Source organism: Schistocerca serialis, chromosome 1, assembly GCF_023864345.2.
Source record: "Schistocerca serialis cubense isolate TAMUIC-IGC-003099 chromosome 1, iqSchSeri2.2, whole genome shotgun sequence".
NCBI lineage: Eukaryota > Metazoa > Arthropoda > Insecta > Orthoptera > Acrididae > Schistocerca > Schistocerca serialis.
Window position 1 is genome coordinate 148,823,744 of NC_064638.1, and position 288,358 is coordinate 149,112,101.

General features: G+C 43.0%; 1 protein-coding gene across 1 annotated transcript; it reads left to right on the forward strand.

Annotated features, from left to right (window-relative positions):
• Window positions 1-56,310: 56,310 nt before the first annotated feature.
• On the forward strand, window positions 56,311-227,123 carry LOC126457311 (helix-loop-helix protein delilah-like). Its single transcript, XM_050093543.1, has 4 exons — window positions 56,311-56,902; window positions 97,234-97,674; window positions 97,729-98,049; window positions 226,961-227,123. Exons 2-4 carry the CDS (start codon window positions 97,352-97,354, stop codon window positions 227,121-227,123), a joined length of 807 nt encoding a protein of 268 aa, XP_049949500.1. The 5' UTR covers window positions 56,311-56,902; window positions 97,234-97,351.
• Window positions 227,124-288,358: the final 61,235 nt, after the last annotated feature.

Consider the following 288,358-nt stretch of genomic DNA (forward strand, 5'->3'; position numbering starts at 1 on the left):
TGAAGCTGGGCTACGGTCCCGCACACCGTTAGGCCGTCTTCCACTCACGCCCCAACATCGTGCAGCCCGCCTCCAGTGGTGTCGCGACAGGCGTGAATGGAGGGACGAATGGAGACGTGTCGTCTTCAGCGATGAGAATCGCTTCTGCCTTGGTGCCAATGATGGTCGTATGCGTGTTTGGCGCCGTGCAGGTGAGCGCCACAATCAGGACTGCATACGACCGAGGCACACAGGGCCAACACCCGGCATCATGGTGTGGGGAGCGATCTCCTACACTGGCCGTACACCACTGGTGATCGTCGAGGGGACACTGAATAGTGCACGGTACATCCAAACCGTCATCGAACCCATCGTTCTACCATTCCTAGACCGGCAAGGGAACTTGCTGTTCCAACAGGACAATGCACGTCCGCATGTATCCCGTGCCACCCAACGTGCTCTAGGAGGTGTAAGTCAACTACCCTGGCCAGCAAGATCTCCGGATCTGTCCCCCATTGAGCATGTTTGGGACTGGATGAAGCGTCGTCTCACGCGGTCTGCACGTCCAGCACGAACGCTGGTCCAACTGAGGCGCCAGGTGGAAATGGCATGGCAAGCCGTTCCACAGGACTACATCCAGCATCTCTACGATCGTCTCCATGGGAGAATAGCAGCCTGCATTGCTGCGAAAGGTGGATGTACACTGTACTAGTGCCGACATTGTGCATGCTCTGTTGCCTGTGTCTATGTGCCTGTGGTTCTGTCAGTGTGATCATGTGATGTATCTGACCCCAGGAATGTGTCAATAAAGTTTCCCCTTCCTGGGACAATGAATTCACGGTGTTCTTATTTCAATTTCCAGGAGTGTATGTACGTAGAATACTGGGCAATGCAGTTAGTCTACAAAGTAAATTGGCTACAAGGCACTTACGTCACACATCCTAGAATATTGCTCAAGCGTGTGGAGTCCAAACAAAACAGCACTAACAGATTATCTTGAACGTGTGCAAGTAAGGGTGGAACAATGGTCGCAGGCTTGTTTCACTCATTCGTTCGCGGGAGGCGTCTTAGATATGCTGAAATGGTTGAAATGGCGCTATCTCGTGAAATCTGACAGCGTCATTCTTCCCTTGATCCATACGCGAATGGAACTAGAAGAAACCTTTACACACGTCAGAGTGACAATATTCTGAACCAGACACGTCTCATTGGTTTGCACAGTGTGAATATAGATCTTTAATTGAAGTTATATGTTGTGGGAGACGGGTACCTGTATAAAGTGGCACTCCCAGTTTTCCAGAAGACTTGGCAAGGATAATGAAAAACTGGACGGATGCTGTGGGCAATGCAGTACCGTTGCGGTGGGAAACATCTCATAAAAATGTCAGTTACATGCAGATGTGGGTAGCAGAAGACAACGAAACCAAGAGCATTAAAGAAATATGAAAGTATATCTACGAGACAAGCGATTTTCTAAGACTAATGTCACGATGAACTACTCCTCCGAAGTAGACTCCGGTACGGAAAGGATCAAGATTAAGTTGCAACCTTTACTTGGCTTCAAAGGTCTCTCTGTCATCCTGATCGATACAAAAGATTTTCTGGTAATTGTAGTTCATTTTACAGAAAAGACAGTACTTGTTGATAATGATAATATCCTCGTAATCCTTTCACCGATACAAAGACATGTGCTGAGAACAAAAAGTAGCGAATAAATTCTACTCCTCGTCTTAAATAGCTTTTCTCTTTGTGAATGGGCACGTGCCGTTTTCATAAATCGCCCAAAAATGTAGGACGGTAAACTGAGACGTGGTATGAAAAGGCCCTTTGACAGATACGACAGATATTAGCTTTGTTGTGACACAAATATTTTCATTCGTCAACACGGAGTGTTAAGATGTTGAGGCAATGCGGCATATGCAGATATATTTCCTTTTTTTTTTTTTTTTAATCATGGCCCTTGGTCGCTTGTTGGAGGGGGATATAACACAATGGCCACCTGTTTGGACTGGAAGTGAGAGTGAGGCCGTTAAGTTCAAATTTGGCGAAAAAAAAGCAGGCATAATGTCAGCCTCAGACGTCGTGCAAACTCCATACACAGAAAATCTTCTGTCGCTTCTGTGCGAGGAGCGTGTCCACGATGCCAAATGGGTCGACAACCTGGGAAGAGCGCTGCGCCAGATTTTCTTGCTCTTCTTCATTCACTTACTGCTTCCCGCGGAGTGCATCCCTCATTGCGCCAAACAGATGGAGGTTGTAAGGCGCGAGTTCCAGGCTGTATGGACGAGGAAGAGCAGTCCCACGAAGTTTTGTGAGCTCGTCTGGGCTACGCAGACATGTGTGAGGCATTAAGTTGTTATGGACAAGGAGAAGCTCGTTTGTATTTTTTTGGCGACGACTGCGCTGAATTTCCATGGTTGCAGGGGTCACAGTTGATTCTTGCCGACCGGCACGCGGGATATCGGACAGGTTGATGCCACCTCGTTGTGACGATGACATACACCTCGCCCAACGATTCACCGTGCTTTTGTTCACTGTCAGGTGTCCATAGGCATTCTTCAAGCACCTATGAATATCTGCTATGCTCTCCTCCGAAGGAAACTCAGCTCTATGCTTGGAACGCACGTCCGTTACAGATGCCATTTTGAAGGCTACGCATAGCTCCGCCGTTCGTCGGTAGCGTATGAAACTACCCGATCTGAGCGGGAATATTCTGGGATGTCGCACAACAAACCCCCATTTTTTTCAACCGAAGGTAGCGGAGAAAAAAAATGCATTACTTGTCGAACGTGCCTTGCAACTTCGACTCTTCCGTTCCCGGACGAGTGAACCTTCATTGAAATTGATACATTTACCCTTCTCTATTATCCCTGAAACTTCGTAACATCACCATGGAATCATCCTGTATGCAGGAGTCCTGTGTTATTTATTTTACCAGCCCAAATAATAGATTGTGTGTTGTCGCTCACATCCCCCAGTGGGCATTAAGGATGGTATGGGAAGTATTGGAAATGCGGAATGAAGTAAGGAGGCTTGAGGAAGTGTTCGAAGAGCTTAGTCAATGTGCAGAGGGCAAGGGAATGCTGAAGGAAGTTGCAGGGGACTATAAGAAATTGCATGAGGCTTATGAGACGCTACGGAAGCAGGTAGGACGGATGGGGGAAGCGGTGCCACGGCTAATGGATGGCTGAACGCAGGAGGAAAAATTTTAAAGACAGTTTTTGGAACCGCATACGAAAGCGATATAAAAGAACTGAACAACACGGTGAACGCGGTGAGACAACTCGCAGAGGAGAGAAGGCCAACGGAAGCTTGGCATGCAACTCAGATAGGGACATTGGAAGGGGAAGTCCTGAATAACACACGGTTGCTACGCGCATTAGCAGGGCAGGTTGTGGAACACGCTAATGCCTCGGAAGACATAATAAATCGTAACCCGGGAACCCTACAGGGGCATCTAGAAGTGCTAGATAGCAGGGTGGTGTTAACCAGACTTCTGCAAGGGGTAGCTGGCAGCATGTGGGATGTGCAGGGAGTAATAACGAATCAGCGCTGCATCACGCATTGCAAGGCCAGATAAGTACCAGTTTGTTACCGCTGGATCAATATTTACGCGGGTTGCTCAAGGTGCAGAAGGAACTACCGTCAGGGTTATATTTAATAATGGAGCAGATCGAGCACAATTTGCCGTTTTTTACGATGTTGCAACAGTAAAGGTGAAACGTCCCCTTTGAACAATTCTACAAGACTGTACTTAAACTGACACACAATATTTTGTTAGCGCAATGCAATCTGACTTTCAAAATTCCCTACAAAAGAATGGCCCTGACTAACATTAAACTATACCTTTCACAAATCACTTACCTCATAAAAATCTTCGCTGCTCAAGCTACTGCAATACAGCGAGCGCCACTACTGCCAGCTAAATAAAAGATTCAAACTATGGAAGGCACTAACTACTGATAGGGATAGTTAGCAAATGAAAGATATTAGTAGAGAACAAACAATGTATTTACCTTGATATCATCATGTATAAATATAGCAGTTCATGACAAATTACAAATCTCCGCCATCTCTCTCCCCACATCCACCACTGCTGGCGGCTCACCTCCAACTGCGCAACGCTACGCGCTGTTCACATCCAGCTGCCGCTGCCCAACACTACAATGGCAGACAACAATGCAAACTAGCCACAGACTGCACACAGCACAGCCAGTGATTTTCATATTGAGCGCTACGTAACGTTGCCAATAAGAAAACATAAACAGCCTACTTACATAGAGAAAACATAAACAGCCTACTTACATAGCCCCCATGCTCCCCACAAAAAATTTTTACAAATTGGATTGGGCAGTGGCCAATACAGATTTGAAAAAAATTTTTCATAATTACAATAACAAAGATATCAAATGCACACACTTATTGATATTATGTTGGTCAAAAGCTCAAATTTTCTCACAGTCCATAAAGATAGTCCTGATTCATCACAGTAAAATAGCGGTGTTTTTCTCAAAGTCTGAGCTGTAAAAGAAAATGCACACAGAAGTAGTGGATTTCCATGCTGTCTTGAAGAAGTAGTGTTGTCCTTCCAACGGAAAGACAGTGCTGACTCTTGACATGCTGACAGGTAATGGGCCACAATGGAGCAAACCCACAGCAGAGTCATACGAAGTTTTGATGAATATTGGTAGGTAGGTCATCACAGAGCAGACCCACTGTAGTCCTGGTAGAGATTACGGTATTGGTGGGCCACCAGAGGTGCAGACCCACTGTAGTCCTTGTAGAGATAATGGTAATGGTGGGCCATCAAAGATGCAGACCCACTGTAGTCCTTGTAGAGATGGCCAGCAGCCATCTGTTGCGATTGTACAGGTGCACAATCACCATCGAAGAGTCTTGCGAATAATATAGCAAGTCCATAACCACCACTTGTGCATTCACAAAGTTTTTGGAATTGTCCTTAGAACCAGCAATGCTGTTATCCAGTCCCTTGCAGAATTATTAACACACGTGCAAACACTAACAGTCCCTACTTCTCACATATTGTCCATATACTATGACCAACAGAAACGTGTGCAGTGAAATGTAACTTAATTTGAAGAACTGGTGTCTATACAATTTTATAACATAAGAATACAATAACAAAGGTACAAAATACATCATTAAAGCACATAACAATACTGATAACATTTGTAGTAGTAGGGGCTTCACAAAAGAATGGAAATAAACATATACATCAGTGTTACAGGAATTATGACATGAGTACATACATAAAAGATCACAATAACATTTGAAACATCAACTTCACACATGAGCATTAGACAGAACAGAATTAATAATGTCTAACATCTTTACAAAGTAAATAACATATTTTTAATGCCAATTATATTCGAGGATGACAGTATTCCTCATCATAGTGAATGTAACTTAGTATTAGAAGAAGAAAAAAATTCTATGAAACTACACAGAGACAGGAAGAAAACAAATACACAAGGGTACACAAACACATAGTGGGATAACACCAATAGGAAAGGACAGGGTTCGTTTTCAGTGTAACATTTGGTACTGCAGTCCAACCCAAAACTTCATATATCTTTCCTCTTATTTCATCCTTTGTTTCCACCAAAAAAATTCTATCTAAGCATGCTTTCTGTATTTATATGTTCACACATTTCTTACCTCAAAATTATTTCCAAGAAAATCCTACCTAAACCTGTTTTCTCAATGCATTTCTCCCAATTCATCGCAACTCATTCTCTTAGAGGCTACCCCCTCTTAAGCTAACTTAAATCTACTGAGCTCAGATGCTAAACTAAGGGACGAGGCAATGCAGCAGCACAAAACAATTAACACAAACATCAATGACAAAAATACAAATGCCAAAGCAATTGCAATATTACAACTAATATAGGGCACTGTGCAGCAAAAAAAAAATAAATCTGGCTTAGCAGAGTAACACAAATTAAAGTTCACTAGCACTATGCCTGGCAAACAGCAGCTTCAAATATAAAAAATATAAAACTTATATCTATACATGACAAAGCTCAAGCAGAAAATATATTACAGTAAAAACAACAATGCAGATAAGGGATGTGTATAATCACATCTTAATGTCTAAGTAATTAAAGTGGTGCACCACAAATTATTCTACAAAAGAAATTACCAAGTACTTGAAAAGAAAATTATAGATGCAGTTACTGGTATTAGTCCCTTCTTATTGTTCTCTCCATTCCAAGAGCTCCTTTTTCGAAGAATGTGGATCAGAAAATAATTATTTAATAAATCTTGATATCATCATATATAAATATAGCAGTTCATGACAAATTACAAATCTCCGCCATCTCTCTCCCCACATCCACCACTGCTGGCGGCTCACCTCCAACTGCGCAACGCTACGCGCTGTTCACATCCAGCTGCCGCTGCCCAACACTACAATGGCAGACAACAATGCAAACTAGCCACAGACTGCACACAGCACAGCCAGTGATTTTCATATTGAGCGCTACGTAACGTTGCCAATAAGAAAACATAAACAGCCTACTTACATAGAGAAAACATAAACAGCCTACTTACAAAGGTAACAACCGACCGTGCGCGAGTGTATATTTTGGTCCAATTCCTAGTTATGGGGAAGAACGCAAGGTTTCAGTGTTACACCGTCCACCCATATCCAGTGAAGTGGGGATCGTTGAGCAAGTTTGTGGAAGTGAAAACTAAAGAGGTATTTCTGATCTCGGCAACTAGAAAACGGTACACCGAGATGGTAAGGCAGGAATTACGAGGCTCCCATAGAGGGAAGGTAACGGTATTTCCAGCCAGGATGGTAAGTATCAATCCGGACACATGCACGGTGCAGTTATTGTTTGCCAGCGGGAAAGGAATAGACTGTCCAAGGGACATCGTAGAGCCAAAATTGAGCTTGCTACTGGTTGGGATGCATTGGATATTCTCCACCTACGAGAATTTCGTAGTAGTAGCAAGTTTTTTTGAGCGGGGAGTATTTGCAGAAGCGAAACGTATAGAACTCGAGGGGAGCGGAATTTTAATCAATGGAACTAAGTGTAACATAATAGGACCAACCTTCCACCTTCCAGCGTCAATTTCAAGAGTCACACAATTGAATGTTACGCAGCCACAGCTGTAATGGCCAGAAACCATTTTAGAGTTTTCGCCAAGGCACAATCCGACCTTGTTAAATCAAACTCTGGAGCCAGGTCTGTTGAGATCCATAAAGCACTTCGTTTTAAAGCAAGAGGGGAGCTTGTCAGCCGAACAGCTTGTGAAGCATGTCGCTCACAATAGGGAAAGGCAACGGCAAATAACGATAATTTTGAACACCTCTGTGCCAAGTGTCATCGCAGCCTTAACTTTGTTATGTGGTTTTCTTTCTGATCAGGCGGAGAGCTAATTCCAAGAGGAAAACCAAGGGTATTCCAAGTTCCAGAGGATTGGATATCAAGAGCGTGAGAGGAGTAGGTAAGGGATTGATCGAGCAGTGGTCGTCCAGCAAGGAATTTTTACGTTTTGTTTCGTGTATTGGTTCTAAGGGGCACCAGACCACATTTAAGTTTTCTAATAGTAAGGAAATACGCCATAGGTGCCGACCCAAACAAGTTAAGAGCTAGTTAAGGGTCGACCTGGGGACTGGGTCTTTTCGAAGAGGGGAATAATGTAGCGGCGCCACCGTTTAGGATAGGGAAAGGTAGTTTTGTGCTCTGTTAATATGATTCTGAACACAAGTTACAGCCAGGTGCGGGCCGGATTGCAGTGAGTAACGCATACCAACAGTTGAAGTATTCCACCAGAAGTAGAATAGAGACCACAGGGCCATCAAATTGCTGAAAGAGTATACGTAGCAGGCAGAAGGGGCCAACTGGTCAACCTAGCGTGTTATGAATACGTGACGCGAAGTGGCGCATATGGCAAAACAGAGGCGCACATCTGCGTATAAATAGGTGCGGGTTTCTAACGAGATTCATTCAAGTGTGGCAGCTCTCCTGGACAGCGGCGCGTGTCGCATAACCGGCTACACGCAGCAGCAGATGGGGCGCCAGCGTTCCTGTTCACGGCGTGTCGCTAGTTCGACCGTTTGAGACTGACACAGGGTTCGTAGCCAGCCAGCGGCGGGCCACTCCACGGCTCACTACCGTGGGAGTCGTCCTGGCTTCCAACACACGCTGGGGGCATCCCCAGACGAGGCCACAGATTTGGACTCCGGATCGTGGGCGCTTGTTGTCGCCACGATCTCATCCACGCCGGCAAGAAGCACGCAGCTGGCCGCCTGCACCTCACATAGAGCGGCGCTGAGTCGGCAGGGACACAGACCGCTGAGTCAACTGCTGGCATCCTGACGACGCTGCAACTCTGCTGACGTACAAGGCCGACACACGGTGCATGCACGGGCCGCTGAGGCAGCCATTCCGCTCCTAGCTGTTTCGCAGACAGCAAAGTTGTGTCCTCAGCATTTCGGGACCCGGTGACACAGACCGAGGGGAACACGGCTCTGTGGTTGGAAGCAATTAATCACTTGGAAAGCTCGGACGAGTCTTAATACAGTGCCGTCTGCCTCCTACCGCTACATTGGGTCATCCTCATACATTCGGTGGCAGAAGTTGCCACTTCACATAAATGGTTAATCCCTGCGAGTAGGGTCTTTTATCCAGAGCATTTCATTTTCGATTAATGTACGTTTGATCTTTCAGACAAATCAGTTAATAACATTAATCTGGATACAGTTTTAACCTCCCCCTTCCTAATCGGCCTACTGGATTGCGATATAACTGCCTTGATTGCATATGTCTAATCAAATTTTACAGTGAATTAGGCTACTGTTACCCAACGAAAATAACGCCAGTTAGTCGGAGGCAAGTGTACAACAGACTCTTCTGAAGGAAGAATCTGTTCTAAGTTAAGCTAAATACTGATGATAATTTTGAAATGTGTAGAATATAGTGCACTCGCTCACGAACCGCACAGGGAGGAAAAAAGGTACCAAGCAATATTTACAACAAAATTCACTGATAACACAAAGTAAAGACTGATTAGCTACAAAGAAGGGATACTTAAATAGTCACCAGCCGACTAGGACAATGAATCTCCAGAATCTAGAGAAAAGTAATGGCAAAGAAATTTAAGCAAATAATCACTTGCATGGCCGGGCAATGTCACACTTTTCCACAGAAAAATAGTTCACGAGAAAATAAACGAAAGAGTAAGAACTGAGTTTGCTTTTGCGTCTTCTGAAATACTAAATTTTGAAAGCAAAATTAATTAAAGTTTCCTGTTAAATGAATGAGTGCCTTAACTTAAATTTTGTTATGTAAAACAATTACTTTCAGTAACCTCAGTGTAACGTAATGCAAAATTTGGAAAGAGGCAAGCAATTTACTTTTATTTATTGAAAGATTGAACTGAATTTACTTTAAGCAAATGAGAAATTGGTTTTTAAAATAACAACAGTAAAATACATAAGAAGTCGGCAGAAGTCACTCGCTAAACTAAATATAGAATAAATAAAATTGCGCACTCTTAATTAGTGCTGTATCTTTAGCTGTTAGTTTTGCCAGTGAAATCTTACTTCACTTTTAGTAGCCTCTGTTATGCAATAAAAGAATGAAAAGTTACTGAGGCAGAAAATTTAGACTGAAACTGGTCATTAGCAAATACACGGAACTGGCAGTAAATAGTTAATTTTCATATTCTTAAAACATTCGGTGATTGCGTGGAAAGGAAAGGGACGCTGCGTGGTAATAATATCTGAGGACAACGACAACGCAGGTGCCCTACAAGTTTTAACCATGCCAATTATTATCCAAGTTATTCATACAGCCGGACGTGGTGGCCGAGCGGTTCTAGGCACTCAGTCAGGAACCGCGTGACTGCTACGGTCGCAGGTTCGAATCCTGCCTCGGGCATGGATGTGTGTGAAGTCCTTAGGTTAGTTGGGTTTAAATAGTTTTAAGTTCTATGGGACTAATGACCACAGATGTTAAGTCCCATAGTGCTCAGAGCCATTTGAACCATTTTTTTATTCATACATTGTGAAAGAAATGTTGCTGGGCAATGTCACCGTAAGTTCATAATTTGTAACTGAATAGTTTTATAGCTTTGCGGACGACGGCGAATATAGCCGACGCCAGTGATGAGCTGCCGTTGTGGCTGGTGCTTCTGTTCGATGAGAACCCCGAGTCGTTTCCAGAGCCACGGATAATTATGGGACAGACAGTAGTTGGAATTGCAGCTTCCTCCGCCTCTTCACTCCAGGTTAACGAACCAGGCGTTAACGAACCAGGCGCCGCTACATTGGCGCGAGCATAGCCGCACACCGCGGTGGCGTGAGCGCCCAACAAACACTTCCGCACTCTTTCATGGCTAAAGCTGCTCTCGCTCCTCTCTGCTCGCAACGCGACTGAGACTCTCCATACGAAAAGATAAACACCGGCACAGCTACTGCCATTTTTTGCTTGCTATCGATATATTTCAATAAAGTACCCTTGGAGATTACCCAGCAATTTACAACATTTTAATAATAATTACAATAAATTACATACAGTCAAAAATAGATCACGTATTAAATGTAGGTTCTGTAATACAGCTTGCAGCTACAGAATCAAAAGTACAGTGCTAGTTATCAGCGGATATTAAACGGCGAAAATTTTGGATTATGTAGAAGGTATTATATCTGGATTTTCGCTGTTACACTATATTTCACTGCATCACTTCAGCTAGCCATACAGGCACAGTCCGTCAAAGTAATAAGGGAAATTATTTAATCTTAGGCGTAGAGCCGTAGTCGAACTAAATCAGGTGATGCTGAGGGAATTAGATTAAGAAATGAGCAGTAGATGAGTTTCGCTGTTTTGGAAGCAAAATGACTTATGATGGTCAAAGTAGGAAGAATATAAAATGTAGACTGGCAACGACAAGAAAAGCATTTCTGAAGAAGAGAAATTCACTAACATTGAGTATAACAGATTTAAGTGTTAGGAAGTCCTTTCTGAAAGTATTTATATTGAATGTAGCAATGTATGTACGTGAAACATGGACGGTAAACAGTTTACACAATAAGAGAATAGAAGATATCGAAATGTGGTGCTACAGAAGAATGATGGAGAGTAGCGAAATTTGTGGTACAGCCTGACCAGAAGAAGGAACCGCTTGGTAGGAAACAGTCTGAGGCATCAAGAGATCACCGATTTAGTACTGGAGGGAAGCGTGCGGGGTAAAAATCGTTGAGGAAAACCGTAAGATGAGTAATCAGATTCAGAAGGATGTAGGTTGCAATAGTTACTGGGAGATGAAGAGGCCTGCACAGTACAGAGCAGCGAGGAGAGCTGATTTAAAACATTCTTTGGACTGGGAACAACAACAACAACAACAACAACAACAGCTACCACAACTTTTATTCCCGGTTACATGCTGACAGGGAACGAGAGTCGACTGCAACACATGACAAGCTCACTCAGTTTCACACTACAGGCACCCATCATGCATCGATATCTGAGCGACTGGTTAAGATGCAGCCAGCTCGACTCCTGCGTTAGATTTCCCATCACCGAACGTCGTCTCATGTCCTGGGTTAAGGTCGAAGCCTCTTCACAGTGCTTCTTTGAAGGACGACATACAAAAAAAAAAAAAAAAAAACTGCTAGTGAGGCATCTATCGGATGGAAACCAGAATGCGAGGGCCATTCGAGACTGCAAGGCATGGTACCGGTGCAGGACTTTATTCACACGCTTCCGTCTGATTGCCATCAGTAAACCTACAATCGATCCTCACTTTAGATACAGTCCTAGCAGTCACATTTAACACTTGAGTCCTTTAAGACGCACGGCTTCTTGGGGTGGTAGCATCAGACGATTACTTGTACATACAATTATTTTCAACGAAATGTTTTCTCGATATATGAGGGTTTCATTGACTTGTTACATCAACGAACGTTTTGGATACTCTCAAGAGTAGTCACCTACATCTACATCTTCATCTACATCTACATGGATACTCTACAAATCACATTTAAGTGCTTGACAGTGGGTTCATCGAACCACCTTCACAATTCTCTATTACTCCAATCGCATATAGCGCGTGGAAGAAACGTGGAACCTTAGCCAATAGAACACCTTGAAGCACGAGCAGAAAACGGGAGATAACTAACGGATGAAAGTCTATACTCGTACATTATTGTTATGTTGTTCTTATTATTACTACTCAATATCACACGTACCATCAACAAAAGTTCTGAATTTCAGTCTGGAAAGGTTTTGTGTGAAATACGGACTACAGTCAGCGTACCTCACATATGGACCAACATATGGACCATTAGCCAACGACCATCACTTTGCGAGGAAGGGAGGACTCTTACACAACGCCGTCTGCAAATGACATTGTTAAATACTGACATAAAAATCCTTTATATATATATATATATATATATATATATATATATATATATATATATATATATATATATATGATCAACATGACCAACATCTGTAACTGATTCACGGTGATGTTTTACTCGTCCAATTAATTTCTGTAGTTATTGTGATATTTCGCAGCCATTACAGTGATTTACTACCAGAAAATAATATACCATCACGTGTTCCAGAAAGAGATACCAGTTTTTCGGGAAAGTAATTTCTGCTGAATGACTGTCATACGCAACAACATCTAGCGGATGCCACATCACGAATGATACCCACTTACTTGTATTGAAAGTAGAGTGCGTCTAGCAGACTCAGTGCCAATCTGCGGCGAATTATGTACACGTAAGGAAGTCAACTCCCACTGAGAGCTTTCTTTTTTGTATATTAAAGTTCGTCTCGTTATTCCTGTCTGCCTAACAGCTTCCTCTGCTTTATCAAATTATTTCATCGATACCAGACCTGTCCCGGCCGTGACTGTGGTAAGCAAACGACACATATCGGTAAATCTGACAGAGACACATTGATGAAATGGATAGTATATGAAAAGAACCAACAGTTTAATTAGATCCACAAAAATTTCAGAAATAAAATATATCAGAATTCCATTCTTCTGACGGAATGCGGCTACCAGTTCCTGTTTGTAAGGCGTACCTCCTTCCCGTATTAGAGCCGTCAGTCTTTTTATGAAGTCCTACATTTCTTATCGACGAATATCTATCTCTCAATCTCTGAGTGCTTATTAAACAAACGAGCTAAAAAATCTGCGATACCAGTTTCATCACCTATCTGATGCCACTTTTAGGCTACCCTAATCATTATAAGAGCAAATTAATATATGGCGTGCTGACAAACGGCCGCCCCATCGCTTATTCTGGTCAGACTTTTCTCAGCAGTGATCTTTCTAGACTTTCTGCATAAACTGTATTAGTAGCAGTCTACTTTAAGAATTTGCTAGAGGTATGCATTCAGGACTTCTTAAGATTGGTTCTGTCTAATTCCACACCACTCAGACCAATACATAACGCTAATACTTACAGAAGCATTATTTAATTGTGATGTGTAACAGGGCAACAATAAACTATCGTTTTTCAGCAAGGGGGAGTTATACAAATAGCTTTAACCCTAGCAATGCAACATATTTCCATAACGTCTAATACCTAATGGGTTACTTTATGTCCCACAAAAAAAACAAAATAAATCCATAAATAAGTGAAACAAATTTCATTAATTGTTAAATTTTATTAACAGAATACTTTTTGAATAGGTACTGATCTATAAGTAGCGTCCAGAACCTGAATTTGAGGAACATTTTAGCAGTGCCAATGCATTTTACGTAATATGTACACCGATGGGAGGGGTACATTATGAAAAGGTACAGTACCGCCCAACATTGAAAATAGGTACAACATTCTTCGTTATTCTTGTCAGAACAACATATTTTTTTGTAATAAAAACTCAATTTCACTTAATACACCGAAGCCGGATACCAGTGTAGGAAAGAATGACAATTTATTTATTTAATTGATCACATGTGCACTCCCACAAAATAAATCCCTACATCCAGTTTGGTGAGATCTGCGAAATGAATGAATGTATGGTCGTCTGCTAACCACAGATAGTGAATGTGCAATATATGATCATCTTTGAGACGGTACTTGGGTCACCTTTGGTGGGACCAAAGAGATGAAATTTACCTGAGCTTTGAGCGCCTGAAATGTGGCTGACAAATATGGTAGCATGGTGTTCCCCCACCATGATCGGCCATGTTTCAGCACTCTGGCGCTGGATCTAGTGTTGGTAAGACCTGTCTTAGGTGTGCTCCGTAAAAACAAAAGAATGGAGACATGGTATGCATGTGAAATACTTAAGAGCAGTTTGGAATAATAATTTCTCTATTTCAGGAACTTTTGTGGAGAGAATTAAATGTCAGGCAGGTAATATTAAGGGGATCGTAGTAATCTTCGGAAGTGACCAACGGTCACAATGAAACCACGTGTAGCAATTAGTTGAAATACTTCCGAGTCCATAAGTTAAGCTGAATTACTGGCGTGTGTACTATAAGTTGGAAATATTTAAGAAATGGCGTGTGCAGAACTTGAAATTAGAGACGAGTACTTCCACGTGGTGAGTACTGTGTGAGTCTCAGTCTGTGTGTGAGGCAAAGGATAACGAGAAGTACTCGTCCATGGTATCAGTTGAGGATCGCATGTGTGATGAATATGTTCTTAATATTACTTTGTGTGTTATGTTTCCGTGTAACGCTTGATACAAACTATAATACTCTGAGAGAGAAGCAAGGTGAGCCAGCCGTCTATCCAGCAACGCCACTTGGCTTGCATTGCACAGGAAGACGTGCATATATCCTCCAGAGTTCGTAGTAGGAAAGAAAAGTTACGAAGTGGGACAGTGCCGTGTGGAACTGGGATGAATACTAATTGAAGTGGGAAAGCTGAAAGTGGTGTGATTATAATGTTGTGACTATTCCTTGTGTTGTATTCCATGTTGCAGTGTGGTGTATGTCATGTAATTTAAGTATGTGTGGTTTGCATAGGAGAGTAGCAAGGTAGTTTCAGAGGTAGTGGGTTATGCATGTTCCTTTTGTACCGCTCGGTTTGGAGGAAAGTTTCGTGATGATGGTTGTGAGAGTCGAAGTGTGAGACATAGCAAAAGATCCACCATCCTATCTAGAAAGTGCACTGTAGCCTTAAATAATTACGAGACCATAAGATAGAGAATCACCAATGTAAAGCCATGCCCACTGGGCGGAATTTCTCATGTGTTATTGTTGTAGGTTATAGAATTTGTGTGTTTAGGTTATAGAATTTATCGGAATAAATAAGATAGTAAAAAGAAAAAGATTGGTGGTCTTTTCCTTCGAATAGTATGTTGCCATGATACCCAGAATTTATAATGTGTGCGCCATTCATATTCAGTGCGATGGCCACGTGTTGATCAAAGCCATTGAATAAGAACGAAAATGTGGTATTGCCAGTGCGTAGTGAACAATCAGACTCGTGTAAATTTTTAATAGTGAGATGTGCGTTATCCGTTTCCGTTGGTTAATATTCAAACAGGAGAATATTTTGTAACTTGATTGTGAGTACCAGAGCTCATGTTACTTGATAAATAAAAAATGAATCCACTCGCTTGGCAGACCGCTCATCTTGCAGGCCTGACTGCTTGATGCCACAGTATGAGCAAGGCATGTGGGTGCCTCTCAATTATAACAACCGTAGTTTTTTAAAGTTCAAATTCCGGTAAGTGTCTTTGACTTTTATTCACAACATATTTTTTAATGTGTAGATGTGTAAAAAGATCCCTGAACCTGAAGATGTGAATATGGCATTTGTTGCGAAAGCTCACATGTTTTAGAATCAAAGAACCCACTGATGATGGCGAAATTTGTCACTGAAACTCGTGGGGGAGAATAAATAAATAACACAAGTGTTTTACATCTAGGTGGATCCGCAGTCAAATAGTGTCATATTTTTCCTGCTTAGACTTACATTTTTCGGATACGTTTCACTGAAAAATTAAAAACCGTTGCGGAATTTGGTTTAAGAAACCATTAAAAACATATATTTTTTTCCAAATTTTGAAACGTTACGTACATTACTAGATTACAATATTTTGCGAAGGTGAACACGAAGTACCCCTCCCCCCCCCCTTTCCCCCTCCAACGCCCTTGGTATTGCGAGGGTCAAGATTTATGAGAGGTTAAAACAATATTACGAAGCCGTAATGCTATGTGATGGGACACCATACGCGATGTGAAAATCCATTATGCAAAGAGTAAGCGTGCAGTAGGAGGAGCAAAAGATCTTTTCGCGCATCACAGCTGTCAAGTCCGACGTAAAGTGTCCGTATATATATGTAAATCGTACAGTTAATTTCCTACGTAGCTGTCAAGTGGCAGTGCAGATTGTTTTATGAAGAGGTTATTTATAGAAACGTGTCAGCTTCAAACTGAAGTCGGAGAGTGTCATTAACATTCCATCTCTATTTTGACTTCAGTTATGGGTAAGTGCTTGGAAATCTTAATTGGAACCCAGAGCAGCAAGTATCTGTCTTGCATAATACGGTACCAGTCTCGAAGAGAACTGTGCTTTACAGGTACTGAAGGGTATAAATTTCTATTACAACAGCACTGCGCTAATTGCCGTACTTCAGTGATCTGAATTACGTACTGGTAATTCAGCTGACCATTGTTTCGTAGATCTGGGAAGCATGGCGCTTATGTTTTGAAAACAAGAAATTGTTCCCAAAAAGTAGTCAAAACACCGGTAGAATAAGTAGGTAATCAATGGGAGCGAATACTCTAAACGTCTCCTAACTTTTGGATTGCTACTTCAGCAAATCATCCACTTGTCTCTCTGCAACTCATTCGACTGTGGCTCACGCACATGCACACACAGTCGTACGTTCACACAGTAGCACGTACACACGCACGCACACACACGCACACACACACACACACACACACACACACACACACACACACACACACACTAGCCTCACATACATTTCTGTGATGTACTTCAATAAAGGCTTTTCGATGAATACCCTCACTTCACCACCCGGTTTTGGCTGACAAACGACCCAGATGTAAGACAGCTCATTCTGTAGCACGGTATTCAGAAACATGGAATGTAACCAATTTAGAATCGATGTATTTTGCAGATACTGTGGCTCTGCGAGCATTCGGAGATAACGTCAGTTCCAGTACTTATCAAAGCCATCTAGGGAGGCCTAGTGGACTGCCGGAATATTCTTTCAGGTTAAGAGAATGAGGAATATAGGGAATGCGCTAAACCCTTTAATATCTTGATCGAATTATTGCAGCCATTTTCAGGCACTATCAGCGTTCAAGGCGGATTTCCTTACTGGAATAAATCTGGGAAGCAAATCGTGAAGTAGGAATGACGCCTTGACTGAGGATTGTTTAGTAAACAAATGAAACAAGAATGCAGAATGAGATTTTCACTCTGCAGCGGAGTGTGCGCTGATATGAAACTTTCTGGCAGATTAAAACTGTGTGCCCGACCGAGATTCGAACTCCCGAGTTCGAGTCTCGGTCGGGCACACAGTTTTAATCTGCCAGGAAGTTTCGAAACAGGAATGCTCTGCGCGTGGATAGTTACGGATATCTCTAGGTAAACATTCGTCAGAAGCATAATGGAACCTCCAGTTCTGTTAGCAAGCACTGCGAAACGTTTGTCGGTTGTCTGATTTGAGTAGAGGGGCCCCAAAAAGCGAGGTGATCGGTCCCACAGAATTAGGGAAGGGTAGGGAAGTATGTCGTGCCCTTTCGAAGGAGCCATCCCAGCATTTGCAGACATGGACTGTGCGGCTGGTCCCGGCGGAGGTTCGAGCCCTTCCTCGGGCATGGCTGTGTGTGTTTGTCCTTAGGATAATTTAGGTTAAGTAGTGTGTAACCTTAGGGACTGATGATCTTAGCAGTTAAGTCCCATAAGATTTCACACACATATATACATCCCAGCATTTTCCTGAAGTGATTTAGGGAAATCACAGAAAACCTAAGTCAGGATAGCCAGACGCGGGTTTGAGCCGTCGACCGTTCGAATGCGAGTCCAGTGTGTTTACCACTACTCTAGCTCGTCTGAAACGTTTGCTTGTAACCGATGTATTCGGATATACCGGCAGTTATCTGTCCCTCGCAGCTTAGTTTGACTCGCTAGTTGTCTTCATCCGTCGCCTGGAGCCACTAATTCGGTTCCATCACTTTTTTTCATCAACCCCACACGCTGTGGTAGCTACGATCTGTGAGTTTGCTTCCATAAACGGATGTAAGCTTGTAGAAAAAAAAAGGAAATAAACTGCTACTCCGCCAATATTACCTTCAGATTTACCAGGGATAAAGTGAAGAGGTGTCAGTGTTTGGTAACTATTTATTTTTGCCTTCTAATTTTCTTGGCGATCGTCATACGTGGTGCAGTACAAATTTATTACAATCCTGATACTTACTGTCATGTTGTGCCAGCTGCTAAAAAAATATTACTCCTCCTTCCATCTTTCTTTCAGAACATCATCATCATCGTTAACATCGTCGTCTTCTAGGATTATGTCTTTTGGCCTGTTCCACCTCACAATTCATCTCTTTAAGGGACGTCCATTGTTTTCCTGTTTTGCTACATTGTACTCCAGATTTACTTATCCGATTATTAGACATACGGTGGACATGGGCTTCCAAGCTCAATCGGTATTTTTCTGTCATGTTTGAAATCGGCTCAACATATAGTATTAGTCTAATATCGGAATTTCGTTTATGGTGATTTTCTTTTACAGTGAATGTGCCGCTACAAAGCGGAAGAACTTGATGACTGATGGTCTGAATAGTTCAAATGGTTCAAATGGCTCTAGGAACTAAGGGAAGTCATCAGTCCCTTGACTTAGAACTACTGAAACCAAAGTAACCTAAAGGCATCACACACATCCATGCCCGAGGCAGGAGTCGAATCTGCGACCGTAGCAGCAGCGCGGTTCTGGACTGAAGCGCCTAGAACCGCTCGGCCACAGCGGCCGGCTCTGATTCGTCGTAATTGTTTGAATGTTAGGGACCAACATCCACCGTCACACAACAGCAGAGGCAAAGCTATTACTTTGTAAAGCTGAATTAATGTTTGTTGGCGTTCGTTATGATTTAATGTACGTTGTTTAGTTCCACACAAGTATCGGAATCTAGCAAATTTTAGCTCTACATTAGCTGATTTGACAGATATTTTAATCCTCTTACTTGTTCAATTATTTCTCCATTTACAACAATTTTGGCTCTTATTTGTTTCAAATGTCATCACCTCTGTTATCCCATTCGTATTTTGACAAAACCGAAATACAGCCATTATAATCTTTTCTTCAGTCTCTCGTACCATAAGCTGAGATTCAGTGAATAGCAGCGCCATGAAATTAAAATTATCACTTCTTAATGGGTTGAACAGTATAATGTACAATTTTTGAGTGATATTGCGAATATAAACGTTGAAATAGGTCCGGGAGAGTGGCCCGTCTTGTCTAACACCTTCATTAATATCTGCAGCTTCTGGGATGTTCTTTGCATTATGGATCTTTACTGTATTATTTTTCAGTAATGACTGAATTGTCGTTATCAGAAGTACTGAAACCCTTTTCCTTTAGCGATTCCGGCAGCATTTTTCGATTTACGCCTTTTCTCATTTACTCGTGGGGCAGTCGAAAGACAGTCAGAACATGATCTACCGTCTCTAAAACTATTTTACACTTCTAACGTATGTGCTACCTCTATTGATAGTAATTTTAGCAAACAGACTGTAAAAGGATTTTAGCAGCGTTATTTCCTCGTGATTTTTGTAAAGTGATTTATTGCCTTTGTTGCAAATACGGTACGCCAAAGCTTCATTCCATTCGTCTAGCGTATGTGCGTTCAGGCAGCAAACATCCATAAAATTTAATAGACTACGTTTCAGTTGATCAGATGCATATTTCATCAGCTCCTTGTTTATAACATCAGTCCGCGGGCGTTCTGCCTTCTGTTACTTGGATTACATTTTGCGGTTCTTCCATTGTTATCAGATGTACAGAATCACTGGTATTGGTGTTTATTTCTGGTTCTTCTTCATTATCAGCCCATAATAATTTTAAGTATTTCAACCAATCCTTTTCCGATATTATATTTCGTTGTAAAATATCTTGTTCTTGTTTATTTAAGTGCTTTATAATTTTGTTTATTTTGTTTTGTCTTCCATGAATATCATGTTCCGTCAACCCATATTTCCAGCCCAACTTACACATTATATTCACTTCTTTACTAAAGCAGATTTACTTATCTAATTAGACCTGTAATTGGTATTTTTAGTAAACGAAAAGTTTTTAGATGCGTCTGCTTTTGTATTTTTTTTGGTTTGCTAATATTGTCGATCCAAATCGTTAATCTCCGTTTAGAATATCTATTTTTCCTCATTCCTAATGCTTCAGCGAATCTTGCGATATATTTTCTTTAGTAATATCCCATTCTCCACTTGCATTTTTACTCACATGTTTCCTCATCTATTCTCTCTAAATATAATTGACACTATATTCCTGAAATAGCTGCTCCTTGTAAGTTAGGCATGGTTTGTTCCATCTTTTTAAAAAGGTATGTCACATCTTACTAAAATCTATTTCTTACTTTTTTCTTACCCATGCTTCAGTCATTGTGAGAATGTAGTCTATTGTACTTCCAGCTGCCAATGTAAGTTTATTATGCCTCAATGTTTAAGAAAGGTGTTCGTTATTCTTAATTCATTACGTGTGGAAAACTCTAGAATCTTCTTTCCATTGTTATTCAGTGCATTACACACACGGGCGTTAAAGTTTACGATGAGAATTATAGAATCATTTTTATTTATTTTTCCTATAGTGTTCTGCATCACGTCATAAATTCATTAGTATTTTCTAGTATTTTGAGTTCTTCCTTCTTCTGGTGCATACAGAGAGATTATGGAGACGTATCCTGTCCAACTTTAAGACACAGAACTATTCTTCGTTCATTTTTGAAAGTGTACAGTTTAAAACGTAGCACTGTTCCTCTTTTTCTTTTACAAAAGAGTACAATGTATTCTGTTCTTTAATGCTTTTTCGCACCCAATGGAGACTCCAACAGTTACTGTTTGATCTTTTGTCACTCCGCAAATTCAATCTTTTCCTCTAATTTCTTTTCCGTTTCCAAAACGTAGCACTATTCCTCTTTCATTTATGAAAAAGTGCAATGTATTCTGTTCTTTAATCCACATAGAGACTCCAACGGTTACTGTTTGATCTTTTGTCACTCCGCAATAGATCTTTACACAGTTCTAAAATTAAATCTTTCCCTCTAATTTCTTTTCCGTCTCCATGATGGAAGCGATAGTGATTTTAGCTTCGCGTAGTTCTTGTTTTGGTTCTGTTTCTTTATGTGCCAGACTTCGTTCCACGTCGTTATTTTAAACATTTCTGATACATGTGATTTGTCTTTCGTCTTTAGCTTACTTTTTTCAATCGTCGGAATATAATGATCAACCCGGCGTGAAATTTTCTTTGACCTTTAAGCAATTCGAGTGTACGCTGGCCCCGTCGCAAACGATGTGTAGGGCAAGGACAATGTTGGGACTGCCACCTTTAAAACTTCATTCCAGCTGATTTTGTTTCAGAGTTGATTTGTCCTAGACAGATTTCCTTCTTTGCGGCTTCTAGATGTGTCCTCCGCCTGCGCTAGGTTTGCCGCCCTGGGCACTTTATTTCCCCAGTGACCTCCATATCTGTTATGCTTTCGCCTCCCAGCCACCTGTGGAGGCGCACGATGCACCTGCCAACTTCACTCTTTGAATATTATCCTAAGCTTAATTCCCCTTCATCCCAAAGATTAGTTACGTTACCCCCCAAGAGCCTGAAAATGATGTATTTCACTGAATAAAGAAAAATGAAACTAACTGAAAATAGAAATAACTTCTACTTTCAGGACGCTGTAATTTAGGAGATTTCTCCACTATCAGTTGGTCTGGTTGTGAACTTTCTTAAAACTGCAGTAGCTCAAGTTATCTACTGAACATACTCAACACTGAATTACTAAACGTGAACGGTTATCCATTAATGTTTCCTTTTCATTTCTTTCCACTTAATTCATGGCACATTTAATTTACACTTAATGTCCTAGTTTATCCTTAATTATTTTAAACGCTAGCGTTTAAATTTTTTTCATTCATAAAGTTCTGGTCTATAAGACACATGTTATCGGAGAGCCAAATTGCAATAGCAACCCAAGAACTTCTTTTAAAGAAAAGGAACGTTAATTAGTATTTCTTACGCCTATGGCATAGTGTTCTAAATACCTAAGTTAACGTAGGCCTCCTTATCACTTCACCTACAACTTTTGCTCGACAATTCTGTACAAACAAATAAAAAAAAATATTCTAAGGTGAAACAGTCGTCCTACGAAACAAAAATACGTGTCTTCCATCTCAGTTGCAATCTGGCCGTAGGATATTAATGCGGGTGCAAAGACAGATAATGATCTAAGTCAAGGTCTCAACCCACACCTCTGCAGCAATTGCTTGTGGTGAAATGAATGTCACAATGTAACCTTATGCCTGTAACTTGTCATGATAACCACGCCCACCCGCCTATGCCTCTAGAACAATTGTGTGATATAAAAACGGCCTACAATTAGAGACATCCATCCACTGTTGGTATACAAGCATCAAAATCAAATTGAGTTCGTATGCTGTACAGTAAGTTTCATCATGAAGGCTGGCAGCAGAGATCAGCCCCCACGTGTAGAGAGAACAACAAGTTCAGTTAAGTGGTTCCCTCCACTAACACCACCACTGAGTGACAGGGTCACTTAAACATAAAGGTAAATTTTAAATTTATCAACATTATTAGTTTCCCAAAACGGTTGTCTTCAATATTTTTATCTTTAATAGCACAAATGATATAAGATTAATGGGCATTTTCTCTAAGCACATATGGCCATCTCTCATTGTTATTTACAGCTTCGTGGTATTTTGTTAAATGTTTTGGACAGTTTGCCCTCCCAATATTCCAAATACACACTTTTCAAGATCGTCAATCAGAGAAGCTCGTAAATACGAGTCGTTAAATGTATAACAGTTACTCTAGTGGATTATTTGAATGAATGAACTGTTGCTACATATGAAGTGATGTGTTGGCAAATGTGCCAACACCTTGTAGATAGAGGAGGCCGAAATGCACGCTATCTAACGCAGACGGACGTGAATTCTGGAACAGGATAAGTAGTGAATGGTAGCAAGAAAAGTACGTTGCTTTGGGAATACTTAACTTTTATATAGTCCTTTGGTTTACAACGTTCTTGATGAGACATTTCATACGATAACTATCAAACTATGTAAGGCTAATGGCGCCTTGCTAGGTCGTAGCCATGGACTTAGCTGAAGGCTGTTCTAACTGTCTCTCGGCAAATGAGAGAAGGGCTTCGTCAGTGTAGTCGCTAGCAAAGTCGTCGTACAACTGGGGTCGAGTGCTATTCCGTATCTCGAGACCTGCCTTGTGGTGGCGCTCGGTCTGCGATCACACAGTGGCGACACGCGGGTCCGACATGTACTAAATGGACCGCGGCCGATTTAAGCTACCACCTAGCAAGTGTGGTGTCTGGCGGTGACACCACATGAAGACTACGTATCACTGTAAGAAGCGTGTTCCTGCATTATTAGCGTGTTAAAAATAATGATGTCACGGTGTGTTGGAAACAATGACGTGTCTATAGGACAGCATGGAACAAGAATGACGCTGTAGGGTTATAGCAGACGTGTAAATAGCGGCGAAAAATCGAAGTATGTACACACGCACACATGCACACACGCGCACACACACACACACACACACACACACACACACACACACACACACTCACACACACACACACACAAAATAATGTATGCACTTTATTTACAACAAACTAAAAATCAAAGGTAGGGCCCCACCTATATTCGTCTCCATAGTTACATGCGACAATCAATTTAGCCTGCTCTCAGGACCGATTGTCATGACCGCTCTCTGCTACCAGTTGCTGTCCGCCGACATCACAAGCTGCAGCCTCGATAAGAGACAGCTCGTCACAACTAGCGGATTGTGAACATCACAGGCCGTCCAGCAACGATTAGAACTGCCCATGTACCTGAGAGCTAACAGTCCCTCTTCCAGCTGTGATGAATCTGGCACTCCATTAAATATCAGCAGAAGAAAAAGTAGTGACTACGTTGGACACATTATACAGTTGGCCTTTAACTGCTATGATATTTTCATCTTACATCCCTTTCTAATTTTGGAGGATATTCCAAGTAATGAGTCTTTATTAACATCCGATCATCTTAACATACTGCTAGCACTAACAAAGTTCTTCTTTCCGTAACAATGCTGTTTTAAATCGACTGTACTAATAAACGTTTCGGAACATTGGCATGGCAATACAGAAGGATTTGTTTCTTGGTGACAGATTGACAACGACTAATAGACATGATGGAATCACTGAATTTATTTCGTTTACGTGCACAGTGGTATACTGTGATTGCTGTTTCGAATGAGCTATCTAATGACATTGTCACTGAATTTGTATCACATGTCACTCTGCAAGACACGTCCGCAAGTTTCTGCAGACAAGGTATTGTCAAATTTGGTTACCTGCAATTCTTTTCTATGAAAAAGACAAGGAAAACAGACCGAAAAGCAAAAATAGCAAAATTTCTGTGGTCCATTAATAATGCTTTAACGCCTTGTGTAACTTTCTTCCACCTCCCATTTAACACACTAGTGGAATGGAGAGGCCATAGTGAAACTCTTTATTTACAGACAATATTCGGAGGAGTTTTGATTTGGGCAACGGTAATTTCCAATTGGGAGCAGAAAAAATAACCCTGAGGGCACATACCTTTGTAAGTAATTCTAAGTTTAAAGCTCCAGTTGCATGGTATTATTTACCAGTCATTTTAAGGGCGCTTACTTTCTCATAATTTCTTGTATCGTACTATATACACAGCGGGGTTTTTGAAACTCGCATGGCTACGTTGGTTTTCGATACATTTCTCCCCTGCGTATTATACTGACTATCTTCCATCTTACTGTCACGGATAGCAGTTTGTGGCGATTTAACTCAAGGACCAGTGTTGACTGTCTATGCATCAAAAACTGAGATTCTTGGACATTAAAGAAATTTCCGATAGTGGTCAAGTAACGAAAACAATACTGGAAGTTAGACGTAGATAAGAAAGATTTCTTATTTAGCATTGATATTTACTTGCATATAATTTTTTGCGACAAACTAATGGACATGGTCCAATTACGTGACAGTGCCCGAGGTGAGACTCAGCTATCAGAAGACCATTAAATGTGACGTTTCATATTATAAAATTCAGCTTTATATTGATTCACAGTAATTGTTTCATCCGAGCGATGGAAGAGAAAATGACAGATGTTGTTCTCTATTTTGAGGGAGTAGTGAAAAGAAGGTAAGGAATCAGTTTGCCACCGTGTCATTGAAGATGAAGCACAAATCAGCGAATATCCGAATCTGATATTACATTTAGAACAGGGTAACGCGTATCTAAACCATCTGTTGCAGGAAGCCATAAATAAATCCGTAATAGGGACCTGCCTACGTCTATTTGATACAATGCACCATGTTCTTAAGAGCTGAATATATTTGTGGAAACCCGAACAGCCTAAGATACTAATTTTTCTTATGACCCATGGGATAACAACCATGAACAGTTCAAAATGGCTCTGAGCACTATGGGACTTAACATCTATGGTCATCAGTCCCCTAGAACTTAGAACTACTTAAACCTAACTAACCTAAGGACAGCACACAACACCCAGTCATCACGAGGCAGAGAGAATCCCTGACCGAGCCGGGAGTCGAACGCGGGAACCCGGGCGTGGGAAGCGAGAACGCTACCGCACGACCACGAGCTGCGGACCCATGACCAGTCCACCACATATTGATAAAATGCAGATGTAGATATATATAGGTAAAAAAGTGGAATCAGTACATCGAAGTTAGCATGGCATGATAATATTACACAGTATAAGGAGATTACCACATATGTATACAGGTGTATTTGAGTCATTACGCTCAGTCCTCATATTAACTGTAATCTCTTGAGACGTGTGTGTGAGAATGTAATTGGTCGAAAAAGTGTTTGGTAAGCTGTTTGTTCTGTGGATGATGAACAGCATTTCCTTAAAAATTAGGCCAATGACCTTCAACAAGGCATCCGATTCTCCTACAAGTTGTATTATGTAATTACTCTGCATTAAGGTATTTTTGTTCTCCTAATAGTTGTATATGTAATCATTCTACATTAACGCATTATCGGCTCGTTGAGGATTCCAATGGCTTACTACCAACAGCGTAATGAAACAGTAATGAATCTCTTCACATCTTTACATACATAGCTGGTCTTTTCCCCATGGCTTCGCACATATATTGAACATGCCTCCTCACACATTAACTGTTTCCACCTCTTCGTCCTATTGTCTATTTACCTCCTCCTCCTACCTCTATCTGCAAACCTCCTCCAGCTCGCTCTCTTTGTGTCTTGCTGTCGTCCTCCCCCTCTTTCTCGTTTCTGACCATTTCCTCCAACCCCTTTCTCTTACCATATCTTCCCCACCCTCCCTTATTCAGTACCCTCCTCCCCCTCTCTCATTCCATCTCTACTTATTCCTCTTCCTTGTCCACCTTCCCACTTGCATTCTACACCTTCCATCTGCCTCTTGCATGTTCCCCTCCTACCCTTTTTTGCCTCCTCCCCTTCACTATGTCATGCTGCTTCTGTGCCTGTTTTTATTGAAATCTCCACACAACACACACAAACACACACACACACACACACACACACACACACACAAACTCACACACCCCACATATACACGCATGTGGCGGAGGGTATGTTATAGCACTATTGTCGATTTTCCTTCCAGTGGCACTCTCACAAACTGATCAACGAAAAAATGATAAAAAAATGTTCTTTTTAAAATTCAGTCTTGATCGCATCACGTATGCTACAAGAACATAGGTGACCGGTTTCGGTCATATCACATGACCATCATCAGACCCATGGCATCCTTCGATGATGGTAGGTGGAGCACTCTTCTCAGCTGCTGTGATGTTAACTGGTATTGACATCACAACAGTAGACCTCCCCATCCTCTACTGTACAAAATTAAAATTATAGGCAGTCCGAACATACTTTAAAACTTTTTCTTGGCTCTGACTGAAAGATTTACTCATAACCATGTCAACATTTGTGTATTTTTATTATGCCCATAGAGAAACTGCAGTGCTGCCACAAATGTGTTCTATATTCAAAATCTTTAATATGAAGTTGGTCATTTTTCTTAAGGCCTGTGTTATAACACTCTTTGTAAGACCAGTTCCAATATGGTTATGTTTATATTTGATGTCAGCGTTATGAATAACATCCTGGACTGAGAACAACGCATTTCTTCTCTTTTAATACGACACATATGTATAATCGGACCTGTACACGAGATTACTTTTAGGCAAATCAGAAAGCTAATTTAGTCTAGTGTCTGGTTAAACACTTCAGACAGGCAGGCAAGAATATATCTGCTGTTGTCATTTGCCTTAAATGATCCATAAACGTTTTGAAAGCTCGAACATCCGCAAAATTACAAGGCCAATATTAATTTAATTTACAGCAGTGTTACCGACATATCAGTTTCACATATAACGTATTAGAAAAGCAAAAACCTCGAAAAAATCAAAGAAACTTAAAAAAAGATTGCAAATTAAAGTCATGTCATCGAGGGGATTGTGGAAAAATGTCGGTTATAATGTCGGGGTTCACATTAATATGTCGGTTGATGGACAGGCGTCCCATTCCATCAATTGTTTCATTGGCGACTTCAGATTAAATTTTCGGTCTACACAGGCCGCTACAACTTCGCTCACAACTGCAGGCTGACACAGGAAGGACAGGAAATATTTGAAGTAACGTTCGAATGTTTGGGAAGAAAATCTCTGAGCACATCCATAACCTATCGAGTGAATTCTCTTATATGTCACTGTCGTCAACATTTTGCCATATCTTCTTCCATCTATCGTATTCACTTTTACAACCCTTTCTGATCTTGGTAGGTCACTGATATAAATACGAGTAGTGGACCTGTTCATTTGAAAAATTGACTTTAGTAATAAATTTCGAGACAAGGTGTTGCATCTTAAGACACTCATTCTGATGCCAGGAAAAAAGTTCTGGCAGTTCACTGTGTAACATCTCAATCTAAGGGATGGAAAGACTAATGCGGAAGTATTCCTCAGGTATTGGGTAAGTAATGTTCTCAGGCTGTGGATGTCTCCCGACCAGTCACTGCTGGATGCTAAAGAAATTTGATAGGGTATGCAATGGAAGCACAAGTATTCTTGTACATTTACGCATAGAATATGGATAAAATGTGGCAAATGCGTAAAACAAGAAAGAATAGGAAATACGTGAATAAAATATGGAAAAATTAAAAATTACGGAATAAATATAGAAAGTAAGGAAAAATCCGAAATGGGAATACAAGATACGTGTACTTACGGTAAATATTGAAGGAGAGTGGTCACATGTTCACATAGTTGTAATACTATGATGATTTCAAAGGTATTCACTTTATGACACTTTTTTGCACATAGAAGATATGTAAGTATTTCGGATATTCTGTACAATTTACATTGCATTAGGAAAAGAAAAGTAGATAAACGTTTAACGTTCCATTGACGTGTACCTCAATGGTGATGGAGTACAAGCTCAGGTTTTTCAGGGCTGAGGATTGAAATCGCCCATGCCCATTCACAGGAATTTTCCAGCCTTTACCAGAAGCGATTTAGGGAAATCACAGAAAACGTAAATGTTGACGGCTGGATGTGCATTTGAACTCTTGTCCTCCCAAGTCCAGTGTATGTTGCGTTAGAGCCTCTGGTGCTGTTTGCAAAAAATGCTGTATAATTATATACAGACCGGAAAGTTATTGTTATTTTTCTAAAACGTTAGACACTAGTAGTCAACATTCCATACAGGCACTGAAAATATGAAGATAGGTCAGTTCTCGCATGATTACATCATGATCTTAAAACCTCTTTCGGGAAAACTTGTCTACCTGAGTGAATCGTGAAATTGGTGCTGAAACGTAGTATTGACAGACAGTACCAGCATTTGTCGACATGGATGATCTTCCACACGATCATTCCTCTCAGAGTGCTGTTAGTAAGAATTTTGGGTCTGTGTTATCTGATAACAAGCGTTGTGGGAATGGCACGCCAGAGGCAGCTTGTACCACACATTTCGTTGAATTCGTAGCGACTTGATGCTGTATCGGTGTGTATTGCGTGAAAAAACATCTAATACTGTTACTACACGATCTCCAACGTACCAGTCCTAGTTCCTTGCCTACACTGATACGTAAATACACTTAGAAAATTGCATCATACAGTTTGAATAATCAAATGTGTGGCATAATCTGTAAGACTTTAATGAACGCGTTAGATATCGGAAAGGAGTGACATCACACATAAATTTTAGGAAACGAAGAATTACACAGAGAGAGTAATCGGAATTTCCAGCATAAGTTCTAGAAATAGGAATGGGACGACATTGGAAATGTGTGCTTTAATGGTGCAAAGACCGGCCATTCGAGAAACGTGGTATCAAGATGAGATTGTCATATTACCCTAGTCATCGAAGAATTTAGCAGGGAAGTGCTGGAAACCATTTCAACAAAATATAAAGTTGAGTGGCTATGTTATATGAACTGGAGTGGCATATGTTAAAATGCATGATCTAATGGATAAAGTGTATGAACTACTACTTCATGTAGATGATTATCACATTATGTATGTGGATGAAATGCAGGAGTTTGCTGGGACTTCTAGCAAAATGGAGAAGTATGACTACCTAACATGAAAGCATGACTTTTATGTCTTAGAGGAAGACTACCAAAAACAGTAATTTTACTGTAAAAAATCATTATACTGTTCCTTCTTCCGTATCTAAAATCATTGAATTTGCCACTAGAAGCTACGATTTCTAACAATGCAATGGATTGTGTGTGTGAGTATGTGGAAGCCGTTCTAATAATATCAAATGACAACAATCAGTATTTTTTAGAATACGCTCGCTGCTCTCAGTACCTATGACTCCCAATGTGGTGGTGTAAATAATAGTGAGGACGATACATATATTCCACATAAGTGCCATGTTAAAGACGGAGAAATGTATTTTTCGCAATTCACGACACCGCTTTCCACAATACCAACAAATTAGGATTGGTTCCGACAGCGCCATTCCGCAATTCTTAAGCACAATAGCCAACCTAAACATACACCATCAAACATTTTGTGTATAACGCATACCTGTAGAACCACTTTCATCCTGCACATTTACCTACTGGAGTACTAAGAACAAACGAAAGTTGACCTGTACACGTTTCAGATGATCAATACGAGCTGTCTACTCTGGCTGCCAATAGCTTTAATTATTTGCCCATAATAGGTGAGGTAATCTGTGGTACACACCTGATTTCATTGCTTTGCTGGAGTACTGGCTAATCTTCGTAAGCAAAATACATTTCAAAATCAGGAGGATGGAGGTTCGGAGTGTATATTCCGTACAAGACTTTAGCTCAAAAGGAATGTTTGTTAATGGCAGAACGCAGTACCACACAACAATACTCTACACGAAAAGGGGCCTGGCAGCTGTTAATAATGGTAGTCTGCTGAAAAAGAGGGACGACAAACATAGCGTTGACAGTCATTGTTCATAAGCAAAAATCATAGATACACTGAGGTGACAAAAGTCACTGGACACCTCCTAACATTGAGCCGGACCTACATTTGTGCAACATAGTGCAGCGACTTGATGTGGCATGGACTCGACAAATAGCTGGAAGCCCCTGCAGAAATACTGAGCGATACTGCCTCTACAGCCACTGCGAAGACGTTGCCAGTGCAGGATTTTGTTCACGAGATGACCTCTCGATTACGTCCAATAATTGTTCGATGGATTCATGTCGGTTGATCTGAGTGCCATAATCACTCGTGCGAATGATCCAGAATGTTATTCAAACCGATCGCGAACAACTGGGGACCGGTGACATGGCGCACTGTTATCCATTAAGTTACCATCGTTGTTTGGGAAAATGTAGTCCATGAATGGCTGCAAATGGTCTCCAGGTATCCGAAGATTACCACTTCCTGTCAATGACGGGTTCATTTAGACCAGAGGATCCAGTGCGTTACATGTAAACAGAGCCAACATCATTATGGAGTCACCACCAGCTAGCAGACTGCCTTGCTGAGAACTTATTGACACTGGCAATTATACGCAAATTTCAGTGCTCTAAGTCGTTAAGTGAAGGCCGTCGGCCACTGTTTTATCCGTGATGAGAGGTAATACCTGAAATTTGTGCTCTGTATTATTCATATGAACATACAATATCTATAATACAACCTCTGCTATATGCTACTATTGTGTTGTAAACTGGCTATCAAGCATTAATTTGTTTGCTAAAGTGCAATATACTCCAATTCTATACACTAAAACGTAGGGGAAATAAGACGTAAATTCGGTCAGCCTATATCTCTAAATTGTTTAAGTAGAAACCGATTCCACAAACTCATGCAGTTGGTACACTGATATGAAATGTATTATAGGACGTCAACTACGCAAGAAGCATAAGTACATGTTAAGTAAGAAGGTGGGATGAGTGTCGGATTCGTCTTTCTCTAAGAGACCTCTTTGTATGTATCCTATACAACATCGAAATAACTCTTCCATAAGACCCAAGCACTGTTGTACAAGAGGTGCTGGTACTTCTTGCTGCATATGGGTGATGTTATATTTATGTATTGGTGAGAATACGACATGACAAGGAGAATCACAATCATAAAAAAACAATGCAGATACATGAAACTTTGTGTTGGCATTACTTTACAGTACAAGATTGGAATACAAGTGTCATTTTTATGCACGAATATATAACGGAAAAAGCTCGAAAAAACACACAACTTATTTCTCCCAAAATACTATTAAGAGAAAAGAGAATAATGTGAAAAGGAATTCCATAACGTCGCCACCATCACATATCTGTTGTAGTGACCGCTAGCGAGATAGTGGCATATGGAATAGCCTATAGACTTTCATTTTATCGCGATTGGTATGTGAAAGTGGAATCGGAAAGGAAGTCGATATTACTGCTATAATGTACTCTCCACCACACACTGACAGCGGCGTGCAAAGTATGTATTTAGGTGTGTATGTAGCAAGTTGACTGCAACGCCAGAAGGCTGTTGCGAAATGCACGAACATGAACCATTGATGTAGGTGCTGGCTGTGAATAAAGGTATCAAATTACGTACATAATTAAGCGAAGCAGTCCATTAATTATCGGTAGTAACTCATTTGAATGAGTAACAAACATACAATATAATGATGTAGGATGGTTGCATAATATGACTTGAAGGAGAATCAGAAGCCATGCCGAGGTACGTTGGCAGAATCTTAAGTAAAATAAAATTCATAATTCCCAAAGCAAGTGGCTTACAAAGGGCATTTTCGACTGATTACATCCTACCAAACGTGTCTGAAGGAACTGCAATTAATTTGAAGGCTCAGTCTAAGGATCCCCTGTACGGTTCTGCATACATGTAAATTACTTATATGGTATTCTCATTGTTCTGCACAGTATTACCTAGCCATACAAACTTCGATTTATTGAATCCACGTGTCTATCCGTGTACATCTAACATATACATTGTATCAGCATGTGGTGGACTTGGCACTGTTGTTATTCCACAGGTCTTAAGGAAAATGAAGTTCCTTAACATATTCCTGTTTCCACAAATACAATTATGCCGCAGGTTTAAGAAAATGAAATGAAATGATCATACGACAAGGTTAACCAAGTGATCAAGTCTGGTTTTTATCGGCCACCTTCTGAAAGTCTTTCTATTTTGTGCCATCCTGCTAATGTCGCAGGTTCGAATCCTGCCTCGGGCATGGGTGTGTGTAATGTCCTTAGGTTAGTTAGGTTTAAGTAGTTCTAAATCTAGGGGACTGATGACCTGAGATGTTAAGTCCCATAGTGCTCAGAGCCATTTGAACCAATTTTTTTTGTTCCACTTCGGCGACTCGAGAGTACAAAATGATGTTGGAAAGATTATTAGGGCAACCCAACACGCACTTCCGAGCCAATAAAACCTGTCAATCGTCGAAGAACTGAACCTGGACTCAATGTTTCAGAGGCAGCAACGCTGGAATATAACTGGGTAGGTCCGTGTTAAGGATCTGCTCCATGGTTCTTCCAACGCTTGGCTCTGACTGACAGAGTTGTTGGTTGACCTCCTGATGGATATCGGACCAAATTCTGTCCATAGTGACTGAAGAAAGCTCCACAGATAAGATCGTTAAAAAATTATTTTAGTTGATAATCGATTTCTAGAGAGCTATGCTGCCATTATCGGATATTATGCATGGCTCTGTCGAAACCGGTCATCTAATAAACAATTCTGGCTTGTCATGGTATCTCAGTTACCGTACACTGCGGGTCACCCCAGTCGGACTTTATCAGAAACATAAAATTTTTCACCAAACGGCGCACTAGGTCGTCAAAATCCCGAGATGCTTGGAGAGCACTGTCCGTAATGATCCAAACGTTCTCAGATAGGGAGAGATCTGGCGAACTTCATGGCCAAGCTAGAGTTTTCCAAGCGCGAACAGAAGCAGAAGAAGTTCTCGCCGTGTGCAGGAGGGAATTATCTTTCTGCTATGTATGCCTATCATAGCCTGTCATGAAGGGTAACAAAACTAGGTATATAATATCGTTGACATAGAGCTGTGCTTTATGGGTGCCACAGATAACAGCCAAAGGGACGTTGCTGTGAAAAGAAGTGGGACCCCAGACCATCACTCCCGGCTGCCGGGTGGTCTGGTAATGGAAATGGCGTTTGGCGTCATTGGCCGGGAGGCCCCTTACGGGCCAATTCCGGCCGCCTTGGTGGAGGTCTTATTACATTCGACGCCACATTCGGCGACCTGCGCGCCGAAGAGCGATGAGATGATGATGAAGGCAGCACAAAACCCAGTCCCTGAGCGGAAAAAATCCCCGAGCCAGACGGGAATCGAACACGGGCCCCTTAGGACGGCAGTCACGCTGACCATTCAGCTATCGGGGCGGAAAGGGGTCGTGCGGTGAGTGTAAGTGAGACTGGTATCCCACCGCTGTCTGGGAGGACTCTAGACACATCTTCACCATGTATTTTTACTGACTGGAGTAGGATTGTCTTCATAGATGGATTCCGCTTCGAAATGAGTCCCGATGACCACCAAAGACTTGTCTGGGGACGCGCTAGACAGTGGTGGGATACAATACTGACTGTCGGTCGCTGTGCAGCCCAGCAGCCAGTAGTGATGGTATGGGGTGCCACTTCTTTTCATAGCTAGGCCCCTTTGGTTGTAATCCGCGGCATCCTTACAGCACGGTGATACGTCGACTATATTCGACATCCTGTTTTGTTGCCCTTCAAAGCAAGCCATCCTCAGCTTACGTACCAGTAAAATAATTCCTGCAGGCACACGGCCAGAGTTAGTCCTGCTTGCATTCGTGCTTACCAAACTCTACCTTGTGCAGAAAGATCGCCAGACTTCTCCATAACTGAGAATATTCGGAGCACTATGGGCAGGGCCCTCCAACCGGCTCGGTATTTTGACGATCTAACACTTGACTTCGGATGATTTGGCATGACGTCCCTGAGCCATGCACGGCTCCTATTCATGCCATTTATTGTTTGTCACCTTCTTTTACGGAACTGCCTCCTCCTTTTCTTGTTACATGTACTGGCATCACTAATTTCTGCCTTCCTTGCCGATGAGTGGCAGCTGCAGCGCTAATCGATAGGTGCACTGTCGTACCATCTCTGGAGTGACCAATAATATTTCCGAATCGACGTGTGTCTGTAAGTCAATTGGAGACGGACCGGGAGTGCAGTCGGCCACAGAGTTGAGTCGGAGACGGAGTGCCAGTGAGGTGCTGACAGACCGTACTTGCCGATCACTGGGAACACACATGCACTGTCCGACGAAAGGAGACTGGAGTGGGAACGACCGTTGGTTGGTTGTACGGTTAGTCGTCTCATCAGCCGACGTGTATTTGGTCTTTCGACCATTTCCGTGTGTGTGGCAGTCGGTCGGTTGAGGGAGAGCAGCGAGGGAGTCTCTGTGGCGCTTGGTCAGGCCGGAGCCGACACGTAACTTACTATCAAGCCTGAACTGCTATCACATCTCTTCGTTTGATCCTGGTTGTCACTTTCTGGGAGATTCCTGTGAGCAACAACGTGTGTGCATCGAAGTCAGGTAGAACTGCAGCCATCTTCCTGTGTGGTGTTTAACTTAATTCAATTCATTACTTCATTAATGAAGTGTACCAGCAATACTTCTGCCTTGTGGCTGTTGACGTTCCGGTGACCTGTCCTGGTCGTTGATGTAGTCTTTGGCAGTGTATTTTCCTCGTCGTGTTGATGCTGTCCAGCACGGCGTGTAGTTTGACAGCTGAGGCGTTACTGATAGTTTTGGGCGTTTATTCTGACTTGGCTGGTTTGGGCACCAGTATCCAGAACGTTGTGCTATCGACATCTTGTTGTCGTTTTGCTGGGCGGGTGGAGCAGAACTGATCTTTTTGGTTGGTTCGTCGGCTGGCTTTCGGTTGGGTTGCCTTCCGATTAAGAGGTTGTCGGTCTCGCTGCCTGTCTGTCCTAAACATGCATTAGTGTTACTTTCCCAGGCCGATCCTTGGAACCTTCCGAGATCCGCTCCTTGTGTTTTGCATAGTGATTTCCTTTTTAGTCTTAAGTACTCTGTGTGGCTTTCAGCCGAGCTTTAGCTTATTAAAATTGCAAGGTTTTTCCTCTTAGGCCTTAAGCCATAAAAAAAAAATTGTTTCTGGTTTGGTATGTGGCCATCAGCCGAGTCTTCCAGCTTAAATTAAAAATTGGAAATTTCTTTTTCTCGGCTTTAAGCCGTGAGATTGTTTGGGTTTCGTGTGTGGCCTTCAGCCGAGTTTCATGTGAAGCATTTTAGGATAAAGCCTTTATTTTAACTGAAATTTAGAAACTCTTCCCTTTAGGCCTTAAGCCGTAAAATAGTTTTGTGCATGGTGTGTGGTCATCAGCTGGGTTTTAATCACTTTTAAGTTAAAAATTCATAATCCTTGTCTAGCCCTTAAGTCATAAGATTGTAATTCGTTAGTAAGAGGACTTCACCCGAGTATTACACGAAATATTTTAAGATAAGGCCGTCAGCCTTTTCAAATTGAAAGCTCTTCTTCCTAGGCCTTAATGTGTTAAATTGTTTTGTTGATATGCGCCTTTCAGCCGAGTTTTCAGCTATTTAGATTGAACACTGAAAATCTTTGTCTCAGCCTTAAGCTGTAGCACTGTTCTTGATTAATGTGAGGCCTTCGGTCGAGTTCTATGGGAAAATTTAAGCGAAGGCTTTCAGCCTATTTGTATTGAAGATAAAAAATATTTTTCTAAAGAAGTGAAACCTCCAGAAGAACTCCTGTACCTCAATTCCTTGCTTAGGGATTGTGCCTTTGACTTTCAATGTGGCCTTCAGCCGATCTAAATTAAATTAAAGGAAGTCTTTTGTTAAAACCTTGAGACTTTTTGATTCTTGCTTGTGTGATTGTGTGTTTTAAGAAATAAAGCTCCTATTTTGAGTGCAACTGAGAGTAACTTACTTTGGCCCCTTTCCACAAATATAACCGCATCCGCTCTGTCCTGCTAGCCCAGGGATTTCAATCCCTCAGGAGAATATCCGACAACTTTATCAATCAATGACAAACCTAATAGGTGCCTGCATAAGGGCAAGAGGCGGGCCAATGCTTTATTAACTTGCTCCTCACCCAGTTTTTCTGAAATTGTAAATACTTTTCCGTTTGTACATATGCATCACATCTACGCGTTCGGAGTGTGATTCTTTCGTGGTGCGCTTTTGTATGCGTGCGTGCGCGCGCGCGCGCGCGCGTGTGTGTGTGTGTGTATGTGTGCGTGTGTGCGTGTGTGCGTGTGTGTGTGTGTGTGTGTGTGTGTGTGTGTGTGTGTGTGTGTTCTAGAGTGTACACAGCGATGCTGAGTAGGAACTCCTTCTCACCTACTTCTAACCGTCTGCTTCGTTTTAGTTTCTTGTCCACTGCAGGAAATGTCGAATAATCTCAATATGGACTCATGTACCAACAAGACAATTATCTCGGAAAGCTGTCTGGGGCAGCAAAATGGAGGCAGTCAGTTTAATTCAAGGGGGACAAAAAGCAGTCAAAAATGTTACGGTGCCAGTCAGTAACACAATATCAAACACCGATCTTTGTGATGTGATTTTAAAAATTAATTTCTCTGGGTATCCGAAAATACCGAAGGATACGAGAAGTTATGAGGAAGTAAGCGCCATCAAAATGATTAGTCAATAATACCACGCAATTGAAGCTGTAAGCTTACCACTACTTACAAAGGCATGTGCGCATCATGTATCTTCCGTTTTTCGTTCCTAATTTGAAATCACGTTTTTAGGCCTCCACACTAGCCGACTATTGCCAGTAATGGAAAAGTCTGACTATAATCTGTCAACTCCACTTGCGGAGAAAATGGGAGATGGAGGAAAGCTACATAAGGAGCTATAGTAATACTGAAGGGCTATAAAAATTTATAGTTTATGTTCGGTTTTCGGTTTGTGTTTTCCTTTCTTCTTCATAGAGAACTATTGTAGGTAATAAGATCTGACAATATAATGTATGAACTAACGTGCAGATGTGTCTTGAACAATGAAATGTGATACAGTTATCAGTGGTATAGTCATCAGACAGCTTAATAGATACAGCGATCACATTTTACCACTGTATGCGCAAACGAAACACAAGCTCGATATTTTCTTCATGGGTGTTGGTCATAATTAGGATGGCACCATGAAACAATTCATTGTGCAAATGTCATGTCAATGTTCCTAAATGTATTTTAGTAGAGTCAACTTAAAAAAAAAAAAAAAAAGATACTGAAAACTTCGTTAGCGATAGATGTCCCGGTGACTGAGTGTTTATAACGACTCATTACTGTAAATATTCTCCAGAATTAGATGGGCATGGGATAAAAAAGATTTAGAGCGGTTTATGACTACCTGCTACTGTTTCCTCTGTAATCGCTTCATTCTTCTCTGCTGAGTGCCTTGCCACGGCTGTAGGAGGGACTGCTGTCTCTCAGGTATGTGAGTGGTTCTGACGGATGATTGCCAGCTTGTAATGTCACCATCTGCTAGTTCCGACCTGCTGGTTCTTATCGAAACTGCAGCTTCTGACTTGTACAGCTGGTGTCCGGTGAGTGAGTGGTCATGACGTTAAGTCCTAAACAGCCTATGTCGAGTATGTCGCATACATTCTGGACGACAAATAAAAGTGGACTCAAAATTTCGGTAAAAAGCAAAGTAACAGTGTATTTTTCCCTTTACGATACAGGCAGACGCTGTTGGATGCGCAAGTGTCCAGCATTGTTGTCAACATCCACCGGAGCTCGCAGCCTGATGTAGTTGCGAAGGAGTGGTGTGTATGTTTTAGGTAACATATTGCAGTCAGGGGTGATGGTCTCAGAATGACTGGGAACCACTGCACTAGTGATTTTGTCTCCATAAAGCACTCAGTCTTCGGGCTACGAGTGGCCTACCGGGACCATCCGACCGCCGTGTCATCCTCAGTTGAGGATGCGGTTAGGAGGGGCATGGGGTCAGCACACCACTCTCCCGGTCGTTATGATGTTATTCTTGACCGAAGTCGCTACTATTCGGTAGAGTAGCTCCTCAATTGGCATCACGAGGCTGAGTGCACCCTGAAAAATGCCAACAACGAAGGGCGGCCTGGATGCTCACCCATCCAAGTGCCGACCACGCCCGACAGCGCTTAACTTCAGTGATCTCATAGGAACCAGTGTTTATAATTTTGTCTCAATACGAATTATTATATTAGGAATATTTCAGTTCGGGGGGAGTATGACTCGTGAAGATGTAGAAGATTTCTGTTGTTTTGGTCGAATAACTACTGGAGGCGTGTTCCACTCCGCTGGAAGCGGACTGTGGTCATTAGCTGCGGAGGGACCTCCCGCTGGTTGGCGGGTCGAGTGCGCGGCAGAGAGCGGGCAGGGGTGGAGCCCGTGGGCTGCACGCGTTGCCGCGCCGAGGTTAGTGACTCCCGCGGCGGGCCCCTGCGCTACGCGCCTCCTGCCTCGCCTCTTCCCTTCCCTTCCCTCTCTGCCCACCGTCCCGGCGCGCCGGGCGCCGTCCAGCCTCGAGGTCACCCGCCGCCGGGATTCCAGCCCGATGCGCCGTCCACACAGCCGGCCGGACCGCCGGCCGGCGGGAACTCCCACCATTCGATTCGGTCAGCAGCTCGAATCTGTAATCAGTTTTAATTAGCGTCACTCCGGATCTGTTCAGATTCGAGTGACCGGTTTTCTGCTGTTCCCGTTTGTCCTGTTTTCCGCCGCTCAACTCCTAATTTCGTGAGAGCGGGGAGCTGCCGCCGCATGAAGTGCGTGTGTGTGTGTGTGTGTGTGTCGCTCCTCCCGGTCGAACTGGCGTCGGCTGTCGAAATTTGATCCGGACAAAAACACGTCGGGCGGGTTCCCGGCGAAATTATGATATAGGGACCCGGCGTACGAAGAGACAGAAAATTGACGAAATTTATGTAAATAACGGCACGAGGCCCGGCTTTATAGAAATATATAATTTATGACTGCGAAAAAGGCTGCGAGATTTCCTCACGAGCGTTTGTAAAAGCGAGCGCCCCGCAATGACGGGTTCTGGTGGCAATGCACTGCGTAGACCGCCTCAGACGTGATTTACAGGAGGCGCCTGCCGGCCGCTAACCGCAACGCACGGTGCGCCATCCTAGAAGTTCTGCTACATTCTCTCCGATACTCTTGGCTGTTTTCGCCTCTTCACCACATGAAGACACGTTCATATTGTACACTCAGTCAGATGTTACGTCATTCTATAACACAACGGGACTGGTCGACGTAAATTTAAGTAATGGAAGTGTCCGTGTGCTCAAATGGTGACAAATCAAATGGTTCAAATGACTCTGAGCGCTATAGGACTTAACATCTGAGGTCGTCAGTCCCCTAGAACTTAGAACTACTTAAACCTAACTAACCTATGGACATCACACACATCCATGCCCGAGGCAGGATTCGAACCTGCGACCGTAGCGGTCACGCGGTTTCACACTGAAGCGCCTAGAACCGCTCGGCCACACCGCCCCGCTCAAATGGTGACTTAATATGTTTATCAGTATATACAGTACCGTACACAGCCAACCGATTGGATAAGTTTAATGTAAAAAACTTCACAAGGTTTCGATTTCACTAAAGGTGCAGTTCTTGACAGCTGAATCGAGTCACCTCTGGCTTAATCAAGAGTGATTAATTCAAGTTGTGGGATCTGAGTCGAAAAGAACTACATTTAACGTACTGCGCAAGACAAAAGAATAAAATTACTCACGAACTCTCCCCGTATCTTTACTCACATGCAAAAAAAGGCAATAAAAAGGTTAAATAAACCTTACCCTCTTTCAATAGATATGTTGTTGTTGTTGTGGTCTTCAGTCCTGAGACTTGTTTGATGCAGCTCTCCATGCTTTTCTATCCTGTGCAAGCTGCTTCATCTCCCAGTACTTACTGCAACCTACATCCTTCTGAATCTGCTTAGTGTATTCATCTCTTGGTCTTCCTCTAAGATTATTACCCTCCACACTGCCCTCCAATACTAAATTTGTGATCCCTTTATGCCTCAGAACATGTCCTACCAACCGATCTCTTCTGCTAGTAAAGTTGACCACAAACTCCATTTCTCCCCAATTCTATTCAATACCTCCTCATTAGTTATGTGATCTACCTATCTAATCTTCAGCATTATTCTGTAGAACCACATTTCGAAAACTCCTATTCTCTTCTTCTCCAAACTATTTACCGTCCATGTTTCACTTCCATACATGGCTATTCTCCATACAAATACTTTCAGAAACGACTTCTTGACACTTAAATCTATACTCGATGTTAACAAATTTCTCTTCTTCAGAAACGCTTTCTTTGCCATTGCCAGTCTACATTTTATATCCTCTCTACTTCGACCATCATCAGTTATTTTGCACCCCAAATAGCAAAACTCCTTTACTACTTTAAGTTGCTGCAGATATACTGTCGAACAGTAAGTAATTATGCACCCAGTAATGCATTCAATTACTCGAAACACACTGACGCGCCCAACCCATGAAACTCGCCTAATATTGTAAACAAACCAGTCTCACACACGTGTACATCAGCTGGAGTTTCAAATATCATGCGGACTGCGATTCTAGGCTAGTCAGAATAAATCACATTAACAACAGTTTTCTGCGGAACCTGTACAACAAGAATTTGCAGAACCGTTCATATTACTAAGTTATTTATTTAATACTTGAGAAATCAGAATTTTCGAAACATGACAAGTGCATTACTGATTCGGAGCGGGTCCGACTATTATTTTACTAACCAAAACAAAAATTATAGTTTGAGGGGTGGGGGGGACAACACAACATTTATATATTGATGCTGTTGCAATGGCAATACTTGTGACTGAAGGCTTTGTCAGCTTATTCAAATGACGAAATCTTCTCGAGTGGTCAGCCTAGTAATGACGTCGTCTTGTCGCAACGTTTCAATCATTTCGTACAATCATCTTCAGGCGAAGATTATGGTTAGAAAACTCATTGAAACGTTGCGACAAGAAGGCGCCACCACACGGCTGATCACCCGAGATATTTTCAGTGGCAGTAGTGTGGTGCATCGACAATCTAATGTGCTACAACTGCAGCAACATTTGATTTTAGAGAGAAAACAAGTATAGTAAAAAATGGCTCTGAGCACTATGGGACTTAACATCTGAGGTCATCAGTGCCCTAGAACTTAGAACTAGTTAAACCTAACTAACCTAAGGACATCACACACATCCATGCCCGAAGCAGGATTCGAACCTGCGACCGTAGCAGTCGCGCTGTCCCGGACTTTAGCGCCTAGAACCGCTCGGCCAGCGCGGCCGGCTCAAGTATAGTATTGCATCACTTTCTCAACCGACATCCTTATCTGATTTCAGTCTTTTTCGTTGGTCTCCACTTTGGCAGCGCTCCACCTCACTGTGGTCATCCGCCTTAGCATACATTCCCTTACGGCCAAAAAATATTGCGTATAATCTTTGGAGTTTAGTGTATTTACTATGTATATCTAATGCCTGTCGTTACTGAACTAATTAAGACCTGTTTCGTAAATGATCAGAAACGGAAATTCGATTAAAGAAAGCGAAGGAGCAAAACAACATACCTATAACGTGTGACGTGTACAATGGTAAATTACTTCTCGTCTCTATGTTTCTACAATTTTCACCTCTTCAGGAAGTTGTACCGCACGCATTTACTAACGCTCTCCGGCTTCCTTCAACTAGTGTCTTGACATAGGCCTCTCGTGGTGAGAAGTACCTAAGCAACGTACACTACACTTTTCGACCAGCTCCCACTTTCTCTTTCTTCATACTCCAATTTCCACATTCCCTCCCTCTTAGCATAAGCCAGCCACGTTAATAAACAATGAATTAGTTAAGACTACTGCATTTTATCACTGACGATTGAAAACGTATTCTCGCAGATACCTCAGGGATTAAATAGCCTTTTCTTTGATGATCTATACCATTAATTTTTGCACCATGTCAGATGTCCATCATAAAGTGTTGACAGCAACTCATTTCCACATTGTCCTCTAGTGATCGGCCGTTTGATTCTCGACACATAAAGATATATGAATTCATATGCTGCTGCAGTCTTACCCTTCGTTACAGGTAAGTAATTGGAATTCTACAGTGGTAAGTCCGAATCATATCTGTAAACTAGTTATGCTTTATTGATTAAGAAATAAGGCCAAAAATTGTATTACGTGTTAGTAGAATAATTTTTTCTCAGATATAAACGAACGCCACCAATTAGAGGCTAGCACTATAGCAATGTATAGTGTCAAAAGTTTTTGTAGAAGTGTTTGTCAACCAATTGTGTTAGTCTTAAGGCAAAGTGCACCGATGAGGAAATAGTGTCAGAAGTTTTGAGACTAATGTTCTGTCGGAATCTGTGTGGTAAATACTGAAACAAGAAACCAGTTATTATGTTTCACTTGTGAGCAGATGAGTCCAATGACGCACACGAGCAGGAACACCTTATATACCTGATACTCTCATTGTGAAAGTTATCTCCTCCCCCCCCCCCCCGAACAAAGAAATTTATCTGAAAATAATGAACATAGTTTTAACACAGATCCAGTGTCTACCGCGGAACCACAGGTCGCCGAACATCTGGTTATGGAACGGACTGTACTGCCTCGTCTGACTGCAAATGGAAAAAAAAAATAGCACACGTGTAGCAGTTACACCAATTATACGCCACATCAGGTAAGGTATAGACGCCATGTACATTATAAACCATGCCTTCATTGCCGCTAAAACATATTTTGCGCCATGCTTTGCACTGTAGCGGCTTTTGGGCGTGCCTAATTCAACGAATGCCGTAACTCTGCTTCTAATCCACTTAGCGGAACAGCGCACTTATATTTGAACTCCGACGTTCCATACCGTATAATCTAGAATCAATTATTTACGACGAAGTATACATATCAATAACAACAACGGTGTATGCCAGTTTTTAATTTCATAAATCAGACTGTAAAAATATATTTTTATGCGGCACAGCGTGCTTCAGTGCGGCATAAACCAAGTCTGCTCACGTAAATAAGATTTTCTTGTATGTAATGAGCCACTACTGCAAGCATAGTAATATAACATGGTAATGCAGGCTTTCTCGGCAAATGTCGATGATGAAGTCTTCTTGGGCTATCAGCCGATTCAAGGGGTCGCTCAGTGTTTCAACAAGTTTCCTACTCTTCACCTTAAGATGACGAATAGGAAAGTTGTCGAAACGTTGCCGCAGAACAACGTTTTGTCTCGGCTGATGACTCGAAAAGACTCCATCATAGTAATATATTTTCAGAAAATAATCTCACTTCCCTGACTGCGGTAATGATCTTCTACAGTACGGAAAAGAAATTCAGTATTTGTGTCAAAATATGTAATAATCTTCCTCCGTTAGCCGCACTATGTCCTTAATATACCACATACTTGCAAAAGAAGTTATAAGATAATAACCACGTAAGCAAACTACGTCAGGTTACAAAGAATCATCGGAGATAGCGGACGGTAGGGATTTAATTGGGTACAGCAAAAAACCTAAAAGTAGGCAAGAAGGGAGAAGATGAACGCTCAGCAGCGCTATTTACAAGTTATAAATAACAAATAATAATCTCAGAAAAGCAAACTTTGATACCGTGTCGCCCATGGATTCCATTAGAGAATCAGAGTCATCCTAACAGCACTGCGTGTTTTTGTTACCGAAACAGCTTCATTAAGTAGGCATAGCAGGCAAACCTTTTTGCAAGGGCAGCTGACTGTGTATCAGTGTCTCCAGAAACGTGCAGGAAGAAACTGCTGCCTAGAACGCTACAAATGATCCATCACCACTCAGGAGAGAGCAAACTGCCAAGCACGGGGACCTTCCCTCTCCCTTGAAACTCAGATCGAACAAACTTTTTGGTTGTAGTCCTTAGACGCGCTATGTAGTGCCATATGTGTCCTCAGCGCCGATCTATATAACGTGACGATTGACCGACTCTGCATTCCATTCCTGTTACACTGAATTTTAATCCTTAGGATTTATATAGGGTGGTCAGAAATAGTCTTAAAAACTTGTACGGGAGTTGCAGTGTAGCTTGTGCTGAGAAATAACTGTTCAGGAAAAAATCCGATATGTTGAGCCGTTTGCGAGTTAGTTAGCTCTGAAGTTAGCCAATCAGGCCGTTGCACGCATAAATTCAAGCGGACCACTAGAGACGGGGTCGCTAAACGCTTTCTTCGTTTGGTTTCCTGAAGCCGAACAAGAGAGCGGTATAAAAACTGGACATGAGACAGTAGTAAATGTCGAAGCCCAGCCAAAGGCTGAGAAGTCTCGTGTGTTGTTATCTACGCCATGAGTATAACTGCATCTTGCAAGCCTTTTCCTTAAAGGACAGGAATAACGGAGTACGCCGATAAAGTTCAAAGGCGTGCAGCACGTTTTGCATTATCGCGAAACAAGGGGAGAGAGTGTTACTGACATGATACAAGATGTGGGGTGGACATCATTACAACGAAGGCGTTTTTCGTTGCGGCGGAATCTTTTCACGAAATTTCAATCACCAACTTTCTTCTCCAAATGCGAAAATATTTTGTTGACGCTGAGCTGTATAGGGAGAAACTATCATCATAACAAAATAATGGAAATCAGAGCTCCCACAGAAAGAAATATGTGTTGGTTTTTTACGCGCGCTGTTCGAGATTGAAATAGTAGAGAATTATTGTGAGGGTGATTTGATGAACCCTCTGCCAGGCACTTAAGTGTGATTTGCGGCGTATCCATGTAGACATAGATGATGATGTATTTTCTCTACTTTCACTCGAAATGGACTGATTGGCTAAATTCAGTTCCAATTGACTCGGAAACGGCGCTACGTATTGAATTGTATTCTTTACATTTGTTTCTCAGCATGACCTACTTTGCACCAGTCTTACAATCTTTTCAGACTATTTCTGACCAACCTGTGCAGGAGCCTATATTGCAGGCAAGAGATCACCTCAGTTGCTGATACGGGCTATTACATCACCAAGATACCGAGTAGATGTTTCGAACCACACGGCAGCTGTCTAACTTTCGCTATGATAATTTGCTAGTCCTTGCGCGAAAGTTGTACATGATGTCAACGGGTCTTTTCTAGTCATTAGGTAGCAAACTTAGGCTAAAAATTATTTTTAAAAGTGACTCTAACAACTATGGAGTTTTTATTAGTTGTAAAGAGGTTTGGACCAATACCTCTCGGTAAGAAACAAACCAATCATTGTACAGACACAGTGGCGACTGGCTAAAAGATATCAAATGTTCAACAAATTTCAGGAGTTCGTCGGAATTCTATAAATTGATAGGGTTCGATTGTCGATTTTAGAGCAGCGAAGAAGTACTGGTATATTTTCAGCATCGTAGAGTACTTCATGAACAGACCGAGTATCGAATGGACGATCCAGACAGCGTGAATGTATCCAATGGAAAAATGTTCTCAGCCACTGAACTGTTGACTGCAAGTAACATTGTTCCTATGATTGCTTGTCTATATGAACCATCCTCGAGCCGAATTTTTGTGGTAAATGTTGTGTGTTTTAAGGAACAAGATATTGGTGTGTAGGTGGCAACGACGGGTCTTTAAGAAATAAAATGTAAAGATGTTTTTAAGTGAGACAGATGCTGCAGCATTCACTTAAAATTCGATGTCTTGTAGAACTTGTCAGTAGATATGACAGGAACGGCCTGTCCGCGAGATTGAGCATAGTTAACAGGATTTCCTATAACAATGGGGCAGAAATTGTAGCACACTTTCTCTTGAGCTCGACTTTTGAGCTGCATTAGAGTTAAACTGGCACTCTGATTTCAAAAGTGTAGTTAGTTTTCATGTAACACAAATTTTTTCACTAAACCTTACGTGAATGCAACCACTCTCTGCGGGATCGAGTATGGAGCACAGCAAGCACTATTGGTCCCCTATTGGGTGATATAAACCTTCTCGTCTGGGGTAAATGATGCGGTAGCAGACCAGCGACAGGTTCATATTGTCTAGACCAGTGCCACTTACCTTCTGTTAGAGGACATCGACATTCAATATGGAGTCTTTTCCATTTTTTAGTCTCTCGAATTTCACGTACACAGAGATACATATGAACACAAATGTTGTTTATGGTGAAAGAAGTAAGTTTTGTTACAAGCCTATATCGATCTTCACCTGTAAGTAGGCTGTTATGTTTTCTCTATGTAAGTAGGCTGTTTATGTTTTCTTATTGGCAACGTTACGTAGCGCTCAATATGAAAATCACTGGCTGTGCTGTGTGCAGTCTGTGGCTGCTTTGCATTGTTGTAATACTCGCCATTGTAGTGTTAGGCAGCTGGATGTGAACAGCGCGTAGCGTTGCGCAGTTGGAGGTGAGCCGCCAGCAGTGGTGGATGTGGGGAGAGAGATGGCGGAGGTTTGCAATTTGTCATGAACTGATATATATATTATGACTTGTGATGATATTAAGGTAAATACATTGTTTGTTCTCTATTAATATCTTTCATTTGCTAACTATCCCTATCAGTAGTTAGTGCCTTCCATAGTTTGAATCTTTTATTTAGCTGGCAGTAGTGGCGCTCGCTGTATTGCAGTAGCTTGAGCAGCGGAGATTTTTGTGAGGTAAGTGATTTGCGAAAGGTATAGTTTAACGTTAGTCAGGGCCATTCTTTAGTAGGGAATTTTGAAAGTCAGATTGCGTTGCGCTAAAAATATTGTGTGTTAGGTTAAGCACAGTCATGTAAGAATTGTTGAAAGGGGACGTTTCATATGTCGACCCTTAGCCTAGGATACCTCACTGGAATCTTCTGATTTTTCTTGTAGTTTGTGTATTTAGTGTAGCTTTTGTTTATTGCTAGCGCGTAATTGTAGAGAGAATCTCCTTTGTAGTTGTAGCCTTTCATTGTTGTACAGTAAAACAGTTGTGGCATGCATGTAGATTTGCACCAAGTATTTCGCAGCTGTAATTAACTAGATATTATTTTCAGTGTTATGTTAATGTGTTCTCTTATTTTTGCTCTTCAAATTGTGTTTTTCTGTGTTATCGTGTGAAATATTGTGACAATTATGGCGTGTGAAAAACGTAACACTAGGCTCCAAAGTAAACTGAGAAATGACAGTGAAGACGAAGGCAGTGTGTTAGCGCCGCAGAGTAATGAATTAACAGACATTCAAAGTAGTAATTTGGTAACTGTTCATAGGGAAATGGAGCAGGCGGCAAACAATGGCACGGACAGTGAAACAATTAGTGAAGAGGGAAGCATTATCGATCGATCGGTCGGCAACAGCTCGCCTCAGGAATCCGAAATGACAGGACACAATTTCGCAAATACTGTAGATTCAGGTTTTGGGTCATCACCGTTTTCTCAAATAAGTCAAGACACATTTTCTGCTTGTCAAAATGTGAATGTTGTCGGTGCAAATGCACTGCCGAAAAGCGTAGAGAAACAGATTCCAGACACTAATACATTATTATTGCAATTAATGCAACAAATGGAACAAAATCAGAGACAAACACAGCAAAAGCTTGAAAAGTTAGACACAATGGAACAAAATCAGAGACAAACACAGCAAAAGCTTCAAAAGTTAGACACAATGGAACAAAATCAGAGACAAACACAGCAAAAGCTTCAAAAGTTAGACACAATGGAACAAAATCTTCAAAAGTTAGACACCACACTTGAACAAACACGTGAAGATTTAACTACTGAGTTGCATAAAATCGAATCGAAATGTCAAAAAGTCTGTAACGACGTAAAAACACAAATTTGTGAGCATTTTCAACCTATTTTTTCGCGGCATGAAAATGCATTACAGAATCACGAAGCAGCCATAAAAGAACTGCAAATTATTGTTCATGAAAATCATGAGACCTTGCAAGCTAAAATTGACTCAGTTGCATCTACCGATTCGGTTACGCAACTTGCAAAAACTCAGGAAAACTTAAAGGACACAGTAGAAAGACACATGGAGGAAATTAGTTCATTATCAGAGAAAGTAGTTGAACTTTCGGATCAGCTAAATAATTTATCTACGAAGGTAGACGATAATCTGAATGACACAAAACCGGTAGTCTTTAATAACACAGAAGAGAGCGAACAAATTAGGAAATTCAAACAAAATCAAAATCAAATCAATACACAGTACAAAAGAGAAATCCGGGAAGTGCAAGATCAGTTGGCACAAGTAATACAAGAATTACGTATTTCAGAAGACACTCGCGCTCCAACACGGGAAGAGGAACTTAGAAATACGCAAAAGCCACAAAATAATAACACAGGGCATTTCGGAAGTAATGAAAGAAATTGGGAATGTGCACCGAATTTTGAGAGGGAACGGCCGACACGACCTAACAATGACCGATATGCGACTCGCCGACATGATGATTTTGACTATAAGCTGTTCATTACTACACGTAAATTCAAAACATTTAAGAATTCTGGCAACGACATTCATCCACAAGCATGGCTCCATCAATTCTCTCATTGTTTTCCTCCCAACTGGTCGTTGGAACACAGATTAGAATTTATGTGTGGCTACTTAGAGAATGAACCAGCTGTAAGAATGCGATCGGTAATTCACGATTGCCACAGTGAAGGAGAGTTTTACCATGCCTTCCTCTCAGCATATTGGTCTCAAGCCACACAAGACCGTGTAAAACATAGCATCATAATGATGAAACGTTTCCAACAATCTGAATTTTCCAGTCTTATGAAATATTTTGAAGACATGTTGCATAAGAATCAGTATCTTTTAAACCCATACAGCCCCTCAGAACTCATCCGCATTTGCTTAATCAAACTGCCTAAGCATTTACGACATATTATTTTGGCAGGACGTTGCAAAGACGACATTGAAGCATTTCAGGGACTCTTACAAGAATTAGAAATTGACACTGACAATCGCGGAACGCGAAACCAGGAACACAGCAATTACAGGTCACATCCGTCGCAATTCCGCGATGAAAGAAGTAATAACTTTACACGACAAGGCTATTCTCACAACACAAATCGTGACCAAAATAGACACCACCCGTATGACAACCGTTGGCAGAGTAGTAATAACTACAGGGAAAGATCACCTCTCCGTGGTAATGACTATCACAGAGACAATCAGAGAAACAGACAATATGGGAACCAAAATAAATATTATCAGGGGAGACAGAATAACTTTAGACGCAACGGTCCAGCGCGCAGTTTCGATTCAGGGAGAAATTCTCCACCACGTGACCGACAAGAAAGAAACTATGGCATCTACCGACATGACGACAGACGATATGATCGTAACGATAGACCTGAACTGCATCAGAACTGGCGGGATTCAAACAGAGCAGGGCCCTCTCGTCACGGTGAATTTGTAGAAGTTAGGTCTCCAAATCCCAGTAACGACGCGCGGCAACAAAGAGACAGACAATGACTCGCACGGCAGGCATACACGTGCGCCGGCTGGCTCCGAGAAAAATAACATTATATCTGGTACTGCTAATGAGATTTTAATGCAACATTTTGGTTTATTTGAAAATACATTCTGAATTTAAAGTGCTTTCTGAGAGATACCAGATGACACAGAGGTTAGTTTATGTGACAGCTACACGATTTTTATCACGACGCTACTAATGAGTGACAATTTACAATGTTGCTTTTGCGGTGTATCTGTTTTATATCTGCACAGTTTTCTGAATTCTTCTGGAAATCAAAACATGTTTTATTAGTAACTTTTGTGGTATAGCTACAAGGAGACAGCCTTTTCCATAGCACAACAATACGTTACAGCACAGTACTTTCATCATCACAACAATAAGCGTAATAACTAAGATATCTCTACGCAAAGCATTTCACTTTTGTTTATCATGAGGTAAGTACATTGGCTTCTGCAGAACTTAGCTTTTGGAGGAAAATAACTACGACACTTTCACAGAGATTATGCACATTTAGCGCTACAGGACACGCATTTCAGTGATTAATTTTGTACTTAAAACATTTATTTTTAAAGATTTTTGAATTACAAAGAAAGTTTTCAGTGATACATTTCATTTCATTGCTGTAATCTGTAACACCTGAGGGTATAATTACATTAATCCTCAGGGGGGTACACACTTACTTTGTGTACCATGTGTGTGGCAACCACAAGGAACCCTAGCTAATGTGGTATTTGCTTATACAACTTTACACATCGGTACCATATTTCTCTAACACACAAATTACACAGCTATCTGATCATTTAACTGAGAGATAAACATTTTTTTTACTACATCAGTGACAGATGTTTACGTAATTACACAGTTGGATAACTTCACACTTATGAAACTGTATTTTGTCTGTACTTTGTAAACTGTTCATATTTTTTCGGAATCATTGTGATACTATGAGAGCTTTGAATGATGTATTTGGTAAAGGGATTATGATTTTTAAAGTACGTTTGAGGCAGATGACACTTTTGACATGAGCAGAGAATTTTTTTAATTATTGGAGGAAGTTACGACGATTTTGAGATTTGACTGAAGTGTTATGATGTTATTATTACGACGACGATGTGTATTATGTTGTTGAGGAATGTTTATTATGCTACGTATTTCTCACGATGAAATATTGAAGAAGTGTCGACGAATATGTATATGTATAATGAGGTAAGTAATAATGAGTAGTGTTTAGGGACTCTGATTTATGAAAAGGATGTTGGAAACCAAGAAACGTACTTTAAGAGTTATGAAATGTGTGACTGTATCACAATGCTGACGAATATTCTTTTTTTGGACACTTATATTTATAGGATTTTGTTTCTACAGATTTGCAACGCTAATTCTTGACCTGTGAAATATTTTTAAATGAGACTGCAACGGTAGCAGAATCTCCTGTCGTAAATATTTCCGTACGAAAGTTAAGTGACCACCTGCACGTAATGCGTCGCGGGCACCCGGCTGTGTCAGACGCCTGGAGAAAAAGCCATTATTGCGAGCCCTTTTCAGCGGCACAGGTAGAAAAAAAAAAAGGGGACGTGGGACGTGTCAAACACCTGGAGAACAAGCCATTAGGGTGTGCCTTTCATCGCTAATGCGACACCCTCGTTACTTGAAAACATATGATTACTCGCACTTTGTGCTAATTACTGAAATGCTTATGAATTGATGGGAAATATTCGTACATCTGCACACCTGATTACGACAAGCGTCTTTCTACGAGAGTTGAGAGCTACTAACTTATGAAATGTCACATGACTACTGAATGATATTTTTATGCTTTGCTTTTCATAGTTGCTTATTTCATTTGATACCTGTTTTTCAGCTGTGTTGCAGCACTGCTTTTATAAAATGAAATGCATTTGCTAATGTGAACACTTTCTGTCAACAGATCTATTAAATAATTATTTTATGATCCACATTCTTTAAAAAAAGGAGCACTTGGAAAGGAAAGAACAATAAGAAGGAAGTAGTAACAGTAACACATAATTTTCTTTTCAAGTACATGGTAATATTTCTTTTTACAATCAGTTGTTGTGGTGCACCACTTTAATTACATAGATATTAAGATGTGAATATACATTTCCTTTATCTGCATTGTTGTTTTTACTGTAATATTTTTTCTGCTTGCGCTATGTCATGTTTAGGTATAAGTTGCTGCTGTTTGCGAGGCATAGTGTTATTGAATTTGACTTTTGCTCATTTATGCTGCTAGCTTTGCCAATTTGCATTTTTTGTCATTGCTGGTTGTGTTAATTGTTTTATGTGCTGCTGCATTGCCTCGTCCCTTAGTTTAGCATCTGAGCTCAGTAGATTTAAGTTAGCTTAAGAGGGGGTAGCCTCTAAGAGAATGAGTTGCGATGAATTGGAAGAAATGCATTGAGAAAACAGGTTTAGGTAGGATTTTCTTGGAAATAAATGATGAGGTAAGATAATGGAAAATAAAAATGAGGTAAGAGATGTGTGAACATATAAACACAGAAAGCATGCTTAGTTAGAATTTTTTTTTGGTGGAAACAAATGTTGAAATAAGAGGAAAGATATATGAAGTTTTGGGTTGGACTGCAGTACCACATGTTACACTGAAAATGAACCCTGTCCTTTCCTATTGGTGTTATCCCACTATGTGTTTGTGTACCCTTGAGTATTTGTTTTCTTCCTGTCTCTGTGTACTGTTTCATAGAATTTTTTTCTCTTCTAATACTAAGCTATATTCACTATGAGGAGGAATACTGTTATCCTCAAATATAAGTTGCATTAATAATATGTTATTTTCTTTGTAAAGTTGTTTACAATTCTGTTCTGTTTCAATGTTCATGTGTGAAATTAATGTTTCGAAAACTATTCTCATTATTTTATGTATGTACTTATGTCACTATTTTTGTAACACTGATGTATATGTTTATTTCTATTCTTTTGTAAAGCCTGTACTACAAATGTTATCTGTATTATTATGTTTTTAATTATGTATTTTGTACCTTTGTAATTGTATTCTTATGTTATAAAATTGTAATTGTCACCAGTTCATGACATTATTAACTTGTTAGTTACATTTCACTGCACACGTTTCTGCTGGTCATAGTATGTGGACAATATGTGAGAAGTAGGGACTGTTAGTGTTTGCACGTGTGTTAATAACTCAGCAAGGGACTGGATAACAGCATTGTTGGTTCTAAGGACAATTCCAAAAACGTTGTGAGTGCACAAGTGGTGGTTTATGGACTTGCTATATTCTCTGCAAGAATCTTCGATGGTGATTGTGCACCTGCACAGTCGCAACGGATGGCTGCTGGCCGTCTATACCAGGACTACAGTGGGTCTGCACCTCTGGTGGCCCACCAATACCATTATCTCTACAAGGACTACAGTGGGTCTGCATCTATGATGACCCACCAATACCATTATCTCTGCAAGGACTGCAGTGGGTCTGCACCTCTGGTGGCCCACCAATACCACAATCTCTACCAGGACTCCAGTGGGTCTGCTCTGTGATGACCTACCTACCAATATTCTTCCAAACTTCGAATGACTCTGCTGTGGGTTTGCTCTGTTGTGGCCCATTACCTGTCAGCATGTCGAGAGTCAGCACTGTCTTTCCATTGGAAGGACAACACTACTTCTTCAAGACTGCATGGAAATCCACTACTTCCGTGTGCATTTTCTTTTACTGCTCAGACTTTGAGACAAACACTGCTATTCTCCTGTTATGTACGATTAGGACTGTCTTTAGGGACTGTGAGAAAATTTGAGCTTTTGACCAACGTTGTATCAATAAGTGTGTGCATTTTATATATTTGTTATTGTAATTATGAAAAATTTTTTTCAAATCTGTATTGGCCACTGCCCCATCCAATTTGTAAAAATTTTTGTGGGGAGCATGGGGGCTATGTAAGTAGGCTGTTATGTTTTCTCTATGTAAGTAGGCTGTTTATGTTTTCTTATTGGCAACGTTACGTAGCGCTCAATATGAAAATCACTGGCTGTGCTGTGTGCAGTCTGTGGCTGCTTTGCATTGTTGTAATACTCGCCATTGTAGTGTTAGGCAGCTGGATGTGAACAGCGCGTAGCGTTGCGCAGTTGGAGGTGAGCCGCCAGCAGTGGTGGATGTGGGGAGAGAGATGGCGGAGGTTTGCAATTTGTCATGAACTGATATATATATTATGACTTGTGATGATATTAAGGTAAATACATTGTTTGTTCTCTATTAATATCTTTCATTTGCTAACTATCCCTATCAGTAGTTAGTGCCTTCCATAGTTTGAATCTTTTATTTAGCTGGCAGTAGTGGCGCTCGCTGTATTGCAGTAGCTTGAGCAGCGGAGATTTTTGTGAGGTAAGTGATTTGCGAAAGGTATAGTTTAACGTTAGTCAGGGCCATTCTTTAGTAGGGAATTTTGAAAGTCAGATTGCGTTGCGCTAAAAACATTGTGTGTCAGGTTAAGCACAGTCCCGTGCATAATTGTTCAAAGGGGACGTTTCACACCTAACCGGTGGTCAAGGTATGGAACTGCTTGCCAAGAGGATCAAGAGGGAGATACAAACCTAGCTGTCCATTACATGACTAAGTAACAGACGTTCAGAGATTAACCTCCAGGAAAACCCTCATAAAATACCAACAATATCTCGTAATTTACTACATCCAGAATACGACAAGAATGTGGAAAGGACAAGTTGCAAACGACATTCATTGACCTCAACAATCCGGAAACATCCGCCCTGGACACAAGGAGAAGTAGACTACTGAGTGTGCACTTCACTGCCTACGCTATGGAATTGGAATACCGAAATGTAATCTCAAAAAATGGGGATTTCCACTCATAGCTAGCAGTAGTTATTGCGGGTAAGAGCAGACTACTGACTGCGCGTCCTGCTTCCGGAATTGACCCGCATCCAGCACCGAAGAACATTTTCTTGAGCAACTCTAAATACTCGTTTGGTCGTTCAAGTTCGCACTCAGATATTTTCGCTTTGAGTTACTTGCTTTCAATACTCAGTAATTCCTTTCTTACATTTCTTTCTTCTGATAACAAATTGTGGAGTCCTCTGAAGAACGAGGCGCCAAAGCAAAGTAGGACCTTACATCGCAGACACAAGAAAAGATAGTCTCTGCAGGCCGCAGAGACGAATGAACGACACTGCCGTAACCACTCCCAGAAACGTTTCGCTACTTTACCACATCGGCCCTTCTACTTCAGCCTAGCACAGAACCGCTCAGCACTAGTCCACGATCATCGACTAAGACGATTGCATCGTCTTCTATTAGGCCAGCCGTGCGATCAGTGTATCATGTAGAAAACTATCAAAAATTATTGTGAAATGTACACTGAGTGAGAGACTTGTATTTTGTCTGTGTCAAGTGATACGTCAATGTTCAGAGACAGATGTAAATACTCGTGACATTCCTGTGGTAACGGATTGTGCACTTAAGTAATTTATGTATGTTGTAATAAAGTGACTTAATCTTTTACGTGTTATAGTATCCACTCAGTCTTCTCTCAGAGCAAACAAAATTACTCACAGATTTTCCGTATCTCCCATAGGTCACTTCATGTGAATGGCAGAATATTTCAATGGTATCGTCGAAAGATCGCGGTGCCATAGCTAAGTCGACAGTGCCTGTCTATACCGTAAACATTGGAGACGTTTTGCTGCAATCCGCAATGGCGAATGGAAGGTGCTCCTGGAGAAGAACCATCTCTCACGATGGTAGTTTCGTCAGTTCATAACAGTTTCTTTCATAGAACCATCTGCCGGTTATTCTCCCACTATTTGTGTACATGGGTATCTGTGTCTAACAGGAGAACATAAACAGTAGGTTTCTTTTTGCTGCCCTTTCAGTTGCCTTTTCCGCCGGCACCAGTGTACGCTGCCAGACACACGTGAAATGAGTGGAGCGCAAGCGTGCCACCGGCGCGTTGCGGCGGGCGCGTGCAGCGCGAGCGCACGCCTACTGCGGCCCGCCTCTCCGGACTGCCAGCGGATCGGTGAGGTGCGGTGCGGTGCGGCGGTGCGGTGCGGAGTGGGGGACCGGCTCCACATCCCGCTGGATGCTGCGCGCGTGCCGCCGCCGCCCCGTCTCCAGCCAGCCTCCAGTCCAGTCAGTGTCGATGCGGTAGGCGCCGCGGGAACGTTGGGCGCTGGCCGGTCTACGCGAGGGCGTGACTCAGGACGCGTCGTATCAAGTTTCGGTGAACAGGCACCAACAACAAGCGCGGCAGAGGAGACTTCGACGCATGACCAAGACACAAACATTTCCATCGCTTTTTTACTGATCTTAGTATCGGTCGTACGAGTAATTAAAGCCGCGTAGTTTTCTGCGTGTGAATAACAATTACGCGTAAAGTACTGAAAATTATCGAGAAAATACATATGTACATATAGTGAACTACCACAAAAATTATTCCGATCGCCTCTCAGAGCCAGTATACAAGTTTGCACCGATATTTGCCCGTTCACGTCCCGCCAGCACGCTTTATTGACAAATGTAGTAGCAACAGGTGTGAAAATTATTTAAGACTTTCTATCGTCCTGAAGTGTCGAAGACATTGATTGCCCGTACATTCATAGCTCGATCGTGAGACTTTTCATTGATTTATTTATTTGTATTGTGCAAGACATCCCTGGCTGAATCGACGTGGCGAATGTCCAAGAGAGGAATGCAGTATTTTCCCGACGCAGTCCCAGCTTTCACATAGATAACAGGATAAGGTACTATACCCATAAGTGATTAACTTTTTATCAATTATTCTTAGTGTTATTTGTATACCGTACATTGTAATCTTTAGGAACAATTCATCTGTACATTGTTTCTGCGCAGAAATCTATTTCTGCTGAGGTTCTGTGTCGAAAACGGACGAAGTTTTTGCGCTTTCAGTGTGTATTCTTTTACTGTCCATACTATTATTATTCTGAATTGCTAGGCAATTGCCTTCATTTAGAACCTGAAAGTATTTAAAACTACTGCTTCTGCGACTGAATGTAATACATTACGTTGAACACAGGCCAACAACAGCTTCCGGATTTGGAGACTTCAATGCGTGACAGAGACAGGAACACTTACCAAATTCGAGCGACCTTTAGTAGATTTCAAATGAGAAATTGCCATTCTATAGTGAACTGAATATGACTGACAGACACATATCGTAACTCAAAAGGAATATAACATTTAGTTCCCTTAACGTTGTGGAGAAATGCAGCTAATCGATAGCAAATGACGGACTGTCAAATCGCAGTGCAACAACTGTGTGTTGTTATTTCTGAAGTTGTCTGTGGGGAAAGCATTCAGATTTGAATTAGGTAATTGCTCTTTCAAATTAACATATATTTTCCGGATGAACGACCATGAGCAGCAACGATGTTGAAAATTTCGCGCAGGTTAACCTGATGCTATGCTGCATACGGGACTTGGTCATGCCGCTACCGGTACTGTGGCCCGCCGCTGCCGCCGTCGGCTAACGCCGCGCCCTGTATCATTATACCGTGCCTAACAATAATGTTACGTACGCCTCACTCACTTTCAGTGCATCTGGAGAGTTCCCAAAAGTAGGTCGAAATGTCGATTTCGGAGCTATGTTTTGTTTTGCTGTTGTCGCTCATTATACTACCGTTCAGCCTTTCCAGTAACCGTACTCTTACCGTTTTTGCAAAGCGTTTCGCTGTAGTAACGAAAATTGATGATATCTTCAGTAAGTCATTTCTCTAGTAAGTATGGAATCCGTAGTTAATACTTGTTATAATGTAAATTGCTGTGTTACAGTCTTAATTTATATTCTTATGGATATTCTGCAAAAATGGTTCAAATGGCTCTGAGCACTATGGGACTTAACATCTGAGGTCATCAGTCCCCTAGACTTAGAGCTACTTAAACCTAACTAACCTAAGGACATCACACACATCCATGCCCGAGGCAGGATTCGAACCTGCGACCGTAGCGGTCACGCGGATATTCTGCACGTTTATAATTTTTACCTATTGGATAATGATGTACTATACTATTAGAAAATAGGCAAGACCTAAAACATAGACTGCGTAGCTGTACATGCACTGTAGGCTTGTGATAACTATTGTAATACTGTATTAAATCAAGATTAAGAAAAGTGTAGAGACTCGACATAAATATCTGCGGATTACCATAGACACTAAATTGCACATGAGACGTACAGTACTATTTTTAACATTCACGTAATCTCCTCGAGCTTGTTTCATAGGTACGCTGCAACCACTTTGCCACCATGACAGCTGGAAACATTTACATCTACTGCTTTTCACCATAACAGTAGTCTGCCACTTCACAACACGTAGATATTTACCTTTTACTTATTGTATGGTGTCGTCAGTTGTCATTCAGCACAAAATATTACGTTGAAAATTTGCTCGACACTTTCCAGATACATTCGTCATACATTCTGAAGCATGTTCTTCACACGTTCAACTGAACTATAAGAAAACTCCGAACTTCCACTCTAATGCAGTACGCGTGTCGCAAGTAGGTTACTATTCTGTACAGTTGCTTCAACGTTGTACATGCTGTCGCAGTCTTATCAGATTTCCTTCTTTTTTTTCTTTCCTAATCAGCGCCATCTAGATACTGGAGCTTCCCCTAACACCAACGAATCGTCACTTCATTGGCTATTACGATTTTTTATCTATGCAAAATCCATTAAAGCGACATGGTGGTTTCTTGCACGTTTAATGTTCCTACGTCAACCACGCATTCATACGATAATACTGTTTAGCAATTGCATGGCTAAAGAAGCAGTTTCTTGCTTACTATATTCTGCAGCAGTGAATCGTTCTTACAGACTTTTTTGCATCAGTACTTCTCTTCTTGCTTGTTACTGTTTCGCACGGCCGCTGTGGCCGAGCGTTTCTAGGCGCTTCAGTCGGGAACCGCGCGATTGCTACGGTCGCAGGTTCGAATCCTGCCTCGGGCATGGGTGTTGTGATGTCCTTAGGTTAGTTAGGTTTAAGTAATTCTACGTTCTAGGGGACTGATGACCTCAGATGTTAAGTTCCATAGTGCTCAGAGCCATTTGAACCATGTTTGTTACTGTTTCACGTAACGTGTTCAGAAGAGGCTCCCAGTCGGACGTCAGGCAGATGGGAAATGTACACATTTCCCACCAAACTAACGTTCGACTTGGTCTTGTGTGTCAGTAGTGGTAGTTCCAGTATATCGTCATTCTTGACGACACTGAGCAATTAAGTCTGGTTTACTCCAATGAAGGGGGAACGACGCTAGCTAATAGTGTCAAAGATTGTCCATCCGTTTCTCTAAGAGATTCAACTGGATGCAGTGGAAAAAAAAAGATGCCTAATAATTCAGTGAATATCTTACTACCAAAAATATGTAGGAACTAATAGTCGACCAAGGCTAAATATATGGGAAAAACCTTAGAAACTGCCAGACGATCCTGAGAAAATAAATGTGACTGTCCATCCAGTATTATACAATACAATACAATATCTGTCGTTTACCACATACTCATCGAATGAATGTATTACATTTTCTGGTGTTTTGCACAGAGTTTCTTTCGTTTCGTTACATGTGTTCCTTCTACTTTTGTTATTTCTGCTGATCATGCAATTAGTACAGTAAGTATGTTCACTTTTGCCTTATTATAACAACGTCAGCGGGTAACAGTGCCTTCTAAAGACCCGTGAACCATGTAACTTATCAGCATTGGCTACCCCCTCCCCCTCCCCCTCCCCCCCCTCCCCTCTACTCCTTTGGATTTAAACTCCGTCTTTGAGGCTACTGTGAGACAACAGCGCAACCCTGCTGATGTGGATGCAGGAAGCAGTCTAAAAGTGAAATACACCTACACTTCTATGTTGGAAAACGGTACTGACATATTTCTATTGGACTGCAAATCAGCCTTATTCCATCGACTGATTTTAAGTATACACTTTGGATTTGCTATTTTACTGAATGGGGATTCGTGCACATGAGAAATCTCTCAACTATGAGAAAAGCTACAATAATAAAGGTATGTACTGTTACTGAGTTATAAATATTTCGGAGACAAAATAACTGCCTCTAATAATAGTCGTTTTCAAAAACAAGAACGTTGTCACAACCGAAACAAAATATGTAGAGATGATGACTTCTAAATGGTATCCATATAAAGAATCAACGATTTACTCTGTATCCACACAATACACTACTTTAGTAGTACCACTTAACCCTAAATGTAATGAGAAACTCAACGCCAAGTTTGCTACAATATTCCTTCTCCTTTTCTACTATCTCGCAATATTTGAAATACAATTCATTACTTAAGTAAGTTTGCACTAGCTACGGAGTAACGAGAAAATGACTGAATTACTTCCTACAAAAGCGCAGAAGTTCTTTCCTTTTAATTTTTTTTTTATTTTTTATTTTTATTTTTTTTTTGTGTCATCAGTCTTCTGACTGCTTTGATGCAGCTTACCACGAATTCTTGTGGCAACATCTGCATCTCAGAGTATCGCCTGCAACCTCCTCTAGCCACTATCGAATTAGTGAAATCAAAAATAATTTCTTATTAGCTCTCGTTAAAGTAGGAAATCGTACCAGTCCATCTTAAACAATACACAGTGTCACAGATTCATTATGAATAATCCGTATTTTTCTGTGTATGCGAAAGATATGTGACAAAAATAGTACATATGAAGACAGCGGAAAGTGGAAAGCCTGTAACAACTAGATGAACAGTCTCAATTACTTCCAACGAACAGCCTATGGAAAACATTTGCTCAGGTAGTGTCACGACGCATTATAAAAAGTAACCGCGAGCATTTGACGACTCTCGTTGATTTCATTGCAAAATCGTTTGATAAACCTTTATGAATAATACGTGTCCGTCCATCAACAAAAGCAAAACGAGGATAATGGAATGTAGTCGAGTTAACTCGGCTGATGCTGAGGGAATTAGATTAGGAAATGAGACACTTAAAGTAGTAAAGGAGTTTTGCTATGTGGGGAGCCTAATAACTGATGATCGTCGAAGTAGAGAGGATATGAAATGTATACTGGCAATGGCAAGGAAAGCTTTTCCGAAGAAGAGAAATTTGTTGACATCGAGTATAGATTTAAGTGTCAGGAAGTCATTTCTGAGAGTATATGTATCGTGTGTAGCCATGTATGGAAGTGAAACATGGACGATAAATATTTTGGTCAAGAAGAGAATAGAAGCTTTTGAAATGTGGTGCTACAGGAGAGTGCTGAAGATCAGAAGGGTAGATCACATAACTAATGAGGAGGTATAGAATAGAATTGGGGAGAAGAGGAGTTTGTGGCAAAACATGACTAGAAGAAAGGATCGTTTGGTAGGACATGTTCTGAGGCATCAAGGGATCATCAGTATTGGAGGGCAGCGTGGAGGGAGACCAAGAGATGAATACACTAAGCAAATTCAGAAGGATGTAGGCTGCAGTACGAACTGGGAGATGAAGAAGCTTGCACGGGGTAGAATAGCATGGAGAGCTGCATCAAAACAGTCTCATGACTGAAGACCACAACAACAACAACACGTGTCCGTCATTTTGTCCACCAATTCCCTTGATACTCAGTTACATTGCGTTTGGTACTCTTGAAAAATTTCATAGTTTGGAGGCAGACTGAATTCATAGCACGTTGAGTATTCACTTTCACTGCAACGCTTCTTGTTGATAACCAGGTTATTGGAAAAAAAAAAAAATTTAATTAAAATTTTTCTTGCTCTTAATGTACTCGTATATTGCTCTAGAATTGTTTTTTAATCACTATATTTATGGCAAATAGTTTATATATTAGTAGTTGTATTTTATGGGGATAGTGGATATCTTCATGGCGACCGGATACATGGTACGTGCTATTATCTACTGTCAGTCAGTGTGTCAGTCTGTCTGTATGTCTTTTAAGTGCAGATTTGATAATTCGGGAAGAGTATACAGCAGACTCACTTTACGTTTTGACAAACGATTTTCCACATTGTACCAGAAAATAATGTTGCATCCTTAGACTAAGCTAAGTACAAGAAAATTATTTTCCTTGCTGTGGTAACGGAACCTTCTCTTACGCTGACACATTTGGAGATTAAATACAAGTTACTGTAAAGTTTGATGGGATGATAATTTTATTACCATCGTTACACAGAATTCTTCCGGAGAAATGAAACGTCCCAGCCTCAGTAAAACACATCTAATTATTCTCATTTAATACTGAAAATACAAATATGTATTACCATAGTTAATCTCCGTTTTTCATCTAAATATTCTGAGATATTTTGGATAGTGTATCTGTGTTGGGAAATGATCTATGCTTTAACAAAACTGCAGAATTATGACAGATCGTATCGATAGCGTCTGTATTCTTCGCTCCTCGCATCTAAGCTCTTCTCCTTCGCCGTTGAGATCAACCTATGTCTGAGGCACGTTTCGTATCTTAGGAAGTATGCAAAAAAATTGAATCCTGCGATACTTTGTTGTTACCGTATTCTGTTTTTCTGCCATAGCTCACTAGAGAACCTACATAGTAGGGTTCCGTTGGGTTAATCAGCATCATTCTGCATTTAGTTTCCTTACTTTTAAGTACAATTCTTTAGATCTACATCTACATCAATAAGGCACCCTACGGTGCGTGACGGAGTGCACCCTGTTCCCCACTAGTCATTTCTATTCCTGTTCTATTCGCAAGTAGAGCCAAGGAAAAACGTTTGTCTATATTCCTCAGAATGAGCCCTAATTTATCGTATCTTCGTAGTGCTTACGCGCATTGGATGTTGGTGGCAGTATAATCGTTCAGCAGTCAGCTTCAAATGCCGGTTCTCTAAATTTTCTCGATAATTTTTCTCGAAAAGAATGTTGTCGTCGCTCCAGGGAAACCCATGTGAGTTCCCGAAGGCTCTCCGTAACACTTAGGTGCTGTTCGAACCTACCAGTAACAAATTCAGCAGTCCCTCTCTGAAAGGCTTCAATGTATTCCTTCAATTCGACCTGGTACGGATCCCAATCATTCGAGCAATACTCAAGAACAGGTGGCACTAGCTTCCTATTTGTGGTCTCCTTTACAGGTGAACCAGTGTTTCTTGAAATTCTCCCAATAAACCGAAGTCGACCACTCGCCTTCCCTACTACAGTTCTGACATGCTCGTCGCATTTCATGTTGCTTTACAACGTTACGGGCCGGCCGGTGTGGCCGAGCGGTTCTAGGCTCTACAGTCTGGATCCGCGCGACCGCTACGGTCGCAGGTTCTAATCCTGCCTCGGGCATGGATGTGCGTGATGTCATTAGGTTAGTTAGGTTAAATAGTTCTAAGTTCTAGGGGACTGATGACCTCAGAAGTTAAGTCCCATAGTGCTCAGAGCCATTTGAACCATTTATAACGTTACGCCGAGATATTAAAACAACTTGACTCTGTCAAGTAGGACACTAGCAGTACTGTCTCCGAACATTAAAGGCTGTTTCTTCCTACTCATCGGCATTAACTTACATTTTTCCACATTTAGGGCTAGCTAACATTCATCACACCAACTAGAAATTTTGTCTAAGTGTTGCTGTATCTTCCTACAGTCACTCAACTTAGACACCTCACCGTACACCACAGTATCGTCAGCAAACAACCGCAGACTGCTGCCCAACCCATCCGCCAATTCATTTACGCGTATAGTGAACAACGGCGGGCCCATCACACTTCCCCGGGCGCTCCTGACGATACCCATGTCTTTAAAGTATACCAGCCGTCGAGGACAACACACTGGCTTCTATTACTTAAGAAGTCTTCGAGTCACTCATGTATCAGTCAACTTATTCCACGTGCTCATACCTACGTTAATAGCCTGCAACGGGGCACCGTGTCAAATGATTTCCTGGAATATGGAAGCTGCCTGTTGGCTTTCATCCACAATTCGCAGCATATCATGTGAGAAAAGGGCTAGCTGAGTTTCGCACGAGCCATGCTTTCTAAAACCATGCTGATTCGTGAACATAAGCTTCTCAAAGAAAGTGGGTTATATTCGAACTGAGAATATGTTCAAGGATTCTGCAGCAAACCGAAGTTAGCTATATTGGCCTGTAATTTTGCGAGTCAGTTCTTTTACCCTTCTTCAATACTGGAGTCACCAGTGCTTACTACCAGCCGCTTGGGACTTTTTGCTGGACTTATCTGTGGCCTGTAGAGAGGAGCTCTCTTGTTTAACGTCTCCTACGAAGTCATTCTGATGATTAGCTTTAGTAGTGGACGCTCACGAAACCAGAAAGAATTTTTCTAAGAATGTTGCTTCAGAAAGAATGGGATCGGCGATGCCTCTTTGGATAAGGAAGTTGTCCCGTAGCAGCGATAGTATCAAAATCGGAAGATTAGTGAAACACGCGAATTTGCCCTCTCGTCTCTGCTCCATTCTTAGCTCCATGATATTTGTAACCCTCAAATTCAGCTTGTATAAACATGTTCTCCTTCGCAGTAGCTAAAAAAATTTAGCTGTTCTCTTTGAACTGCCGTTCGTATCGCATAAACATGAGTTTGTAAAATAAAGCATTCAATGCACCGGAACAAAAAAAATCATAATTCTAAAATATTCAGCATCATAATGACAAGTTTCTTGTTCAAGTTTTCTTACTTATGACGACATATTTATCCATAACAGTGCAACGTTCTACTCATTCAAGAGAACGATAATACGAACATATCTTAGAAAAGACTTACAGAATATGCTGTTGTAATGAGTTGCAGTATATAAGACCCAAAATCATAATTTAAAAGGTATCTGCAAATTTTATCTACACTGCGCGTGTAAGTACAGCTCAGCGTAGCTGTATAACATCGAGCTTGAAGAGGAACACGGAAAGGAGTTAGACATTTTTCTAAATTGTTTCATCGTACAACAGAGATTTTTTTTTAAATCTAATGGTGCATCGGCGGGTCTGGCTTGCGTCTGACTTCATTGTCTCCAACGCCTGGTAATGTTCATAGCGTCCACTGGTTAAACAGGGAACATTCGCTGAAATAGAACTCTTTCATTCTTATCTCCGCTCTCCTGGAATAAAACTTATTGTAGTCGCACTTACCATGTTAGTCTGTTTGTCATATTGGTATCTGAACGTTATTGATGGCAATATGTATCACGTCTAAATAGCTCATTTACCATAGTTTGTTTCGTTACGAGAGAGGTTTGAAATTACACGCTCTGTATAGTCCCAGGCACAGCCATTAATTTTTTACTGTATACTTGAATCACGGAATTTCCCGAAGAACTTATATATGAATCCTTCGCGTTCTCGGAAATATCAAGTGGGGGGTCATGACGGTTAGAGTGATTTAGACAGTCATTTTTCCTTACTCGTTACGCGAACAGAGTAGGACGCAGATTCGATAATTTTGATGCAAAGTATCCTCTACCATGCACTGTATCGTGATTTATGTGGTATATAGTAGATCTATACATATGAATACTTATATGCATACATATGAACGTAAAGGAACTTAGTCCAAGTGAGTCCAGTGACGCTGAAGAAATCAGATTAAGCAACGAGATTGTAAAAGTAGTAGGATTTACTATCTGAGCAAGCAAATATGTGACGACGGCAGAGGTGAAGAGATTGTGAAATGTATACCAACGCTAGCAAGGAAAGCTTTCATGAAAAACAAACCTATGTAACAGTTTAATACAAACTTACGTTTTATGAAGTCTCTTCCTACAAGTATTTTGAGTGTCGCTTTATACGCAAGTGTAACGTGGGCAACAGTGCAGGCAAGAAGAGCTTTTTAAATGCTGTGTAAGAATGACGAAGATCATCTGGATAGATTGAGTAATTATTGAGGCACTACAGACGCGAATTGGGGAGAAAGAAAGAATTATAGTACAACTTGCCTAAAAGGGATAGATTGATTGGACACATAAGGAGGCATCATGGAATAGTCATTTTGGTAATAGAACGGCGAATGAGCGGTAACAATCGTTGCGGGAGACCACGTCTTGGATACGGTAAGCAGCTTCAAACAAATGTTCGGTATGGTAGTTATGTACTACAGCACAAGACACACTAACGTGGAAAGCAGCAGCAACCTAGTCTTCGGAGTGATAATTACAACTTAAATATGTACGTGTCAACTAATGGTGTATGCACTATTAAAGCCTCTAATTTACTGCTTTTTCTTCAGATTTCACCCACTAAAGTTTCCGCAGTAACCGTATTGCGAAATGTAATAATATTGTTGTGGTGCCTGATGAAGCTATAATGACTGTTAAATCACGGAATATTAGATATTTAGTGTTATTATTCTATGGGTTACTGATATACAACCATTCAGTTATAGGTCGAAGTTTCTTTTCGCGAAGCACTCGATATGTCACACTGCCGCTGGATACATTTTATAAACACTTAAACAGTGTTCTAGATGTGCCTCCATAAGAAAGGAGAACATCTGGATCGTTTGTTAGACAGAGTGCTATACTTATTCGTAATGTTTCGCGAGCTTTCCGCGTTCCTGCATGCCAATATGGTAAGGAACTGTAACAGACTCGATAGAAAGGCAGGACCGCTTTCAGCATAGTCACCACTTAATCCGGACGACTTGCAAGATAATTTTTGTTAGTCAAGGAGACAAATAATTATTTCGGATCATCTTGACTTCAACGTCATTTGAGAGACAAATTTAGAGAAAGGATATAGATATGATGACATTAAAACAGTATTCTTACGTTAGCTGTTAATATTTGCAGTAAATGAGGGTAAAGCTCCTCCCGTGTATGTGCCACTGGCCTTGACTCTATAGAAATCAATCTATTTTCCGGAGTAGTCACACACAATTTCGATAGTAAATTAGCGATTTCGGCCATCACCGTCCATCTTCAGACCGTAAGATGTGTGAAGTAAACAACGTGGCTTTCTCACAGTTTAAAGTGGACTATGTGCACCATCTTTCAAGCTGATGGTTGATAGTTTCGTAACAGATGCACAGCACTGTAGAATGGAAAGTCATTGTCTGAGATCAGTGTAGTTTACAGGATTCCTTAAGTAAATGTGACGAAATTTTTACCAATAAATTTACACTAAACTTCCTTGATATGCAAAACCCAAATATTTGTGAAATTGCTTACGTGAGTTTGTGTTGTTTTCATAAAAATAATATCCTGAAGAAATGGTGGCTGAATCTAGATTGAATTAAAGGAGAATGTGACGTCTGATGTAAAAGTAAACAAAGGTAAAGCAATGGGTATGAACAGATGATCGTCTGGGAAAACCATTGCATAGGATCCACTGAGTGGAATTGAAAGAAATGTGGATCGTGTTCGAAATATATGACTGACACATTCTTTTGTCAGGTATTGCGTACTTTTCTGATGGAGAATGGAATAAATGGGAAGCCAGAGTAAAAATCTGGCAGCCTCTTGGATGATGCAGAGAATGTTGATTCTTTTCATCATTATACCTGACGGTTGTCTTGCGCTTTTGCTACTGTACTACCTTGCTCATCGAGGAATTCAAAAGAAACTTGTGGGAAGGTAAAGGATCCACAGAGGTAGTCTTGAGATAGCGGATTATAATGGAAGCAAGACTGAAAAAAAATCAAGATACGTCCATAGGAGTTGTCGATCTGCATAAAGCGTTCGATAGTGTAAAATGGTGAAAGATGTTCAAAATTAAGAGAAAAAAAGAGTAAATTATAATGAAACGCGGGCAATTCATAATATTTACAGAAGCAAGAGGGAACAATAAGAGTGGATGACCACCAAGTACCAACTGCTCGAACTAATGTGTACGTGGTACGTGATGCAGTGTTTGGCCCCTGCTGTTCAACCTATATATCTAAGAGGCAATGACGGAAATAAAAGAAAGTTCCAAGAGTGGGATTACAATCCCGGTGAAAGGATGTCAGAGATAAGATTCGCTGATGACATCACTATTTTCAGAGAAGGTGAAGAAGAGTTAGAAGATATGTTGAATGGAATTAATAGTCTAATGTATGCAGAATATGGATTGAGAGAAACTAAAGAAAGACGAAAGTAATGAGAACATCGAGACCATTAACACCAAAGCAGCTGATCACAAAATGGACGAAGTTAAGGAATTCTACTATCTTGAAAGCAAAATAACTCTTAACTGACGAATCTGGGAGGAAATACCAAGCAGACTATTGGACGAAGTGAAGGAATTCTACTATCTTGAAAGCAAAATAACCCTTAAAAGACGAATCTGGGAGGAAATAACAAGGAGACCACTAGGGAATTCCTGATCAAAAGAAATACACCAGTATCAAAAATAGGCCTTCATTTGGGGAAGAAATTTATTAGAATGTATGTTTAGAACGCAGCTTTTTATGTTAGTGAATCAGCAGTGGGCTGTGAGCAAAGAGAAGAGAATTGTGCTACAGAAGAATATTGAAAATGAGATGGACTTATAAGGTAAGAAATGGAGAGGTTCTCCACAGAGTCGGTAAAGAAAGGAACACGGAAAACACTGACAAGAGGAAGAGGCAGGATTGTAGGACATGTGTTAAGACATGTGGGAATAACCTCGACGAAACTAGTCTGAGCTGTGTAGGGCATAAACTGTAGGAAAAGACAGAGATTCTGATACATGGAATAGATAATTGAGGAAGTAGGTTGCAAGTCCTACTCTGAAATGAAGGGGTTCGCGCAGGAGAGGACTTCGTGGCTGGTCACCTGAAACCTGCCAGAAGACTAATGATTCGGAAATAAAGCTCCCTTGGTGCTTAGTACCGCAAGACCTACTTTTAGAATCATAAGAACATGCATTCATAGGCATGACGAAAAATGGCACAATGATAGCAGAGACAATACAAGACAAATGCTTTTATGTATTTTTGTAGTAAATTACTGTGTTTTGATCAGTGATGGGGACTAAGTGAGTGTGGTAGGAGAGAAAGGACTTTGCATGGATCATAGTACAGTAAAGAACATTCAACTTCCAGTCGATATCAAGGTTATTAGGAACAGTCCCATAGCGCACTTGGACGCAAATGGCAGAGGCGTTTATTCGAAATGTTTAATGTCTTGGGCGAGCGTTAATTATTCTGGATAAGGATGCAGGAGGCAATAGACCACGAAGTAACTGCCGGAGAGAGGCACCCAAAGACTTTGCTGCTGCGTTACAGGGAAATCAAGGAGAATCAGCGCTACGATAGCCAGACTGCGATTTGAAGCCGACTGATTCCACATACAGGTACAGTGTGTTACGAAACTACCAACTAGTTCAACCCGTGAGGGAAAGGAAGTCAGACATAGTCTTGCTCAAAGAAACTTTCGAGCAATGTAGTGATGATTCTCTTTTTTTCTTTTTTTTTTTTTTTTACGAAATTGGTGGATAATGCAATTGAGAACGGTGTGTTGGGGTTTGAGCCCTGTTTCTCTAGTTCCCAGTACGATATGAATGTCTTAACTATTCACCAACTCACTGGAAGTGTCTAATGAAGTAAATATGCAGATTAAAAGCTCTCTCTTTTTCCCTAGTGTTTATTAAGGAACCCGTCGTCCGCTGGTTTTTCGTGATTATTTTTAAATTGTGGCCGGTTGTACTTCCTGTCATCACATTCGTCAGTGAATTTTAGAGAGGGTGATCGCTTGACCAGTCAGTCTCTGATTCGTATAAACATTGTTCTCTTTCTTATAGTACTTTAACTGTTCGTGTATCTTATTTTCTACTGCGGAGAATCGGTACTATACGAGTAATTGCTTAAAATAATGTCAAAGCGCCTAAAGACCACAATACTACCGGACTAACAGGCGTAAAAGGTATTCGACGGCTCTTCACACTGCCTCTCAATTTACCGCGCGGTGAGTATAAAGAAAAAAAAGTAGTTTACAGGAAGAAAAACGTAATTTACAGACAGGCTCTAAAGAATGTGTGATGTTGCTGGCTACCACGTCATCACCTGCCTACGTAATCTTGTTCTGGCGTTGAGAGACATGTGGTCAGCATGCCACCCTGCTGGCCCTCATCTGCTTTACGAATTTATTTTCCAAGAAGCTCCTCAGTTGGCACCCCGTCTGCGACATCCCAACTGGGATATATCCCTAGCAGTATAGGAAATCGAACACGTGTCCTCCTCGTGACACTCAAAGATTCTGATGCACACGTAAAGCTGTAGAGTGTTTCCACAGTGACTCATTCATTCTGAAGCTTAGTGTGCGCAGTTTTGAAACTTACTTGCTGATTAAATATGCATGGCAGTTCGGGACGCAAACAATTAACCTTGCCTGTCTCACCCATCCAAGCACTACTCACCACCCACCTTCACACCTTTCCTAATTTTAACATAAGCTGTCTAGCACGCGTTTTAGGGTTAGACCTAGTGAAAGAAGTGTTGTGTTATCCATAGCCTATGGGATGATTTCATCTGCGAAGTCTTTAAGGTTGGGGAGACGTACAGTCTGGATAGGTCTGTCAGACAAGATCCTGTGTTCGAATTAGAGATCGTTAATGGAGCGAATACGAACACATAGCTGAGGGTTGCATACACAGAAACCAAGGCACCAATGTTACGTGCTATACTTGCTTCCCCCTTCCCAGAGTAGTTTCGCGAGTATGGCGAGTCTGAAACTGGGTAGTGATGCAGTACTTCCTGCTGGGTGGCTCGTTTTCTTTCACTAAAGCGTGCAGGAGTGTATATCTGTGACGTACCACACAAGTAGAGCGCAAGATCGTGTTGCTGCAACATGGAACTGAGAGAGCGAAAGCAATCGGCTGTCGACATCATATGGCCTCTAACAAAGCAGCGTTTTATGAGACTACGCAGGATGTAAACAAAAGAAAAGTAATGTGTTGCATACAGATACAAATTTCCTACTTAAGAGAAACACTGATTTCTGGAAAAATTTGGTGCTACAGTCCACACTTCAGATCGAAAACATACAAAATGGTTGTATTCTTGTTGAATAAATTTACAGCAGAGCTCCAGACGTCCAATGTTTTCACACGTTTGTATGCATAAGTATGAATGTATGTGTAAATGTGCTCACACACACACACACACACACACACACACACACACACGTATGTAAGGTAGTGAGAAAGAGTCTGAATATGAAGAGCTTATACGGGTGTAGCAGTGTAAGGTGAGCTTGGGAAATAACTGCAAAGAAAAAAATTCGATACGTTCCCATATCCAAGTCTAGAATTGATCTCTTGTTTTGTTTTCGGAAACCATATGAGGAATGGTTTTAGGAGACCATATCAGGAACACATGTGGCGACACGTCCTCTGGCAGGACATTTGAATTTGTGTATGCAGTGGCCTCGTTCTTTAACTTCAATGCTTTTTAACTTGGCCGGCCGCAGTGGCCGAGCGGTTCTAGGCGCTACAGTATGGAACCGCGCGACCGCTACGGTCGCAGGTTCGAATCCTGCCCCGGGCATGTATGTGTGTGATGTCCTTAGGTTAGTTAGGTTTAAATAGTTCTAAGTTCTATGGGACTGATGACCTCAGAAGTTACGTCCCATAGTGCTCAGAGTCATTTTTTTTTTTTTTTTTTTGCTACTTAACTCGGAAATATTGCAACGTATCGAATTTTTTTCCCAACCGTTATTTCTCAGCACGACCTACACTGCAACACCCTTGAAAACTTTTCAGTGGTTCGTTTGGGGGAGGGCTCCAAACAGTGAGGTCATTGGTCCCATCGCATAAGGGAAGGATGGGGAAGGAAATCGGCCGTGCCCTTTCAAAGGAACCATCCGGTAATTTGCCTGAAGTGATTTAGGGAAATCACGGAAAGCCTAAATTAGGATGGTCGGACGTGGGGCTGAAACCTCGTCTTCCCGAATGCGAGCCAGGTGTGCTAACCATTGCGCCACCTCGCTCGGTTTAAAAGCTTTTCAAATTGTTTCTGATCACCCTGCATATTAACTTATAGGTTTATAACAATCGTGCCCAATAGTTGTGTATGTTTCGAGAATGAGATTTTCACTCTGCAGCGGAGTGTGCGCTGATATGAAACTTCCTGGTAGATTGAAATTGTGTGCCGGACCGAGACTCGAACTCGGGACCATTGCCTTTCGCGGGCCAGTGCTCTACCATCTGAGCTACCCAAGCACGACTCACGCGGCGTCCATGCAGCTTTACTTCTGCCAGTACCTTGTCTCCTACCTTCCAAACTTTACAGAAGCTCTCCTGCGAAACTTGTAGAACTAGCACTCATTCTGGAAACATCCTCCAGGCTGTGGCTGAGCTATGTCTCTGCAATATCCTTTCTTTCAGGAGTGCTAGTTCTGCAAGGTTCGCAGGAGAGCTTCTGTGAAGTTTCGAAGATAGGAGACGAGGAACTGGCAGAAGTGAAGTTGTGAGCACGGGGCGTGAGTCGTGCTTGGGTGGTTTAGATGGTAGAGCACTTGCCCGCGAAAGGCAAAGGTCCCGAGTTCGAGTCTCGGTCCGGCAGACAGTTTTAATCTGCCAGGAAGTTTCATATTAGCGCACACTCCGCTGTAGAGCGAAAATTTCATTCTAGAAACATCCCCCAGGCTGTGGCTAAGCCATGTTTCCGCAATATCCTTTCTTTCAGGAGTGCTAGTTCTGCAAGGTTCGCAGGAGAGCTTCTGTAAAGTTTGGAACGTAGGAGACGAGGTACTGGCAGAAGTAAGGCTGTGAGGACGGGGCGTGAGTCGTGCTTGGGTAGCTCAGTTGGTGGAGCACTTGCCCGCGAAAGGCAAAGGTCCCGTCTTTCAGAAGTGTTACTTCAGCAAGTTTCGCAAGAGAGCTTCGGTAATCTTTGGCAGGTAGGAGACAAGATACTGGCACAAGTAAAGCTGTGAGGACGGGGCGTGAGTCGTGCTTGTGTAGCTCAGATGGTAGAGCACTTGCCCGCGAAAGCCAAAGGTCACGAGTTCGAGTCTCGGTCCAGTACACAGTTTTAATCTGCCGGGAAGTTTGAGTTGTTTATGTTGTTACAGTGCCGAGAATATTTGGTTATACTTAAGAACTCGTATAGTCCACTTGTAGCAGACAACAGACTCAAGCGACGAGTCTTGCGTTCATTGGGCAGTGGCTCAGAGTGAGGACTCGAGTCCTCGAGCGTACGGAGACGACGATTTTAAACTGGCTCTACGGACCTCATGTCTGATCTCTAGTTAAAGTTCCGGTGAGCACACAACTTTAATCGATGGAAGGGGTTCTTTGGAAGCTTGTTGAACCGAGTTGGAGCGACGAGGGAGCGGTGGCAGGAGATGCGGGCGAAAGTTGCTAGCGCCACTCCCTGCGCACCCGCCGGACCCCCGGCTCGGCTCCGCGCGGCACCTCCCTGTTTCTTTGGGCGCCCGGTCGCTTTTATTTGTTCCCGCTGCGCGGCCGACAAGGCAACAGCGCGGCTCCCGCGTGCTTCATAAATCTCCGGCGCGGCTCGCTATTCGGGCCTCGTCTGCCGCGCCGGGCCGGGCCGCGCCACACCTATATGCATAAAACTCGCAGCGGGCAGCGGCGAGCGCCGCCCCGCAGAGATACGGCCGCTCCGAGCCCGCGCGGCCGGCGGCGCGTGCCGCTAATTAAACAAACGGTGACCGGCCGGGGCCGGGCGCGCCACGCCCGCCGCGGAAGGCTGGCCGCGCACGCACGCCGCGCCGCGCAGAAGGGAAGGGAAGGGCGGCAGCTTTCACGCTCCGATGAATACAGATCTTGAATGAAACGCGAGAGCGCCATTCATGCAAAGGCCGCGACTCGCGGCTGCTGCCGCTCGGTAGCGGAGAAGCCGACCGCAGGCAGGCGCTGGCCGCGCACAGCCACCCGACTGGCCCCTAGGGCCGCATGTCCGAAACCAAGAGTCACTCGATGCTGCCACATAGGGAGGAATCACTTTAGTCCATATTTAAGGCAACCAATATACACTACTGGCCATTAAAATTGCTACACCAAGAAGAAATGCACATGATAAACAAGTATTCTTCACACAAATATATTATACTCGAACTGACATGTGATTACATTTCCAAGCAATTTGGGTGCATAGATCCTGAGAAACCAGTACCCAGAACAACCACCTCTTTCCGTAATAACGGCCTTGATGCGCCTGGGCATTGAGTCAAACAGAGCTTGGACGGCGTTTACAGGTACAACTGCCCATGCAGCTTCAACACGATACCACAGTTCATCAAGAGTAGTGACTGGCGTATTGTGACGAGCCAGTTGTTCGGCCACCATTGACTAGACGTTTTCAATTGGTGAGAGATCGGGATGATGTGCTGGCAGGGCTGCAGTCAAACATTTTCTGTATCAGGAAAGGCCCGTACAGGACCTGCAACATGCGGTCGTGCATTATCCTGCTGAAATGTAGGGTTTTGCAGGGATCGAATGAATGGTAGAGCCTCGGGTCGTAACACATCTGAAATGTAACTTCCACTGTTCAAAGTGCCATCAGTGCGAACAAGAGGCACTCCATACCATCACGCCGAGTAATATGCCAGTATGGCGATGACGAATACACGCTTCCAATGTGCGTTCACCGTGATGTCGCCAAACACGGATGCGACCATCATGATGCTGTAAACAGAACCTGGATTCATCCGAAAAAATGACGTTTTGCCATTCGTACACCCAGGTTCGTCGTTGAGTACACTATCGCAGGCGCTCCTGTCTGTGATGCAGCGTCAAGGGTAACAGCAGCTACGGTCTTCGAGCTGATTGTCCATGCTGCTGGTAACGTCGTCGAACTGTTCGTGCAGATGGTTGTTGTCTTGCAAACGTCCCCATCTGTTGACTCAGGGATCGAGACGTGGCTGCTTGATCCGTTACAGCCATGCGGATAAGATGCCTGTCATCTCGACTGCTAGTAATACGAGGCCGTTGGGATCCGGCACGGCGTTCCGTATTACCCTCCTGAACCCACTGATTCCATATTCTGCTAACAGTCATTGCATCTCGAATAACGCGAGCAGCAATGTCGCGATACGATAAACCGCAATCGCGATAGGCTACAATCTGACCTTTATCAAAGTCGGAAACGTGATGGTACGCATTTCTCCTCCTTACACGAGGCATATCAACAACGTTTCACCAGGCAACGCCGGTCAACTGCTGTTTGTGTATGAGAAATTGGTTGGAAACTTCCGCACGTCAGCACGTTGTAGGTGTCGCCACCGGCGTCAACCTTGTGTGAATGCTCTGAAAAGTTAATCATTTGCAAATCAGAGCATCTTCTTCCTGTCGGTTAAATGTCACGTCTGTAGCATGTCATCTTCGTGGTGTAGTAATATTAATGGCCAGTAGTTTACCTCCAATCTATTCTGACCAATAAAGGTTGTTCAACAGATAACTTAAGACACCCGTTCTAAAACTTTTTTACTTTGCTTGTTACACCTTTGGTCCCTCAATATTTTCAGTCTACCCTCCATATCCTTCTCTGTCTTCTTCTAACCTTTCACTCGCTAGGTAAGTACTTGCAGTATACAAAACACGCTCTACAACCCACGAGGGCAACTGGAAAGGTAAGGTCCGATCCGGTGCGTAATGGAAAACACAATGAAAATCCGATGAAGCTTCGCACCGATGTGATTGACAGTGTTTCCAATATGGCCGTCGATCGTGTCACGCCGCTCTTTTCAGTTCTGAGCCCTGAGACAACACGTGAAGATGCCTAGATAGATATCGTCTCCCACGAAGTTTGAGGGCCTGGTGAAAGATTTGGCGACCGAGCGAGATGGCGCAGTGCTTAGCACACTGGCCGCGCATTCCGTAGGATGGCGCTTCGAACCCATGTCCGGCCATCCTGATTCAGGTTTTTCTTGATTTCCCTAAATCGCTTTAGGTTTAGGCAAACGCCCGCATCGCCAATGGGACCGTAGACCGCGTTGTTTGTCCCCCCCCCCCCCCCCCCGCCCCCAAAATCAACAAGCCAACAGATTTGGCCTGATGTCATACACCCCACATAACGCACCCGTCATGCGTCATGACAGTTCTCGGGCGCACGCTGTAGCGACGAAGAAGACGCTCCTGCAGAGTTTTCGATGGAAGTGTTTGATCATCCCCTTACAGCCGCGACTTGGCTCCTTCTGATGTTCACATCTATCGTTGACTATGAAGACATCATTTCGGCACACACAACTAACTGTCGGGTGGAAAACGCAGGCGGCTGCCTTCTATGATGGTTGGCATTGAAATATTGGTTCCACGCTAAGACATATGATTAAGTCGGAGCGGTGACTACGTAGACAACAAGATGGAAGGTGCAGGAGCTAACTGTTACAAATAAAGCTTTTTTGATGTTCGCTTTGGTTTCCCTTTCGCGACCGATCGGGCCTTGCTTCCCGAGTAGCCCTAGTATTTCATGCCCCTTAAGGTAGACAGCCGAACTTCATCATTTGCGCCGGCCGGTGTGGCCCAGCGGTTCTAGGCGCTTCAGTCTGGAATCACGCAACCGCTACGGTCGCAGGTTCGAATCCTGCCTCGGGCATGGATGTGTGTGATGTCCTGAAGTTAGTTAGGTTTAAGTAGTTCTAAGTTCTAAGGCACTGATGACCTCAGATGTTAAGTCCCTTAGTGCTCAGAGCCATTTGAGCCGTTTCATCATCTGCACTGGCAGCGTGTGATGTAAGGTTGGTTGCCCATGTTAAGATGCTTGAAATAAGCTCACCTGACAAAGAATTGTTCATTCCTTGAAAAATCGTTACAAGCGTCATCATTTAATACTGTGTAATTCCGGACCTGGACTTGATAACCGGCTGAATTCTATTACGAAGTGAGTCAAAAAGGCTGTGCTGCTATGTTGCCTTCATGTTAAGGTATGCTGCATCCATTTTACGCCAATCGCTAAGGCCTCGAATGCGCAATTCAACCTTGTGGTGGATATGCTGATGTCGGCGCTGTTCCAACATGTCCCTCAGATTTCCTGCGGGGTTGAAGTCGGTTGATTTGGTAGACGTATAGAGTTGTAATAGGATGGACCAGTGTTGAGAAAACCAGGCACGTATCATTCCAGCCAGATTACACGACAAATCAGTCAAATCTAAAGACCATAACTTCAACTAAATACCTAGGAATTACACTTACGAACAACTTAAATTGGAAGGAACACATAGAAAATATTATGGGGAAGGCTAACCAAAGACTGCATTTTATTGGCAGGACAATCAGAAAAAGTAACAGATCTACTAAGGAGACTGCCTACACTACGCTTGTGCGTCCTCTCTTGGAGTACTCCTGCGCGGAGTGGGATTCTTACCAGATAGGATTGACTGATTACGTCGAGAAAATTGAAAGATGCGCAACACGTTTTGTACTATTGCGAAATAGGGGAGAGAGTGTCACTGAAATCATACAGAATTTGGGGTGGTTGACATTAAAACAAAGGTGTTTTTCTTTGCGGCGGAATCTTCCCACGAAATTTAAATCACCAACTTTCTCCTACGAATGCGAAAATATTTTGTTGACGCCGACATACTTAGGGAGAAACGATCATCGTAATAAAATAAGTAAAATAAGAGGTCGCACGGAAGTATACAGGTGTTCCTTTCTCCACTCGCTGTACGACATTGGAATAATAGAGAATTATTGTGAAGGTGGTTTGATGAATCTTCTGCCAGGCGCTGAAGTGTGTTTTGCAGAGTATCCATGTAGATGTAGATTTTCCATCACCATGGACCGTATAATAAATTCTTGCGGTTGTCTTGACTCTCGACCAGTTCACCTGATACTGAACTACCAGACATAAGAAGTTTCTAATCGCTCTGTTTCTCTCGCCCCATTATCCATGTTCCTTATCCATTTAAAAAAGTGCCCCAAACACAGCTTCTCATTAACATGTTTCTCGTTCCTGTGTTTGTACACTGACGCAAAAAAATCTCAGCACCAAAATGTAATTAATGTTATGTAATGAAATTTTGGGAATACGTTTGTGTAGGTAACATATTTAAGTGATTGCAAGCTCGTAGGCTAATGTAAATGCTAGATATGCCACTGAAAATGTGTAAAGGTGGTACATTAATAACCGGCGTAACCACCAGAGTGTTGCATTTAAGCATTCAAACGTGCAAGAATTGTGTTGTACGGGTGCCGGAGGTCAGTTTGTGGGAAGGAGTTGCATGACTGTTGCCCTTGGTCGCTCAATGCAGGGACGGTTAAATCTGTTTGTGGATGACGCTGGAGTTGTCGTCCAATGATTTCCCATACATCTTCGACGGCAGACAGATCTGCTGATCGAGCAGGACAAGACAACCTGTTGACACTTTGTAGAGCATTTTGGGTTATAGCAGCGGTATGAGGGAGACCATTATCTTGCTGGAAAATACCCCTTGGAATGCTGTTCATGAATGGTAATACAACAGGTCGAATCGCCAGACTGACGTACAGATTCGCTGTCAGAGTGCTTCCTCTGTCATTCGAAATCGCACCCAGGACCATAAGTCGAGGTGTAGGTCTGGTGTGTCTAGCATGCAGACAGGTCCTGCAACATTCTGGCGGTTACGCCGGTTATTAATGTACCAGCTTTACACATTTGCAATAGCTTGTCTCGCACTTCCATTAGCCTAATGTCAATCTCTTAAATATGTTACCTAGACAAACGTAGTTCCAAAATTTCATTACACTATATTAATTATTTTTTGGTGCTAAGATTTTTTTTGCGTCAGTGTACAAACACAGAAACCAGAACCATATTAATGAGAGGCTGTGTTTGGAACACTTTTTTAAATGGATAAGGAACATATAGTGGGGAGAGAGAAATAGAGCGATTAGAAACTTTTTATGTCTGGTAGTTCAGTAAGAGGTGAACTGGTCGAGCAAGGAGTCAAGACAACCACAAGAATTTCTTATACAGTCCATGATGATGGAAAGTCTACGTCTACACCTAAATGGATACTCTGCAAGACACATTTAGTGCTTGGCATCGAACCACCTTCATAATAATTCTCTATTATTCCAATTTCGTACAGCGAGTGGAAAAACGAACACCTGCATACTTCCGTGCGACCTCTTATTTTACTTATTTTATTACGATGATCGTTTCTCCCTAAGTATGTCGGCGTCAACAAAACATTTTCGCATTCGTGGGAGAAAGTTGGTGATTTAAATTTCGTGAGAAGACTCTGCCGCCACGGAAAACACCATTGTTTCAATAACAATCACCCCAAATGATGTATGATTTCAGTGACACTCTCTGCCCTATTTCCCAACAATGCAAAACGTTTTGCCTATCTTTCAGCAGCACACGGCCATCACTGGCGACGAGACATAGTCAAATTTCGTCAGAGAACACAGCAGACATCCACCCTGACCTCCAATGAAACCTGATGTTGCAAATGTTGGTGGTTTATGGGCAGTGAAATGCTCGCAACAGGGCTTCTGGCTGGAGCTGTCCTCTAAGTAAGTGATTTTTAACAGTTGGTGGTGTGACAGTGTTCCCAACTGCTGTTCATATTGCTGCTGCAGACGCAACACGATGCGCCAGAGTCATACGCCGAACGCCATGGTTTTCCCTCTCAGTGGTTCCACGTGGCCATTCGGAGCCCGATCTTCTTGCGACGGTACATTTCCGTGACCACCACTTCCAGGAGTCAAGTACAGTGGTCACATTCCTGCTAAGTCTTTCAGCAATAGCGCAGAAGGAACATCCAGCTTCTCGTAGCTCTATTACACGACTTAGTTCAAACTAGGCGGAATGTTGGTAATGGCGTCTTTTTCCTTTTAAAGGCATTCTTAACTATCATCAACTTGCTACGTCCAATCTCAAAGGTAAATAACTTCATGACCGTTAAAACGTTTACTTGAAGCGAGCTTGATTTCTATACTCATAGTGACGCTGCTAGCTCCACTTTTAGGTGTCTGGAGAGAAATATTTATAGACATAATCTTCCATGTGCAGAAACACGCGTACCAACTTTCGTTTATGTCGCACAACTTTTTGTGGTCTTGCGATTTCTTCTCCGGTAGTGCATTTATGGATGTTAGTAGCTGTTTCTTTTTACTTCGTACGACTGTGTGACATACCCGCAGCATTCTAATCTACTCTACTTCCGACGCAGGGAGACACATTTCTGATCCTAGTATCATTTGAAAGAAACATTTCGCGTCACTTGTGCAATACCTCTTTCACAGATGCTGTGGCAGTTTTCTTCCTCAACCATGTTCTCCTCATTGCTCTTTATCTTGTGACCGGATATGAAAATTTGAAACATGACCACTCAAATAATATTGTTTCTCAGAAGTCCAGAATACAGAGAAACCAAATCGAATTTCTTAGTACCGTTGCCTAGGGGAGACCAATAGAAAGTTGATAGATTCACAAGGAGAATTTCGTTCCTCTTTTATGTTAGACTTTCCCTTGTCCATGTATATGTAGTGTGACTTCGGTGTATGTACTGTGTATTGTTGTCACTGTAACGTGAAAATTGTATTATAGTGTTTAGGGCGTTAATTATCTTGGGAGAGAGTGCAATCAAATATTGGCTTGTTTACAACAGACGCTACACAATCAATATTGCCACTTCTTCTCAGTTCTTTATAAAATGCGGATAGGGTTTAACCACAGTCGTACAATCATTGTACAAGAATTGTTGACCATCAGTTCTTCTCTCCTTCCCACAGACATTGTCCACCACCGAGATTCGAACACACCCCCTTAGATCGAGTACCACCGCACTGGCATCGTCGGTTTTGAGTGCTGGAGTAGAATGTTTTCACGATTTTAACAACCTAAAGTAAGTGACATGCTTTCTTGGCTGCCATCAGCAGCGTAATTCATTCACAGACTATTTAAGTTTCGTCTGACATACCTATATAACAGTTCGGTGTGTATCCGAATCCAGCTCTATTCAATATGGAAGTATTTACTGAGAATAAACGAACTTTTTCAGATCCAGCATTTTGTGCGTTCACTAATAGACTCATCTCACCATCTTGATCTCTTAGAACGAGGAAAATTTAGTAATGGTGCCATTCAGTTATCAAGTACGTACATTTTCATTGCATAGATTGGCTGATTACTGATTAGTCTTACAAGTAAATTTGACGCACTAAACGGACATCTTGCAAGCAAAATGTCTAAATAAACATATTTTGAATTGCTGAATACGATAAAAAAGGAAAATCGCATCCTAAATTTAAAATGGATCTGAACTAAATTTTCAACAGCACTTATAGTAAAAATAATAATGTGAAATAAATGTAACATTCCTTCAGGCTTATTTTTAGCATTTGAAACACCTTCCTCAACTTTTTACCGAGAAAACTTCTTACCAACAATCAGATCCGATCATCATTTTCGGATATTTCTGATGTAGAACATTTCAAAGAGGCAAAAAAAAAAAGCTTTCGTCTGTCACTACAATGGCTGACTACTCTTGTACTTCCGTAAATCGAAACTAGTACTGTGAATAAAATACAGTAGATATAGTAAGCCGCGCGAGGTTGCCGCGAGGTCTGAGGTGCCTTGTCACGGTCCGTGCGCCCCCCCCCCCTCCCCCCTCCTCCGTCGGAGTTTCGAGTCCTCCCTCGATCATGGGTGTGTGTGTTGTCCATAGCGTGAGTTTGTTAGATTAAGTAGTGTGTTTGCTTAGGGACCGATGACCTCAGCAGTTTGGTCCCATACGACCTTACCACAAATTTCCATAATGTACAAATTAGCGAGATATCGGTTAGAGACATGGGTAACAGATGTTGAACGTAATTCTCGAGCAAACATTACAGCCATTCTCTCGTTACGAAGTGTCTCCTTTCTTCATTGTTCCAGTACATTCCCAGTTCCTGGCAGCACGTGGGGTTTATCTTCCTTCTTCACCTGCTGATGGAGACGAAAAAGAAATGGTTCGAGAAGCGATATATGACCAAAGAATGAAACGACGACGGTATACTACGCTGAATTACCATTACTACTGAAAAAGGAGTTCATTATTTTGTCGTTATGATATGATAGTGTAGGAATCCACGCTTCCTTAGGGAGGCTACTGAGTGGCCCGCTTCGTGATTCTGAACTGGTTTATCCACATTTGGTGCACTGCTCCATGTGTACTATTTGTTAGTCAACAAGTAAAAAGTTTTCCATGTTTTCATTATGATGTTACGGTGTAGTTTCTGAAACTGAGAAGACCAATGCACGATAATTGTTCTGTTAGTTTTGAGCGGCTGAATGCACGTAATTAATAGTGTTGTAGATTTCCAATCTAGCGCAACTTTCTAAACGACACAATGAAAGGTGCAGAAATGCCCGTAAAATTATTATTTTCTACATCCTGCGAGTGACAAATCGAGGGAATGAATCTACGACGTAAATGGAAAACGTGCGATTGTAGAAGCAGACCCCACGAACTGAATTACGCACGTACATAAAACTGCTCAGTCGTACCTGTACTATACGACCTGTGTTATAAACACTTGTAATACAGTACGGTGAACGTCAGACATCACAGAATATAACCCGCACGATATGCCGTAAATGTTAGTCGTTCGTAGGTAACCAATAAGCAATAAATAATCTCTCTCGTTTCGCATGCGTGTTTGAAAACATTAATAGGTATTGTAGCCCATAAGGAAGTGTCCCAGGAGATAATCAGAGAAATGATCTCCCTCTTAACTAAATGCTGCTATATCGAACAATCATGTAAAAGCTGAAATACTTAGTTAGTTAATTAATTAGTTATGGCTGCATGGTCCATGGAACATTTTGTTCTGTAGGTCGTAGTGATGTGGAACGAATCATTTTACATTCAAATCGCACATTAACTTGTACATACTACACTCTGAAATTTCTATTTTTTTATATTTTCATTACAAAAAGAAAAAGAAATATATAGCTGCCACTTAGTAACTCCTACCAATCACCTTTTACACATTACGGTAATAGAAATTCTTCTACAGAACAAGAGGAGTTGTTTAGAAGAATTTTCCATAGTTTGTTGTCAAATTTTACTTCCCTGTCTGTCAGACTTTATATATCACTGGGTAAGTGATCACAGCTTTTTATGCAGCGTTATGCACCTCTTTTTGCGCTAAAGACAACCTTAATGTGGAACAATGAATGTCATGTTTTCTTCCTCTATTGTTATTATGTTCATCATTGTTCCTTTTCAATTGTAGTGAATTATTTTCAACGAACTTAATGAGGGAATAAATATACTGTGAAGCAGTAGCCAGAACGCCCAGTTCCTTAAACAGAAGTCTACAAGATGATCGTTGGTGAGCACCACATATTATTCTTACAGCACGTTTTAGCGCATTGAAGACTTACTATCTTAAAGATGAGTTACCCTAGAACATTATTCCAGATGACATTATTCAATGAATATATGTAAATTATGTCAGTTTACTGATTTGTCTCTCTCCAAGATCTGCAATGATTGTAAGCGCATATGTGGCTGAACTAAGTTGCTTTAGGAGCTACAAATTGTGTCTTTTTCCCGTTTAAATTCTTGTCGATATGAACCCCTAAGAATTGTGAAGTTTGCACCCTATTTATTATGTACTCACCATGTGATACGCTTATCGTTGGTCCTGACACCTAGATGTGCATAACTGAATATGTTGTGTCTTTTTGAAAATGAGGGTGAAAGCATTCGCAGGAAACCATCCAGGATACTTTTAAGAACTTCGTTTACCATTTAGTCTGTTTCTGTGTATATGCTTGTATTGAGATACTAGTATGATACAAAAAAGTCTATTTCTCCTTGTCGTATATAAGCTGGAAGATCGTTTACATATATGAGGAAAAGTCGTGGACCTAAGACTGAAATTTGGGAAACCCGTACAAAATTTCTCCCCAGTCACAATTATGTCTCTGGATTATATTGCTAAAATTACTAAGTACAACTTTATGCATTTTTTTGGTTAGATATGACATTATTCATTGGTCGGCTACACCATCAGTCCCATAAAACGTCAATTTATCTAGGAGAATACTGTGATTCACACAGTCAAATGACTTAGAGAGGAGGCAGAAAATACCAGCCGACGCTATTTTATTATTTAATTTTTGTAAAATATGGTGACTGAACATGTAAATGGCTTCACAGTAGAGCAATCCTCATGAAACCAAAACTGTGATTTGGTAAGGATATTATTGTTACTAATGTGAGATACTACTCAAGAATAAATCACCTGCTGCAAATTTACGAGAATGATGTCGGCAATGAAACAGGTGGGTAGCTTTTGCGAACTCTCTTTTCATATTTCTTCACGAGGGGATTAACAACGGAAATGGAAAAATGGCTTAAGTTAGTGATGTATTGCATACTTCGGATAAGACTGGGCTTATTACTTGGGAACAGATCTGTAGTACTCTATTGGAAACACCATCAAAAACAGATGAGCTTTTATTTTTGAGAGAATGTATAATTTTCTTAATTTCAGAAGGAGAAGCTGGTAATAGATTTGTATGACTTAATTTTATTACAGTTAAATTTTCAACATATTGCTATGATTTTTCTCTTGAATTGTTTGTCCCTATGCTTTTTACTGTATATTTGAAGTGATTACTAAATACATTTGCTAGCTGTGGCAATCATTTGCAGCCTTTCGATTTGGTTCAATAGTGATGTTGTCTTGTTCTGTGGCTAGCTGTTCTGTTCTAGTTTTACTACATTCCTTATGGCCTTAAGTCTGTTGTCGGGAGTACTGAATTGTGACATTATGTGCATGTTCCTTGACTTCTTTTTAATAACCTTTCATAGCAATTTTGGCTGTTTTTGTAGTATGCAACTACTTACTGCTTATCAATCAGAAAAAGAAAGTGCGAAGATCTATCGAAAACACACTGTCTTGGAAATGGAATATTGCCACAACGTTTGTTCGTATACAGGCAACATGTTTTATTGCGACAGCAGGTTGACTTGTTAGAAGAGCTTTAGCGAACGGAAAGCTAAGCCGTAGCCGATGAGTGTGCGAGTTTCTCTTATGCATCGTCGACATGAGGCTTTTGTCGACGACCATGTGCTCGGTGAGTCCTGCGAAAGCTTACAGCAGGCCAGCAGGAAGTGAAAGCGGATGAAACGCTGCCACCTCGCGCTTCGTCCAGAACACAACCACCGCAGTCCTCTGGCAGCTGTTCCTGGCGATTTCTGATATCGTTGACAACGCCTGCTAGAAGGAAGCTGTCACTGAGGACGAACCACAATTGTAGGCGAGAAATCACTCCGGCAACCAGGAGGGGCTCTGTGAGCCCACTGAAACTCCGTCTTTAACATACACTTTGTTCTCTGTTGCATGTACGTTTCCAGCACCTCCTGTAGAAATTTCTCACTGACGGAGGCCTAAAAAGGGTGCATCTTAATGATTTAGAAGATCAGTTCTGTAACTCATGTTACAATGGTCTCTTTATTCTCACCGACGGAGGCTAAAAAAGGGTGCATGTTAATGATTTCGAAGCTCAGTTCTGTAACTCGTGTTAAAATGCTCTCTTCATTTACATGCACCTACGCAATGCGTTTTGCATTCTAAGAGACGTAGAGTCCCTTATTTCATTTCGAAAATTGTATGAGTGCATCTTACTAGACAGGATACGCAAATTATCTCCTCCGAAGGAAATCATATTATTATGTTTAAATAATGTGGTAATGACTACAAGAGGATGACAGTGGAGAAGACAGGATGGATGATAAATGTTCAGACAGACAGTTATTTCCCTAATGAACATTTCACTCTTTCCTCTCTGAATATCTGTTTCGTCGCTCCTAGTGACTAAAATCCAGTTGGCTACTTTTCAGTATTTACCTACAGGGTGTACATCTTTGCTTCCGCCGTTTGCCGATATGTGGCGGCAACGGTCAGTAGCGGTCGAAAGAAACAGATCACAGACGTCAGGCACTAGGCTTGAACCTCCGTCAGCATAGCCTCATACAAACATTAGTCGATTTGTGTCCGCATCATAAAGTTGTCTTGATTGAAAATATCAGTTTACGAGCCTAACTCTAGTCATTTGCGGTAGGTGTTACAGTTTTGCTTCAAATTCTAAAGGTGGCAGGGGTAAAATACAGGGAGCGAAAGACTATTTCCAATTTGTACACAAACCATATTGCACTTATAAGAGTCGAGGGGCACGAAAGGGAAGCAGTGGTTGGGAAGGGAGTGAGACAGGGTTGTAGCCTCTCCCCGATGTTATCCAATCTGTATATTGAGCAAGCAGTAAAGGAAACAAAAGAAAAATTCGGAGTAAGTATTAAAATCTATGGAGAAGAAATAAAAACTTTGAGGTTCGCTGATGACATTGTAGTTCTCTCAGAGGCAGCAAAGGACTTGGAAGAGCAGTTGAACGGAATGGACAGTGTCTTGAAAGGAGGATATAAGATGAACATCAACAAAAGCAAAACAAGGATAATGGAATGTAGTCGAATTAAGTCGGCTGATGCTGAGGGAATTAGATTAGGAAATGAGACACTTAAAGTAGTAAAGGAGTTTTGCTATTTGGGGAGTAAAATAACTAATGATGGTCGAAGCAGAGAGGATATAAACTGTAAACTGGCAATGGCAAGGAAAGCGTTTCTGAAGAAGAGAAATTTGTTAACATCGAGTATAGATTTAAGTGTCAGGAAGTCATTTCTGAAAGTATTTGTATGGAGTGTAGCCATGTATGGAAGTGAAACATGGACGATAAATAGTTTGGACAAGAAGAGAATCGAAGCTTTCGAAATGTGGTGCTAGAGAAGAATGCTGAAGAATAGATGGGTAGATCACATAACTAATGAGGAGGTATTGAATAGGATTGGGGAGGAGTTTGTGGCACAACTTGACAAGAAGAAGGGACTGGTTGGTACGACATGTTTTGAGGCATCAAGGGATCACAAATTTAGTATCTGAGGGCAGCGTGGAGGGTAAAAATCGTAGAGAGAGACCAAGAGATGAATACACTAAGCAGATTCAGAAGAATGTAGGTTGCCGTAGGTACTGGGAGATGAATAAGCTTGCACAGGATAGAGTAGCATGGAGAGCTGCATCAGAACCGTCTCAGGACTGAAAACCACAACAACAACAATGAAGAAAACAGTGGCTGAGTCTCATAGAATGCTCTCTAGTACGTGTGGTAAGGAGGCTATTACTGAAAGCTGTCGTGAGTGGTTTCAACGCTTCAAGAACGGTGATTTTAACGTCGTAGACCAGCATAGTGGTGGAAGAAAGAAAGTTTTCGATGATGCGGAATTGGAGACATTGCTGAGTGAAGACACGATTAGTGAGAGTGACACAGCAAGCCATTTCAGAACGTCTCAAGGCTATGGTCATGATTCAGAAAGAAAAAACTTGGGTCCCCTGTGACCAGAAACCAAGATACGTTGAACAGCGTTTGTGTATTTGTGAACAGTTGATTCAGAGGCAAAAACGGATGGGATTTCTGCACCGAATTGTCACAGGGGACGAAAAATGGGTTCATTATTATAACCGTAAAGGCAAAAAAATAATGAAGATATCCCGGCCATGCTTCCACGTCGACGGCCAAACCGAATATTCACGGCTCCAAGATCATACTCTGCATTTTGTGGGACCAGCTCGGCGTCGTATACTGCGACGTGTTAAAACAAAGTGAAACAATCACAGGCGCTCGTTATCTAACGCAGTTAATGCGTTTGAGCACAGCATTAAAAGATAAACGGTCGCAATACAGCGAGAGGTACGATGAAAGTGATTTTGCAGCACGACAACGCTCGAGGTCAAAACGTACTTGGATACGTTAAAATGGGAGGTCGTATCCCACCCGCCGTATTCTCCAGACATTGCTCCCTCTGACTATCGCCTGTTTATATCAATGGCGCAAGGCCTTGCCCACCAACACTTCCGATCTCATGAAAGTCACAAATTTTATCGATTCCTGGATCCGTTCAAAATATGAACAATTATTTCGATGCGGAATTCGTACACTTCCCGAAAAATGGGAGAAAGTAGTGGCCAGCGATGGGAAATACTTTGAATTATACATGTGTAACCAGTTTGTTTCATTAAAGACTCAACTGTTGGGGAAAAAACGGCGGAAGCAATGTTGTACACCTTGTACAAGATAACAACCATCTGACCTCGACTGAACACCTTCGCCGGCCGAAGTGGCCGTGCGGTTAAAGGCGCTGCAGTCTGGAACCGCAAGACCGCTACGGTCGCAGGTTCGAATCCTGCCTCGGGCATAGATGTTTGTGATGTCCTTAGGTTAGTTAGGTTTAACTAGTTCTAAGTTCTAGGGGACTAATGACCTCAGCAGTTGAGTCCCATAGTGCTCAGAGCCATTTGAACCATTTTTTTTAACACCTTCCTGACAGGAAAAAACTGTGAATAGAGAGTTGCCCTGAATATTTGCATATAGCAGCCATCACACTGCTAACAAAGGCATCTGGAAAAGTCTTCAAATTCACGTTGGCATCTAGCCTACCAGTACCTGTAATAAACCTCCATATTCTGCAAGGGATCGGTGAACCAACACACTTAACGAGAAAATGTGTGACGTGACACGTACTGTATGTCGCCTGAGACTGACTGTTGTATGGAACTACCACTTTGCAGCAGAGTATGTGAACTATGAGGGTGTCCCCATGTGCTGTGAGAGAAATGTGACGTAATTACTGGTGCACGCGCGGCTGTAGAGTGTAAGTCTGAGTGAAGATTAATTAGAGTTAGCCGTAGTAGTTTCTTTGCTACATGCGGTCTCTGCGATAGGCGGATAGCATACGATACAAGAGACCCCAGTTCAATTTTGACTACTTTATTACTGAAGACCACAAATATTTTCAATGTGAATATCTACTCAGAACACTGTTTGTGTGTGTGTGGGAGAGAGTGTGTGTTCTGTATGCTTTATGCCTGTGCATGGGAAGACTTGTTCGAGAGACAGAGAATGAGTAATAAATATACACTAAAAGACAAATTTGGAAAAGGGGAAAAGGAATGAATGTGAAAATAAGTAAATGGTGCTGATTTTGTAATCATCAAACAGTATTTTGTGACAGTTAGACGGGCACTTACATGCAACTGACTGAAGTTTTCTGCTTTTAAGAATTTCTTACCGAACATAATTGGTGTAAAGAATACTGCAATAAACATTCTCTCTTTCAGAGGATTATATCCGCAATTCTTTTTTCATGTGAAAACCACTAAATATACATCAGAAAATTCAGAATCAATAATTTAGGTGATAATGTCCTTATACTGAGTGGCTACATTGGTTTAAAATTATTTTTCATTGGGACTGTTTTATTTCATGAGTCCAGTGCGCAGCGTGTAATCTGCATTTTTGATATCCCCCTCCACAATGCTATACTGACTGCTAAATCACTATTCAGTTTATCCGCTTATTTATCATAGTAAGTATCTGCAGAAGTAACACTAAGCGACCTTCCAACGAAACAGAACATGGAATTTTCCGGTACAACTCACAAAAGGGTGCTCGATGTATTTTCATGATGTATAGTATTCCCACATGTTCACATCTGCTACAGAGACAGTAGTTTAGCGTCAGCGGGTAATACTAAGCGACTAAGTGGAGTACGAATTCTAAACATAACATGCGCTAGAGGAGTAACTGTGTAGAAAAATCTCTGAAGATGTCTCATCATCTTCAGCACAAAAAATTGCGTCGCACTGGCATTCGAGGGGCTACGTGGTACGAGAGCTCACATTTAGCCTCCAGATTTTGGATGTAACGGTCGAAAAATGGGTCCTTCGTAAAGACTCCTCAACTCCTTGTCTTGGGTGATACTCTATTTGTATACCATATGTTACACTTGTCCCAAAAGAAGATGAGTGGACAATGAAAGTCTGTAACAGGTATAAATCGTGGCTGGTGTCAAATGAAACTTCTCTTAGTTCAGATGCTGCAGAGGCCGTCCTTAATAGGTTACTGCACCCTAGAAACTAACAAAGAGGTTGTGAATAAGTAAATCTTTGAGTTTAGCTTTGATGAGGGCTCGGAGTACGCAGTTGGAAACCCGCTTTGCCCCTGAGAAATAGATCAATCCTGAAGAGCTACCCTTATTACAAAAGGAGGCTTAGTCTTTAACACTCACCTAGAGTCGGCTTGTTTTAATCTGGCCAATAGCATGCATTTCAAAGTGAAAAATTTGCTCTTGTCGTCTTGGCCGGTGTCGGAGAGATCTGAACAGAATGGCACGTGTAAATCAGTTCTTGTCTTTTCATGCAATTTATAATACCGTACGAAACATGGATGTGCCCTATTTTCTTCTAGGCTATGTGTTTCACGGTTACTTTTAATCAGTAATGCACCTTCCAGTCTCATTCACACATTTTCAGTTCCCTCTCATTAGTATATCCTTCATTCCTTTCTCCTCTTTCTCCTTCCCTTTCTCCTACTCCTGTACACACGACTCATGAAAATCTTGTTATACTTTTACTGAACAATTTTCCTGTGACTGCATTGTATTCACGCGTGTTCTGCGTCACTGGGTTCAGTATTAGTACCAAATATTAAATCCAGGCCTACACCTTCTGAATTTTACTTCTTCGTAAATGAAAGGATTACTCGTTGCAGATTGCATTTTATGAAATTTATGAAGACAGTAAATTTGTCTGCAGGTCATACATATAGCGAATCAAGTAATAAATATAGATTTACTAGCAAAAAGCGCCGGTAATATGGTATCAGATACATTCTCCACTTACACTATGAGATCAAAAGTATCCGGAAACCTGTCTGAAAATGTCTTACAAGTTCATGGCGCCCTCCATCGGTAATGCTGGAATTGAATATGACGTTCGTCTACCCTAAGCCTTGATGACAGCTTCCACTCTACATACGTTCAGTCAGGTATTGGAAGGTTTCTTGCGGAATGGCACCCCATTCTTCACGGGGTGCTGCACTGAGGAGAGTTATCGATGTCGGTCGGTGAGGCCTGGCACGAAGTCGGCGTTCCAAAACATCCCAGATGTGTTCTATAGAATTCAGGTCAGGACTCTGTGCAGGCCAGTCCATTACAAGGATGTAACCACTACGCCAGAGGCTGTGCATTGTAAACAGGTGCTCGCCATCCCCGAATTGCTCTTGAGGAATGTGAAGCAATAAGGTGCTTAAAACATCAATGTATGCCTGTGCTGTGATAGTGCCACGCAAAACAACAAGGGGTGCAAGCCCCTACATGAAAAACGCGACGACACCATAACACCGCTCAAATGGCTCTGAGCACTATGGGACTTAACGTCTATGGTCATCAGTCCCCTAGAACCTAGAACTACTTAAACCTAACTAACCTAAGGACAGCACACAACACCCAGTCATCACGAGGCAGAGAAAATCCCTGACCCCGCCAGGAATCGAAGCGGAGAACCCGGGCGCATGAAGCGAGAACGCTACCGCATGACCACGAGCTGCTCCGTAACACCGCCTCCCACTTTTACTGTTGACTCTACAAACGCTGGCAGGTGAAGTTCACCGGGCATTCGCCATACCCTCACGCTGCCATCTGATCGCCACATTGTGTACCGTGCTTCGTCACTCCAGACAACGTTTTTCCACTGTTTAATCGTCAAATATTTAAGCTCCTTACACCAAGCGAGACGTCGTTAAGCATTTACCGGCGTGATGTGTGGCTTATGAGCAGCCGCTGGCCACGAAATCCTAGTTTTCTCACCTCCCGCCTAGCTGTCATTGTACTTGTAGTGGATCCTGACGCAGTTTGGAGTTCCTGTGTGAGTGCTTGGGACATTTACTGCACAAAATTGACGTTTGCAAGTCAGGCTCAAAGAATACCTTGATTTTTCGTGTCATCTAGTAGTCAGTGGTGTTTTCTTCGCTACAATAAAAATTATTCCGTAGTTACTGACGGAAGGCTTCAAAGATTGGACTACTTGGTGCCTGTGGGGCCTGAACATCACTATTTGAAAAAGTATATCTTCACTGTGGGAAAACTGTTTCTGTACAGCAGTTGCAAATCAACAGCCTCGGGATAACCTTTGAGATTTTGCATCATAATGTCGAATAAATGGAGACATAATATGTTTAAGATCTTAGCCACAACAATTAAGGTCGTGGATTGAAAAATAAACTTATTCCATTTCAGCGTAGTTTACTCTGCGTCACTATCAGCAGATTTAAATGGCAATTTAGATAATTGCCATTACGACATGGAGTAACGGTATAGGTAAACGATTTCCCGATAGGTAAACGATTCTCTGCCTGGAGAAGTATGAGAGCAACATGGTCTACGAAACTGTTAACAGTTCTTCGATTCCTTTGCAAACGAGCTGTATGTAACAGTACACGAGATTCTTCACTTGGTTTTGACATTAAATTCTCACTTAGAGCAAACGGTCTATAACGAAAGCGTAATGGGTAAAATATTGTGAGCCGTGTAATTAAACGATGGATCGCAGAGCTAATTAAGAAGGAACGAGCGACGAAATTTAGTTACCGGGCACCCAGATGCTTGACCGAGATTCACTGCGAGTGAATTTACGCCCAGGTAACGTCTAGCTTGTAACCTATGTTTCATTATTGTTCATCTGTCTATAATCCATTACAAATTGGAATAACAGAACAGAAAGACGAGAAAAAGGTAATTTCACACCTCGGTAATAATCTACATACTAAACTGAAAATGTTTTATGCGGCCAATCAACTTCCTGCACAAGACTCTAGAAATGGCGTTCGTGAAATACCGTAACCCTACGACCGTTAGGGGTCAAGATATCTATGACTAACTTTGAAAAATATATCACATAATGTTCACGCCTGTAATAGCCTGGAAATAGAGATGCATGGTATTACGGGAAGGCAATATTCACTGAATCAAATACTCCTATAATGGAATAGGAGAGACCGTTAACTGAATAGTGAAAATGCCAAACGTTCCAACTGCCATATTTTAGTGATGTTTTGTTCTCTGCACTCTGTTGTATCATGAAGAAAACGTTTCACAGGTACATTAATAGATAGCAAATGGTGTTTGTGTGAAGCAGTGCCTCCCTCTGGATTTCCAACTGGTACGCATTAACGTCTCCTCCATTCAGTTCAAACTCAGTTTTTTTTTTTTTTTTTTTTTTTTTTTTTTGTAGGATGAAGAGTGTCAATAAAACACTTCTGTAATGGAAGAAAGATTTTGCAAGTACAGAGGAGCGAAGGAAAGTAAGCAAGGCCTTTGTTCCACAAGATTTACACATGACTGTTGAGACATTCTATGTGATACTAATGGACTAACTTCTTTGATTTTGAAGATGCTGCTGAAAAATTTTTGTCAATGAAGGCATTTAATATCTGCAAATGCAGTATGAATAAAGTGTCTCATTCTCTTCCACCTCAGAAAGCTATTAAAAGTTTCTACTCTGAAGCAGAATAATGGAAAAATATCAGTGCGTTTAAAAGAGGAAAGACCATGGCTGATATATGATGCCATGCCGTAGTTCATCTAACAGATCTGTCATGTTTATCAGTCGCAAAACCGAAAGATTTGTTAACGACTTTGTCATTCCTTCCTCAAGAGCACAGGGAGTCATACAGCAATCATAGGAACATGTGACTGCCGGACTGGAGCTGTGTAAGAAAGAAAAGTCTTTAATAAAATATTTTTTCTTGAATTTAATTTTGTTGTACTCTTAGAAATAATGTAAAGAGTATGAAAAATGGTTATTGTTGACTTCAGTGCTGCTAGTTAAAAATTACTGCTATGTTCCTGTATTTATAAAACGTAATGCCCCAGTATTAACGGCACGTGGCACTTGGAACCAGTCAATACTTCGGACCCAGAAAATTCGTAATGCAATATTTTTTTTTCTAGTTTGTCTCATTGTTTTTTGCAGTTATGAGGTAAACCGCGTAAGTCTGTGGCATGAGAATACCTACTCAGCTTTTAGGATGCAAGTAAGTTATATTCAAAAGGAGATACGTCGTTTTTGGACCCTCCTGTTAAATGAGATAAGGCAGTTACAGCGTTTAACATTTGCACTCTCCTGTTATACTGCCCCAGTAAGCATCTTCCACGACAGCCCGTCTCGTCCTGCGGAATAAGGATTTGGATGTTTGTGGAAGGAATGTGTTGTTGTAATAAATGTGTTAGAGCTTTCCATTACACTGAAAACAATATAGACAATTTAAGGCTGTCCTTTACAGTCTGTAAGCACTCAGATATCGATAGTAATGCATTGCGTAAGCACTCAGATATCGATAGTAACAATCTGAGGACGAAACATACGAGCATGATTCTAAGCATTGTTGTGAGACGAGGCCTGTCTGCGAGAATGGAAGTAGTAGTGTCGGTCGAGAGCACGGAGACAGAAAACGTGTCACGCCAATGTTTAGAATCGCGATCCCATGTTTCGCCCTCATATTGTTACTATCAATATCTCAGTGCTTGCACAATGCAAGGAATAGCGTTAAATTGGCTATAATGTTTTCAATGTAATGGAGAGTTCTGACACACTCCTTACATTGTAAATTTTGAAGAAAGTGTCTGATTCTATTTTTATAAGGTTAGCCAAACGAGAGCGCGATGAATAGTTGAGCCATGCCCATGGCAGAAGGATGTAGCGTGCAGTGGAGGGGTGAAACGGCTCGATACCGGAAGGAAACTAAATATCTCTTTACCGAAGCCATGTCTCAGGAAACCGTGACCATAACGAATAGAAAACATCGTCGAGGTCACTTTGCCTTGTATATAAAGATAGTAACTGTTCTCGAAAGAACAGATATCATTGATGACAGTGAAGCTTCTCTAGAATAAATGATTATTAATTGAAAACCTCAGCTGCCGACAGGTGTTGTTGATATATCTCGATGGGGACAGCTGAAAAGTGTGTGCCCCGACCGGGACTCGAACCGGGGATTTCCTGCTTACATGGCAAACGCTCTACCCATCTCAGACACCGAGGACCCAGATGAATAGCGCGAATGCAGGGACTTATCCCTTGCACGCTTCCCGTGAGACCCACATTTCCACCTGTCCACAATCTACATACGTAATGTACCAATAGATATTTGCCCACGGTGATCATTGGTACCTGTTCTTTCGAGAACAGTCTTTAAATATATAGATAAAGGCTACCCAGCCATTGACCTTCGTCTGTGCGAATGCGCACAGGCTGCCCGAACTCTTACGGGAATCGGCACCTTAGTGTGCGCGAGTAATGAGTGGATGGCAAATATCTATTAGGTACATCACGTACGTAGATTGTGGACAGTTGGGAATGTGGGTCTCACGGGAAGCGTACAAGGGAAAAGTCCCTACAGTCGCGCTATTCGTCTGTGTCCTCGATGGTTAAGACGGATAGAGCGTCTGCCCCGTAAGCAGGAGATCACGCGTTCGAGTGTCGGTCGAGGCAAACATTTTCAGCTGTCCCCATCGAGGTATCTCAACAACATCTGTCGGCAGCTGAGGGTTTCAATTAACTATCACTTTGCCTTATGTTAAAGTTGACAAGTTTCGATCTGACTAGCAGATGATCTCCAGGTCTAAGTTGAAAAAAGGAAAAAAAAGACTAGCGATAATACAAATAGTTGCAAAAGTCTAGTGCTACAAATAATGCTGCCTGTGCTAGTGAATAAGTTTTTAGGGCTTTAGTGTTATTTTTAGTACCATTTATGGTATTACGTATACTGCTACCCTTACAGAACTTTTTATACTGTTTTGTGTCATTTTTATTTCCTTTTCCCAACTTAGATCCGAAGATGATCTGCTATTCAGACAAAAACATGTGTTTTCTAATAAAGGAACAGACATCGAGATGGCGTTTCATTTATTGTAGAAAGATATAAAATGAAGGGAAGAAGCTGTGGTTACTGTCAGCTTATCTTCCTTTCCAAACCCGAGTTTTCTTCGGACTCGAGGTCGAGTTTGAAAGATAGACTTTATCTTCAGTACCTAACCACCTTTCTGATGGTGAGACAAGAAATACTTCAGTACATTACAGGTCCACTTAGTTCTCGAAGCTAGCGCTAAAAGAAAACTGGGCGTAGAGTTCTCTAGCCACCAACATTACATCATTACATCAATCGAATACTCTCGTAGTACTTGTAACATTCTCCACAGACCATTTGTAATAATAAGAAATTTGTTCTTTGTTTACTGTTTTCCCTTTGTATTCTTCATTTCACTTCTACCCTCTCACAATTTATGGTCGTTAGTCTTCTCTTATTATTATTAATACTTGCTTTAAATATTAAGAGCAGTGTGGTTTTAATGGTTAAATTAGTAATAAAATGAAACTATTTGGTTTGGGAGACCTTTTCAAGTCTCAGACGTGTATGTTGTAGCCCATATATGCAAAATTAAGCGATGAATGACAACTTTTACCAAAGCTGGGATTTGAACTGGGTTCTACTGATCACTAGCCCAACGCGCTAACCACTACGACACGCTGGCACAGTGGCTTTGCACAACTGCACGGACTACCCTAGGACGCCTCCCTCCTCAGTCCAAATTCTCATTCTCGCCTCAGCCCACTTGCTAGTCCCCATAATCTCGAACAGGATGCGTCCTATGGTAGTCCGTGCAGTTGTGCGAAATCACTGTGCCAGGGTGGCGTAGTGGTTAGCTCGTTGGTGTAGTGAGCACCAGAACCCGGCAGGAATTCTGGCCTTGGTAGAAATTTTCATTCGTCGCTTCAGTCTGCACAATTACATGCATGTCTGAGACCTGAAAAACTCTCGCGAACCGTATAGTCTCATTTAATTAAAGGACATATTGCTCGGTTTCTGGCAGGATACGCCATTTAATTCGATGCTGAGTTGGTCTTCCAACACAGCGGGAGAACCTTTGCAATTAAGTTCGAATTTAGAGAGAATACCAAGCGCGCTGAAGCGCGAAAGGGGATTTGGATCGAGGAGAGAGACGTGGTAGAGTAGTATGCACAGCTGTGCAAAGCCGCTGTGCTGGGTGGTGTGGTGCTTACTGCATCTGCCTAATGAGCAAGAGAATCCTGGCCTTGGTACAAATTTGCATTCATGGCCTAAGTCTGCATATAAAAATGATGTCATTGATAGTTAAGTGCTAGCGTTTTCTAAGATAGAGCGAGTAAAGAATAACACAGATAATGTAACGGTAGGCCGCCGGTAAGGTGGGAACGAGTTATAAGAAATAGCAATAAAAATCGAATTATACAAATTGTTTCAAAACTTTAAGGTTACAAAAAGGCTCGCTTTAGTTGACTCGGCGATGGACCTTACGATAAGGTTATAAAAGATGGAAAAAGTGCGAGCACATTGACTCAGTTCCTAAATTACTGTTTTTTTTCCTTACAGGAACAATGAACAGAAGAGGTGATGTCGAGATCGCAACAGGGGGTACTGCATGTATTAGAGACTCTTCCCTGTGACGAAAGCGTCCCGGTCGTTGAACGTAACCAGAAGTGTCGGGGCCATGCCTCCGGCTGCCACTCCCAGGAGAATGGACGACTTACTGCAGGTGAACACGTTGCCGAGTCTGGACTCGAATAACAATGCGGCCAGCAGTAGCGGCTGCAGCGCGGGAGGCGCGGTCGGCAGCGAGACGGAGGACTCCAAGCACAGCTCGCAGGACTCCGCCGGCGCCGCAGAGCCGAGGGGCCCCGACGTGGTCACCATCAAGTACTCGCTGCGGCCGCGCTCGCTGCAGAAGCGCCGCCTCATCGTAGACGACGACGACGCCGACGACTTCGGCCGCTCGTGCAGCGGCGACGGCTCGACCGACGCGGCGTCGCCCGCGTCGGAGGACAGCGGCGGCGGGGGCGGCGGCGGGGGCGGCGGCGGCCGCGGCAGGGGCGGCGGGGGCGGCAGGAGGGCCAAGCGGAAGCCGCCGCCGCTCAGCAGGTACCGCCGCAGGACGGCCAACGCCAGGGAGCGCGAGCGCATGCGCGAGATCAACGCCGCGTTCGAGGCGCTGCGGCGAGCCGTGCCGCCCCACGCCGCCGCCTACCGCGCAGAGGACGCCGCCTCCGGCTTCTACACGGGCTCCGACGACGGCTCGGAGCACCAGCAGCGCTCCGGCGAGAAGGTCACCAAGATCGCGACGCTGCGCCTCGCCATGAGCTACATCGCCGAGCTGACGCGCTCGCTGGAGGCGGTGTCGGCGTCGTCGCCGTCAGCGGCGCCGCCCCTGGAGCAAAGGCCGGAGCCGGCCGCGCAGGCGGCGCCGCTGCCGCCGGTGTCGACGCTGTGCCGCCCGCAGACGCTGCTGCTGCCGCCGCCCGCCACCCCCGCCGCCTCCGCCACCGCCGCCGCCTCCGCCTCCGCCTCGGCTGCCTTCCTGTCGTGCCTGACGCCGCCGCTGTCGCTGACGCCCTGCTCGTCGTCTGCACTGCCGGAACTGTGCGACGCGCTGACGCCCCCGGACCTGTGCGCCGGCCTCACCGTCGACCTGGCGCTCACGCCGCCCCCGGGACTGGACGAGCATTGCTTAGCACCCCACTGACCGCCCCCTTCACACTAGCATCGTACAAGTCCACTTACCGAGTTACGCGACCCATCTCGTCCGTCACACTTTCTTAGTGAACACTGCCAGCACCTAACTGGACTACGCCCGCGTGTGCGCAAAGCAGAGCTGCAGATGGCTCGAGACAGAAAACTCGTTACCCAATCTTCTTCCTATTTACAGCCGAACGTCTTTCACGCTATAGCGGATCGCACTCAGTTACTAAACTTCCTGGTGGATTAAAAGCGTGTCCTCTACACCGGCATCTCTCTCTAAATTTCGGGTCGTGCCCCATACGAAATAACTCATTCAGTAAGAACCTCGCTTTAGAAAGGCCAAGGTCGAGGTTCGAGTCGCAGTGAAACACACAGTTTTTAACTTCTCGCAAATACTCGTGTTTGTATATAGAGCTTTGCGTAAGTGATTGTCTACAGCTGTTAAATAATTTAGAAAAAGCCTATTTGTGCCATGTGCTGTACAATTTTACGTTTGTTCTCTGCCATATTCGATTCTTACAATCATTTTCAAGCAGATAAACTTTTTGCAACGATGGATCAACCATACGCATCCGTCATATGCGAGCCATACAAGTGTGGAACATACACAGCTGTACTTCTAGTCTGTCTTAACATCGTCCATTTGAACATATTGTGCCTGAGCTCAAATACAGTAGTGCACATGTGCTGATAATTCCACATTTTCTTACTGTTTGGAATTATCACACCCTGGGTACGACTGTAATTGTAGTTGTGGTAACTCCAAACAGTAAGAAAATGTTGAGTTATCAGCACATGTGCTCTACTGTAATTGTGCACAGGCACAGCGTGTTTATATAGACTGTGTTAAGAAAAACTGTTATTACAGATACATACGTTCCGTATTTGTAAAAGTACAGCTGACGGCATAAATACGCTTTTTACAAACTTGTGTGTGTTTTTTATCAGAAGGAGCAGCAAGGAAGCAATATTCGTTGGAGAGGAATGAGAAGTAATTGGCCTCGAAGTTGTTTAGCGAACAAACTTAACATTGATTTTTGTGTTATTTATTCGAATTTAGCATTGATGAACTGAAGTCCAACGTATAAATATTAATGAGAACGCCATTCCGTCTATTTAAAGCGTGCTAGCTGTCTTTCAGATTGTAGAATTCATGTACCCTTTTGCACTCAACAGAGACATCGTGTGCACTTCACAAACAACTGATAGCACAGTTTGGGCTAATTAATTCCTCAAATATACCGAAAGAGATTTATTACGTGTGCAAGTACTGACAACACTTGTTCATGCTAAAGAAGCTACTGCTACGATAGCTGAACAAACAGCTCTCTTCATCAAGGTCTATATTCAATTATACATTCACAACCGAGCACCGAAACACTCGTAGGGATGACATTAAAATTAAACTTCTAGCGTGAATTACACTATGTGTACCTGTTACACAATAAGAAGGAACTAGCTTGAACATGCATTGTAGCGCTCAAAAATTGCTAGTGTGAAAAAGGGGAGCTTGCCTACGACCGAGTGCAGTTTTCTCGTAGAGTTCAAACTGCAGATAATATTGTGTGATTTGTGTCGCTGTAAGACGAACTGACATTTCCTTACTGACTCGTCAGCGTAGTGCGTAATGTGGCGGTGGGTGCTAGTATCCCAGTGCGCATCTGTACCAATGTGCAAAGACTTCAGATGGGCCTAAAACTGAGGTCGAACACTCACTACTTTAAATTATGTTGTGTTCTAGTTCATGAGCGTAGACATGACATGTAAAGTTGAACATTTATCGTTAGAGTAAAACTCTTTCATGACTGATTCCTGTCTACCTTCATAACATGAGCTATGCTGCATTTGCTTCCCTTCTAATAAAGATATTATGTCCTACAATCTGGTTACTTTTTTTCCATTTTCAGGTTCCATGTGAGCGTAACGAAAGTCTACAAACAATTTCCTGGTACAGCTGCCTTCTATGGTCAAAACACAGATGTTTCAAGTGTAATTTTAGCCAGTAGCCAGACAGTTCTGGTCACGAAAAAATCTGATGTGTGTGTATTTCTAATTCGTTTATCAGATGAATCAAGTTAAATTTTTAAGATGTTCTCTTATTGAAGTGAAACCTGGGGAATCTCTATCATCTTTGTCTGTCTATAAGGGTTTTTTACGCAATTCGTTGCGAAACCAACGCTTCTAAGGGTTCCTTACCTCACTCAGTAAAAACGGAAATCTTATAGGATCACTTGTTGTTCTCTTGTCCATTTTTACACCTGATAGGATCACTTTCTCTTCAGTAGCAGGTAGAGGTAATGAAACTGAAATATGTGTCAAATATTGAGGTTTACGCTCCTTAGGCAGTGTAAATATTTAAGACAGTGGATTTAAAAGGTACGGCGATTTATGTCACATATTTTGATACTCGCGAGTTCACTTATCGAAACCTCTAGGATGCTCCCCGTTGATATAGAATCATGAAATCTAGCAAGAAGCAAGGTTCGACAGTACAAGTATTCAAAATATATGAAAATCCATAAACTGTAATTACATCACATGAAAAATTACTTTTTTTGTCCGTCTGTTTGTTTGTCCGTCTGTTAAGATCTCATTTTCAGAGGTTTGAGTAGAATTATCAATTTAAAATGTACGTCGAAAACTAAGGTCTACAGTTCTTTGTCAGTGTAAAAAATTTGTGCTAGTAAATGAATGCAGTCAAAAGGTATGGCCATTTATGTTACATGGATTGATATTCACAAACTCATTGATCATAACTTATAAATGAACTATATGGATATATAATTAAGTTTATTCAGAAATCTGAGTGCGCTGATAATACTCGCACTTTATTTAGAAAGGATCATACATCTCTCCTAAGTGGAATCAACACAGCCTACCATTGCAGTGGCACAAATCAAGATGTTATTGAAGTTAGATCAATTTTAAAAATCTCAATCGATAACAGACTTTACTCAATGGCTTAGTCCTTCGTTAAACGTAACGCTGAAATTCTTTATGGTTAAAAGTTGAAAAAGCTTAATATTACTAAATAATCGTATCAGTTTACTAGGGGAAAATGCAGAAGTCATTAGGTACACACATCAGATTTACAGAAATAAATTCAGATCTCACGTAATTGTGCACAAAATGTTCATTAGTGCATATATACACCCAATAAATAATTTTTCAAACTTCCTAATTAATCATACATCATTCATAATATTCTGTGTAAATTAAAGTTGTCATTAGACTAAACTTAATATTTTACATTCAACAAAATAGTATCCACAGATATATCATCAAATTTCTTAATAATCATTATTAGTCATTGCATACCCATCACTCCTTGTAACATTTAATATATGGATGTGGGTGTAAACCATTGATATGCTTTGTCTCTGGATATCCCAGTAAGTATGAATCGGGATATGGTGTACAAAGTATAACAAATGGCCCCACATCTAAGAGTTGCCACTTTTTGTTTTCCTCGTTAAATAATGAGGAACATGGGTGTATCCTCAGCAACACCTCTTCCACAGTGGAGAATCTTTGCACCTGTACTCTCCTCTTATCATATTGCAGCTTCCTCTGCCTGCCCTTATCAGTCAAATTCGCTAGTAGCATACTGGCTTATTCTTCCCATTGAATCATCGTATTTATTCGTTTTTATTCTGCTACCTTTTGCTTCCAAGGAAACGGGTAGAAACTGTGGGAAAAGGTCTTATATTGGAAAACATCCTAATTACAGATACAGCCCATGATTATTCCTGTATTTTCCTCAAGAACTTGAAAGTAATTGTTCAGGAGGCATGACAGTTTATTATTTTTCTCTTGGGTCAAACACTCTGGCTCGTTTAATTTATTCTCTACTTGCTTATATAATCCAAGTACCCCTACTTTCCTTTCTTGACACTTCTTGATTCGTCGGCTATTTTTCATTATTAGTTGGATGCTAGCCCCTCGGCAATATTTACTATGTGAACCTTCCTTTCTTATCAAGTCTATTTGGACCACTTCACCATCTATCTTAAATATCGCTTTTCCCATAGAGAAGTCCGTTCTCCCGTCCTTCTCTTGAATGCTCTGCAGACCTGAAATACAGTCGACGATTAATTTATTTATTAGTACTAACGATAATCTTACCGCCACATTTGCTAAGTTGAATTCCAACATCGTATCTTAACATTTTGCGACCGAGTGTCTACTGCTCCATCGATCTTGCTGTTATTGACTGGAAGAGCAGGCACTTTTGTTTGAGATACTCACTGAAAAAAAGCTGTTGGAATCACTCTGATGAATGCTTTAGTGTTTGAAATCACAGTTACAGGAATGCGCCCTAGTGTAGCCTTAGTCGCTGAAATCACCACTGATGTATATTCTCATTCACATGCGTTTGTGTCACCACAAGGTTCCTCCGTCGTACTTACACCATCTTCGGACGAAAAAATTCCACCTCTTGCACACAGCCCATACACGAATTCGCGACCGCTCCTTCAGGGCACGACACAATTGGTCCTAGTTTAATGGTCGCTGTTCATATTGACGAGCAGTGTGATCTGACACGGTTTTTTTTATGGCTAAAAACGCCAGTTTTGGTTCGTCCGCTGTGACTGCTGTGCATAACTATTCTGTTGATTCCACTGCTGGCCTTACGCATTGGAAAAATAGCTGTTGTAGACTGGGTTCTATCTTCACTCTGGCCTATTCAGTCTACCTCTGTTTGGACGGAAAACGCGTCCATTTCAGGCTCATCTATGATTGTTATTATTTTGTTCATTAATACAATAATTACAATCACGCTGTTGCTGGCGACTAGCAGTGTTTCGTGCATGTTATTGGACATCCATTGTGTGAGATAGAGACAGGGATACTAAAGTTTCCTTGGCCACATCTTGCCTTGAGATCTTCTTGTATCAAGTCGATTGAAATATACTACCAACATAAATTCGTGTAGATACTCTTCGTTAGCATGAATAAATTCTTCACAAATTTCAGCTGGCAGTTTTACTTTCAAGAGTCACAAAATTTGATGTGTAATGGATTCGTCCTAATACCTAGCTTTGGTTTAGTATTTCTCAAAATACCGTCTTAAACTACCACTCTTGTACGAGAAGAGCTCCAAGTTCAACACGTTCTTCTTTAAACATTCTTGTACATGATGGGCAAATAAAAGCGACCTGAACGAGTGGATATTATTTGTGGCAGCGTTAACGGAAGAAGAAAAGGCCTACTTGTGACCTGGTGGTAGTCAAGGTAAGGCAGGACTCGATTACTATTGTGGAAGGGGCCGTAATCTGTTCCTATTGGTTGCCTTTTACAGTTACACACATTTATTTTTGAAACAGTAATTCCACACTCTACAATAAGTAAAAAAATGCCACACATTATTAAAGAAGGAATAAACAACTGTGCAAACAGTAGTGTTTTCAGTGCGTTACAATTTAGCAAGTCACCATAAAATACAGATACAGATAATGTTAAAAAAAGCAACTGTGATCACAGCTGAAGGCTTTACACGTCAGGACCAGTAATACAGCAAATACAAGCAAAGGTTAATTAAAAGAAACAAGCAACTGACCACCAGACGGGTGAAATAAGATGATGGTAACCTTGTAACACAACCGTTACACTTTATTCCAGAAGGCGACCGGAACTATTAACTAGACGTACATAATATTTAATGTAGGCATTACAAAGTATGGTAATAAATAATACCATAATAAAACACAAGGACCAGTAATAGACGGTGCCCCAGGAATCGACCTCTGAGAAGGTCCCGCAACAAACACTTTCGCGATCGATGAGATAGGCAGGCAAGCGTTGCATTCTCTTCACATGATGGTAACTCAGACTAGTGGCACTCTAACGAATGGCAAATGATAATCTTGCTGAAGCTACCTGACGTCCAATAAACCAAATGCAAGAATGGAATAAAACGTCAAAGTCGGAACTGGCGGACTGCACTATGCCCTCAGAAAACTGTACTTAGAGCGCCCCGAACGAGAAAGGAATCACTACCACCATAGTAGAAGAATCACAAACAGCCTACAATCAAGAAAGCTGTGAAAACTACACGCCTTACTGGACAGCAGCGACAAGGCGAGGAAACGTACAGTGCCATTACGTACACTAACCCCCAAGTCAGGTAACTGCCAGTAGGCAGGAAAAATACCGCTGGTTGAACTTAACAAATTGTAACAAGCTGAACGCAATAAATAGAAATAAGAAGTCGAGGAAAGCTAATCGGATCCGCTTTACCCTAGCACTCCACTCGCTGCTCTTCGCCTCGGCGACATTACGGGTAGCAATACGAACCCAGATCACTGGAGAATCGCGAGATGTCACAGTGGTGGAGGTTTCTCTACTTGAATTGAAATGCACTCATCTTAAAGCTTGCAGAATCTGTCTTACGACGAGGTCCTGTTCCCTCGTGACCACAGGCCTTCCATCCGGCAGTCCATGCGTGCTTCCAGCGGTCCCAGCGTGTACTCGCACTGTGCGGACCTGGCTCCTCCTCAGTCCCCAACCGAACAGCCACACTCACACGACCCGGAAAATCAACGACGACGCCCCAAAGATAGGGCAAGAGTTACTACATATCGATAACGGTCGCTGCTGCCACTAGCGGACAGGCAACGCTTGCGAAACGAGTGGCGCCAGTTAAGACGAGAAGAAGACAAACAACTGCAACCATGCCAACTAAAGGATACGGTGTGGCCTCCAACAGAGGGCAGAACCCTACAAACAGCACCAGCATGGCTCACTACAGTTACTTCCCACCGCCCGAACCTTGGAGCACATTTACAAAATCTTCGCGCCTGACACAGCTGTTAGCAGAGGCCAGTCTGGTCGCGGTACTAGCTGGCCACCCAGGTCACCTGACCCGTCAGTGTGCTATTACTTTGTGTGTGGGGCCCTCAGGTGTATCGCAACAACCGTAATGGTCTTGAAGAACTGCAGAATATTTCTGATGAGACTGTAGCAATTCTAGAGTTCAACTTCGATCTGCCTTCAGCAACTTCCTGACCAGGAGCAAAAAATGCCAAGAGATGGACGTTCGACATTTTGAACGTCCTCTATAGTGAGATTAGTACTTATTTTCCCTTCTGTGCTGTGTTTATTTGTACCCTGGTTCTGTGTTCTTCAGGCCACTTTTATTTGCCCTACTCTCTGTAACAAGCGAGAGGTATTACGATAAAAGAGCTCAATGTCTGGCAAGTGTCCAACACACCTGTTTCCCATACTGCAACATCTCCTTGTACGTACCCTGCCTTTCGATACTCAGACCATGATGAGGGTAATACGCCACAAAGTTCACGAATGAAAATGACCGTACTGACAGTTTCCTTATCTGCAGAAAACGGCTGAAACTGTTAGAGCTTGTGATGTTCTACCTCAATGAGGATTGTTGTATGTAGGTTCGTGGGTAATAAAATACCGTGCGAGGATTGTGGAATACTGGCTGAGAACACACGCATGATGAGCATGTGCGCTGCAAGAATCTGGTGCTGGACGCGAGGTCTGTTACCTCGCTTCACCATGCACCTGGTGATACTATGTTTCATCGCCCCTCGAATCTCATCAGCATCATTCAAAAATTTTTCGGCGGACTGTTCTCCGCTGAGCAGGGTCAGCTCCGAGTTGATCTTGGACTTCCTTCAAATCTTTCTTACATTGGTCTTTTGAAGGTAAGTCATCTAAGGATAAATTAGCTACGGTGTCTCCTATTCACTTGCTGGCACAATGGATCAAAAATGGTTCAAATGGCTCTGAGCACTATGGGACTTAACATCTCAGGTCATCAGTCCCCTAGAACTTAGAACTACTTAAACCTAACTAACCTAAGGTCATCACACACATTCATGCCCGAGGCAGGATTCGAACCTGCGACCGTAGCGGTCGCGCGGTTCCAGACTGAAACGCCTACAACCACTCGGCGACCAGCGGCCCGCCACAATGGATCGCTCGGTTCTCTTTAGCCTTGGCCAAGTCCTCTAATTTATTCGTGAACTGTGTCTGATTTTCATCAAAGTTACTTGGAATTAAACATTCATAACCTGACGACGTACCAGTAATCGTTTCGCGTAACTGATGGGCAGTGATTTACACCTCTCATGCTCAATAGTATCTGTGTTACATTTTGTAATTCATGCGAAGATTTCGCCCGAACCTGGCGCAGCACTACGAACTCATTAGAGATTTAAGTTCGCCTTAGCACAAACGGAGAAACTTAGGCCGCTACAGATTCGAAATCTTATCTCGTTGGCAATGCGGCGTATCTTTCAGTAGAAGGCAATTCCAACTGCTTGATTGCAATGTTATCTACTTCCATAGATCATGTTTGCAACTACGGTAGTCTTAAATGGTTCAACATGTACATAAGAAGGCCCATTACAATCTGGGCTGATGCTGCAGCCTCTCCAACATCAGAATCCTCACTAACAGACTGAACGTTTAACTCTTGTTCACGTTGCATCTTAAACTGAAATTTGGTCTTGACCGTAACACAAAAATTAAATCGATAATCTTTCCTAATAATGTCACTCTCTTATAAGAACACTGTTAATCTTATAGCTTTACTTTATTATTGGAAAGTATTGTGGAGCATTCACTTATTAATACTACTCTAACTGGTGTGTGAAAATATACAACTGGTATACATCAATTAGTTTTACAGCTGCTTGAGTCAACTGGCACACAGGTGTGGTAGTTTGAGAATATTAACTGTGCTTTTGCAGTGACAAGAATTCGTTTGTGGTGAATCTGGCTGCCTTGAAATTCACGCCAACTCCAACTCCACCGCAAGTACATAGAACAAAGTGCAATACATACATTAATAAACAGTAATTACAGTACACGTTCCAACGCATAGGAGGGTAAATGTTTCTGTGGATGTTGTCAACAGCTAGACCATAAATTGAGAATAACCCTTGAATTTGACGCTAATGTGTTTCAAATGAAATAAATGAATCTTTGAAGTGCAAACTGAGTAATTAAACTTTATATAGTAACTAAATTTCTCTAAATGATTTTAGGTAGCTTTGGAAAAAAGAAAAAAAAAACACTTTTAGTTTGAGTCTGTAGCAGTCTAAGATGCAGTTACTAAATGAAGCCGGTAATTTATGTTGAAAATAATGGTCTAAATTACGCAGCTCGTTGGAGACCGTCCTCTGCTGCTCAGAGATCTCGATGCTAAATATGTCGTGATCCTGTAACTCAGAAGTTTGGGTGACATACTCTCTTAAACACCACTCCGAGGGCATGACAATACACTCTTCTGGAAATTAATAAGATGGATCCGTCCAAGTAAAATTTATTAAACAGAGAAAACACAGTTCCATGGTGGGTAAGATTGTTCCGTTAGAGAACTGGACCGCGTGCAGGTTCGTGGAATCAAACCAATGTACACCCATTCTGAATTTATATAGAGCTTAGCAATATGATTAGAATGGATTTCACTCAGTCTTGAAATAAATGACAACAATTACCTTTTTTCACAAGAAAGGTGAACAATATTCTGGAAGTTCTTCAAGCTCAGTTAGAAACCTCCTTGTTTACACTAATGTTATTGCCGTAGCTTTACGAGAAAAATTTTCTAATGAAATTGAATTTAAATATGGCGGCTTGCAGCAATACCGTAAATAGAAGAAAAGAGAATACCTGTCAAACTCGTGTACTTTCCACGAGTGTTAAAGCAGAGTAATCACACATTTTAGATCAACAGTTCATGTGACTTTCATAGAATATCACTCAGCATCACACGTAGCGAATTCGAAACTTTCTTTCTTGTACTAAGCAACAATCGTTGTTGAAATAGAAAGTGTAAAACAACTGGTCAACGTGGAGACAACATGTAACGCAAACCAGTAGAAAAGGAACCCCTGTTAATCCTTTGGAGGTTGAAAGGGAGAAGGAGGTTCATTTCCAGAGGATATCCCTCATTAAGTGCGCTATAGACAATGAAATGTACGCTACATAAGGGAAATGTAAACAGAAGCTAACCTCAGGCTATATCTTTTACAAACTACTTTTTCTCCTGAATAAAAACAAATGGACGTTGCCAAATCGCAATGCTATTTGTCTTTGTATGGCACGTAATGAGAATGATTGTTAACTATGATTCTCCGAGAGTCACTAACTTCCCATAAATTGCTAAATAGTACTATAGTATCTCCACCACCTGTTTTGTAATATTACAGTAACCAGACATCCTGCAGGTTCCAGTACATTTATTAACGGCATTTGTCGATAATAAGAAAACTGAGATTCAACTGAACTGTAATTGATACACTTATAATATAAGATTTCATGTAGGTCGTGCCTGCTTGCATAGTGTTCAATGTGAGATATTATTTCTCTGTCTGAAGAACTTCGCCTAGCTCTATTTCATAAAGAAACAAACTGTGACTTCTTGAATATTTCTTGAACCAATAACCTATGTATTTCATTTTAACGAGTGAAAGTATCTCGTAACTGATTGAGAACAAGCAGTATTTATTGTAAACAGACATCCATCTTTCTGGAACGTAGGCAGCCGTTGTTATGTGACAAATATCAAAGTGAATATGATGATATTAAATTATCAACATTAGATTAAAAAACAGCTGTTTAGTAAAGTTGAGTAAGAAGATGCGTTTTTCATAGGACAATATTCCTTTTAGTTTCACTACATTAAATTTTATCTTAATATGCACATAATTTTTAGAGTCTGTTAAAGTCAGTCAATTGGCTCAAAGGCTATAATCACCATGGGACTCAACATCTGAGGTCGTCAGTCCCGTAGAACTCATAACACCCATGCCCGAGACAGGACTCGAACCTGCGACCGTAGCAGCAGAGCGGTTCCGGACTGAAGCGCCTAGAACCACTCGGCCACAGCGGCCGGCAGTTAATTATTAATGTCCCTAACAATTACTTCACATTTTTAATTTATTCGTAGGTTGACTCTTCATCACTACAAAGCCTTTCATAATGGTATTTGCAAACCACAAAGACCAAATGAATAGTAGATATGCTGGTCAGTTGTTTGTTCTGAAATCATTCACATACCACGAAAGAATAATACGAATGAGACGGAAATCAGCATATGTGATGTACATATGCACACAAAAACATGCTTACAAAATCAGAAAAAACTCGACAATTTAACCAAGAGAAAAGGCTTCAGAAGTTGATTAAGTAAATAATCGGTTGGTCCACCTCAGGCCCTTATGCAAGCACTTATTCAGCCTGTTGTTGGATTCCTTCTGAGGGATATGGTGTCAGTTTTTGTCCAGTTAGATCGTCAAAATCCAGAGACATTTGGAAGGCCCTGCTTCAAACTTTCTCAGCTGGGGATAGATCCTGCGACCATGCTGGCCAGGGTAGGGTTCCGCAAGTACGAAGATAAGCAGCGGATACTCTCAGCGTGTACAGGTCGGCATTTTCTTGCTGAAAGGTAAGCCCAGAATGGCTTGTCATGAATGGCAACAAAACGGGGCATAGAATATTGTCGTCGTACTGTTGTGATGTAAGAGTGATCCCTTTGACAGCCAAAGGGGTTGTTCTATGAGATCAGATGTCACCCGAAACCATCACCCCTGGTTGTCGGATCCTATTACAGGAGGCAGTCAAGTTGGTGTTCCAACATTTTCCAGGGCGTCTCCAGTCACGTCTTCGCTGGTCAGTGCTGTTCAGTTCGAAGAGGAATTCATCACTGAAGACGATTCTACTCCAGTCAATGAGATTTCAGGAGACGCCTGTGCAGTGGTAGAATACCAACCTGACTCGCCCGCCATTCAGCCCGACAACCAGAAGTAAGGGTCTGGGGTGCCATTTCATTTTGAAGCAGGACCACTTGGGTGCTCGTCCACCGCAGCCTTGTAGCACAGCGGTTCGTCGACGATATTCTACGTCCCACTCTGACAGCCTTCATGGCAAGCCATCCTGGGCTTACATTTCAGTAAGACATTTCCCGTCAGCAAACAGCTAGAATTTCTACTGCTTGTCTTCGTGTTTGCCAAGCCCTACCTTGCCCAGCAAGATCGCAGGATCTCTCCACAACAGAGAACGTTCGGAGGATTATTGGCAGGACCCTTCAATCATCTCTGGATCCTGACGAGCTAACGCGACAGTTGGACACAATCTGGCACGCTGTCCCTCAGGAGGACATCCCACAACTCTGTCAATCAAGGCCAAGCCGAATAACTACTTGCACAAGAGCCAGAAGTGGGTCGACACGTGGTTGATCTCCTCAATTTGTTAAGCTATTTCTCTTGAATAAATAATGCAATTCTTCTGAAATTGTAGTCATATTTTTTTGTACGTATAAATCACATCTGTCGCTTTCTATTCCACTAGGATAATTCCTTCATGGTGCGTCGCTCTTTTTGTGTTAGAGTGTACGATATGTACCACATAGGACGAATTTAAAAATTTCTACAAAATCGGGAAAAAACCAACTACGTGTAGTTTCAGGATGCCAAGTGCACGTATAGCAGCGATGAGCTACTGTAATTATTTAATTGTAAAGGCACCGAGAAAATCCAGCTCATTAGCAACATTTCCCGTTGTGCCAGCAACTAATGAATATATTGTGACAGCAACAAGGATTCCTATGAGAACGATCTCTCTTCACTAACAGACTGTTATTCTCTGGCGCAACTGATACGGCGTGACTGAATTAAGCCAGCGTTCTACGTCACTTATGCTTTATTTCCGTCCACTAAGTGCTTTTCATTACATTATAACAATTAGATATTATACGTACACACTGAAGAGCCAAAACAGTTTGATTGTCCGTCTTTGGAACGAAATACGGCACTGATTCTGCGTATCACAGATCCGACTGTTGGTAGGTTTGTGGAGGTACGTGGCATTAGATGTCTAAGCACAGGTCATGTATTTCGCACAAATAACGAGCCGCAGATATGCGTACGCGGTGCTGGAGCCCGATATCGACCCAGATGGATTTACGTCAGGCTAATTTGGTCGCCGAGACATCAACGTGAGTTCGCTATAATGATCCTCAAACCACTGTATCACGGTTCTGCCTCTGAGACACGGACAGTTATACTGCTAAAAGATGACATTGCCGTCGGGGAAGATGTCGGGCATGATGGACCGCAGGTAGTTCGCAGCTGTCAACGTGGTTTCCATAGCTACCACAAATCCCATGCAATCGCAGGAGAATGTCTCCCATAGTATAATAATGCTCCAATAAGCCTGCGTACGTAGCACGCTGCACGCTTAGAGCTGTCGCTCACTTCGATGAAAGCGTTTGTGGAGACGTCTATTCACCTTGGGTAGCAAGCCGACACATTTCCACTGATCGACGGTCTAATCCCGATGGTCGTGTTCCCACTGCACTTGTAACTGACGATGTCGTTGGGTCAACGTGAGAACACGTAGGAGTGCTCTGCTGCGGAAATCCGTGTTCAACACTGTACGATGTCCAGAATGCTCCCGAACACCTGTGCGTGCACCAGCACTGTGTCCTTTCGGCAGAGATGCTACAGACCACCATGTATCCTGCTTTTCAGAGCAGACAAGTCTCCCAGCGTTTTGTGAAGAGTCGTGGACGTCCAATCATTTAGCACGTAGTGGTACTTTCACTGTCCTACCTCTTTCCGTAGATGCGCACGACAATAGCAGGTGAACCATCTTCGCCATTTCCGAGATACTCGTTTACGGGATTTGCGTAATAATAATTTGCCGATTGTCAAAGTCTCTTATATGAATGGATTTACCAATTTGGAGCTAATATCTTCGCTAGGACGTCCCCCGTCCGTGTCTGCTCCGCTTACATACTTTTGTTCCCGCGCAATGTTTCCAAGCGTCATCCAATGTCGCGGTGGGCAGTGGTCATAATGTTTTTGGGCTTATCTGTTTCATGAGGATAATTTAATTACAGTATTCATGATGAATGCGTATGCAAGCGAAGCCACTGGGTAAATGATAGCTTATCTTTCCGTATATACGAGGGCGATTCGGAAACTATTTTCAGATCGGTTGCTAAACGGAAATCACAATGAAAATAAAAAATGTTTTATTTGGAACAATTAGCTACACCTTCCAGATACTTCTTTACATAGTTGTCACTCCGACTTACACATTTTTCGTGGCATGCATTGTACCAGCTTTCCAGTACCCCCATCACACAATGCAGAAGCCTGTCTTTACTGCCAATTGCCATCGCTGATTTGCATCTTATTTGTGCCAAAATGTTATCTTCACTGCCAACGGTTCATGTGAGCAGAGATGAAAATCAGAGGGAGCCAAGTCCTGTCTGTATAGTGGGTGATCAAGCACTTCCCGTTTATAACGCTGTAGGGTGCGGACGAGAACTGTCTCGATGAAGGAAATAGATGACAGTTATGTTGTGTGCATGAAACCAGGCGAAATCTTTCACAGGCACATACACTTGGCATAAAGCACTATTTTCTAGCCATCATCACGTGGTCACTTTACGCCTAGCTACGTGACGCGATTGATACGCATACTGTCTAAACACATCAGTGCAAAGCCTTATCGGATTTTCACTGTGGTTTCCATTTAGGGATCGTTTGGGCCTTACTTTCCGAACAGCCCTCGTATATAAAGCTGAGCACGTGTATGTATGTACTAGAGAATTGGTTTGGTGGGACGTGGGGATGCGCAAAGAGGAAGGGGGAGGCAGAGATGGACTGAGAGAGAGAGAGGGGGAGATGGACAAAGAGTGCAGAGGACGATGTGGACAGAGGGACAGAGGGAGGGAGGAGGAATGGACAGAGGGACGGGGGAAGAGGGTAGCACGAGAGGAAAGAAAGAAGGAAGGTAAGAGGAGTACAGCTGAGACGGCAGAGGAGGAGATGGACAGGCAGGGAGGCGAGGAGGTGAAGGGCAACGAGTGTAGAGGAGTAGATGGACGAAAAGATATTCATACTGTATGTGACATGCATGTACACAGATAAGACCATGGGGAAAAGGATACACTATATATGTATTGACTAGGTAATCATTTTGTCGGTTTATTAGAAACAAAAGCAAAATATGAACTGTGTTTTTAGTGCAATATCCCAGACAGTTCCTGTACCCTGGGCTCAGCTGCTTCACGCTTCTACAAAGCGGTGATATCTATTTATAGCTCTACAGATAGCAATTTTTTTCGCCTAGACCCCTTTGCACTTCACAGTTGAAAGCTGTCAATAGCACTGTCAGATATCACGGGTTTCCTTAAGCTGAAGGAGTGTCTTTGTAGTAAAGAATGAATACATTAGTACTTCATGCAAGATGCGACAATTTTTAACGAATTTCAGAATTTATGATATCATATCTCTTGAACTATATGTTCTACAATGATATATTTGTTTAGTTTCATTCAGCAATATATGTGGATACTATCTTAGAATTGTGTTTCGAATAAAGTTAGTAGTAAAGTAGTAACAAGATTTTAACTTCATGCAGCATGTGGCAATTTTTCACGCATTTGAGTGTTTATGATGTCAGCTCTCCCGAACTATGTGTGAGAACACTATATAATTTTGTAGGTCCGTTTAGATCCACATATGAATACTGCCAGTGAGGATTGTTACGAATGGTAACAGTAACACGTAAGTAATAAACTTAAACATTATACGAGATATGACATTCTTTCACGCAACCTTGTTCTTTCTGCTGTCATATCTCCTGAACTATGACAGGCAGGTGATTGTTGCTCGAAGTTTGCTTGAAATCGCACCCATGAACTCTTTGCCCCTGAGAGTATAAAAAAGGATGTTTATTGCGCTCCACATCTATTGGTTATGGGGATACAGGCATGTGCATGTTTTAAGCACCCTACACCTGTGTTCTCTTTGTTTAGTGTCAACTTGTCTTATCGACCTGCCTAAACTTCAGGGGCAAGGAATGATTTTCCAGCCCTTTCGTTTAGGATGCCAGGTACTACAGGCGTTTTGTATGTGGTCTAGCGGTTCTGGGCGCTCAGTCCGAAACCGCGAGACTGCTACGGTCGCAGGTTCGAATCCTGCCTCGGGCATGGATGTGTGTGATGTCCTTAGGTTAGTTAGGTTTAAGTAGTTCTAAGTTTTCCAAGCCCTTAGCATTGTGCTGCATGAGAAGTGTGCTGAGAGAGTAGTACCAGCCTACTTGATCAACCTCTTTTTCAGGTGTTACACATGCAGTAGGTAATGCCTGAGAGAAGATGGAGACGAACAGAGATGGAGATGGAGAGAGCGGCGCAGAAGGGGATGCGTAGGGACAGAGAGCGTCAGGAGGGATGGGTTGGGAGAGAGGGACAAGTTGGGGATATATTGAGAGGGAAGAAGAAGAGTAGATCAACAGTGAGAGGAGACAGACAGAAAGATTGGAATGAAATGTCAATGGGATGAGAGACCGGAGAAGGAGGTAGGGAGGTGAGAAAGTGGTTCGCAGAGAGATGGAAAGGGGAGATTGACCGAGAGATCTGTTCACTATATGTGTCATACATGTATACAGGCGAAGCTGTGGGGAAAAGGCTAGTCTAGGTAAATAAAGCAAGTACATGTGTGTATATGTTAGAACTCCACTCATGCCCCTGGAGTAAAGTGTACCAAATTCAGCACACAAATTCCTTGCCCTGAAAAGACCTACAGAGGGGAGTTTCCAACGTCCTAGCTCCAATATTTACTGAGAGATATATATGTGTGCTCTTTAAGCTTGTGCCTTACAGGATGCACAGCACGACAGACATGTTGTGGGAGTAGTATCAGTCCACTTATCGACCTCTTTTACAGTGGAAGACCTTGCCAGGGGGAAGGTTGGATGGACATAAAAGGGAATGGGTTTGGAGAAAGACAGTATGAGAGGATGAATAGGGAGGAAGCAGGGGCAAGAGGGGATGAGAAGGGAGAGAGGGGGCTATAGGGCACACACGGAGAGGGAAGGAGGAGTGGGAGCTGGACAGGGAGAAAGAATGGTCGTATATGAACACTGATGGAGGAGGACAACATGGTCAGAGGAAGAAGGATGAGGAGAAGGACAGAAAGAGGGGGGGGGGAGAGGAGGTGGGCTGAGAGGTGAGTGGTGGTAATAGACAGGTGGGGAAGGCAAGGAGGTGATTGGCAGAGATGTGGAAGGAGGTGATGGACCAAGAGATGTGCACATTAGCATATTACAATGCAGTCAAAACCATGTCAAAAGTCAAATCCATATTTATACCTGTAAATATGTGAAGCTGAGAGTGTGTAAGAAACTCTCCCAACCTCCTAAATGAAATTAGGCAAATCTGACAAATTCCTTGTCCTGAGGAGACAAATGTGGGGGTGTTTATAACACTCTAGCTTTAATATTTATGGAGTACAGACATGCAAGTTTTTTAAGCGCCATTCTGTATAGGATGTCCTGCACAATGATATTGATACCTGCCTTATCGGCCTGCTTCACAGCCCAACGTCATGCCAGGGTCAAGATACGGTTTTCCAACTGGGTCTGCCTAGGACAACAGGCATGTTGTGTTTGGAGTAGTATCTGTCATGGGTACGATAAAGAGTTTCCATGCCATTGGCACACAGGCTATGCAGCGTGAAAGGCATGTTGTGTGAGTAGTACTAGCCTGCTTCATTAACCTCTTTTTCAAGTCTACCTGTGTGAATGAGCATACATAGGGCAAGTATGGAGATGGAGAGAGCAGCCAATGGAGCTAGAGGAGGACAGAAGGTGATGGATATGGAGAAAGGGAGCAAGAGAGGATAGTCGGCAGCAATCTGTGGTTGCATGCTGAAGATGCTGTGGTGTAGAGGAAGATGTCGTCGTTTAGTGACTGTAGAAGGACTAAAGAACAAATAAGTCAGAAGGGATGGATAGCATTCCATAAGAATTTCTAAAATCTTTGGGAAAGGTGACAACAAAACGACTATTCACGTTGGAGTGTAGAATATATGAGTCTGGCGACATGCCATCTGACTTTCGGGAAAATATCATCCACTCAGTTTCGAAGAGTGCAAAAGCTGAGAAGTGCGAGAATGTTCGTACAATCAGCTTAACAGCTCACGAATCCAGGTTGCTTACGGGAATAACGTACAGAAGGGTGGAAAAGAACGTTGAGGATGTGTTGGATGACGATCAGTTTGGATTTAGGAAAGGTGAAGGCACCAGAGAGGCAATTCTGACGTGGCAGTTGATAATGGAAGCAAGACTACAGAAAAGTCAAGACACGTTCATAGGATCTGCCTACCTAGAAAAAGGGTTCAATAATGTAAAATGGAGCAAGATGTTCGAAAGTCTGAGAAAAATAGGGGTAAGCTATATGAAGAGATGGATAATATACAATATGCACAAGAGCCATGGGCAAATAATGAGAGTGGACGACCAAGAACGAAGTACTCGGATTAAAAAGCATGTAAAACAGCGATGTTGTCTCTACTGTTCAATCTGTACGTCGAAGAAGCAATGATGGAAATAAAAGAAGGATTCAGGAGCGGAATTAAAATTCAAGGGGAAAGGATATCAATGATATGATTCGCTGACAACATTGCTATCAAGTGTGAAAGTGAAGAAGAATTATATGATTCGTTAACTGGAGCGGACAATCTAACGAGTACAGAATATGGACTGAGAGTAAATCGAAGAAAGACGAAAAGAATGAGAACAGCGAGAAACTTAGCATCAGTATTGATACTCATGAAGTAGATGAAGTTAAGGAATTATGCTACCTAGGCAGCAAAATTACCAATGACGGACAGAGGAAGGAGGATATCAAAAGCATTTATAAATAGGAACCCCCATTTTTTATTACATATACGTAGTACGTAAAGAAATATGAATGTTTTAGTTGGACCACTTTTTTCGTATTGTGATAAATGGCGCTGTAATAGTCACAAACATAAGGCTCACAATTTTCGACGAACAGTTGGTAACAGATAGGTTTTTTAAAATTAAAATACTGAACGTAGGTACGTTTGAACATTTTATTTCGGTTGTTCCAATGTGACACATGTACCTTTGTAAACGTATCATTTCTGAGAACGCATGGTATTATAGCGTGATTACCCGTAATTACCACATTAATGCAATAAATGCTCAAAATGATGTCCGGCAACCTCAATGCATTTCACGATACATGTAACGACATTCCTCTCGACACCGAGTAGTTCGCCTTACGTAATGTTCGCACATGTGCTGACAATGTGCAGACGTATGCTGTCAGGCGTTGTCGGCGGATCACGATAGCAAATATCCTTCAACTTTCCCCACAGAAAGAAATCCGGGGACATCAGATCCGGTGAACGTGCGGGCCATGGTATGGTGCTTCGACGACCAATCCACCTGTCATGAAACATGCTATTCAATACCTCTTGAACCCCACGCGAGCTATGTGCAGGACATCCATCATGTTGGAAGTACATCGCCATTCTGTAATGCAGTGAAACATCTTGTAGTAACATCGGTGGATCATTACGTAGGAAATCAGCATACATTGCACCTTTTAGATTGCCACTGATAAAATGGGAGCCAATTATCCTTCCTCCCATAATGCCGCACCATAAATTAACCCGCCAAAGTCGCTACTATTCCACTTGTCGCAGACATCGTGGGTTTTCCGTTGCCCAATAGTGCATATTATACCGGTTTACGTTACCGCTGTTGGAGAATGACGCTTCGTCGCTAAATAGAACGCCTCTTTTTTGCCCAGTGTCAGAACTATACTCGACGTTCAAAGTCGTCGCCATGCAATTCCTGGTGCATAGAATATGGTACGGGTGCAATCGATGTTGATGTAGTATTCTCGACACCTACGTTTTTGTGATTACCGATTCACGCGCAATTTAACTGCTACTGATGTGCGGATTAGCCGCGACAGCAGCTAAAACACCTACTTGGGCATCATCATTTGTTGCAGGTCGTGGTTGACGTTTCACATGTGGCTGAACACTTCCTGTTTCCTTTAATAACGTAACTATCCGGCGAACGGTCCGAACACTTGGATGATGTCGTCCACGATACCGAACAGCATAAATAGCACACGCCCGTTGGGCATTTTGATCACAATAGCCATACATCAACACGATATGTACCTTTCCCGCAATTGGTAAACCGTCAATTTTAACACGGGTAATGAATCGCAAAGCAAATACCGTCCGCACTGGCGGAATGTTACGTGAGACTACGTACTTAAACGTTTGTGACTATTACAGCGCCATCTATCACAAAGCGAAAAAAGTAGTCCAACTAAAACATTCATATTTTCTTACGTACTAGACGAATATGCAAATAAAATGGGGGTTACTATTTTAAAAAAACGCAGTTGATATCCGTTTGACATATGGCAGCACCATCTAGCGGGCCAACCATAGCGCCATCTGGTTTCCCCCTTCAAGCTAGACGAGTTTCGTTAATTGTAGTTTTTTCGTTTAATGCTTATTTTGTGCGATATTTGGCCCAGTCAGTATCAATGGACCACCCTGTATATACAAAGCTGAGCACATGTATGTATGTGTAAGAACTCCTCTCACGCCCCTGGATCGAAGCGGGCCAAATTTGACACACGAACTCCTTTCCCTGAGAACATGATTCTAATATTTACAGAAATAAAGACGTGTGTTTTTAAGCCCCTGGCCATGCACAACATGTGTGTTGCGTGGGGACAGTGTAAACCTATCTTATCGACCTGCTTTTGTCGGCAGTGTACACACCTGGAACAAGCAACAGTTTTCCAGCCGCCAATGTATAGGCATGTCATGCTGGAATAGCGTCAGACTGCTTTATAGGGCTCCTTTGCGCGCCAGCCTACATGTCACGAAAAAAAAAAAAAAAATGTTTCCAAACCCTTAGCATATAGGCTGTTTTGCGCAAGATGTGCGTCGATGGATTAGTACCAACCTGCGTTATCGACCTGTTTTGCAGGTGCTACACATGTGGATGGACATGTTGAGAGGAGAATGAAGGGGAACATAGAGAATGTGGATGGAGAGGAGGAGGTAGTGATGGATATGGAAAGGGAGAGATGGAGACTGGTGGGAAGAAGTAGAAGTAGGAAATGAATAGGGATGGGAAGGAGGAATTGTAGGGTGAGGGGGGATGAGGAGATGGACAGACAAAGGGTTGAGGAACGAGGAGATGGACAGAAAGAGGGCAGAGAAGAAGAGATAGGATGACAGGTGGGAGGTGGATGTTGAATGAAAGGGTGGTAATGAGGTGATGGATGCCGAGGGGTCATGAGGAGGTGGATCAAGAGATTATTATATGTAAGATTCACTAGAATTGTGAGAGAGGCGTAAACAACAGGCGACTGACCTTCTAGAACATGCAATGATACTCTGAAATAGTGCACTGATAGTGCCTAGGAACTAGCCAAAATATAGATTTGCTAACCACCTGCAAGAAGATGACGACTGGTTGCTGTGCTCTGTCGTTTGAAATGCATTTACGTGGGAAAATTTGTGGCTAAATGGCAAGAATATACTCTCACTATCCATCTCCTTCCCACTCTCTCTAGTAAGCAATGCACATTTGCGCATGTCCTGAATCCATCCCTGAATGGCTTGCCAACACCATCCACACAAAACGTCTCCTCCCCTTCTCTCCCCCTCTCCTCCTCAGAGCTCTCTGTGTACATCTGAAATACAGTTTTTTGACTCAATGTCCTCCCTTATGGGAGCTAGGAGGCTCAAACTCCCACAGTACTCATACTCGTATATTAAGTTGTGTGTTTATCTTATTTGTTTGAAATGGTTGAAAACGATTCAGTGGTTTAAGAGAGATGCTGGAAATAAAAACACACATTATATACTTACACACACACACACACACACACACACACACACACACACACACACACACACAAACAAGCAAACATACACATATGTAATACTTGCAAAACATGTCAGTAAGACAGGCCAGTACTGTTCCCCCATAACACGTCAGTCGCGCAAGACAGCCTATATAATAGTGGCTGAAAAAATATGTGCTTCCCTATCTCTCGACTGCTATTGGAGCTAGGAGGCTATAAACCCCACTCTGCCAATACTAGTGAAATCTAGTGTTTGTGTGCCGAATTTAGTTGGAAAGGATCTGAGGGTTTGGGAGGAGATCCCAGACATGCATACATACTTACATACAGTGCATACCTACATATATTATGTGATCAAATGTATCCGGACACATGGCTGAAAATGACTTACAAGTTCTTGGCGCCCTCCATCGATAATGTTGGAATTCAATATGGCGTTGGCCCACCTTTAGCCTTGTGAACAGCTTCCACTCTCGCAGGCATAAATTCGATCAGGTGCTGGAAGGTTTCTTTGGTAATGGCAGCTAATTCTGCACAGAGTGCTGCACTGCGGAAAGGTATCTATGTCGGACGGTGAGGCTAGGGACGAAGTCAGCGTTCCAAAACATCCCAGAGGTGTTCTATAGGATTCAGATCAGGACTGTGTGCAGGCCAGTCCATTACAGTGATGTTATTGTCATGTAACCACTCCGTCACAGGCTGTGCATTATGAACAGGCGCTCAATCGTGTTGAAAGATGCAATCGCCAACCCTAAGTCACTCTTCAACCGTGGGAACCAATAAGGTGCCACGCATACAACAAGCCGTGCAATCCCCCTCCATGAAAAACACGACCACACCATAACACCATCGTCTCCGAATTTTCTTTTTGAGACTACACATGCTGACAGATGACGTTCACCGGGAATCCATCATATCCCAACCTTGCCATCGGATCGCCACATTGTGTACCGTAATTCGTCACTGCGCACAACGTTTTTCCATTGTTTAATTGTCCAGTGTTTACGCTCCTTACACCAAGATAGGCGTCGTTTGGCATTTACCAGCTTGATGTGTGGCTTATGAGCAGCCACTGGACAATGAAATACAAGTTTTCGCACTACCAGCCTAATTGTCATAGTTCTTGCAGTGGCTCCTGATGCAGTTTGGATTTCCTGTGTGATGGTCTCTATAGATGTATACCTATTACACATTACGACCGTCTTCAAATCGGCGGTCTCTGTCAGTCAACATTCGAGGTCGGCCTGTACGCTTTTGTGCTGCACATGTCCCTTCACGTTTCCACTTCACTATCACATCGGAAACAGTGGACCTAGGAATGTTTAGGAGTGTGTAAATCTCGCGTACATACGTATGACACAAGTGACACCCAATTGCCTGACCACGTTTCAAGTCCGTCAGTTCCGCGGAGTGCCCCATTCTGCTCTCTCACGACGTCTAATGACTACTGAGGTCTCCGATATGGAGTTTCTGGCAGTAGGTGGCATTACATTGCACCAAATATGAAAAACGTATGTTTGGTGGTGTCTGGATACTTTTGATCAAATAGTATGTACATATTCTGCTTTATGCATGGTGAGTCAACTGCTGCTACCCATTGATTTTATGTTGCCTGAAATGCCTCCATATATCACAAGAAAAATTTTAATACGCTCTTGTTCGCTGCATGCAAACTATTGGTTCTAGAGAAGAACAAGAACTGGACATTTTAGTAGGATATTTAATGTTGTTAAATTTTGTACTGGGCCACTTTTTCGCTAGAGATCACAGTTTTCGAATTATTCAAGAAAGACTTACGAAAGTAAACTTAAAAAGTTAAACTACATTAAATTCCCTACATAAGGGTCCTATTTATTTTGTTATGTAGGACTAACGGTCTGTAGCGAGTACTATAACCTTGCATGTGGTTTTTGAAGGTGTGGCGGGTTGCATAAAACCTATCGAAAGAGGCGACTGAATTCCCTGTATATTTTTTTCCCGCTCTTGTTTCAGACCTTTATAGTATTTCTACAGGGTCAGCAATTTAATCTTCGATTTTGGCCATGTTAGCCATAGAGGCAGCAGGGGGCAACATGCCCTTTCTGTGATCTACACTTTACCTCTGGAACGAAATTTTGATTACCGTAACTGTCTTTTTGTAGTGTGATCCCCTGTGAAAGTTAGTAAATGTGTTCAAAATGTTTACACATCGTGTAACTAAGGCAGAATGTAAGGCCCAATACTCAACAAAACAGATAAGGGAAAATACAGAAAATCAAATTTACGTATATGTAATGTGGTACTAGGTGAATACTGAGATGGTACCCACGTACTGCCTCAACTGCAGTCTTTACAAACGTTTAGAACACATTTACATAATTACACCAGAGGTAACATTAGTCTGAGGAAGTTGGGGTAAACAAACTCAAAGTGGGGGGAGGGGTTTTTGTCACTGACATTGCCAAGCCCTCAAATTTACATGCTGACTCCTTGAAAGAAATGAGATAAACGTCATTAAAGGAATATATGTATTTTTATTATTTATCACTTCCTATAACGACAAAATGAAATGGTTCGTTGCTACAATAGCGGGAAACAGAATGTACACTAAGAAGTCTAAATAATGCATATATTTCATAATGCCTTTGATAAAATTTTTGTTAACAATAAAACCATCGATCCACCAGGCATCAAATTTGCACAGTAAGGGCTACAACAGAATTCACTGAGGTAGAAAGAAATTAAAGAGAAAACGGCAGGAAACCATGCAGATCGATAGAAGAGTTTAAATATTTGGAGGCTGGAATAAATAACAGAAATGATGAGGAACAACAAATAGAGGCGAGCATACAAGCGGCATCCAGAGCATAATGTTCACTCAACAAACTACTGTCATCCAAAATGTCATAAAAAGGAACCAATATAAGGACATCCAAAACTATAATCAGACCAGTATTACTATATGGGGCAGAAATATTGAGAATGGATAACTATACAGAGAGAAAGATAAAGATTTTTGAAAATAAAATCCTGTGGAAGATATTTGAACCAAAAATCTGAGAAAGGATAATGGCGATCAAGAAAAAACAGGGAGCTCAGGGAGGCGTACAATGAAACAAATATTCTTCCGAAAGTAAAGACAAGGAGGCTGAGATGGGCTGGGCACATATGTGGAAGAGAGCAGGGATCGAAACAAAGAAGCGTAGAGAAGAAACCCGAAAGGTGCAGACCTTTAGGCAGACCAAACAAAGGATGGAAATAGGAGATGGCTTAGAATCTTCAAATACTTGGAGCAAGGGAACAAGATGTCAAAGACAGAACGCTGAGGAGGAGGCTACCTGACGAAGCGAGAAATCGCTCACGATTCGTTGAGCCAGGTGTGCAACAGCAAGTTAGGAATTAAGGGCTAAAAACTCTCATTGGCGTCGACTATGTTTGTGTGGTGTTCAGTCCTAAGACTGTTTCCAAGTAGCTCTCCGTGCTACTCTATTCTGTGCAAGCCTCTTCATCTCCGAGTAACTACCACAACCTACATCCTTCTGAATCTGCTTCCTGTACTCATCTCTTGGTCTTTCTGTACGATTTTACCCTCCACACTTCCCTCCAGAATTAAATTGGCGATACATTTATGTCTCAGAATAGTCATACATACCGATTCCTTCTTCTAGTCAAGTTGAGTCACAAATTTTTCTTCCCAATTCTATTCTGTACATCCTCATTAGTTAAATAACCTACCCATTGAATCTTCAACATTCTTCTGTAACACCACATTTTGAAAGTTTCTATTCTCTAGTTGTCTAAACTGCTTATTGTCCATGTTTCACTTTGTACATGGCTATACTCCATACGAACACTTTCAGAAAAGACTTACTCCCATTTAAATCTATTCTTGTTATTGATAAAATTTCTCTTCCTCATACACGATTTTCTTGCCATTGGCAGTCTATATTTTATATCCTCTTTCCTTCGGCTGTCAGCAGTTGTTTTGCTGCCCAAATAGCAAAAGTCATCAACTACTTTAAGTGAATCGTTTCCTAACATAATTCTCTTAGCATCACTTGATTTAATTCGATTACATTCCATTACCCTTCCTGAAGCTCATTTTACATCCTCCTTTCAAGATCCTGTCCATTCCGTACAACTGCTGTTCCAAATACTTTGCTGTTTTTGAGAGAATTATAATATCGTCGGCACTCACTGAGATGTTTATTTCTTCTCCATGAACTTTAATTCCTGGTCCAAATTTTTCTGTTGTTTCGTTTGCTGCTTGCTCAACTGACTGAATAACATCGGGGATGGGCTACAACCCTGTCTCACTCCCTTCTCAACCACAGCTTCCCTTTCATGACCCACGCCTCTTATAACTCCCGTCTGGTTTCTCTACAAGTTGTAAACAGCCTTTCGCTCCCTACGTTTTAACCCTGTCACCCTCAGAATTTCAGGGTATTGCAGTCAACGTTGTCAAGAGCTTTGTCTATGTCTACAAATGCTATAAACGTAGGTTTGCGTTTCCGTGAACTATCTTCCATGAGGAGTCTTAGCATACTATTGCCTCGCGTGTTCCTACATTTCTCTCGAATCCAAACTGATCTTCCTAGTGATCGACTTTTGCCAGTTTCTCCATTCTTCTGTAAAGAATTGGTGTTAGCGTTCAGCAACCGCACCTGCTTTCTTTGGAATTGGACTTATTACATTCTTTTTGAAATCTGTTGGTACTTCGCCTATATTTCGCCTGTTTAATGCATTTCGCTCACGAAATGAAAAAGTTTCGTCGTGGCTGGCACTGCCAAGACTATCAGTAGTTCTGATGGAATGTAGTCTACTCCCAGGCTTTTATTTCGAATTACATCTTTCAGGGATCTGTCAAATTCTTCTCGCAGCATCATACCTCCCATCTCATCTTCATCCATATCGTATCCCATTTCTATAATACTGCCCTCACGTACATTTTCCTTGTGTAGAACCTCCATATACTGCTTCCACCTTTCAGCTCATTTGCTTAGGTCTTGTTCTCCATCTAAGCTCTTGATATTCATACATCTAATTAACTTCCATTACGTACTGACTAAAATTGTAAATATACACTCCTGGAAATGGAAAAAAGAACACATTGACACCGGTGTGTCAGACCCACCATACTTGCTCCGGACACTGCGAGAAGGCTGTACAAGCAATGATCACACGCACGGCACAGCGGACACACCAGGAACCGCGGTGTTGGCCGTCGAATGGCGCTAGCTGCGCAGCATTTGTGCACCGCCGCCGTCAGTGTCAGCCAGTTTACCGTGGCATACGGAGCTCCATCGCTGTCTTTAACACTGGTAGCTTGCCGCGACAGCGTGGACGTGAACCGTATGTGCAGTTGACGGACTTTGAGCGAGGGCGTATAGTGGGCATGCGGGAGGCCGGGTGGACGTACCGCCGAATTGCTCAACACGTGGGGCGTGAGGTCTCCACAGTACATCGATGTTGTCGCCAGTGGTCGGCGGAAGGTGCACGTGCCCGTCGACCTGGGACCGGACAGCAGCGACGCACGGATGCACGCCAAGACCGTAGGATCCTACGCAGTGCCGTAGGGGACCGCACCGCCACTTCCCAGCAAATAAGGGACACTGTTGCTCCTGGGGTATCGGCGAGGATCATTCGCAACCGTCTCCATGAAGCTGGGCTACGGTCCCGCACACCGTTAGGCCGTCTTCCGCTCACGCCCCAACATCGTGCAGCCCGCCTCCAGTGGTGTCGCGACAGGCGTGAATGGAGGGACGAATGGAGACGTGTCGTCTTCAGCGATGAGAGTCGCTTCTGCCTTGGTGCCAATGATGGTCGTATGCGTGTTTGGCGCCGTGCAGGTGAGCGCCACAATCAGGACTGCATACGACCGAGGCACACAGGGCCAACACCCGGCATCATGGTGTGGGGAGCGATCTCCTACACTGGCCGTACACCACTGATGATCGTCGAGGGGACACTGAATAGTGCACGGTACATCCAAACCGTCATCGAACCCATTGTTCTACCATTCCTAGACCGGCAAGGGAACTTGCTGTTCCAACAGGACAATGCACGTCCGCATGTATCCCGTGCCACCCAACGTGCTCTAGAAGGTGTAAGTCAACTACCCTGGCCAGCAAAATCTCCGGATCTGTCCCCCATTGAGCATGTTTGAGACTGGATGAAGCGTCGTCTCACGCGGTCTGCACGCCCAGCACGAACGCTGGTCCAACTGAGGCGCCAGGTGGAAATGGCATGGCAAGCCGTTCCACAGGACTACATCCAGCATCTCTACGATCGTCTCCATGGGAGAATAGCAGCCTGCATTGCTGCGAAAGGTGGATATACACTGTACTAGTGCCGACATTGTGCATGCCCTGTTGCCTGTGTCTATGTGCCTGTGGTTCTGTCAGTGTGATCATGTGATGTATCTGACCCCAGGAATGTGTCAATAAAGTTTCCCCTTCCTGGGACAATGAATTCACGGTGTTCTTATTTCAATTTCCAGGAGTGTATATATACGGAGAAACATATTTAGCGCTAGTATTTCGCCGCCAGCGCAATCCAGTCTTCTCGTTACATCAATGACTGCATAATAAAAATAAGAACGACCTCATACATACAAAAATAGAAATTCAGTTTGAGATACAAAATACAACGAAATCCGCGCATCGATAACAGCATGACCATGACTTACGTCCGACTGATAGAGAACATCGTTAAAACATATCCTCAGTGCAAATATTGTGCTGCTACTCATTATGAGTACGTATTATCAAATATTTTATGCTTAATATAGACAGTAGCGGTTTCCAGTTTTAAACTCCTATTATAAATCGATTTTTAATGTGGAGTGTTATATAGCTGCCATTTGTATGTGTTCCTTTAACCTGTACATTTGAAATGTTGTTTATACACCTTACATCGAGCCCTTCTACTATGTACATCAACACATTCAAAAGAAAAAGGGATTGACAGAGTATTTACTGCCAGTCTGCACTTCCATTTCCTGAAGTAGGTTCAGGTCGATGCCGCTGAATAAATGTCTCTTAGTAAGTTATGTTTGCGTTTCGAATCAAAGTTTACTTAACGTGCAATGGCCAGCGCACAAACTGAGATTGCACTCGGGTGGGTATCTGCTGATCGTAAATGGGAGTGCCAGCTTAAATCACACAAATGGCATGTTATGAAGGAAATAATAAATCTAACTCTATTGACTACAACTATGAGAGAATTTGCTTCTTTGTATAATGGTTAATGGCTGGGGATGTGACAGAGATCGTTAGTATCGAATCACTTAACTGGGAAACTAACAGTGTCGGACAACTAGCTCTTATAATGTTTTGTTGATTGCAAGATGGGAACTAAAACTCGTTGTTACATGAAAAAAAGTCAGGAATGTCTAAATTCTATAGAAAATTTACCATTAAAGTGCTCCAGGGCGTTCGTATTTTCTGGAGAGTAAGAACTGTGGCAGCGGAATCTTTGGTCCACCCTTGCGAGGACTCAATAGAATCTTCAACGTAAACAGGTGCACGTCAACTATATTAGTGCAACATCGAGCCAACCTTGCGGATATTAATCTGCGCAGTCTATTAAGATGAAATCTACGCGATGGTGACTATCCCTTGCTAAGGAAAGTTTGTGTGGGCCAGTACGTGTTCATCACTGCGTAAGGCCCTTTCCTATTCAGCGGAGTCCCGCACAGCTTTAGTGTGCCGGGGTGTACTAAACAAAAATTATTTTATAAAACCTCAATCAAGTAATGAACAGAAGTGCGAGCACACGAGCTTCATTATCCTGCCACACAGTGAAATATCATCATACCATTAGATGTAGTAATTGTACTAATAAGCTGAATAGCGTTATATTTGATGATCCTCCTGTTGCAAAAATGTTTATTTCGCCAAGAACGTAAGTGTCCCACTTTGTAAAAGGATTCATTGCTCCCCACAACTTAAAGAAAAGGCTTAAGAATATCAAAAATTCTTCTTTCTACGGGATGTGTACTGATGCCAGCAGTCATAAGGCGGTTAATTTTTTCCGTTTGTTGTTGAGTTTTTCAGATATTATTGAAGGGATTCAGTGCAAACTTTTGAAGCCGAATTCCCTATCTCTTGAAACACCTGAGAAAACTTCAGCAGTTTATATGAATACTATTGACATATTTTGTGTCGTAAAAAATAAATATGTGGTATTTTGTGGAGACAATGTGAGCACTAACTTTGGTGGTTTAAAAAGACGAGACAAATGGAACGTATTTATGAAATTAAAGAGAACACTGCATGAAAACAATGAAGGGATACACTGCCCTACACGACTTAATGCAAGCAGTTTGAGCTGTGATGATGAAACTATCATTGTGGGAGTATACTCATACATTTTTATATATACAGCTAGAAAAACAGAAAGGCGATTTGCTGTTATGCAGGGACTGAACGGGTGAACATAATGTGGCGCTCGAAAACCCACTGGTTATGATTATCTCCAGCAGCTGAATGAGTCACCAGGCTGATTGAAATCTTAAACTGTTTTTTTTTTTTTTTTTTTTTGTGGAAATGAAGACAAAACACCAAAAATATTGGTTCAACTTTTCAGTAATCCCTTAAGTGATTCCTACTTAGAGTTCATTCACAGAAAGTCAGAACTTTCCAACACGGAATAAGAGAAACTGAAGGAGTACGAAAAGCGTAACGGAGACAAAGGATCTCTTGAAAAACACCTTTGAAGCCGTCAATAAGAGAAAGGAGAAGCAGTTCATCTCTTTTAATGTCAAACCTGTGCTAAAAAGGCAGAAGTAACACGGCGAGCAGGAAAGAACTTTAAAGCAAACTTTATGACACTTGCATAGGATATCTGAGGAAGTGGAGCATCTCATATTCATTATTGTCGGTATTTGACTGAGCATTATGTGAGAGCGTGCCAAAGTGAGAATGTGTTGAACAGTTCCTTATTTGAAGGAGGAAAACTGGAATCAAGATCTGCGTTCTCTCCAATTAGTTCGAGATACTGAAAATTTCGTTGAACATTTTCGCAAGTGGTACGATGACGTACCAATGCAGTGTCATGAAAAGTGGGTGAGTCTGTTTTTGAAACTTGTTACCATTTTCAGCAGATCTATGTGATGTTAATAGCTACAAGTATAGTTTTAGCAATATCACCCCGTAATGCCAATTTAAAAAGAATATTTTCATTGATGAATATCTAGAGGACTGATAAAAGCAACAGAATGCAGGTCTACTCTCTTGGAGCAGCGTTATGGACTCTGTACGACTAAGAAGTCGACGGTAGAATTTTACCACTACCTCTCAAAGAACGAATACATGAACGAAACGGCTGGAGGCGGTGAGAAATATCCTTTTCTACAAGGACAGTCAGAAGCATCCCTAAGTCCTTAGTAATATTTAAAGCTTCTGTTACTTTTATTTTACCGAAATTTCAGGGCTGTAATATTTTGAAAATCCAGTACTTTAAACATAGCTGCGCTACAGCAACGGTTCCACGTAATCAGGTTAAGAGCAGCCGACCAGTTGCAAAGGATAAAGTTATTTTTACCTAGGTTTCAATAGATATAAATCTATCTTCTTCAGAAGACGGCCTGGGGATAATGAACATCGTAATTTATATTAAGGTATGAAACATGAGTCAAGAATAAAGTTTAACATATATTAGGAAAATATTGTATTACAAGATGTGAGAAGGATTCCTGGTACTTACAGTATTACATTAACATGAAGCGATATGTCCTTATCGTTTTTACAAACATCTGCATAGTTTCGTTAGTCAAATAAAATATAGCCCTGAGAACAGGGTTTGTCAGACAAATAAAATAGGTACATGGAAGTTGGAGAGCGCATAAGCGACTGAGTAAAATCGGCCAGTGTAGTAGCACAGCGGCCAGGGCAGGTGGCGCTCAGGTCGCGAACTATGTGCCGATTGGCGTACTGAAGTAACATTTGAAATATCAATATTAAATGCGTTCTTAAATAGAGTGACAATAAATGAAATGGAAAGCATTTAACACTCCCGTTATGACATTGTGGGAGGTATAGGAACAATAACGTAGATACATACATCAAAAAGACAGGTGGCGCTTCCGCCGTGAGTTACATGCAGTGGCCTATACAGCCAGAATATAAAAGTTATATTACCATATTAGTGAAGCACATAGAACGTATATAAGTCAAAACTTTAAGAACAATCAGTAATGGCTCTTAAGACATAAATTACGAAACCTGGTCCACAATCCAGTTACTACATATTATAGAATAAGAGAAAATTACATGAGGGCCGCTGTAGTGGCAGCCATACATCGTGAGAAGAACACGTTATATAAAAGGTAGTGAACTGAAAGATTTGGAAGTGCATTATAGCTTCCTGAGGAAATAGACTACTGAGGTTACTAGCATTAATGTTATATATTAAACAGTACGGGTTTGAAGCCTTCGAAAAATTGTCTACAGGCAAGGTTCAACTGATCATTCAGTATATTGCCGTCTTTGAGCTCTAGATGTTTAAAAATAAATAGCTCTTCCCACAGATCTAGTCTCCGTCCTTTGACCTGTCTGTGTAGGATAACCGTGTCTTCTAACTGTTTAGGCGTATGGCCGGTTATCAAGAGGTGTTCAGCAAAAGTAGAGTTGTGAATATTCGTTCCTTTTTTACCTAATAGATGTTCTTTATATCGTGTTTTCACAGCTTCAGGTATTTACAAGCTAACCTGTAATAACTGCCCCTCATATTATATTGGTCAAACTGGCAGAGCTGTGAAAACACGATATAAAGAACATCTATTAGGTAGAAAAGGAACGAATATTCACAACTCTACTTTTGCTGAACACCTCTTGATAACCGGCCATACGCCTAAACAGTTAGAAGACACGGTTATCCTACACAGACAGGTCAAAGGACGGAGACTAGATCTGTGGGAAGAGCTATTTATTTTTAAACATCTAGAGCTCAAAGACGGCAATATACTGAATGATCAGTTGAACCTTGCCTGTAGACAATTTTTCGAAGGCTTCAAACCCGTACTGTTTAATATATAACATTAATGCTAGTAACCTCAGTAGTCTATTTCCTCAGGAAGCTATAATGCACTTCCAAATCTTTCAGTTTTTTTTTTTTTTTACTTTATTGTAATTTTGAAACCTGAACAACCAGGTAGGCTGGCAGCAGCACAATACGCCGCTCTTCAGCCGAAGAGAGTACATGGAGATAAACAAAGAAGAGACATTACATAGAAAAACGGCGGGAAAAAACAGGAGACACAAGAATATAAAAGCACAAGAAGCCGTTCACACTTGATGACAATCCACACTATGAACTGGAGACCCGACGCACAAACACTGAAGAAGACGATGTCACTGGTGAACAATGGAGCGTGACGGCGAAACGGAACACTAAACATGACGGCACACACGATACACTGATGGCGGTGATCTCCGGCGCGCGAATGTCCACGGAGCGTGTGCGAGTCCGGGGACCTGCCAAGAGGGCAACAGGGATGAGGAGGGGGAGAGGGGAGGAAAAGAGAATGCCACGGCTTAGGAGACGGGGACAGGAGGATAGGGACAGGGGAGGGGGGGCCCGGGGGACGAGGGACGAGAAAAGGAGGAGGGAGGGAAAAGGGAGAGAAGGGAGGGAGGGTGCCCTGAGGAGCAAGCACAGGAGGAGGGCGGGAGGATCAAAGTTGGTAGGAGGGGTAGATGGAGGGGAGGAGGGCATCATCAGGGAGGGGGAGCTGGCGGAAGCCACCTTGGGAGAGGGTAAGGAGGGTGGAGAGATGGAGACCGGGTGGGACATGGGAGTACAGGCGCGGCAGCGGGCGGGGGTGGGAGAGGATTGGGGAGACGAGCGGGTGAGGTGGATCGAGTTTACGGGAGGTGTATAGGATTCGTATCCTTTCGAGGAAGAGGAGGAGGTGGGGGAAGGGGGTAAGGTCATACAGGATCCGCGTGGGGGAAGGGAGACGGATGCGATAGGCAAGGCGGAGAGCATGGCGTTCAAGGATTCGGAGGGATTTATAAAAGGAAGGGGAGGCGGAGATCCAGGCTGGATGGGCGTAACAGAGGATAGGGCGGATGAGGGACTTATAGGTGTGGAGGATGGTGGAGGGGTCCAGACCCCACGTTCGGCCGGAAAGGAGCTTGAGGAGACGGAGTCGGGAACGTGCCTTGGCTTGGATTGTCTGGAGATGGGGAGTCCAGGAGAGGCGACGGTCGAGGGTGACGCCAAGGTACTTAAGGGTGGGGGTGAGAGCGATGGGACGGCTATAAACGGTGAGATAGAAATCAAGGAGGCGGAAGGAGGGAGTGGTTTTGCCTACAATGATCGCCTGGGTTTTGGAAGGATTGACCTTGAGCAACAACTGGTTGCACCAAGCGGTGAACCGGTCAAGATGGGATTGGAGAAGGTGTTGGGAGCGTCGCAGGGTGGGGGCAAGGGCAAGGAAGGCGGTGTCATCGGCAAACTGGAGAAGGTGGACGGGGGGTGACGGCGGCGGCATGTCCGCCGTGTACAACAAGTACAGAAGGGGGGAGAGGACGGAGCCTTGGGGCACACCGGCGGAGGGGAAAAAGGTGTAGGAATCGGTGTTATGGATGGTGACATGGGAAGGACGGCGGGAGAGAAAGGAACCGATCAGACGAACGTAGTTAATGGGAAGGGCGAAGGTTTGGAGCTTGAAGAGGAGACCGGAATGCCATACGCGGTCATATGCGCGTTCGAGGTCAAGAGAGAGGAAGATGGCGGAGCGACGGGAATTGAGCTGTTCGGAAAGGAGATGAGTGAGGTGAAGGAGAAGATCGTCGGAAGAGAAGGACGGCCGAAAGCCACACTGGGTAACGGGGAGGAGGCGGTGCTGGCGGAGATGCTGGTGGATGCGGCGGGTTAGGATAGATTCCAGGACCTTGCTGAAGACCGAGGTAAGGCTGATGGGACGGTAGGAGGAGACGGCGGACGGCGGTTTGCCAGGTTTGAGGAACATGAGGATACGGGAGGTTTTCCACAGGTCGGGGTAGTAACCGGTGGACAGGACTACATTGTAGAGCCTGGCCAGGGTGGAGAGAAAAGAGACAGGAGCTTCACGAAGGTGACGGTAGGTGACACGATCGTGACCAGGAGCGGTGTTGCGTTTGGTGCGGAGTGTAGTGATGAGATCCTGTGTGGTGATGGGGGCATTTAGGTCCGCGTGTGGAATGTTGTCCAAGTACTGGAAACCAGGAGCGAGGGGAGGGACAGAGGTGTCAGTTCGATCGCGGATATCTGGGAAGAGGGAGTAATCGAACTGGGGATCATCAGGGATGGAAAACACATCGGACAGGTAGGAGGCAAAGTGATTGGCCTTACTAAGGGCGTCAGGGAAGGGGTGATCATCGTGGAGAAGAGGATGGTAGGGGGAGGGTTTAGTTCCGGTAAGGCGACGGAAGGCGGTCCAGAACTTGGACGAGTTTATAGGTAGGGTAGCATTTAAACGGGTGCATGTCTGTCGCCAGTCCCGGCGTTTCTTAGCCGCGAGCAAATTTCGAATGTGTCGCTGTAATTGCCGGTGGCGTCGTAGGGTGTCCAGGTCACGCGTGTGGAGGAAGGCACGGTAGAGACGACGGGATTCACGGAGGAGGAGGACGGCCTGTGGTGGTAAGGTAGGACGGTGGGGGTGGATGGCAACAGTAGGGACGTGGGCCTCCACTGCCTCAGACAAGGTCTGCTGGAGAAAGGAGGCGGCATGGGTGACATCATCGGGACGGCGGTAGGCGAGAGGGTGGCTATCGACCTGAGTGGAGAGGGTATCCCGGTAGGCATTCCAGTTGGCACGGGAATAGTTATGGATGTACTTAGGGGGAGGGTCATGACGAGGGTCGGGGCGGGGGCGACGGCCGTCTGAAACGGTGAGGAGGACAGGGAGATGGTCGCTACCAATAGGCTCCAGGACATCCACCGTAAGGCGACCAAGGAGGTTGGGGGAGGAGAGAATAACATCGGGAGTGGAGCTGGATTCGGGACGGGTGTGCTGGGGGATGGGGATGAGGTCGCCTTGAAGGGAGGAGAGGAACCGATGCCACTGCCATAACTGCGCAGCGGAGCGACTATGGATGTTGAGGTCGGCGGCGATCACATAGGAGGAGAAGGTACGGTCGATGTGGGAGAGGAAGTCGAAAGGAAGAGGGGCGTTGGGGCGGACATAGATGGTGGCACAGGTAATGGTAAGGCCGGGGAAGAAGAGACTAAGGATCAGGTGTTCGGTGGGGTCGGGAAGGAGAGGTTGGAGCCGAACGGGGATCTGGCGGTGGTGGCCAATGGCAACTCCGCCATGCGCAACTGGGAGGGGATTATCGGAGCGGTGGAGGATATAGGGGGAGGTGTGGATGGAGTGGTGGGGCTGGAGGAAGGTTTCATTGAGGAGGAAGGCATCCACACGGTGGGTAGCAAGGGTGTGCAGGAAGAGGTTCTTGTTGGCGGGAAGGGAGCGGATATTGTTGAAAAGGATACGATGCTGTCGCGCCATGATAAGGACTTAAACGAGGGTGTCAAGGCGGGAGAAGGTGAAATGGGCCTGGTTATTGGAATAGGTGGCATACATTTTAAGGTGGAATACGGAACGGGCGGCGAGGGAGACCTGTTGTAAGGTGTGGGGGCGCTGAAAGGGATGGACGTTTTGGAGGACAATGGTGAGGAACCTGATGATATCCTCAGCAGTGGGGGGGGGACGAAGGGAATTGCCAGGAGGGGTGGGGGCGTCCAGGGGACGGACAGGTACGGTGAGTTCAGGAGTGGTGGGAGGGGGTCGGGCTTTACACTTTTGGGAGTAGGTGGGGTGGGGGAGGCTGCAGGTATTACAGGAGGGAGGGGATTGGAGGTTGGGGCACTGCCGGAGGAAGTGCGCTTGCCGACAATGCGGGCAGGTGGGGGCCTCGCGGCACTCTGCTGTTGGATGTGCATTGTAGCGCAGATATCTCTGGCAGCGCAGGGATTGAGGGGGGGAACGGGAGGGGTCGACCTTGTACCGCTGATTGAAGAGGAGGGCACCCTCCTTCAGGAGACGGTCAATGGAGGGGGCGTCCTCAGAGAAAACCCGCATAAGGCGGGTGGGGCCGGTCGCGTTGAAAATGCGGCGTACTACCCGCACCTCCAGGGTGGGATGGGCCTTCAGCTCCGCCAGCACCTCCTCCTCCGTGATCGACGGGCTAAGCCGAGTGATCACAGCGGTGAGGGTCGGCGGGCGACACGGGGGTTGGGGTTGGCGGGTAGGAGATGGGGAGGGAGCAGGGGTGAGGGAGGCGTGAGGACCAAAACGGGTGATGGGGAGGCGGGAGAGGATGTCAGTATGGAGGGTTGGGCTGGGGGAGGAGATAAGGACAGAATCCCGTCTGGGAGTAAGGAGAGAGATGGGGGCGCCAGGGAAATGTTGGCGGAGGAGGAGGGAGAGATTCCGGGCCTCGAGGAAGGAAGGATCAAGACGGGACAGGAGATATTTGTAGAGACCGGGTGGGGAGGAGGAGGAGGAGGAGGAGGAGGAGGGAGCGGGGCCTGGTGGGGAGACGTCCATGGCATTTTGGGGTGGGGAGGGGGGGCGGGGTGGAGCCTTTTTAGGAGCAGAGGAAGTGGAGGCGCCACTAGGGCGTTTGACAGCGGCAGATGGGCGGGTGGTGATATGAGGGACGGGAACGATGGGGAGGTGGTGGGAAGGGACAGGTCCCGGCACGGACGCAGCAGTCGGCGCCGGAGATAGTAACTGTGACGGTGCAGGCGAATGTGTCAGTGATGGTGATGGCGACGGTGATGACGGTGGTGGCGGTGGCGGTGGTGGTGGCGGCGGTGATGGCGATGGCGACGGGGAGAGCTGGGCGTGGGCAGTGGCCCGACGGGCCACCACCCCAAATCTTTCAGTTCACTACCTTTTATATAACGTGTTCTTCTCACGATGTATGGCTGCCACTACAGCGGCCTCATGTAATTTTCTCTTATTCTATAATATGTAGTAACTGGATTGTGGACCAGGTTTCGTAATTTATGTCTTAAGAGCCATTACTGATTGTTCTTAAAGTTTTGACTTATATATGTTCTATGTGCTTCACTAACATGGTAATATAACTTTTATATTCCGGCTGTATAGGCCACTGCATGTAACTCACGGCGGAAGCGCCACCTGTCTTTTTGATGTATGTATCTACGTTATTGTTCCTATACCTCCCACAATGTCATAACGGGAGTGTTAAATGCTTTCCATTTCATTTATTGTCACTCTATTTAAGAACGCATCTAATATTGATATATCAAATGTTACTTCAGTACGCCAATCAGCACATAGTTCGCGACCTGAGCGCCACCTGCCCTGGCTGCAGTGCTACTACGGTGGCCGATTTTACTCAGTCGCTTATGCGCTCTCCAACTTCCATGTACCTATTTTATTTGTCTGACAAACCCTGTTCTCAGGGCTATATTTTATTTGACTAACGAAACTACGCAGATGTTTGTAAAAACGATAAGGACATATCGCTTCATGTTAATGTAATACTGTAAGTACCAGGAATCCTTCTCACATTTTGTAATACAATATTTTCCTAATATATGTTAAACTTTATTCTTGACTCATGGATTCGAGGGTTGGATTCCCTCTCTTCTTCATCGAAGAGTTTCACTGCCTGGGCTACTCTCAGGGTGCACCTTCGACGTGGAAGATCCCCGCCGTTTCCCTGCCGTGTCGTCTGCTTGCCGTCCATACTGCCTGCCGGTGCTCGCCGCCGCCGCCGCCGCTTGGTCGCCGCCTTCCGGTCCTCGCCGCCGCCGCCACCGCCGCCTGCCGGGGCTCGCCGCCGCCGCCGCCGCCGCCTGCTGATCGCCGCCGCCGCCGCCGTCGCCGCCTGCCGGGACTCGCCGCCGCCGCCATCCGGTGCCCGCCGCCGCCGCTATCCGGTGCCGCCTGGTCGCCGCCATCGCCGCCGTCCTGACCCTGGTCTACGGCCGTCTTCATCCGTCTTCGTCTTTGTCTGTCCCCAGTTTCTGTCCTCTCCTCTTCGTTCTGTTCGTTCTTGTTTCTCTCTCCCGTCATGTCCGCCCCCACCACCACTGTCACTACTACCACCACCGCCATTGTCTATACCTCCCCTTCCGCCGCCCCCACCACTATAACTTGGTGTGCCCAGTCCCACCCCCCTCCTTCCATTCCGCCTCTCCTCACTCTCCCTTCACCCTCTATCTTTGTCGCCCCCTCTCCCACTTCTTCCTCCCGCTCCTCTCGTTCTGATCCCTTCCCCCCACTCCCCCAGCCTGTCACTGCAGCTCCGGCACGGGTGGTGGCCCGTCGGGCCACTGCCCACGCCCAGCTCTCCCCGTCACCTTCGCCATCACCGCCGCCGCTGCCACCGTCATCGTCATCGCCGCCGTCGCCTTCGCCTTCACCGTCACCGTCACCATCTCCGGCGCCGACTCCGGCCCCGGGACCTGCCACTCCCCGCCACATTCCCGTTGTTCCCATCCCCCACACCTCCTCCACCGCCGTCAAGCGCCCCGGTGGCACTCCTGCTTCCTCTGCTTCCAAAAAGGCTGCGCCTCGTCCTCCTTCCCCCACCCATGATGCCATGGAAGTCTCCCCGCCTGTCCCTGCCCCCTCATCCTCCTCCTCTCCCCCTTCCTCCTACCGCTACCTCCTCTCCCGTCATGATCCCTCTCTCCTTGAAGCCCGGAACCTCACCCTCTTCCTTCGCCAGCATTGTCCTGGTGCCCCCATCTCCCTCCTCACTCCTCGCCGAGATTCGGTCCTCATCTCCTCCCCCAGCCCAACCCTCCACACCTACCTCCTTTCCCGCATCCCTGTCACCCGCTTTGGCCCTCATGCCTCTCTCACCCCTGCTCCTTCACCACCTCCCTCCCGCCAACCCCAACCTCCGCGTCGCCCGCCAACTCTCACCGCCGTGATCACTCGGCTTAGTCCAGTGATCACGGAGGAGGAGGTGTTGGCGGAGCTCAAGGCGCATCCCCATTTGGAGGTGCGCGCGGTTCGCCGCATACATAACGCTGCCGGCCCCACCCGCCTTATGCGGGTTTTTTCTGAGCAAGCCCCCTCCATTGACCGTCTCCTGAAGGAGGGTGCCCTCCTTTTTAACCAGCGGTACAAAGGTCGACCCCTCCCGTTCCCCTCCTCAATCCCTGCGCTGCCAGAGGTGTCTGCGCTATAATGCGCACCCCACAGCTGAGTGCCGCGAGGCCCCCACCTGCCCGCATTGTCGGCAAGCGCACTTCCTCAGACAGTGCCCTAACCTCCAATCCCCTCCTTCCTGCAATACCTGCAATCTCCCCCACCCCACCTACTCCCAAAAGTGTAAAGCCCGACCCCCCACCAACCACTCCTGAACTCACCGTCCCTGTCCGTTCCCTGGACGCCCCCACCCCTCCTGGCAATTCCCTTCGTCCCCCCCCCCCCCACCGCTGAGGACATCATCAGGTTCCTTACCATCGTCCTCCAGAATGTTCATCCCTTTCAGCGCCCACACACCCTCCAACAGATCTCCCTCGCCGCCCGTTCCATATTCCAACTCAAGATGTACGCAACCTACTCCAACAACCAGGCCCATTTCACCTTCTCCCGCCTCGACACCCTCGTCTAAATCCCTATCATGGCGCGACAGCAACGTATCCTTTTCAACAACATCCGCTCCCTACCCGCCAACAGGAACCTCTTCCTGCACACCCTTGCCACCCACCGCGTGGATGCCTTCCTCCTTAATGAAACCTTCCTCCAACCCCACCACACCATTCACACTTCGCCCTACCTCCTCCACCGCTCCGATAATCCCCTCCCAATTGCGCGTGGCGGAGTTGCCATTGGTCACCACCGCCAGATCCCCGTTCGGCTCCAACCTCTCCTTCCCGACCCCACCGAACACCTGATCCTTAGTCTCTTCTTCCCCGGCCTTACCGTTACCTGCGCCACCATCTATGTCCGCCCCTACGCTCCTATTCCCTTCGACTTCCTCTCCCATGTCGATCGTACCTTTTCCTCCTACGTGATCGCCGCCGACCTCAACATCCATAGTCGTTCCGCCGCCCAGTTACGGCGATGGCATCGGTTCCTCTCCACCCTTCAAGGTGACCTCGTTCCCATCCCCCGGCATACCCGTCCTGAATCCAACTCCACTCCTGATGTTATTCTCTCCTCCCCCAACCTCCTTGGCAGCATCACGGTGGATGTCCTGGAGCCTATTGGTAGCGACCATCTCCCTGTCCTCCTCACCGTTTCAGACGGTCGTCGCCCTCGCCCCGACCCTCGTACTGACCCTCCCCCTAAGTATGTCCACGACTATTCCCGAGCCGACTGGAATGCCTACCGGGATACCCTTTCCACCCAGGTCGATAGCCACCCTCTCACCTACCACCACCCTGACGATGTCACCCATGCCGCCTCCTTTCTCCAGCAGACCTTGTCTGAGGCCGTGGAGGCCCACGTTCCTACTGTCGCCATCCACCTCCACCGTCCTACCTTACCCCCACAGGCCGTTCTCCTCCTCCGTGAATCCCGTCGTCTCTACCGTGCCTTCCTCCGCATGCGTGACCCGGACACACTACGACGCCACCGGCAACTCCAGCGACACGTTCGTAATTTGCTCACGGCTAAGAAACGCCGGGACTGGCGACAGACATGCACCCGTTTAAATGCAACCCTACCAATCAACTCGTCCAAGTTCTGGACGGCCTTCCGTCACCTTACCGGAACTAAACCCTCCCCCTACTATCCTCTTCTCCACGATGATCACCCCTTCCCTGACACCCTTAGTAAGGCCAATCACTTTGCCTCCTACCTCTCCGATGTCTTCTCCATCCCCGACGATCCCCAGTTCGATTACTCCCTCTTCCCAGATATCCGCGATCGAACTGACACCTCTGTCCCTCCCCTCGCTCCTGGTTTCCAGTACTTGGACAACATTACACACATGGAACTCAATGCCCCTATCACTACACAGGATCTCATTGTTACACTCCACACCAAACGCAACACCGCTCCTGGTCACGATCGTGTCACCTACCGTCACCTTCGTGAAGCTCCTGTCTCTTTCCTCTCCACCCTGGCCAGGCTCTACAATGTAGTCCTGTCCACCGGTTACTACCCCGACCTGTGGAAAACCTCCCGTATCCTCATGTTCCTTAAACCTGGCAAACCGCCGTCCGCTGTCTCTTCCTACCGTCCCATCAGCCTTACCTCGGTCTTCAGCATGGTCCTGGAATCTATCCTCACCCGTCGCATCCACCAGCATCTCCGCCAGCACCTCCCGTCACTCAGTGTGGCTTTCGGCCGTCCTTCTCTTCCGACGACCTTCTCCTTCACCTCACTCATCTCCTTTCCGAACAGCTTAATTCCCGTCGCTCCGCAATCTTCCTCTCCCTGGACCTCGAACGTGCATATGACCGCGTATGGCATTCCGGTCTCCTTTTCAAGCTCCAAACCTTCGCCCTTCCCATCAACTACGTCCGTCTGATCGGCTCCTTTCTCTCCCGCCGTCCTTCCTATGTCACCATCCATAACACAGATTCCTACACCTTTTTCCCCTCCGCCGGTGTGCCCCAAGGCTCCGTCCTCTCCCCCCCTTCTGTACCTGTTGTACACGGCGGACATGCCGCCGCCGTCACCCCCCGTCCACCTTCTCCAGTTTGCCGATGACACCGCCTTCCTTGCCCTTGCCCCCACCCTACAGCACTCCCAACGCCTTCTCCAATCCCATCTTGACCGGTTCACCGCTTGGTGCAACCAGTGGTTGCTCAAGGTCAATCCTTCCAAAACCAAGGCGATCATTGTAGGCAAGACCACCCCTTCCTTCCGCCTCCTTGATTTCTATCTCACCGTCTATGGCCGTCCCATCGCCCTCACTCCCACCCTTAAGTACCTTGGCGTCACCCTCGACCGTCGCCTCTCCTGAACTCACCATCTCCAGACAATCCAAGCCAAGGCACGTTCCCGCCTCCGTCTCCTCAAGCTCCTTTCCGGCCGTACGTGGGGTCTGGACCCCTCCACCATCCTCCACACCTATAAATCCCTCATCCGCCCCATCCTTTGTTATGCCCATCCAGCATGGATCTCTGCTCCCCCTATCTTTTATAAATCCCTCCAAATCCTTGAATGCCATGCTCTCCGCCTCGCCTATCGCATCCGTCTCCCCTCCCCCACGCGGATCCTCTATGATCTCATCCCCTTCCCCCACCTCCTCCTTTTCCTTGAGAGGATACGGATCCTGTACACCTCCCGCAAACTCGATTCTCCTCACCCGCTCGTCTCCCTGATCCTCTCCCACCCCCGCCCGCTGCCGCGCCTGTATTCGCACGTCCCAACCGGTCTCCATCTCTCCACCCTCCTTACCCTCTCCCAAGGTGGCTTCCGCCAGCTCCCCCTCCCTGATGATGCCCTCCTCCCTTCCATCTCCCCTCCTACCAACTTTGATCCTCCCGCCCTCCTCCTGTACTTATTCCTCCGGGCACCCTCCCTCCCTCCTCTCCCTTTTCCCTCCCTCCTCCTTTTCTCCCCCCCTCCTCCCCCGGGCCTCCCCTCCCCTGTTCCTCTCCTCCTGCCCCTGACTCTTCAGCCATTGGCATCCTTTTTCTCCCCTCTCCCCCACCTCCCCCTTCTACCCCTCTTGGCAGGTCCCCGGACTTGCACACGTTACGTGGACATTCGCGCGCCGGAGGTCGCCGCCATCAGTGTTTTGTGTGTTTAGTGTTTAGTGTTCACCGTCCCCTCCATCGTTCACCAGTGCCATCATCATCTTCAGTGGTTGTGCGTCGTCTCATCAGCTAGCAGTGTGGATTATCGACGAGTGTGAACGGCTCCGTGATTGTCTCTATGTGTCTCCTGTTTTATTGCCCACCGCTCTGTGACTTATGTGTCTTCTCCCAGTTTTTGCTGCTTGTGTCTTCTATGGCTGAAGAGCAGCGTAGTGTGCTGCTGACAGCCTGCCTGTTGTACAGGTTTTAAAATAAAAATAAAGTAAAAAAAAAAACTTGACTCATGTTTCATACCTTAATATAAATTACGATGTTCATTGTCCTCAGGTCGTCTTTTGAAGAAGATAGATTTATATCTATTGGAACCTACGTAAAAATTACTTTATCCTTTGCAACTGGTCGGCTGCTCTTAATCTGATTTTGAAAATTCATAATAAACTTGTTTTTATTATATACACTCATGCTCAGAAATTAAGGATAATTGCAGAATGTGTTGCCACACAACGTGGCACTACACAAAACTGGCGCTAATAGTATAGGCACATAGGGAACACACAGGACACAGATCTGTAAGTCCACGGATTGGATATAAGTTGTAAAAACCGTCCCGTAACACATGTGCTACAAAACGCCACTGTTTCCTGCGCATGTACCACGACAGCAATATGGGATATGATCACCATGCACACGTACACAGGCCGCACAACGGGTTGGCATACTCTGGATCAGGTGGTCGAGCAGTGGCTGGGGTATAGCCTCCCATTCTTGAACCAGTGCCTGTCGCAGCTCCTGAAGTGTCGTAGGGGTTTGAAGACGTGCAGCAATACGTCGACCGACAGCATCCCAGACGTGCTCGATGGGGTTTAGGTACAGAGAACAGGTAGGCCACTGCATTCGCCGGATATCTTTTGTTTCAAGGTACTCCTCCACTATGGGAGCTTGGTGAGGCCGTGCGTTATCATCCATCAGGAGGAGGAAGGTGGGTCCCACTGCACCCATGAAAAGGCACACAACCGGTGCAAAATGACGTCCCGATACACCTGACCTGTTCCTCTGTCAAAGACATGAAGGGGTGCACGTGCTCCAGTCATAATCCCATCCACACCATCAAACCACGACCTCCACAGAGGTCCCTTTTAACATTAAGGGGTTGGTATCTCGTTCCTGGTTCACGCCAGATGAAAACCCGGCGAGAAACACTGTTCAGTCTATACCTGGATCGTCTGTGAACATAACCTGGGACCACTGTCCCAATGACGATGTACTGTGTTCTTGACACCAGGCTTTACAGGCTCTCCTGCGACCAGGGTTCAGTGGAATGCACCTTGCAGGTCTTCGGGCGAATAAAACGTGTCTGTTCAGTCGTCTGTAGACTGTGTGTCTGGAGACAACTGTTCTAGTGACTGCGGTAAGGTCCCGAGCAAGGCTATCTGCAGGACTCTGTGGCCGTCTGCGGGCACTGATGGTGAGATATCGGTCTTCTTTGTGGTGTTGTACACTGTGGACGTCCCATACTGTAGCGCCTGGACACGTTTCCTGTCTGCTGCAATCGTTGCCATGGTCTTGAGATCAAACTTTGTGGCAGACGGAGAGCCCGTGCTACGACCTGCTGTGTTTGACCAGCCTCCAGAGGCCCTAGTATTCTACCCCGGATAACGTCATCAACATGTGTTTCTTGAACCATTTACAACACAGTCACCATTAGCACGTCTGAAAACGTCTGCACACTTACTCGCTGCACCGTACTCTGACATGCACCAACGCACCTCTGCTATGTGGATTGTTGCCAGCGTCACCGTGCGACGACCACAGGTCAAATGCACCGCATGGTCATACCCTGAGGTGATTTAAACCCACAGACTTCCAACTAGAGCGTTGTTTCGCCGTGTATCATCATTATCCTTAATTTATGAGCATGAGTGTATATTACATTTCGTTAATTAAACAGATATTGGGGAAATGAAACAGAGTAACTTTATTTTTATCTTTTTCACTTATAGCAAATAGGCTATCAGTGGATTAATGAAATGTATTAGCAAAACATTAATGTAAAAACGTTTAGAATAAGGTAAAACATTGGTAAAATTGTGGCGGGGAGTCCATTGGATATCGGATGATTGTGTCCCGGATTTCTATGAAAATGATTTGGTCACCCCACGTTAAAGCTATAATGGGCTGTTAGAAGGGAGCTCCGAGAATGTCTTAATGTGGGAAGTCAGGAAGCTATTTCTACCAGGACTGAACGGAAACAAATACACCCCATGGGCTTCAGCCTCTTGCGAAGCTCCGCTAATGTCCTTTCAGTTTATTTTGGATTAATTTTTGTGGCTATCGGTCTAAACGAAATAAACCTCGTAATTCCCAAACATTAAAGTTATTCAGTTGGAAATCTGCATCTTGAAATAATAGCCGTACAACTCAAATCACTTTGTTTTATTGTTCCTCTAGCACTTCCCTAACAATGCTTGATCTCGTCCAGCCTCATGTTAACGGTCATGCTTTTTTCATATTCACTCTAAAATAGTCGATGCTAAGTTGCATTTCAGCACTAAGAAAACAGGTGATACTGATCACGGATGACGTTTCATTTACATTCCAGTATTAATATCTACCTCAGCAACATTGTTTCAGTCATAAATTTCTTAATTAATCCCGCGCACCTTTCAGCGACATGATTTTATTACTCAAACAGTTTTCTTCCACAATGTGATGTAACGCTTTCAGTTCTTAATTATATTCCTACCAAATTATTTTTACTATCTATCAACGACGCGGCGGCGCGCGACCGCTCCTCGCTGAAGCCCAACAACGTCTCACCGTCACCACTTATCCGAATGGGATGGAAATCAGCAGGTGTTACGTACATGTACAAACAAATGAATGATTACAATATCAGAAATAATGGATGATTCCTATATAGAAAGAGCCTTACAAATTGAGCAAGTCAATAAGTTATTGGCCTACTGCTGGCCCTTACACAAGTATTTATTCGGCTTAGCATTGACTGATAAGAGTTGATGCCCTCCTAAGTAATAACGTGCCAAAATCTGTCCGAATGGCGCATTAGCTCGTCAGAATCCTAGCCTCGTTTGAGGGCTTTGTCCATAAAGCTCTACACATTCTTCACTGGGGAAAGATCTGGCGAACTTTCTGGCGAAGACAGTGTTTGGTAAGCACGAAGGCAAGCAATAGAAACTCTCGCTGTGTGCGGGCGGGCATTATCTTGCTGAAAGGTGAGTCCAGGGTGGTTTGCCATGAAGGGCAACAAAACAGGGCGTAGAATACCGTCGACGTAAAGCTGTATGCTGTAAAGAAGCCGGGAACAGCAACCAAAAGGGACCTGCACTCCGTCTTCAAGCTACGAGTGGCCTACCGGGACCATCCGACCTCCGTGTCATCCTCAGAGATGCGGATAGGAAGGGCGTGGGGTCATCACACCGCTCACCCGGTCGTTATGATGGTATTCTTGACCGAAGCTTCTACTATTCGGTCGAGTAGCTCCTCAATTGGCATCACGAGGTTGAGTGCACTCCGAAAAATGGCAACAGCGCATGGCAGCCTGAATGGTCACCCATCCAAGTGCCGACCACGCCCAACAGCGCTTAAGTTCGGTGATCTGGCGGGAACCGGTGTACCCATTGCGGCAAGGCCGTTGCCTAGAGGGGTTCCGGTATGAATCGAAATGTTACCCCAGACCATCATTTCCGTATATCAGGCCGTATGGAGGGTGACAGTCAGTTTGGCATACGGTGCGTCTCCAGACACGTCGTCGCAGGTCATCGGGCCTCAGTACGAAGCGAGACTCATCACTGAAGACAGTTGTGTTTCAGTCAGTTAGATTTATGACTCAGGACATATGTGCAGACATGCCTCACGACTCGAGAATCAGGAATGATGGAGTGGGATGCCATTTCTTTTCATAGCAGGAACCTTTTGGTTGCCATACGCGGCACCTTACCAGGAGCAACCGCCTTACCATCAGGCTATTCGAGCACATATCATGATCATCTTCCATACGTGGTAAACCACGTGTCTGCATTCGTACGTCCATTACTCACATTCCCGAAAGAGGAAACAATTTAAATGAAAGTCGCATGTCCGAAGGAAAATTGCATCGCACTTCTGAACAACGCAACCACTGCAATATCGTATTTATCCTCCGACAAACGGGTAAGCGAGTTCCAATTAAAGTGTCTACCCTGGACAGGAATGTACGTGATGTATGTACGAGTGCAGGTTAGAGACACATGGTTGACCACATATGGAAGTTTGGGTCTAGATATGAAGAGTGCTCCGATAGCCTAATGGTAAGGCGACCGATCATGATAAGCTTGAAATCCGGTTTCGAGTCCTGGTCCGGGACAGATTTTCACTGTCGACATTCCACGGTGAAGCTGATAGTTGTTCCTATTCGCCGCAGCGAATACATTTCATACATTTAATCAATCCACAGATATCGGGAGCGGAAACAACACTTGCTGAATCACGTGTAGCCAAATACAGCTACTCGTAAGAAACGATCTGAGGTGTATATACAGGAACATTGTCCTAGAAGAATTGCAAATGCAGTCCATTCCTAGAAACACTGTATGTGAAACAAGAACGAAGGAAACGGGTTTCAGTTTTGTGCATCGTTGACATCGATTACATTAGGAAAGGAGGTAGTTCCTGTATTTCAAATTGGAGGAAAATGCACTCGTCTGTTTCCACCTTCTTCCCACTCTTCTTACTGACAAGATTCTCTAGTCTGTTATCTTGTATTGTTTCTTGTAGATACTTCATTTCATAGACATCTCCATTTCTCAGTTCCAAAAGGTGTCTATGATGATGGTTATAAAATCGGTCTTATGGTATGAGACCAGTGTTCCTCTCACATTTACTACAGTTTAAAGATACTCAGCTAATCACTACTTACAAGGCTTTGTCACCAGTGACTTTTATTTATTTAACTACTTCTCACCGTTCTGGCGTGAAGTCAAGCGCCGGCACATCAGGCGGGAAGGTTGGAGCAGAGAGGGCTGTGAGATGACGTCAGCCAATTGCACGCTGATCGACCCCTCTCCAGGACGACAACGCGACTACAGCGCCCCCTTCACGAAGAGGACATAAGAGCCGCGCCGCCTAGTCACACCCCAGTTCTGGGACTTCTACAGAAGCGTCAAGACGAGCGACTTAGATGGGAGCATCCACTGTATCACTTCTCTTTTATAGGAGCTGTATATTCTCGTACTGAAGAGATTTCGTATTTGCATGTCGCCCATTGCTTGCGACACATCTGTATTTCTCAAAGTTAAGTATTGTCATTTATTTTCTGTGGTAAAACTCTTTAATATGAAACTTCCTAGCAGATTATAACTGTGTGCTGGATCGAGACTCGAACTCGAGACCTTTGCCTTTCGCGGACAAGTCCCGAGTTCGAGTCTCGGTCCAGCACACAGTTTTAATCTGCCAGGAAGTTTTATATCAGCGCACACTCCGCTGCAGAGTGAAAATCGCATTCCGGAAACATCCCCCAGGTTGTGGCTAAGCCATGTCTCCGCAATATCCTTTCTTTCAGGAGTGCTACTCCTGCCAGGTCCGCAGGAGAGCTTCTGTAAAGTTTGGAAGGTAGGAGACGAGGAACTGGCAGAAGTGAAGCTGTGAGGACAAGGCTTGAGTTGGTAGAGCACTTGCCCGTGAAAGGCAAAGCTCCCGAGTTCGACTCTCAATCCAGCACGCAGTTTTAATTCGCCAGGAAGTTTCATATCAGCGCACACTCCGCTGCAGAGTGAAAATCCCATTCTCTTTAATATGATTTGCTTGAATTGTCTAGCGTTCCGAGAAAGCAGGTTTCCTAGGCACGCCATCTTTGACGAGAACGCAGGATACATCACTTACTTGTTAAGAAAATACAGAAAACGTATAGCACGAATACAGAATGGACACTTGAATACTTTTCGTCTTGAACAGCTGTTCTCTTGTAGCTTCGTAATTTTCTTGCATTTATTCATCTTTACTGATGATCCACCGCCTAATTAACTGGACAGGTTTTTAATTCATTAAATTTTGAATTTAGCTATATGCGAAAAAATATACATGTTTATCACTCATTCTTAGGTACTTAAGACGTGTCAGTGTGCTCGTTATCTTCCAGGGAAAGTCCTTCCCGCCATTTGTATCCCTTTGCACCTGTTTCTTCTAAAAGCTAGTTATAATCTGTTACTAATTAGAATTAACAAATTGAAGCTACCCTCCTCCTAGTAGTTCATAAACAAAACTAATAACAACATTTTTATCTAAGACCACCAGAAGGGGTTATTCTTGGAATTGTTTCGACATTAAAGGCATCATCTAGTGGAGCTGCTCGTAATGCAGAAAAAGAAAATCCAACTTTGATAAGAAAGAAGCGTAACATTTTATAATATTCAATTATATACGAGTACCTATGCACTTACTCTACTTCATAATTTCTTATACTTTATTTCACATGTGTCTAATTGCTCTGAAGCGCCAAAGGAACTGGGATAGGCACGCGTATTCAAATGCAGAGATATGTAAACAGGTAGAATACGGCGCTGCGGTCGGCAACGCCTATATAAGACAACAAATGTTTGGTGAAATTGTTAGAAAGGTTACTGCTGCTACAATGGCAGATTATCAAGATTTAAGTGACTTCGAAAGTGGCGTCATAGTCGGTGCACGAGCAATGGGACACAGCATCTCCGAGGTAGCCATGAAATAGGGATTTTACCGTACGACCATTTCACGAGTGTGCCGTGAATATCAGGAATCCGGTAAAACATCAAGTCTCCAACATCGCCGCGGCCGGAAAAAGATCCGGCAAGAATGGGACCAACGACGGCTGAAGAGAATCGTTCAACGTGACAGAATTGCAACCCGGCCGCAAACTGCTGCAGATTTCAATGCTGGGCCATCAACAAGGGTCAGCGTGCGAATCATTCAACGACACATCATCGATATGAGCTTTCGGAGCCAAAGGCCCACTCGTGTACCCATGATGAGTGCACGACACAAAGCTTTATGCCTCGCCTGGTCCCGTCATCACCGACATTGGACTGCTGATGACTGGAAACATGTTGCCTGGTCGGACATGTCTCGTTTGTAATTGTATCGAGCGAATGGACGTGTATGGGTGGGGAGACAGCCTCATGAATATTTTTCTGTAAATTTCTGGTAAGTTCCTATGGGACAAAACTGCTGAAGTCATCAAATGGCTCTGAACACTATGGGACTTAACATCTGTGGTCATCAGTCCCTAGAACTTAGAACTACTTAAACCTAACTAACCTAAGGACATCACACACAACCATGCCCGAGGCAGGATTCGAACCTGCGACCGTAGCAGTAGCGCGGTTCCGGACTGAGCGCCTTAACCGCGAGACCACCGCGGCCGGCCTGAAGTGATCGGTCCCTAGGCTTACACACTACTTAATCAAACTTATGCTTACACTAAGGCCAACACACACACTCATGCCCGAGGGAGGACTCGAACCTTTGACGGGGCGAGCCGCGTGGACCGTGGCAACGTGAAACAGACCGCGCGGTTACCCCCCGCGGCACCACATGAATCCATGGACACTGCATGTCAAGAGGGAACTGTTCAAGTTGGTGGAGGCTCCGTAATGGTGTGAGGCGTGTGCAGTTGGAGTGATCTGGGACCCCTGATACCTCTAAATACGACGCTGACAGGTGGCATGTACGTAAGGATCCTGTCTGATCACCTGCATCCGTTAATGTCAATTGTGCATATCGACGGACTTGGACAGTTCCAGCAGGACAATGTGACACCCCAGACGTCCAGAGCTGTTACACAGTGCTTCCAGGAGCACTCTTCTGAGTTGATACACTTCCGTTGGCCACCAAACTTCACCGACTTGAACATCATTGAGCGTATCTGGGCTGCCTTTCAATGTGCTGTTCAGAAGAGATCTCCACCCCATCGAACTCTTACTAATTTTTGGACAGCCCCGCAGGATTAATGGTGTCAGTACCCTCCAGCACTACTTCAGGCATTACTCGATTCCATGCCACGTCGCTTTGCGGCACTTCTGCGTGCTTGCTGGGGCCCTATACGACATTAGGCAGGTGTACCAGTTTCCTTGGCTCTTCAGTGCATAAATCATAAAAAATAAGTCTTTAGAACCTTCAGTGTAGATGGCATAGATGAAACTGAATATTATAATATTAGCAAAAGTATCATTACTGAAAGTATAGGTTTTGATCCTATTCGCCACTTATGCTGAAAATGCGATACATCTTGTCTCGCCTATAAGTGACCAAATACGGAACCCTAACCAATTTGTGTTCTGAAATTGGCGACGTCGCGCCATACAGTGTATAATTGGTGGAGGTATGTGGAATTTCGTTGTTGTGTAACACACCGTTTGGGTATATCGTGCCATACTTTAGACACAAAATAAAGGAATGTGAAATTTAGTTCTTCTTGATGTGTAATATCATGGGGCAGTGTCACCCATCAGCCACAGCCGAATTTTCCATTCCGTCACTATGTACCTGTGGCACGGAACGACATTTCAAGTTCAGAGTACAGCTGAATGAGGGCTCCATATTTAGCCAATTTATAGGCCACACAAAATACATCCAACAGTCAGTGTATATGATAAGTAGGATTTAAATCTATAATTCAGAACAACCATTTTTTTCCTAAGGCTATGTTCATTTTTGGAGTATATTCTACCACAACAGAAAGTGGAAGATTAAACAATGTGAACTACTGCTACACAGGAAAAAAAGAATCTTGTAAAAGCTGTGTGTCATGAAGACTGAAAACTTTTCAAGTTCTAAAAACTGTTGGCAATATGTTATAATAAACTGCTCATTATGTTATACTACTCGTATATAGCATGATTTTTCAGATTGTGTCGTAAATATTGAAATGAATTGTGTTAAAAACAGAATTTGTTAAAGTGTGTTGTAAATATCGAAATGCATGTTGTTAGAAAGGTGGTGTCTAGAATGTGATCAATGCTTCATTGCATGTTGGCGATAACTTATGCATTAGCAGTGTATTGCCAGTCATTATTTACTGAAATCACAATAATTGCGATATAGCCTCACGTTACGAAATTAATAACCTTCCTGTGTGAATCTATGATCGGTTTCTTCGAGGTAATGGTTTCTAGAACAACTAACTGTAATTGTCTTTTGAGACAGGGCATTAACGGCAGATTCTTCTTTTCTCATGTGTGTATATATATATATATATATATATATATATATATATATATATATATATATATATATATATATATATATATATACATATATATATATGTATGTATATATGTATACAGGGTGTTTAAAAAATGACCGGTATATTTGAAACGGCAATAAAAACTAAACGAGCAGCGATAGAAATACACCGTTTGTTGCAATATGCTTGGGACAAGAGTACATTTTCAGGCGGACAAACTTTCGAAATTACAGTAGTTACAATTTTCAACAACAGATGGCGCTGCAAGTGATGTGAAAGATATAGAAGACAACGCAATCTGTGGGTGCGCCATTCTGTACGTCGTCTTTCTGCTGTAAGCGTGTGCTGTTCACAACGTGCAAGTGTGCTGTAGACAACATGGTTTATTCCCTAGAACAGAGGATTTTTCTGGTGTTGGAATTCCACCGCCTAGAACACAGTGTTGTTGCAACAAGACGAAGTTTTCAACGGAGGTTTAATGTAACCAAACGACCGAAAAGCGATACAATAAAGGATCTGTTTGAAAAATTTCAACGGACTGGGAACGTGACGGATGAACGTGCTGGAAAGGTAGGGCGACCGCATACGGCAACCACAGAGGGCAACGCGCAGCTAGTGCAGCAGGTGATCCAACAGCGGCCTCGGGTTTCCGTTCGCAGTGTTGCAGCTGCGGTCCAAATGACGCCAACGTCCACGTATCGTCTCATGCGCCAGAGCTTACACCTCTATCCATACAGAATTCAAACGTGGCAACCCCTCAGCGCTGCTACCATTGCTGCACGAGAGACATTCGCTAACGATATAGTGCACAGGATTGATGACGGCGATATGCATGTGGGCAGCATTTGGTTTACTGACGAACCTTATTTTTACCTGGACGGCTTCATCAATAAACAGAACTGGCGCATATGGGGAACCGAAAAGCCCCATGTTGCAGTCCCATCGTCCCTGCATCCTCAAAAAGTACTGGTCTGGGCCGCCATTTCTTCCAAAGGAATCATTGGTCCATTTTTCAGATCCGAAACGATTACTGCATCACGCTATCTGGACATTCTTCGTGAATTTGTGACGGTACAAACTGCCTTAGACGACACTGCGAACAACTCGTGGTTTATGCAAGATGGTGCCCGGCCACATCGCACGGCCGACGTCTTTAATTTCCTGAATGAATTTTTCGATGATCGTGTGATTGCTTTGGGCTATCCGAAACATACAGGAGGCGGCGTGGATTGGCCTCCCTATTCGCCAGACATGAACCCCTGTGACTTCTTTCTGTGGGGACACTTGAAAGACCAGGTGTACCGCCAGAATTCAGAAACAATTGAACAGCTGAAGCAGTACATCTCATCTGCATGTGAAGCCATTCCGCCAGACACGTTGTCAAAGGTTTCGGGTAATTTCATTCAGAGACTACGCCATATTATTGCTACGCATGGTGGATATGTGGAAAATATCGTACTATAGAGTTTCCCAGACCGCAGCGCCATCTGTTGTTGAAAATTGTAAGTACTGTAATTTCGAAAGTTTGTCTGCCTGAAAATGAACTGTTGTCCCAAGCATATTGCAACAAACGGTGTACGGTGTATTTCTATCGCTGCTCGTTTAGTTTTGATTGCCGTTTCAAATATACCGGTCATTTTTGAAACACCCTATATATATATATGTGAGTGTGTGTGTGTGTGTGTGTGTGTGTGTGTGTGTGTGTGTGTGGCCGCGCAGGACTAGCCGTGCGGTCTAGGGGCGCTGCTGCAGTCATGGACTGTGTGGCTGGTCCCGGAGGAGGTTCGAGTCTTCCCTCTAGCATCGGTGTGTGTGTTTGTCCTTAGGATAATTTAGGTTAAGTAGTGTGTAAGCTTAGGGACTGATGACCTTAGCAGTTAAGTCCCATAAGATTTCACACACATTTGAACATTTTGTGTGTTTATGTGTGTGTGTGTGTGTGTGTGTGTGTGTGTGTGTGTGTGTTTGTGTGTGTGTGCGTATGTGTGTGTGAATTCCTAAGAGACCAAACTGCTGAGGTCATCCGTCCCTACACTTACACACTACTTAAACTAACTTAAACTTACTTATACTAAGAACAACATAAACATCCATGTTCGAGGGAAGGCTCGAACCTCCCGTGGGAGCGGCAGCGCAATCCGGACATGGCGCCTCAAGCAAAGTCTCCCTTTTCTGAAGTGTTAATGAGTGTCATTCATTCTATTGCCTCTCCGTGTGTGAGAAATCAGCACAGATGTTACGAAAAACAGCCGGCACATACAACATTTGTTGAGAACTATAACTTTTCGCTAAAAAAACTGTTTTCTGAAATTAGGCAGTGCCAAGACTGACAGAATTAGGGCTTAATGCTTCTTTGGAGTCTATTCGTTCTTTAGGAGCGTGGCTCGAATGGCTTTGTTGGGAGTGGGGGTGGGGGGGGGGAGAGTTTGAGGGGCGGTAGGGAGGACACGTAGGAGGGGGCAGGCGGGGATAAGAAGAAACATTATAGCAGCTCCAGATTAATGAAGTCGAGTAATAATGGACTCCGCATTTCATACGCCGCGTGTCAGCAGAAGAAGAGGCAGGAAACTCATTCTGTGATTTTCTCAATTACGCAATCCCATATACTTTTTGCCGCAAAAATAACACCTTCTGCGCGGCTACGTAGCGTGCGGAATTTTAACTGCTCCTTATGGCCGAATTCCTTTGTAATTGGGGTAATTATAACATGACGCGAGCGGCGGGCGGGAAAAACGAGAATAGATGAATGACAGAGCAGCGGCCGAACCGGCTGGAGGCTGGAGCTGTGGGTTGGGAGGCCCGACGCCCGGGGGCAGGGGGCGGTAAGCGGTAGCCGCCAGTGTACGCTGCGGCACAGCGGCGCCGGTGCAGACTCTGCTGTCCACTTAGATTACGTCGAAGTGACGAGGGCAAAGCTCAGACCTTTGCCTCCGTGTTTACTTCAACAAATAAATACGTTTTATGTAAATCGAGGGTGAAGGACGGGCAAAGGAAAGGTAAAGGAAGGGATGACTGATGCCGGCTGCGTCGGCACATTGAGCAGAACCAGCGGCGACGACAGGATAATGTATGATGGATAGGGATTCAAACCTAGGATCTCCTGCTCACTTCGCAGGTGTGTTAACCACCGCACCATCCAGAAGACAGTGTTATCACAACTGCGCGGACATCTCGGCATATCCACCGGGCGCCACCTATCCGCAATCTCTTGTCGATTTCCTCCATGCTCGCTACTCTGAGCTTCCGACAGCAGATTGGAGGTACTTGTGCGTCCGTACTGACGAAGGTCGATCCATTGCCCATCTAGGCGAATCAGTAGATTAGATTAGATTACATTAGTACTTGTTCCATAAATCATGAAAACGACACTTCGTAATGATGTGGAACGTGTCAGGTTAATAAAAGGTGTCTGTACAAGATATTACATTACACAAGATGTTACATGACACTTAATATTTTTAACTTTTTTAATTTTTTTGGGGGGGGGGGGTTATGGAAATTACCCACTTACTATAACCAAAAATTCATCTAATGAGTAGAAGGAGTTGTCATTAAAAAATTGTTTTAATTTACTTTTAAATGCTATATGGCTGTGTGTCAGACTTTTGATGCTATTAGGTAAGTCACCAAAGACTTTTGTGGCAGCATAATTTAGCCCCTTCTGAGCCAAAGAATTAACCTTGAGTAGTGAAGATCATCCTTTCTCCTATAGTCATGTACACTGCTATTAGTGTTAAATTCGTTCGGATTGTTAATAACAAATTTCATAGGTGAATATATATATATATATATATATATATATATATATATATATATATATATATATTTTCTGAGGCTACAGTCAAGATCTCTAGCTCTTTAAATGTCTGCAGGATGATCTTGGATGAGCTCCAGCAATTATTCTGATTACACGCTTTTGTGCAATGAACACTCTTTTACTTAATGATGAGTTACCCCAGAATATGATGCCATACGAAAGCAGAGAATGAAAATAGTCGTGGTAAGCTAATTTACTGAGATGTATATCGCCAAAATTTGCAGTGATCCTTATAGCATTAGTAACTGAACCCAAACGTTTCAGCAGATCTTCAGTGTGTTTTTTTCCAGTTTAACCCTTCATCAATGCATACACCTAGAAATTTTGAATATTCTACCTTAGCTACCGATTTCTGATCGAAGTCTATATTTATTAATGGTGTTATTCCATTTACTGTGTGGAACTGTATGTACTGTGTTTTGTCAAAGTTTAATGAGAGCCATTTTGCAGAGAACCACTCAATGATTTTCTGAAAAACATCGTTTACAATTTCACCAATTAATTGTTGTGTGTCGGGTGTGATAGCTATACTTGTATCGTCGGCAAAAAGTACCAGCTTTGCATCTTCGTGAATATAGAATGGCAAGTCGTTAACATATATTAAGAACAGCAGAGGACCCAAGACCGAACCTTGCGGCACCGCATTCTTGATTGTTCCCCAGTTTGAGAAAGCACCAGTTTTTTGCATATTATGTGAACTGCTTATATCAACTTTCTGCACTCTTCCAATTAGGTATAATTTAAACCATTTGACTGTTGTCCCATTCATACCACAGTACTTGAGCTTATCTAGAAGTATTCTATACTTTACACAATCAATGTGTGGCGTCTGTTCATTCGGACGTGTCCGAAATAAGCTGCAGATTCCGCGTGATGTCTGTTCCATTTGTCACTTCAATCAAAAGATACTGCCATTTGTGTCAGATATTTTGGTACTCGAAAACTGAATCAGCAAAACCTATAGGGTGCTTCCCGTTGACTTAGAATCATGAAATTCCCAAGAAGCAACGTTTCGCAATATAAGTAAAAATCCCAAAATTGCTAATTTGTAACTATATCATACGAGAAAAATATTTTTATCGTTTTTTATCCATCTGTCTGCTATTAAAACTCTTTGTCTCTGAAACAGTTTGCTATATCAAGTTCAAATTTATGTCACATAGTAAGGTGTATGGTCCTTTGGCGCCGTAAAAATTGTAAGCTTCTAAGTAAATACAATCAAAAAGATACGGCCATTTAACTCATACCCTGTTACTCGAAAACTCAAACATTAAAACCTATAGCATGCTTCCGATTGAGCTATAATCAAGAAATTTGCCAAGAAGAAAAGTTTAACAGTACAAATAAACGAAAAATTTGAAAATTGCTAATTTGTAATTATATCACACAAGAAAAACACTTTTTTATGATTTTTTATCCATCTGTCCGTCTCTTCGTCTCTTATGATTGTCTCTGAACAGTTTGCCGCATAAAGTTCAAATGTATGTCGCATGGTAAGGTCTGTGATCCCTCGGCGGCGTCGAAAAATCACTCATCAAAACTTTTAGGGTGCTTCTTATTGACCTATAAATCACGACATTTGCCAAGAAACAAGTTATCACTGTAAAACTAAAGAAGAAAACTCGAAAATTATTAATTTGTAATTACATCACACGAAAAAAAAAAATTTTTCCTATTTTTTATCCATCTGCCTGACTCTCGGTCTTTTAAGATTCATTTTTCTCTAGAATAAGTAGGTGTATCAAGTTTCACAGTACAAGAAAAGCAAAAAAACTGACTTTTGTTAAATTGTAATTATATCACAAGTACCTTTTGCCATTTGTACATGTATTCATCATTCTAATAACTATTCGCGAGTGGAACATAGTTGGAGCGATCAAATAGTGGCACCGAAAGTACCCTCCTCCACAGACCATTAGGTGGCTCGTTGAGGATGACGTGGATGATGAGATCCAGCGATCGCGTGGCTGAATCACAGTCATCGAAAGTGAAGTCAACGCACCTCCGTCTATGGCAATACCGCCGTCGCCAGTGATGTCACTAGATTATGTACCGGCAGCCCCTCAGAAATTCTGCTCTACAAAGGCCAAAAAGTGTTTGGTCTAAAGATCGTGGCATTTCAATTGTTTGACGCGGCTGGAAGCGCGACAACATTTTATTTGAAGGGTGAATAGGTTAAATGAGAAGACAACAATGGTGTCATTAGAAACGGAAAATCAGCATCGAGTGGAAAGGGAAGGCAGTGTCCTTTTCTTAGGACCTAACCCAGCATTTACCCATAGCGATTTAGACGAGGAGGAGATTAGTATTTACCGTCCCTTTGACAACGAAGTCATTAGAGACGGTGCACTAGCTCGGATTGGGGAAGTATTGGAAAAGAAATCGGCCGTGCCCTTTCAAAAGAGCCATCCCGGTAATTGCCTGAAGCAGTTTAGGGAAATCACAGAAAACCTCATTCAGGATGGCCTGACGCGGGTTTGAACCGTCGTCCTCCCGAACGCGAATCAAGTGGTTTAACCACTGCGCCACCTCACTCGTAGCGATTTAGAGAAATCTGTCGGATGAGTATTTGCTCCCGAATCCGGGTCTTGTGCCATTTCACTGATCGTCGAAAGAAGAATCTAAGTCATGCTACAGAGATATTCTGCTCAGACTTAAATATAATGGTGCTATAACATCACCAAGAATCACACGGCTGGACTACAAATGACCGAGCCGACTCCTTGTTTATGAGAATGAACACATATCCGGTACAGGATTTTTTCTGATCCACGCCTACCCATCCTAATTTCAGTTTTCTGTTCACGTTCTACATTAGTTCACAGGTTTACTAGAGTAATTTCTTAGAAGACCAGCGACTGAGTCGTTTCCTCATACCCTCACTTTAGCGTTAGTCATCCATCGCTAATGGTCACGACATCGACGAGGCTAGTCTTTAACCTTTGTTTGCACTGAATACTCGATAAACAGAAACATCAGAATGTCCAAATTTGAGATCGCAGCCAGTACGAAGTATTAACACCGCAGTATATTTCTCGTGTGAACGCCATTATTTCTAGGAGCAGACTGATGTGTGTACTATCTCAGCTTCGTGGCGCAGTACTTCTCTTAGATGCTGAGTGTATATGTCAAGAATCCTCCGAGTAGTGTGTTCATATTGTCTTCGAATACAGTTAACATTGTAATAATGTTTAAGCAGCAGTTCTTTTTCATCTCATATTGTTGCAAGACTAAATGTCTAATTTGAAATCGAATATGACAGGAACCAGTCTCGAAGAAAAGAGGAAATTATTAGCCACTGTTACTGGCGTTAATAAGATATCCTAGGAAACAGAAATTATCAACGGTAGGAGTTCGGGACTGAAGACTAACATGTATGAAAATGTGAGAGGAAACCATAAGTTTTTAAATTTTCTGGAATAGGTAGCAGCAAAGCAGTAGTACACCCAGAAAAAATTAGAGGTAAAAATAATCTGGCGAATATCGCAGTTTACGTTTCTCCACTAGTAATGACATTGTCCTTGAATACGGGAGAGCTAAGATCTTACGACACAGCTTTATATTAACACAGATATACCCGAAAACTTTACTTTTATGGCTTCATGATTTCTGCAATCTTAAAAAAAAATATTGACAAACTGTGAATAAATATCAATTTTAATACAGTATCTTTTAATCTTTCGTTATAGTTACGAGTGGCGTTCAGTAAGTAATGCAACACTTTGTTTTTGTTAAGGCACGTTAGTTTTCTTCAGTACTCCAACGCGCCCTAATTTTCTCCACTCTTTTGGCTACAAGACCCTGCTTACCAACATAATCTCCGTTCATTGCGACGGCTTTACGTTACCTTACTGGGAGAACTGGTATGCCCCAAGGGTACCACTCGACTGATCGACGTCGTAGCCGAAGTCTTGCTGCATCATCCACACACTCCTGCCCGCAGTGTGCATCCTTCATTGAGCCAAAGAGATGGAAGTCGGAAGCTGTGAGATATGGGCTGCGGGATGAATTACGAAGGAGGTTTTGTGAGCTCCTCTCGGGTGCATTGAGTTGAGTCTTGGGTCATCAAGGAGAAGGAGACGTTTGTTTGCATTATTGTGGTGATGAACACCCTAAAGCCGTTTCTTCAATTTCCTGAGAACAGCACAATATACGTTAGAGTTGATCTTCGCACCATGAGGGAGGACATCAAACACAATAATCCCGTCTGAGTACCAGAAGAACGTCGCATAACTTTTCCGGCTGAGCGTGATGCTTTGATTTTTTTCTTCAGAATCGTCGCCAGTGTGAATGACTGGTGGCCAATGCTAAATAGAAACATACAAATCTCTTCTTTCCATACACAGCAGGTTTGTCAGTGAAGTCGATAAGGAGCAGGCTCCATGGTCTGGGTCAACAATGACTAAAATAATAGAAAGTCGCTGGTAAAAAATTGTATGTTGTACTTACTGGTAGTACAGGAGTCATCATAGTCAGGAAAATACAATTACAAACAGAGAGCTATAGAGGCATCACTTAGGCCATGCTTTAACTTTTTTTTTTATTTGGTCATCAGTCTACTGACTGGTTTGATGCGGCCCGCCACGAATTCCTTTCCTGTGCTAACCTCTTCATCTCAGAGTACCACTTGCAACCTACGTCCTCAATTATTTGCTTGACGTATTTCAATCTCTGTCTTCCTCTACAGTTTTTGCCCTCTACAGCTCCCTCTAGTGCCATGGAAGTCATTCCCTCATGTCTTAGCAGATGTCCTATCATCCTGTCCCTTCTCCTTATCAGTGTTTTCCACGTATTCCATTCCTCTCCGATTCTGCGTAGAACCTCCTCATTCCTTACCTTATCAGTCCACCTAATTTTCAACATTAGTCTATAGCACCACATCTCAAATGCTGCGATTCTCTTCTGTTCCGGTTTTCCCACAGTCCATGTTTCACTACCATACAATGCTGTACTCCAGACGTACATCTTCAGAAATTTCTTCCTCAAATTAAGGCCGGTATTTGATATTAGTACACTTCCCTGCACTTCCTATTTATTACATTCCTCAGCGACTTGTATTTCTGTATTCCTGATTTTCCCGGAACATGTTTGTACTTCCTCCTTTCATCAATCAACTGAAGTATTTCTTCTGTTACCCATGGTTTCTTCGCAGCTACCTTCTTTGTACGTATGTTTTCCTTCCCAACTTCTGTGATGGCCCTTTTTAGAGATGTCCATTCCTCTTCAACTGTACTGCCTACTGCGCTATTCCTTATTGCTGTATCTATAGCGTTAGAGAACTTCAAACGTATCTCGTCATTCCTTAGTACTTCCGTATCCCACTTCTTTGCGTATTGATTCTTCCTGACTAATGTCTTGAACTTCAGCCTACTCTTCATCACTACTATATTGTGATCCGAGTCTATATCTGCTCCTGGGTACGCCTTACAATCCAGTATCTGATTTCGGAATCTCTGTCTGACCATGATGTAATCTAATTGAAATCTTCCGTATCTCCCGGCCTTTTCCAAGTATACCTCCTCCTCTTGTGATTCTTGAACAGGGTATTCGCTATTACTAGCTGAAACTTGTTACAGAATTCAATTAGTATTTCTCCTCTTTCATTCCTTGTCCCAAGCCCATATTCTCCTGTAAACTTTTCTTCTACTCCTTCCCCTACAACTGGATTCCAGTCGCCCATGACTATTAGATTTTCGTCCCCCTTTACATACTGCATTACCCTTTCAATATCCTCATACACTTTCTCTATTTGTTCATCTTCAGCTTGCGACATCGGCATGTATACGTGAACCATCGATGTCGGTGTTGGTCTGCTGTCGATTCTGATTAGAACAACCCGGTCACTGAACTGTTCACAGTAACACACCCTCTGCCCTACATTCCTATTCATAACGAATCCTACACCTGTTATACCATTTTCTGCTGCTGTTGATATTATCCGATACTCATCTGACCAGAAATCCTTGTCTTCCTTCCACTTCACTTCAATGACCCCTACTATATCTAGATTGAGCCTTTGCATTTCCCTTTTCAGATTTTATAGTTTCCCTACCACGTTCAAGCTTCTGATATTCCACGCCCCGACTCGTAGAACGTTATCCTTTCGTTGATTATTCAATCTTTCTCTCATGGTAACCTCCGCCTTGGCAATCCCCTCCCGGAGATCCGAATGTGGGACTATTCCGGAATCTTTTGCCAATGGAGAGATCATCATGACACTTCTTCAATTACAGGCCACATGTCCTTTGGATACACGTTACGTGTCTTTAATGCAGTGGTTTCCATTGCGTTATGCATCCTCATGTCGTTGATCATTGCTGATTCTTCCGCCTTTAGGGGCAATTTCCCACCCCTAGGACAAGAGAGTGCCCTGAACCTCTATCCGCTCCTCCGCCCTCTTTGACAAGGCCGTTGGCAGAATGAGGCTGACTTTTTATGCCGGAAGTCTTCGGCCGCCAATGCTAATTATTTATCAAAATTTAGGCAGTGGCGGGGATCGAACCCGGGACCGAAGACGTTTTGATTATGAATCAAAGACGCTACCCCTAGACCACGGGTACAATTTCATACCTTAACTAAGCGCCTTTTTAGAAGTTGCTTCCTATCATGTGAAGGCTATACTACTTTCCTACTAGACGTTCCGAGCAAGAGTGGCCGAGCGCTCGCTAGAGACTTGTTGCAAGCCGCGGAGCGGCGCTGGTCTCGACTCGAGGGTACGGACCGCGGTCTGTAACTGCAACTCCTAACAAAGCTGGTATCGAACTTTGATACCACAGTAGCACCACTCCACAGATTGCCTTTTTTTCCAGTTCGATGAAACAGTGTTTCTCCCCCTACAGACGACGTTAGACAAAAAAATTGTTACGATCAGTCTCGTAATGGGCAAACAACTCGACATTCTTTTGCTCTTCTGTTAGGCAGCAACGAACCCAGCCTTACCTTTGAGTAACCCAACCGCTGGAAGAGTGTATCCATACTACCAATACAGAAGCCCAGTCTGTTCGTCTGTGATGCTTCTATCACCTCGAATGAGAGTGTCCGCACGTTCCATCATTGCGGAATCACAGGCATGTGAAGCCAGCCGGCACGCGGGGGATCGGACAGGTTTGTGCGACCTTGTTGCGATAATGACAGACGCCCCGCCAAAAGACACAACGCCCTTTTATTCACTGCCAGGTCCACGCAGACATTCTGCAAGCGCCTGTGAATAACTACAGGGTGTTACAAAAAGGGTACGGCCAAACATTCAGGAAACATTCCTTACACACAAATAAAGAAAAGATGTCATGTGGACATGTGTCCGGAAACGCTTGATTTCCATGTTAGAGCTCATTTTAGTTTCGTCAGTATCTACTGTACTTCCTCGATTCACCCCTAGTTGGCCCAATTGGAGGGAGGTAATGTTGACTTCGGTGCTTGTGTTGACATGCGACTCATTGCTCTACAGTACCAGCATCAAGCACATCAGTACGTAGCATCAACAGGTCAGTGTTCATCACGAACGTGGTTTTGCAGTCAGTGCAATGTTTACAAATGCGGAGTTGACAGATGCCCATTTGATGTATGGATTAGCACGGGGCAATAGCCGTGGCGCGGTACGTTTGTATCGAGACAGATTTCCAGAACGAAGGTGTCCCGACAGGAAGACGTTCGAAGCAATTGATCGGCGTCTTAGGGAGCACGGAACATTCCAGCCTATGACTCGTGACTGGAGAAGACCTAGAACGACGAGGACACCTGCAATGGACGAGGCAATTCTTCGTGCAGTTGACGATAACCCTAATGTCAGCGTCAGAGAAGTTGCTGCTGTACAAGGTAACGTTGACCACGACACTGTATGGAGAGTGCTACGGGAGAACCAGTTGTTTCCGTACCAAGTACAGCGTGTGCAGGCACTATCAGCAGCTGATTGGTCTCCACGGGTACACTTCTGCGAATGGTTCATCAAACAACGTGTCAATCCTCATTTCAGTGCAAATGTTCTCTTTACGGAATAGGCTTCATTCCAACGTGATCAAATTGTAAATTTTCACAATCAACATGTGTGGGCTGACGAGAATCCGCACGCAATTGTGCAATCACGTCATCAACACAGATTTTCTGTGAACGTTTGGGCAGACATTGTTGGTGATGTCTTGATTGGGCCCCATGTTCTTCCACCTACGCTCAGTGGAGCACGTTATCATAATTTCATACGGGATACTCTACCTGTGCTGCTAGAACATGTGCCTTTACAAGTACGACACAACATGTGGTTCATGCACGATGGAGCTCCTGCACATTTCAGTCGAAGTGTTCGTACGCTTCTCAACAACAGATTCGGTGACCGATGGATTGATAGAGGCGGACCAATTCCATGGCCTCCACGCTCTCCTGACCTCAACCCTCTTGACTTTCATTTATGGGGGCATTTGAAAGCTCTTGTCTACGCAACCCCGGTACCAAATGTAGAGACTCTTCGTGCTCGTATTGTGGGCGGCTGTGATACAATACGCCATTCTCCAGGGCTGCATCAGCGCATCAGGGATTCCATGCGACGGAGGGTGGATGCATGTATCCTCGCTAACGGAGGACGTTTTGAACATTTCCTGTAACAAAGTGTTTGAAGTCACGCTGGTACGTTCTGTTGCTATGTGTTTCCATTCCATGATTAATGTGATTTGAAGAGAAGTAATAAAATGAGCTCTATCATGGAAAGTAAGCGTTTCCGGACACATGTCCACATAACATATTCTTTATTTGTGTGTGAGAAATGTTTCCTGAAAGTTTGGCCGTACCTTTTTGAAACACCCTATATAATACTCTGGTCTTCCGCCAAATGAAACATAATGCTTCTCTCTGTTTGGAACGCACCTCTATTACAGATGCCGTTTTGGGGGCTACGGTCCCGGCGTAGGTTCGAGTCCTCCTTCGGGCATGAGTGTGTGTGTTTGTCCTTAGGATAATTTATGTTAATTAGTGTGTAAGCTTAGGGACTAATGACCTTCGGAGTTAAGTCCCATAAGATTTCACACACTTTTTTTGGAGGCTACGCACAGCACCGCCACCTATCAGAACTTCAAGAAACTACAGGGGCTGAAGCGGGAATATTCCACGATATCCTACATAAAATTCCACATTTTTTCAACCAAAATTGGCAGAGAAACAAAAATTGTGGCATTAAATATATAATGTCCCTTGTATTTCATACATCCTATGAAACAGCGGAAGTATCTAACTAATCTGTATTGAGAGCCCTTGAGTAACTTACTCATATTAGTGAGCTGACGAAAAGGAACATCGATGGTACAGCTTCCATTGGCCTTCATGACAATAAAGCTGAATGAGAAGTAAGTGAAGGAGATTCAGTATTAGCCCGACTGTTCTCAGCACTCGTAAAAGGAGCTTTCAGAACGTTAAATTGGGAAACAAGGAAGAATACGATGGAAAATACCTGAAGTGATCACATTAATTGTGATATTGCAGGTAATATTCAACGACGAATGGGAAAACTTACTAGGCCTAGTTTAAAGGAACAAGCCTAAAGTACAAGGAACATATCGAAAAGGAAACAAAAAATATTGACATAGAGTCGTACAGCCAGTTTATGACTGGCTGTTAAAAGATGATGATGATGATATTTGGTTTGTGGGGCGCCCGAAGGCTGTTAAAGACAAGGACAGATAGACTGAGAAGAAATAAATGGCCTTGAGTGCATTTCGTAAAATATACAGATTTTAAGCAGCTTTCGATGCGATTTACAAAGAGAATTTATAACTATCGTGAGTTACCCGTTTCTACTCTTTCAGTTACGTAGAGAATTTAAATGCGAAATCCATTCAAAAATTAGAAGTGGACCGAAGAATCAATGAAATTACAAGGAGGAGCAGGATAACAAACATATGTCTCATTCACACGTTAAACAAAAGAACTGAAAACAGTAAATATACCCACGGACAGCTGTAACAGCTTGCTGTTAGTGTCATTAATTGACGACCAGAAAAAGACAAACAAGAGTACCCGTAGCGAAGTCTTCCAAGAAGATGAAGTACGAAACATTTAATTATATTAAATGTCCTCCAATATTCTCAAATACATCCAATTCCCACCAAAAAGGTGGGAATTTAAGGAGATGGGACCTGGATAAACTGACTAAACCAGAGGTTGTACAGAGTTTCAGGGAGAGCATAAGGGAACAATTGACAGGAATGGGGGAAAGAAATACAGTAGAAGAAGAATGGGCAGCTTTGAGGGATGAAGTAGTGAAGGCTGCAGAGGATCAAATAGGTAAAAGGACGAGGGCTAGTAGAAACCCTTGGGTAACAGGAGAAATATTGAATTGAATTGATGAAAGGAGAAAATATAAAAATGCAGTAAATGAAGCCGGCAAAAAGAAATACAAACGTCTCAAAAATGAGATCGACAGGAAGTGCAAAATGACTAAGCAGGGATGGCTAGAGGACAAATGTAAGGATGTAGAGGCTTATCTCACTAGGGGTAAGATAGAGACTGCCTACAGGAAAATTAAAGAGACCTTTGGAGAAAGGAGAACCACTTGCATGAATATCAAGAGCTCAGATGAAAACCCAGTTCTAAGCAAAGAAGGGAAAGCAGAATGGTGGAAGGAGTATGTAGAGCGTCTATACAAGGGCGATGTACTTGAGGACAATATTATGGAAATGGAAGAAGACGTAGATGAAGATGAAATGGGAGATATGATAGTGCGTGAAGAGTTTGACAGAGCACTGAAAGACGTCAGTCGAAACAAGGCCCCCGGAGTAGACAAAATTCCATTAGAACTACTGACGGCCTTGGGAGAGCCAGTCCTGACAAAACTCTACCATCGGGTGAGCAAGATGTATGAGACAGGCGAAATACCCTCTGACTTCAAGAAGAATACAATAATTCCAATCCCAAAGAAAGCAGGTGTTGACAGATGTGAAAATTACCGAACTATCAGTTTAATAAGTCACAGCTGCAAAATACTAACTCGAATTCTTTACAGACGAATGGAAAAACCGATAGAAACCGACCTCGGGGAAGATCAGTTTGGATTCCGTAGAAATGTTGGAACACGTGAGGCAATACTGACCCTCCGACTTATCTTAGAAGAAAAGGCAAACGTACCTTTCTAGCATTTGTAGACTTAGAGAAAGCTTTTGACAATGTTGACTGGAATACTCCCTTTCAAATTCTGAAGGTGGCAGGGGTAAAATACAGGGAGCGAAAGGCTATTTACAATTTGTACAGAAAGCAGATGGCAGTTATAAGAGTCGAGGGGTATGAAAGGGAAGCAGTGGTAGGGAAGGGAGTGAGACAGGGTTGTAGCCTATCCCCGATGTTATTCAATCTGTATATTGAGCAAGCAATAAAGGAAACAAAAGAAAAGTTCGGAGTAGGTATTAAAATCCATGGAGAAGAAAAAAAAACTTTGAAGTTCGCCGATGACATTGTAAATCTGTCAGAGACAGCAAAGGACTTGGAAGAGCACTTGAGCGGAATGGACAGTGTCTTGAAAGGAGGGTATAAGGTGAAAATCAACAGAAGCAAACCGAGGATAATGGAATGTATTCGATTTAAGTCGGGTGCTGCTGAGGGAATTAGATTGGGAAATGAGATACTTAAAGTAGTAAAGGAGTTTCGCTATTTGGGGAGCAAAATAACTGATGATGGTCGAAGTAGAGAGGATATAAAATGTAGACTGGCAAAGGGAAGGAAAGCGTTTCTGAAGATGAAAAATTTGTAAACATCGAGTATAGATTTAAATGTCAGGAAGTCATTTATGAAATTATTTGTATGGAGTGTAGCCATGTATGGAAGTGAAACGTGGACGATAAATAATTTAGACAAGATGAGAATAGAAGTTATCGAAATGTGGTGCTACAGAAGAATGCTGAAGATTAGATGGGTAGATCACATAACTAATGAGAGGTATTGAATAGAATTGGGGATAAGAGGAGCATGTGGCACAACTTAACTAGAAGACGGAATCGGATGGTAGGACATGTTCTGAGACATCGAGGGATCACCGATTTAGTATTGGAGGACAGCGTGGAGGGTAAAAATCGTAGAGGGAGACCAAGAGATGAGTACACTGATTCAGAAGGATGTAGGCTGTAATAGGTACTGGGAGATGAAGAAGCTTGGACAGGATAAAGTAGCATGGATAGCTGCATCAAACCAGTCTCAGGACTGAAGACCACAACAACAATATATCCAATTTGCAGCTTTCTGCAACAACAATGTTTCTGACATCATGAAAGGTGGCTACACTGAGCCACTGCGCCAGAGATTGCGCCAAAGAGTATTATTAAGCCGCCTCCACAGTGCTTGTCGAGAGCTCGTAGTGTCAGTGCCTGTTAAGAACTCGTAGCAGACAGTGCTTGTCGAGAGCTCGCAGAAGTCAGTGCCTGTTAAGAACTCGTAGCAGTCAGTGCCTGTCGAGGTCTCGTGGTAGTCTGTGCTGAGATGTTGTAGCAGAGAGTGTTTGTTGAGATGTGCTATCAGGCAGTGCTTGCTGAGATGTGATATTGGAGAGTTCTGGTTGAGATATAATGTAAGGATTAGAATGATTTTCATCAATATAAATGAGGTAATTAGCTCAGTTTGTTTTTATTTTAGTGTCCTAAATAATGCGTCATTACAGGTTCAGTCAACAAAGCATCTGGCGTGTGTTCTTGTATTAGAGTGTAATTCTACTTTCCTTGAGCAATTATGGTATTTCTAATTTCTTTTATCACGTCAGTATAATTGGTATTTAAAAATTCTTGTCTTGTTGAAGAAGAACCGTGCCAGATGTGTACGTTGAGTCACACTCCCACACACAGAACAATTACATTTGTGCTTGGGTTTTGTAGGTTTTATAGTTGCTGGGGACTTAATTAATTAATTGTGTTAACGAAAAATGTCATTTCATTCTTGTTGTTGTTCTTTGCAGTCAGATAGCGTAATAATACTAGTCAGGGCCAACCGATTACGAGACACAGCGTAATCGGACATACAGTTACGAAAATTTAAAAATTATTTTCAATCCTATTTAATTAAGCCCCCATGCACGTGGCGACCGCTGCTTCGGATCGTCCCTTGGAATCTTCTGATTGTAAAAATAGTAGACAGTAGTATTGTTGTAGTAATTTGTAGTTTAGTAATTGTAGTCTGTATTGCATGTGTAGATTTGGTAATTGTCATTCTTCTAATGGTATTTTTCAAAATTTAAATTGTTGTCTTCTCTACGGGTTTGACAATTTAGTGCAATTATTTCAATTGTTCGATTAATTGTGTTTGAGGGAAACTTTTCATGTATGGTATTGTTCGAGATAAAGAGTCATTGTGTGTAATTTTCGTACAGTGACGAATTTTTTATGTTTTGGAAATGATTACGCGATCAATGAAAAAGGCAAAAATGATGAATAGTGAGAATGACGAAATTGTTGACATGGCGAACTCGCCAACACAGGACAACAGTATGATGAATAATGGAGTTGAAAACAATTTAATAAGTCGGGAAGACAGTCCGGAACCATTTCAAAATTTTTCTCAATTAGAAAATTCACAGAATACGAGATTAACGATAGAAGATTCTGAAATAGTATCGAACACAGATAGCTTTACAGCTATGACGAAGGAAACTGGTTTTGCGGGAAATGTTTGGGGTGAAAAGAATTTTGAACCATTTAATATGGAGCAGTTGATGGGTGCAATATTAAATTTGGGATCTGAATTAAAAACAGTGGGATCACAAATAGGAACAATTAAAACAGAGATAGTAACAATTAAAACTGATATGGGAACAATGGAAACATGGTTAGGATCTGAATTGAAAACAGAGATTGGAACAATTAAAACAGAGATGGGAACTTTGGAAACACGGTTAGACTCACGAATAGGGACATGCTTCAAAAATATGAAAGAGGAATTAAGGAAAGAAATCAGAGAAGAAGTACAACCGATTTAGAATTCTCACAATAATAGATTAATTGCAGTAGAGATTAGACAAAGGGAACAGGATAGAGAACAGGAAGAAAGAGATCGCGTGATAGTACAGAAATTTTCAGAGCTAAATTTACAACGTGCAAAAGATAAGGAAGAAATATTTGAGAGAATAGAGGAATCGGTACCAAATGACAGATTAAATAACCTAACACAACAGTATGAACAGTTAACTACTAAATGTGTTAATACTGAAACCCGAGTCGCGACACTTACAGAAGACGTAAATAAACAGAAAGAAAAAATAGGTGATTTAGCGGAAAGAGTTGAGGAGATATCAGATAAATTGACAAGTCTTAGTTTAAATGGGGACAGAGATTCAAATGATACAGCACCATTGCCATTTGCAGAAACCGAAGAGTACCAGAACATAAATAAGCATGTTGAAAATCAGGGAAAATTTAATGAACGCGTGAAAAGGGAATTTGAGGCATTACGAAAGCAAGTCAAACAAATTGAAGGCGAAATAGTAGGAAAGGGCAGTACAAGAAACTTAGAATCACAGATAGCAGAGGGGTATGAAGAAAGTAATTTATTTCATTTACGGGATGCGACAAGAGAGCGCCAGGCGCGCGAACTTGACAATAATCGTCATTGGGACTGGGACAGACGCGGTAGGTCTTTGTCGCCACGAGGCGAAAATTTTGACTATAAACACTTTTTGACTGTTCGGAAATTTAAGATCTTCTGCAATTCTAAGAATGACATACATCCATGTTCATGGTTAGATCAATTTACGTACGCACGTCCGCCAGATGTGCCACAAAGACACAAACTGGAAATTATGTGCGGCTATTAAGGTCTTCAGGGGATTCACTACTCTAAGTGAATATGTGCCGTAGCGAGCATAGGGCCCCGAGCTGTAGTGGTGCTATTTCTCTTTTAGTTTTCTGTACCGCTGCCTACTCTTTTACTATTCTTTGCATCTGTCAAACCAACTCTTCGACTATCAATCTATCTAGAGAGTAAGTAAACAATAACCTGATATGACTAATTGTACCTAAAAGTGACTTTGGAATTTACCGTTTGAACTTTACCTTCAGCAGCATTCATTCCTAGTTTAAACGAAATTTTACCTGTTTATCTTCGTAACAATATTACTTCATATGTTGACGATATTCTTATTGCTAAACATTCTAGGAGTGAGCGCAACGAAATTTTGGATTCATTATTAAGTATCCTTGCAAGCGTTGGCATTACTGTGAACTTAGAAAAATCTGAATTTGGTCGTTCTCAGGTGAAATTTCTCGGTCACATTATTTCTACAGAAGGTATTCTTCCTGATCCAGAGAAACTAGATGCTATTCAGTTCGCAATGACATTCTTTTTAAACGAAAATCGGTCGACAACTCTGTTTGGTTAGTTCGTATTCCTGATGAGTGGGTTAATAAGCTGATTTGGTATACGCATTTCAGTAATGCACACTTTGGTCCCAGAAAATGCTTTCGTAAATTACGAGAACATTGCTACTTCAGTAATAAGGAAAAACGTATTCGATCTGTTCTTGCCAAATGCAAATTATGTCAAAAGGCTAAGCCGCCAACAGTTTCTCACAGAGCACCGTTGTTTCCTGTCATTCCAGCGAAATTAAAGGAGATGGCTGCAGTCGATTTGTTCGGTCCAGTGGTTCGTTCTACTAATGGTTTTGCGTACATTTTCGTAGCAGTGGAGTTGACGTCAAAATATGTGTGTTTTACACCGTTACGCAAAGCAACAGCTCGTTCAGTATCTAACGCTTTCATCAAACATTTTCTTAAAGAAGTTGGTCATGTTGATAAGGTTATATCAGATAATGGATCACAGTTTCGTTCTAAAATTTGGCTTCGTACTCTACAGCGTCGTAAAATTAAACCAATTTTCATTTCACTTTTTCACCCTCAATCTAACGCTTCAGAGAGATGGATGAAGGAAATCAATAAATTGTGTCGTCTTCATTGTCATCAGAATCACAGAACTTGGGATCAGTATCTTCATATTTTTCAAAACATTCTGAATGAACTCCCTAATGACTCAACTTCTTTACCGCCTATACTTATATTAAAAAACAAAGCACCGACAAATCGCATTTCTGAAATCGTTCCTTTTCCGCCTACACGGAAACTACGGCATTCTGAAGTTGTGAACATGGCTCTGCAAAATATTGCATCTGCGGCTGCTAGAAGAGAGATATCAGCTAAGCGTCCTGGTCGTTCAAAAATCTTGTCAGTTGGTCAAAAAGTGTTAATTAAGTCTCATCGTTTGTCTCATAAAGGAAAAGGCTTGTGTCGCAAATTTTTTCTGCTTTATAACGGTCCATATAGAATTCGCAAAATTATACATGATAACACTGTTGAAGTAGAAACTCTTAAATCACGACGCTCTAAAGGAATACATCATATATCCAACGTAAAAAATTTTGTGGAATGACATACTTTATAGAAACTCACAGCTACATGTAAACATGCGGAGAGTACAAGGATACCGCGCTGTGTTTTGGCGGCGGCACATACTCAAAGCAACAGTCAAGTCTGCGCGCCGCACAAGGCAGTCGTTGACCGCGAACAATTGCTTCCTACGTCAAGCGCCTACAGCTGATCGAGCGCTCGGTGCGAATGCACTGACAGCCGTAAACAAATACACAGTTTAATTTCTCCGACTAAATTCAGTATAAAGCTATAGTGACTTGATGAATTATGTTATTAACATTCAGTATTTTTCAGGATACGGTTCTATAAAATATTTAAGAACTTCAGGTAAATTCTGTGTGTCTCCGACGTTAAGACGACTTACTATCGAGAAATTTTCAGGAAGAATGTAATTTCCAAGAAGAAACTAATGAACTAAAAAGGTAACTATTAATTGAGTTTATTTTTCAGGTAACATATTTCCACTTAGGTACGTACTTTAGACGTAATTTGCTGCTCGCGATTACGTGATTCATACTTTGTGCTACTTTCATGTTCTATGAATTTACTTGTGAACCGACGTGCTTGCGTACGTTAACTGATTTTGACAATGATTATTAATGAACTGGGTTGTAACTTGTATATATTATGCATCGCTTGACTGCACTGCTTTTTCACTGATGTCATATTTTTTAATTATGTGCCTGCTGTGCTTATTTATTTAAATTATAATTGTAACCTGATTAATTGTGCTGACTGTGTTTATGTATATAAGCTATACTTTGTGATTTATCTGCTTGCGCCTTCATGTTTACTTATTAAGATGACATATGAACACTTATTTGCTTATGCTGATATGATGCTAATGACATGTTTACTGCTTTGCGTATGGATTGCATATTTATACGTATCTGTTGTTGTCATAACTACTCTTTAATTTGGTGTATAGAAATGCTGATGTACAGTGTACGAATATAGAGTTTAGGTTACACTATGGTATAGGTTACAGATTGTTCGCTTGGCAGAGCCTGGTTGTAAGGATTGTGCTGCATCCACTTTTTGACATTCTGTTCTCTACTGGTATATTTACTCGCTAGTGCTTGTTTTACTTACGCTCAGTGCCTTATATTTTTAAGATAAGAAAATGAACTACTATAATTCGGCGAACGACATTAGTACAAGAAACTTCATAGAAGTCACATGAGCTGAGGTTTTATGGAAGCTGTATAACTTTATGCTAATAGGAAGGAAGCTAACGACATGACATACCATTACTAGGTTTAGACCATTGACAATTATTACACTGCATTTTTCGTGAGCAATTGAAATAGGAAGTGACGCTTGATGCAAGAAATACTCCACATGTTTGCTTCTGCCATAATTCTTGAAGTGGTGTACACACTGTGAAATATTATGATCATTCACACTCCGTAATCGTACTTAATTACTGAGAGTTATTCGAACTAAGTCTGTTAGAGGTCATGTATGCATTTCTTTTGTTTATAATTCATAATGAGCAGAAGATTTGGGTCAGATGGATTACACAGAGGTTGTGTGTTGACAATGTGTCTTCAGATTGTATGGGATGATGAGGTTTGCATTAGGATTTTATCTGTACTTGTTCGAGGAGACTGACTAGAGGAAAGAGTTGTTATGGAAGTGAAATGATATTGGTAATAAGGTTTATATGTATCGACGTATTGAAGAGGTATTATTGAGGTATTATTGAGATTGTGTGAAGTTGATGATTATTGGAGTTTTGGTGGATAAGAGGTAAAGTAAGTGAGGAGCATATATTGGCAATAAGGTTTATATGTATCGACGTATTGAAGAGGTATTATTGAGGTATTATTGAGATTGTGTGAAGTTGATGATTATTGGAGTTTTGGTGGATAAGAGGTAAAGTAAGTGAGGAGCATATATTGGCAATAAGGTTTATATGTATCGACGTATTGAAGAGGTATTATTGAGGTATTATTGAGATTGTGTGAAGTTGATGATTATTGGAGTTTTGGTGGATAAGAGGTAAAGTAAGTGAGATGCATATTTTTTTGTTGGTCTTATGGAACAAGGGTGATGAAGATAGCAGACTAGAACACTAAAGTAGAAGGAAGATAGTCTATACACACACTTTGTTAAATCACTAAGCAGTATATACTTTTTTTTGAAGAGAGGAAGTATTTGCATATCTTGGCTCACTGACAGTTGTTCAACAACAGTACATTTGATCTGGCTTGGCAAACATTGGTCTTGACATGATGACTATGACGTTGACCTAACTATTATTGACTGTTATACATTGCTGCCACTACTACTTGATACACATGATGAACATCAGATTTTGACAGAATTACATTTACACAGTTAACACCACTCAATTACACAGTAGTACTTAATGTGGATGAAAGATGAATGAGTGTGTTTTGTGTGTTTTCCTTTCCTAATCCTACCCACCTATTTCCTAAATATTATTTTATTTGTTTGTTGTGGCTTGCACTGACACCCATAAATATTATAGGTTTACTGATATTTGAGTATTTGTAATAGTTAATATGACAATTATCTGACATCATTTGTGAGTTTGTTATGATTTGTATGTTTAGTGTAAAAGCATTTGTATGTGCATTCAAGCTATTGTTCATGCCTGAACTGTCTGATTAGTGATGGTAAATATTATGAACTGTTACCTGCACTTTTTCAACATAATGTGTGACACTTAGGAATGATTAATTTCTGCTGATGAACTGTGTGATCAGTGATAGTGAATATCATGGACTGCTCTCTGGACCTGCTCATCATTGCTAGGTGTAACTGATGGACTACTTGTATGGAAATGAAGTCACTTGTTGCTGTCTGCACCTACTCAACATTGCTGGGTGCCACTGTTAGAACTGTTTCTACTGAAATGATGTCACTTGTTGGTGTCTGCACCTGCTCATCATTGCTAGGTGCAACTGATGGACTACTTGTATGGAAATGAAGTCACTTGTTGCTGTCTGCAGCTACTCAACATTGCTGGGTGCCACTGTTAGAACTGCTTCTACTGAAATGATGTCACTTGTTGGTGTCTGCACCTGCTCAACATTGCTGGGTGCAACTGATGAACTGCTTCTACTGAAATGATGTCACTTGTTGGTGTCTGCACCTGCTCAACATTACTGGGTGCCACAGATGGAACTGCTTCTACCGAAATGATGTCACTTGTTGGTGTCTGCACCTGTTCAACATTGCTGGGTGCAACTGATGGACTGCTTCTACTGAAATGATGTCACTTGTTGGTGTCTGCACCTGCTCAACATTGCTGGGTGCAACTGATGGACTGCTTCTACTGAAATGATGTCACTTGTTGGTGTCTGCACCTGCTCAACATTACTGGGTGCCACAGATGGAACTGCTTCTACTGAAATGATGTCACTTGTTGGTGTCTGCACCTGCTCAACGTTGCTGGGTGCCACTAATGGATCTGTTTCTACTGAAATGATGTCACTTGTTGGTGTCTGCACCTGCTCAACATTGCTGGGTGCAACTGATGGACTGCTTCTACTGAAATGATGTCACTTGTTGGTGTCTGCACCTGCTCAACATTACTGGGTGCCACAGATGGAACTGCTCCTACTAAAATGATGTCACTTGTTGGTGTCTGCACCCGCTCAACATTGCTGGGTGCAACTGATGGACTGCTTCTACTGAAATGATGTCACTTGTTGGTGTCTGCACCTGCTCAACATTGCTGCGTGCAACTGATGGACTGTTTCTGCTGAAATGATGTCACTTGTTGGTGTTTGCACCTGTTGACCATTGCTGTGCTGGAATTATCAACTATTTGTTTTTTTTAACAATTAAAAGTATTTTATGTGAACATTTGTATAAACTGATTTTTATGTATTGTGTAAACTATTATGTAAAGCCACATGTATGAAAAGAATTTGTATTGCCTACTGTATTTTATATATTAGGTTATTGAAAGGTCAGTGCAAAGCCAAAATTTTAACTAATTATGTGATATTTATGTATTAATATTATCTTTTATTTTTGTCTGTATTTTTCTGGACGAATTTGGTGGTATTTTCACCACCAATGCTGGCAAAAATACCATCAAATTCTGGCCTGTGGAGGAGGGGCATATGAAAGGTGGCTACACTGAGCCACTGCGCCAGAGATTGCGCCAAAGAGTATTATTAAGCCGCCTCCACAGTGCTTGTCGAGAGCTCGTAGTGTCAGTGCCTGTTAAGAACTCGTAGCAGACAGTGCTTGTCGAGAGCTCGCAGAAGTCAGTGCCTGTTAAGAACTCGTAGCAGTCAGTGCCTGTCGAGGTCTCGTGGTAGTCTGTGCTGAGATGTTGTAGCAGAGAGTGTTTGTTGAGATGTGCTATCAGGCAGTGCTTGCTGAGATGTGATATTGGAGAGTTCTGGTTGAGATATAATGTAAGGATTAGAATGATTTTCATCAATATAAATGAGGTAATTAACTCAGTTTGTTTTTATTTTAGTGTCCTAAATAATGCGTCATTACAGGTTCAGTCAACAAAGCATCTGGCGTGTGTTCTTGTATTAGAGTGTAATTCTACTTTCCTTGAGCAATTATGGTATTTCTAATTTTCTTTTATCACGTCAGTATAATTGGTATTTAAAAATTCTTGTCTTGTTGAAGAAGAACCGTGCCAGATGTGTACGTTGAGTCACACTCCCACACACAGAACAATTACATTTGTGCTTGGGTTTTGTAGGTTTTATAGTTGCTGGGGACTTAATTAATTAATTGTGTTAACGAAAAATGTCATTTCATTCTTGTTGTTGTTCTTTGCAGTCAGATAGCGTAATAATACTAGTCAGGGCCAACCGATTACGAGACACAGCGTAATCGGACATACAGTTACGAAAAACTAAAAATATTTTCAATCATATTTAATTAAGCCCCCATGCAATCTCCATCAGCCGCTGTGGTATGTAAAGTGTGATGTGCTTACTTTGAATTTATCATCACATTATAGTCCGTTATTTCAGTATTGATAATGCATAAATTCATACCTTAATGAAAATATAATACATATATGATAGATATAGATTTCTCAGAATAAAATTTGATCTACAGTTGTAAATATATTTTTTGTTTTGTTTTATCGGTTTCGACAAATTAGTCATTTTTATAATACGGGTTTATGCGCCAGCAGCAAGGAACGTACATAAGAGTGCATAAAAGTACAACTAAGCTATTTAAGGAATTTGTATATAGCATATCTCAAACAATCTGGCATGTAGTTGTAAAATATGAAAGGAATGGGCTGATTTTCACATTTTGTAAGAGATGCTATGCAGTCAAAATAGCTTCTATTTTCTAATGCAAGTTGGTGATTCAAGAAATCTTTTGAGTTTAGGTGGTGATGTTTATATATTTCACATTCTTCTAAAAGGTTGATTTTGTAGTCCTTGTCAACTACAATCAAGATTTCCATGTTAAGCAACAATGGCGGAGGTAGAGTGTGTTTCTAAATTTTGAGATGTTCTGTTGGATATTAGAACAATGTGCCATGTGTTTTTAATGTATTATATATAACTTCTTTTTATATCTTAGTTGTACATGTTATATGTTTTTATATGTGTTCCTTGCCGCCAGTGCAACGGTATGACGTGTACGTAGATGTGATTCACTTATTGTAAACTCTCTGTCTGTCAATCTGTGATTACCATAAACAGATACAATATGTACATTTTTGGAGATATTATGGCCTTATGCTTCTGTGGAAAAGATATTGACATCTGCTAATCCAACACTAAGCAAGTTTCTGTAACACACTTCTTATGCATGGTCACAATTACGAAGATCTTGCTGTCCCAAAGGACAAAGTTGCACGGAATATATGCAGTTAGCAGAGGTCGTTTGTCTAGGAACTTTGTGGAGGCACTTGGAACAATATTGACGATTACCTCGTTTACGCATCCTTGAGTCTCTTGCTTATCCAGCATTGATGGCACATTGGCCAGGACCACATTGAGCCGTAGGAGGTCAAACGCTGCGATTCAGGTGGCAATAAAAGAATAATAATGTGCGTAGCGATAGAGTACGTGAATGGACAATAGATGAAAAAGGCAGTGAACAGAAGTAGTGGAGAGGAAAAACGGAAGTTAGAAGGAGAAGACAGAAAGAGTACTATGTGTCTTCGACACATGTCATTAAACATAAAGTGCAAGCTCTTATTTGTGATGTATCTGGAAGGAATTTGGCGGTATCATTTTCAAACTGGTGATCCCAATTAAAAATAAGAACTTTCTCATTATGAGAGATATTATCTTGATGAATGAACGATTTCCCTTAATCGACGGTAGCAAATCTGTAAATAGTTAAAGAGTACATGAGGTAAGTGATTTTGGATGTGACTGTGAATTTACCTAACTCTAGTGGTAACGCCGCTAAAGAAGAATAATTCTGTCATTTCTTATTTTTATCTGAATTTAGAAATTCATTAGGGAGAGGCTATTTCGTTTCGTCGTCGAGGCAGCTGTCGAAAGTAAATGGTCGACGCACTTGCCTGAATGGACCCAATTATCGGCAGCAGTCGTTAGATTCATCAAGGTTCATGAAAGAGCCGAAGTGCGGTAGAGATACGACTCCTACAGACAGATAAGTCATCAGATAAGTAAGTCTTGCTTAGCTTGCAGCAGTGGTATTCTTATTTGATACAGTGTAACGGGAATAAGAGGGTGTTGACATAATGAACTGGAATACATTGATTAATGCGCGTTTGCAACCATACGTATGGTCCTCAACTGCAGTAGATAATTTTCCGATAATCCGCTCTCAATCTAAATTAAACTGTCACTTACGCAACGGGAAGTTAAGTGTCATTATATTTATGATCTTAAATATGTGATGAATTTACTCAGAATACTTGTTATAAGAAGAATCAAGATCGTTGCACTCCAACGTTAGAGATTTTCTGTAGACATTTCTGCAAAGCTTCAGTTTAAAGAAGTGCATCATGGATTAAAGAAGTTGTTGACGTAATGAATTCTCATCATCACACCATTCATTAAATGGTAATAACAAAGTAGCAGTTAATTAGACAGTAATCTTCATGTAAACCACAAGTAACGTTCCGAATTTACTTTGTATCAAGTTTTTTATTAGTTTTTTAGAGTAAGTCTGAACGCCTCCCGTTAAGAACGACCGCATTTCATTTATCGCAGGACTGCTCTGTGATCAACGCCAAGTCACTTATTTGGTTCACAAACAATGAGTCAGGCGTCGCCCCTTTCTGTTAGCAAGCTATTGTTTTCGTAGCTAGAAAGCGCAGAGACTCGCTTAGAGAGTACCAAGGGCTTCAGCCAATGAGCACGAAAAGCGGCAGAATATTTTCTGTACTTGCAAACTTTCGCGAGACAAAACTGACTTCTGGAGAGCATATACACAGAAAGAGAGAGAGAGAGAGAGAGAAAGTGGCCAATGCTCGTTAGACTGCAGATAATATGCATTGGTGAGCGCTATTTTTTGCCAGAATTCACGCGGCAATTATTGTCGCTTGTTGACTATTGCAAGGCATGCATTTGACAATTGCATTATAGCAGAAATCCTAGTCTGTTATTTAGCACCTGATTACTATAATTTTACGTGGAGTAAATAAAAGCATTACGTGATGCAGTGTATTTGCCATTTGTTACAACGTTCCGGGAAGAAGTGGAATGGACCAAGAAAAAAAGAGTTTCATTTGTATTTTTAGACACTCTGGGCAGATTTCAGAGTTTCCTGGTCGGATATTCATTGTCGATGTTAGTAGCCTATAAGCTTTATATAGTTATTTTACTTCGCAGCTAATATATTTCAGTTAAGATAGTTGTGGATCTGGAAACTGGCTTCTACAAGAAAAATCTAGAAGATATAGTTCTGTACTGATATTTAGAAACGCTAAAGAATGGAAGCATGACAAAACTATTACACAAGAGCTGATTTTCTATAACGAAACTTCTGTTATTATGGACACTCTCGTTTTCATACGATTAGTAATGAAACATAATAAGATTATGATCCAGGAATTGTTAATTGACACTTCAGATCGCTAAATGCAATTCAAATAAAAGTAAAAAAATTAATTTAGCAACAATGAAAATTGAGTTTCCTGCAGTATGATTTATAATCTCGAACAGTGCTTACTTAGCTAGACGTGACATTACGACAGATAGCTGAACTGTTTTGTAGAAAATAGTCACCAGAAATGCTGGAATCGATTTTTTTTTCCCAAGGAAATAAATACGCAGACGTGGTATATTATAGGATAATTACTTCTCCCAAAAGTGTTCAAAACAATAACCCAACTAAATAAATGGCTGAGAGCTTGAAGGGTGACAATTATTGAAGTATATGAAAAAAACGTTAATTAGTTACAAGCTACTGCGTTCACCACTTTATTTGACATGTAAACGTCACTACAGATATTCAGATTTAGGTTATGACATGTTCGATATGTCTGCCATCATTGGCGATGATGTGGCGCAGACGAAACACGAAATTCTGGCTGACCCGCTGAAGTGTCGGAACATAAATGCTGCCGATGACTTCCTGAATGGTTGTTTTCAGCTCAGTAATGGCTTTGGGGCCATTGTTGTACACCTTTTATTTAATATGACCCCAGAAAAAGGAGTATCATATGTCCAGATCTGGAGAATATGGCTGCCAATCGCGGCCCATGCCAGAGGCCTCTGGGTAACCCAGAGCGAGAATACGGTTCCCAAAGGACATCAAACATTCTCCATCTTCGATGTGGTTGAGCTCCGTCTAACAGGAACCACGTCTTGTCGAAATCAGGGTCACTTTGGATAATGGAGATGAAATCATCTTCGAATACCTTCACGTACCATTCTGTAGTCACCGTGTCATCAAGCAATATCGCACCGATTATTGCGTGACTGGATATTCGACACCACACAGTCATCTGTTGATGGTAAAAAGACTTCTAGATCGCGAAATGCGGCTTCTTAGACCCCCAAACGCGTCACTGACGAACCCATCTAAATGAAAATGGGTTTCGGCGCTAAACCAAACCATTTTCACATCAACAACTCACTTCATGCCCCGCGGGCAACCGTGCAGTTTGAACGTCCCAACGCAAACGGTTCAGAAGTTGTGACGATGTTCCACAAACGTCAAGCTGTACGAATCAAGAGAGACCCGAGGCAAAAAATGCCGTTGCAGCTGATGGACCAATCACATATGATTTATCCTATGGTCACTGTCTCTCTCTCTCTCTGTATATTGGCTCTCTGCTGACTTCTGCTTCGCTTGTGTTCATCGACTGAGGCAGATCATGTTCCGTCTCGTCTCGTCTGTCACCCTGAATGGTACAGGGTGTTTCAAAAATGACCGGTATATTTGAAACGGCAATAAAAACTAAACCAGCAGCGATAGAAATACACCGTTTGTTGCAATATGCTTGGGACAACAGTACATTTTCAGGCAGACAAACTATCGAAATTACAGTAGTTACAATTTTCAACAACAGATGGCGCTGCGGTCTGGGAAACTCTATAGTACGATATTTTCCACATATCCACCATGCGTAGCAATAATAGGGCGTAGTCTCTGAATGAAATTACCCGAAACCTTTGACAACGTGTCTGACGGAATGGCTTCACATGCAGATGAGATGTACTGCTTCAGCTGTTCAATTGTTTCTGGATTCTGGCGGTACACCTGGTCTTTCAAGTGTCCCCACAGAAAGAAGTCACAGGAGTTCATGTCTGGCTAATAGGGAGGCCAATCCACGCCGCCTCCTGTATGTTTCGGATAGCCCAAAGCAATCACACGATCATCGAAATATTCATTCAGGAAATTAAAGACGTCGGCCGTGCGATGTTGCCGGGCACCATCTTGCATAAACCACGAGGTGTTCGCAGTGTCGTCTAAGGCAGTTTGTACCGCCACAAATTCACGAAGAATGTCCAGATAGCGTGATGCAGTAATCGTTTCGGATCTGAAAAATGGGCCAATGATTCCTTTGGAAGAAATGGCGGCCCAGACCAGTACTTTTTGAGGATGCAGGGACGATGGGACTGCAACATGGGGCTTTTCGGTTCCCCATATGCGCCAGTTCTGTTAATTGACGAAGCCGTCCAGGTAAAAATAAGCTTCGTCAGTAAACCAAATGCTGCCCACATGCATATCGCCGTCATCAATCCTGTGCACTATATCGTTAGCGAATGTCTCTCATGCAGCAATGGTAGCGGCGCTGAGGGGTTGCCGCGTTTGAATTTTGTATGGATAAAGGTGTAAACTCTGGCGCATGAGACGATACGTGGACGTTGGCGTCATTTGGACCGCAGCTGCAACACGGCGAACGGAAACCCGAGGCCGCTGTTGGATCACCTGCTGCACTAGCTGCGCGTTGCCCTCTGTGGTTGCCGTATGCGGTCGCCCTACCTTTCCAGCACGTTCATCCGTCACATTCCCAGTCCGTTGAAATTTTTCAAACAGATCGTTTATTGTATCGCTTTTCGGTCCTTTGGTTACATTAAACCTCCGTTGAAAACTTCGTCTTGTTGCAACAACACTGTGTTCTAGGGGGTGGAATTCCAACACCAGAAAAATCCTCTGTTCTAAGGAATAAACCACGTTGTTGAAACGTCCCCTTTGAACAATTATACAAGACTGTGCTTAAACTGACATACAATATTTTTAGCGCAACGCAATCTGACTATCAAAGATCCCTGCAAAAGAATGTCCCTGAGTAACATTAAACTATACCTTTCAGAAATCACTTGCCTCACAAAAATCTTCATTACTCGAACTACTGCAATACCGCGAGCGCCACTACTGCCAGCTAAATAAAAGATTCAAACTACGGAAGGCACTAACTACTGATAGGGATAGTTAGCAAATGAAAGATATTAATAGAGAACAAACAATGTATTTACCTTAATATCATCATATATCTAGCAGTTCATGACAAATTACAAAACTCCACCATTTCTCTCCCCACATCCACCACTGCTGGCGGCTCACCTCCAACTGCGCAACGCTACGCGCTGTTCACAGCCAGCTGCCTAACACTACAATGGCGAGTATTACAACAATGCAAAGCAGCCACAGACTGCACACTGCACAGCCAGTGATTTTCATACAGAGGTGGCGTTACCAATAAAAAAACCTAAACAGCCTACTTACATTGTCTACAGCACACTTGCACGTTGTGAACAGCACACGCTTACAGCAGAAAGACGACGTACAGAATGGCGCACCCACAGACTGCGTTGTCTTCTATATCTTTCACATCACTTGCAGCGCCATCTGTTGTTGAAAATTGTAACTACTGTAATTTCGAAAGTTTGTCCGCCTGAAAATGTACTGTTGTCCCAAGCATATTGCAACAAACGGTGTATTTCTACCGCTGCTCGTTTAGTTTTTATTGCCGTTTCAAATATACCGGTCATTTTTGAAACACCCTGTATGTTATAGCAAGTAGTCTCGCAGACACACTGTCCAGTGTGAATACAAGAGCGTTTGACCAGCAAGCATTCGAGCTTTGGTTTGTTTGGAACTTGTCGCAAGCCTTTTATTCGCTTCGGTTCATTGGGAACTATGTTGTACCGTTTCCGTGAGCAACTGAGTGCAGATGTCAGACGCATAATACCGTGTCTTATTTCACATACTGATTCCAGAACACGGGGTGAGCTGAATCAATCTTCCGATCAGAAACCCGTGGACCCATGTGATTTACAGAGCAGCATCTCATACACAATTCCATGTCTCTAGGGAACCTGTAATAGTATTTGTTTGATAATCTGAGATGTTGTTTCAGGTAAAGTGTTAATTATTCTTGTTCGATGTTTATCCATCGCCACTCCGGGAAAACTATATACTTATCTATTGTAAAATTACATGATTTCCTTCTTGCACTTCAGTCTCATGGATTCATTAACTTGTACATTGTTTCGGTATTACCAATTTCAACCATACATATTTGCTTCCATATTTGAATTGTCACTCACTTTCATTGGGTGGTATGCTTCCTGTATATGTGTGAAAATGTGTTCAGTGTTACATTGCACCCGCGTTCCCCGTTACGTTAAAAAAATCGGTAAACATGGCAAGTCGTCACTGATGTCATTACTTTGATATCTGCGAATTCGAGGGCCACGTGATTCCGGATCATTGCATTCGCCATACTATTAGTTATTAGGCGCAGTAGACAACAGTTGGCATAGACATGACCCCATCCACGAATCGACCCTGTAAGCTGTGATTCACACACTTGTACGCTGTGTCGCGGGTGAATAGCACAGTCAATCAATTGTTCCATGTTTAACTGTGTTACTTCCGATCAAACCCCCTGCGCCCCTCCCCCATGCACCCATGCGTTTCCCGTATTTATTTTACGCTTTGCGTGAGGTCACTTCCGCCAATCGTTACTAAAAGATCAGATCGGGTTATCGATGACTGAAATTACTTTCTGAGCTACAGTTCAGGGCATTAAATGTGTTCGTCACTTTTCAGGAATATTTGCAGCTGCACATTATAGGTTGGTGGTTTACAAGTTGCCCTACACTCAGTCCATTTCAGTTTTACAGCAATAATAATATAATAAAATATATAATAAATGATTAGGTAGGTCGAAATAGCAAGAATAATTTTTCGGCGTGTCGGACAGGCACAATAAGCTGGACTATGCCTGTAAATGCGTGATTAATCCTTTCATATTAGTTCTACATAGACGAAATAGTCCTTCTCTGGTTGTAGATTTATCCTTACCAATTAATAATACAACGTCCGATCGCAGTATCCATTTACAAAATCTTGACCGTGTCCACAACATTGTAATCGGATCTTCGTCATAACTCGGAAGTACACAGGTGAGCTTCTTGGATTTTTGTATATTACAGTACTACTGGGGATAATGACTCATACAACTTCACTGGTACAATAATGCTGTATTCTATAAAAATACAGACTTTTAAAAATTGCTGAGGCCTATTAGGCTCTAAAATAACGTGCGTCTGCCTTCGTTCATTAATAGCGACGAGTCCTTCCTCTTACTGAAGAACGGGAAAAACATCTTATCATTCTTAATACATGAAAATCAAAAATACGTGATGGTAGGTGCAGGCTCTACGCTGAGCTACCGCTTCACGTTTTCTCTTTGCCTTTGAAGAAAACGAAAACATAAAAGCAAGAAATGCAAAAGCTACGTCACACAATGAATAAGAATAATATTGACTGTTATGTGTATCGGCTTGTCACATGAAACATACTTGATTACCATGGTCGTTCTTAAAACTATATTTTCAGCAGTGATTCCTTTACAGTAATCTGCAGATTTTAAACTGTCTGTTAAGATATTATGACGTCATTAATTTATACCACTAATTACACAATTTCTGACATAGATGTTTCCTTTTGACAATGTGCTGTCACTGAATTCCTGGGTACATAGTTAATGTATGTTGTTGCAATTCATCTTAATCCTTTGCAGGCATTCGGAGTTGCGTGTTTCGGCGACAGTAGAGTTGGGAGACTGAGGAATTTCTTTCAAATTGCACCCAAGGTCCATCGCAGCGATCTCCCTAACGTGCCTCTACGGTACCTAGTGGTGACAGAATTGACGAGTTCTTTATGGCAGAAACACGTATCGCTGTGAATGAAATCGTAACAAAACGTGCAACAAAGCGTAGTGTACTGCAGAAAACGATTCAAAGCGTGTGTTATAGAATAGTTTTTGCCTCTTGGTTACGAACTTTAATGGCCGCACACCACAAAGTAAAGAGACGAACTATCACTAGAAGCATTTTTCAGAGATTTGCAAATGAAGGAGTCAACTTTTTGGTGAATGGTTCAAATAGCTCTAAGCACTATGGAACTTAACATCTGAGGTCATCAGTCCCCTAACTAACCTAAGGACATCACACACATCCATTGCGTATGATTCGAACCTGCGACCGTATCAGCGGTACGGTTCTGGACTGAAGCGCCTAGAACCGCTCGGGCTTTTTGGTGAGTATTGTACAGGTGATGAAAGTTGCTTCCATTATTATGAGCCTGAACGATAACTCCAACGTAGAAAGAGGCATAATTTCATTTTACCACCATAAAAGGTTCTGTTACTATCGGTTCGGAACTTTGAGGGCAGCGTCTTCACAGATCCAGTTTGCTTCTACTTGATATTCTTGAATCAGTGCAAACCATAAGTCTGTTGCGTGGGAAAGCCTTCTGCACAATATTTTGCACATATCTCGTGATTGAATTAAGTTGGAAGCTTAAATGTTTTACATGCTAATGGATTGTAGACCTTAGTATGCGACATAAACTTTCAATTTGATAAGTCTACCGTTCCTGAGAAAAAGAGGCATTAAAAGCCGGTCGGTCAGACAGCTTGACAACAGAGTGGTCCTATAGGGGTTCCGTTTTTACCCACAGAGGTACATAAGCTAAAAAAATAGTGATGAACACCTCGTAACGTGACAGAAACTGCTGGGTCAATGTCCCAGTACACTTAGCCTCGTGTTACACTCTTCTGAATCTGCCATATATGCAGCAGCATTTAAGTTTTACAGCGTTATCTTCGCGTCTTGCATTAATTCTTCGTATCGGTATCTTCTTGTCTCTTGGAATGCAGGGAAGAACTTCCACTGTACAGCTGCCTTTCCAGTAGCTAAATAAATGCCACGCCAGTTCACTTTCATTTGCTTTATCCACTCTAGCCAACATTTATTTTATGTTATCTTTTTCATATATTTTTTGTGTTCCAGACCTTCCTAGTATCTCTCAATTCTCGTGTTTCCAGTTCTCTCTCAGTAATCCTAAGCTTCTTGCGCTAAAAGTCCCCGTCTCACTACAATACATCGAACCTGCTGATGCTCAAGGTCCCGGTCGCACTTGAAGGTTTTGCTTAGAAGAGCTTTATCGAGCCCGTTAAAAACATTCCAAGTCAGTTTTACAAGTTTAATTTGATCGGTTTCTTGCCTGTTCGTCTGTTCGGTACAAATTTTACAACTAATTTCACACTAACTTCTATACGATCTAGTGACTTGAAACGTTCAACATACCTCAGAAGTGGATGGTACTGCAACATTAACTAGCTTAAGTGTATGGTATGTGGCGGAGAGTACTTTGTGTACCACTGCTATATCCTCTTTTTGTTGTTCCAGTCGCAAATATTTCACGGTAAGCAACTGTACTGCTAAGCCCCATGTGAGTGCAAATCTCTCTAATTTTTACCTTCACTGTCTTACTGTAGGATATCCGTAGTAGAAAGCAACATTTTGGTTTCTCATCTGAAGAGAAACTATTATAAACGCGAAATTTGCCTCGTGTCTCTGTTGTAATCTCATCAAAATATTGCAGAAATCGATTGAAAAATTCCACATGCGCACACGACTCTAAAGATCAGAAAATAATTGTTGACGTAAAAGCTTTATAAATGGAACAAAAAATGTACAAGAATTTCTGCTAGCCCCATGCAGATTCCTAACCCCAGACAGACAATCTTGAAAATCTGCGCACGTGAGTTTTCAATAGTTGTGACAGTGCTTGCAAAATTTAAATAAAAAAACGTTTGATGCGTGCAGTAAATAATAGTAAGGAGAGTAGAGAGTAGTTATCATTCACAAAAATCCCACATTTCATATTATTTGCAATGCTGTAAAACTGACGGTGACCTATTTGAACTATTGTTTAATCTACTGCTACTGCTTCACTTTTTTTTGTGCAAGCGTTGTCATAGTTATTAAAAATTCACAAGCACAAAGTTTAACGCCTGTGTGTATGGGGTCAGGAATTTGTATGGGGCTAGCAGAAATTATTTTATACTTTAAAGTCCGTTTTAAGAACCTGTTGTATGAAAAAGGTTTTTACTTCAATAATTATTTACTGTTTTGTGAATTACGTTGGATGTTGAGTGGTTACTGTGGAGGTCACGGAGTTGCCATATACTTGTGTGAGACATTGTGAACAGCAGCAGACAGAGTGTGAAAGGGGCATCACTGTGGATATCAGTTTGGACCGCTGGTCGAATCGTGCATTACGCAAACGTGTGGGGACAGGGATGTGACAGTGGTCCGATGCTGGACAGTGGGGAACGTGAAGGCAGGCAGGCATACTCACTGTCAAGGTTACGGTCGACCACGTCTGAGCACGACAAGGAAAGACTGCCGTGTTGTGCACCAAACACATGGTAACGCTTAACATCGCCACCTACCGTGTGAGATGTACACAACTAGCCATTAAAATTGCCACACAAAGAAGATATGCCGATGATAAACGGGTATTCATTGGACAAATATATTATACTAAAACTGACATTTGATTACATTTTCACGCAATTTGGGTGCATACATCCTGAGAAATCAGTACCAAGAACAACCACTTCTGGTCGTAATAACGGCCTTGATACGCCTGGGCACTGAGTCAAGCAGAGCTTGGATGGCGTGTACAGGTACAGCTGCCCATGCAGCTTCAACACGATATCACAGTTCATCAAGAGTAGTGACTGGCGTATTGTGACGAGCCAGTTTCTCGGCCACCATTAACCACACGTTTCCAATTGGTGAGATATCTGGAGAATGTACTGGCCAGAAAGGCCAGTACATTCTGTATCCAGAAAGGCCCGTACGGGACGTGCAACATGCGGTCGTGCATTATCCTGCTGAAATGTAGGGTTTCGCAGGGATCGAATGAGGGTCGTAACACATCTCAAATGTAACGTCCACTGTTCAAAGCGCCGTCAATGCGAACAAGAGGTGACCGAGACGTGTAACCAATGGCACTCCACACCATCACGCCGGGTGATACGCTAGTATGACGATGACGAATACACGCTTCCAATGTGCGTTCACCGCGATGTCGCCAAACACGGATGCGACCGCCATGATGCTGTAAACAGAACCGGGATTTATCCGAAAAATGACGTTTTGCCATTCGTGCACACAGGTTTGGCGTTGAGTACACCATCGAAGGCGTTCCTGTCTGTGATGCAGCGTCAAGGGTAACCGTAGCCACGGTCTTCGAGCTGATAGTCCATGCTGCTGCAAACGTCGTCGAACTGTTCGTGTGGATGGTTGATATCTTGCAACCGTCCCCATTTGTTGACTCAGGGATCGAGACGTGGCTGCACGATCTGTTACAGCCATGCGGATAATATGCCTGTCATCTCGACTGCTAGTGATACGAGGCCGTTGGGATCCAGCACGGCGTTTCGTATTACCCTCCTGAACCCACCGATCCCATATTCTGCTAACAGTCATTGAAAATCGACCAACGCGAGCAGCAATGTCGCGATACGGTAAACCGCAATCGCGAAGGGCTAAAATCCCACCTTTATCAAAGTCGGAAACGTGATGGTACGCATTTCTCCTCCTTACACGAGGCATCACAACAACGTTTCACCAGGCAACGCCGCCCAACTGCTGTTTGTGTATGAGAAATCGGTTGGAAACATTCCTCATGTCAGCACGTTGTAGGTGTCGCCACCGGGGCCAACCTTGTGTGAATGCTCTGAAAAGCTAATCCTTTGCATATCACAGCATCTTCTTCCTATTGATTAAATTACGCGTCTGTAGCACGTCATCTTCGTGGTGTAGCCATTTTAATGGCCAGTAGTGTAGTAATGGGCTCCCTGAAACATTCTGTGGCGTCCCGTACGACTGCGCGAAGACTAGCAACTGCGGAACTTGGATATTACTGCCTCATGTATAGATTTCCGTTAACACCGCAACACATACGGCTGTGTTCAGAGGAGTGTTGTGACCGGGAGACATGGATTGCGTATTTTTAGCCTCGCACTGTGTTCGGCAATGAATCACAGTATTGCAGTACCCTGGATGACCATAGTCGGCGAGTAAGGTGGAAAGGTAACATTCTTCCGATATTTGGAGAGGCATACAAGTCTTGCTCCATGCATCATGGTGTGTGCGAGACAGTGGATATGGCTTCATGTGAAGGCTGATAGTGAAACACTGAGAGCACAGCGGAACGTCGAGGACATGCTGCGTGTTACATCACATGTGACAGTATCGTGTTGGCATTTATGAGCAGGACAACACTTTTCCGCACACAGCCCGTGTCTCTGTGAACTATCTGCAGGATGCTGCGGTACTGCCGTGACCAGCAACATACTAAGCCATGTCGCCAACGGAATATATGTAGTAGAACTGTTGATATTTTTTAAAACACGTCGGGCATCCGATATATCGATACTTAAAGGAACATCACTATCGGCTCTCGATATATGGGGGAAAAGTATCGATTATCGGAAGAAAAAATACCGACTTACCGGCCCATAAAAATAGCAGCCACACAATGTAAATACACTGCCGGTTTTAGAGCTATATATTTAAGTGTACATTTATTATTAGATATTCTGTATATCATCAACTAGCAGCCTTCTTATCCCCTTTAGAGCAAGAACTGAAAGGAGAATCATGCACGTTCACGCTTGGTGATAACCACGTTGCTAATAACGGTAACTGCACGTAAGTTGTAAGTAGGCTGTTTAGGTTTTTATGTTTTGGAAACGCCACGTAGTGCTCTGTATGAAAATCACTGACTATGCTGTGTGCAGTCTGTGACTGGTTGGCATTGTTGCAACATTCGCTATTGTAGAGTTGGGCAGTTGGATGTGAACACCGCGTAGCGTTGCGCAGTTGGAGGTGAGCTGCCAGCAGTGGTGGATGTGGGGAGAGAGAAGCCAGAGTTTTGAGATGTTAATAACAGATTATATATGATGTGTCGGCAGCTGGGCCGACACCTTGTAGTTCGAGATGGCTGAAAATGCACGCTAGACTAACGCAGACGGGCGTGAAGTACTGGAACAGGCTACGTAATTAATGCTATGAAGAAAAGTACGTAGCTGGATTAATACTTATCTTTAATCAATCATTGTGGTACATCGCTCTTGACTATACACAGGAGACTTTAATTACAATCACTGTAAGGCTAATGGCGCCTTGCTAGTTCGCAGCCATTAACTTAGCCGAAGGCTATTCTGTCTCTCGGCTAATGAGAGAGAAAGGCTTCGTACATCTAGTCGCTAGCTAGGTCGTCCGTACAACTGGGCGAGTGCTTGTTCGTATCACGAGACCTGCCTTGTGGTGGCGCTAGGTCTGCGATTACACAGTGGCGACACGCGGGTCCGACATGTACTAAATGGACCGCGGCCGATTTAATCTACCACCTAGCAAGTGTGGTGTCTGGCGGTGACACCACAATATATATATATATATATATATATATATATATATATATATATGTATGTATATATATATATATAGTTTGTTCTCTATCAAAATCTTTCATTTGCTAACTATGCTTATCAGTTGTTAGTGCCTTCAGTAGTTAGAATCTTTCATTTAGCTGGCAGTATTGGCGCTCGCTGTATTGCAGTAGTTTGAGTAACGAACATTTTTGTGAGGTAAGTGATTCATGAAAGATATAGGTTATTGTTAGTCAGGGACATTCTTTTGTAGGGATTGCGTTGCGCTAAAAATATTGTGTGTCAGTTTACCGTTGATCAGAATAGTAAAGATAGAAATGTCTGAGTACGTTCAGTTATGCTCAGCTGTTTGAGAATCAAATAACGTCGAGGTTATACAGCACTGTCAGACATCGGATTCATCCGGAACACTTCAAGTCGACTTCCCCCCCCCCCCCCCCCCCAACCCCCGCCATCTTTTTTTTCCAGCAAATGCCAGCGACGTAGCAGTAGCAGCTGCAGTGTCAAAATTGCGTCGTACAGGTAAACGTTACAGTTTCTGTCGGTAGCGCCGACCGCCGATTACGTCAGCATTTACCTTCACAGGTGTCTACCCACCGCAAAGGCCAATCTTGTCATTTAGATTTTTCTTTATCATTTTTAACAACTGTTTTTGAAGAATGCCGATGTGAAGAAATAGTACGCTAGTTGCGTGAAAAATTGTTTTCTAACGTAAGTGGTGTGCTATTTCTTCACACCGCAAGAAAGATTTGTTGTAAACTATAGCAAGGATGAATATGATGTGTATATCGAAAGGCGACAGGATTTTGTAGGAGAAGCAATTTGAGGTAGGACTGCAGCACTACGCACCTAATTTGAAGAAATGACTATTGTCTGTAGTTCGTTCACTTGCTCAGAACTGAGGGGAAGACCATCCCACTTCCCTGAGTCATGTATTTACATATTAACTGATTAAACTGTTCTATTTTTATAAGAATTCTCTGTGAACATTGCATCCTTTTCAAATCATTGTTCATTTTGTTAAACATAGTACAGTTCAGACTAATGTTATATGTAAAGATCAAATGAAGCTTTATTCTGTCTTTTCGAATACATACATCATTGTAATATCTTTGTCTTGGAACATCATTTCATTGGTGTAGTTGCTCTCCCCATCGCACGGTTTATCATTAAGCATTATCACATTGCACCATATGGTATTCAACAGTTTGAATACCGTTCGGAAATTTTATTTAAAAATATAAATCTAGCTTAACCTTGCTTGCTTGCTGTTTGCTGTTGTGATTTCGAGAAATTTGCAACAATGTTGCCAAGATTAGGGCCAGGTAACTGGTTTACTTCAGTTGCGCATTTAATATAAAGACGAGTTGTACTCAGACCAGTTGCAATTCAATTCAAATTAGTTTCTATTCAGTCAAAGGTTAGCATAAGAGTTTAAATTAGATAACACTATTGTAATTACGTATACTTTTATATAGTGGGAGGTAAATTTGGGCTAAATTTCATACAGAAGCACATATTGGGGATCTTACAACGTAACTGTCACGCGTTCCCTTTTTCGTGACAATTCTCGTCTGCACTCTGCAAGGGCACTGAAGACGCTCCTGCAGCGTTTTCGATGGGAAGCGTTTGACTACGTACAATGCAGCACATAATTTGTTCCCACTGAGTTTCATCTCTGCTAATGTGAACCGCTGGCTATGAAGTCAACATTTTCGCCAATACAATGAACTGTAGACGGGCGAAGAAAATCGGCGGAAAGCACTCGAGAGCAGGGTATTGGATTGTTGGTACCATGCTACGACAAATTTCTAAGTCGGAGCAGTGAGTATGTCGAGAAGTAGCTGGAAGGTGTAGCTATCTGCGGCAAATAAAACAGTTTCGGTATTCACATTGATTTCCGTCTCGCGATCCGTCGAACATCACTATCCAAATAGCCCTCGTATTACTGTCTGAAGTCAGCATCAGATATGATGTTTCAAAAATAGTAGCAAAGGACTTTTGGTATAAGTAACAGTCCACCTTGAAAAATTCAGTTGGTTTCTTACAGAAACCGGAATGAATTCGCAAAATAGTAGACTGCTATGCAAATTATACCACAACAAATCCACATACCACGGTTCCTAGGCAGCTTCTATGGGTTGTAAAAATACTAGCTGATAAAACCAGCATTGCCTGTGTATACATATTGCAAATTTTCTATTATGAACGTACAGTTTCGGTACGCTGAGCACAGCTGCTTTACGCATCTAAAACGCGATATTATCAACATCTCCACGGCAACGCCTCTTTATAGCTGTATAGATAGCTATTGTTTTCGCCTACAGCGGTCTGGGCTTCGGAGTTAAAAGCTCTCAAAAGCAGTACCAGCTGTCGAGGATTTCCTAAAGCTGACTCGACAGTAGGAGTGTCTCAGTAGTGAAGGATAAATATGTTAAAACTTCATGCGTGATGCGGCATTTTGTCATGCACCACAATGTTTTGAGACATCACCGACTTGAACTATGTGCTGTACGTTTATACATTTGACGGAGTACTATCAGCGCATAGTGCCTGCGCAATATGTTGCGAATATGATTATTAGCAAAGAAATAGTAAATTTAAACGTCAAGCATCTTGCGCCTGTTTTACATGCAACTCTCTGTTTAGAGAGTCATGTCACCTGATCTATGTGTCATACAGCGAGCCGGCCGTGGTGGCCGAGCGGTTCTGGGAGCTACAGTCTGGAAACGAGCTACCGCTCAAATCGCAGATTCGAATCCTGCCTCGGGCATGGATGTGTGTAATATCCTTAGGTTAGTTAGGTTTAATTAGTTCTAAGTTCTAGGGGACTGATGACCTTAGAAGTTAAGACCCATAGTGCTCAGAGCCATTTTTTTCATACAGCGCTATTACACTGAAGAACAACAGAAACTAGTACAACTGGCTAATATCATGTAGGGCCCCCGCGAGCACGCAGAAGTGCCGCTATACGACGTGGCATGGCCTCGACTAATGTCTGAAGTAGTGCTGGAGGGAACTGACACCATGAATATATAAGAGAACGAGGGGGTTGAGATGTCTTCTGAATAGAACTTTGCAAGGCATCCTAGATATGCTCAGTAATCTTAACGTCTGGGAAGTCTGGCGGCCAGTGAAAGTGTGTCAACTCATAAGAGTGTTTCTGGAGCCACTCTGTAGCAATTCTGGATGTGTAAGGGGTCGCGTTGTCCTGCTGGAATTGTCCATGTCCGTCTGAATGTAAAATGGACATGAATGGATGCAGGTGATCAGACAGGATGCTCACGTACGTGTCAGCTTTTACTCGTATTTAGACGTATGAGGGGGTCCCATTTCACTCCAACTGCACACGCCGCACACCATTACTGTACTCGCTAACAAAGTTGACACTCGGAGCGGTGGCTGATGGGAACGACGGCAAAGGCATTTCCTATTTACAGCCGTTCCCATCAGGCAGCGCACCGAGTGTCAACTTTGTTTGGGCGTTTAATACGGAGCTTTCATCAGCTTGAACAGTCCCCTGCAATCATGCAGGGTCCGCCGATTTATGAGGATGTGTCCATACCCGTACACGTCCATCCACTCGATATAATTTGAAACGAAGTTCTTCTGATCAGGCAACATGTTTCCCGTCATCAACAGTCCAATGTTGGTGTTGAGGGGCCCAGGCGATGGGTAAAGCTTTCTGTCATGTAGTCATCAAGGGCACACGAGGGGGCCTTCGGCTCCGAAAGCAAATATTGATGATGTTTCTGTGGAGTACTGCCCAATTGTCGGTTATAGGGTGCCTAAGCCATGCTGCATTCTCGAAACTCTATACAACAGTTCAAGCAAATAAAATTAATAGTTTTTGTTACAAATAAGAAGAATACCAACACTTGTATTTACACCAAGTGGTCTCAAGTGATGGGCGACATGCAAATGAGTGTCCTTTGCTATATACAATGTTCATGCAAGTAATTGTTAGGAATCACACGTCAATGCTATCGTAACACTCTCTCCTTGACCGTTCTAATACTGTCCGAATACTGAGCCGCCGAGGCTGGCAAGAGTGTCGCTTATATTCTCTTCCTATAGAGAGGCCTCTCCTGTCGTCGTGTGGTCCTAATCAGCGCACCGTTGGTCGCCGACATTTCACCACTTCTCTTGCGCTCTTCATCTTCGTCCCGGCGCTTGTGGTTCCGCCAGAAAAGTTTCGTTGAAAGGTTGACATGCTGACACTTGTTGATGGCTCAGCACTGAAATCCGCAACCATTTGCGGAAGGGTTGCACTTCCACCACATTGAGCGATTGTCTTCACTCGTCGTTGGTCCGGTTCTTGCAGAATCTTTTTCTTGCCCCAGCGATGTCGGAGATTTGATGTTTTACCAGATTGCTGATATTCACGATACACTAGTGAAATGGTCATACTGCAACATCCCCACTTCATCGCTATCTCGGAGGTGCTGTGTCCCATCGCTAGTGCGCCGACTACGACACCAGACTCACTTAAATCTTGGTAATCTGCCGTTGTAGCAGCAGTAAGCGATGTAACAACTCCGCTAGACACTTGCTGTTCTACATAGGCATCGCCACCCGCAGCGCCTTATTCTGCCTGTTTACATACTATGTGATCAAAAGTATCTAGACATCACCAAAAACATACGTTTTTCATGTTAAGTACCTTGTGCTGTTACCTACTGCCACGTACTTGTATCATCGACCTCGATAGTCATTGGACATCGTGAGAGAGCAGAATGGGGCGCCCCGCGGAAGTCACGGACTTCGAACGTGGTTGGGTGACTTATGTCATACGTCTGTACGCGAGGTTTCCACACTCCAAAACATCCCTAGGTCCACTGTTTACGATGTGATAGTGAAGTGGAACTGAGAAGTGACACGTACAGCACAAATTCGGACATGCGGACCTCGTCTGTTGACTGACAGAGACCGCTCACTGTTGAAGAGTGTCGTAATGTGTAATAGGCAGACATCTATCCAGACCATCACACAGGAATTCCAAACTGCATCAGGATTCACTGCAAGTACTATGACAGTTAGGCGTGAGATGAGGAAACTTGGATTTCAAGGTCGAGCGGCTGCTCATAAGCCACATATTGCGCCGGTAAATGCCAAACGGCGCCTCGTTTTGTGTAAGGAGCGTAAACATTTGTAAGTAGGCTGTTTAGGTTTTTATGTTGGTAACGCTACGTAGCGCTCTGTATGAAAATCACTGACTGTGCTGTGTCCATTCTGTGGCTGGTTGGTATTGTTGCAATATTCGCTATTGTGGTGTTGGGCAGTTGGATGTGAACAGCGCGTAGCGTTGCGCAGTTGGAGGTGAGCTGCCAGCAGTGGTGGATGTGGGGAGAGAGATGGCGGAGTTTTGAGAGCGGATGATCTATATATATATTGCTCACTATTAAGGTAAATACATTGCTTGTTCCCTATCAAAATCTTTCATTTTCTAACTGTATTCGTATCAGTAGTTAGTGCCTTCAGTAGTCAGAATCTTTTATTTAGCTGGCAGTAGTGGCGCTCGCTGTATTGCAGTAGTTCGCGTAACGAAGTTTTTTGTGAGGTAAGTGATTCATGAAAGGTATAGGTTATTCTTTTGTAGGGATTATTGAAAGTCAGAATGCATTGCGCTAAAAATATTGTGTGTCAGTTTATTGATGACCAGAGTAAGTAAAGAGAGAAATGCCTGATCACGTTCAGTTTTGCTCATCTATTTGAAAATCAAATAATCAGTAATTCATAAATTTTTCTGAGGGGATGTTTCACATTAGATGATTGAACAGTGGAAAAACATTGTGTGGAGTGACGAATCACGGTACACAGTGTGGCCGTCTGATAGCATGGTGTGGATATGGCGAATGCCCGGTGAACGTCATCTGCCAGCATGTGTAGTGTTAACAGTAAAATTCGAAGGCGGTGGTTTTATGGTGTGGTCGTGTTTTTCATGCAGGGGGCTTGCATCCGTTGTTGTTTTGCGTGCCACTACCACAGCACAGGTCTACATTGATGTTTTAAGCACCTTCTTGCTTCCCACTGTTGAAGAGCAGTTTGCGGTTGGCGATTGCATCTTTCAAGACGATAGATTACCTGTTCATACTGCACGGCCTGTGGCGGAGTGGTTACACGACAGTAACATCCCTGTAATGGACTAGCCTGCATATAGTCCTGACTTTAATCCTACTGAACAGCTTTGGGATGTTTTGGAACGCCGACTTCGTGCCAAGCCTCACCGACCGACATTGATACCTCTCGTCAGTGCAGCACTTCGTGAAGAAAGGGCTGCCATTCCCCAAGAAACCTTCCTGCACATGATTGAACGTATGCCTGAGAGAGTGGGAGCTGTCATCAAGTCTAAGGGTGGTCCAACACCAAACTGAATTCCAGCATTACCGATGGAGGGAGCCACAAACTTGTGAGTCATTTTCAGCCAGGTGTCCGGATACTTTTGATCACAGAGTGTATTTCTGTATTTGAATACACACGCCTGTACCAGTTCTTTAGCGGTGCATTTTGTAGGTGCGTGTATAATGTGTTTCAAACACAGACAGCAGCACAGAAGTAATTACTTTAAATGTCATGCTCTATGCGGCATTTTGGCACACATGTCATTGCTGATGATGTCCTATCCCCCGACCCGCTAGTCGCCGATGTGGCATCAACTAAACAGGACTTGTAATACGGCGGCAGAACTCCCCCGAATGGGGCTCCGGCCAACGTTGCCATACGATCATTTAATTTTTTCATTTTTCCCTACACTATGAAAGGCACGTGATTGGCGATGCTTACCCTCATAGCGATTGTTACCTGACAGAAAGGGATACGTATGCCTACTTTGGCTTAAATTGGCCCAGTAGTTAGGAGGAGATACGGAACGTACGTACACATAGACAGACACATTTATTTTTGAAATTTGTATATATGCTGTGGCTCGAGACGCAATAGCCATTCTGTAAGTGCTTGCAGCTACCAACACACTGAAACATTTGAGAATCTTCAGTAACACTGCGAAAAACCGGTATCCTCGAGGTTACTCTTTGGCAATCACAACTTCCGCTGTAAGAAAGCACCTGCACCTCTCGTGTTTTGGCAGCTCCTCTCAGTCGGAAATTCTGCTCGCCGCAAAGCAGCAGGACGGGCTAAGCACGTTATAACAGTAGCGTAATTTTCAGCGTCATTAATGAACGCTGACTGCTGATGTAAAGATAATTGTGGGTGTTTTACAATCGTGCAGAGTACTTCATAACAGAGAGAACTTTTTCCAAACCAGGGCGGTCTTATTTTAACATGGGCAACGACCCTACTAGCAGGTCATCAATCACTGTTGCAGAACGCCCTGAGGTACTCGCAATACTCGCCAACTAGTCTACACCGTTACTGTTGAAAGTACTCTTCCAAGGTGTCATGATCTTCACTGTAATTGTGGCATTAGGCTAATTTTCTTTAATTTTGCATTATTAAGAATCAATATTTTGAAATCACTACAGACTATTTCACTATCACTACCACATTCCTCATGTACTGAGATTGTTCCCAATATTTTAAATCTCATTGTTCTAGACATTTAGAAACACGCAGCGATCGACAGTCAACAGTATTTTTATTAGGACATATATTACTAACTGGCTGAAGTGGGTTGCTAATGGCAGCTGCGGTTCTTCATGTAACGACTTCTGCGGGCAAAGGAAATTTGGTTTTCAGTGATTCAGACAATTACTGGCCGAATCATAATCTCCGCCTTGAGAGGTGTGATCTTACGTTCAAGGTTTAACATAATGAGACGACTATTAAAGTTAGAAAGTAGGTACACTACTGGCCATTAAAATTGCTACACCACGAAGATGACGTGCTGCAGACGCGAAATTTAACCAATAGGAAGAAGATGCTGTGATATGCAAAGGATTAGCTTTTCAGAGCATTCACACAAGGTTGACCCCGGTGGCGACACCTACAACGTGCTGACATGAGTAATGTTTCCAACCGATTTCTCATACACAAACAGCAGTTGGGCGGCGTTGCCTGGTGAAACGTTGTTGTGATGCCTCGTGTAAGGAGGGGAAATGCGTACCGTCACGTTTCCGACTTTGATAAAGGTGGGATTTTAGCCCTTCGTGATTTCGGTTTACCGTATCGCGATATTGCTGCTCGCGTTGGTCGAGATCCAATGACTGTTGGCAGAATATGGAATGGGTGGGTTCAGGAGGGTAATACGGAACGCCGTGCTGGATCCCAACGGCCTCGTATCACTAGCAGTCGAGATGTCAGGCATCTTATCCGTATGGCTGTAACGGATCTTGCAGGCACGTCTCGATCCCTGAGTCAACAGATGGGGACGTTTGCGAGACAACAACCATCTGCACGAACAGTTCGACGACGTTAGCAGCAGCATTGACTATCAGCTCGGAGACCATGGTTGCGGTTATCCTTGACGCTGCATCACGGACAGGAGCGCCTCTGATGGTGTACTCAACGACGAACCTGGGTGCACGAATGGCAAAACGTCAGTTTTTCGAATCCAGGTTCTGTTTACAGCATCATGATGGTCACATCCGTGTTTGGCGACATAGAGGTGAACGCACATTAGAAGCGTGTATTCGTCATCACCCGGCGTGATGGTATGGGGTGCCATTCGTTACACGTCTCGGTACCCTCTTGTTCGCATTGACGGCACTTTGAACATTGGACGTTACATTTCAGATGTGTTACGACCCGTGGCTCTACACTTCATTCGATTCCTGCGAAACTCTACATTTCAGTAGGATAATGCACGGCCGCATGTTGCATGTCCTGTACGGGCCTTTCTGGATACAGAAAATGTTCGACTGCTGACCTGGCCAGCACATTCTCCAGATCTCTCACCAATTGAAAACGTCTGGTCAATGGTGGCCGAGCAACTGGCTCGTCACAATACGCCAGTCACTACTCTTGATGAACTGTGGTATCGTGTTGAAGCTGCATTGGCAGCTGCACATATACACGCCATCCAAGCTCTGTTTGACTCAATGCCCAGGCGTATCAGGCCGTTATTACTGCCAGAGGTGCTTGTTCTGGGTACTGATTTCTCAGGATCTATGCACCCAAATTGCGTGAAAATGAAATTACATGTCAGTTATAGTATAATATATTTGTCCAATGAATACCCGTATATCATCTGCATTTCTTCTTGGTGTAGCAATTTTAATGGCCAGTAGTGTATATATCTTGAGAGAGAGTAACGCATGGTTTTATAGTGGGTGCGGGAAGGGTTACTGATACTACACAAATCATAATATTTCTTGCAGATAAGTTACTAGTTTCGACATAGGCCTGTTTGGTGAAAGTGTTCTTATCATGGACCTGAATCTGACAAAATAAAATTAGCTAACTGTATTAAAATGGTAATCCTTATTCATACTTGTATTTATTGCACTTAAAGTAGCACCTAATGCGAAGTAATAATGTATATTTAGTGCCTTTCATATATATATGAGTGCCCAAGGAGGAGTGATGTATTGTCGTTTGACACAAATATAAATCCATAGATGTTATAAAAATGTATGTATGATGTTTGTGTGTTCCACATCTCCTTCTAAATCCTCATGTCGATTTCCATCAAACTTAGTACACATATCCCTTCCTGTCAGTCAACAATCGCTGTGGGGCTAACGACTATCATAGAAACTAGAAACTAGCAAAAATTCTGTATCATTATCTCTTTGTACCAACTCTATTGGCAACATATCTTGCACGCAGAGTTCAAATATGCTGCTATATGTACCTACACAAATGTGTCGTTTGAAAAGTGGCTACACTGAGCCACAACGCCAGAGATTGCACCAAAGAGTTTTATTCCGCCGCCTCCACTGGCGGTTCTTGTCGAGAAGTCGTGGTGGAGAGTGCTTGTTGAGAAGTAGCAGTAGGCAGTGCTTGTTGAGATGTAGCAGTAGCGAGTCGTAGTTCAGAAGTTGCGGTAGTGAGTGCTTATTCAGAACTTGTAGTATTGTTTTGATAGGCTAGACTCCAGATGTTGTTGGATTGGGGATGCTGTTATGATCAGAGTGTGCTTTTCGTCAATATATATGAAGGTAAAAAATTCCTTTTTTTTCATTATTTCAATGTCTTAAACAATAATGCCTCTTGGTCACAGGTTCAGTCAACAAAGCATCTGGCTCGTGTTCTTGTATTAGACTGTATTTCTGGTTTCTATGTGCAATTATAGTATTTCTGGTTTTTTTTAATTACTTCAGTATAAATGGTGTTTAAAATATCTGGTCTTATTGAGGAAGAACCGTGCCAGATGTGTACGTTGAATCACACTTCCACACACAGAACAGCGACACTTGTGCCTTGCTGTTTCGTAGCTTTCATAGTTGCTGGGGACTTAATTAATTAATTGTGTTAACGGAAATTACGTTTCATTCTTTGTTGTTGTTCTATGCAGTCAGATTGCGTACTAATACTAGTCAGGGCCAACCGTTTACGAGACAGCGTAACCGGACAGACAGCGACTAAAAATTAAAATTATTTGCATAATATTTAATTAAGCCCCCATGCACGTTCTACAATACTTAGTTCAAAACGTATGACATATTATACACTGAGATGTGTTTAAAAACTATAGCATCATGCATGAAATGTTAACAAATTTATTCTTTATGACTAACGCACCCCTAAAGTCTTGTCAGCTTAAGGAAGTCCCTGACTTTGGTATGGCTTTGGACAGCTTTCAGCTGGGAAGCTTAGACGGCTGTAGGTGAAAAGAATAGCCATCTACACAGTTATGAAGGGCGTTGTCATAGAGACGTTTACAAGATCCCGTCGTAGAAACGCAAAGTAGCTGTACTTACACATCTACACCATATGCATATTTCTTTGTATGATTATTTCGAAATTACAAATGTGCATTCTCGAATAGATGGTAATGAATTTTTTTCCATACTACACTACCATCACATTTCGTTTTCTGTTTTCATTCCTAATTTAGAACTGTCAAAAATTAATACCCGGGATGTGCCGGGTTTGTTAGCTGTTATCATGATAAACAATAATGGTGTGTTAATCCGGCCCTACAACCATAGATGAAAGGCCAATGAAGATAGCTGGAGAGATTTTAGGTCAACCAGCACAAGGTTTCATGTTCAGAGAGTTTCCTTTGACCAAACATTGCTAAATAAGCTCTCGTTTTTCGACTAGAAAGAACTAAAGATTTCAGTAATGTTAAACAAGATACTTTGGAGTAATCAGTTTTTAGTTTCGGGATGAATACTAAGAACAAAACGATGAGTTTGTTTGATCCAGGCCGTGTTAATAGTGGTTTTCCTGTTAAAGAGGGAATATTTTCTAAAGTTTCTCCATCTTACTTCGGTGAGAAAGAATCAAGACAGAAGATCTTTATTATTTTTCATTTTAACAGCCGGTAAAATCTTCAGATTGAAGGAAAGTACGATAAACACAGTACCAATTAACCTGAGATGAAGAGCACTAGCATGTGTTCTAAGCAACTTCGAACAAAGGGGCAGAGTGAATAACTCAAGAGACAAACAGCACTTCCTTTGGTATGTCACGCGGAAATAAGATAGTTGGAATGCAGCATATCGTAGACAGCTGTATTGTTAGCTACGAATCTCTTACAGTTTCATGCAAATGAAACTTATGAAACGATCCCGGCATCTGCTTTTGAAACGCAAAGGCGTTTCCTTACACCCATCGCTTGTTGTTTTGGGTGTGTTCTGGACTGAGCGTGAAAGCAGAAATTAGATACGGGCTACCATAACTTTAGTACACACCAACGAAACAAAATTCCTGCTGTGTAATTGACACCTTGTACCTTCACACACTGAGAATCGTTTTTCCCTACCCAACTTCTTTTGTGTTATTTTCTCACTGATGCTGCTTTCAAGAAATCAGTACCTTTAACCTGGCACACAAATGGAAATAAGAAGAGGGGAGTGGCGTGGAGTCGTTGGCGCGGAAGAGGTGAGAAGGAGGGAAGGAAAAGAGATGGAGAACTGCTTCATGCAGCATGTGTTCTCGATGTGGTATACGCGATAGCAGAGCGCTGCAGTTTTCTGGTATATCTGACTCGCACATTATACTGTTTACGAAATTGTCGAGCGTAAAATTACTATGTTAGCTCTATTAAAACTCAATTTTTCTCCCTTGTCCTTATGCTAATTATGTTGTTCTGTTTGCAATACACGTAAACAGAAACTTCAGTATCCATGAAAATGTTTTAGGGGAAAAAGGAACGTACCATGTTCAGTCAGTAAGAAATACGGCTCACAAAATTACCATTACAAGTAGTGCGATACCAATTTACAAATAGTTCACCGCATTTCATAAAAATTTTTTCATCATTCTCACTTTATAGTAAAATACTAAGGTCGTTTTTAGTTGATCACTGTTCCAGTTCAACACCGGAATCTTTACAACGCATGAAATACAAAACTTGAAACTAGGAAAATGCAAAATATCTTGCTGCAAGTAGTGCAAACTGTTATGTAGGTTAAGCCACTCGAACAAACTTACTCTTCGAAAAGAAACCACTTACATTGACATAAATCGATTATTGTAGGAAACACAGTTATTAAACTAATAAGAACGTATCAGAACCCATCAGAAAACGCGAAGCCTAGCACAGTGAACAGTGAAGCTGGTAGGAATTATATCACCTGACAAAGATGGATACATAGTTGTTGTTGTCGTCTTCAGCCCTGAGCTTTCCAAGCTACTCTATCCTGTGCAAGCTTCTTCATCCCGCATTACCTACTGCAGCCTACATCCTTCTGAATCGGCTTAATGTATTCATCTCTTGGTCTCCCTCCACCATTTTTACCCTCCACGCTGCCCTCAAATGCTAAATTTGTTATCCCATGATGCCTCAGAACATGCCCTACCAACCGGTCCCTTCTTCTTGTCAAGTTGTGCCACAAACTCCTTTCCTTCTCCTATTCTGTTCAATAACTCCTCATTAGTTACGTGATCTATCCATCTAATCTTCAGCATTCTTCTGTAGCACCACATTTCGAAAGCTTCTAATCTCATCTGTCCAAACTATTTATCGTCCATGTTTCACTTTCATACATGGCTACACTCCATACAAATACTTTCAGAAACAACTTCCTGACACTTAAATCTATACTCGATGTTAACAAATTCCTATTCTTCAGAAACGCTTTCCTTCCCATTGCCAGTCTACATTTTATATCCTCTCTACTTCGACCATCATCAGTAATTTTGCTCCCCAAATAGCAAAACTCCTTTACTGCATTAAGTGTCTCATTTCCTAATCTAATTCCCTTAGCATCACCGGACTTAACTCGACTACATTCTATGATCCTAGTTTTCCATTTGTGGATGTTCATCTTATATCCTCCTTTCAAGACACTGTCCATTCCGTTCAAGTGCTCTTCCAAGTCCCTTGCTGTCTCTGACAGAATTACAATGTCATCGGCGAACCTCAAAGTATTTATTTCTTCTTCTGCATTTTAATACCTTCTCCGAATTTTTCTTTTGTTTCCTTTACTGCTTGCTCAATATACAGATTGCATAACATAGGGGATAGGCTACAACCCTGTCTCACTCCCTTCCCAGCCACTGCTTCCCTTTCATGCCCCTCGACTCTTATAACTGCCATCTGGTTTCTGCATAAATTGTAAACAGCCTTTCGCTCCCAGTATTTTACCCTGCCACCTTCAGAATTTGAAAGAGAGTATTGCAGTCAACATTGTCAAAAGCTTTCTCTAAGTCTACAGATGCTAGAAACGTAGGTTTGCCTTTCCTTAATCTTCCTTCTAAGATAAGATGTAAGGTCAGAATTGCCTCACGTGGTCCAACATTTCTACGGAATCCAAACTGATCTTCCCCAAGGTCGACTTCTACCAGTTTTTCCATATGTCTGTAAATAATTCGCGTTAGTATTTTGCTGCTGTGACTCATTAATCTGATAGGTAATTTTCAGATGTGTCAACACCTGCTTTCTTTGTGATTGGAAATATTATATTCTTCTTGAAGTCTGAGGGTATTTCGCCTGTCTCATACATCTTGCTCACCAGATGGTAGAGTTTTGTCAGGATTGGCTCTCCCAAGGCCGTCAGTAGTTCTAATGGAATGTTGTCTACTCCCGGGGCCTTGTTTCGACTCAGGTCTTTCAGTGCTCTGTCAAACCCTTCAGACCCCTAGGGAAGTAGACAAATGAGAGAGGTCCAGTAGAGTACTAGAGTAACTGTAAAGTGCATAATATGCACTAATGTGGGACATCTGCATTCTGTAGACGCAACGACACCACAATATCATTAAGATCACGATGACAGTTGTAACTGAGAGTCTGATCCGAACGACGTAAAACACTCCCCATCAAATTTTTTCGCAAATTCTGGCGAAGTAATTAAAAGGCATCTTCCTTGGAAGAGCGCAAGCGGTCATATGTACGACCAGATCCGGATGGATCATAAGGAAAAATGAAGGCGAGGTCATAAATACGATCGATACCTTATACTCCGACCGTCGTCCAGCGTTTCGTAGTCCGTCAACGGAGTACCGTCCCTATAAAATGGCAATGCAAGTAGAATTTTCCGGCGCAACGTTAAGAAACATAGAATACACAGGAAGATCAAGCACATCACATAATGCTACTTGCAAAAACACAATTGCAGCTTTGAAATCATAAACTGTTGTACCGCAGCAAGCCGTAATGGAGAGCTTATTGTTGTGTCGGTATCTGGGCCGACACCGTGAAGTTGAGATGGCTGAAAAGGCAAGCTAGACTAACGCTGTAGCCGATAGGGCACGCAAGGCTAACGCAGACGGGCGTGAAGTCTGGAACATGAGAACTTATAAATGAATAAGAAGAAAAGTATGTAGATGCTTATTACTTATCTTTTTATTAGTCCTTGGAATACATCTCTCTTGAATACTCGTAAGCTATAGGCACTGATACAAATGGCGCCTTGCTAGTTCGTAGCCATTAACTTAGCTGATGGCTATTCTGTCTCTCGGCTAATGAGAGAGAAAGGCTTCGTACATCTGGTCGGTAGCTAGGTTCTCGTACAACTGGGGCGAGTGCTCTCTCGTATCACGAGACCTGCCTTGGTGGTGGCGCTAGGTCTGCGATTACACAGTGGCGACACGCGGGTCCGACATGTACTAAATGGACCGCGGCCGATTTAAGCTACCACCTAGCAAATGTGGTGTCTGGCGGTGACACCACACTTATCCTGTCAACATTTAGTGTAAGAAAAGTGTACACCTGCATTAGTGAACACATGTGAGGCATGAAAGTAGAACTAGCAAAGAACTTACGCATCATGTCCCGCTCGCGACAACACCGGCAGATGAGACAAAGGTACAGGATTTGAGTCATCTCCACCGGAAAGAGCAGATTCCATGCTTTGATTGTGTCGATACTACGCAGCACGCTCCGTTTGAAAACGTTGTTTCACAACACTCCGTGACAGCATAACTCCTTGACAAAGAAGTGTAGGGGGCTCATCAAGGTCGCCTGTGGGGGAGGAGGCGTCCCTACTCAACGGAATGCGAGAAACACAACCGGAAGCGATGAACATCACCATCACATAAAGAAGAGACAGATAATCCTGCATCTGAAGCTGACTGCATCATCTGACTACCTAATAGAGATCCCGCAGTAACCTGTTGCTCCATCGTATCACACTGAGGATGGGATGGTATTTCATTAGAAAACTAGAAACGTAGAACAGCAGATGATGTCCTCATTTAATGATCGTAATCCCCCGGAACAGACGTTCTTACGGGTGGAGGAGAGGAAACAGATGCAACATTCATTTCACCATCAACAGAAACAGCCCCGCCGCCCTTGGCGAAACAAGAACCGCAGATAACATGAGTATTTAAAGCATCATCACTGGAATAAGCACCCTCCACCACCACCTTCTCGGAGAGGCAAGAATAGGGAGAGGTGATTACAAAATCTTCACCATCTTGAGTCCGCCGGCGCCCTAAGGGCACGAAGAGCCCCATCTGGACGTGTCGGTGAGGGCGGAAATTCCCGTGGAGTGTGGGGGAGAAGTGCTGACAGCAGATTTCGCAGACGTTACATCAGCTAATGCCAACGGGCGACGTTTTCACGGCATGGGCAACTGGTTCTGAGACGGCTATTCTTATTACAAAGGAAGCAGATTCCTTCTTCCACCGCATACGTAACATGAACCACTAAGCAATTCCGGTGTGAATGAATATTCTTTTGGACACACATTGTAACGGTTCGCGTACCACTGTAACACTACAAGACTTCTTAAGAGGACAAGCGTTCCCGCTGGATATGTCGAACGATTTCATAGGAAGCAACGCCGCCTATAGAAATGAGTCGTCCACTTCGAGTGGAAGACTGTAAACTCTTACCGGGATATACACGATCGCCGCATCTGCAAAAAGGAGTGGATTAACGGAAGCATCACCGATGTATAAACATCACCTGAGAACCGAACCGAGAGAGAAGGCGGTCTGCTTGCAATTGATCCTGAAACATCACGAAAAATGTATACAAAGCAGAATAAAAATAAACAGTATCTTCCTCATCAGTCGTAACTCTAATTGTATCAAACAACTGTAATATTTCTGGCTGAATAGCCATCATATTCAGGTACAAAAAGCTCTTCCTAGAGCTATTCAGAAGGAAGCAGAGCGAAGATAACGTAATATGATGTAAGGTACGCATGGCAGATGGTTTGTTCGGTACGTGTATCGCAAGAAAGACAGCGTAAATTGTGGTCTCTCTCCGCGACTGGAAGTTGCGTGCCAAAATGATAATCTTCTGTTAGTAATATTAGAAAAACTAAACAGCGTATTTGCTTGCACTTCATGTAAAAGCTTGTGTCAGTAGCAGGCTATCATTCCAGTATTTCAAAAGTGCTAATTACCAGCAGTATAATAAACTATTGCTAAAAGAAAAGGCAGACGAAGCACTTTGGAGAGCACGCCTAATTCGGATGGCGGGCGAAGTGGTTCGGCTGTAAGATCACAGCTTGCTCGGCAATCTCGGAGGACAGAAATGTTGTCTGCCGTGTTATTAGCAATTTCTGGTTCTTTGGATGTGTAACTGAGAACAATTTGATGAAAACTAGTCAAATACGTAGTTAATTCTTATGTTTATTTTTTAGGAACATTTGGAGAATGGAGATTGTTTGTGATTCATGAAGTGGAACAAAATTGTGCAGTTTCTCGTAATCTGTTTAGAAAAAGAGTGTGGCACCCCGCATAAATAAACTAACGGAAAATTTTATTATTTCCTCGCTAAGAGTTTATTACAGCCTCAGGATAACCGATTCACGACCTGCGTGCTGTTTACTGCGCAGGGGACAACAACTACAGACTGCACGTTGGTAAACATGAATTTGAAATTAGGCATTCTAATCAGAGAGGTGGAAGCAAGTAAACACCTCGCGTGCACTGCAGTTCTAGTACAAATGATATAAGTGACACATCATCTGTGGTAATACATAGGAGGCATGAAGGAGAGAAATTTTGCAGGGAAAGGGTTTATCACATGCACGTATATATCACTCTCTCTCTCTCTCTCTCTCTCTCTCTCTATCTGTCTTTTTCAACTTGCCGAAGAACGAGTCGTGAGTTTCTAGAGGACTATTCTTGGGAGACTCGACAGACAACATGGCGCCGGCAGAGAGCGCCGGCGTTAAGACAACAAACCAACAACAAACTCCGCTGAGCAAGAACGATGCGAAACCGGCCGAAACGCACACAAGACAGTACACACAGGTTGGACACACGCGGCGCTGCTATACAGGCAGAAGTAGGAACAACGAATGCTTTAATTGTAGATATGTTATTAACTGACATTTAATCATAGCAATTTGTACCAAGGACAATCCATATCTTATGGATCGTCAATGGACCGTTGGCTTGAATCGTCATACTTTCATAATAAGTAAGCTACACTAATTCTTTAAACACCTATATGACGTTTCCCGTCATTTTATTACAACAAATCGTACAACTAACGACACGTTTTCGAGAGCTCCCCAATTTAAAAATACTTAGAACTGGCATATATACTACGACTGTAGATATTTTTAAAAATTCGGAAATCCGATTTCGCAATATTTTAAAACATATTATTATCGGTCCAGTGCATATCGAAGTAAAATATCGATATATCGACAGAGAAAACATTGACATATCGGCCTATAATAATATCGGCTGCACATTGTAAATTTACTGCCCCTTTTAGAGCTTATATTTAAGTATTGATTTATTGAAACTTCCTGGCAGATTAAAACTGTGTACCGGACCGAGACTCGAACTCGGGACCTTTGCCCTTTGCGGGCAAATGCTCTACATCTGAGCTACCCAAGTACGACTCACGACCCCTCCACACAGCTTGTATTCTGCCAGTACCACGTCTCCTACCTTCCAAACTTCACAGAAGCTCTTTTGCGAACCTTGCAGAAGTAGCATCCCTGGAAGAAAGGATATTGCGGAGACATGGCTTAGCCACAGGCTGGGGAATGTTTGTATTGATTTCTTATTATATATTCTGTACATCAAGAAGCTAGCAGCCTGGCGCTCCCTCTCAGATAAAGAACTGAAGTGAAAACGATGCACTTTTACGCTTGACGTTAAACGCTTTTGTAACAACGGTAAATGTATGTAAGCGGCACAATAAAATTTGTCCTTTGGGCCAGTCGTTCGGTTTCGTCACATATCGGATTTTTCCAGAAGACCTCATGTCGGCTTGCCGTTTTTTTTTTTTTTTTTTTTCATGCCCAGCGACGTGGTGAAGCTAAACATTGCAGTTTCCTGTTGGTAGCGTCGAGCGCCGATTACGTCAGCTTTACCTCTTACACGTCTCCACCCATCACAAAGACCAATCTTGTCATTTAGATATTTCTTCATCATCTTCAGCAACTGTTTTTGTAGATTGCCGATGTTAAGAAGAAGCACACTACTTGTGTTATAAATTGTTTTTTTAACGCAAACGGTGTGCTATTTCTTCACATCTGAAATCTTGTTATTCCATTCACACAACCAACACGCAGTACAACCGGACTTCTTCTTTTGTGTCACCTATACTTGTTTTACCCGATGTTATTCAATCTGTATATTGAGCAAGCAATAAAGGAAACAAAAGAAAAATTCGGAGTAGGTATTAAAATCCATGGAAAAGAAATAAAAACTTTGAGGTTCACCGATAACATTGTAAATCTGTCAGAGACAGCAAAGGTCTTAGAAGAGCAGTTGAACGGAATAGAAAGTGTCTTGAAAGGAGGATATAAGCTGCACATCAACAAAAGCAAAACGAGGATAACGGAATGTAGTCTAATTAAGTCGGGTGATGCTGAAGGAATTAGATTAGGAAATGAGACGCTTAAAGTAGTACAGGAGTTTTGCTATTTGGGGAGCAAAATAACTGATGATGGTCGAAGTAGAGAGGATATAAACTGTGGACTGGCAAATGACAAGGAAAGCGTTTCCGAAGAAGAGAAATTTGTTAACATCGAGTACAGATTTAAGTGTCAGGAAGTCGTTTCTAAAAGTATTTGTATGGAGCGTAGCCCTGCATGGAAGTGAAACGTGGACGATAAATAGTTTGGACAAGAAGAGAATAGAAGCTTTTGAAATGTCGTGCTACAGAAGAATGCTGAAGATTAGATGGGTAGATCACATAAATAATGAGGAGGTATTGAATAGGATTGGGGAGAAGAGAAGTTTGTGGTACAACTTGACTAGAAGAAGGGATCGGTTGGTAGGACATGTTCTGAGGCATCAAGGGATCACCAGTTTAGTATTGGAGGGCAGCGTGGAGGGTAAAAATCGTAGAGGGAGACCAAGAGATGACTACACTAAGCAGATTCAGAAGGATGTAAGTAGCGGTAGGTACTGGGAGATGAAGAAGCTTGCACAGGATAGAGTAGCGTGGAGAGCTGCATCAAACCAGTCTCAGGACTGAAGACCACAACAACTACTTGCTTTACATAGTCAAAGAGAAAGATTGAACGTGATGGAAGTTCGAAAAGTTTGACTCCTTCACAAAGTGAAAGTAAAATTACGTTCCACTACAATTTCAAAAGAACAACTTCAAATATTCACCGCAAATTACAAAAACAATAATACAAAATAAAAATATTCGCACTCGAACTTGCCATTTTGATGGCTATATATAGGTGTAAATAATGACGCCGATATATGTCGGGGTTTTTTTTGGAAAAAATATCGAGATATCGAAATTTTATCAGCAGCCCTAATAATTGGCTTCATAATGGTGTCTTGCGACTCTGTACTGAAAGAGAGACGACGTGCATGCAGTGTAGGTGGTGTTCTTCTATTTCATTCGCCAACGATCGAGCGCACGTTCAGAATATCTGTCGTGCTACAATCTAGATACTGGTATGCACGTTCGGAAAGACTCCCCAACATGCCTTTGACGCGCTATGAAGACAGCAACTCGGCACGCTCAACGCTCAAAGTTCGAATGCACGGTCCGTGAGCCCACGCGTACAGTTGTGTCCCGCCCAGGAAAATAGCCGCACACCGGTAGTTCCCCTCCATTGCAGAGGCGCAGCTGACTCACTCAGTGCCAATGTCAGGGTAAGGTTGCCGCTCCCACTAGCCATTAGCAGCGTACAGTCATGGAAAGAAGTATTCATACGGTGCTGTTCATGTTGGAGAACTTTATTTCTTGGAGATAAAGATTACAACCAGCTTTTACATGATTTTTGGTGAATTAACAGTATTGGATTTCCTTTCTAATCTGTACATGTAAAAGGATTAGCTACAAAAGCCTTATGCAAAAAGTAAATAAAAAATCAAATGGTTCAAATGGCTCTGAGCACTATGCGACCTAACTCCTGAGGTCATCAGTCACCTAGAACTTAGAACTAATTAAACCTAACTAACCTAAGGACATCACACACATCCATGTCCGAGGCAGGCTTCGAAGCTGCGACCGTAGCGGTCGCTCGGCTCCAGACTGTATCGCCTAGAATCGCACGGCCACTCCGGCCGGCCAAAAAGTAAATAAAAAATCTGTACCTGCTGGCTTCACACAATGGGGGAAAAGTGTTCATACATGCAAAGAAAATTGCAATGTACATAAATCTAATAACAATGTTAATATTTAATCGGCATTCCTCTTCTATGTATCACTACAATTAACCTCTTAGGCATGGAATGAACCAATTTTCTGGTTGTCTCTAAGGTAATATTTTGTAGTTCTCGTTGACGACATTGTTTTAGAGCAGTCTTACTTCGTATTCCATGTACTCCAAAGATGTCCAGTTGGATTAAGGTCCGCGCTCTGAACTGGAAAACTGAGAACGCGGGGAGTATGGTACAACAATCACAGGCAAACAATTTCCACTGTATTCTGAAGGTCATTGTCCTGTTGAAAATAATAATCTGTGCCTAAACCCAAACTATCAACGTTTTTGGCAGATTTTCCTTTGGGATATTTAAATACTGAAATCTATCCGTGTTACCTTCTATAAAAACAAGCTGCCCAACACCAAATGTAGCCACACATCCACACAGCATAATTCTTTCACCACCGTGCTTTACTGTGTTGAATAGGTTTGTAATCCAGATCTGTATTTATTAATTTCAATACCAAAATTCTGCCATCATTTACTAACGTGTTAAATTTACTTTCACCTGTGAACAGTACCTTGTCCCAGAAACTTGAATTCTTGCTTATACGCTCTCGAACAAATTCAAGTCTGTTGTTGATATATCATTTTCTTCTAGGTTTCCTAGATCCACAACCTGCACCACTTAAAACATAGCGAACAGCCTGTACCGTAATTTTCTCACTGAGCCGGTCACTGTGACCGAGCGGTTTTAGGCACTTCAGTCCGGGACGGCGATGCTGTTAATGCCGCAAGTTCGAATCCTGCCTCGGGCATGGATAAGTGTGATGTCCTTAGGTTGGTTAGGTTTAAGTAGTTATAAGTCTAGTTGACTGATGACCGCCGATGGTAAGTCCCAGAGTGCTTAGAGCCAATTGAGACGAACTAATAATGAAAATGCGCAGACGATGCAGCAGCTGTGGGGAATCTTTTTGTTTTTAGATCAGGCCTATTAACGTATTTCGTTCTCTTTGCGTTGGCGTCTGTCGTCGACCTCCTCTTTTGCTTTTAGTGGATTATTTCTTTCTCTAAATCATGATATTATGGACCGCACAGTTGTCCGGATTCTCCCAATAATATCGGTGATTTCCGAAAATAATTTCCTCAATTTCATATTGGAAGATGACTATTTGCTTTTTCCTGTACCATCTTTTCCTACACCGTGCGGTCCATTTCGCTGTTGAACGGCGTTCACCGCGTATCAGAACAAAAGAGCTCGAGGTACAGCTTGCCACTGAAGGCGTTCATTGCTTTAATCGGTGTGTCAGTCGTTTCTATGTTTACGTTTCTAGTAATGTATGGAAACTCATTTCCCCATTGCGTGATGCCAGCTAGTAGAGAATTTTTATTTACTTTTTGCAGAAGGCTAATTTAGCTAATCCTTTTATATATACAGATTAGGAAGCAAATCCCAAGCTGCTAGTTTACCAAATAACGTCTCTGGTTGTGATCCTTAGTTCAAATAAATAAATTCATTTTACATCATCAACGTCGTATGAATACCCTTTTCGATGACCTTATATTGTCTGAAGAGCATTTACTGCTCACAGCATTCACTGGCGGAAAAATTCAATTTATTTTCATCGCTCTTATTGTATAATACTCTCACCACAATGTCATACGTCGACTGAGGAAGCGTTGTTTCTGACTGGCTATGAGAAGAGTATTTTGCAGTTTTGTCCGCTGTAAACTTGAAGACTGAATGCGTACGTACGTGAGTATTATATTTTCTATATCTACATCTACATCCATACTCCGCAAGCCACCTGATGGTGTGTGGCGGAGGGTACCTTGAGTACCTCTATCGGTTCTCCCTTCTATTCCAGTCTCGTATTGTTCGTGGAAAGAAGGATTGTCGGAATGCTTCTGTGTAGGCTCCTATCTCTCTGATTTTATCCTCATGGTCTCTTCGCCAGATATACGTAGGAGGGAGCAATATACTGCTTGACTCTTCGGTGAAGGTATGTTCTCGAAACTTTAACAAAAGCCCGTACCGAGCTACTGAGCGTCTCTCCTGCAGAGTCCTCCACTGGAGTTTATCTATCACCTCCGTAACGCTCTCGCGATTACTAAATGATCCTGTAACGAAGCGCACTGCTCTCCGTTGGATCTTCTCTATCTCTTCTATCAATCCTATATGGTACGAATCCCACACTGGTGAGCAGTATTCAAGCAGTGGGCGAACAAGCGTACTGTAACCTACTTCCTTTGTTTTCGGATTGCATTTCCTTAGGATTCTTTCAATGAATCTCAGTCTGGCATCTGATTTACCGACGATCAACTTTATATGATCATTCCATTTTAAATCACTCCTAATGCGTACTCCCAGATAATTTATGGAATTAACTGCTTCCAGTTGTGGACCTGCTATTTTGTAGCTAAATGATAAGGGATCTATCTTTCTGTGTATTCGCAGCACATTACACTTGTCTACATTGAGATTCAATTGCCATTCTCTGCACCGTGCGTCAATTCGCTGCAGATCCTCCTGCGTTTCAGTACAATTTTCCACTGTTACAACCTCTCGATACACCACAGCATCATCTGCAAAAAGCCTCAGTGAACTTCTGATGTCATCCACAAGGTCATTTATGTATATTGTGAATAGCAACGGTCCTATGACACTCACCTGAGGCACACCTGAAATCACACTTACTTCGGAAGACTTCTCTCCATTGAGAATGACATGCTGGGTTCTGTTATCTAGGAACTCTTCAATCCGATCACACAACTGGTCTGATAGTCCATATGCTCTTACTTTGTTCATTAAGCTACTGTGGGAAACTGTATCGAACGCCTTGCGGAAGTCAAGAAACACGGCATCCACCTGGGAACCCGTGTCTATGGCCCTCTGAGTCTCGTGGACGAATTTTTCTCCCTTCAGCAAACGTAATGCAAAAGACATAGAAACAACACATATCAACTAGTTGGAAAAGTCACCTCTGTCCTAGAGACACACTTATTGGGCAGGCAAAAACATCCGGAACTAAATGATGGTCGTAACCGAAATCATGACATCACTGTGCAACGCCGGTCCACTTGTTCAGAGCTTTATGAGCGGCGCGGCAAGACGTCCAGCAAAGTCACGCAGAGTGGCCGCGCGGTTTGAGGCGCCCTGTCACGGACTACGCGTCCTCTCCCGCCGCAGGTCGAGTAAACTCTCGGGCATGGGTGTGTGTGTGTGTGTGTGTGTGTGTGTGTGTGTGTGTGTGTGTGTGTGTGTTATTCTTAGCATAAGTCACTTTAATTTAAATGGTGTGTAAGTCTAGGGACCGATGACCTCAGCAGCTTGGTTCCTTCGAAGGCCACTCATTCTTTAAAATCCACCGAATGCTCTCCTTCTTGAAGTAAGACGAAACAATTATTTTGGTAGACCCAGTCGGCTGCATCCTTGGTTTTTCTTTATAGTTGTCACCTTGGAGTTTCGACTTGCAGATTTAAACACATTTCTGTCAAATTTCATTTGGAAAGTGTGTGCCACTCAAACCATTTTCTTCACTGAAACACATTTGACACCAAGTTCGTAGATAGCCAAAAGATGACTCTGATATGATATCATGTCATTTGAGATGGTGTATCTCTTGGTCAGATACTCGCACTATGGGTGAAAGGAAGGTAATTATGGCCAAAACATAATTCTACACTATATACTTTTAAACTGAACACTATGGTCATATTAACTAATGCGGGATGAATAAAAGTGCGATGCACTGCTGATATGTCAATTTAGTTACTTTGCCTACGGCGAACAGTTCATCTATATGTGGTCATTCCAGAAACTCAAGGAAAAATAGCGTTACCTTATTAAACAGATGATGGCGGATACAACAGAAGAAATTTGGAGGGAGCAATATACTGCTGCAGTAGCTCGGTACGGGATTTTGTTGAAGTTTCGAAACATACCTTCACCGAGGAGTCAAGCAGTATATTGTTCCCTCCTACGTATATCTCGGGAAGAGACATGAGGATAAAATCAGAGAGATTAGAGCCCACACAGAGGCATACCGACAATCTTTCTTTCGACGAACAATACGAGACTGGAATAGAAGGGAGAACCGACAGAGGTACTCAAAGTACCCTCCGCCACACGCCGTCAGGTGGCTTGCGGAGTATTGATTTAGATTTAGATGTAGAAGTGCTTCGATAAGACCAAAGTCGACACCTTCTCTGCACTTTTTCCAACCAAATGCCTAGCTGTTGATAACATCTTAACAGTCGACCTTTCTTCCATTGAAAGGACGGAATCAGAAAATTGTAACAACGGGAAACTTGCCCGATGATATTTAGAAAAAATGCAGCAAACGTGACGTACGGTTCATTATGTCTCTGTATAAACACATCTATACTATGAGGTCCATGACAACCATAAAATGTGATATTTTTTGTTCAATCAGTAGCAATTTACAAGTCAAAAGCGTGAAGAGTGGTGTGGCGCAAATTGTTGCAGTGATGACAGGTGCATTCAGATTCACTCTAGCATAAGTGGAAAAGCAAGTTAATTTAGAGTGAAGCTGTACGTGCAGAGGACATGAACATACAGAAGGATATTGTGGTAAGTATATTTACGTCTGAAGATTGAAAGTGTGCAAATAACTGCGAAATAAAAAGTTACGGAGCATAACCGTAGGATCAGACAGGCAGTACAAATAGAGCAGAACAAAATTTCGCTTGTTGAATCACTTGAAGTTACAGTTATCAACACAATTTCGGAATGAAGACTGAAATATTGTTTGTTACCTGCGGACCGTAAGACAGGAGATGTACTTCCAATGAGTAGTGTTGTGCATTCCATATCTGATGTAGCCAGACTCTCTGTGGCACACAAGAAAGAGCATAAAATATGAGTCAAATAGCCACTATGTGTTTTCTCCATAGCCTGACGCGACCAGTATAGAAGTTAACATGTGGACGACCATCTTATTCAGTTGTGCGTGTCGAATAAAGGCTATACGATCGGCAAGGAAACGAACCTGGAATAGATGATTTTTTTGTTGATGCGATTACAGAACACCTGGCGTAGCGGTTAAAAAATCAAGATTTTCTCCAGTTTCCCTGATATGGTGTTTCCCACATAAATTATACCGTCACCCAGAGGATGTTCAACAGAGGAATCCGTCAGAAATTCAGAGAGATAGTATTGTCGACAGCAACTCCATTCCTGATTGTTAGGCAAAGACTGGTTTATTAGAAAATCTCGGAATTCGGCCAGAATGCTTACTTACATTGTCTTTAGTGTTCCTCAGTAGCTGTTAGCCGCGGCTGTGCTCGCATAGTGCCTCTGTAGTTTTGGTATGTCAGCTTTTAGAAATCTTGCTGAAAGAATTCCCTGAATTCTTTTCTGAAGGTTGAGGCCAGGCTAACAATTTTGTTGCACTTATTAATATGAAAGGCAACGCTCAGCTGAAATTTTGCTGGGCCAGAACTGTTCTCATTGCATTACGGGACTATGTGGCTGCAGAATCTAAGGAACTGCATGATAGCGGAGCTATTTCACCCTTACAAGCTATTCAATGGGTAAGTTCACTAGTTTTGCTCCCCAGACCTTCAGGTCGCATTCGCCTCTGTCTTGACTTTATGTCTACGGTCAACCCACAAACTGTGATTGATACTTATCCATTGTCACGCCCAGAGGATGTCATGGACAGATTAGGAGCAGGACACTTCTTTCCAAAAATTGATTTGCGCGACGCATATCTAAATACCACTAGATGAAGAAGAATCTCAAAACGTGTGTGTTGTGAACACTCATTTGGGCTTGCTTAAACATTTTCGTTTGCCTTTTGGCAGTGCTTCCACACCCGTCATTTTCCAACGGTATTTGGAACAGCTGACTGCTCAAGTACTAAACTGTCGGAACTACTTGGACGATATTGTCGTACCAGGTCATACACACTGCAAATTTGCGTGTTTTGTTTCGTGTGCAATCCGATGTAGGACTAAAGTGTAGAATGGACAAGTGTGATTTTTTAAAACCTAAGTTGCAGCGTCTTGGTCATGGAATAAACAGTCAAGGTACATCTTCTTCAGTCACATTTCTTATCCATCCATGACCTGTTCGTTCCTCGCAATGTCACAGAATTACAGTCAGTCTCACAAAAATGAACTATTATATTCGGTTCATAGCGAATATTGCACAAATCGCAGCTCCATTGCATCGCTCGCGTCGCAAGAACGTCCCCTTTGTTTGGGCAGATGAGTGCTAAGAAGCTTTTCAAAAACTTAAGGATGCATTGCTCAGTGATCGATGCTTGGTTCACTTTGATCCTGACAAACCAATTGTGTTGCAAATTGGCGCTTCCGCTTACGGAATCGGTGTAGTGCTTTCTCACAGATTTGGTGATAAATTCAGGACTATTGTTCTCGCATAAAAAGTGTTCTCCAAAGCTGTCTATTCACAAGCAGAGAAAGATGTATTGGCTATTTTGTGTCGTGTCACCAAATTTCACCACTATTTGTATGACAGAAATTCTCCTTAGCATCCGATCACAAGCCGCTGCCGTCCTTGTTTCATCCGATGAAGCCAGTTCCTGTACGAACTGCCCAAAAATTGCAAAGATGTGCTTTGTCGTTGTCTCAGAACCAGTACGAGATTGTGCATCGTCCGACAGTTCAACAAGATAATTCTGCCGCACTTTGAAGTCTTCCGAGTGACCCTGATACAGACTTCGACGCTTCTGCTGTATCTTGTCATACCAATGATCACGATTTTGAATTGCTTCAATCCTTTACTATGAACTATAGGAAATTTGCACAGGCCACGGAAGCTGATTCAATTTTGAATATTTTGCTAAAATTCTTTCGCACCTATTGGCCTCGCTCATTGCATAGCATAAAGAACTCTGTAGTGAGCCGATACTTTGCATGTCGGCATAGCCTAGCTGTACAACAAAGTGTGATTCTTGTTCAGAACGTCACTGGACGGTCATTGCAAAAAGAAGTGTTGCAGTTACGTCACCAAGGACACTGCGTGATTGTTCGTACGAAACAGTTAACGCGTCGACACTGTACTTGTGCGGAAATTCAGTCCACTCTGGCACAAATATTCTCCGCTTGGCCTAAGTTGCAATCATAATGGCAACGTGTGCACATTCTCACTTTATATGTCCACACACTACATTCGTAGTGTCCCTACCCAACACACTCATTACTCGTGGAAAACATTCTTATCAAGTCCCATATGAGTTCGGGTAACATTTGTGCATCCGCACAGAAGAAGAAGGTCGAGGCCGGTATTGCCAGAACTATATACTTATATGAATATGGTATCTGTTCTTTCGGACATACTGCACTTAAGAAGACGTTAAATGGAAAGGATATGAACACTTTTTACTGCATTGTGTACTGAGTACAGCAGACGGACAGCTTGGAAACGATGATAACGAGATAGTGAATCAACGGGTTGTGGAAAATGCCATTCTTGAAATGGTCACGGGTTCGATTCCCGGTGGGGTCAGGGATTTTCTCTGCCTCGTGATGGCTGGGTGTTGTGTGATGTCCTTAGGTTAGTTAGGTTTCAGTAGTTCTAAGTTCTAGGGGACTGATGACTATAGATGTTAAGTCCCATAGTGCTTAGAGCCATTTGAACCATTTTGAAATGGTCCGGCGAGCGCAGGGTCTGGACCTGAAACTCAAGGAACAGCTATGGAATGAGCTAGAACGACGATTTCACTCAAGACCCCAGTATCCAACTTTTTTTACTCTTTCATTTATTTATTTTTTATGTTTGTTTATTACTTTATTTTTTGTTTTTTGAAAGAATGGGCAGCCATTCCTCCACCGACATTTAGACACGTCACTGAATGTGTCCCCAGCAGAGCACCCCTTATTAACGCCCAGTAAACGGAGTCCGGATACTTTTGATCATAAAGTGTATATGATGTTGTTGTTGTTGTATTCAGTCCTGAGACTGGTTTGAGGCACCTCTCCATGCTACTCTATCCAGTGCAAGCTTCTTCATCTCCCAGTACCTACTGCAGCCTACATCCTTCTGAATCTGCTTAGTGTATTCAACTCTTGGTCTCCCTCCACCATTTTTACCCCCCACGCTGCCCTCCAGTACCATATTGGTGATCCCTTGATGCCTCAGAACATGTCCTACCAACCGATCCCTTCTTCTAGTCAAGTTGTGCCACAAACTCCTCTTCTCCCCAATTCTATTCAATACCTCCTCATTAGTTATGTGATCTTCAGCATTCTTCTGTAGCACCACATTTCGAAAGCTTCTATTCTCTTCTTGCCCCAACTATTTATCGTCCATGTTTCACTTCCATACATGGCTACACTCCATACAAACACTTTCAGAAACGACTTCCTGACACTTAAATCAATACTCGATGTTGACAAATTTCTCTTCTTCAGAAACGCTTTCCTTGCCATTGTAGGCTACATTTTATATCCTCTCTACTTCGACCATGATCAGTTATTTTGCTCCCCAAATACCAAAACTCCTTTACTACTTTAAGTGTCTAATATAATTCCCTCAGCATCACCCGATTTAATTCGACTACATTCCATTATCGTCGTTTTGCTTTTGTTGATGTGCATCTTATATCCTCCTTTCAAGACACTTTCCATTCCGTTCACCTTGTAACCTCTCCGGAGAATTTTTAATGACAATATTTAATAGAAATGCTAATGGTCATTCAGCTAAGTGTAACCTTTCCACAATAATTTAAAAGGATATTTTATTTTAAATGCTAATGGACAATGTGCTAAGTGTAACCTCCCCACCGAAATTTAAAAAGATGACAACATTTAATAGAAATGGGAGCCAAACGTAACCCCCTAGCAATTAAATTTAATGACAATAAAAATGTGAATCGCAATCTGACTCAAGGTGTAAGCTGTCACAAAAATAATGAAAGACAATTCAGTGCTAATGAAACTTCAGTGACAATGAAAAATCAATTAAACCGAAATATCGGTCTTTGGCCCTGTGCAAAAAATCATGATTAATTTATTACCTCAGTATAACTGCATGTCAAATTTCTGCTCTCATTGTTGGCCACGGCTTGGAGGAAATGCATTGCAAATAATATTTTTTCTTTTTTTTTTTTTTGAAATTTAACTGAAACTTTTCTTTAAAGGAAATGGAAGGAGATCGTTGGTTCAATTAAAAGGTTCTTTTTATAAAAATTGCTTTGAAATCATAATTATTATTGGGGCGATTATTGCACAAATTAGTTACAGTTAATTTACATTATTAGCTGAGCGCATTTAAAGATAATATACCTCGTCCTGTATCCATGGCAGAATGCCATGTCGACGCCCGCCGACTCCTCACACACAACTGCACTCGACTGCTACTACCGACATACTGCACTGCTCACAGACTGCCCACTGACAGACTGCTCGCAACTGTACTGCACGACTACTACCGACCGACTACTCGCAAGTGAACTGAGCTACTGCTACCGACAGAGTGCTGCTCGTAACACTCGCGCGGTCAAGCGCAGACTAACCACGATAAAAGGCTCTCTGGTCAAAGATTTTATCATGCCTCACCATCGCTGCTACGTTGCATACTTGTTTCAACCTGCTCTTCCAAGTCCTTTGCTGTCTCTGACAGAATTACAATGTCATCGGCGAACCTCAAAGTTTTTATTTCTTCTCCATGGATTTTAATCCCTACTCCGAACTTTTCTTTTGTTTACTTTACTGCTTGCTCAATATACAGATTGAATAGCATCGGGGAGAGGTTACACACTTGTCTCACTCCCTTCCCAACCACTGCTTCCCTTTCATGTGCCTCGACCCTTATAACTGCCATCTGGGTTCTGTACAAATTGTAAATTGCCTTTTGCTCCCTGTGTTTTACCCCTGCCACCTTCATAATTTGAAAGAGAGTATTCCAGTCAACATTGTCAAAAGCTTTCTCTAAGTCTACAAATGCTAGAAACGTAGGCTTGCCTATCCTTAATCTTTCTTCTAAGACAAGTCGTAGGGTCAGTATTCCCTCACGTGTTCCAACATTTCTATGGAATCCAAAGTGATCATCCCCGAGGTCAGCTTCTACCAGTTTTTCCATTCGTCTGTAAAGAATTCGATTTAGTATTTTGCAGCTGTGACTTATTAAACTGATACTTCGGTAATTTTCGCATCTGTCAACACCTGCTTTCTTTGGGATTGGAATTACTACATTCTTCTTGAACTCTGAGGGAATTTCGCCTGTCTCATACTACTTGCTCACCAGATGGTAGAGTTTTGTTAGGCCTGGCTCTCCCAAGGCTGTCAGTAGTTCTAATGGAATGTTGTCTACACCCGGGGCCTTGTTTCGACTTACGTCTTTCAGTGCTCTGTCAAACTCTTCACGCAGTATCATATCTCCCATTTCATCTTCATCTGCTTCCTCTTCCATTTCCATAATATTGTCCTCAAGAACATCGCCCCTGTATAGACCCTCTATATACTCCTTCCGGCTTTGTGCTTTCCCTTCTTTGCTTAGTGTTGGGTTTTCATCTGAGCTCTTGATATTCATGCAAGTGGTTCTCTTTTCTCCAAAGGTCTCTTTAATTTTCCTGTAGGCAGTATCTATCTTACCCCTAGTGAGATAAGCCTCTACATCCTTACATTTGCCCTCTAGCCATCCCTGCTTAGCCATTTTGCACTTCCTGTCGATCTCATTTTTGAGACGTTTGTATTCCTTTTTGCCTGCTTCACTTGCTGCATTTTTATATTTTCTCCTTTCATCAATTAAATTCAGTATCTCTTCTGTTATCCAAGGATTTCTACTAGCCCTCGTCTTTTTACCTACTTGATCCTCTGCTGCCTTCACTATTTCATTACTCAGAGCTACCCATTCCTCTTCTACTGTATTTCTTTCCCCCATTCCTGTCAATTGTTCCCTTATGCTCTCCCTGAAACTCTGTACAACCTCTGGTTCTTTCAGTTTATCCAGGTTCCATCTCCTTAAATTCCCACCTGTTTGCAGTTTCTTCAGTTTTGATTTACAGTTCACAACCAATAGATTGTGGACAGAGTCAACATCTGCCCCTGGAAATGTCTTACAATTTAAAATCTGGTTCCTAAATCTCTGTCTTACCATTATATAATCTATCTGAAAGCTTTTAGTATCTCCAGGGTTCTTCCATGTATACAACCTTCTTTCATGATTCTTGAACCAAGTGTTAGCTATGATTAAGTTATGCTCTGTGCAAAATTCTACAAAGCGGCTTCCTCTTTCATTTCTTCCCCCCAATCCATATTCACCTACTACGTTTCCTTCTCTCCCTTTTCCTACTCACGAATTCCAGTCACCCATGACTATTAAATTGTCGTCTCCCTTCAGTACCTGAATAATTTCTTTTGTCTCATCATACATTTCATCAAGTTCTTCATCATCTGCAGAGCTAGTTGGCATATAAACTTGTACTACTGTAGTAGGCGTGGGCTTCGTGTCTATCTTGGCCACAATAATGAGTTCACTATGCTGTTTGTAGTAGCTTACCCGCATTCCTATTCTTTTTATTCATTATTAAACCTACTCCTGCATTACCCTTATTTGATTTTGTATTTATAACCCTGTATTCACCTGACAAAAAGTCTTGTTCCTACTGCCTCCAAACTTCACTAATTCCCATTATATCTAACTTTAACCTATCCATTTCCCTTTTAAAATTTTCTAACCTACCTGCTCGATTAAGGGATCTGACATTCCACTCTCCGATCCGTAGAACGCCAGTTTTCTTTCTGTTGATAACGACGTCCTCTTGAGTGGTCGCCGCCCGGAGGTCCGAATGGGGGACTATTTTACCTCCGCAATATTTTACCCAAGAGGACACCATCATCATTTAATCCTACAGTAAAGCTGCCTGCCCTCGGGAAAAATTACGGCTGTAGTTTCCCCTTGCTTTCAGCCGTTGGCAGTACCACAACAGCAAGGCCGTTTTGGTTAGTGTTACAGGGTCAGATCAGTCAATCATCCAGACTGTTGCCCCTGCAACTACTGAAAAGGCTGCTGCCCCTCTTCAGAAACCACACGTTTGTCTGGCCTCTCAACAGATACCCCTCCGTTGTGGTTGCACCTACGGTACGGCTATCTGTATCGTTGAGGCACGCAAGCCTCCCCACCAACGGCAAGGTCCATGGTTCATGGGGGGGGGGGGGGGGGGAAATAGTGTATATATGCATAACTAAACAAATGTTACTGATGATGCTACAAGAGTCGCTAATCATATCTGTGTAAAGAAGATAAACCAATGTATTGTTGCCAAATGTAGAACCTATTAACACTTAGAAGAAAGTAAGTATGTGCCTGACGGATTTTTATATTGTTTGACTGACAATATTCTTCGCACTAGTGGCAAGACAGCCAGTGTAGCTTCCTAGAATTTCTTTGTCAGTCTTGTGGTGTAAGTCACTGTGGATGGTTTTTCTCAAATATCCCGGAGTCTGTAAAACTCATATTTCCAGAAACGCAAGTTTTTCTTTACTGTTATTTAGATACGAATTCCCAACAGAGACACATTTATTTTTGGTGAGCAGTCCTAGGTGGAGCTAACTGCCTTTCCTTTTACACATTGTTTTAAGTTACAAGGTCTAGCCGTTTATTAATATCTTAAACAGACGGAAAAATTGAGGAATTTCCATCTAAGTCACGAAAAACAAGACGAACCGAAGTATTGAGAAGGGATGATCCAAATTTTGAATAGAAACTTACTAGGGTGTGGGAAGAAGTAGATGGAGAGGAAATGGATGTTAAGTATATATTTTGCGACGATTCCGATTGTGGATTTTCTTTTCCTCTTCAAAAAACAATCCCCAGTTCTTCCTCCGATGAACAGAACTCTGTTGCAGGGAAACCTGAAAATTTGCCCATCTACGGCAACAACAAGAATGGAGTAGACACAATGGATCAAAAGTGCGCGAACTACTCATCTCACAGAAAATTTAGAATCTGGCCTCTGTCAGAGTTCTTTACATTAATCATGAACATCATTACAGTGACCAGCTGCATTCTCTATTTCTTTTAGAAATATCTCCAGGTACATATTAGTCAGGAAACTGTCTGTAAAACTAATGAGACCCCCTATTGAAAAGAAGCTACTTATCTCCAATTTGACAAGACATTTGAAGATAATAATCCAAAATTGCCCTGCGGAAGACTGAAGGAAGAAGAACAAGAGATGGCGAAGAGCGGGAAAGAGGAAAGAAAGACTAAGTGCAGGCTTTGTCCTTAGCACAACAACGGGGGCGCAGCATATAAGTGTGTATGTGTGTGTGTGTGTGTGTGTGTGTGTGTGTGTGTGTGTGTGTGTGTGTGTGACTTGTGATAGAGCTGCATGCCTGGAATGTTCCAGAAAAATGTGTGTTCAGTGATTAATGGATTAATGAAATAAAAATATCTGGGAAGTTAGGACTCATCTCTTAAATTTCATTGCACAAGTCATGCATTTTTGTACAATTCCATTACACTGAGGGGACAAAAGTTGTGGGGTCTTCCAAACATCATGTCGGACCTTCTTTAGGCAGTTTTAGTGCAGTTAGTCCACCTGGCAAGCACTCAACAAGTCATTGGAATCCCAATGCAGAAATATTGGGCCATGCTGCCCATACAGCCGTCCGTAATTGTGTTCCCGATCCAGGATTTTGTGCGCGAACTGGTCTATCGATTATGCCCCATAAATGTTCGATAGGATACATGTTGGGCGACATGGGTGCCCAAATTATTCGCTCAAACTGCCCAGAATATTCTTCAGATCAGTCGCGAACAACTGTGGCACGGTGATGTAGCGAATAGCCATCCATAAAAATTCCATGGAAACATGAAGTCCAAGAATGGTTGCAAATGGTCTCCAATTAGTCGAACATAAACATTCCCATTCAATGATCGGTTCAGTTGGACCATTCGTCCTTTGCCGTAGCCAATTACGCCAGATTTCGCTGCAATGTTCTAACGGATACGTTCGTCGTACGATCCACACTGACTTCTGCAGTTATCTCAAGCAGTGTTGCTTGTATGTTAGCACTGGCAGCTCTACGCAAACGCCGCTGCTCTCGGTCGTTGAGTGAAGGCCGTCGACCACTGTGTTGCCTGAAATTTGCGTTGCTGAAATTTGTTATCCTCGGCACTGTGCATCTCAGCATACTGAATTTGCTAACGGCTTCCGAAATGGAATATTCCATGCGTCTAGCTCCAACTACATTCCACATTCCAGTCATTCGTCCATAATCACCTCAGACACCTTTTTACATAAATCAAAAATGGTTCAAATAAGTCTCAGCACTATCTGAGGTCATCAGTCCCATAAAATTTAGAACTACTTACACCTAACTAACACACATCTATGCCAGAGGCAGGATTCGAGCCTGCGACTGTAGCGGTCGCTCGGTTCCAGACTGAAGAGCCTAGAACCGCTCGGCCATACGTCATAAATCACCTGAGCACATATGACAGCTCTGGTAATGCATTGCCTTCATATACCTAGTGTACGCGATACTACCGCCATCTGTATGTGTGCATATCGCTATCACATGACTTTAGTCACCTCAGCGTATATGAGTATGCATGAATGTAATACCTACTGTAGTCCGTATTTGGTGGGGTCGTTTAATGAATTACTGCTCAGTTTGTTCATTGTACTAACATTCTGAAGTACAAGGTTAAGCCCAAAAGTAAGGTCTCCTACTTTTTATGAGTACGGTACATACACCTGTTTATTTCTACAGTGGTTTACATCAGTTTACCGCTTGAACGTTTAGCTATTTTTCGACATAATCGGTGCTTCGGGAAACTTCAAGAACCAATGTGCAGAGATAGGGATCATTCAGGGTGATCCGACGATCTTCACGCATGCTTTTCTCAACCTTCAACACGGTCTCCTCAGGAATTGGTGGACTCCCGATCATTTTTTCGTCGTGAATTTCGGTCCGACCAGCTGCAAACTCTCTACACCACTTACGAACATTTTTGACATCCATGCACGACTCAGCATACACTTCTGTCAATTGGCGATGGATTTCAATCGGCGCAGTGCCCTTTGCGTTCAGAAACCGAATAACTGAGCGCAATTCGCACTTGCCAGTAACATCCAACGGGAGTCAGATTCTCAACGGCTGCCAAGCCAATACGGAGCGCCTCAGCGTGGCGTGCGCATGTTTACACACAGCGCGTTAAGCACTCTTCGTAACAGTGTGACCAACTGCCTCACAAACAGAGTTCTGTATCTATAAAAACATGAGACCTTACTTTTGGGATTACCCTTGTATAACTTTCCTGGAAAAACAGCATTATCTCCGTTTTTTGTTACCGAATACGTGGGACACATATTTCCAGTTAAGTAATACATTCATTCTCCTTAGTAAGGTTTAATCGTTTTTTACGTATCTTGTTGCTGTCGAAAAGTAAGACTCGTCATGTCTCTCTTCCTCTGCAGTGTGACCAGAGAGAGAGGCGTGAAGTAGCTGATACTCTTCAGAACAGTGGCCACTCAGTAGCAGAGTGACCATTTAGAAAGGACGGGATGAGCCGCAAGAGTTACGCACACAGAGCGTGTGTGAACAGCCGGTGAGCTACTGGCTGAAACGTGATCTCCGGGCAGGCCCGCCAGCCGGCACGTGGGAGGCGCGTGCCCGTCTGCGTGGGAGGAGGAGTGGCCGCGGACGCTACACCCACGCCACGAGGCACCGGAGGCGGCGGCGGCAGCAGCAGCAGCGCGCATGCGCACCGCCGCCCACGTTCGCTTCCCAGACTCCGGCTGCTAGCGTGCTGATTCCTCGAACCAAGCGAGGTGTCATTCGTGCGATAGTGGGTCAGTACCGCATTCACATGTGGCCAGAAAGTACCCTCTATTTGGCAAATATATTAGAACGTGTAACTTCAGACTAATTTAGATCTCCAAAAGGTCAATAAAGACATTTATCAGAACCTGCTACCTGCAACATTTTGTTGACACCTTTAAAAGACAGCTGCTGGAATGTGTTTCGCGGGAGGCGTGCCAGAGATAAATCCCCCAGTCGCGCTGTCCTCGGTGGCTCAGATGGATGTAAGCAGGGTTCGAGTCCCCGTCGGGACACACATTTTCATCTGTCCCTGTTGACGTATGTCAACGCCTGTAAGCAGCTAAGGGTGTTCATTTCATTGTAATTTCACTCTAACAAGTTGCATGGTCACCGATGGAATCTGTTCTTGCGGACATGTCCAAAAGAACAGATACCATCCTAGTATGTGTTCCTATAAGATGTTGTTGTTGTGGTCTTCAGTCCAGAGACTGGTTTGATGCAGGTCTCCATGCTACTCTATCCTGTCCAAGGTTCTTCATCTCCCAGTACCTACTGCAACCTACATCCTTCTGAATCTGTTTAGTGTATTCATCTCTTGGTCTTCCTCTACGATTTTTAACCTCCACGCTGCCCTCCAATACTAAATTGGTGATCGCTTGATGCATCAGAATATGCCGTACCAACCGATCCTTTCTTCTAGTCAAGTTGTACCACAAATATCTCTTCTAACCAATTCTATTCAATACCTACTAGTTGTGTGATCTACCCATCTGATCTTCAGCATTCTTCTCTAGCACTACATTTCGAAAGCTTCATGACTGAATTCAAATTATTGATGAAATGTGTTGTCTTGCAGTGTGTTCTGTTAATTCACTATTCTTTCCTTTATTTATGGAAAGGGATATGCATTTTCCCTTAGATATCAACGTTCCGCGTAGTTTCTGGTAAGTGTAGTATATGTAAGTCGTCTTCTATGATGACGCAGTGGCTCGTTTCACATACCTTGTTTTCTGTAGCAAATTTGCTACAATCTTGGATTATAAACCAGCTAATAAAAATAATATCAGCAATGATAATAGCTCATCTTTTGACCATTTTGTACAATTTTTGGGGGAAGTCGCTTAGAATGAGATACGTAATACATAGAATGTACACAACATAGCATTTGAAACAAATTTTTGTCTTAATTGTGGAAAAAAAGTCAATGAAAATATTCTTTCTTACTCATACGTCATAGCTTTTAGATTATATATGAGACAGTGACAGCACTCCACTCACACCGCTTCACACCCGTCATTCCAGCCACTAATTATTGTACAAGGGCAAGAGACTACGTCTGCGCTGCCTGCAAGTTAGCTGTTCCGCCCATAGAGAATTTTCCGTTGAAACCAGATTTGACTACTATTCTTATTTCAGATGCTTTTCAAAATTACATTTGTTCTGTCTAGTAACTGAATTTTCTCATTTTGAGAAGACCGAAGGAGCGATCTGTTTCACTTGCTAAAAACATTCAATAGCCATGATCGCAATAATATCCTTTATTTGAAACAGAGGTTTCGAAAGACTGCGCTGCCATCTTCATGTCTTAAAAATCTTTTTGTTATTCAGCGTGTTTCTTTTACGCTGGAACTTAAGCCATGTTGTCATGTGGATAGATATCAGCATAGTATAAAAGGCTTGTCGTAACATGTTTTAAATGTTTTAATCATGACAAATATTTTATAACGTACTGATTTTTATCCGTTTGACAACTTGGCGTGAGGTTCAACATAAAATGGACACGTTGCGTAGCAAAAAGATTTTTAAGACCTAAAGAATACTGCAACATCTGTTGAAACCTATTGCCTTAAGTAAAGGAACATCTATGCGATCTTGGCTGTTGAATGTTTGTAGCTTTCTCGTTTGTAGCTAGATGTAAGATATAGATGAGACATTCTCGTACAAACCAGAAAAATCAGTTTAACGAGTCAATGTGCAGCTTCGTAAAATAAACACTCCGGCCTCAAAGGCCCTTTTTCAGCTTGTAAGATACTGCCTACCAGCATTAAAGTCTGTTAAATTAATTACAGATACTCTATGGCAGCGAGGACCCGGCTGGGTAGCCGAGAGCACTAATGCGCAGTTTCCTGGACTCGGGTAGGCGCGCAGGCCCCGGTTCGAACCCGCTTGGCGGATTAACGACGATGGCTGGTATGCTGGCCAGCCTCGATGTGGTTTTTAGGCGGTTTTTCACGTCCCACTAGGTGAATACCGGGCTGGTCCCCACATTCCTTCGCAGTTACACGACTCACAGACATTTGAAAATGTTCGCACTATTCCTTGGCTTACACTTGATGCAGACAGCTGGGGTACACTGATTCCATCCTGGCCGGTTTAGGGTGGCGGCAGGAAGGGCGTCCTGCCACCCTCTGCAACTAACACTGCCAAATCAATACTAATACGGCCGACCCCGCGTGAAGTGGGCCCAAGGCCCCAAGGAAGAAAGAAACTGCATGGCAGCATATTCACTAGAAACATGGTCATCTGTCCAGACGTAATTACTACTTATCAGCAAGTGATCTAATTGCGTTTATGATCTGATTTTTTGCGGCTTACAGAAGGTTGTTGCTCAACTCTTGTTTGGGAAAAGAGCTGTGAATGACATAGACCCAAAGTAATTTGCCAGATGAGTGCTGAGTGGAACTGTGGCATAACTCTTCCTCTAGCCTGAGATCTTTCAGTTTTACTGTAAAGATTCTATGATATGTTTTGAAGGAGAGCCCAATGGAATTTTCTGTATGCTGTAATCGGTTGACTTATTTCATCAGCATATATCCATGAAAAGACACTCAAGTTTCCATGCGACGTAAGGATAATTCGAGGTAGCATTTCAACCAGTGATGTGCTGTTAGGACCGTGAACATATGATGAATTACTTCATCTCTGAGAAGTTTTAATATGTAAAACAACGCTTCAGTGATGGTGACGAAGAAGAAATGTGTCATGTATCTTTTGTAATTTTTTATGTGTGGTTTCACCGCTAGACTCCACACTTGCTAGGTGGTAGCCTTTAAATCGGCCGCAGTCCGTTAGTATACGTCGGACCCGCGTGTCGCCACTATCAGTGATTGCAGACCGAGCGCCGCCACACGGCAGGTCTAGTCTAGGGAGACTCCCTAGCACTCGCCCCAGTTGTACAGCCGACTTTGCTAGCGATGGTTCACTGTCTACATACGCTCTCATTTGCACAGACGACAGTTTAGCACTACGTGATTTGCTACGACCTAGCAAGGCGCCATATTCAGTTACTATTCTGAACAGATAATATTGTGAATCATGTACCGTCAAGAGCGACGTTCATCATTAATGGATTAAAGTTAAGTATCAAACTAATTACGTCCGCTTTCTGAATTCTAATTCCTTGTCATGTTCCAGACCTCACGTCAGTATAGTTCTTCCATCCTCACGCCAGCCTGCGTGAGCTAAAACGCGTGCATTTCGGCCTCCTCTAGTAACCCGGTGTTGGCTCTTCTGCCAACACAACATTATGTCAGATAGATTTACTGCAATGCGTGTCGGGCACCAAAGAAATGAGAGCAGACGAGAAACATTTCCCTTTTAAGGCTCCTGCTCTGCTCCAGAGTCTTCAAGGTAGCGTCTAGTACTGCACTAAACACAATACATTTATTTGAAGAAGGAATCGGAAAACGTGGTCGAGGGACGTGACTGAAAAGCCATGGAAGACCCATTGCTTCCATCCATCAATGCATACATAGGAGCCTATCTAAAATGCTGTAACACAAGGGCTGATAATTTAACCCTTGTTTGATACAGTTGTGTGGAATGATGTGCTGCCACACTGTGGTGGATCAAACTACAGCTAAAACAACTGTTGCAACAAATAATCTATTGAATGTTTTTACTCGAAAATTAATTTTATAACTTCCCAAAAGTTTAGTTTTGGAAGTTATATGAATCGTTTAGTCACAAATTAAAATTAAAAATTGTCGGAAAAATTTCAATATATTACTGATTTTTAAAATATTCATAACATTTATTGTTTTTATGTAACTGGCTAAACATTTGTGTTTGCTTAAGATGTAGTATTAGAGGAAGGAAATGGTGTCCTACTCAGCTGTCTGCAAAACAAAATTGTTCTGAAAAATAAAAGGGAGGGTTATCGTTAAAAATGAAAAGTCTGTTTATTATCGAAATAAACAGTCTTTATTTTTTTATATATAACATTCTACTTTCATGTTAATGGTCTTCTGCCTGATTCTCTTTTGAGTTTATTATCAGGAATGTGTCCACTATAAACGCATAAAATTGTCCATCGAGTACATTCCATGTTCAACTACTAACTGTTTGTCCTGGGAACTCAAGAGACATGTGTTTCTTTTGTATAGAAAATTAATCCTCCTGATTGCTTAAAGTCACTAAGCGCACGGAAGACGCAAAATTACATTAAAGATCCTCCCAGAAGAACATTTACAAACGCAATCGTGTAATTCAGTACTTATATAAAAGATGTACAAAATACTGTGTTACTAACACTTAAGGTAGCTGATGGTCAGCTACCAAGCCATGGTACGTGCATTTGATCACAGAAAGTGATATTCATAATTTGTGCATTTCTTCAACGCTTCATAGGATCTAACAGCTACTCATGTTTATACTTAGCTAATACGCTACCAACTCCTACATGCATGGCATTACTTACTTAACCACGCATCTTTCTAATGGCGAGTTGCAGGCCAAGGGGAACTCGTTACTCTTTGTTGCTCTGTACCCGCTATTCATGTTCTCTGCGGCTTATGTAGGCAACTAACCTCGGGCGCACCGGTCATTATTCGTTCATTTAGCCCCGAATATGTAAATTCAAGGAGCTGCACTGTCTAGGTAAATTCTTCTGCCTTACCAGCTTGTAGTAATCCTTCAAATAACAACAGCATCCTACCTATATTGGATTGCCGAACACTGTGCTTAAAGCAGAAAAATGCTTCCAGCACAATCACTCATTGTTGTGACGACATTGTTCCCCTACCTTTACTCCCATCATGGCACATGTCCTCTCTTGATGGGGTCCACCTAACTAGTTCATACCGATGTGCATTATCCAGTATACCATGAAGTATCTTCCCACCCTTCGATTACTTCTCTATTCTCAAGGTCGCTCCCTCATTTTTACAGCTGAAACTTACTTTTGGGCAACCTCGCTTACGCATCTACGATGTCTCACATGCTTTCCTCTGCACTGAATTCACTTTATTAAAAACTTGTACATTATCCTTTGTATGCCCTTCTGGTCTTCAGGTTTTCTTGTGGGATGTAATATTCTCTCCTCAGCCATTTGATTCCTCGTGAATTTTCAGTCTCAACTATAGTTGTAGTAATAACTCATGCACTGGGTAACGGACGCACCTAGGTGTGCGTCCAACCCCTCTTTCACCCGCTGAACTTGATGTTGCAAACGTCTAGCACATATAACATCGACTTAACACGTATTTTAGTATACCATTCATTATTCTATTTCACATGGCATTTTACTGTAGGGTTGCTTTTAAAAGGGTTCATGGCATATTTAAAAGTTTCCCAACACTCGCTAGTTTTCTACGTTCATATCCTCTCCTCAGTGAAGTTCCAAAACATCGAGTTATTATTGTACAGTGATCAGTATGGGTAGTTATTTCTGAATAGATATTATCCGCTATCCTCCAGTTATAAATGTCATCATTAAAATTGATTTTTGGTAAAGAGACAGCAAGATTTTAAAGAAGGTGGGAACAATTGCTATATGTTGATTAAAAAATTGTGCTAAGGCAGTCAAAGGAAGGTACAAAAACTCTACGATTTTAATCTTAAGCTATTGCAAATCGCATTATCCAAATCTTTCTCTTTGCTTGAGTTCGGCCCGATAGCTGAGTGGTCAGCGTGACGGATTGTCGTTCTACGGGCCCGGGTTCGATTCCCGGCTGTGTCTGAGATTTTCTCCACTCAGGGACTGGGTGTTGTGTAGTCTTTATCATTTCATGCCCATCCGGCGCGCAGGTGGCCCAATGTGGCGTCGAATGTAATGAGACCTGTACCAAGGCAGGCCCGCCTGCCACGCAAGGGGCCTCCCGGCCAATGACGCCAAACGCTCATTTCCATTTTTTGGATTGTGGAGGGATCTACAAGAAATACAGCTTTGGCATGAGGAATGTGTACTGTCTTATACTGGCCGTTATATAGTTGGTAGAACTTACTCGTTTCTTTTTTAAATTAGAAATTTGGCGATAAGTTTTAATTAATACAAGTTCGTCAAAGTGAAACTTACGTATACTTGCCTTTGGATTAAGTTGCCTTATCCTACGCGTTGCTTGCTTCTTTAAGAGCCTTTCCAGTTGCTTACGAATCTCGACCTCTCTTAATTCGTCCACTGTTGGCCATGTAAACTATTTTAGTAGCAGTTCCCCCTACAAACTTTTCGTGCTTAACGTTTATTAGGTCGATTCCAGTCGACACATGTAGTTATTCATTATATTGGAATTCTGGAATCATTTGTACCCAAGTCGTGTGCATTTTGGAACAGTATGTATGATAACCTCGCTGAAGATTTAACTTGGGGATTGTACCTGGAAACATGTCAATGTTTGATATCTTCCCATGTCAGAAATTCCTTGCAATTGTTAGAGACTTCTGCAGCACCTTCATCCCGTATCCACTTAGCTCGGTGTTTAAACAGGGACAACACACGTTAACCATTTATTGGACGTCCATCTGCAAATTACCTACAAATTCCGACCAGCCATAAAAAGGAGCATAAATGTTTTACGTTTCGAATTTCTGGACGGCCTTATTTCGCTCGAAACCATTCAGGGTTGGGCTGCACTCTCTTTGTATCTGTTATGTGTCCCAAGAATTCTAAATTCACCTGCTCTTCGAATTTCCAAAAGAAGTCCTGTGATAGCTGTCACTACTAAACCCTTGTTACTACTAAATTGTTATTATTCAGTTTCCCGCACATGTTTAAGATTTGTTCTACATTCACGTTTACTAATCGCTCTCAATTGTTTTACGTCTTTGCTAAACCAATGAAGTTCGCCGTTAACTTCCTTTCCCACAATATAACATTGTTGCAATAAATCCGACAGCAACTCCCCGGTGGAAGCAGTTGTTATTGTTTGTGTTACGGCGTAAAGTCAAGCGTCAGCACGCCACTTGGAAACGAGAGAGCAGCGAGAACTGTAAAGGAGACGTAAGCCAATAGCATGCTGACCGACCCCTCTCCAGGACTACAACGCGATGGCAGCGCCCTCTACGAGAAGAAAACATAAGCGCTCCGCCGTGTGGTCGCGGCCACTTCTACAGCAGCATCAAGATTATGCACTTCTAGACCAGCGACTTAGGAATTGTAAATGCTGAAGAACATTATTTGTCTGTCGTCCTTTGGTTGCGACACATCTGTTTAACACAAAGTTAAGTATTCTCATGTACTTTTCGTAATAAAACACATTAATATGATTTGCTTCAATTGTTGTGTAGCGAACCGAGAAGCAAGTTTCCTAAACACTCCATCTTTGACAACTAGGCAGGACAACAGTTTGCAAGCAAGTTATCTTACTGTGCATTTCTTTTTTCTCTTCACTAGATTCCTTTATATGTTTTTCTAAACCCGCATTTGTTGCAGGAAGTTCTGTTCAAAGATCTACCATAGCCTTATCGAGTTTAACAGAATTTTGTTCTAAGACCTACCATGTGCGTATTTAACTCGGTCATTGCCTTACCAAAATTCATAGCCATCTAGAGTATCTTGTAAACATATGAACGCCGCTTCTGCAGATTGCAACATACTTTAGGTGACTTAAGTCATGAAACAAACGTTAATAAACCTACTACTGAATCTTCACTGCAACTAACTGCCTCTATATTAACCTTACATCGCACGAGCTTTATCTGCCAATACCACTCCGTACTCCGCAACAATGCAGTTAAGCAAAAATAGTCAGTTTGAGTCAAACACAGCGCACAAAAAGTTCGTGTCTATCTCGCCGCGTGGCGCCAGAAACGCGGTGGGAGAACTTCTGTGCTGCTGTTATTTGCCGCTGGCGTTGCGGCTAGCGCTTAGTAAATGGCCGAACACACCCTACCCAGCTCCCGTATGTTGGCATGCAACCGCTGATCCGTAAGCGCCCGTCTTCCTAACAGTAGACTTTTTATGCTGTTGTGATCTTGGGTATTGTTGCGGGATTCAGTATTTCGTCCTCAACCAGTTGACTCCTCGTGAATTTTCTGTCTCAACTGCTATGCTAGTAATAACTCAAGCACCGAGTAATCGCAGTTGTTGGCCGGATACTGTGGACAATAACGGCAAATTCTGGAGAAAATTTTTAGTAAAGCAATTTACTTTTAACTTTGACGTCTTCTCGTCTTCTCAGCCAAATGTTATTCGCTGCCACAGACACATCCAGTTGTCGTTTTTGAGGCGTCAGAAATGCATTGTGACTGGCGTTTGTAACAGTCCAGTGAATTATCAACCTGAAAGGATACTTAGAAATCCAGCTACTACTAAATGTACTAAATTATCCCGCTGCTTCTTCTTTACAATAAGTATATAACACTCCTTTTACGATGTGTGCGTTGCATTTAACGGTTGCTTACATCTTCAATGTGTCTCTCGCAGGCGGGATGTCAGTGGCGTGGAGTAACCGCATGTTGCAGCAACCGTCTCAACGCGCTCTGATATCGCCGACTGACCCGTTTCGCACATAAGCTGCGGCCAATCCGGGTCACGGTACAAGCACAAAGACTACCAAAAGTTCACAGCACAGAAGGCAGGTCGCAAACTTCTACTAAAGTAACAAGAACATTCTTTTTAAAAATAGCGGAAATCGTTCGTCGGCTTGATAGATTGAGATGTGACACATCGCTTTTAGTCAAAGCGACCTCTTTACATATCATTTGTAGACTGCGCAAATATCAGCGCCAAAGAAACTGATACGGGCATGCGTAGGCAAACGCCCGCTAAAGCAGAGGGCAGAACAGGTAATTAGGATTGTGGAAAGGGCCAAATAAAGTGTCGGTCAGGTTCACTCAAAATTGTAATTTATTGTAATTTAATAACACATTTACAGCCAAAGGGGTACATAGCCGAACCCTTGCCAAATACAACTCTTTGAAGGCTGAAGGCCTCGAAACAAGAAATCTTAAAAATCAACCAGATAAAAATGCAGTGAAAATAGCAAATAAAATAATTAAAAAAATATATCACAACTAGGTTGAAAGCGTGAAGGCAAAGTAGATAGAACAAACATATGCAAGGTACAATACAAATGGCTGAAGGCCACAATTAAATTTCAAAATTTTAAAAATATATTACTATAATCTTTTAAAGGCAGAAGGCCGCAATGTTTAAGCTCGAAAGATAATTTTAAAATGAAGTTGCCAGGCCGAAAGCCCACAATTAACTTTCCAGGATTAAAAAAATATATATATATATATAACCATAACCCTTAAATTTTAAATAGCTGAAAACAGATAACTAAACACTACTGGGAAAGACGATAAAGACAACAGCTCTCAGAAGCCTCCATGGAGGTCGCTCTGCCCTCGTTCATTTAGGTGAGACAGGTGGTGAGCCCAGCTACACTTGATCCGTCCCAACCAGGAGACAGCCACGGACCGACCGACACAACGACTTGCTTTCCATCAATCTGTACATGAGAACTCAAACACCAAAAGTTACGAACGTAACAATCCACAATGATGTATGTATTAGCTGTCAAAATTACTCAACATGCTGGACAGCGACAACTGGTGAGGAAAGGACTGCCTGAAATTAAGTTAGTGGCCAGGGCAAGTAACCAGAACACTAATGGCCACAAGGTAGAAAATTCCGCTGGTGCACTCGAATTGTAGTCTGTGGTGTCACCGCCAGACACCACACTTGCTAGGTGGTAGCCTTCAAATCGGCCGCGGTCCGGTAGTATACGTCGGACCCGCGTGTCGCCACTGTCAGTGATTGCAGACCGAGCGCCGCCACACGGCAGGTCTAGAGAGACGTCCTACCACTCGCCCAGTTGTACAACAGACTTTGCCAGAGATGGATCACTGACAAATACGCTCTCATTTGCCGAGACGATAGTTAGCATAGCCTTCAGCTACGTCATTTGCAACGACCTAGCAAGGCGCCATTATCAGTTTATATTGAGATTGTAAATCATATATCAACAAGAGCGATGTTCTCCAATTATGGATTAAAGTTAAGTATTCAAGCAACTACGTACTTTATTTATTAGACTCAACTCTTTTAATTGTTCCAGACCTCACGCCAGTCTGCGTGAGCTTGAACGTGTGCATTTCGGCCTCCTCTAGCAACACGGTGTTGGCTCTTCTGCCAACAAATCATATGGCGACGAGTGTAAAAACGGTCTTCTTCTTTATGCTACCGTAATTTACTTGTGTCTTGGCTTCGCCACAATCTCCAGATGTACAGCCCGAATTTTATCGCTTACAGAATCAGCAGACGCAGGCCTTATTGGATGCCCTCGGACAGCTCGTCCAGGGTCAACGTGGAATGCAAAACGATGCGGCAGCCGCCGCTCCACCGCTACCGCAGCCACAACACGCAGTTGCACCACCTTTTCGTCCTTTTGATGCGGCACTGGAAAGCTGGACGGAGTAGTCACGCCAATTTGGATTCCATTTGGCCGCCTACAGAATTCAAGGTATTGAGCGGCAGCCTTTCTTGCTTTCTTGTGTAGGAGTGTCCACCTACCGTGTGAAAGTGGAATTGTTTCCCCGACGCGACGTAGCAACTCTGTCCTACGACGAAATTTTGTCGGCATTAGATGCATATTTCAAAGAATCGGTCAATGTCGTTGCAAAAAGGTATACGTTCTTTCGTACAAAACGTACGGCCGGTCAAACTAATTGGGAGTGGGTTGCAACTTTGCAAGGCCTTACTAGGGATTGTGCTTTTGAGTGTGAATGTGGCCTCCCTTATTCAGATACTATGGTACGTGATGCAATTGCACAGAACGTTTCTGATGTTCGTCTAAGGGAACAGATTTTGAAACTAGTCAATCCCTCCCTTCAACAAGTGATGGACATATTGGATAGGCAAGACACACTTGACTTTGCTCAGGAATCATTTGAACCAGCCCGCCGGGCGAGCTGCACGGAACAGTAAACAGCCCTCGCACCCGACTGCGCAGCTGCCGCCAAGCTCTCCGCTACATGTGCCGTGCAAGCAAGCAAATGCAGAGCTAAAATCATGCCCGCGGTGTGCTACTAGACATTCGCATGAGAATTGCCCGTCACGCTAAGCTATTTGCTTTTTCTGTAATAAAAAAGGACATGTTCAAAGTGTTTGCCAGAAAAATCTCAGAACGGACGCTCACAACGATTCCAGGCCCTTTGCTTCGCGCCAGAATCGAACCAAGAATACTCAGGCTCGTGAACCTTCGCCCATGGACATTCATGTAGTTCATTCCACTCCGCCCAGTGCCACTCTCTCTAACAGTGACTGTGTTCGTCCCACAAATAGTGTGCGTCGACATCGCCGGAAATCCCATCAAGTCGCAAGTGATTCTGTACCAGTGTCAGTTCACGTTGCACGAGACAGTCGCTCTTGTCATCAGCAGGACAATAAACTTTTTGTAGACTTGGACATTCATGGCAACATGATACCATTCCAGCTCGATAACGGAGCTGCAGTTTCATTGATCAATACAGACACGTACAAACAACTGGGCACACCTCCGTTGCATGCCGCAAATGTTAAGTTAAATAGTTATTCAGGACAAGCTATCCCTGTGTTAGGACAGTGCAGCCTTCTTGCAACATACAAGGGACAAACAAAACTTGTGTCATTTTACGTCCTTCGTTCCTCTTCTGCAGTGAACTTGTTTGGTTTAGATTTATTTCAGTTGTTTAACTTGTCTATAGTCAATCAGGTCCTATCAGTGAACCAGACTGTGCCTTCAGACAATGTTTCTCGTCTATGTGAAGAATTTTCAGACATTTATGCACCGGGCCTAGGTTGTGCTAAGAACTATGAAGCACATTTGGAACTGAATGTAAACGCGCAACCGAAATTTTTCAGAGCACACAATGTTCCCCACGCATTGTGTGATGTGTTGAGAGGCCAGACAAACATGTGGTTCCTGAAGAGGGGCAGCAGCCTTTTCAGTAGTTGCAGGGGCAACCGTCTGGATGATCGACTGATCTGGCCTTGTGACATTAACCAAAACTGCCTTCCTGTGCTGGTACTGTGAACGGCTGAAAGCAAGGGGAAACTACAGCCGTAATTTTTCCCGAGGACATGCAGCTTTACTGTATTATGAAATGATGATGGTGTCCTCTTGGGTAAAATATTCCGGAGGTAAAATAGTCCCCCATTCGGATCTCCGGGCGGGGACTACTCAAGAGGACGTCGTTATCAGGAGAAAGAAAACTGGCATTCTACGGATCGGAACGTGGAATGTCAGATCCCTTAATCGGGCAGGTAGGTTAGAAAATTTAAAAAGGGAAATGGATAGGTTAAAGTTAGATATAGTGGGAATTAGTGAAGTTCGGTGGCAGGAGGAACAAGACTTTTGGTCAGGTGATTACAGGGTTATAAATACAAAATCAAATAAGGGTAATGCAGGAGTAGGTTTAATAATAAATAAAAAATAGGAGTGCGAGTTAGCTACTACAAACAGCATAGTGAACGCATTATTGTGGCCAAGATAGACACAAAGCCCATGCCTACTACAGTAGTACAAGTTTATATGCCAACTAGCTCTGCAGATGATGAAGAAATTGATGAAATGTATGACGAGATAAAAGAGATTATTCAGGTAGTGAAGGGAGACGACAATTTAATAGTCATGGGTGACTGGAATTCGTCAGTAGGAAAAGGGAGAGAAGGAAACATAGTAGGTGAATATGGATTGGGGGGAAGAAATGAAAGAGGAAGCCGCCTGGTAGAATTTTGCACAGAGCATAACTTAATCATAGCTAACACTTGGTTCAAGAATCATGAAAGAGGGTTGTATACCTGGAAGAATCCTGGAGATACTAAAAGGTATCAGATAGATTACATAATGGTAAGACAGAGATTTAGGAACCAGGTTTTAAATTGTAAGACATTTCCAGGGGAAGATTTGGATTCTGACAACAATCTATTGGTTATGAATTGCAGATTGAAACTGAAGAGACTGCAAAAAGGCGGGAATTTAAGGAGATGGGACCTGGATAAACTGAAAGAACTAGAGGTTGTAGAGAGTTTCAGGGAGAGCATAAGGGAACAATTGACAGGAATGGGGGAAAGAAATACAGTACAAGAAGAATGGGTAGCTCTGAGGGATGAAGTAGTGAAGGCAGCAGAGGATCAAGTAGGTAAAAAGACGAGGGCTAATAGAAATCCTTGGGTAACAGAAGAGATATTGAATTGATGAAAGGAGAAAATACAAAAATGCAGTAAATGAAGCAGGCAAAAAGGAATACAAACGTCTCAAAAATGAGATTGAGAGGAAGTGCAAAATGGCTAAGCAGGGATGGCTAGAGTACAAATGTAAGGATGTAGAGGCTTGTCTCACTAGGGGTAAGATAGATACTGCCTACAGGAAAATTGAAGAGGCCTTTGGAGAGAAGAGAACCACTTGTATGAATATCAAGAGCTCAGATGGCAACCCAGTTCTAAGCAAAGAAAGGAAGGCAGAAAGGTGGACGGAGTATGTAGAGGGTTTATACAAGGGCGATGTACTTGAGGACAATATTATGGAAATGGAAGAGGATGTAGATGAAGATGAAATGGGAGATAAGATACTGCGTGAAGAGTTTGACAGAGCACTGAAAGACCTGAGTCGAATCAAGGCTCCGGGAGTAGACAACATTCCATTAGAACTACTGATGGCCTTGGGATCGCCAGTCATGACAAAACTCTACCATCTGGTGAGCAAGATGTATGAGACAGGCGAAATACCCACAGACCTCAAGAAGAATATAATAATTCCAATCCCAAAAAAAGCAGTTGTTGACAGATGTGATAATTACGGAACTATAAGATTAATAAGTCACAGCTGCAAAATACTAACTTTACAGACGAATGGAAAAACTGGTAGAAGCGGACCTCGGGGAGGATCAGTTTGGATTCCGTAGAAATGTTGGAACACGTGAGGCAATACTAACCTTACGACTTATCTTAGAAGAAAGATTAAGGAAAGGCAAACCTACGTTTCTAGCATTTGTAGACTTAGAGAAAGCTTTTGACAACGTTAACTGGAATACTCTCTTTCAAATTCTGAAGGTGGCAGGAGAAAAATACAGGGAGCGAAAGGCTATTTACAATTTGTACAGAAACCAGATGGCAGTTATAAGAGTCGAGGGGCATGAAAGGGAAGCAGTGGTTGGGAAAGGAGTGAGACAGGGTTGTAGCCTCGCCCCGATGTTATTCAATCTGTATATTGAGCAAGCAGTAAAGGAAACAAAAGAAAAATTCGGAGTAGGTATTCATGGAAAAGAAATAAAAACTTTGAGGTTCGCCGATAACATTGTAAATCTGTCAGAGACAGAAAAGGTCTTAGAAGAGCAGTTGAACGGAATAGAAAGTGTCTTGAAAGGAGGATATAAGCTGCACATCAACAAAAGCAAAACGAGGATAATGGAATGTAGTCGAATTAAGTCGGGTGATGCTGAGGGAATTAGATTAGGAAATGAGACGCTTAAAGTAGTACAGGAGTTTTGCTATTTGGGGAGCAAAATAACTGATGATGGTCGAAGTAGAGAGGATATAAACTGTGGACTGGCAAATGACAAGGAAAGCGTTTCCGAAGAAGAGAAATTTGTTAACATCGAGTACAGATTTAAGTGTCAGGAAGTCGTTTCTGAAAGTATTTGTATGGAGTGTAGCCCTGCATGGAAGTGAAACGTGGACGATAAATAGTTTGGACAAGAAGAGAATAGAAGCTTTTGAAATGTGGTGCTACAGAAGAATGCTGAAGATTAGATGGGTAGATCACATAAATAATGAGGAGGTATTGAATAGGATTGGGGAGAAGAGAAGTTTGTGGTACAACTTGACTAGAAGGAGGGATCGGTTGGTAGGACATGTTTTGAGGCATCAAGGGATCACAAATTTAGCATTGGAGGGCAGCGTGGAGAGTAAAAATCGTAGAGGGAGACCAAGAGATCAATAAACTAAGCAGATTCAGAAGGATGTAGGTTGCAGTAAGTACTGGGAGATGAAGAAGCTTGCACATGATAGAGTATCATGGAGAGCTGCATCAAACCAGTCTCAGGACTGAAGACCACAACAACAACAACATCGCTCTCAGCCCCGAGATGGTCGCTCTTCGGCTGTTGTTGCACGGTCGCCCTCATCGCACCTTCATGTCTTTGCTGCATCCGCCGCATCAGGTTCCTGTGCAGCGGCAGCCTCCTGCTTTCGTTCCAGGTGACGTTGAATACTATCGCAACTATCGAGGTTCACGGCGTTGGCTCGCAGGGCGCATTCTTCGCTGCCTCGGCCGCGCTATTTATCTGGTTTTGGGGGCTACTGGTGTGGTGCGTCAGCTGCGCCTCTGTCGTCGCACGGGTTCTGCCGCTCCCCGTCTGCTTTCAGCGACGGTGCCGTCCGGTCAGCGCCCTGGGGACCCTTCTACTGGCTCGCCTCATCCCCAGGTTTTACCGACGCTGCCTTCCATTTTGCCCCATGACGACGCGCCGCCGCCGCCGCCGCCGCCTGTTCTCCCGCCGGCGACGCCCGCAGTGGACGCTTCGCTGCAGCCGCCAAGCGCCTCCCTGGGTCACGCGTCGCCGATCGCTTCCCGTCACCAGCTGTCCTCCGACATGGAACTCTTGCCCGCTCCGGACCAGATGTCGTCTTCGCCCGTCGGGTGCCCCGTTCTGATGGAGGTCGACCCTTCGGCCCCTCCTGTCTCTCTAAGGGCGCATACACCGCATGTTGGCGTGCACCCTGGACTAGGTTTTCAGGCGTTTCCTAGCTCCCCTCGGACCGAATGGCATGGTGCGGGTGGCACAGCCTCGCCTGTTGTTAGGCTCGCCACCTCGTCGCATACGTCAACATGGGTCCTCCCCACGACGGGCGGAAGCCTTATAACACAACTGTACGCCGATTTGAGGGGGAGGAATGTGGTGTCACCGCCAGACACCACACTTGCTAGGTGGTAGCCTTTAAATCGGCCGCGGCCCGGTAGTATACGTCGGACCCGCGTGTCGCCACTGTCAGTGATTGCAGACCGAGCGCCGCCACACGGCAGGTCTGGAGAGACGTCCTAGCACTCGCCCAGTTGTACAGCAGACTTTGCCAGAGATGGATCACTGACAAATACGCTCTCATTTGCCGAGACAATAGTTAGCATAGCCTTCAACTACGTCATTTGCAACGACCTAGCAAGGCGCCATTACCAGTTTATATTGAGATTGTAAATCATATATCAACAAGAGCGATGTTCTCCAATTATGGATTAAAGTTAAGTATTCAAGCAACTACGTACTTTATTTATTAGACTCAACTCCTTTAATTGTTCCAGACCTCACGCCAGTCTGCGTGAGCTTGAACGCGTGCATTTTGACCTTCTCTAGCTACACGGTGTTGGCTCTTCTGCCAACACATCATAATCAACCAATATAGTTAATTACCCCGCATCTCAGCTAAATTTGAGCAATAGGAACACTCGGTGTTGCCCACAGGAAAACCTGCCCAACAGCGAACAACCGAAACGAACCACCACAGAATGGACGTGACTTGGTTAGTTGAAAGCACTACTTAAATTTGATGTCCTGGGTATGAGAACTGTGGTGTCACCGCCAGACACCACACTTGCTAGGTGGTAGCTTAAATCGGCCGCGGTCCATTTAGTACATGTCGGACCCGCGTGTCGCCACTGTGTAATCGCAGACCTAGCGCCACCACCAAGGCAGGTCTCGTGATACGAGAGAGCACTCGCCCCAGTTGTACGAGAACCTAGCTACCGACCAGATGTACGAAGCCTTTCTCTCTCATTAGCCGAGAGACAGAATAGCCATCAGCTAAGTTAATGGCTACGAACTAGCAAGGCGCCATTAGCCATACAGTGATTGTACTTAAAGTCTCCTGTGTATCGTCAAGATCGATGTACCTCAATGATGGAGTAAAGTTAAGTTTTAAACCTGCTCCGTACTTTTCTTCCTAACTAATTACGTATCCTGTTCCAGTACTTCACGCCCGTCTGCGTTAGTATAGCTTGCCTTTTGAGCAATCTCAACTTCACGGTGTCGGCCCAGATACCGACACAACATTGGCGACGAGGGAAAAGAGTTCTTTCTGATTGCTTACATTTAATTGTGTCATGGCTTCGCCACATTCTCCAGATGTACTGTCCGAATTTTATCGCTTGCAGAATCAGCAGACGCAGGCGTTATTGGATGCCCTTGGACAGCTCGTCCAGGGTCAACGTGCGCTGCACACCGATGCGGCCGCCGCCGCTTCACCGCTACCGCAGCCACAACCTGCCTTGCACCGCCTTTTAGGCACTACGACCCGAACCAAGAAACCTGGCACAAGTGGTCTCGCCATTTCAACTTTCATCTAGCAGCCTACAGAATTCAAGGTAAAGAGCGGCAGCCGTTTTTGCTTTCTTGTGTCGGTGTGTCCACATACCGTGTGATAGTGAAATTGTTTCCCCGACGCGACGTAGCAACTCTGTCCTACGAGGAAATTTTGTCTGCATTAGATGCCTATTTCAAAGAAACAGTTAATGTGGTTGCAAAACGGTATACGTTCTTTCGTACAAAACGTACGGCCGGTCAAACTAATAGGGAGTGGGTAGCAACATTGCAAGGACTTACTAGGGACTGTGCCTTTGAATGTGACTGTGGTCTTTCTTATTCAGATACAATGGTGCGTGATGCAATTGCACAGAACGTTTCTGATGTTCGCATACGGGAGCAAATTTTGAAACTAGTTAATCCCTCCCTTCAACAAGTGATAGACATATTGGATAGACAGGACACACTTGACTGTGCTCAGGAATCTTTTGAAACTTCGCCAGCCGTGTGTAACATTAACCGGCCCGCTGGACGCGCTGCGCGGCCCGGTAACCGGGCCTCGCGCACGTCCGCACAGCTGCCGCCGCGCGCTAAGCCACGTGTGCCGCGCCAGCCCACAAATGTAGTGAAATCGTGCCCGCGGTGTGCTACTAGACATTCGCGTGAACATTGCCCGTCACGCCAAGCTATTTGCTTTTTCTGCAATAAGAAAGGACATGTTCAAAGTGTTTGCCAGAAAAAGCTCCGATCAGACAATCACAATCATTCCAGGCCCTTTGCTTCGCGCCGGAATCGAACCAAGGACACTCAGGCTCGTGGACCTTCGCCTATGGACATTCATGTCGTTAATTCCACTTCGTCCAGTGACGCTTTCTCTAACAGTAACTGTGTTCGTCCCACAAAAAATGTGCGTCGACGTCGCCGGAAATCACGTCAATTAGCAAGTGATTCTGTACCAGTGTCTGTTCCAATTGCACAAAACAGTCGCTCTTGTCGTCAGCAGAACAATAAACTTTTTGTGGACTTAGACTTTGAAGGCAAAGTGATACCATTCCAGCTCGATACCGGAGCTGCAGTTTCATTGCTCAATCATGACACGTACAAACAACTGGGCAAACCTCCGTTGCGTTCCGCAAATGTTAAGCTAACTACATATTCCGGACAGAAAATTCCTGTGTTAGGACAGTGCAGCCTTCTTGCAACATACAAGGGACAAACAAAACTTGTGTCCTGTTACGTTCTTCGTTCTTCTTCTGCAGTGAACTTGTTTGGTCTAGATTTATTTCAGTTGTTTAACATGTCTATTGTAAATCAGGTGCTATCAGTGAATCAAACTGTGCCTTCAGACAGTGTTTCTAGTGTATGTGAAGAATTTGCAGACATTTTTGCACCGGGCTTAGGTTGCGCTAAAAACTATGAAGCACATTTAGAACTGAAGGTAAACGCGCAACCGAAATTTTTCAGGGCGCGCAATGTTCCCCACGCATTGCGTGCTGAGGTCGCAAGAACGTTACACGATCTCGAATCACAGGGTGTAATTGAACGTGTGCAAGCTTCTCTCTGGGCCTCACCCTTAGTAATTTTGCCAAAACCTTCCGGAAAATTGAGACTTTGCGTGGACTTCAAGGCCACAGTGAATCCACAGCTAGTGACTGCTACTTTTCCTTTGCCCCGCCCGGAAGATCTTTTTGCTAAACTGTGCCCGGGAAAATATTTTTCAAAGTTGGACCTAGCCGATGCGTACTTGCAAATACCGGTGGACGACAAATCCCAGCGCGTATTGGTGGTTAACACGCATCTTGGATTGTACCGCTTCAAAAGACTGCCATTCGGGTGTGCATCCGCCCCTGCCTTGTTTCAGCAATATTTACAAACTATTTGTGCGTCGGTCCCTACTGCAGCAAACTATCTGGACGATATAGTGATCTCCGGACAGACAGAAGAAGATCATCTTGCGAACTTACGAACATTATTTCAGGTCTTGCGGCAAAATGGTCTTCGCTTGAGGAAGGACAAATGTGTGTTTTTTGCTTGTGACTTACCATACCTGGGACATGTCATTAATGCCCAAGGCATACATCCGAGTCCAGAGCACCTCCGTGCCATACAAGAATTGCCTTCCCCTCTAAATGTGAAACAGCTACAGAGTGTGTTGGGTAAAATTAATTATTACAATAAATATGTGCGCAATGCCTCTTCCATTTCAGCTCCGCTTCATCGCTTACGCCGTACAGGTGTTCCGTTTCTCTGGACGACGGAATGCGAACGCGCCTTTCGCCAGTTGAAATCGGCGTTGCTTTCTAATACTTGCCTTACGCCATTCGATACCCAGAAACCCCTTTTGTTGATGGTAGATGCATCGGATTTCGGGATCGGTGCTGTGCTTGCGCACAAAGTTGGCTCCCATGATCGCCCTATTGCCTTTGCGTCCAAATTGCTCTCGTCTGCGCAAAGAAATTATTCACAGATAGAGAAAGAAGCTTTGGCTCTCGTGTTTGGTGTTACTAAGTTCCATGATTTCTTGTATGGTCGTCACTTTACCATCATCACAGACCACAAACCTTTGACATCGCTTTTTCATCCGACCAAGCCTTTACCTCCACGTACAGCGCAGAAATTCATTCGCTGGTCTATTTTCCTCTCGCAGTACCGCTACGATATCTTGTATCGGTCCACTGCTCAGCACGGAAACGCCGATGCGTTGTCCCGTTTGCCTGTTGCTGAGGATAAAGCATTCGATTATTCCGAACTTGCTTGCATGTTCATTGATTCGGAAACCGATGAAGTGGTCGAATCGTTTCCGATTGATTTTCGTCGTGTCGCTACAGCCACAGCTGCTGACCCTGTCCTTGCTACTGTTTTACGTTTTGTTGCTACGCAATGGCCTTTGTCAAAGTCTCGGATCGAGGATCCGTTGGTTCGCCGATTTTTTGCTCACAAGGAGAGACTTTTTGTTCGACGTGGTGTTTTGTTGTTGCGTTCTGATAATGATCAGTCCAGAGTCGTGGTCCCACGTTCGTTACAGTCCTCTGTTTTACGGCTTCTTCACCAAGGACATTGGGGTATAGTGCGAACGAAACAACTTGCTCGTCAGCACTGTACTTGGTTCGGAATCGATGCTGCGATTACGAATATGTGTTCTTCGTGCCCGGCGTGTGCCGAACAACAGTCCGCACCGCCGCGTAAAGTCTTTGCGTGGCCTAAAGCCACTTCCCCTTGGCAACGCTTGCACATTGATTTTGCTGGGCCATTCTGGAATGCTCGATGGTTAGTTCTGGTCGACGCCTTCAGTAATTTTCCTTTTGTTGTCCGGATGTCTTCCACGACGTCCTCCGCCACCATCCAAGCGTTGTCTGCTATCTTTTGCATTGAAGGTCTTCCACAGACTATTGTTTCCGACAATGGCCCACAATTCATGTCCGCAGAATTTCAGTCATTCTGCCAGGCCAATGGTATTCAACATCTGACATCCGCGCCGTTTTCGCCTCAGTCCAACGGTGCCGCTGAACTATTGGTCCGGACTTTCAAGTCACAGATGTTGAAATTGAAAGAGTCGCATTCTCGGGAGGACGCATTGTTGCTCTTTTTGTCTTCGTATCGCTCTCAGCCCCGAGATGGTCGCTTGCCGGCTGAGTTGCTCCACGGTCGTCCTCATCGCACCTTGATGTCTTTGCTGCATCCGCCGCATCAGGTTCCTGTGCAGCGGCAGACTCCTGCTTTTGCTCCAGGCGACGTTGTATTTTATCGCAACTATCGAGGTCCACGGCGTTGGCTCGCAGGGCGCATTCTTCGCTGCCTCGGCCGCGCGATGTATTTGGTTTTGGGGGCCTCTGGTGAGGTGCGTCGGCATCTCAATCAGCTGCGCCTCTGTCGTCGCTCGGGTTCTGCCGCTCCCCGTCTGCTTTCAGCGACGGTGCCGTCCGGTCAGCGCCCTGGGGACCCATCTACTGGCTCGCCTCATCCCCAGGTGTTACCGACGATGCCTTCCATTTTGCCCCATGGCGACGCGCCGCCGCAGCAGCCGCCGCCGCCGCCGCCGCCGCAGCCGCCGGTCCTCCGGCCGGCGCCGCCCGCATTCGACGCTTCGCTGCAGCCGCCAAGCGCCTCCCAGGGTCACGCGCCGCCGATCGCTTCCCGTGACCAGCTGTCCTCCGCCATGGAACTCCCGCCCGCTCCGGACCACATGACGTCATCGCGCGTCGGCAACCCCGACGCAATGGAGGTCGACCCTTCGGCCCCTCCTGTTTCTTTACGGGCGCATACACCGCATGTTGACGTGCACCCTGGACTAGGTTTTCAGGCGTTTCCTAGCTCCCCTCGGACCGAATGGCCGGGTGCGGGTGGCACAGCCTCGCCTGTTGTTAGGCTCCCCACCTCATCGCATACGTCAACATGGGGTCCTCCCCACGGCGGGCGGAAACCTTATCTCACGACCGTTCGCCGATTTGCGGGGGAGGAATGTGGTGTCACCGCCAGACACCACACTTGCTAGGTGGTAGATTAAATCGGCCGCGGTCCATTTAGTACATGTCGGACCCGCGTGTCGCCACTGTGTGATCGCAGACCTAGCGCCACCACAAGGCAGGTCTCGTGATACGAACAAGCACTCGGCCCAGTTGTACGGACGACCTAGCTAGCGACTAGATGTACGAAGCCTTTCTCTCTCATTAGCCGAGAGACAGAATAGCCTTCAGCTAAGTTAATGGCTACGAACTAGCAAGGCGCCATTAGCCATACAGTGATTGTACTTAAAGTCTCCTGTGTATCGTCAAGATCGATGTACCTCAATGATTGAGTAAAGTTAAGTATTAAACCTGCTCCGTACTTTTCTTCCTAACTAATTACGTATCCTGTTCCAGTACTTCACCCCCATCTGCGTTAGTCTAGCTTGCCTTTTCAGCCATCTCAACTTCACGGTGTCGGCCCAGATACCGACACAACAAGAACCACGAAGCTTGTAGCGATCGAAAAGTTCCACTCACGTCTTCGACACTGCGCAGGGACCGGCAGCCGACCCCGCTCACTACCCGCACGGAGATATCCTCCCTGGTCCGCAACAACCGACCGACTGCTCGCTGGTCCGTCCGCGACTGCTGTTCCGTCGCGACTGAACTACTGGTACGTCTCCCACTTACTTCCAGACACACGACGGCGCAGATAATGGCTCAGACCCAACCATGCAGAGGAAACACGCCCACTGGATAAACAACATCTCTGCATCAGGAAAGGACCAGCCCAAGTTCTACAAGATGGTAATTGAAGGGGCCCAGAAGCGCTCAGAGAACCAGTTACACGTCGCTCGATGAGACGACCAGAGCCAGTCTGCCAAAAACATTTAACATAACTTGTCGAAGGAAATCACACCAACAACACACACAACCTGACAAACACTCGCACGATGACCTCAACGATACCCAGCATTAACTAAGCACGGACGAAGACCAATCAGGAGCCGATGCACACACCCACAGACACACACACACACACACACACACACACACACACACACACACACACACAACCGACTCATGAACGATCGACAAGCCAAAACGCGTCGTCCGGTAGGACATCCGACCGACGATCCACCAAGACCGTGACCCGACTCAAGTGATGCGTGGCGGCAATGGTCGGACGAGCCATGTCGACGCAGACCTCACTGCTGCTCCAACGCGACTGCACTAGTGCCGCATTGCAACTCCTCCACTGGCTGGTCCGGACTGCACTAGAGACTCGTTCCAACTGATTGTCCGCCCGAAATCGCGACCCGAACTGGCAACCCGAACTCCCTTACGACAGACAACGACCGGGAAGTAATAGCAGTCCAGCAAAGATACTACGAGAGGGGATATATCGATAAGCGCTGCTAACGCCGCTCACGGTCAGGCAAAGCAGCAACTCGGTGACAGTAGTAATTAAAATTAATGTAGTGAGGTGGAAGTACGTTAAAAACAGGGTGTAAAATGAATGATGGCGGGAACACGAGCCACGCACGGCTCATACAGCAGCGCCAAAGAAAGTGGTACGGGCATGCGTATTCAAATACAGAGATGTGTAAACATGCGGAATACGGCGATGCGGTTGGCAACCCCTATATAAGACAACAAATGTTTAGCGCAGCTGTTACATCTGTTACTGCTACTACAATGACAGGTTATCACGATTTAAGTGAGTTTGAACGTGGGATACAGCATTCCGCAGGTAGCGATGAAATCACGGGTGTACCGTAAATATCAGTAATCCGGTAAAACATCAAATCTCTGGTTGCGATCGGAAAAAAGTCCTGCAAGAACGGGATCAGCGTCGCAGAATGTGAAAGAAGTGCAGGCATTCCGCAAATTGGTGAAGATTTCAGTGCTGGGCCATCAACAAGTGTCAGCGTGCGAACCATTCAACGAAATATCATCGATATGGGCTTTTGGAGCTGAAGGCAAACTCGTGTGCCCTTGATGATTGCACAACACAAAGCTTTACGCCTCACCTGCGCCCGTCGACATCGGACTGTTGGTGACTGGAAACATGTTGCCTGGTCGGACGAGTCTCTTTTCAAATTGTATCGAACGTATGGATGTTTACGGTTATAGAGGCTACCTCATGGATCCAAGGGCCCCAAATGTCAGCAGGGGACTGTTCATGCTGATGGAGGCTCTGTAATGGGGTTGGACTTGTTCAGTTGGAGTGATATGGGACCCTTGATATGTCTGCATACGACTCTGACAGTTGACACGTAAGCATCCTGTCTGATGACCTGCATCCAATCCTGTCCATTGTGTATTCCGACGGACTTGGGCAATTCCAGCAGGACAGTGCGACACCTGCACGTCAAGAATTGCTACAGAGTGGCTCCAAGAACACTCTTCTGAGTTTAAACTCTTCCGCTGACCACCAATCTCCTTAGACATGACCATTGTTGAGCATACCTGTGATTCCTTCCAACATGCCGTTCGGAAGAGATTTCCACCCCTGCGTACTCTTACCGATTTATGGGCAATGCTGCAGGTCTCATGGTGTCAGTTCCCTCCAGCACTACTTCAGACATTAGTCGAGTCCATACCACGTAGTGTTGCGGCACTCCTGCGTGCTCGAGGGGGCCGTATACAATTGCAGGTGTAACAGTTTCTTTGGCTCTTCAGTGTATGAAACACAGGTATTAAAATGCGTTCTTAGGTGTCAAAATGAAGAAAGGAGGAACTTTTATCTTTCACTGATCCGTCTTGGACTCATCTGGTGGCGACGACGTGACATACACTCTTTCTCTGTTTTCAACGATAAAAGTAAAACTGTCATTAGTCTGAAGGTCAGACTGAGCAGTGTAGTAGTTAACTAGGAGTGGTCCTATTTGGAATGATACTATCTTCTTCTTGCGATGAGTGAGTTAATACGTGGCCAGATACACCGTGCAACTGCTAAAATGTAAGTTGCAAAAACTAACTCATTCTCATTAGTTCCATTGTGCTGATAACGATTATCAGAATGAAAATGGAAAATAATGTCTGATTTCGGTTTTACAAAGGCATTCATAAAAAAATGAAAGAATTACTACCAATGACTATATAATTGCCAGCGTGAAAGAATGAAATAGTATGATAAAAATATTACTCAATGCTCAGGCCATACCAGTTTAATATCTGACTTCAGTCGTTCATGAAGCTGCAAGGGGAAAAATTCCCACGACGGATTGAACCAAATGATATAGAGACGAACAGTTCGGTGAAATGTTATACGGCTATGATAATGTTGCATGACAAAGTTTTAAAAACGTTTATATCAGTTTCTTAGGAAATAATGGACTGCAAGTTTGCTGTGGGTGAACTGTTGTCATGTTAACAGAAGCTCCGCTGTAAACATGTTTCTGAAATATACTTCCTTTATACTCACCTCGACTGCTTCCATGGAAATTGCACAGCAGATTCTGCTAAACGTGCCGACAGAATTCACCATCATAATCCAATCATGCAGAAGAGGTAAGCAGGAAAGTGACCTCCAGATATTTTGTCAGACTTCTGATGGGCTACTGTTAGAGAACCACCAGGTGTAACTCGCAAGCGACAAGCCATACGAAAACGCGCATTCAGTTTACTGATGATGCTAAAAATTTTTGTAGTAGGATTATTGTGCTCTGACCGTACCAAATGTTATTTTCTATATTCATCGTAAACTAATGGGTTGTTTGTGTGTGTTTTTGATAATTTCTACAAGACATTCTAAACAACACAGAAAATTCTTCACTTTCATTTGGTTTAATTTCGTTTTCCTGCGAGTTAGTATTTATTCAGTTTGATGAGTGCGAGTTTTTTATGTTAATAAAATGTCGTGTGACTAGGGCCTCGCGTCGGGTAGACTGTTCGCCGGCTGCAAGTCTATCGGTTTGACGCCACTTCGGCGACTTGCGCGTCGATGGGGACGAAATGATTATGATTAGGACAACACAATACCCAGTCCCTGATCGGAGAAAATCTCCGACGCTGCACGGAATCGAACCCGGGCCCTTAGGATTGACATTCCTTCGCACTAACCACTCAGCTACCTGGGGCGGCCTTTTTATGTTATTTGAGTGCTTCTTCACCTCAGGAATTACCAATAATTACCAAATTTTCCGTACTGATCACTTGTAGTGTATGCTGCTATTTAAATAAATATGCATATGATTGTGTAAAACCTAAAATGTAATTTTGAATCTATAGCTGTTTCTTTTAATGGCTATTTTCCATTAGGTTATTTATAAATAAATGTATAGTTTCTAAATTTAAGTGATTTACAAGTTTCCTATGGAAGTTTGTTGTACAGTGTCATATAGGGGTCAAACTTTTAACGTGTAATTTGAACCATTCTGTAATTAGGTATTAATTCAGACATACAAAGCCAGGTTCGGCAGATCATGTGGTTTTGGGAATTGATATTTCTGAGCCACAGTATGCTTGGGTTCCTGCTAGAAAGGTTGTCAACACTCCTAGTGCAGTAATGCAACATTCGTTTGTCTTTAAAATGCAAAGAATTTATTTCCTCTGGAGGTAGATGTAAAGATCAGCTCAGTTGCATGACGCTCTGAAGATGAGGCCCATTATCTAATGGTCTTAGGAAAACCGGCAATTAGAAGTGACACAGGATGTTTAAGTGCGATGTTAATTGTAAATGATAACAAATGAATGAGATCTAAGAACCTGACATTGAAATTCAGCGGCCTTGTATCTAAGCTCCCTTCAGAATGCAGAATCTTCCATAATTTCCATAAGCTAAATATTTCATCAGCAATAATAACGTAATGTGGGAGGACAGGGAAAAACTGACGATAAATAAATGACAACGAAGAAAGTGTTACTACTACACTCATGTTCAGAAAAAACACGGCACTCTGAACGACTAGAGATAGAACGTTTCTATTCACAGTACATGTACATTAGAATGTTCTGCAGAAATGATTAGCATTTGAACCATGTGGACCAGTGGGTTCAAGGTCAACATCTACATCGAGGCGCAACGCCACCTACTCCATCATGTGTTTGCAGCTCTCGTTGTCGCTGTAAACCGAAGGTGATGGATCATTGTGACTTCAGTAGACGTACACGATGCCTCGCTGACGTATGCTCGAACAGTACCGTCAAACAGTGTGTTCGAAAAAGAACGCATTATTGGCGTGAGGACATGACAGAATGTGATGCATCCATCTGGGGAATTGCTACTTGTATGGGACCAAGTGTTTCGGCAGTGCAAAGGGTGTGTGCAGAATAATTCATGGAAGACCGCAGAACACGACGAAATGGGTTAGTTCGCACCACCCAAATCATCCCCCGAGAAGGTCGACACCTCATCCGAATGGCATGTCAGGACAGATCTGGGTATTCTTCGGCTCTGGCGCAATAGTGGAACAGTGGAACACACGTGCACTATCAGGGGTGACAGTCCGTCGTCTTTTATTACGACAGGGGTTACGTGCGCGTCGTCCACTTCTCCGCCTACCTTTCAGGAATGAGCAGAAACGTGCTAGACCACAATGATGTACGGAACGACGTCACTGGGGACAACAATGGCATCAGATAGCGTTTCCGGACGAGTTCAGGTTCTGTTTGCCTGAAAATGATAGCTGCATTTTGGTTCGCAGCAGACAGGAAAAGTGGCACCACAGTGACTGCATTTGTAAATGACATACAGCGCCAACGCACTGCCTTATGTTATGGGACGCTATTAAGTACAACCACAAATCACAGTTGGTTCATGTCCAGGGCACTGTGACCAGAGTGACCAACCTGAATGACATCCTGCGACCCGTAGACATACCCTATCTGCACTGCTACCCAGACGCAATTTTTCAGCAAGACAATGCACGACCACATGTTGCTGCACGAGCACGTGACTTCTTGGTGTCACAGGATGTCAGCCTTTGGCCCTGGCCCGCCAAAACAACAGACTTGTTGCCAGTCGAAAATGTATGGTATATGGTCAAACGACGGACGCAGCGCCGTGACTCAAGGCCAACCACCACAAATGAACTTTGGAACCGGGTGAATGCAACAATGCGTCATTCGCGTCTTATACCCGTCGATGCCATCATGTATGAAACAAATTATCAAGGCAACATATAAAATAAATAAAATAAAATATTAATTATTAATTATGTATGATAGTGATTGGATGTAATTAATATTTGCTTATCTGGAACGTGGATGTTTAATTATTCGGTATCAGACGCTTGACAATGGCTTTTTCGTAAATGTAATGTTATTCGTAGTTGACCGTGAAATAAGACTCAAATAATCGGACTTCGTATTTAAATCGTTTCCAAAGACTGCTGCGGTAGGTGCGGACTCAAATCTAAATCTCAATATTAGAATAATTTGCCAGCCATGTCAATACGTCGTACAGAGGTGACTGTCTACTAAACATAAAAAGTTTACACAGTTAGTTAAATCAGATATATTCAACGAATAAGCCTACAGTTAAATAATTCTACTTACTTTCATAAATATAAATTCTTTACAGAATCGAGTGCCTAGTGAGATTGCAGCTCGCAGTGTTCTTACATAACATCAAATATGGCGGTGTGCCAGTTAATAAAATATACGTGCTTCCAGCCTCAGATATTCTCCTCGACCTCCTTCTTCTTAATCAAACATAAGAGTATCGTAATTGTATTTTTGTTTTATCGGCGACACAGCGCTGCAGTTCTGTGCCATAGGCTTTATTTATTTGTCACAGATTAATTATTTAATTAAGATTTCGCGTTTCCGAGGAAACTCACGCACGGCATGCAAATGTGCCTTTATAAACAGGACACATGCTGAATCGAGGTGACTGAAATGCTAATCATTTCTGGAGAACGTACTAATGTACATTTCCTGTGAATATGGTCCTATCTGTAGTAGTTCAAAATGTTCTGCTGTTTTCTGAACATCAGTGTCTCACATACAATGAAAATTTCCCTGTTAAATATGTCTGTATTCGCATTTTATTCTGAAAACCTTCCCGAAAGAACTGTCGAACTGTCCGATCTATGTGACCCAGCACATGAGTCTCTTACGGCGTTTTATTCCTTATCATACTTTTATTTTAACTGGGGTACCAACCTCTTTCACAACTATTTGCTCTACTGCAAAAATTTACTTCCTAACGGACGAATACTCTCCTCTGCCTATAAAAGAAACTGAAGCAAAGGAAGCTACCAGTTCATCGGATACGTTTGACGGAATAAAGAGAAATCTGGTGTCAGCAGCTGTCGCGGCTTCGCCACGGGTGGTACGGTGTGAATTACGAGCGGTCCTTTCAAGCTTATTTAGAAAGTTTCTAAAGACGTCTTGCAGTACATCGTTAGTGTCAACAGTATGCGCGCAGCTCGTACTTTACAAGGGACACCTGTTCCAATGTTGTTTGGAGTTCGTAATGTATTCAGAGAAGCCAGTTTTTTTGCAAACGGCATATTTCACGGCCTCCGCCGCAGACAATGCGAGGGACCCCTGTAGTTATTTTCTCCTGTCCACGGGCATTCCAATCATCTCTCACTTGTGCTTTACGACTGCAACTAAACAATGCCTTCACGCAGGGATCTGCTGGAAATCAACTAGGCGTGACCTGGTACAATTACGTATACAACAGGAGGTGTGTACAAGAAGTGGGACTACCCCAGTCTGTGGCATCTAGGACAGTCGCGATACGGGTACAGAAGGATACTGCTTTCTGTGACAATCCTGAACTGAGAATTTCCATCCACAGTCATTTTATCATAATATATTCTGGAATAGTCTTCCCTATTTGTCAAAGAATAATAATTCCCGGTACCATTCTTCTGCATCCCTGCCCCTAAATTTCTCTTATTTTTCCTAATTGTTTTTAACATATAGTTTCAACGTGTGTGGTCCTTCTGATGTAAATTACAGTTCTACATATTTCCTTTCTTTTACGAAATCAGTTATTAACAAACAAAATGCATAGAGATGCCGTGAAAGCAGTGACAGTGGGACATTAACTCATGTGTCAGTGATTGTGTTGTTAATGCAGTCATCTTGGAAGATAATTTTCGAGGACGACGTGGAATTTTTGGCACCCATGTCGGGATTGGTCAAGATTCGATCCTTACGTGCGCTGACTACGACATCTGAAAATTTATTAATAAGATTTGTTACCCTTGCGAAATTACAGCGCTCTTTCTAATTCAGTCTGTCGTTATTTGTTGTGGAGTTACGGCGGTGGCATGTACTAAGGACTAAGCAGTGCAGTACCTTACAGTCAATGTATGTAAAACAGCAGGAGATACCGTAGTCATCTTGGAGACGTTCCAAGTAAGCTCATTCTTCAAATTTATACGGTTTATCCCTTAATCCATAGGTTCATAAAAGATGAATTACTTGTCTGAATTGTAACTACATGTTGTAAGTGTCTGTGGTGGTTATGTGTAGAGTCCGTGGAGTGATCAAGATGATTTTGTTCCTTGAAAGATATCGTGCGTTCTATAGTGGCTGTGCAGGTCAATTGTAGTTATCGTACAAACACATCATAAATCACGCTCAAGATAGGTAATTACTGAAAATATAAGAAAAATAAAAGAGGACAAAGACAGAACTTTATTTAATGATACCATTCCGAGATTATTATGAAAACAGACGTTGTTAGACACTCAAAAAGAGAAGACGAATGGAGAAAACTAGTGTCTCTGCAGGAAGGGCTATGCATGACGCCTACAATACTTTTCACAATCAGATGCCACCGAATAATCTTCCAGAAAAGTCTAGGTAGATTTGTTAATATATGAAGTGAATGTAAAGATGGAAACTTGTATTCAGCCTGTCTTGGATTAGTCTGACAAAGAAAACAGGCAGATTGCTGAAATGTTTAATCTGGCATGTAAAAATGCATTCAGACATGAGAATTTCCCTATAATACCATCAATACACTGCTGCATATACTCTCACATGAGATAAACGCAACCGGTATCTAAAAACATTTGAAACTACTGAAACTGAACAATGTACTATGCTCTGACAGGATTCCTAGATCATATCTGACGAAACTCACTCCAAGAGAGATCATCCCAGTGCGTCAGCATAGGTCACGACCATTTGGAAGAAAGATCACAGAACGCTTGCACAGAACTATACACCAATATCTCTGAAGTATGTTTCTTACATGATTCTAGAAGCGTTACTAGTACAGGGAAGGTAAATGGCATTTTCTTGTAATTTAGACCATGACAACTGTTCTTACACTTAATTAAATAAAATATAACCAATAAATAAGACACATGATCCAACAGTTTCTGAACGAAACATTGGTGGTAAACCTGTGATATCTGTCGCAGCGTACTTGAGGATAATACCAAGAAATTCTACAGCATGCTAGGAAATGGAAAGGGAAAACGGATGGAAAGTATAAATTTGCTGAGATAATTCCGGGAATGTTCAGTTCATCTGTTCAGGAGACAACACACAACACGCTTTCAAAAATTTAGCTCCAGTCTGGAATCCTTATGAAGCAGACCTGGCAGCATCTCTAACAAATTTGGACAGGCGCTGCACCGATAGCTCGTACGAAAGTCAAGCAACTATTTTCAGATAACGTAAATGGGAATCATTGAAATAAATGTTGTTCCCGCGAAGCCCTGTAGGGTTTACAAATATACTTACGTGTAGATCGTATGTTTCGCATAGTGATCATAAGATTAATGTAAGAGGGAACATTCAGTCATTTTGCACCGCTTCGTATGTAAATCTAACAGGATAGGGAATGGCCAGTATTCATAAAAAATGATATCTTACAGCGTCATGCGGAGCGTATAATACGTAGCTGCAGATGCAGATATGTTGACATTTGAAACACTAGATGACACTTCGCACGCACTCTCTCTGGTTAAACCGCACTGCAGTTTTTTGTTGTTGTTTATGACAGTTAACGTGAAGAGGTAGACCAATAGCCTTAGCATCAAGGGGAACTCCAAGCTCTACTTCTCTACCTAATGGAATGGTCAGCCCAATTAATTCACCTCAAGAGACGACAAAGACGGGTTTGAGATGTAACCGAGGACAATAGCGAGGAGTCGATCAGTGACAGCTTTCTACCGCCTCACTACAAATACTGACCATTTACCGGTGATGAAAAGTCATGTTCCGGCAATATATGACCATCTACCTTCGCTTTTCCCGAAATCGCAATGTCATGGCCCACCGAGAGAGGTCTTATACTAGATTATTATTTCGGTATTTCTTGTGTTTCTTATATTTTACTATGGGAAATCTTAGTTCGTGCATGGTCACCAACGAGTTGCGTGATTACTTAGATACAGAGCTGGGAAGCGTTCCCGACCAGTAGTGTTCACCTTTTTGCACCTTGACTGTATAGACTGCAACCGCGCATGCCGCCGGCTGCTTCTTTAGAGATTCAGCTGCAGAAACAGAATACGAGCGTCAACACGTGTGCCAAACTGTTGCTGCATTCATAAATAATATATCGATAAGTATTTCAAAGAAACGATCTACAAATAAAATATAGAAAGAAATTATTAATAACATATAACAACATTAACATGACATTAACTGGAAGGAACCGAAGATGAGAGACGCTTTAGATGGCTACAGAATAATTATTGTCCAGCTATCTGAAGGTCAGTTGTCATTTATTTACTGCTCACGTTTTGAAGGGGTAATTCAATCTCGGCTAGTAAAACGATCAGGCCTAGTCTGGGATGCATTTTCCGTGCAGACGTGACTGCGCTTGACGTGACACATCAACACTCGACGGCATAAATGGTAGATTGATTTTAGTTCCTGTAAATTAACCGACGTTGCTTTTATTTTTTAAGTATGTGTTATATACCGATCAGGTTCTTGTAACTGCGTGTAAATTTCCTTGAAGCTTAGAACTGTATGCTGGGTTTCGAGGCATTAACGTTGCCTTTCGCGCAAAAAGCTCTAAGCGACTGGGCGTTTCTGGCACAGTTCACTACCAGACCTCACTGCCTCACTTGAACCAGTAGCTCCTTCCTATTTTCCAGATTCCAAAGAAGCTCTGCAGCACGTCCTGCTGGTTAACACTCCTGGAAGAAAGAACGTTGCGGGTAAAAGGCTTAGCCATAACATAGGGGATTATTTGAAGAATGAATTTTGACCTAAAGCAGCTGCCGGTACGACTCAAATAGGAGACAGTTGCAGAACCGGTAAGAAATGCCTTCGCCATCTTTGCCACATCATACGCCAGCAATGCATCTAACCTTTCCAGGACATCGCGCACTGAAGCCGATATCGAGTCACTCCGTCGCAAATTCATACTTATTACAAAAGTGGACGTATGTGTACCATACATGTATGTTTGTTCCACATCTACTCCTAAACCACTAGACTGGTTTCAAGCAGAGTTGATACATTTGCACTTATTGCCTGGAAAGGGGTAGAACCACCGAACTATGGAAGGGATGGATGTGGGGGTGAAAAAGAAGTGTAGCCTATAGTGCTCGAATAGACATTATTTAGTCATCTAGTATTTGGAAATGAGGGTACTTAGTGACTAGCAACAGTCTTCGCACGTAATTTAAAACTTTTCAGGAACTTTTTCTCGCTGACAATACTTTCAGACTGATGAAAGGAAAAAAAAAGTTTATCGCTTGCTACATTTTCGTAACGTGTATCCACAGCACATGTGGCCTGTAATTGAAGAAGTGTCATGGTGATCTCTCCATTGGCAGAAGATTCCGCAATAGTCCCCCATTCGGGTTTCCGGGAGGAGACTGCCAAGGGGGAGGTTACCATGAGAAAAAGATTGAATAATCAACGAAAGGATAACGTTCTACGAGTCGGGGCGTGGAATGTCAGAAGGTTGAACGTGGTAGGGAAACTAGAAAATCTGAGAAGCGAAATGCAAAGGCTCAATCTAGATATAGTAGGGGTCAGTGACGTGAACTGGAAGAAAGACAAGGATTTCTGGTCAGATGAGTATCGGGTAATATCAACAGCAGCAGAAAATGGTATAACAGGTGTAGGATTCGCTATGAATAGGAAGGTGGGGCAGAGGGTGTGTTACTGTGAACAGTTCAGTGACCGGGTTGCTCTAATCAGAATCGGCAGCAGACCAACACCGACAACGATAGTTCAGGTATACATGCCGACGTCGCAAGCTGAAGATGAACAGATAGAGAAAGTGTATGAGGATATTGAAAGGGTATGTAAAGGGGGACGAACATCTAATAGTCATGGGCGACTGGAATGCAGTTGTAGGGGAAGGAGTAGAAGAAAAGGTTACAGGACAATATGGGCTTGGGACAAGGAATGAAAGAGGAGAAATACTAATTGCGTTCTGTAACAAGTTTCAGCTAGTAATAGCGAATACCCTGTTCAAGAATAACAAGAGGAGGAGGTATACTTGGAAAAGGCCGGGAGATACGGGAAGATTTCAATTAGATTACATCATGGTCAGACAGAGATTCCGAAATCAGATACTGGATTGTAAGGCGTACCCAGGAGCAGATACAGACTCAGATCACAATATAGTAGTGATGAAGAGTAGGCTGAAGTTCAAGACATTAGTCAGAAAGAATCAATATGCAAAGAAGTGGGATACGGAAGTACTAAGGAATGACGAGATACGTTTGAAGTTCTCTAACGCTTTAGATACAGCGATAAGGAATAGCGCAGTAGGCAGTACAGTTGAAGAGGAATGGACATCTCTAAAAAGGGCCATCACAGAAGTTGGGAAGGAAAACATAGGTACAAAGAAGGTAGCTGCGAGGAAACCATGGGTAACAGAAGAAATACTTCAGTTGATTGATGAAAGGAGGAAGAACAAACACGTTCTGGGAAAATCAGGAATACAGAAATACGTCGCTGAGGAATGAAATAAATAGGAAGTGCAGGGAAGCTAAGACGAAATGGCTGCAGGAAAAATGTGAAGACATCGAAAAAGATATGATTGTCGGAAGGACAGACTCAGCATACAGGAAAGTCAAAACAACCTTTGGTGACATTAAAAGCAACGGAGGGAACATTAAGGGTGCAACGGGAATTCCACTGTTAAATGCAGAGGAGAGAGCAGATAGACGGAAAGAATACACTGAAAGCCTCTATGAGGTGGAAGATTTTTCTGATGTGACAGAAGAAGAAATAGGAGTCGATTTAGAAGAGATAGGGGATCCAGTATCAGACTCGGAATTTAAAAGAGCTTTGGAGGACTTACGGTCAAATAAGGCAGAAGGAATAGATAACATTCCATCAGAATTTCTAAAATCATTGGGGGATGTGGCAACAAAACGACTATTCACGTTGGTGTTATATACCATCTGACTTTCGGAAAAGCATCATCCACACAATTCCGAAGACGGCAAGAGCTGACAAGTGCGAGAATTATCGCACAATCAGCTTAGCATCGAAGCTGCTTACAAGAATAATATACAGAAGAATGGAAAAGAAAATTGAGAATGCGCTAGGTGACGATCAGTTTGGCGTTAGGAAAAGTAAAGGGACGAGAGAGGCAATTCTGACGTTACGGCTAATAATGGAAGCAAGGCTAAAGAAAAATCAAGACACTTTCATAGGATTTGTCGACCTGGAAAAAGCGTTCGACAATATAAAATGGTGCAAGCTGTTTGAGATTATGAAAAAAGTAGGGGTAAGCTATATGGAGAGACGGGTCATATACAATATGTACAACAACCAAGAGGGAATAATAAGAGTGGACGATCAAGAACGAAGTGCTCGTATTAAGAAGGGTGTAAGACAAGGCTGTAGCCTTTCGCCCCTACTCTTCAATCTGTACATCGAGGAAGCAATGGTGGAAATAAAAGAAAGGTTCAGGAGTGGAATTAAAATACAGGGTGAAAGGATATCAATGATACGATTCGCTGATGACATTGCTATCCTGAGTGAAAGTGAAGAAGAATTAAATGATCTGCTGAACGGAATAAACAGTCTAATGAGTACACAGTTTAATATTTCTAAAATTTAAAAAACCTCTCTCACACCGGCCTGATTTAGCTTCACTGATCAGGATAGTAAAAACATGCGTATATTAAGGGAATTTTAATTGACAAAGCAGGCTTATCACATTCACATAGTTCAATACTGTTCTATCCTGATTAAATTGAGCTTAACTTAAATTCGATAAGGCAGTGAAGCAATTTCGAAGTCTCGGTGCGACGAAAATTGTCAGTCGATCTCCTGGAAACATTTTGTAATAATTATTAACTTTCGGTGATCACATGGGAAAGACCGGAGATCTGCTGGTAAGACCGTGTTATCCTATTTATTTGAAGTAACTGGATATCTAGAGCATACAAAACGGCAGTTTCGTCCAGTGTAAATCAGACGTTCCCCACTGATCCCGTGCAACACAGCGTAGTAAGCAGACACTGTCAATAATAAACAGTTAAATAATACGCGAACGCACTTACTATAGTTTAGTTCATGTATTAGATTCCTTCTCATACAGAATCTCATCAAGATGGCGACTAGCCCAACAGTACATACATATACATCCTTCTTTCACGACTAATCGGCAAGAAGTCCCCATTCTTTTCATAAGAGAAAACATAGATAGCAGAGAAGCTATTCTATGGAGTAAACGGACGCTCCAAGGAATAATTGGGCTTGAAACTACTTTGCATTGATAATCGGTAAGATAAGAAGAGATATTTCGAGGTATTTACTGAGTTATATATAATTTATAAAATTTCTGAAAATATCGCGGAGAGATCGCTGCAAGAGACATTACAAAAGTATGGTTTGAGAATAAATCGGAGAAAAACGAAGGTAATGAGAAGTAGTAGAAATGAGAACAGCGAGAAACTTAACATCAGGATTGATGGTCACGAAGTCAATGAAGTTAAGGAATTCTGCTACCTAGGCAGTAAAATAACCAATGACGAACGGAGCAAGGAGGACATCAAAAGTAGACTCGCTATGGCAAAAAAGGCATTTCTGGTCAAGAGAAGTCTACTAATATCAAATACCAGCCTTAATTTGAGGAATAAATTTCTGAGGATGTACGTCCGGAGTACAGCATTGTATGGTAGTGAAACATGGACTGTGGGAAAACCGGAACAGAAGAGAATCGAAGTATTTGAGGTGTGGTGCTATAGACGAATGTTGAAAATTAGGTGGACTGATAAGGTAAGGAATGAGGATGTTCTACGCAGAATCGGAGAGGAAAGGAATATGTGGAAAACACTTATAAGGAGAAGGGACAGGATGATAGGACATCTACTAAGACATGACGGAATGACTTCCATGGTACCAGAGGGAGCTGTAGAGAGCAAAAACTGTAGAGGAAGACAGAGATTGGAATACGTCAAGCAAATAATTGAGGACGTAGGTTGCAAGTGCTACTCTGAGATGAAGAGGTTAGCACAGGAAAGGAATTCGTGGCGGGCCGCATCAAACCAGTCAGTAGACTGATGACCAAAAAAAAAAAACATTTTCGTTCTTCATGCAGTTAAACTGCCGCCATCGGCATGGCGTTTCAATTCATTAGTTCTTTACTACTTTAGTTCTTTACTACTAACTGTAGTCGTAACACATTTTGCAGACGGGTTTCACATCTACCGCTGAACATACCGTAAGAAAAAACAACATTGTGTGACATGGGGGGTATGTGCAGATACAACTGCGCAGGCTCTTACGTGTGCAGATCTCTATTTGTGTTACTGAAAACGAAATGTGATGTAGCTTTTTGGCCGGGAAAAGTGTTTTTACATGACACCACTTCGGCGACTTGGGCGTTCATGATGATGAAATGATGAGGAGAACACACTCACCCAGCCCCACACCAAATCCATCACCGGCCCGCCAGGGAATAGACACCAGGGCCCCATGATCGACAGTCAGCAACAGTAACCACAAGAGCGCATCTTGCTGATAACCGTGTCACCACCTGGCTAAAAAAGTTCATCCGTTGCTTGTTGTCTGGTTAACGGTCCGAGGGACAACATTAATCTGATTTTCGGTGTGTCATGCAATTATTGCCCGAATTTAAAAATTTAAGACCTTCTGTTAAAGGTTTAACGCAATAAGTCAAGTACTGAGAACAGAGACTTGAGGCACCCTAATTATCCAAGCTCAAGTTATCCACACTATGGTCATACAGTATTTGAGAATGAGAGGCACTTCCAACAAGCCATACACATAATATCACACCTTTTAGAAACTGTTTCTCGTGACACCCTGTACAAAACAATGAAGGGAAAGAATAGAAGCCTGATCTAATGAATTAAAATTTTTGTAAAATCCAGGATTTGAACACTGGTCTCCTGCTTACAAGGTAGATGTGTTATACACATCATCCTGACTCTGTGGCTAACACATCTGCATGGACCACTTGGCTCATATTTCAATTCATTACTTCATCCATCGTTATCGAAGGTAAATCAGAGACTCATTATGTCTCCAGAAAAATATAGTTCCGTCAGATCAACAGATCACCTACGTCTGAGGTACAGACAGGATTTTCTCATCAGGTGCAAATCTGATGTGCTATTCCGATGTCATGAGAGCCTCGACAATACTAACGATTTAAGAAGGGGAAAATCAAGATTGGCTGAAGTGGGGATTTAAATTCGTTCAGGAGACAAGACGATCAATCTTAGCTGTAATCCGGGAGAATTCGGAACGACTGAAAACCCCATTCTATGAGGGGTCCCCAACGTCACTACGACATGCTGCACAGCAACTCAGTATGTCGTGGCGGTCCCTCCAAGGAATAATGAAAGAGAAACTGAAACTTTCCCCTTCGAACAGCAACTGTGTTGTCGTTTGAAGGGCTGGAGTCAGGAGTGGCGAATTTCTTTTGCAAATTAGATGATTCACGCCTTTGAAACAGTTGTTAAGGATCAGATCTGGTCTGGTGATGAGGCGTAAGTACATCTCCATGGTTATGTCAAAGAACAGATCTGGTGCCGCTGGGGTGCTGTGAATACACCTGTTCAAGCTGTAGTTCCATTCACAAAGAGTCAAATGGTTCAAATGGCTCTGAGCACTATGGGACTCAACTTCTAAGGTCATTAGTCCCCTAGAACTTAGAACTAGTTAAACCTAACTAACCTAAGGACATCACACACATCCATGCCCGAGGAAGGTTTCGAACCTGCGACCGTAGCGGTCTTGCGGTTCCAGACTGCAGCGCCTAGAAACGCACGGCCACTTCGGCCGGCCACAAAGAGTCGCTTTTTGATACACAATCAGTGCGGAATGTATTACTGAGCCCATTTTAATGAATCCCTTGTCACTGCAGACAAATACAGACAGGTACTGCTCATGAACATGAACAGGTGCATGAGAATTCTCAATGCTAGAAGCTGTTGGTTCAAGCAGGATGGAGCACGCCCACGTTGTACTGCGAACGTTTCCGATTTCCTGCAGCTGACGTTTGGAGATTTGATAGTTGACCTGAACACCGCAGAATTCCACTGTGTGGAGTGGTCCCCCTACAGTCGGAATCTGAGTGCGTGTATTATTTCTTATGGAGTATTCTAAAGGGCGTTCAAAGATGCACCTGCACCACTCCAGGATGATCGTGCTGCAATTTCGAGAGACATTCGTGCAGTCGGAAACGAGTTTATTCAGAAAGTTATCACAGAATGCAGTTCACGGCTCTTTGTCTATACGCTCATAGCTCAAGTGAATCTGTGAACTCTTATTGTGTTATGAGGAGAACTTGCGTGGTAGACTTAGGAGCGAGAGCGGTTTGGCAGGAAGTGTGGAACAGCTGCGGGCGCGATGCGGGGGCGGTGCAGCGCCGGTGGTCTGGCGCAGCCAGCTGCCTCTCCCGGCGTCGCCGCTTCTGCAGTTCAGATTTACAGCCGACGACGGTAGGCGGCCGGTGCTCCGAAACGGGCAGTAAAAGTGGCGGTAAATAATTGGCCGGCGTTCAGGCGTCTGGCGATAAATCTCCCGGCGGGACGCGTCTGATACACGGCGAGGCCGCTCCCCGGCGACCGGGGTCAGTCAGCGAGAGACGAGAGACGGAGGGACGTGGCGTGGCGTAGATTGGCGGAAGTCGCGGCGGCGTTGTGCAGGCGCACCCCGGGTCAGCGGGCAGGCGAGCGCTGGAAAGCTGCGCCGGCAGACTGCCTCCACCACTCCTCCGTTGCGTAACAGCTCGGTGGAATCCTGACTTCTTTACCTCGGGCACACTCCCCACTTAGAGACTTACGAGCACGACGGAAGCCAACGCCTAGGGCGCCAAGTTGCATGTTTTTCCCGTTTCTTGCTGTTAATTTAGCCTTAAGTTCTTATTTCCCCTTACAGCACATTCTTCTGTTTTTAATATTTTGCATTAGACTATCTTGAACCCAAAAAAATTCTTCCCCTCTATATATATATATATATATATATATATATATATATATATATATATATATATATATATATATATATATATACAGGGTGTTTCAAAAATGACCGGTATATTTGAAACGGTAATAAAAACTAAACGAGCAGCGATAGAAATACACCGTTTGCTGCAATATGCTTGGGACAACAGTACATTTTCAGGCAGACCAACTTTCGAAATTACAGTAGTTACAATTGTCAACAACAGATGGCGCTGCGGTCTGGGAAACTCTATAGTACGATATTTTCCACATAGGGTTGGGTTGTTGTGGGGAAGAAGACCAGACAGCGAGGTCATCGATCTCATCAGATTAGGGAAGGACGGGGAAGGAAGTCGGCCGTGCCCTTTTGAAAGGAACCATCCCGGCATTTGCCTGGAGCGATTTAGGGAAATCACGGAAAACCTAAATCACGATGGCCGGACGCGGGATTGAACCGTCGTCCTCCCGAATGCGAGTCCAGTATCTAACCACTGCGCCACCTCGCTCGGTATATTTTCCACATATCCACCATGCGTAGCAATAATATGGCGTAGTCTCTGAATGAAATTACCCGAAATCTTTGACAACGTGTCTGGCGGAATGGCTTCACATGCAGATGAGATGTACTGCTTCAGCTGTTCAATTGTTTCCGGATTCTGGCGGTACACCTGGTCTTTCAAGTGTCCCCACAGAAAGAAGTCACAGGGGTTCATGTTTGGCTAATAGGGAGGCCAATCCACGCCGCCTCCTGTATGTTTCGGATAGCCCAAAGCAATAACATCATCATCGAAATATTCATTCAGGAAATTAAAGACGTCGCCCGTGCGATGTGGCCGGGCACCATCTTGCATAAACCACGAGGTGTTCGCAGTGTCGTCTAAGGCAGTTTGTACCGCCACAAATTCACGAAGAATGTCCAGATAGCGTGATGCAGTAATCGTTTCGAATCTGAAAAATGGGCCAATGATTCCTTTGGAAGAAATGGCGGCCCAGACCAGTACTTTTTGAGGATGCAGGGACGATGGGACTGCAACATGGGGCTTTTCGGTTCCCCATATGCGCCAGTTCTGTTTATTGACGAAGCCGTCCAGGTAAAAATAAGGTTCGTCAGTAAACCAAATGCTGCCCACATGCATATCACCGTCATCAACCCTGTGCACTATATTGTTAGCGAATGTCTCTCGTGCAGCAATGGTAGCGGCGCTGAGGGGTTGCCGCATTTGAATTTTGTATGGATAGAGGTGTAAACTCTGGCGCATGAGACGATACGTGGACGTTGGCGTCATTTGGACCGCAGCTGCAACACGGCGAACGGAAACCCGAGGCCGCTGTTGGATCACCTGCTGCACTAGCTGCGCGTTGCCCTCTGTGGTTGCCGTATGCGGTCGCCCTACCTTTCCAGCACGTTCATCCGTCACGTTCCCAGTCCGTTGTAATTTTTCAAACAGATCCTTTATTGTATCGCTTTTCGGTCCTTTGGTTACATTAAACCTCCGTTGAAAACTTCGTCTTGTTGCAACAACACTGTGTTCTAGGCGGTGGAATTCCAACACCAGAAAAATCCTCTGTCCTAAGGAATAAACCATGTTGTCCACAGCACACTTGCACGTTGTGAACAGCACACGCTTACAGCAGAAAGACGACGTACAGAATGGCGCACCCACAGACTGCGTTGTCTTCTATATCTTTCACATCACTTGCAGCGCCATCTGTTGTTGAAAAATGTAACTACTGTAATTTCGAAAGTTTGTCCGCCTGAAAATGTACTGTTGTCCCAAGGATATTGCAACAAACGGTGTATTTCTATCGCTGCTCGTTTAGTTTTTATTGCTGTTTCAAATATACCAGTCATTTCTGAAACACCCTGTATATATATATATATATATATATATATATATATATATATATATATATATATATATATATATATATATATATATATATTCGCCGGGGCCTTTTCCAGCAGGGTCGGCATTGTTAACCGGATTTAGTAATGTTAGATAAAGGGATGGCCAGATGCCCTTCCTGCCACCACCCCGTCACCCTCAGGACAGAATTAGTGTACCCCAACTGTCTGCGACTAGGGTAATCCATGGAATAATGCGAAAGTGTTCAGGTGTCTGCGAGCCATGTAACTGAGGCGGGACATGGGAACCAGCCCAGTATTCACCAAGGGGGATGTGGAAAACCGCCTAAAAACCACAGCCAGGCTGGCTGGCACACAGGCCGTCGTCGTTAATCCTCCAGGCGGATTCGACCCGGGGCCGTCGCGCCTACCCGAGTCTACGAAGCAGCGCATTAGCGCTCTCAGCTAACGTGGCGGGTACATATATTGCATATATAGGGTAGGGTGGGGTAAATCCGACTAGGGGTGTAAACCCGACCGCCCTCTGTTTGTGAGAAACGGCAAAGTGGAGCGATTTCGCATTAGTGTTACCATATAGAGCATTCGAAATAACGAAAGTGTCACCTTGACAGCTTTGCCGCATTTGACATTTAGACACTCAAAAGAAAACTAGTGTGTTTTCGATTGTTTCAGTTTAATTTTTGTGTAAATTGGATCATTATATTTACAAATAAAACTGTCGCAAAACAAAAGGTAGGTAATTTTGTAGTAAATTTAGTGCCCTATTCAGTGTATGTATAGTTTTTGTTGAAAATTTCGTGTAAATTGTTGCAATGTGTGTTAAATGAAAAACGGTGTGGTGGGGTAAAGCTTACCGGTAAATGGTGGGGTAAATTCGACGGCATATTTTTTATCGTTTATGCGTATAGACTTATTTATTTACGAAAATAAAGTGAATTTTTGTTTATTTTTAGGAAAATGGTACGAAATAACATACGAAAAACGACGAAACGTAATCAAAACGATATTCACAGAGCAATTGCTGCAATGCAAACGGGAACGTTTTTACGAGCTGTCGCTCGTGACTTTAACATTCTGAGATCGACATTGCTGTTGCACCGTCGTGCAATGAAATCATCTTTTTTCAATAAAAATTTACATTCATTTAACTTTCAGTACATTTAGTACTCTAAACAACGTTATTTTCTTGAATACATTTTATTCACTTATGTAAAAAATATAATTGCTTATATTTATTTCCCAAGAAACCGCTCGTTTAGAACTATTTCTGTGCAAAATCAGCCAAACAAATAGGGGATCGGACTTAACACACCATTTTTGCAAATGGCAAAAGCGGACGTTTCTTAAAATATGGACATCTCAGAAACTATTGATGGTATAACAAAAATATTTTGCAAACAGTTGCTCCTTTATATTGCCTATAATTTAATGTTTATAACGCTACGATCCGAACTCGGATAAACGATTTATAGCCACGAGAAATTACAAGGTCGGATATACCCCACCTTATATATATATATATATATATAAGGATGTTACAGGGCAGGTTGACTGAGACATAAATGTACGTTGCTCCGTTTCCTAGTTATTTAGCGTAGAATTTAGCCAATCGGGGCGTCACGCTCTGACACTCAAGCGGTCTGCCAGGGGCGGTGTTGCTGCAACATCTATCTCTACAAGCGTTTCAGACATTTTCTGACCACAATATATATATATATATATATATATATATATATATATATATATATATATGTGTGTGTGTGTGTGTGTGTGTGTGTGTAACATACATGCACATTACTTTGATTACATTTGTTGTTATTGGCATTCGAATATAGATTTTAGGGTTGTCTATATGTAGCTTGGTACTTCTGAAGATCACTCGGTACACAACCGGCAGTGTTGTCGATATTCTTAATTTCCGATTCTGATGTCGTTTGGAAACCCTCCATTTGAATGAGGAAATTTTGTATTATGACTTTGGACATGCAGCGGAGATATTCAGTCTACAACATAAAGTCAATAGCGACCATTTAAATGAAGAATTTTTGTGAGGTGAAAGATAACTTCGCTGACTGTATCACTAAGGATGGTGATGTTGCGTCTAAGTGGGGGAACTTCTTGACACTAATACCTCAACAAAGAGTGACACCTCTCGGTTCATACGTCTGTTATTAGGCATGCGGGGTTCAAATGCATTTTCGATTATGAAGAACATTTGTTCACCGGAACTCATAAAATCGGAGCTTAAACCTGCAACAGATTTTGACATGGCCTGCAACTTTTTGACATAGTAAAGAATTCTATTCTTATGAAGAAAGTAGCACCCCTACCTGCGCCAATATGCCACCGAGTTCGACAATCTTTCGCACTGTTTTTCACCCCCCCCCCCCTCCCCCGCATTTAGTTCGGTTTAATTAAATTCAGTGTGACTACGTATACCTAGCGAATCTCTGAGTCACTAATACCGAAAGAGTTTAATCGAAACGTATGAGAAACTGTGCAACTCGTCAACAGAATGGCAAATTTTTTCGAATAACTCTTTCAGAGGGTACGGAAAATAAATATAGTTCTTGTTTGTTTATTTTCAATGGCAGTTTCCTTTAGGTCAACACTTCTTTCATTCTTCGAGAATGTAATTTCTTCTCTACTTCCATACACTTTCTTCCAGCTATTGATTTATTCCTCCCCTGAATGCTTGCCTTCTCTATCGCTCCTTTAAAAATTATTTTTATTCTTGACTACAACATTTTCGATGTAATTTCCGACTTCTCTCAACCATATGATTTTGGACACGTTAAGCCAAAGATTTGTCTAGTTATTCCGTAACTATTAACACTGCATGTGCGCCCATGGAATATTAACCATCTTTTTCTCGTTACATCTGTTACCTTTCCAACTTTCTGTTATTGTTCTGCATCAAATCTATATCCACAGTCTCATTCATTGCTGCTTTTGGGTCCTAATATTTTTCATTGGCATCTTCTTCCAGGATTTTAAATTTTGATCCATCCCTTCTTAGTCACTCTGTTTCCATTGCATGGAGTATTTGTAGCCTGTTTCTGTTCTGTATTCCAGATTAAGTTTTTTCCATATAGATAATTCTTGTTATTAGAAAGGCTCTTTACATTTTTATGTAATCTAGTTTCTATGCCGCCTGTTCCTTCATATTTTTTGATATCCAATCTCCTATACATTTAAAACAGCCTCTTTGGATATTGTGTTGTAACCTATTTTAAGCATCTGAGATGCTTTTCTGATGTTTGTCATTTACTGAGGTTTTCTTTTCTTTTCTTTTTTTTTTTTTTTTCAAATGACATATATAATCGTACTTGACGTTATTCTGTGATTTTTTCTTGCACGGTTTGAACCGAGTTTGTAATGAATGCTATGTGATCAGCAGGTGCTAGACAGTCTAGGGTGATACTGTTTGGCTTCCATCCTAGTTGTATAACCTTAATATGTATGCCCTTCTGTCACGGCAATTTATTATTTTGTCGTCCGCCCCCGGCAGCTGAGTGGTCAGCGCGGCAGACTGCCAAACCTAAGGGCCACGGTTCGATTCCCATCTGGGTCGGAGATTTTCTCCTCTGTGGGACTGGGTGTTGTGTTGTCCTAATCATCATGATTTCATCCCCATTGACGAGTAAGTCGCCGAAGCGGCGTCAAATAGAAAGACTTGCACCCGGCGAACGATCTACCCGATGGGAGGTCCCAGTCACACGACATTTACATTATTTTTTCTCAGAGAAGACTAAAAGAAAGGATATTTAAGTAAAGTTCAGTTAGAATTGGTTAAGTGAAACGATTGTTGATTATGAGAGAATATAATCACGTGTCTAAAAAGGCACAAAATGTATTAGAACAAGTTCGGTATGATTAGTAGCGAGTTCACGTAACAATCGTTCAAACTCGCAACGGTGACATCAGTCACTACCTTTAATCATAAATTTAGAAATACTTAATACGGATATTAATAGAATAATGAATGAGCTGGCGAATAGTTGCTGTTCGCAACATGTTAATAATAACTTAAGCTATGGTGAATTCTTATAGACAAATCTTTTCTAATTCCAGAATATTATTCTTAGTATTCACTCACTGCAATATCAACAGCTTTAAAAGCAATACCACCGAAATGCGCCAGATTATATTTCTTTTAAAATTTCTTACAAACTTTAGCTCGAAAACTTAAATTACTACTATTGTTATTCAAATTTGGAATAATGAGTTCATTATTTAGAATTTATGTGAACGTAATATTGATAACCATCATTACATACAAACGTCGTCATGTAGACACGATATTGGGAAAGAAGACGATGGAATGGTGGTCTGATCATTTAATATTGAAAGACTACGACCAAGGTGTGGACGGGGTCAAGGAATTGACATATCAGACGTGATTTAACACATAAATAATTTATTCATAACATACAATACATAACACCAACTATGTAAATCCTGCTTCGATGTTTACAATTGCCCAAAATGGGAGGGCCACCACTTTCGAATTGGAAAGGCTTTCATTTAAGAAACTAAAACGCCTATTATAATTTTTAAAAATAATAATAACACAACACATAAGTAAGCGCTAAGTGAACGCACTCTTAAATCTTTAATTATTAATCACAAAGCGTGGGTTTACCACATTTAAATTCTCATTGCAATATAAAACATAAATACATGAATTCACAACACAGCATGGCTTCAAAATTTCTACCTGGACAATCTATGGTCCTAAAACTTTCGTATTACATTCCAGCCAATCACATTAATAACATATAAACACGGTTGGTGCAATACAAACGTTTGCACTATAATCAATTTTAATAATCCACAATCACTCAAAAAACAACTTCAGAAGTTCGATACGGAGCATGTAAGCCTAATCATACAATCTTTCGGACCAAAATAGGCACGAGGACCACAATAACAGAAGTGCGCTAGTTGCTTTTAGGATAGGTGCTCCCATTAGCTTAATCAGTGAACAGATATTTACTTATGCGACAGGTAAGACAGTTAATGCAAATAGAAGGTATTTCTAAAGTTTTATTTCCTTCCTCCCTTTTAACAAGGGGGTTCTAGTAAGGTGGAAATTACACTTTGAGGAGACGCAATAGCAATCTAGCGGGCACGCCTTCACGAGGACGCCATGCCACTAGACACGTACTAAACTAGCCGCGTATCCGCTGTTCAAGCCAAACATTAACAACACAGTTCCATATTCCTGACACCCAAATAGTCGGGATCAAAACAAAACGTAAAATCCCAAGAGCACAAGATCCAGCATAGCTTCAGAAAAGATCTTACTTCATGCGGTTGCCTTCACAAATACAGGTATCGAAATGAAAACAAGAACGTGTAACAACATTCCCTAATCAGCACAATGTTCTTCCTTAGGTCCCGGTGGCGCTAGACAACGCTGACATGCTAATGTTAAACCTCTAAGGCAACACCCTGCAACTGACAAGCCGAAACCAATGTGACCCCTTATCAGCTCCGTGACAGGACTCGAACCCCCAACTACTCTCAGTGCAACTCACTTAGAATAAATACAGCGCAAATAGTATGGCGGACACATATACCCAGGGAGTAACAGAACACTAGACTGAAATAGAATTAACCTTAATAATACAGCACTAGACCTTGGGAGACAAGGAACTAACTCCTTACCCGAAATTCTGCAACCACATGGCAGGAGGATGAACTACCAAACATAGAAGTGCAAAGGTACACAAATAACTATCAAAATACACCACTATACGGGTTAGCAACGATGCGTGGAGGAATCTGCACTGTCAGAATTTCACCAGTGAACAGAACAGAGGATTGCCACAGCGGTGGCCACAAGGTGGGAAAGACGACTGGATGAACTCAATCCCAAAGGACGATCAACTTGAAACATGCACACTTTTTTGCTCCTTTCCCTCGGCGCACTTCGTCGTTTGTCCGGGACTGCTGTGCACAATTCTGAGCTGTCCCCAGTCGTCCCGGCAGACACCGACCCAGCCGAACTGCTCCCGGACTCAAACCCTCTCCGAACGGCGGCTCCACCGCCCCATGATGGTTACTGTCTGTTTGCCTTCGTCGACGCAGGCGATGATTAGGTTGCCATCCGCTTCCCGCGGACCACCGGTGAAGAGCGGACAGAGGGGCCCAGCCAGGCAGGCGTTCCTCCACCTCGCAATCGATAGTGGGTACACTACGGGCGGGAGTTCAAACGAAAGAGCTTCATAAAAGACCAACCCTGAACAACTGCGGAAAAACGAAATAGAAGCGAAGCAATAAAACACAGCAATGAGAAGCTAGAACCTCATCACGCCCAAACACTGTCGATTACCAAAAATATTGGCTCCACACGACGCTCAGGAAACGAGCCGTGGAAAGATGGAAGTACACAAGGCTCAGACGACAGAACTTGGATCCTGATATAGGTAATAATGACTTAGGAAAACGGTCGCCGATCTCTACATTTATATTTCATCGAAAAACCACATAATGCAAAACACTGACAAGCCTTTTACACATCTAAAAGTCTGTAATCGTCTGATGTTAACGATTTTAGTGCTGCAGACCCGATATAGTAGCTCGGCGGACACAGTGTTCCAATCTTCCACAGTATGGCTACACGCGAACAGATATAGGAGCCTCATATTGAGTAGACAATATACATTGAGATGACAAAGTTTCCTACGTGATTATGGTCAGATGATGGATATTAACAGACTTTGAACTTGTAATGGTAGTAGGACACATGGGACATTCCTGTTGTTGTTGTCCTGGTCTTCAGTCCTGAGACTGGTTTGATGCAGCTCTCAATGCTACTGTATCCTGTGCAAGCTTTTTCATCTCCCAGTACCTACTGCAACCTACATCCTTCTGAATCTGCTTAGTGTATTCATCTCTTGGTCTCCCCCTATGATTTTTACCCTCCACGCAGCCCTCCAATACTAAATTGGTGATCCCTTGATGCCTCAGAACATGTCCTACCAACCGATCCCTTCTTCTGGTCAAGTTGTGCCACAAACTTCTCTTCTCCCCAATCCTATTCAATACTTCCTCATTAGTTATGTGATCTACCCACCTTATCTTCAGCATTCTTCTGTAGCACCACATTTCGAAAGCTTCTATTCTCTTCTTGTCCAAACTATTTATCGTCCATGTTTCACTCCCATACATGGCTACACTCCATACGAATACTTTCAGAAACGAATTCCTGACACTTAAATCTACACTCGATGTTAACAAATTTCTCTTCTTCAGAAACGCTTTCCTTGCCATTGCCAGCCGACATTTTATATCCTCTCTACTTCGACCATCATCAGTTATTTTGCTCCCCAAATAGCAAAACTCGTTTACTACTTTAAGTGCCTCATTTCCTAATCTAATTCCCTCAGCATCAGCCGACTTAATTCGACTACATTCCATTATCCTTGTTTTGCTTTTGTTGATGTTCATCTTATATCCTCCTTTCAAGACACTGTCCATTCCATTCAACTGCTCTTCCAAGTCCTTTGCTGTCTCTGACAGAATTACAATGTCATCGGCAAACCTCAAAGTTTTTATTTCTTCTCCATGAATTTTAATACCTACTCCGAATTTTTCTTTCGTTTCTTTTACTCCTTGCTCAATATACAGATTGAACAACATCGGGGAGAGGCTACAACCATGTCTTACTCCCTTCCCAACCAGTGCTTCCCTTTCATGTCCCTCGACTCTTATAACTGCCATCTGGTTTCTGTACAAATTGTAAATAGCCTTTCGCTCCCTGTATTTTACCCGTGCCACCTTTAGAATTTGAAAGAGAGTATTCCAGTCAACATTGTCAAAAGCTTTCTCTAAGTCTACAAATGATAGAAACGCAGGTTTGCCTTTCCTTAATCTTTCTTCTAAGATAAGTCGTAATGTCAGTATTGCCTCACGTGTTCCAGTGTTTCTACGGAATCCAAACTGATCTTCCCCGAGGTTGGCTTCTACTAGTTTTTCCATTCGTCTGTAAAGAATTCGTGTTAGTATTTTGCAGCTGTCACTTATGAAACTGATAGTTCGGTAATTTTCACATCTGTCAACACCTGCTTTCTTTGGGATTGGAATTATTATATTCTTCTTGAAGTCTGAGGGTATTTCGCCTGTTTCATACATCTTCCTCACCAGATGGTAGAGTTTTGTCAAAACTGGCTCTCCCATGGCCGTCAGTAGTTCCAATGGAATGTTGTCTACTCCGGGGGCCTTGTTTCGACTCAGGTCTTTCAGTGCTCTGTCAAACTCTTCACGCAGTATCATTCCTTGACGGATGAAAAGTCGTAGCCTGGGCAGGTGAGTTCCGACTTCAGTTGGTAAGAGCTGATGGTAAGGTTCGAATGTGGCGCAGACCCCACGAAACCATGGACCCAAGTTGTCAACAAGTCACTGTGCAAGTTGTTAGTGGCTCCATAATTATGTGGGCTGTATTTACATGGAATGGACAGGTTCTGGTCCAACCGAACCACATGAGACCATCTGCAGCCACTAGTGGACTTCAAATAACGATGATATGTTTATGGATAATAGTGCACCATTGTTCGCGATTGATCTGGAAAACGGTCACGACAATTCGAGCGAATGATTTGATCTTTCAGATCGCCCGACGTGAGTAGCATCGAATATTTATCGAACATAATCAAGAGGTCACTTTGTCCGCAAAATCCTGCACCGGCCACTCTTTCACAGTTACGGACGCCTATTTTGGCAGCATTGCTCAGTATTTCTGCATTGGATTTCCCACGAATTGTTGAATCCATGTCACATCGACTTGCTGAACTATGCGGGGTAAAAGGAGGTCCGGCACGATATTAGGGAGGTGTCCCACGACTTTTGCCGCCTCAGTATACTGTGGCCCTGGCCTGCTGCAGTGGAACTAGCCACTTTCTCTCCTACAGGCTGGACAAAATAAATTGGCAGGAAAATGTGTACATGAGTGTTGCGTAACTGGCTCTAGTTAGTGAGTAGCAAAACCGTTAATGACAAAAAATGCTGGAAACCGTGACTTCGATTCACAAATCAGTTGCATTCTAGCACGTGTTCGCACTGCTTACTCTGTCCCGAGTGTCACTGGCTGTGTCACTACGTCTGAGCGAGTGAGCGGACCTGACTTGTTTAGTAACCAATTGAATGAAACGCAGAGTGATGTTCATGATAAAACTGAGCGTGTTCGTTGCCGACTCTTACGCAGATCGCAATTTGTGGCAAACGTGTACGCAAATGTTGGCGCAAGAGTTTAAAACAGTATGTCTCATTTTCATTTGTCTGTCCGTTGTAATGATGAAAAATAAGACCTTACGCGTCAGATTCCTTTCATCCATGCACCAAGTGGCGGCTGCTGTTATAATTATGAGGTAGATACATAATTTATGGAATGTGAAGGAGAAAATACGGAAACAAGAGCAGAAAAAAAACTGATGTGGGCGGGGATTGATCCAAGGAGGCCATGGTCGTGATACATTAACGATAACCGCTTAACCACTAACTGTTCGCGTGAAGCATGGCGCAAAAAAGAACTTACAACAGACCTATGACGCTCGGTGGCTGAATTGTGAAGGGCGTGTGACTGATTTTAATATGGAAGTATGGATTAAACACATAAAGGATTGTATGCACATTGTATTAATTGCGTTGAATCGTGCTATGTAAAATACATCAAACAATAAAAGCATTTTCACAAATATGATAAATATCAAAAGTAAAAGAGAAAATACACTCCTGGAAATGGAAAAAAGAACACATTGATACCGGTGTGTCAGACCCACCATACTTTCTCCGGACACTGCGAGAGGGCTGTACAAGCAATGATCACACGCACGGCACAGCGGACACACCAGGAACCGCGGTGTTGGCCGTCGAATGGCGCTAGCTGCGCAGCATTTGTGCATCGCCGCCGTCAGTGTCAGCCAGTTTGCCGTGGCATACGGAGCTCCATCGCAGTCTTTAACACTGGTAGCATGCCGCGACAGCGTGGGCGTGAACCGTATGTGCAGTTGACGGACTTTGAGCGAGGGCGTATAGTGGGCATGCGGGAGGCCGGGTGGACGTACCGCCGAATTGCTCAACACGTGGGGCGTGAGGTCTCCAAAGTACATCGATGTTGTCGCCAGTGGTCGGCGGAAGGTGCACGTGCCCGTCGACCTGGGACCGGACCGCAGCGACGCACGGATGCACACCAAGACCGTAGGATCCTACGCAGTGCCGTAGGGGACCGCACCGCTACTTCCCAGCAAATTAGGGACACTGTTGCTCCTGGGGTATCGGCGAGGACCATTCGCAACCGTCTCCATGAAGCTGGGCTACGGTCCCGCACACCGTTAGGCCGTCTTCCGCTCACGCCCCAACATCGTGCAGCCCGCCTCCAGTGGTGTCGCGACAGGCGTGAATGGAGGGACGAATGGAGACGTGTCGTCTTCAGCGATGAGAGTCGCTTCTGCCTTGGTGCCAATGATGGTCGTATGCGTGTTTGGCGCCATGCAGGTGAGCGCCACAATCAGGACTGCATACGACCGAGGCACACAGGGCCAACACCCGGCATCATGGTGTGGGGAGCGATCTCCTACACTGGCCGTACACCACTGGTGATCGTCGAGGGGACACTGAATAGTGCACGGTACATCCAAACCGTCATCGAACCCATCGTTCTACCATTCCTAGACCGGCAAGGGAACTTGCTGTTCCAACAGGACAATGCACGTCCGCATGTATCCCGTGCCACCCAACGTGCTCTAGAAGGTGTAAGTCAACTACACTGGCCAGCAAGATCTCCGGATCTGTCCCCCATTGAGCATGTTTGGGACTGGATGAAGCGTCGTCTCACGCGGTCTGCACGTCCAGCACGAACGCTGGTCCAACTGAGGCGCCAGGTGGAAATGGCATGGCAAGCCGTTCCACAGGACTACATCCAGCATCTCTACGATCGTCTACATGGGAGAATAGCAGCCTGCATTGCTGCGAAAGGTGGATATACACTGTACTAGTGCCGACATTGTGTATGCTCTGTTGCCTGTGTCTATGTGCCTGTGGTTCTGTCAGTGTGATCATGTGATGTATCTGACCCCAGGAATGTGTCAATAAAGTTTCCCCTTCCTGGGACAATGAATTCACGGTGTTCTTATTTCAATTTCCAGGAGTGTAGATTTTTAAAGAGTGATTCGTGTCCCATACTTCGCGTTATATTCCTGAAATCAATAAATACGTTGTACTACACGTTTTCTAAAGTAGCCTATGCTCTTCTTCGGCGTTCAAGCTGTCTTCATGCCAATTTTTATCAAAATCGGTTCAGCAGTTTAGTTGTGAAAGCGTGACAGACAGAGTTACTTTTGCATTTACAGTGTTGGTATGATTTAACCTTTAGCACAAGCGGTTATACAGCGACAAACGCTGACTGCATTTCTTCAGATGGACGTCAATCACTACCTAAGGATTAAAGGAAATTACGAGATTAGTGTTCAAAAAGGAAAACGAGGCATTTCGCACTGCTAATAATCGTCTTCGTCATAATTTCAGGGCTACAGCAATAGGAAGTAAAATCTAAACGACATCTTACATAAAAATGAAATATTTCGCTTAGACTATCCAGGACTTACGAATACTGACTGAAATAACATGAGCATTTGTCTCCTGGTGGAAGCACTTACTGATCCACGAAACTTAACAAAGTTTTTGCTCAAATGACAGTGCTGTGTCCGCTAAACTTCCCGTGCCATTAAAATTTTCCGTAACACCCTTCTTTCCCATTATTTTCCTTCTGCCATTTAATCACCTGTATCGATGTAGGTAGTATATTGTATGATCTTTACATCATTTCATTGTTCTCTTACTTTTGCCGAAACTTACACAGAAAAAAGGTCTGTGTAAGTCATCCTAAAGTCATGAACTGCGGAAGAAATCTGCTGTCAGCACTTACTTCACAATACCTGAGCGGTGAATATCAATCGAAGAAGTTACTTATACGTCGCTAGTTGTGTAGCCTGTATGGAAAGACGGATAATAACTTATGCAGTGTGTACAAAAATCATGAAAGAATAGTAAGAATGGAAGACCAAGAACGATGCCCTCGAACTAAAAAGGGTGTAAGACAGGGATGTAGTCTTTCCCACCTTCTGTTCAATCTGCACATCGAAGAAGCAATGACGGAAATAAAAGAAAGGTCCAATAATTTGGCTACCAATTATAAGATTCGCTGAAGGTATTACAATCCTCTGTGAAAGTATAGCAAAGTTATAGGACTTTTTAACTGGAATGAACAGTCTAAAGAGTGCATAATATGGACTGAGAATAAATCGAAGAAAGACAAAAGTAATGAGAAGTAGCAGATATGACAGTCGTGATTAACGTAAAATGAAAATTGATGACTACAAGCCAGGTGAAGTGAAGGAATTCTGCCAATTTTCAAGGAAATTGACACATAATGGAACAAGCAACGTGGACATCACAACTAGACTATCAAAGGGGGCATTTCTGATCAAAAGAAGTCTCCTAGCGCCAAATAACGGCCTTAATTTGTGGAAACAACTGCTGGGGGTCTATGTTTGGAGGACCAAATTCTGTGAAAGTGATTCTTGGACTGTCATGAAACCGGAAAAGAAGAGAATCGAATCATTTGAGAAGTGATGATATGGAATGACTTTGAAAATATGGTGCCGGCCGTTGTGACCGAGCTGCTCTAGGCGCTTCAGTCCGGAACCGCGCTGCTGCTACGGTCACAGGTTGGATGTGTGTGATGTCCTTAGGTTAGTTAGGTTTAAGTAATTCTGAGTTCTATGGGACTGATGACCTCAGATGTTAAGTCCCATAGTGCTTAGAGACATTTGATCCATTTTTTAAAAATTTGGTGCACTAATGAGATATGGTATGAGGAGGTTCTCCGCAGAATGGGCTAGGAAAGGAACATATAGAGCACACTGACCTGAAGAACAGACAGGAGATAGATGTTTAAACCATCACGGAGTAACTTCCATGGTACTAGAGGAGCTGTAGAAGGTAAAAACTATAGGGGAACACAGAGACTGGAATATATACAGCAAATAATTGAAGCTGTTGGGCGGAAGTGGCAGTCCTAGATGATTAGGGTGGCACTGGACAGGAAGTTGTGGTGAGCCACGTCACAGCAGTCAGAAGACTGGCGATCCAAAAATAACAATAACAATAGTAATAATAACAATAATGACAGTTATGACCTACCTCCGTAGCCAAGATCGCTAATGTACTACTGTGCGATGGGGCTCGACCCATGGGTAACCCGGTTCGAATCCTGGTGGTGGAACAGATTTTCACTACCAGTATTTGGGCGGCACGGTGAGGAAAAGTGGTGGCGTAAGGTTTCCGATCGCCAGACATTAGTTGGTTGGTTGATTTGAGGGGAAGGCGCCACATAGCGAAGCCATCGGTCTCACCATATTTAGCACTAGTGTCCTGATTTAAACACCAAACCTCTCTGCAGTGTCTCATGAAGTGAGGATATGCGACACTACTGATGGTCCATCGGATGGGAACGTTAAGGTTGGCGGACCCCTTGGTGTGACTTGCAAGGACGGTTTCACGCTCTCCCTGCTCTCGTCATCATTATCATGATGCAACACAAACAGAACGCACACACACACACACACACACACACACACACACACACACAATACACACATGTAGAAAGAGAAAGCAATTATAGCGATCACTGTGCTCCTGGCAGGCTATGCCTAAATTTGCTGAGAATAACGTCCTGTTTTCCGATATTTTTGCAGACTGTAATGAAACCGTAAAAACTGAGAAATGCAGTAGTTAATATGGAATGGGCAAGATATGAGCGTAATTACTCCTTTAGTAATCAGTTTCCAGTCCCACCCACAGTGTTCTGGTCTAATGTCCAACAACAGGCGCCTCTGACATCGCTCTGTTACTCTATCTCTTTTCGTACATTACACACTGCTTGAACGCTTTTGTTTCGGTATGGCATTGTTCCAGTTGTGAAGCCACTGTTGATGTCAGAGGACACAGCTGCATCATTAAAGAGAGGTCAGTGTCGTGTGCATGGGTGTGCGAACCTCCACAGATAGCCAGACAGTGACAGAGATCACGTGCACGTTTGGGTGTGGCTGTGGCAAGACAACCAAGCTTGGTTCGGAGAAAAGTGCTTTGGTTTCAGACTATGTAAAAGACGGGCCGCACAGAGAAACGCGTAGTGATGGGAACTACCGAATGAAAAGATCGGTTCAGCAGGTGCTGGAAAATAATCGACTCATTCGGTTCTACTATTACGCATCGGTTTGATTATTCAATCTTTTGAGTGACACAGACCAGTCTATGTAAGCAACCGAATAAAAACATCGATTCAAATGTTCAAATGTGTGTGAAATCTTATGGGACTTAACTGCTAAGGTCATCAGTCCCTAAGCTTACACACTACTTAACCTAAATTATCCTAAGAACAAACACACACACCCATGCCTGAGGGAGGACTCGAACCTCTGCCGGGACCAGCCGCACAGTCCATGACTGCAGCGCCTTAAACCGCTCGGCTAATCCCGCGCGGCAAACATCGGTTCAGTCGGTTGTATATTTACATATCATTAGTATGTCTATGTTCGTTCTGGAACACTTTGAAGATGTATACAGGGTGTTACAAAAAGGTACGGCCAAACTTTCAGGAAAGATTCCTCACACACAAAGAAAGAAAATATGTTATGTGGAAATGTGTCCGGAAACGCTTACTTTCCATGTTAGAGTTTATTTTATTACTTCTCTTCAAATCACATTAATCATGGAATGGAAACACACAGCCACAGAACGTACCAGCGTGACTTCAAACACTTTGTTACAGGAAATGTTCAAAATGTCCTCCGTTAGCGAGGATACATGCATCCTCCCTCCGTCGCATGGAATCCCTGATGCGCTGATGCAGCCCTGGAGAATGGCGTATTGTATCACAGCCGTCCACAATACGAGCACGAAGAGTCTCTACATTTGGTACCGGGGTTGCGTAGACCTTTCAAATGTCCCCATAAATGAAAGTCAAGAGGGTTGAGGTCAGAAGAGCGTGGAGGCCATGGAATTGGTCCGCCGCTACCAATCCATCGTTCACCGAATCTGTTGCTGAGAAGTGTACGAACACTTCAACTAAAATGTGCAGGAGCTCCATCGTGCATGAACCACATGTTGTGTCGTACTTGTAAAGGCACATGTTCTAGCAGCACAGGTAGAGTATCCCGTATGAAATCATGATAACGTGCTCCATTGAGCGTAGGTGGACGAAACTAAAATGAGCTCTAACATGGAAATTAAGCGTTTCCGGACACGTGTCCAAATAACATTTTTTCTTTATTTGTGTCTGAGGAATGTTTCCTGAAAGTTTGGCCGTACCTTTTTGTAACACCCCGTATACGCAACGAGGACGCTTACTACACCAAACCGTACCCATCTGGCGCTCTGGCCGTTGTCCAAGGTCGGGCAGCCGTCCAGATGAGTCGGTTACGTACACTCACACACACACACACACACACACACACACACACACACACACACACACATACAATGTTTACAATTTCAGTTTTCTCTGTGTGTGTCTACAAGAGGTTAAAAATTTGCATAATTTGAAATGGGAATGTTGTGAACTCCCCTTCCTTACGAATTATCAGTTCAAGTATTAAAAGGGTCGGTTTAGGCCGGTTGTGGTGGGGAAAAAACACCTTGTGTGTGTCGTTTTTCCAGGGTGTAGTGCAAATGTAGGTTAGTTCGATTTGTGTACCACGGAAATAGGTCGATCGGTCAACCACTAACAAAGTTCGGTTTAAGTGCCACAGAGATAGTTCGTTCTGTGTACCACGTACTGTGTACCACGATCGATCAAGTCTGTCGCTATCCTTCGACTTTACCAGAAGAGTGGCGGCGGCAAGGGGAACTGGAGCGAAATGCAGCAGCCAAGATTCCTCACCAAGATTCCTACACCAAAAAGGTAGCAGTTAAGAGCTCGCGTGCGAGCTCTCAAATTTTGGAAATGGAAGACGTACCACCAGTATCTGCATCTGAGCAACTGCACTTTACATATTGTGAGAATTTCCGTTGACCAGTTTGCAGTGTATCCTTTGACAAATACTGTCTTCTGTTTGCTAATACTGACATAATCGCCAATTTTAAGTTTCGAAGGGCGTGGATCGATCATTTTGATTTTATTATACACATCCGCTGGCTGCATTTTAATTGTCCCGTGTTTCGTGTGATTATATTATTTTACGAGCCCTTGTACAGTATTAATTAATTTTTAGGAGCCCTGAGCAGTAAATTTTCTGAACATAAGACTCTTGAGAGTTCTGCTGAAACATTCAACTACAGAAGCTTTCATATCTGAATAAGTGGACTAATGATTTATTCTGAGATGTTGCATTAACTTTTTGAAACTAGTATTGCAGAATTATATCCCAGTATCACTTTGTAAATGTACTGGAACCCGCCTGCTTTCTGCGTAATTTTTTTAAGCGTGTTTGCAACTGAAACAACGCCTTTAGTCTTCAGAGCAGCAAGCCATGCATATTTGGAATAAACATCAACCACTATTAATAAATATTTATATCCAGAATTCCATTTCGAATACGCAATCATGTCAATTAAGTATGCTTGATGGAGGTTGCCAAATCCTTTTGTGATAAGGCAATCGCAGTTTGCATCTCTCTTTAACTTGATGCTTATTGAAAACATCTGCCCAAGCCTAGTTCAACGCCGATGGCTACTCAACAAAAGGGAACCACTACTATTAGTAATAACGTCTCTACTCAGGTATCAGGGGAAATGGAATTAAGGATGGACGACAAAATAAAAAAATCGCAAAGGCAATTACAATCTGTTCGGGAGGAAAACAAAGAAATGTGGGAGGAAAACAAACAAATTCAGGAGAAAATCAAAACTAAATTGAACACGTTGACGGATACTGTCAATAATTTGCGATCCTAGCGTACTGAGATGTTCGATGAAAAACATGATCAGCTCAGAGAGGAATGTAAAGTCAAACGCGAAGAAATCGAAACAGAAATCCAAGAATTTCGGACCCACATTGACAAAAAAAAATTCAATCAAATTATTGAACTGGTTAGTAAAGCTGTTGAGAAAACACAGGCGCAAAATGATGAGATCATTAAAATCAATAATATAAGCAAGAAGGACAAAAATCGATGAGTGCAACGGTTAACGGAGTACGGATCTAGTGCAACGAATCGAACAATGAAGTAGACAAAATCCGTAACGTAACTACTGGCAGCGACGAAAAGTAAGTCGCATTTAGTAAAGAGAATTTGCGTAACGAAATTAATGCTGTGAGTTCAGAACTCACAGAAGTTACGACTATAAATCATAAATTTAAGTGAAATATCTACAACTAGTGACAGAAGACTACTAGTGCTCCACAGAATATATGTTCTCGCAATGGTCTGCACTGCAAAAGGTGGTTATTCAGGCTTTTCACAGGAGGTCCATTAATTTGACTGGAAAGAACATTGTTGTGGTCTTTGGAATCAAGACGCACGTGCTAACGCTAGTATATCCTGTGCGAACCTCTTCTTCTATGTCTCTACGCAGTTTGCACCCAGTTGAACATGCGTAATATAGGCAAGTCTCGGTTTCCTTCTCCAATTTTTACCCCTGAAACATACCATAATTATCAAATTGACTTTAAATCACAAATTTAATCGAAATATCTACAACCAGTGGCAGACGAGTACTAGTGCTCCACAGCAGTAAGGGCAAACAATATGAAAATTGTCAGAGAAAATAATAATTGTAAACATTGTGTGTAGCGCGATTACTCAGATGGGTACAGTGCGGTGTAGTAAGCGTACTCGTTGCGTATATACATTTTCAGAGTTACAGAACGAACATAGACATACTACTCATATCGGTTGGACTATTTATCCATTCTTTTGAGTGAAGCCTGTCTTTGGGAGTAATCAAATCAAAACAGTCCGGCGCATTTAGTTCTGAGCGGAACATTCGATCTTTTAGTCATTTTTAAATCATTATTGTTCACTGCACTCTGTTGTCAATTATTCTGTTAGTGCCGTTCCGATACTTCATACGAAACACGATAAAGTCATAGCGTCTCTGTTTGTAACTTACAGATGTCTGAAGATTCGTAGTATATCAAATTATTGTAGTTAAATTTATTATTAGTTATTACTCAAAGCACTTCACTCCATTTGTTGGTAATAGCACCGTAGAACTACACTACTGGACATTAAAATTGCTACACCAAGAAGAAATGCAGATGATAAACGGGTATTCATTGGACAAATATACTATACTAGAACTGACATGTGATTACATTTTCACGCAATTTGGGTGCATAGATCCTCAGAAATCAGTACCCAGAACAACCACCTCTGGCCGTAATAACGGCCTTGATACGCCTGGGTATTGAGTCAAACAAAGCTTGGATGGCGTGTACAGGTACAGCTGCCCATGCAGCTTCAACACGATACTACAGTTCATCAAGAGTTGCGACTGGCGTATTGTGACGAGCCAGTTGCTCCGCCAACATTGACTAGACGTTATCAATTGGTGAGAGATCTGGAGAAAGTGCTGACCAGGGCGGCAGTCGATCATTTTCTGTATCCAGAAAGGCCCGTACAGGACCTGCAACATACGGTCGTGCATTGTCCTCCTGAAATGTAGGGTTTCGCAGGTATCGAATGAAGGGTAGAGCCACGGGTCGTAACACATCTGAAATGTAGCGTCCACTTTTCAATGTGCCGTCAGTGTGAACAAGAGGTGACCGAGGCGTGTAACCAATGGCACCCCATAGCATCACGCCGGGTGATACGCCAGTATGGCGATGACGAATACACGCTTCCAATGTGCGTTCACCGCGATGTCGCCAAACACGGATGTGACCATCATGATGCTGTAAACAGAACCTGGATTCATCCGAAAAAATGACGTTTTGCCATTCGTGCACCGAGGTTCGTTGCTGAGTACACCATTTGCCATTCGTGCGCCCAGGTTCGTCGTTGAGTACACCATCGCAGGCGCTCCTGTCTGAGATACAGCGTCAAGGGTAAATGCAGCCATGGTCTCCGAGCTGAT

Coding starts and splice junctions, on each gene's coding strand:
- LOC126457311 (XM_050093543.1), top strand. CDS start 97,352: ATGCCTCCGGCTGCCACTCCCAGGAGAATGGACGACTTACTGCAGGTG. Junction 97,675..97,728: donor ACCGACGCGGCGTCGCCCGC/GTCGGAGGACAG, acceptor CGGCCGCGGCAG/GGGCGGCGGGGGCGGCAGGA. Junction 98,050..226,960: donor GCGGTGTCGGCGTCGTCGCC/GTCAGCGGCGCC, acceptor ATCTCCGGGCAG/GCCCGCCAGCCGGCACGTGG.